General features: G+C 39.5%; 4 protein-coding genes and 2 long non-coding RNA genes across 20 annotated transcripts; 4 read left to right on the plus strand and 2 right to left on the minus strand.

Annotated features, from left to right (window-relative positions):
* Nucleotides 1-45,389: 45,389 nt before the first annotated feature.
* On the plus strand, nt 45,390-136,715 carry LARP1 (La ribonucleoprotein 1, translational regulator). Of its 7 annotated transcripts, none has more exons than XM_034401798.3 (19): nt 45,390-47,383; nt 99,048-99,109; nt 105,024-105,089; nt 107,572-107,746; nt 108,966-109,097; nt 110,587-110,739; nt 112,190-112,352; nt 113,394-113,538; nt 115,641-115,815; nt 118,076-118,245; nt 119,558-119,911; nt 126,884-127,007; nt 127,427-127,632; nt 127,762-127,868; nt 128,125-128,276; nt 128,871-129,015; nt 129,234-129,343; nt 129,829-129,956; nt 131,308-136,715. In XM_034401798.3, exons 1-19 carry the CDS (start codon nt 46,885-46,887, stop codon nt 131,542-131,544), a joined length of 3,303 nt encoding a protein of 1,100 aa, XP_034257689.2. In that variant the 5' UTR covers nt 45,390-46,884; the 3' UTR covers nt 131,545-136,715. The 7 variants fall into 7 exon arrangements, with proteins under 7 accessions (XP_034257689.2, XP_034257705.2, XP_034257697.2 ...); XM_034401814.3 differs by having other exon boundaries at nt 110,587-110,730; XM_034401806.3 differs by having other exon boundaries at nt 107,575-107,746.
* On the plus strand, nt 47,484-71,517 carry LOC117654896 (uncharacterized). The gene is made up of 2 exons (XR_009621657.2): nt 47,484-47,529; nt 70,394-71,517. It is a non-coding gene; the product is annotated as an uncharacterized LOC117654896 (long non-coding RNA).
* LOC117654885 (uncharacterized) lies at nt 99,018-103,833 on the minus strand. The gene is made up of 3 exons (XR_004588436.1): nt 103,761-103,833; nt 103,214-103,346; nt 99,018-99,085 (listed from the first exon to the last, which is right to left on the minus strand). It is a non-coding gene; the product is annotated as an uncharacterized LOC117654885 (long non-coding RNA).
* Nucleotides 136,716-139,961: 3,246 nt separating the features above from the next.
* Nucleotides 139,962-149,990, plus strand: CNOT8 (CCR4-NOT transcription complex subunit 8). Of its 6 annotated transcripts, none has more exons than XM_087887532.1 (8): nt 140,095-140,269; nt 143,222-143,394; nt 144,778-144,952; nt 146,249-146,442; nt 146,873-147,034; nt 147,632-147,776; nt 148,560-148,670; nt 148,853-149,990. In XM_087887532.1, the coding sequence occupies exons 3-8, from the start codon at nt 144,836-144,838 to the stop codon at nt 149,000-149,002; spliced, it is 879 nt and encodes a 292-aa protein (XP_087743658.1). In that variant the 5' UTR covers nt 140,095-140,269; nt 143,222-143,394; nt 144,778-144,835; the 3' UTR covers nt 149,003-149,990. The 6 variants fall into 6 exon arrangements, with proteins under 6 accessions (XP_034257668.1, XP_034257656.1, XP_087743658.1 ...); XM_087887530.1 differs by having other exon boundaries at nt 140,260-140,747; XM_087887531.1 differs by having other exon boundaries at nt 140,268-140,747; nt 143,338-143,394.
* A 1,117-nt stretch (nt 149,991-151,107) lies between these two features.
* GEMIN5 (gem nuclear organelle associated protein 5) lies at nt 151,108-183,124 on the minus strand. 4 transcript variants are annotated; one of them, XM_034401739.2, is made up of 28 exons: nt 182,844-183,124; nt 181,458-181,612; nt 180,493-180,674; nt 177,977-178,125; nt 177,738-177,854; nt 176,429-176,561; nt 175,682-175,844; nt 174,838-175,050; nt 173,913-173,998; nt 173,172-173,254; nt 172,691-172,827; nt 169,646-169,719; nt 168,754-168,935; nt 166,653-166,792; nt 165,409-165,580; nt 164,138-164,365; nt 163,503-163,610; nt 163,260-163,388; nt 162,073-162,168; nt 159,993-160,130; nt 159,439-159,586; nt 158,187-158,306; nt 156,528-156,738; nt 155,324-155,581; nt 154,563-154,725; nt 153,048-153,558; nt 152,157-152,253; nt 151,108-151,508 (listed from the first exon to the last, which is right to left on the minus strand). In XM_034401739.2, the coding sequence occupies exons 1-28, from the start codon at nt 183,013-183,015 to the stop codon at nt 151,341-151,343; spliced, it is 4,533 nt and encodes a 1,510-aa protein (XP_034257630.2). In that variant the 5' UTR covers nt 183,016-183,124; the 3' UTR covers nt 151,108-151,340. The 4 variants fall into 4 exon arrangements, with proteins under 4 accessions (XP_034257630.2, XP_034257623.2, XP_087743655.1 ...); XM_034401732.3 differs by having other exon boundaries at nt 153,048-153,561; nt 182,844-183,102; XM_087887529.1 differs by having other exon boundaries at nt 177,738-177,851; nt 182,844-183,100.
* An 11-nt stretch (nt 183,125-183,135) lies between these two features.
* MRPL22 (mitochondrial ribosomal protein L22) lies at nt 183,136-193,513 on the plus strand. The gene is made up of 7 exons (XM_034401757.3): nt 183,136-183,252; nt 183,337-183,382; nt 187,148-187,277; nt 188,761-188,826; nt 189,459-189,536; nt 191,417-191,486; nt 192,712-193,513. The coding sequence occupies exons 1-7, from the start codon at nt 183,228-183,230 to the stop codon at nt 192,921-192,923; spliced, it is 627 nt and encodes a 208-aa protein (XP_034257648.1). The 5' UTR covers nt 183,136-183,227; the 3' UTR covers nt 192,924-193,513.
* Nucleotides 193,514-288,358: the final 94,845 nt, after the last annotated feature.

The following is a 288,358-nucleotide window of genomic DNA, read 5'->3' on the forward strand; positions in this document are numbered from 1 at the left end:
ATACCTATTGCAGAACAGCATAAAAGATCTTGGATGTGCAGTTATGGATCAAAAGAAGGGAGTCCTCCTTGGCAATCATTGTTAATTGCACCCTCTGGGCTGAGTAAGTCTTCTTTGATCTCATATTATGGACTCTCTCCACATACTAGGAACAAAGAATGTTTGCTCACACAAAGTTTCACTGAAGTTATATAATTTATGTTCTGGATCAAAACAGACGAGACAAAATATAGTGTTATGTTAATAAATGGCTGCTAATTCTGGTTGGTAATAGCATATGCTGAGCAATGCTCAGTCCCAGGAGACTAATCTTCTTTTGTGTGTGTGTGTGTGTGTGTGTGTGTGTGTCTGTCTGTCTGTCTGTCTGTCTATCTGTCTGTGTCTGTGTCTGTGTCTATGTGTCTGTCCATATATATTTACTCAAATGTGCATAATAAAACTACATATATGAGAGAGAGAGAGGATTAATTGCACAAGGATAAATGACAATGAAAAAGTCATTTTGACCAACCACATAATCTTTCTTTGTAAAAAATTTCTGGGGAGAAACAATAACTTACTTTCAAATTATGAGATTAAAATGCAAGTATGCAAAATACTGAAGTTAATTGCTCAGTGTAGCATTTCCCCAACATCCTGTCCATGAAGATTATGAACTTCATGCTCCATGATCCTAAAGTTTTTATTCTCTGAGGTTCCTGGGAATGGATGCAAACCATTAGACAGTTCCAAAGGTGTTTATTAAGTCTATGCTTTTTCAGACATCCCCTTTTCTGGACTTTAGAAAACTGCCTGCCACATCTGACTGTTGGCAAAGGCATAGCTTGTCTTCTTTTCCAGCCTAGTGCATACCATATGAGCTGGACTACTGTTTGAAGGCCTTCAAGGCTACAGATGGTGAAGACCAACTTATCAACAGAACATTAAATTGGAAAATATTTGTTATGTGTTCTTCAATACTTGGAGCGGAGTAAAGGAAGAATTGTGTGTTGTTGTTGTTTTTGCTTCGAGCAACCCCCCCTTTTTTTCCCCTTCATGTATAGGTCTGAAATGCTTTTGTCATATTACTGATGACGGCCGTACCCTCTGGGGGGGAAAAAGCATAAATATACAGTTGGCTGCCACTCTTGTAGTTTGGTCATGATTAGGTCTTTGAAGTCTCTCTGGTGCAGTGTGACATTCTTCCAGCTGTATGCACTGTCATTGCTCTCCTCCCAGCTCTGCCCTGTCCTGAGCTATCTCACAGTTATTGGATGTTCACTTTCTGTAACCCAACCCAGCCTGACCAGACTGTGATGAAGTTAACGGTGTCTGTCCCTCACTGATTATAAGCTGAGGTATGAACTTTTGTGAAGCTGGTTCTTTATCATGGACTGAGTCCTGCTGGTTCTTCCATTCATCGTCGTTTGTGGAGCTCCTTTTAAACATCAATATTCAAAGTGTACAAGATGGTCTTTATCGTCCCTTAAAAAGCTTAGGTAGAAGCCTGTCTTGGAGACCAGCAGTAGTTCCCACCCCTCTCCAAACCTCTGTTGACTTGCCTTTCCTAAACTAGGGCAGCCTTTCTTTTTTCCCCCAGCATAGCCAACTGGGAATTTTAAGAATTATATTAGAAACATAGATGGATAGGGGCAGGATGAGTAAAGGCTGCCACAGGATAAGATGAATCTAATTCTAAATAGGTATTACCTCAGTGAAATTGTGTGCTGTGATGTCATTGTAAAACTGGAGGAAAGCCTCAGGGCAGATTTCACAAATCTAATCCTCATTTAAAGGGATTACATGGAGATGTAGAACATGTTGAATATATAATGAACTTAATAATACATAAGTAAATATTTGAGGGGATTTTTACTCCATGCAACTTAGAAGAGATCTCTTCCACACTAAATGTTCCTGAATTAACTCCCTCCTTCCATTATTCCATGCTGCCATTTTTTTGTAGTATCAGAGCCAGTTTTCTTCAGGGTTAACTGCAATAAAAGCGGATGTGCTTTGAGACTGGTTTTCAACTGAAAACTTCGGGGATGTACTATTCCTGCATTGGAGGTCTTCTTCTGGCTCCTAAGCTACAACTTACCTGATAGGTCCTTTAAATGGAATATTGGCTTGGCAGCTTTGCATCTGCCTTAATTCCAATAGTCCAGGGCTGTCAAACTCACAGTCCGGGCCAGATGCGTCACACGCTGGCCACGCCCAAGCCTGGTTTAGCAAAGGGGAAAAAAGTCGTGATACGTCACATGATGATGCCATGATGACACGAGTTTGACACCCCTGCAGTAGACCAAACTAATCAATTTGTAATAAGTCCTAAGAGGAGAGTAGTGAAATATATTCAGCTGGTTGGGTTTTTTGTTGTAGTGGTTCTTTGGGGAATATATGACAATTGTTATGGTTGTAGCTGTAGCATATTGGAGCAGTGGGGTGATATTTGTCCTTGTTCTCAATGTTTCTGGGTCAGCAAATTTAAGGCAGTTGCTGTACATTTTTGAATTGCATTTGAGAGACATGAGAATAGAGTAGATGGCAGTATAGAAGTGCCGTCGTCCAAAGTCAAGAAATTATACTAAATGTTATAGAGTTGCAGTTCCATTGCTAAAGAGGCAATGGAAAACAGCAGGGATTTGGCATTGATGATCATAGTGGTTAACCATACCAGTTCAGCAGGATGTGATATGAGCAATCTACAATGACATGCTTACCACACTCATCTCTTTTTCCTTATCTCTCTCCTCATATATAGATTGCTTTAGATGTTTTTCTTAAGGCAAAAATAGCTGCATATCATTGTAAGGACTGAGCATTCTTAATGCACTTTGGAAAGTGAAACCTGGTCTTTGAGATATGATGCTCTTTGTGGATTTGAAGTTTACATGCTGGCAGCTGCAAGAAATAGAGAGGCTAATCGTAAGAGAATTGTTTCATCTAAGCTGGAATTACACCCACTATTTGTAAGGAAAAAGGAAAAAGGAAGCTTGGGTTAGAGAAGTACTGTATTTCAAGGCAGGATAGCAATGGCTGTTTCCAGGGAAATATAATCAGAAGGGTAACCATCTTGAGTACTCATAGGGCACTCTGAGCAACATAAAATCTCAAAATATTTATAAAGATAGTAGATATTTTTCAGGGTGCTAAATTTCACAAAGACCTTTCAAATATGTCATTAAAATATGAAAACCTGTTTGGGAAAATAAGCTGGATGGAAGTAATGTAGTGTGTGAAAATGGACTGAAACTCCCTCCCTCCCTCCCTCCCTCCTTCTTTCCTTCCTTCCTTCCTTCCCTGCACCCTGAGAAAGATGAAGGGAAGAGATTCCAAAATTCCCTTCCATCCACCATGGTGTCTAGGTAGCTCACACAAGATTGAATTTTATAGGAGTTCCCAGCAAGATATTTTGGTACAACTTGATGCATGTTGCCCCTAATAAAACTGAATTTGTAGGTTTGCAGGTTCTCCTAACATCAAAGATTGCAACTTAGGACAGGCATGACTGAAGCAATATCACATTCTTCTTGGTTTTCCTCCTTTTTTTCCTCCCTAAATTCCAACTCCTTTACCAGAAGAATTATTGGAAAACACAAATGCTTGAAGTTACATTGGAAACATTTTCTGATCTAATAAAGATATTGCTCCAATGAATGTAGCATTAACTTTTCCCCTCACATGGCTAAGCCAGCTGATGCATTCAGTTAAATGTAACATGTAGTGAACCCTGACAATGCAAAAGATGCAGAGGTTTCCTGAATGCCAAACTCAAATTATTGTAGTTGTGTTCCCCTATACCAGTGATGGCAAACCTTTTTGGCACTGAATGCCGAAAAGATCGAGTGGAAACGTCACACACGTTCATGTGCTCGTCAGGGCCACACTCCAGGAAAGCCGAATTTCTGTGTTCTAGCACTCATGTGCACCCGACAATCAGCTGGTCAGCAGGCATGCACAGGCTGGTTTTTGGCACTGCCACATGTGCGAAGGGCAGCTGATCATCACACACACATGTGTGCCAGAAACCCGGAAGACAAACAGGCAAGGCCGCACATGCCAGGCGACATGGCTTCGTGTGCCACTTTGGGCACACGTGCCATAGGTTCACCATCACAGATATACTGTATCTGTTTCTGAGAAGCCAAGCACAATTGCTGAAGCTGTTTGTTGTCCTCATAAAAGTTCAAGGTAGAAGCCACTATTTCTTTCCTCTCCACATGCACTGCCAAGCTTCCTGTTTGTTTGCTTTTGCCAGCTGTCATTGGTCTTTGGCCACATTCAGTTGTGAATAAGCACTACTTGGATAGAATTAATGTATAAACCTGGATGTTCTTTAAGGTCATCATGTGTGATTCCCCCATATCTTAGAAAAGTTGTTCCCCAACCTCATGTTTTCCAGGTGTGACAAACCACCATCCCCATCATTCACTAGCTACACATAGAATCTTGAACCTCTACGTGTTATAATTTAAATGTGTATCTGTGTTTTTTCTCATTGAAACAAAAAGCAGCCAGGAGAGTCTGCAGCCTTAACTGGGGGCACCCAAGGATGTTGTTTAACCATTTCTGCCCCCCTGATATGTCCCTCTTTCCTTCTCCTAATTGATTCCATGCCACTAACCCACAAAAGAAAAACAATATTCAATATTCCATTTTTCAATGAGGGAGATGGGCAGTCCCTAAATTTGATAAAATTAAATGAATAGAAAACTTTGGGAGACGGTTATAGGCTACATGCATTTTTTTCTACCATGTTGGTCCTTGATGACTGCTTTTGATTTCTGAATAATTGATGTTGAAAGCTTACTCGTAAATGTTGATAGACATAAACTGGCTAAATAAACTGGATGAATCTGGAAATATTAGGGAAATTCATGGGAAGTTGTCAATAGTTGCTTGGCTTTAAGTCTTCACTTATCACCTCTGTTAGTGTCGGGAAGTTCTTGCAGAGATCTGGCTGGCCATGTGAGAAACGGGATACTGAGTGAGACAGGCCTTTGGTATGACCAAGTACAGTCCTTTGCATGTTCATAAAATTCTGTATGTCACGTGACTGACAATCCTTGAACCAGGCTTTTCCTAAATGATTTGCCAGGAAAAAAGGGAATATTTGGACTAGCGATGCAGTGAAATTTGCAACTGTCAATATCATAGATCTAGTTTGACTCTTCCAGATAGGTATTCCAGATTTTTTTTCCCTGGGTCCTTTCTATCATATTCACAAGGTTTGATGCAACTGGGGAACTTCTGCTTTTAGGCAACAGAGGAAGTGGTGACATTGCATTGCTTGTATTGTCCAAGATAATCTTGGCAGTTCAATGATACCTGGCTTGCACACAGAGAGAGAGAGAGAGAAAGGGAGGGAGGGAGGGGGAGAGAGAGAGAGAGAGAGAGAGAGAGAGAGAGAGAGAGAGAGAGAGAGAGAGAGAGAGAGAGAGAGAGAGAGAGAGGGAAGGAATTTTTGCTTTCTCATGAAAATTAGAGGACAATTGAAGCATTCCATTCTGCTGGCTGCCCACAAAGGGCAAGGTCTGATTGGTTCTCAGTTTTTTATTAGCAATGTAGACTTGTAAAAAAAAAAATTAGGATTCCTGTTCTGGTGACTATAAATAAACAGTACAGTCCATTCAAGGCTTGCTTTGTTTTCATTCTGAAATCAGATGGCTTCAGTAACTGGAGGTTTGATTGTCCGAAAATGCCTCCCCTAACTCTGGGCCATACAACTGTAGTATTTTTCTTACTAAAGCTAACATTATATGTCTCCTCCCCCCACCCATGGTTTGTGGAGCTTATATTAACCTACTCAACTCAACTAGCACCCACTATTTTTGTGCATCTCAGCTTCTATTCCAAGCCATAAGTTAGTTCCCATCAAGTCTCCTCACCAAGGAGACAAACATACCACATATGCTCCAAACAAAAGTGAACTTAGTATTTATTTAGGTTATTGTCATACACACAAAAAGGTTAGACAGAAAATTTGATCTACCTCACCAAAACCAGCTGATGCAATATAATCCTTCCATTTTAAATGTAACTCTTTGGAAGAGAGATAGTCTTCTTTTTGAGCCATCTGAAGCTGTGCCTCATCACATTTAATGATGTTCCAGAGAAAACCAATAATTGTATTAGGCATGCCCTCTACTCATCATAGATACATTATAAGATTAAATATGAATGCTAAATTCAAAATATGGAAGAGTTTTCTTCTAGGATTTTCATTTGGATAAGTTTGTAAATTACAGTGAACTTTGAGTCTCAAAAGGATCACCGAACCCATCACTAGTCTTAGTTTCAAATTTGAGATATATCAAGCCCAACGTAACAGAGATTTAATGGAAGTCTTGTTCTTGCTGCCTCCTTAGCCAAAAACAAGGAGGGAGATCATCAATTTATTTAGCTTCTGCCAGATCACAATTTGTTGTTTTTTTATGCATTTGATGACAAATTGTCTAAACTTATCAAACTATCTCTATTGAAGAAATCAAGATAGTATTCCTATGGCTAAAAATATTACGTGCCAGGGTATAACAATATCTATCTGTAATGATAATTCCATATACTGTAAATATTAACGTGTCTGTATCACCACTCTTTTAAATCTCAACAAAGTTGTGCAACTTGATTTTTGGTAATTAAATGAGCAGATCCATGCTATTTCTTCCACTGATTTCTGATTTGATTTATTTATTAATTCTTTTTAAAAAAATAATAGAAATAAAAAGAACAAGCAAGCGAAAGGGGAAAAACAAAAAATGAAACAAAATATCTAAAAATGAACAAAAGAATTGCTTAATCAGTTAGAATTCAATATATTGTTGATGGGAAATTAATCATAAAAAATAGAGTACATTAAATTGCTTTGACAGTGAATAAGGATTTAAATCTCTGAGCTAAATGTCACATTCTGCAGTATTTGTTATTTAAGAATATAAAAGCTACTAAGAATGCTATAGATAAAGTATTAGTTTTTGACTTCCATTTTGTTTTATGCTGACTAACGTACAGTATTTATAGACATATAAATTTTTGTGTGTTTTTGATTCAGTTCTTTAGTCAGTTCTTTTTCCTGTTAAAAACTCTTCTGTAAATATTTATATTTGTTTTCTTGTGAAATAGAAGCCATTCTTGCTTAAATATGGTTAGTCTTCTGTTGTTTATACAGGCAGTCCCTGGATTAAGAATGAGCTCTCTTCCTAAATATATAACTCAAACCTGTATGTAAATCAGAATTCATACTTACGAACTTTATATGTAAGTCTGATTCATACATACTGCCTATTACTAAAAATGAACACTGGAGCCATGCATTGTTTTTATGAACTGCTGGAAATAGGCTGCTTACTAAAACCATGCAGCTTCAGCAGTTCATAAAAACATCATGTGGCTTCATTGGTTCAAAGAAAGACAATGCTGTCTGCCATTTTCAATGACAGACCATTTGTAATATGAATTGTCTCTAAAGCAGTGGGGAAATCTACTTACCTTCGTTACTAGTTTGGGAACAGGAGCACACAGGAGCGTGCAAGAGTGTGCGTGTGCGCTACACATGCACACACCTCTTCTGCGCATGCGCAGAACCTATTGCACATGTGCATAACCTTCTGCGCATGTACAGATGGTTAAAAAAAGGGATGTAATGATGTCCCGGTGGGTGGGCGGAGCCTCCCGCCGCCAGCGCTACCTGGTTCAGCGAGCCGGATAGAACCGGTGGGGAGGGGATTTAACTGCTGCTCTAAAGTGGATATTCTTAACCTGTGGGCTGCCTGTATAGACTGTTAATTTCACCATTAGTGCATATTGTCCAAGTTTAAGTATCTTCAGTATCTTCAATAACATATCTCTTTTCCAATACTCTAGTTTCTCTTCAGATCATTTAAAACCATATGACTGAAGCTCCACCACTTTTCTTTACGGTCTTGACTTTTTTTTGACTCGTGTGCTGCAAACATCTCTATTCTTACCTAAAACAGCTCAGAGTCCAAAGATTATTTATATACAGATCCTGGACTGATAGGTATTGCTTCATGATTGTCATCACTGCTTCTTTGCTTCTGTATATAAATTGCATTTGGGAAAATAATGACAATTTGTATAAGAAAAATATTAAACTGTATTTCACTTCAGGAAGCAGTGACAGAGCTCTTCATGGTACTCTGGAAAAATGCTAGAATTTATAATTTGCCATTACCATCCTTGTTCAATACCTTACTCGTTTCTCAACCTTGGTGACTTTAAGATGTGCAGAACTCCCAGAATTCCCAGCCACCAAGGTTGTGAAATACAGTTGTAGGAAGAACATCTGGGGCCTATACAGGCTTATTAGAAATGGCTAAGGAATAGAGGGGAGAATGAAAACATAGTTTATGTCCTGCACATTGTTTCCCCTCTCCCTGTATACAGAGACACCATGCATTTGGCCAATTTACTGCCAACTCAGTAAAAACAGCCAAGTCAAAGGTTAAAGTCCAATCTGTTGAAGGAAATACAATTATAACGATATCTCTTTTGATTATTTATCCACACATCACAGAAAGTACAAAGCATGTTTATGCAGTGTCTCATCGATGTAGATGTAACAATCCCATGTTGCATGCAGATGAAGGCCATTCATACAATAAAGATGCAGCTGTTAGTCATTGAGCAAAGCCTTCTTTTGAGGATATCCTTTCCTGACAAGGTGGCTAACCTGTTTACCATTATCTGCCTGCAGCTCCTTTTGCACCATAGAAAACATTCTGCTAACTTTTGATCATAAACCAGAAAACAAGGTGAGATTACACATTATTTTTTAAAGTTTCTTTCCTACACACACACACACACACACACAAACACGTTCATCTAACCACTCCTGGAAATCCAATAGGTTTCACTTGAATTATTTTACCATGGAACATTCTATCCCTCCTTTTTCTGGATCTCACCCTGCAAGGAGGTTGCCCTGATTAGAAAAACTGTGTACAATTATAGCTGCAAGGATTATAGTACTGAGTTAATTAGATAAAGCACTTTGGCATGGGCCCAGGGTACTTGCAGGACCACCTTCTACCGGCCTCCCACTGCCCCAGTGAGCTCACATAAGACTGCTCTCCTCCGGGTGCCATCAGCCAGACAATGTCGGCTGGTGACGCCCAGGATGAGGGCGTTCTCTGTGGCCACACCGACCCTCTAGAACGAGTTACCCACTGGGCTCCGGATGGCCCCTGACCTCCGCTCTTTCCGCAGTGACCTGAAGACATGGCTTTTTCAGCAAATCTTCTGATCTGTTTGGGAGCTATAGTTTTAATTTGGGGATTTTAATTGGATTTTTAGCACTATTTATTGTCTTGTTTTATTGCTGTGAGCTGCCCCGAGTCCTTCGGGAGAAGGGCGGCATATAAATATTATCAAATAAATAAATAAATAAATAAATAAATAAATAAATAAATAAATAAATAAATAAATAAATAAATATCTTACAAGAGCTGTGAAATACTAACAGTTTTTAATGCAGCTTCATGTTTGCCCAATGGGAAAATAACACTCATCTATCCCATGTTTCAATGCTGAAAGTGTGAAGGTTGACAGACAATATTTTTATGGTATATAGCCAGGCTGCATTCACCACACATCCTGCTCAGATAATAGAATAGAATAGAATAGAATAGAATAGAATAGAATAGAATAGAATAGAATAGAATAGAATAGAATAGAATAGAATAGAATTCTTTATTGGCCAAGTGTGTTGGACACACAAGGAATTTGTTTTGGTGCATATGCTCTCAGTGTACATAAAAGAAAAGACATTCGTCAAGAATCATAAGGTACAACACTTAATGATAGTCATAGGGAACAAATAAGCAATCAAATCATATTAGTAAACAGTCAATATAAATCATAAGGATACCGGCAACAAGGTTACAGTCATAAGTGAGAGGAGATGGGTGATAGGACCATGGTTTATGCAGCTCAATGACTATCTTCACACAAGAGGGTCAACCGAGAACAACAGTCCATGTTGCAAATTAATCTATGTAATACGTGACCCCAGTTCCCAGAATGGGGTCTGCATGTATCAAATGGGCAACATCAATTGTAATCTTCCCTTCCCTTCTTTTTGCATTTTCATTAATGATTCAAACTGAAAAACTACAAGTGCCTTTTTGATTACTAGCGTTAGGAGCAGTTATAGAATTAGGGAGTTTTTTATTTATTTATTTTGTCGCATTTCTATGCCGCCCAACTCCCAAGGCAGGGGCAGGGATGAGAAAAATATTGTCCTAACATCTGCAACATGTAGGAAAACCAGTTAAAACTATCTTTGAGAGATTGCTGTCCAGAAATGGAGAACCCAGAGGTTCCATGGGTTGACTATTGTTGACTACATGATCTTGACCATTGTCGTATAAGATCATGAGGTTTTTTTTTTAAAAAAAATACTCTCTGGTTATCTGGGTGTTTTCATTTGTGTCATAAATATGAGTCAGTTGTCAAGCATCCGAATGTAAATCATGTGACCATGGGAATGTTATAACGGTTGTAAATGTGAAAAATGGTCATAAGTCACTTTTTTCAGTGATGTTGTAAATTTGAACAGTCACTAAATGAGCTGTCAAGGTAGTTGAGGACTACCTATATATAAATCCCTGCTCATTAAAATAAAGCTAAGGAAACAAAAATACCAGAACACATCCTCTCTAGCAGACAACACAATGAGACTGATTTCCAATAATCTCTTTTGTCCAATTCAAAGCACCTCTAATATTGATAGCTATAATATGCTTGTCACCTGAAGCCCCAAAGGCACCTGCAAATGTAATAAACTTAACATCCTAACACTGCAATTTTAAATATGTGTGTTCAGTAAAAAGGTCCCTTGAGTTCAGTTCAATTCATTTACTGTCATCAAATAATGACAAATAAGATATCCAAACCAGAAAAGAATTCCACCTACAAATGAACTTGCTTAAATGTTTCATGAGGACTCTATCTAACACAAATAATTCATACCTATGGAAGAATTGGCTAATGTTGACAAGAGAGAGAGAGAGAGAGAGAGAGAGAGAGGGAGGGAGGGAGGGAGGGAGGGAGGGAGGGAGAGAGAGAGAGAGAGAGAGAGAGAGAGAGAGAGAGAGAGAGATACTTCCTCTATATTTTGCATGCCTATGAAGGAGATAAAACAATTCTACTTAAAGTAGTGGTATAGCAGCCACCATAGATGTAACATCTTACAAACTAAGAGCAGTACACATTTAGCTTTTATTCTAAAAAGCACCCAAAACAGAATTTTTCATCATTTTCTTGGAGTGTTTTGGCATCTGAGAACTTCATTCTCTCTGTTATATACTAAGCCTTTTTTTCTTAGTTTTTTTTAAAATAAGAAAAATAAAAGTGTCACGCACAGCTGCTTTGCAATACATAGAATGCACATAATATTAACTTTTATTATCGATTGCTGTGAGACCAGACCACCTGACCAAACAAGTTTTTGTATAATATTCCCCTCCCCCCCACATTTAGATCAATCCTTTTGATTTATCCTTGTAAAACAAGCTGGTTGCCATTTAAGGCATGTGTAAACAAACTGTTGACATAGGTCTTTCCTGAAATGATGTTGGGTGGCTGGAACCCCTTTAGCTCCTATAGACGAGGGGTGGGTTCTACTTATCTTTACTACCAGTTCGCAACGGGAGCGCGTGGGCGCATGCGCAGAAGCTTCTGTGCATACACAGATCAACCCTGATGACGTCGTGGCAGATGGGTGGAGCCTCCCACCAGTTTTATTACCAGTTCTATAGAACCAGACTGAACTGGGAGCAACCCACCACTGCTGTAGACAGACATACAGACAGACAAAAAGAAAGAAAAGCATACGTTGCGTATGTTGAAGTCAATTCTTTATGACTATATCTATGTAGTTTTCTTACCAGCAAAACGGAGGCAGTTAACTACTGCTTCTTCTTGGACTTTTTTTGACACATGGACACCCATATGAGAATGATCTATTGTATCCTGCCTCTTAAGATTTGTTTAGCTTTCATCTCTTTGGGTCATAGATGAAGACCGTATACTGTATATTCTCTTTTCTTTTTTCCAGCCCTCAGCATATTGCAGAAGGTTCAGTTTAGTTCTTGCCCTAGAAAACAACAGTGGTGCCGGTGCCATGTGTGGCACATAATCAGTGATGCAATTTGTAATGGGCTAAGAAGCAATTGGTGCTGCATGGCATACTACTGTTTTTTGTGGTGCCAGGGTAACTCCTCTCTCATTGTCCAAATTGTTACTTCTTCCAACTGTAAAATGGTTCTCAATCTTTCACTGCAACAGATCCAAAGATGTTTCTTGGTTAATTCTCCTGAATTAACTATTTATTGTAAAACACAACAGCAGATTAGAGCCTGATAGTTCAGCCATTTGTCTTAGTACAAACAATGGTAATTGCAGCAATCTCATTTATCATTTATTACAGTCTGGTTTATACAGTCTTGCACTTGATTGAATATACAGTTCTGAAATGCAACCAGACAGGATTGCCTGATCCAAGGAGGGAATATAAGGCCACAATTAAAATTGCAGATTTTTGGATAAAAAGACCAATCAGTGTATCTCTATCCTATCTCAAGACTGGACAATCTTTGATCTTCATTTGTCTCCCTGTCCAATTACAATGTTTATTGGTGCTTAGATGATTTTAATTGAACGTAACTAGATGCATAATAAATGTTACATCACAAATGAAAATGTCAACTTCCTAATGTCAACTTTATTTATAAGAGCCTTCACATATATTCTAAACATTTTCTAAAAAAGTAATTGGTGAAATGTGGGTGGCTGTGACCTGGTGATTTGTTCATCTATCTATTTAAAAAAAATGGAGAAAGCATCCTGAAATCCTAGGGAGTTGGTCCTATGCAATGAAGCATCTATTTCTGAATGTGGAAGCCTCTCCAAGCCACTATTATGTGATGAAAGCCCATAGATCTGTAATGGCAAACCTATGGCACACGTGTCAGAAGTGGCACGTAGCACCCTCTCTGATGACACACGAGCTGTCGCCCAAGTTCGGCTCCGCCGCACATGCACACGCATCTCCCATCGGCCAGCTGGTCTTCAGGTCTCTGCCATGCATGCGTGGGGGGCGGGGGGCATGCGTGCATGTGCAGGGGTATGCATGTGCGGGGTGGGGCACATGCAGTGGGCGGTAACACATGCATGGGGGTGGGGTGTGTGCAGGGGGCATGCAGAGATGCATGGGGCGGGGCACACGCTGGGGGCACACGCACATTGCAATTTGGGGTTGGGTCACGTGTGCGGGCATTTGCACGTGCACGTTCCTTGGGCATTCGGTCCAGAAAAGGTTAGCCATCACTGACATAGTTGCTTCTGTCTTCATTGCCTACAGCTAGATTTACCATCTTCAGATGCTTCTTTATAATCTTCTGGTCACCATCAGTTTCAAAATTGAATTGCAAATCTCTGCAATATTCCATAGTATCCTTAGATGTACTTTTACTTCTAGATATTGCAACTATTTCCTTTACTTGAACTGGGATTTTGTTGCTTATTTGCCCATATCCTTTTACTTATCAGTTTCAAGATCATGAAGTTAGAGACCTAATTACCATGCTGCTGAACTTGGTTAGCTTCACAATCATATCAGAGTTATTTCCTTTCTCTCTTGAGCTATTTGTGGTCTGGATTCTTCCCATGTGTCTCTTCATTTCATATTATTTAATTTGGGGGACACCCACAAAGGATGTGGGAGGACAAACCAGTCTGGAAAACCCCAGAATTCAAAAATCACCTATCCCCATTCCTATTTTAATGCCCTGTTGCATGGATATTTTTCTTACTGGGGGTTGGGACAGGGAGATATTGCAAAAAATCCAGACAAGAACACCAATTAGTTTGCATGTAACAATTGGCACTCTCACAGATTAAGACAACATTATTACCCAGTGACTTGAAACAAAAAGATATAATAGAATCAAAATATGGATTGGCAATGCGGACAGCCAACTTGATGGTGGCAATATTTTGTGCTGATTCAAGAATGAGGTGCGTAGTACTTTAAGGCAGTGGTGGGGAAAGAACTTGTAAAGAGTGAAATTGGAAATAAATAGATAAATAAATAAATAAATAAATAAATAAATAAATAAATAAATAAATAAACCATTGTATAAACATTAAGCAGATGTCAAGGCTGGAAGAAATAGCCCAAAGTCCACTCTTTAAAAAAAAAAAAAGCTGAAGTTAGCATACACTGTATCTACAACTTGATTTCTCTGTGCCGCAGCAAGAAGATATTTCACATAAAGATGGCTTTTTTAAAATTTTCTGCAACAAAACATCTTATCTGGTCAGACTGAGCCTGGGAAGCTCTTGCTGTTAGCTAGATTCTGAATAAGCAGCTGAGTTTCTGGAAGGAGAGAGATTTATTACAGTGCCTGTGAGCAATGACAGGCCCTCTGAGCAATGACAGAGCAATAGCCAGAGTCAGGTAAAATAATGCTATATTCTTGCTGGAACAAAGCTGGATTTTTATTGGAGATGATTTTATCAGTGATCATCACTATGTGACCCTGCTGCCTTTTTCCATGTACTGTTTATATATGCAAGTGCACAATGGACATAGACCGCTTAATCCTTTTTCCGGGTCCCATGAATTGTGCTCAAACAAAAGCTGCCCTTTGTCTATTGCTGGCCTTACATTTTACTTTGCTACTGAAACCCTTTTATATCAGATCTGCTAACGTTTGCTGACAGGGTGGTTATTGGGAGGGGAAATGAGTTGTTTTGTTGAGCATGGGAACTATGCAAAATTAATTTAGGCCACCCCCTTGTCTAGATCTATTGGGTATCATCACTTAAGAGACCAGTGGTGTAGCGGTTATGTGTCAGACTAGATGTGGGAAGACCTTGATTCTACTCCACCCTTGGTGAAGGAAGCTGATTGGATAACTTTGGACCAATCATTTTGTTTTAGCCTGGTCTGTCTCATAGGGCCAGGCTGTGGGGGAAAAAAATAGGAGGAAGGACTGGTGTATCTGCCATTTTGAGTTCCTGTACAAAAGGCAGGATTAAAATAAATTATGGAAATTGGTTTAACACATCTCTTAAAAGAGATCCAGATGGTAAAAATATTTTAAAACCTACAAAGGCGAGCACTGAAAACTAGTGAGCATATACACACGCATGTGTAATCTCCTTAGATATACAAACATTAATATATTCAATATTTTTGCCCAGAAAGACATTTTTATGAACAGTACCAATTATGATCTTTCTTGATATAACTAGCATTCTTGAAAAATAGATACCGAATTACAATAAAATAACCCTTAATTGAAAAATTCTCAAAACTCTTTTTCGTTCTAATTTTTCAATTATTTTTTTCCCCTTCATAAGGAGTCAGAAGAATATTGTGCATTTGTTCCAGAAAGAGGATAGATCTTGAAGTTCTATGGCCCCCACAGTACCACTAGGGATTGCATAAATAAAATTATAATTTTGGTTTACACAACAATAACAAGAATTAAAAAAGAGGGACACCCTAAAGATTTTAGGGAGGCTGCTTATTCTTGTATTTCCAGATAAATCTGAAATCTAGTAAATTCCCAATCCGTTCTGATTCTCTATGAGAAATTAAAGCTAAAGCTGCTTGTTTTTGTACAACTGGGATCTGCTGCCCTTTCCCCCAAATTCCAGCATGAAGTATCACTATTAGTGAGGGCATGCTGCATAAAGGTGCTGTGTGCCAGTTTCCAAAATCAGGAGGAGGGATGTATTTGAAAAACAAGACAGAGTTGAGGGAGAGGACAGGATAGCCAGAAAAATGCCAGCTGAAGTCAGAGGAGTTGGAGTAATGGAAATAGGACTGTTTCTCCAAGGGTTTCCTGCTTGAGCAGGAAGTTGGACTAGAAAACCTCCAAGGTCCCTTCCAACTCTATTATTCTGTTATTCCATGATGGATTGTAATGTGCTTCCATAATGCATATCAGCCACTTTCTCCAGCTGTGCAAAACAGTGAACAGCTGGAATTACGTGCCTCATGAAGCTAATCAAGCCAAGAGCTATAATTGAAATTAATTTTTGGGCAAAGAAATGGAGAGTAGAAAAAAACTGTGTTCTTTTAATAAGTTAGCCATGTTACTGTTATTGTGCATATTCTAAAATGAAATGCTTGCCATGACCAAGATGGCAGAGCAAGAGAAACAACAATCACAATGAATCCTCAAATATACAATATCTGCTTTAATTTCTGATTCTGTCAAAAGTCCCTGACAGTTTGAGAATAGCCAAGACACTCAAGATGGGAGAAATCCTCAAGCTGTTTACCATGTTGACAATAGTATTCCCAGATTAAAATAATCTTCAAATTCATTATTTTCTAATGCTTTTATTCAGTTTGATATTTTTTCTACTTCTCTTATGCCAAATTATTAAACAAAGTATGCTTAACTATAAAAAAGAAATATTACTCCTAATTTTTAACATTTATTTTATTTCAGAAAATCTAATAGGAATTATAGATTTCCGAATAATTTTAATTTTAACTGTTTGTTTTATCACTTGCATCATTATGGCTGAGTCCTCAGCTAAATGACTGATAAAATTCACTTTACAATGGCAACAGGGATTGCTGGAATTGTGGTCAGTAAACAATGCGATCACGAATTCTGTTCTCAGTTGTGGTCATAAGGTGAAGGACTACCTTTTCTTATATTATAAAAATTTAAGGACTTTATATTACAGGAATGTTTATTTTACCTTGGACTATGTTAAATGGTGATTATACAATAATGTAATATTTCCTCGACCCATCCCCAATTAGATGTAGGTTAAGACATTCCAAACCTAGCTGCATTTTTGAATAATAGTCAAGGACACTCTTACATAAAATATAATAGAAGGGAGGATACTATGTACATCAGTCATTTACATATTTTGTTAGCTATCTGAGGTTGGAACAATGTGGTTCAGATTCATGGGGTAGATGAGCTGTATGTCCTACACCTAATATAATTACACTAAGATGGTGTCTTTGATTAGACCAAACTATTGGTAAAGGCAAAGTAAGCTTGCCAATTTCACACACACATAAGACAAAATAATCAGAACAATATAGTATACAAAGAACAATATACAATACAAAGAAGATGGTCTGTGCCAGGTTGTATGGGTTAATTATTAGTAGATCAAAAGTTCTGAAACAAAAGAGAACATTTTCAGTAAGAGAGAGCTGATTTAGCAAAACAATTATATCAGATGTCTAGGAGCATCATTGTTGAAAAATCAGGATACTTGATAACGCTATTAAATTTCATAGCAATAATGCATCAAGAACCAATGCTTTATAATTTTTATTGGATCACTTTCTTAATGCAAGACAAATTTTATGTCTTGTGTTGTAATGACCTGTAAAGACAAAATCCATCATACAATGCCTTTATTTTTAATATTCTGATTCTAGTGTTGCATACTGTAACTGTATTTTGCTAAGATAACTTGAGATAAAAATAATGATCAAAAAATGAATGAGTCACAGTTTTCAGTATTCTTTACACAGGTCCTGAAGAATTCAACTGCTACCCAGTTATATTTACCCTGTTTTCCCCAAAATAAGACATCCCCAATAATAAGCCCAATGAGGCTTTTGAGCGCATGGCAATAAGGCCAAGCGCTTATTTCAGGGTTCAAAAAAATATAAGAAAAGGTCTTATTTTCGGGGAAACACAGTATATCTACTAGATCTAAACGTTTTCTTTTTTAAAAAGGCTAGGCATCTTTATATAGCTTGTTATATGCCTTTAAGAAAACCATCCTGCAAGATACATACCTCTTCCTAATGATAAGACCAAAGATTGAGGTTCTACTTAATGCAATTAAGCTAAACAGGAAAATGAAATCTTTTTAGTTCATTTATAGGCAACATTCGTATTTCATGCTAAATTATAGTGTAGTTCTGGTTTGGTTCCATGCCCTCAACCATAAAATCATAGCATCATAGGGCTGGAAGCAGTGGTGGGTCGCCCCTGGTTTGCACCAGTTCTATAGAACCGGTAGTAAAACCGGTGGGAGGCTCCATCCACTGACCCCGATGTCATCAAAATGCTTCTGCGCATGCGCAAAAGCTTCTGCCCTTGCGCAGAAGAGTGTGTGCGTGTGGCCCCGTTGTGAACTGGTAGTAAAGATAAGTAGAATCCACCCCTGGCTGGAAGGAACCTTGGAGATCTTCTAATCCACCTCTCTGCCCAAGAAAGGAGTCCCTATATCATACCAGACAAAAGGTTGCCCAATCAACCGGTCAAACATTTGTAGCATATTATATACACTATATTTAAAAAACCATGGCTTTTTTAAAAATTTATTTTGATTTATATGCCGCCCTTCTCTGGAGACTCAGGGCGGCTTACAAGGCATTAAGCAATAGCCTTCATACTTTTGTAGATTTTATACAAAGTCAGCTTATTGCCCCCACAAACCGGGTCCTCATTTTACCTACCTTAGAAAGGATGGAAGGCTGAGTCAACCTTGAGCCTGGTGAGAATTGAACTCGCAATAATTGCAGGCAGCTGGAAGCTAAATACTACCTTTAACAGTAGCATTAGTCTGCTGCGCCACTCAGGCTCATGGCTTAGTATAATATGTGAACCTAGTCATATCATTCAACAATTTTCTTCTAGATTCAGTTGGTTAATTCTCTGGCTGGATTACTTTATTTTTATTATTTAATGGCGAACTTATATGACTACAAACCACCAGGACTAACAACATAAGAACACAAATGCAGCATGTCTGTTAACTCTTTCTATAAGTGCCTTATATCTAATAAAATAATACTATAAATTACCAGCAAGTAAGCTCAGTTTTAAAGAAGTTAAACAAGTTAAACGAGAAGTTAAACAAGGCACGGACATCGTGCAAAGAATGTCTTTCAAAATTCTTTCAAACTCTTCAATAGCATCAGTTGAGCTCTAGGTCACATGACCTGCAAGGAATGGCCTTAAGAAAGAACCAGTATGGGGTGTTGCATACCTAACTCTCCCATAGGCATTGGGGATTTTTTTTTAATCCTCTGAATTCCCTGACTAGATCTGCCCATTTTTTTAATGCAATCCTTTTTTCAGTGCCGTCGTAACTTTCAGCGGTCACTAAGTGAACTGTTGTAAGTCGAGGACTACCTTTTCGTAGCTTTTCCTGCTACACCTTCCTGCTCTATTTTCATTTCAATCGGTTAGAAAGAATGAAAATCGAGCTATTTTAAATGAGCTATAGAGATATGGATGACCAGTAGGTGGCAGGAATGAATATACGTTTTTCTGGATATGTTTGCTGCTATCTAGTGATAGTTTGGAATTTTGCAGGTGAGTTCTGGCAATCCTGGAAAAAAAAAAAAAACTTTAGTATAAACTAAAAGATAATGGAAGGAGCAAAATCACAATAGTTCGGTGAAGAACCAGCATGATCAGTGAGCATTGAATGCCAGCTATTGTGAGACTGGGGAAATGAAATGGAATCGAGTATCACGGAAGAGTAATTAATTAGTTTGTGTTAATCTTGGACACTAGTATATTGTGCTACAAATTGTTTTAGATGTCACCTGCGCTATCATTTCCTATCATCTCAGGCGAATATGAGTTAAATTTTGCAAAACATTTAGATAGTTAAAGTTTGCTGCTAATAAAGCTTATCTTATGACTTTATGGCACTGATTTTGATTATGTAATTTTACTAAATCTCAGCCAAGCAGCTTGTTGGAAACTGATAAATATGGAAAGAAACCAGATACTAGATAATTTAAAAAACAGGCTGGGCTCAGAATGTAAGTTGCTAACCGACAAGAGTTTGTTTACAGTAAAGTGCATGTTCACTTTTTATTGTTTATTTGTTATTCCCTAATAAAGAAGCAAGGCCTGGTCAATCCTTGCATTAGATCATTATTTTGAAATATAAAAAGTGATACAGTAGTTTAGAAAAGAGACTTTGTTTTGAATTCACAACAATCCTATGCATGCTTATCTGGAAATAGAACCAGTTAGATCAGTGGTGAAATCTAAAATTTGTTATTACCGGTTATGTGGGCGTGGCCTTTTTTTTTTTTTTTTTACTTTTAAAACCATTTTTTCTACAACCTCTTTGGCGAAGAGGTTGTAAAAAAATGCTTTCAAAAGGCTCTGATGATCCAAGCTGAGTTGCCTGATTGGCAGAGGCTTTTTAAAAAACTCATCTTAGATCATTTTTTTCTTTTAAAAGCTTTTGACGATTCCAGCTGAGCCGCGCGATCATCAGAGGCTTTTCTTTTTACTTTTAAAAGCATTTTTTCGGCCGAAGAGGTTGTAGAAAAAATGCTTTGATGATTGTGCGGCTCAGCTGGGCATTGGGGGGTGGGGGGCAGGGATTTTTGCTACCGGTTCTCCGAACCACCCGCCTCCATCGCTATTGGATTGGGTGATCCGGTCCGAACCGGGAGCATTTCACCCCTGAGTTAGATTCTGAAAGAATGAAAATTACTTTTAAGGTAATGAATATATGCTAACACTTTTTTAGACATGCTGCTAGCTCTTTTAGAGCAGATCTGAAACCAAATTTGGCAACAAATATCATAATGAATCCTTCGAAGGCGAGTTGAAACACCAGCACTTGCTATAAGCATTGTCTCATATGCCACTCAACCTGTAAATCATGTTATCAATGAATAGAAACTATTAAAAGCCTGCGGTCCAATTATTCCAATGTTGAGTTCATGCAGTGCTTGTGTGCCACAGGTTTTTTTTTTTAAATCATGGTTTATGGAATTAAACTACACAAAGAGTTAGAGTTCATATAACACCCTAAATCAGAAGTATATATTATGGTTTAGCACACTAGGTATGAATATCATCCTTATATTAAAATAATGTATTTTAACCATGATTTGATTTGAACAAACAAGCATGGCCTAGGTCCTATATAAGCTACAGGAACTGCCTCTTTGTGCTGATTTTTGACTCCTATGCATAAATAAATTATCAAAATTTATTTATTTTATATCCCACCTTTATCATTTTTATAAATAACTCAAAGTGGGGAACATACACAGTATTCATTCTTCCTCCTATTTTCTCCACAACAACAACAACCCTGTGAGGAAAGTTGGGCTGAGAGAAAGTGACTGGCCCAAGGCACCCAATTGGCTTTGATGCCTCTAAGGCAGGAGTAGAACTCGTGGTCTCCTGACTTCTACTGGTGGTTCCTTAACCACCAGACCAAATTAGATCTTAGATCTCTTGGACTGCAACCATTCGTTTAGGGACTGTTTGAAGTTACCACAGCACTGAAAGAAGTTATTTAGGACCGTTCTTCATATTTATGACCGTTGCAGCATCCCAGTGGTCATATGATCAGAATTTGGAGCTTGGGAACTGGCACATATTTCTGATGGTTGAAAGGCCCTAGAGTCATGTGATCACCTTTTGCAATCTTCTGACAGGCAAAGTCAATGGTAAGCCAAGATTCACTTAGCAATCTTGTCACTAACTTAATACAGTAGTCTTTGACTTACAACAGTTTTCCAAGCCCGGGGGGGTTGCCCGAAGGGTTGCAAGATGTGTCGGGCACCCCCAGTAGATCTCTGGGACGTCGCCAGGCTCTTTCGGGGGCTGGCGACATGGGCGCGGGGGCAGCGGTGATGGCGGTTGCTGTGGAGGCAAGCTGACGGTCAGACGGCGCTGGGGACCCCCCCCTTTGGAAAAAGAGCTGGGGGGCAACAAACCAACAGGACTGGGAGACCTGCAACCACAGTTGGGGTGAAAAAGACCCGGAGTGATCTTCTGGGCCCTGGGAGGCCTCAATTTGTGGCTGTGGGGGGGGGGCTGGGGGCTTGAGAAAACTGCCCCATTATGCCCCATTTCTCTCTCCCCCAGCATTCCCTCGTTAGAACTGGGCCCACCTGGACCAACTGTCAGCCTGTGGGACTCATTGGTGCTATGTTCTATTACTATTCTGAACCCCCCCCTGACTCTGGAGAGGGCTATTTTCCACCTGAATGGGAGACTGGGGGTACATGGCTGCATCCCGTCGGCTGAGGGGGCCAGACATTGCCTGACCACCGTGAGAGGGTGGCCAGGTGTCAGAGCCCCTGGGGGCTAAACCGGGATGCTTTTTACATATATGCACTTTACCAGCTTTCCACATATATGCACTTTACCAGCGAGGGGACTTTACCAGCGAGGGGACTTTACCATCGGTCTTTACCACTGGACAAAACGCTGTGAGAGGGCGATTTTTGGACCTGACCCCTGGACGCTGTCTACATGCATCGGCTCATTGCTGCCACCCCACCACAAGAGGGGGCTGTCCAGCTGACCTAACCACCGTGAGAGGGTGGTTGGATCTATTTCCCCCTTGGAACTGTGGTCGTCCTGGCTTTGGACTATGTCCTCTGTTGTGAGGGGACAGGGGACTTGGTCCTGCAAATATGTCTCTGAGATTTCTCCCATCTTTTTGCCTTCCCCTCGGTCCTGTATATACACCCTCAGGATATGGTCGTGTCACCCATTATGATTAATGTACTCAGCAGCGGAGCTTCTTGGTCTGCGAGACTCCCCCCTCTCGCAGGCTTGGCCCTCCATTCTATCGAGGGCCTACCTCGATGACGGGCTTTGGAGTCCCGAGAGGTGGCATGCTGCAAAGAGGGGGCTGCGGGGTTTTTTAAAATTGTCCTTGTTTAAACTTTTAAGGGGTTCTGGGAGGGGGGAGGGGGGTGGGATTGGAATTAGGGTTGTGGGTTTGGGGGATAACCCACTAGGGGGAGAATCGGGCTTGGCCAGGACGTTCAGCAGGGGTGGTGGGGGATCCGGAGGGGGTCGAGCTGGACCAGACTGCGTTTCTACCATCGGTACTGTGTGTGGGAGAGGTAGATATGGCGGGAGCAGGGGGCCATATCATGTTAAGGGAGCACGCACCCGCTGTCTTCAAGCGGTAGAGTGCTCCGGCCCCCAAGGCTCCACCCGTTCTCCAGGTAGCTCAGACCTCCAGGGCCCGGGCCTTCGCTTGATGTTGTGCAACGCCAGGTCTGTAGTAAATAAAGCCCCCCTCATTTGTGATCTTGTTTACGAGGGGGGAGCGGACCTGGCGGGTATTACGGAGACCTGGTTGGGCCCAGAGGGAGGGGTCCCTCTGGTAGAAATGTGCCCACCAGGTTTCCACGCATTCCATCAGCCAAGGTCGCAGGGGAGGGGCGGGGGAGTAGCGGTTATTATTAGAGAAGGCCTTAGGCCGAGGGAGACCACTGTACCTCAGACAGCCGGTTGTGAGTCCCTCCTTGTGAAGTGGGGCCATGGGGTTCAGATGGGCTTGCTGATCACGTACCTGGCTCCCTGCCACGTGGCGGCAGCCCTGCCCGAGCTACTCAACGTTATTGCCGCGGTGGCGGTTGATACTCCCAGACTTATGGTCATGGGGGATTTCAACCTGCCATCCGTGGGTGAGGCGTCTGAGGTGGCTCGGGAGTTCATGGCTTCCATGACGGCCATGGACCTGACCCAACTAATTCATGGCCCTACGCACACTGGGGGAAACACACTGGACCTGGTTTTTGTCTCTGGACAGTGGTTGAGTGATCTCGAGATAGGGGATTTAGTCATCGAGCCCTTGTCATGGTCAGATCACTCGCTCCTTCGCCTTGACCTTCGAACCGCAGCACCCCGCCGCAGGGAGGCGGAACCGGTAAGATGGTACCGCCCCAGGCGCCTGATGGAACCTGATAGGTTCCAGATGGAACTTGGGCCAATCCCGGAGGTTCTGGCTCACGCCTCATCTGGGGACCTAGTTGCCGCCTGGGATAGGGCGGCGGCTGGAGCCCTGGATCGAGTCGTGCCTTTGCGGCCTCTGACCCGGCGCCGATCTCGCCTGGCTCCTTGGTTCACCGAGGAGCTGAGGGAGATGAAGCGCCGGAAAAGATGCCTAGAGAGCTGTTGGAGGGCTAGTCTTTCTGAATCTGACCGAACACTGGTAAGATCTCATATTAGGAATTACCTAGTGGCGATAAAAGCAGCAAAGTGTTCTCATTTTGCTGCTCTTATTGCGTCATCAGATAATCGCCCGGCCGCCCTGTTTAGGGTGACCCGCTCCCTGCTCCACCAGGAAGCGCGGGAGGACCCCTTGGAGGGAAGAGCCGAGGATTTTGTTCAGTATCTGTATGACAAAATCACTCAGATTCGGGCAGGTCTGGACTCTGACGCGATAGATCCAGAGAGGGTGATGGAGACAGGTTTTGAGACTGTTATCTGGGATGAGTTTGATCCTGTGACCCCAGATGACGTGGACAAGATTCTGGGTAGATTGAACGCGACCACATGTTTGTTGGACCCGTGTCCCTCCTGGTTAGTGCTGGCTTCCCGGGAGGTGACGCGAGGCTGGCTCCAGGGGATTATAAATGCTTCGTTGGGTGAGGGTGTCTTCCCTGCCGCCCTGAAAGAGGCGGTGGTAAGGCCTCTCCTCAAGAAGCCTTCCCTGGACCCGGCAGTATTGGCTAACTATCGTCCAGTCTCCAACCTTTGCTTCGTTGCGAAGGTTGTTGAGAGTGTGGTTGCGCGACAGCTACCCCAGTACCTGGATGAAGCGTCGTATCTAGATCCGTTCCAGTCGGGCTTCAGACCTGGGTACAGCACGGAAACGGCATTGGTCGCGTTGGTTGATGATCTCTGGAGGGCTCGGGACAGGGGTTGTTCCTCTGTCCTGGTCCTGTTAGACCTCTCAGCGGCTTTTGATACCATCGACCATGGTATCATGCTGCACCGGCTGGAAGGGTTGGGGGTGGGAGGCACCGTTTTACGGTGGTTCTCCTCCTTTCTCTCTGACCGGTCGCAGTCTGTGTTGACAGGGGGGCAGAGATCGACCCCGAGGCCCCTTATATGTGGGGTGCCGCAGGGATCGGTTCTCTCGCCCCTCCTGTTCAACATTTATGTAAAGCCGCTGGGCGAGATCATCCGTGGTTTCGGGGTGAAGTACCATCTGTACGCTGACGACACTCAGCTGTACATCTCCACCCCGGATCACCCCAACGATGCCCTTGAAGTGATGTCCCAGTGCCTGGAGGCCGTACGGATCTGGATGGGGAGAAACGGGCTCAGGCTCAACCCATCCAAGACCGAGTGGCTGTGGTTTCCGACGTCCCGATATAGTCAGCTGGTGCCATCGCTGGCTATTGGGGGCGAATCATTGGCCCCCACGGAAAGGGCTCGTAACTTGGGCGTCCTCCTGGATTCACGGCTGTCTTTAGAAGAGCACTTGACGGCCGTGACCGGGAGGATTTTTCATCAGGTTCGCCTGATTCGCCAGTTACGTCCCTTTCTAGATCGGGACTCGTTACGCACAGTCACTCATGCCCTCGTCACCTCTCGTCTGGACTATTGTAATGCTCTCTACATGGGGCTCCCCTTGAGGTGCACCCGGAGGCTCCAACTGGCGCAGAGTGCCGCCGCGCGGGTGGTTATGGGAGCAACATGGAGCTCCCATGTAACACCTCTCCTGCGCGAGCTGCACTGGCTCCCGGTGGTCTTCCGGGTGCGCTTCAAGGTTCTGGTTACCACCTTTAAAGCACTCCATGGCTTAGGACCTGGTTATCTACGGGACCGCCTACTACCACCAACAGCCTCCCACCGACCAGTACGCTCCCACAGAGAAGGGCTCCTCCAGGTGCCGTCGGCCAAACAATGTCGGCTGTCGGCCCCTAGGGGAGAGCCTTCTCTGTGGGGGCACCGACGATCTGGAATGAGCTCCCCCCAGAGATACGGAGGATCCCGGATCTGCGCACCTTCCGCCGCGAGTTGAAGACGCTTTTATTTCATCAAGCGGGCCTCGCCTAAATTTTCTCCCTTTTAAATGAAAATTTTAAATTTTTAATTGTATTTTAAAATTATGGGTATTTTAAATTATGGATATAAATTCAGCCAAATTTATTTAATTTATTTTATTTGATTTTAAATTTTGTATATTTATGTGTTTTATTTCATGGCTGTACACCGCCCTGAGTCCTTCGGGAGTAGGGCGGTATAGAAATTCAATAAATAAATAAATAAATAAATAAAACAGTTCATTTAGTGACTGTTCAAAGTTACAATGACACCGAAAAAAGTGACTTATGATCATTTTTCACACTTATGGACCGTTGCAGCATCCCCGTGGACATGTGATTTACATTCGGATGTTTTCAGTGTCCTGGGGTCACGTGATGTCTTTTTGCGACCTTCTGACAAGCAAAGTCAATGGGAAAACCAGATTCACTTAACAAAGGTGTTACTAATTTAACAGCTGCAGTGATTCACTTAACAAGTGTGGCAGGAAAGAACGTTACATGGGGCAAAACTTACTTAACAAATTTCTCACTTGGCAACATAAATTCTGGGCTCAATTTTAAGTCGTAAATTGAGGACTACCTGAAACTACAGTGATTCATTTAACAACTTTGGCAAGAAAGGTTGTAAAATGAAGCAAAGCTCACTTAATTGTCTTGCCTAGCAATGGAAATTTTGGTCTCAATTGTGTTTGTATGTAAAAGATTACCTGTAACAGAGTTCATTATTTCCACTGGGAAGACCTCTTGCCCACTGGATCTTGCTTTCAAAAAAGCAGAGACAAGTTTGGTTAAAAGGCTCTTTGGACATTTACGGGCAATTTATTATAGTCATTTATTAACCTTGTTCTCCCAGGAGTATCTTAACCAATGAAGTAGAATATCAAATGCTTATTTTACTCAAGAAAACTTTAAAAACAAAATCACCAACACTATGCAAGAATTTGCAAGGTGTTGCCAACTGAATTAAATGACACTCTTCATCAATCTAGTTACTCTTAGGTTTTCATCAGGAGGTTATTTATTTATGTATTTATTTATCAAATTTGCTGGTCCCTATTGTGGTCATTAAATGAGGACTACTTGTGGTTGGCCTTCTAATAATAAATGGCATAAGCCAGTGTTGGGTTTCAAAAATTTTCGCTACCAGTTCGATTGGTGTGGCTAGGTGGGGGCATGTGACTGAGTGGGCGTGGCCAACTTGATATCACTCATGTCCACTCAGTCACATAACCTCCCCACCTAGCCACAGCCACAGGAAAAGGTAGGAAAATTTTTGGAATTTCCACCTATCTACCCCTGCCCTCCCTTCGCCAAGCGCCCCTGTTTCTCCTCTTTTAGCGGCCCCGGCCCTAGTCCCGCTTCCTCCACCACCATTGCCTCTTTGTTCGGGCTGCTTACCTTCCTCGGTGGCTGGTCCAGAGTCTGGAAGGCAAGCTCACTGGAATTTTCAGTGGCCCCCTGCCAGCCGCCTCAGCCGCAAAGCAGCTCTCAAAGAGGTGGTGGCTGGCTGCAGGCCGCCAAAAAGTACCGGAGATGATGGAAAAAGCTGCTGCCATCGCCATGTTCTTCGTGCATGTGTATCCCATTGGACTTGCAAGGCAATGGGATGCACGTGCGCGAAGAACATGGCGGTGATGAACATGGCTGGCAGGGTGAGCGAGCGGGGACCAGGGGACCGGTTCAGGGGCGTGGCCAGCCAGCCATCGCTACCAGTTCAAATGGCCAAATTTCCGCCAACATTTCGCACAAACTGGTGCAAACCGGCTGAATACCACCTCTGGCATAAGTCTCATCTTATGCTGTTGTTAATTATCACCATTTTGCCCAAGTGAACCCCAAGCAGTGTGTTTATGTAAGATAAATAATTTAAAATGTTAAAAAAAAAAGATTGAAACATGCAAAACCATTATAACCGTGACACCAACTAGGAACTGTTTATGCGCTAACAACAGCCAGCTACATAAAATCAGCTCCATAAATTTAGCTACATTCCAAAATGTTCCTGGAAAGATAAGGTCAATGATAATTACATCAAAACATGGAAGGAAGTGGTTTTAAGTTGTAAGGAGTAAGTGGATATTTCCAAGACACCTGATTAACCTATCAAACAAGTTCAGAGGGACAACCTATTTGTATAAACAACTTATGTATGTAAGAACAATCTTATTCCTTCCCACAACCATTAAAGGAAGCAGTTGTAAGACCCCTCCTCAAGAAGCCTTCCCTGGATCCAGCAGAATTAAAGAACTTTCGTCCAGTCTCCAACCTACCCTTTGTGGGAAAGGTTGTAGAGAAAGTGGTGGCACTTCAGCTCCTACGGTCATTGGATGAAACAGATTATCTAGCCTCTTTTCAGTCTGGCTTCAGGCCTAGCTACAGCACAGAAACTGCTTTGGTCATGCTGATGGATGATCTCTGGCGAGCCCGAGATGGGGGTCATTCCTCTATCTTGGTGCTACTTGACTTCTCAGCAACTTTTGATACCATTGACCATGGTATCCTTCTAGGACGACTAAGGGAGTTGGGAGTGGGAGGCACCATGTTACGGTGGTTCTCCTTCTATCTCTCTGGTTGGTCACAGTCGGTGTTGGCAGGAGGACAGAGGTCAACCCCTAGACTCCTCGTTTGCGGGGTGCCTCAGGGCTCGGTCCTCTCTCCCCTCCTATTTAACATCTACATGAAACCGCTGGGTGAGATCATCCGATGATACGGGGTGGGGTATCAGCAATATGCTGATGATACCCAGCTGTATATCTCCACCCCACGTCAGTTCAGTGAAGCGGTGGATGTGATGTGCCAGTGCCTGGAGGCTGTGAGGGTCTGGATGGGAGTCAACAGGCTCAGACTTAACCCAGACAAGACCGAGTGGCTGTGGGTATTGCCTCCTAAAGACTATGTCGACTGTCCATCCTTGGTTCTGGGGGGGGGAGAGAAATTGCCCTTCAGAACGAACTCGCAATTTGGGTGTCTTCCTAGACTCACAGCTAAGATTAGAGCAACATCTGGCAGCTGTACCTAGGGGGACCTTTGCAGGTTCGCCTGGTGCACGAATTGCGATCCTATTTGGATCAGGAGGCTCTCCTCACAGTCACTCATGCCTTGTCACCTCACGGTTAGATTATTGCAATGCGCTCTACATGGGGCTACCCTTGAAGAGTGTTCAGAGACTACAGTTGGTCCAGAATGCAGCTGTGCCAGCTGTCATGGGTACACCTAGATACACCCACATTACACCAATTCTCCGCGAGCTGCACTGGCTTCCTATTGGTCTCCGGGCACAATTCAAGGTGTTGGTTATTACCTTTAAAGCCCTACATGGCTCAGGGCCAGGCTATCTTCGAGACCGCCTTCTACCACATAGCTCCCAGTGACCGGTAAGATCCCACAGAGTTGGTCTCCTCCGGGTCCCGTCAGCTAAACAATGTCGGCTGGCGGGCCCGCGGGGGAGGGCCTTCTCTATGGCTGCCCCAGCTCTCTGGAACCAGTTACCTCCTGAGATCCGGACTACCCTACCCTATTGGCCTTCCAGAAAGCGGTGAAGACCTGGCTTTTCCGGCAGGCCTGGGGCCATTGATCTCGCTGTTGCAATCTTGCGAGATCCGGCCATGAATGGTGTGCATGGACTTTTAATGTTTTAAAAATGTTTTTATAATGTTTTTTAATAATTTTCCTATGTTCTTTGTTGTATTATTTTTTGCTGCAAGCCGCCCAGAGTCCCTTGGGAGTTGGGCAGCATAGAAATTCGATAAATTAAATTAAATTAAATTAAATTTGATTCACTGTATTGTCAAATTGTTATGCAGAGAAAAGTAACTATTGTGCAAACATGTAATCAATTCTTTTACACAGCTGAGAGATATAAAAGAAAAGTATATAAGACTTTGCACTGAGTAACATTCCCGCTAAAGCAAATACATAATGAACCTTGACTGAATGTGGGGTGTAAGATAACCTCCACCCTCTGCCACCATGCCCTCCGAAGAAACCCCCAACCCAACTTTGCATTGGCTCATATATAAAGTCTGTTAGTGAATGTGTGGATATGCATTAAGGGTTCTGTCCATGAAGACAAGTGTTCTCTCTGAATAAATAGCCCTGGTACATGGGCTATCAGGAAAGCCAGTCTGGTTTGCTAGTTAAGGCACCAAGCTTAAACCTGAGTTCAAGTCCCACTTTAGGGATGAAAACCAGCTGGGTGACTTTGGGCCAATCACTCTCTCTCAGCCCATGATATCAATTGATCACAACCAATGGATTAACATTTGGTTGACCCTCCCCTCCCCCCCAGAAAAAAAAGTAGACCCTGCACTTGCAGGAAAATGTTAGGGGGAAAAAACGCTGTAAAAGTTCTCTGTCCATAGAGTACATTATAACACATTTATAATTTCGGGCATAGCAAACAGAGGAAGACCAGGCACAGGGCATTATAGCCATTATGCAGTTCTAGATTACCTTCCAAAAACTGCAGGGAGGCAAGAGAGTATTAACTCCTTTCTCAAAGCAAACATCTTTATAGAAAGCAATACCTTCCTGAAAGGATCATAAATTATGGTTTATTAAGTACTGTATACCAGCGGCCCCCAACCTTTTGGGCACCAGGGACTGGTTCTGCAGAGCGGAGGGGGCATGGTTTCTCATGCTGCCTGCATCCCACGGATGGGGCTTAGTTTGTTTGCGTGGCCCAGTTTCTGGTATGCCACGGACCACTACTGATCCACCGACCGGGGTTAGGAACCCCTGCTGTATACAGTAATAGTAAATGTGAAGGGACAGGTCTCTGTTTAAGGAAAACTATTCAGTTTTGGGACATGAGACTTATTATATAAATAAGAATTTTGATTTTATGAATGTATTAAATTAACAGAGCTTATATGAATGTTTTTCGACTAAATATAGTTGAAATATCTTAAAGTTGCCAAGGGTGAGAATTACTGGTTTATATGCCTTTCAATTCATTAAGGTTCTATGTGACTTTTTTTTTTTTAGTGACTGCCTCAAATAGGACTTGTGTTTTCTTGGCAAGGTTTTTCAGAAGTGGTTTGCTATTGTCTCCTTCCTACGACTAAGGGAGAGTGACTGGCCCAAAGTTACCCAGCTGGCTTTGTACGTTGAGTCAAGAATAGAATTCCTGGTACCAGTGATGGCGTACCTTTTCGGTACTGAGTGCCCAAACTGGAATGCGTGCACACATGCATGCATCAGAGCACATGTGCGCGCCGGCCACTGGTCTTCGGGTTTCTGGTGTGCTGGTCCTCATGCGTGCCGGAGCACCAGAAACCCGAAGACCAGCTGGCCGGCACACGCAGGCGCACTGGCCAGCTGGTCTTTGGGTTTCTGGCACTCCCGCACATGCAAAGACCAGCTGGCTGGTGCGCATGCATGCGCCGGAAACCAGAAGAGCACCTGGCGATGGCACACGTGCCCACAGAGAGGGCTCTGTGTGCCACCTCTGTCACGCGTGCCATAGGTTCGCCATCATGGCCTGGTACCTTAATCACTACACTAGACTGGCTCTCCAATGTGAGTTACAAAGGAAAAAAACCAAAACATTAAAATAAAAACCATCACAAAGCATAAGAAAACCAAAATAATGTTGGTTCTTCCTATGGCTCAAAAAAACAGCTACCATATCCAGGCCTATAGTAGGAGGGTCCCTCTGATCATCGGGAATGGGACAATTCACCATGGCCAATTCGCTGCAGCCAACTCGCCGCAGGACAATTCAACAAATACAAAAGTTAAATTAATTTTGACGGAACTGTGGCCAATAATAATAAAATTTTAAAAAGTTCAATCTAGAAATACAAGAATTACAATAATTTTGACAAAAACTTAGTCACCAATAATAAAAGTAACTGAATGAAACAATTGATACAGCATTGAATTTTCATGTGATGAGTTTTCCTGCTGCAAGTTGGCCGCAGTGAATTGGCCACGGAGAGTTGTCCTAGACTCCTGATCACCATTCTTTCTCCAAGGCTCTATGGAAAAGCCAGTCTTTAATGGCTTTCCTCCTCAAAAAAAAGTAGGATGGGAGCTAATCTAATTTTGTGAAGAATGCTTTTCCAAAGAAGGGGACACTGGGTAAGAAGTCCCTGAAGGAGACATTTCTTAGATAAGGGACTCAAAGAAAACCCACCCTTCCCAAACTTATTGGGTAGATAGAAGCAACTAGAAAAGGATATCCCATAAATATCCAAGTCCTAAGACATGTAAACCTTTAAATATGTTTAATTCTTTAATTTAATTGCACTCAGAAGAAAACACTCTTTAACTTACGATGGTTTGTTTTACCACCATTTGCATTTGCAATGGCCTTGGAAGGAGGGCTTTATGGCCCGTAAAGCACCCTTGGCTGTTGTAAATGGTTGCACTGCCACTCCCCATGGTCATGTGACCACATTTAAGGCACTTGGCAACCTGTTCGATTTTACAACCAAATGCCAAGTGTCCTGCAGTCATGTGATCACCATTTTCAATCTTCTCTCCTGAGAAAATCAATGGGGAAGCTGGCAGGGAAGGCTGCAAGCAGAGGGGGCAGCGGATTTATGGTTCATTTCCCCAGTTCGCCAAGGGATTTCCCTTCTCCTTTGTGCAGGAAGGGGAAATTCCCCCCTGACCCAGAGAAACAGACCTCAAATCTGGTGAAAATGCTTACAAACCTTCTGAGTCTTTCAGAAAGTTGGCATCTGCTACTGTTTTCTCCTCCCCAAATACAAGTGAAGGCCAGCTTTCTGAAAGGCCAAGGTCTAGGGAGGGAAAACTAAGCCTTCCAGAACATTGGCATTTACTAGTATTTTTGCCAGATTTTATTTCCATTCCTCCAGCAAGCAAATGGACTTCAAACCTGACCCCCCACAAAAAAGAAAGCCCCTATCAAAGACCATTGTTCTTACTATTGCTTGGAAGGCCCCTTTTCCAAATTGCATGAAGGAACCTTCCAAACCATTGTGAAAATGGGGCCCAGTTGGAGGATGAAGCAAGAGGCCTTGGTAGTCAGCAACTGCAGAACAATGCAAAGGTACAGTAAGTGGACGCAGGTGTGATGGGGTGAACAGAGGGCCCAGTCCATTTCCCCTGTGCTCCACTTAATGACTCACATGATCACTTAACAACAGCAATTGGGAGACCAGGTTTTGCAGATATTGAGTGAAGCATTCAGTGACATCTCCCTTAGCTCAACCCCCGAGATCCCAGGTGCAATTACGGTCATAAGTGGAAGACTAACTTGTAACCAGTCAGGCTCTTGTACCTTTATATGTACTGCTACATTAATCTTTCTACTGCCTTTCAGTATTTCATGATGTTGAAGTCTTTAAAAAGTTTGAAGGGAAGCTTTTGTATAGTTCTGCCAAACTCCATTTTATTATTAACTCTCTCTTGTGCACAGCAGTAACAAAATAAGAGACTTTCTTCCTGTGAAGTTGGAAATGGAACATAAAAGGATAATAATAATAATACAATTTCTTTCACAGTGTGCTTGACTAGTTATTGTTTTTGTACAATAATAAAAGGATGAGACTTTACAGAAACTTTACAGTAGGAAATTATCTTTCTCCTACTTTTTTAACCAACCCATCATGAACGCATGATAGCAAAATCAAATAATTTTGCTCACCATTTGTTCTTACAATCTTGCACTATTATATTGCTTAAACTTATTTTTTATTTGTCTGTGGAATTTCTAAGAGGGCTTTTTGGTGGGGCTGTTGGTTTGGTTCCTTTTTTTTTTTGGCCATATTCCTTTTCTAACATTAAGCTTTCAGAAAGAAAAGTAAAATGAATTATTTATGAACCTCAATTTGAATAAAAGTAGTGGGATAGCGTATTTTGCAGTTTAGATCCGATAAATAATTTCGTTACGTTAATTTATTTTTTAAACAATTTAAGGTTCACCACATAAACATGGTTCTTGGATCATTTCACATTCAGTGTGCGAGTTGTTCTTTTACAGATCTTTATCGTCTTTTGTTAAATATACCTAAATGTCTAATGGGTCATTCTGTCCTGTTGAATATGCCTTCAAAATGTCCCTGGATAGATTTTTTTCTTTTTTTGCTGCCTATTTCTTTTGGACCCTCTCTTATTTTTATAAAATAAATCTATATAATTTAATAAGTATATTCAGTTCTAATCTAGAATGAACTGCATTGGAGAGATGTATAAAATTAACCTCCGCACAAAGATTATGTTTATATTTTATATAGATTATATTTTATAAAGATTATAAATATAATCTTTTATAAATATTATATTTATATTATATGAATGTGTTCTTTACATTCATTTTTTTCTTAAATTTTAAGGGATAGGAAGAATAGAATAGAATAGAATAGAATAGAATAGAATAGAATAGAATAGAATAGAATAGAATAGAATAGAATAGAATAACAGAGTTGGAAGGGACCTTGGAGGTCTTCAAGTCCAACCCCGTTTAGGCAGGAAACCCTACACCATTTCAGACAAATGGTTATCCAATCCCTTCTTAAAAACTTCCAGTGTTGGAGCATTTACAACTTCTGGAGGCAAGTTGTTCCACTGATTAATTGTTCTAACTGTCAGGAAATTTTGCCTAAGTTCTAGATTGGGTTTTTCCTTGATTAGTTTCCACCCACTGCTTCTTGATCTACCCTCGGGTGCTTTGGAGAATAGCTTGACTCTCTCTTCTTTGTCGCAGCCCCTGAAATATTGGAACACTGCTATCATGTCTCCCCTAGTCCTTCTTTTCATCAAACTACCCAATTCCAGCAACTGTTCTTTATATGTTTTAGCCTCCAGTCCCCTAATCATCTTTGTTGCTCTTTTCTGCACTCTTTCTAGAGTCTCAACATATTTTTTACATTGTGGTGACCAACATTGGATGCAGTATTCCAAGTGTGGCCTTACCTAGGCATTATAAAGTGGTATTAACACTTAATGTGATCTTGATTCTATCCCTCTGTTTATGCAGCCTAGAACTGTGTTGGCTTTTTTGGCAGCTACAACACACTGCTGACTCATATTTAAATGATTGTCCACTAGGACTCCAAGATCCCTCTCACAATTACTACTATTTAGCGAGGTACAACATATACTGTACCTGTGCATTTTATTTTTCCATTAATTTAATTTTGTTAGGTGTGCCCAATATTCAAGTCTGTCAAGATCCTTCTGTATCTTAAGTCTATCTTCTGGAGTGTTGGCTATTTCTGCTAGCTTGGTGTCATCTGCAAATTTGATGAGTTCCCCATCTATCCCCTTGTCCAAATCATTGATGAAGATGTTGAAGAGTACTGGGCTTAAAACCGAGCCTTGGGGTACCCCCTGCATACTTCCCTCTATGTAGATACAGTTCCATTGAAGACTACACGTTTACTGCAGTTGATCAGCCAGTTACAAATCCATCTGGTGGTGATGCTGTCTAACCTGCAAATTCTATCTTATCAAGTAGTAGGTTCTGAGCTACTTTATCAAGAATTCAGACTAACTCTATAAAATTTGCACAAAGTTATAACTTAAAGGAAATTTGGTACAAAATATTCCATAGATGGTATATAATTCAATCAATAATATTTGAGACAGATAAATCATATAGTAATAAATGTTGGAAATGTCATGAAACAAAACAAAAGTTTTAACACATGCAGTTGACATGTAAGAAGAAACAAAAGTACAAGGAAAGGGAGGGAGGCAATACAGAAAATTTCTAATTAAAAAAAAAAATTGGAAATGAAACCACAAATTTCCTGACTAGGTATGATATCAGAAAAAATCAACTGGAAACATCATAATTTAATGAAATTTATGCTTACTGCAAGAGTAAATTTCACTCAACACTCACAGAATGATAAAATACAAAATTATTAAGATGTATAACAAAATAACTAAAAAAGGGAAGGGAAAGATAACATTAGTGACATTGTCTTTATAAGAAAGGGACAGATGAAGTGAAACCTGTTATAAAACTGGGAAAGTACTCAAGAACAATTTAGAGAATTGAATGGAATATTCCATACAGTTTATTAGTTCACTAGAAACCAGTGATTTCACCCCCACAACTCATATTTTAAAAAGGGTCAATTTTAATATTTTTAAGAAACACACATTTAGCAGAATCACAAATGGAAAATAATGCAAATATTGAATATTGTACGCCTTAAAACTATATGGAAATAAGAAGACATATATCTAGTGCAAGAGCTTTCTAAATTGGAACTAATTTCTTTAATTAATCTCTGAGGAAGCTGTGCAGTTTGGAAATAGGAAATATAAATAAATATTTTTTGTTTTAAAATGCAAAGTTGACAATTTCTTGTAAAGTTATTAATAATAACAGCAAATAAAGGGACACACACTAAATAATGTTAGATTATATCTGCAACCTAGAATTATATCTAGAATTGGTAAAGTACTTTAAAAAATATAATTTTGCTAAATAAGGAACATATAATAAAGAGGAAGTAATATATATTTGAATGTAATCTTCAAAGAACTAACAGTATGACATATTCATTCCTTAAGTTAAAAAAAAATGAAGAGGAAAAGTTTGAGAATTTTGAAAAGTCAGTTTACAAATGATGTATGAATAAATGCAACCAACTCAAAACATCCAAGAAAGCACCCAGAAAAAAATGCTATTTTTTATAAGCATTCTTTTTATCAAAAATTGCATTTAGCACACATAAATGCAGATCAATTCAACTTTTTAGTCAACAGTCTTTCCAAAGACTTAGCAGCCTCCATTTCATTTTGTTGCTCCCCATTCCTGGGCTCTCCTTTTTTGCACCTTATATAACATAGGATTTAGATCATACGCTCTACCTCTTCTCCATCTGATGAAAACAAAATGAAATAAACTTTGGGGTTGGGGAAGTCTTGCCAAAAGTCATCACTTTGGCAAGACTCGTTCTCCATTCCTTATTGGATAGGTGAAGGCAGGCGGGTCCAAGCTAGAGTTGGGCTGACAGAACAAAAATCATAATATAGATATGATATGGACATGATAGAAACAAGTATAGTTCTTGCAAAGATAGAAAGAAATGGAAAATTAGAGTAATTGTGTTGGTGTAAAGTAGCTTTAGCTGTACTTCTTTTGTTTTTTAATTTCATGCCTTGATTTCTTTGACTTTTTTGAGCTTGGCATAACATTAGTTGCCATAAAAGGGAACTGCACGATGGCTATTTTCTGTATAATGATGCAATACTCAGGAAGTTACCTTGATATAAGCAGGTTATCACTAGTTTTAGACTACTTTCTAGTTTCCCTTTTCAAATATATATTGTACCTCACTCAACATGTAGTCCCTAATTCAACTGCATCCAAATGGAGGGAAGTATGGCATGGGATAGCCCAAGGCCTGTCTTAGGCCCAGTACTTTTCAATATTTTCATAAATGATTTTGATGAAGGGATAGAGAGGGAACTCATCAAATTTGCAGATGATACCAAGCTGGCAGGAATAGCCAACACTCCAGAAGATAGGTCTCAGGTTGACCGTGCGAGACGCAATCAAAACACAGCAGCACCCTTTTCAGCTCTTTTTGGCACGCTGGTTTATTCGTGTCCGTGGACGGCTACACGCTGTGACCCGTAAAGACGAATGAAATCGGCGCTACAGTGTACTAGAAATGGGCGTTTATATAGCCCTCCCTTCTTATTAACCCTTTTAAACCGCGCCCGTTTATTACCACACCCTTACCCGCGTAAGTGTCCTCAGCTTGTTCTCGAAGGTGGTGGTTGCAGCGTCATCTGGAGACATCCTGAGCCCGTCGCACCCGATACCACCTCCCCTCGCCCCACATATGGCCGCCTGCACCCAGTGCCACCACTACCACCAAGTATGTATATGCCCCTCGATGCTTTCAACACGCGTTAGCGGTATCAAGCAGGTTGCTAGGCTCGACAATAGGCTTAGGATACAGAAAGAGCTGAATAGACTTGAACACTGAGCCCTATGTAACAAAATGAAATTCAATGGTGAGAAATGTAAGGTTCTACATTTAGGCAAGAAAAACAAAATCCACAGGTATAGAATACAGTATGTACTACCTGGCTCAATAGTAGTAATGGTGAGAAGGATCTTGGAGTCCTTGTGGACAATAACTTAAATATGAGCCAGCAGTATGCTGCAGCTTCCAAAAAAAGCCAATACAACCCTAGGCGGCATTAACAGAGGGATAGAATTAAGATCATAGAAAGTACTAGCTGGACACCCGTGCTTCGCTACGAAACTATGTGATCGGGTGTCATAAATTGACACTTAAAGCCTGAAACTTAATGTAGAAAGTGTAACTCTGTAGGTTCAGAGTGTGTTAATATAAGGCAACTGGCAGTTGGAACAGAGGGGGAGGGGGAGTAGAATGTCCCAGCCCGCAGGCCTGATGAGTCACATGCTCGCCAGACCGATGCCTGGTTTAGCGAAGGGGTAGCATCAGAGCATGTTAATATAAAGCAACTGGCAGTTGGGACAGAATTCCTTTCAAGTGGGGAGGGGGAGTAGAACGTCTAACTCCTTAACATCAGAGCGTTTCTTAGCAAGCACCTAGAAGCCAAGAGGACCATATGTGCCAAATTTAAAGTTTGTAGGCTTTATGGTTCTGGAGATTTCGTGATGATGCTTGAGTGGTTTTCACTTTTATATATATAGATTAGTACCTCTTTATCATACCTTGGTAAGACTACACTTGGAATATTGCATCCAGTTTTTGTTAGTTTGGTATAAAAAAGATGTTGCGACTCTAGAAAGTATGGAGAAGACTAACAAAAACAATTAAGGAACTGGAGGATAAAACATACGAAGAACAGTGGCAGGAATTTAGTTTAATAAAAACAAGGATTAGGGCTGACATGATGATAGTGTTCTAATATCTAAGGGGCTGCCACAAAGAAGAGGGGGGTCAACATATTCTCCAAAGCAACTGAAGGCAGAACAAGAAGCAATGGATGGAAACTAATTAAGGAACCAACATAGAAAGAAGAAATTACCTGACAGACAGAACAATGAATCGGTGGAACAGCTTTTCTTCAGAAGTTGTGGGTGCTCCATCACTGGAGGTGTTTAAGAAGAGATTGGACAACCATTTGACTGAAATCATATGGTGTTTCCTGCTTGAGCAGGGGATTGGACTAGAAGATCTCCAAGGTCCCTTCCAACTTCGTTATTCCTATATATACTCTGTGAGTATGTGTGTGTGTGTTTGTGTATACAATTTTCTTTGTCATTTCATCCTAGTTTTTGGCCCAAAGCCACCTTCAATGGTGGGCAAATCTTTCTCTTGACAATCACAGAAGGGCGACATGATTCAATTCATCTTACTAGATTGGCTATCTTGTTGGAATATTCAGTGGTTATGATTGTGAAAGCAGGTTCTTTATATGATTCCTCTGATATTATAAAATGAGATACTAGGTTGCAAAACCATTTTAAGTGACACTTTCCCTATCATGCTAGTTAAGGATTATGACTTGATTTAGGTCAGCTTGTACTCAGTTGTTGCCTTTCATTATCATATATGTGTGTGTGTGTGTGTATACACAATATGCAAACCACATGTAGCTTTTATGAAAGCAGCCTATACGTGTTTTAAATAAACAAATAGTCTTGCATATTTGTAAATGTTAAGTTTCCATGTTACCATTTAACATTTGCTTTATTTCAGACATAAGTAATTAGAGCCCAAAGTAATTAAGAGTCCAATGTAAAAAACAGTATCACAATGAATACCTCTCTGTATCGGCAGTACACCTGAAGCAAGCATTTGAAGTGCCAGATAATTATTATACCTCAGGAAACGGAGGTTTGATGGCTGTTTTTCCTGAAGATGGGGTTCTATGGGACATAATTATTCAACATATAACTGATGGATTTTTTGTGTGTAAGACATAACATCTTATGTACATGATAGGTAACTATAGATGGACCTGAGCAACTGAGCCCAGAGGGTATACAATAATTTATAGCTTTATTTTCATAATCATTTGATGGATGTCTTCAATAACAGACAAGTTTTATCCTCATCAAGTTTCAACAGATGAACTACTGTAGTTCTATCAAATTCTGACTATAAATGTTACTTGTCAAGAAAAAGAAACATGTTTTCTCTGGACATCCCTTGCTCCAAACTCTCAATTCAGTGGATTTTATATTAGGGCTGCTACAAATGTTCCTTGTCCAACCATTGTCAAAACCCATGTTCACATGCTTCATTTTTATTTTATTTATTTATTTATTTAATTTATTGAATTTATATAGCCGCCTATTCGCCCATGGCAACTCAAGGTGGCTTACAGAATATTAAACCACATTTAAAACAATAAAACTAATAAAAAGAATAAAATAAATTAATATAGTATAATATAATAAAATCACCCCCCCACCCCCTGCCCCAGCGACAACAGATTACACGAGCCTTTAATGGGCTCCATCCTGCTCTGGCTTCCCCAGGCCCGCTGGCAGAACCAGGTCTTCAGCGCCTTCTGGAAGAGAATTAGAGCGGGGGCCGTTCTAATCTCTGGGGGAATGATGTTCCAAAGAGAGGGTGCCACCATGGAGAAGGCCCTTCTTCTGGGTTCCACCAGGTGTATCTTCCTTGGGCCTCCCCACTCTAATGGGTTGGGTAGACGTGATCAGCAAGAGACAGTCCCTCAGATAAGCTGCTCCCAAGCCATGAAGGGTTTTAAAGGTGACAACCAGCACCTTGAATTGAAGCAAATCGGCAGCCAATGCAACTCCCGCAGGAGAGGTGATACATGTGCACACTGGGATCTGCACAAAACCATGTGGGCCGCTGCATTTTGCACCAACTGGAGCTTCTGGATGCTCTTCAAGGGCATGTAGAGCACGTTGCAATAGTCAAGATGGGAAGTGACTAGGGCATGAGTGAGTGTGAGTAGGGATTGTTGGTCTAAGAAAGGGTGTAACTGGCGCACAACTCGCAGGAGCAGGAGTCATGAGTCCAGGAGAACCCCCAGATTACTTAAGAGTCTGTTTGGGGTAGTGCCACCCCATCCAAGACCAAAGATGGCAATTCTCCCTGATCCAACGAACCCCATACCCAGAGCCACTCAGTCTTGCCAGGGTTTAGTTTCAACCAGTTGCTCCACATCCACCCCCTAACAGCCTTCAGGCACTGCAAGAGGGAGGACCTGGCATCACTTAACTCACGACTGGTTGAGACATACAGCTGAATATCATCAGCATATTGGTGATACTTCAGTCCATGGTGACGGATGATCTCACCCAGCTGCTTCATATAAATGTTGAACAGGAGCAGAGAGAATAACGAGCCCTGCGGAACCCCGCAAAGCAGTGGGCAAGGGCTGGATCTCTCCCCTCCTATCAACATTGACTGAGAGCGGCCACAGAGGAACGAAGATAACACAAGGCCTCCAACTCCCATCCCCCAAAGCCGCTCCATGGTCGATGGTATCAAAAGCTACATATTATGTGTTGATGTAATTAAATAGGTCCCAACTCTATATTTCCTGGATTTTTAGCCCAATGAGAGGTCAAAATATTCAACTTCAGTTGAAGTTGTGCGCGCGCACCCACGAGGAACCACTAGCGACGAGTTTTGAAACCTGCCCCTGATTTAGAACTACTATTCTTGTACTTCTCAGTAGTGTATGAGAGATAGGATGTAGCACAGAAATCTAAGGAACAGTATACAGATAACAGTATTTATATTTGTGGTTAATTTTGTTTGTTATTTTATTTGTTTTAACTGGTTATTGTATTATACACTGCCCAAAGTCATGTTTATGAGATAGATGGTTATATAACTCAGGGAGAGGGAGAGGGAGTTGGGAAAACCTGATTTACATAAACATATTTTTGTCCCGAGTAGTACATTCAGCCAATTGAGCATGTACTTAGAAAATGTCATGGCATACAGCTGTTACATACTGTACTATGTACTGTATTCTACTAGTATGTAACAATGGCACTAACAAGCTCTGACAATTAATTTTTGCTGACCACACTGGTACCTTCATATCAGACAGGTTTAACCCATCTTTAGCAGACATTAAAAAGGATTTTCTCCCCTATTTGTATACTGTTCAAGGGCATCCTCATGATGTATGAAACTTATCATCCATTACTTTAGAGAGAAGTCAAGCAACTGTAATGATTGGGAATAGAAGTCAAAACAGCAAGAGAAGGATGCTAGAGAAGAGCAAAAGTTATGCTGGTATATGACTCACGCTAGATGGGTAGCTCTTAAACTCAGCAGCCAGAAAAGGCCATAATTGAGAAGGGAGTTTTCCTACCTCAGCTGCAACACTCTAGGTTTAGATTTCCTGAGACTTAAAATTCTTTGTTCCTATTAAGAAATCAAGAGGTATTAAGGGGGAAAAAGGGTTTGAGTTAGGGCAAAGGAGTTACTACTATCATTCTTCCTTTTCTGTCTGTGGCCATGTCTCCACTTGCACCTAAATCTAGCATAATCATTCCTTTCCTCCTTGCCCTCGCCTTCATCTCTTCCCATCTCCAGCTCATCTATAAAACAGACTTGAATTGTTGCTAGCTGTACTGTGCTAAAATAGTATTTCCCCCTTTATTCAATACTCTCCGCTGATAGTGTAGCTTCAAAATCAGCAATGTCCACAGAAAGGTATGTCTGAAAATCTGCAAGATAGCTGGTGGCTACTATTGGTCTACCAAAATAATCACAAGGACAGGCTTAATATTGCTTCAAGCTCTGGCTGAATAGTGTATTCTTCTAGACAGACTTCTGATGTTCCAGAAATCTGTTGGAGTCACTCTCTCAGATTAGGTGTCATGGCTCCATGTGCTCCTACCATCATAACCAATTCGATCTTTACTTTCCACATCCTCTCTAGTTCCTCCTTCTCCAGCTTCTTACATTCTTGCTTCCTGATGTTGCTGTAACTTGGCACTGCTATATCTATCACCACACTGTTTTCTGGTCCTTGGCTGTTACCACTTTACAAGGTTGATTGGCCATCTTCCCTCTGGACTTGGGAGGTCTACTCCATACAATTCAGGTGTTGGCTGCAACTTCAGTTGTTCTTTCAGGTCTTTTCGAGTCCAAAATGTAATGTTTAGTTGGTCTACTTAAAACTGAGTAGCTGCTTTTCCAATACCATATGTTGAGATTTTGGGTAACTAGCTATTTGTCAGTGAGTGTGGGTGTAGGTCTCCTGGCCATCCATAGGTCCTCATATATCTCCTCTCATTAAGTCCACTGTTATAGTAGCATTCCATCAATTCTATGTTCGTTTGTTGTATCCATGTGTGGTTTGTTCCAGTAACTCGTTTATCATCAGATTGTCTTAGATTAAGGTGACCAGACGTCCTGCTTTTGGCGGGACAGTCCCGCTTTTGAGCAATTTGTCCCGCGTCCCGCGGCGTTTCAAAAAAGTCCCGATTTTTCTTGAGCCCCAGCTGATGGCTAGAAGAAAAAAAAACTGTTTAAACTCTTGCCCGGGGCTTCAAAGGGCTGCCCTACAGGCAATCAGTGTAAAGCAGTTTTTTTTCCCCCTAGCTAAGCTTCAGAAACGAAACCGAAACCAGGGTCTTTGGTGCAGCGTGACAAAATGAGGCAGAGAGAGATTTATTTTTATTTTTATTTTTCCTCCCCAAAAAAGGTAGGTGAAAAACTGCAAACAATGGGAAATTTAGGAGGAGAGTTCAAGATTTTAAAACACAAAGGAAAAAAAGCTGTATTTAACTAGGGAATTGTAATAATTGAGATACTATTAATTGTATATTGTGTTGAAAGCAGAAATGGTTAAGTTGTGGTTCGGAGGAATATATGAGAGAAATTATTTGGTTTATTATTATTGGTAAATATAATTAATTGATTTGTAAGAAATTGGATTGCATGGAAATAATTGGAATATTCATGTTCATATTGATTAATATACAAAAAAGATAGTTTTATAACTAATTGATTTATATTAAAATGTTGAATTTGTATTAAACAACTGTATTACATAATTACATAATTAAACAATGTGAGGATGGATATAAAAATAGATGACAATGGGAAGGGGTATAATATAGAATAGAAGGGAAAAATTGAATTTGATTAAGATTAGAGATGAGGATGAAGGGTAATATTGGTTTTTTTAAAAAATAGATGAGGAATAAATATGGCAAAAAGGAAATATAGAAATTGTAAATTTAATTGAAATGACTAAACGCTGTTTAAATTTGTGAACCAGCCAAATATTCTGTTCAAAGAAAATACATTGTATGTTTGTATGTGTGTTTCTAATTATTGCTATTTATTCATATTTGTTCTCTTTTATTCTTTAAAGTTTAACAATTCATTCTTTATCTTAATATCTTTATATTTGCTTGGGGTTGGCTTTCTTCCCTTTCATCTTTTTTATTGTACAGCAATCTTTCTCCTCAAACCTACCACCTCTCTCTTTTCTTTCCTTCTTACTTTCTCTTCCCCCCACCCTCTTTTTCTCCTCCCTACTTCCTCTTTCTTTCTCCTTCTCCTCCTCTCTTCCTCCCTCTCTTACCCTCACTCCTACTCTAATTTCCATTCCTTCATCCCTCTCTATTCCTGTAATCCTTTAATGCATATGGACTACTCAGAGGGCTGAAAAAGTTATTTTTGACTGGTCCTCACACTTTTGACCAGTCCTCGAACTTAGGACTGTCCTCACATTTTACATTTTTGCCCTATCTTGTCATCATGGTGAAGAGAAGCAGTTGTGAAATGAGTGACATGGTTGTTAAGAATGCTGCATGGGCATAAATGTGAGGATGGTCATAAGTGTGAGGACCAGTCAAAAGTGCGAGGACCTGTCAGAAATGACTTTTTTCAGCCCTCTGGTTAGTCCTTTTGTGCATATGGACTACTTAGAGGGCTGAAAAAGTTATTTTTGACTGGTCCTCACACTTTTGATCAGTCCTTGAACTTACGACTGTCCTCACATTTTACATTTTTGCCCTATCTTGTCATCATGGTGAAGAGAAGCAGTTGTGAAATGAGTGACATGGTTGTTAAGAATGCTGCACGGGCATAAATGTGAGGATGGTCATAAGTGTGAGGACCAGTCAAAAGTGCGAGGACCTGTCAGAAATGACTTTTTTCAGCCCTCTGGTTAGTCCTTTTGTGCATATGGACTACTCAGAGGGCTGAAAAAGTTATTTTTGACTGGTCCTCACACTTTTGATCAGTCCTCGAACTTACGACTGTCCTCACATTTTACATTTTTGCCCTATCTTGTCACCTTGTTGAAGAGAAGCAGTTGTGAAATGAGTGACATGGTTGTTAAGAATGCTGCACGGGCATAAATGTGAGGATGGTCATAAGTGTGAGGACCAGTCAAAAGGTGAGGACCTGTCAGAAATGACTTTTCAGCCCTCTGAGTAGTCCCTATACACATAGCCATGGCCACCCGGTCACATGACCAGGTAGCCACGCCCACCCAGTCACATGGCCTCCAAGCCACGCCCACACAATAAGCCACGCCCACAATGGTGTCCTTACCAATGTTAAAATCTGTTCACCTTACCCTATAGACATAGCCATGGCCACCCGGTCACATGACCAGCTAGCCACGCCCACCCAGTCACATGACCAGCTAGCCACGCCCACAAAATAAGCCACGCCCACAATGTCCCTCTTTACCAATGTTAAAATCTGGTCACCTTATCTTAGATCCCCAAAATCTGATGCAGCTCTTATTAATCCAGGTGATGGCATGACTCTCTAGTTCATGTGATTCTTGTATCTCAAGTAGACACTTTTAAGCATTAGGGGGGTCTTTGCCTAAGGATCACTAATGATAAGATGGATACTAGCCAGGATTTGAACCCTGGTTTCTCTCAACAAAGGCTGGTGCTCTAATCAGTATGCTTATCTGGTCACATACACATCCAAAAGTCACTGCTACCAACAGATTAGAATCCTGTAGGATGTCAAGCCATGGAAAGTGGTCAGAAAAATGGAAATCCAAAAACATCTCATTGTCTTGTCCTGAGAATCTTATATACAGATCAGGAAGTCACAGTATGTACAGAAGATGGTGAAATAGGCGGGCTCCAGGTTGGCAAAGGAGCGAGACAAGGCTTTATCCAAAGGCAATGTAGCACAGGAGTTAACATGTTGGATTACAAGCTGGGAAAGCCAGATTCCAACAATGAACTGTGAATGTTACTGAGTTTGTATCAATCACAGTATCTCACTTTAAGTTACTTTACAGATGAAGAATCGGCATCTACTAGATGCCACTCAAACAAACAATCCGACCTCAAACAGATTAAGTTAATGAAGGAAAATGGAGACATCTCCCCCTTACAACACGTCTGTCCATTAAGAGCCTTACATGAAACTTCCGGGAAGAAGGAAGTTACCCTTTAACAATAACAGCAAATTCAGTGGAACTTACTTTCAAGTTAATAGGTTTATTCAGTTGCACATTTATTCTGATCTTGGTTATTGGGGGAAAAAAACCCCATTAATTACAGTTCAGAACTGAAGGAAAATTAGTTCTCCCGGAGACAACAGCCCCCACCCCCAACCTTCCGAGCGGTGAAACTGGAAAGCGGGGTACCTCCGCGAAAAAACCGCGCTTCGCCCAGGCCCTTCGGCGTGGAAGTTCGGCGCTCTCCGGAGCTCTGCCCCTTTAAGAAGCGTCTCCACTCGCTAAATTGCATCAGGCACGCGCGCGGCCTCCGTGCTCGAGCCGGTGGCCTTCCCCCCCTTCCCCCCGCCAACCTCTCTTTGCGAGGCGCGCTCGCTGCCGAGGCGAGCGTGCACGCTCTCTCGGCTTTTCTAAGGCGGAGCTGGCTGAGGGGCGCGCGCTCTCGCTGGCCAGTCGCGTGGTCTCCTTGCTTCTCCATATTGCTGCGGCGGCATCAAGAGGAGACGGGGGAGGGGGGACGTCGGGGTTGGGTTTCCAGGGTGGGGGGAGGAAGCCGGCGGCTCGACCCCCCCTCGCTTTTGGTGCAGACTTTACCTGAGCAGAGAATTAGCGGAGGAAAAAAAGGGGGGAGCAGGGCTGGGCTCGGTGAGGCGGTTCTGGAAAGGGGGAGTCGGCAAAGTTTGGGGCGGGCGCGTGTTGTCCGGGAGAGCCTGGAGGCGGGCGAACGAGGAGGCTCTGCGGGGGTGCAGATGGCTACCCAGGTGGAAGCTCTACTGCCCGCCAACCCGCTCCTGCCTGCCGAGGAACACGGGCTGGTTATCAAGAAGCCTCAAGAGAAGGGCGAGCACCTCATGCACCAAGGAGAGAAGGCCAACGCCGATGAGGGCAAGGGGGGCGGCCCCGACAGCTGCAGCAAGGAAGAAGGCGGCGGCGGCGGCGGCGGCAACAACGTGGGAGACCATCTGCGCCGAAACGGGGCCCTGCTGAAGCCCCCCAGCATCAAACAGCAGAAGGAAGACAGCAACCACCAGGAGAAGGAGAACCTGCTGCACCAAAGGAGCGGCGGCATAATAGAGTCAAACCGGCTGCCCGGAGAAGCCAGCAGCAGCAGTAGCGGCGGCGAGGAAGGCGGCGAGCAGGGAGGAGTTGGCCGCAAGGAATTCATCGAGGCCCCTCCACCCAAGGTGAACCCTTGGACTAAAAACGCCCCGGCGGCGTTAGTCACTCTCAACGGACAGTCCCCTCCAGGTGGGTAGGTAGGATGAGTCCTTTGGTGCGGCCGAGGTTGGCGGGGCGGGCGTGTGTGTGTGTGTGTGTCTGTGTGTAGGGTGGGTGGGTGGTTGTGGGGGTGATGGGCTTATTCTGATACGGCAAGCGGGAGCCAGTCATTCGAGGTGGGGAGTCCTCCCTCTGCAATATGGTGACATGCTCTTCCCCCCCTTAATAGAACTCCACCCTGTCTTTGTCCATGTACGCCCACCCGGTGCTACTTCACCCGGCACCTCGGTGAGCCTCTTGGCAAAAAAAACTGATTCGTGGGGGGGGCGGCTAATGGGGGTCGGTGAAAGCGTCCTACGGGGCATTCAAAACCAAGCATGAAATATATCCGTAGACCTCGGTGGTTGCAAAACGCGCCCCGTGAACTGTTCCCCGCCCCCAGCAAACCCCTTCCGCGTGCTTGGTGGGAATTTGCTTTTTCCTTGTAAAGTTACGGACGGGGTTGGGTGTATTGGGATTCGTCTACTACATTCACTTCCTTTCCGTTCCCTGGCGAACTCCCGGTATTGCGATATATCGGGATTTGTTAAACGTTTAACGAACTGGAGGCGGGAGACCCCCGCGCCGCTTCCTTTTCCTAAAATAGGCCTAGTTGAATAGCGCGGTGCTGGGTGAAGTCTAAGAATATCTGGCGATGAATGTGTAACGCCGTCTAAAGTAGACGTGCCCGAGGTCTTTGGCGTGAATGGGGGAGAAGAGGAAATATAAGCGGTGGTAACTGGAGCCATCCTTTATCCTGGGCACCCGAGGACTTTTAAAATGCATGCTGATTTTTTTTGGTGGGGGGGGGCGCTTCTTAAAAACCCGTCGGCGTTTTGATTTGCTTGAATTGGGGGTGGGGTGTGTGTGGTGGGGAGAAGCGACGAGCTACCGAGAGCTGAAAGCCTCCCCCCCCCTCCCTTGAAGCGGGGGAGGAGGGCATCCGAAGCGCGTGTAGCCGAGGAAGGCAGACCGTGTGCTGATTTAAGGGAGGCCGAGGCGGCGGTGGGTCATGCGGCTCAACCGGGGCGGGGCACTGGGAAAAGTGCTGCATTTGGAAGGTTCCATGGCGTTGTTGCGGCGTTTGTAGGCCCCAGCGCAAACGTGCCTCTGGCGACGGTTTGAGCGCTCCGTCGCCCAAACGCCTCGCCGCCCAATGGCTAGGCGTGTGTGTGTGTGTCGCCCATTCGGCGTTTCCTCCCTTTCCCAGCATTCCACTGCAGTAAAGGCAACGTGGTTTTTCTTTGGGTTGCGAGCATGTGATTTTCCTGAACTCGCGCTGGGTTTTTTGGACTCCCCCTTTCCGGCCGTGTCGTATAGCCCGTCTGTTTTTTAGCTTTGAGCTCTTGGGGGAAAGCTGCTTTAAAAGCCCCTTCGGATAGCTATCGCGACTTGTAGCGATAACGAAGCCTACGCCTAGGACGGAAGGCAGAAAAATAGGCCTCTCTGCACCTGTAAGGTTCCTGTGTAATGTATTGCCATTTATTTATGAAAAGGGCGCTTCCCCTCACGCCTAACGTGGTGCACACCGATGGTGCAAGAAGGTCCCCAAAGTATGTGGGGCAAAGGTCTTTCAAATGTCCACGTGTGCTTATTCCTTTCTACTGTAGTTTATTGAGTGCAGATGGGCTTTTCTGTTGTACGGTAGTAGTAGGCATTTAGGCCTTCAGTTTCATCGCTGAAATCTGATCTAACGTTTATCCTGGGAGGAGACTGAAAAAAGAGAATCGTTCATTTCCTTAACTAAATTGACTTTGGGGAATGACAACTTTGTCTCCCTCCTGTGATGTAAATATATAGCATTTAATAAAATTAAAAACTACTGCTTTGTTGGACAAAACTGTAAAGCTATGTGGTACATTTTCTTTGCAAACATATGGTTTCAAGTGAGATAAAAGATTTAATATAACTATAGGTTGGTACTTATGAATTTGAAATCTGATCTTTTTGGCTTTTTCAGTAGACGGGCTATTTAGCAGACAAATTGTCAAGCCCCCCCTAGTTTAAATAGCTTATGAATATTGATTATTGTTGATTGATGAATGTATGCATATGTAGTCTAATATGAATTATTCAGTTTCCTTGATGCATAGATTGCACACCATCTGGTTTCTCCCTCCAAAATTAGGGAAAATACATTTACATTTTATAACATAACAGCACAGTGTTAAAATGGCTTTAAAATTACAGGAATCTGTGTACTTAAGTGTTCATCTGATACAGTAAAAGTGGAAGAAATGTGATAGTGCTGAGGCAGTTTAATCTGTTCAGCAGAATAAGAAAGACCCAGGTTCAGGTGGACCATAAGCCATAAAAACTAGATAATTCACTTTTAGTTCCACCTACCTCATAGGGTTGCTGTTTGGGGAAATAAAATTGAGCTCTCCACAATAAGTTTTTGTAGCTTTTGGAGGAAAGGCAGAATATCAAGCAAATAGACTGCTCTGTAACCTGTTTACATGAACACAGAGAGAGGAGATAACTTGGTGTGTTGAGCAACTTATGTTGGCTTTAATTGGAAATGATTGGTTTTAGTTTTATCTCTCCTTTATTTTTTTATTAACTCATCCTAAATGATCCTGTCTGTTTTCCCCACAACAACCCTGTAAGATGAGTTGGCCTAAAGAGAGTAATGGCCCAAAGTCATTCGCGCCTAAGAGAGGACTAGAACTCATGGTCTCCTGATTTTTAACTCCGCATCTGTTCCTACAACAAATATTTAAGTTCTTTGTGGGCATTTTTGTTGAAAAGTACATGTTGCTGATTATGAGAGCACATAGTTAAAACAAAGTGCAGTACTATTGATAAACACTTTTTCTCTTTAATAAGAAATATGTTTCCTTTCTTTTTCTCTATGCCAGGTTCTTTGGAATTCTATAAGCAAAATCTGAAGAAATTTTGTTTCAAGATATTTTTTAGATTTGATTAGGCTTCAAACTTTTAAACTCATAAAGTGTGCTTCATAATGGAAACCTGTTCTGTCATCAATGCCACTGCCAGTTTATGTACCCTTGGATAGTTACGGCAACACACTTTCCTTATTCCTTTCCTTCTTGTCTGCTACAGAGTACTCCCACTACAGCTAATTTAACAATAGAGAAGAAACATGGGTGTGCTCATACATTCCCAGATTGGATTAAGCAATTGCAGATTACCAACATGGATTAAGTGAATTGAATTGATACAGCTAACCAGAACTGTTTTTTAAAAAGCTTGCTGTGTTATGCCATTTACTTGCTAAAGATGTACATGGGCAAATGTGATGGGAACATTTATATTTGTGTGATACTCAATACCAAAGGTATTTATTGTTTAAGAGTTTATTGTTACACTACAAATGTGTATGTGTGTTATGAGAAAGCATACAATATTGAAATTTTACTTTATATGATAAATGTTTATCAAAATGGATTGTTGATAAAAGGAGACACCCAATCTGATATCAGAGCTAAATCGGATAACTATTGTTGAGGTACCATGTTCTAATAGAGTACTGGACTGAAAGTATTGGAAGTGGTGATAGAGATCTCTAGGTCCATTCCGTTACTGCAACATCTGACAGATGGCCATCAATCCTTCTTTTAAATACCTGCAGTGAAGGAAAGTTTCCTACCTCCTGAGGCAGTTTGATTTTGTTGAAATTAAGAAATTAAAATATGATACAGTAGATGTTTATTCAATGTCTTTCAGAAGAACTGAAGTCACCTAAGGGGAAAAATTATCTTGAGATCTGTTTGATCATCTATTCCTAATGCCTTCACTAACTGCATTAATACAAGTGTGTATAAAAACAGCTTAATTTCTTACTAAATGTGACAGAAGTCTTTTCAACATGCGTAAATTACAGTAGTCTTTCATCAAGGCCCTGCTTAATTTCAACAACATCGTTGCTTCATTCTCAAGCTATGCCCTGGGTCATGTGTTATATACTAAACCTTGTAATTCTTTGACTAGGGGTATCAATATTGTATGGATTCAGCGAATTAAAGAAACTATGACTAGATATAATGCATGTACTCGGCCTATCTCCTAGTAAAATAACACTAAATCACGTTTTGATGCTGCAATAAAAAGCTTTGTGTGCATGTTTTTTATATTTTCCCTTTGGTGCTTTATTCAGTATAATTTCCTTTTAAATCTAATGTCCCTGTTAATACAAAATTAGAAACTAATGAATACTAGGAAAGAATGAGTTTTCTAAAAGCCAGTGTGATGTAGTAGTCAGAGTACTTATTTAGAAGTAGATTAGAAACCAGATTCAGGTTCCATTCAGTTTATTGTTCACTAACAGATGTTAAATTCATGTCTGCCTTGACCTAACAAAATGTTAAAAAGTTTTATTTATGTAGTTACTTATCAAGCACATCTACAATCCCCAAGGCATGTCACAACTTTTGAGCACCCTTAATGTTTGGAAATTGAAAGTTGAAAAACTAGACATGTCTTAGAGGTTGCATGACTGTTATGAAAATAATACAGGTAGTCCTTGACTTACGACCACAATTGTGCCCAAAATCTCCATTTGTTAAGTTAGTTGTGCCCCACTTTATGACCTTTTTGGCCATAGTTGTTAAGTGAATCACTGCAGTTGTTAGGTGAATCATGTAGCTGTTAATTTACTTGGCTTCCCCCATTGACTTTGCTTGTCAGAAGTCAGCTGGGAAGGTTACAAGCAGTGGTGAAATCTGGCCGGATCTATCTGGCTCATGCGAACCGGTGGGGCCGGCGTCGGGAGGCGTCGGCCCCACCGGGACATCATTACGTCCTGTTTTTGACCCTCTGTGCATCACATTTCCGAACCAGTAGCGAAGGTAAGTGCATTTCAACGCTGGTTACAACTGGTGATCATACGACTACGAGACACTGCAATTGTCATAAATGCACACCAATTGTCAAGTGTCCAAAGTTTGGCAATGACCCTAAGTGTGAAAACAGGTCATGAGGGACTTTTCAGTGCAGTTGTAACTTTGAACGTTACAAAGAGAAAGAGAAATTTATAGGATAACTGGTGTAACTGGAGAAAAGGCTTCATATAAATATAATGAACATCTGGGTTTTGTTTTGTTTTACTTCCAAAGCATTGATTTTTCTGATATCAGCACAATCTCCAATTCAGTCTTATATGCTTGCAGTATCACAACCCAGTTACAACTGATTAGTTACACTAATGGCTATTTGGCAATGAATTCCATTGATTGAATAAGAAAGTGCAGATACTGAAAGAGGTGGATATCTCTGACAAGCCTACATTAGAGTATCTTTTGTCTTACGTTTCTTGAAAAGAAATGTTAGATTAGAGCCCCCCTCATTAAATAAATATGAAAAAAATACACAGATTTCTTCAATGCAGGTTAATTATGCCAATTGTTAAAATATCCTTCCTGCACTGTTTTACAGGTGGTCCTTAACTGATTATGGTTTATTCAATGACTCTTGACGTTACAATAATGCTGAAAAAAGTGACTTAGGATGTTCTTGCACTGATGACCGTTGCAGTATCTCTCTGGTCACATGATCAATTTTTGGGCGCATGGCAACTAGCATATATTTATGACTGCAGAATCCCAGGATCCTACGATTGCCATTTGTGACCTTCCTAGAGGTCTTCCCACAAGCAAAATCAATAGAAGCCAGATTTGTTTAATGATCATGACAAAAAAAAATGTGAAATTGCATAAAACTTAATGACTGCATCGCTTGGCAACAGAAGTTCTGATCCCAATTGTTATAAACCAACAAATTTGGGGAAGTTAGGCTATATCTTGTCAAGTTAAATCTTAAACATTCCTGTTTCTGCAAAATAACTTTTTGTATAATTTAAAAGGTACTGTGCAATATTTGGGATTCTGTTCTCGAAGGAACCATTAGTTTACCTGATAATAAATAGCACTGGGTGTATGAGTCTGTTATACTTGCTTAATTTTAAGATTATCTCATCATTCTAGTATTGTTTTTCATCTTATATTTCAGGAAGAACGTTATGGTACAATTATTGAGAAGAAAATAGGCCTTTTTTTAATGCTTATAAAGCTCCCTCAGTAGTTTTATAGGATAAAGTTCTCTTTCAGAAGATGTGCATAGTGTTTCAATTTGCCTGAATCTGTTTGCTATGATTATGCAACAGAAAAAGGAGAATTGAAGAATAGTTGAGGGGTTCTTGTTGCTCTCTGAGCTTGGTTAGCCTAGCACTGATAACGTTACCTAGTTTTCTGCAAGAAAAAAACCCAACTCTGAGCTGCAAATATTCTCCTTTATTGGAAATGTAGTTGCTTCAATTCCTAACTCATACTTCAGTTTTGAAAGAAAGGAAACTATAGCATTGTCATTTGCTGAATTCTGTATTAGAGGGCTGCAAAATATTCCAAGATTGGAACAAAATAATGCTGAGGCATTTTGTTTCATGTTTAAATGATCTAGCATTCTGCTGTTGCCCTTTAAAGAAAAAAAAACCCTCCAACCTTTGAATAGTAGAATAGCAGAATAGCCAATAAAACAACAGGTTGCTAGTGGTGGGAGTGAATTGAAAGAAAGAAAGATGGGATTGATAAAGAGTTAACCATAAACTGCTGCCTGCCTGGTATGTAAATTTATTTCTGATTTTAAATTATTTCATTTAGGGAAAATTCATAGGTTGTAATGCATGAATTCTACTTTCACGATTTGAAGCAATTTTTAGGCAAGTTGCCAAATGTGTAAAAATAAAAACCTATTGTGCTTGTGCATTAAGAAGAAGCTTTAGAAGTAATAGCCAGAAAGGTCTTTTTCACTCCTTGGGCTTTTTCACTCTGATTATGAGCTATTTGTATCTGTTGTTGCTGGGGTTAGCTGTTTGTGCAGGAGGGATGTTTAAAACATTTAATTCCTTTTAAGGAGTCATATTTAGACTAGTTTTTCTGCAAGCTAGGTGATAAATATCATTTAGCATGTACTACTCCAGCTACTTAGAACAGAAAGTGGGAGAATGAGGTTGTTCACATTGTTTTGAAGATGGAACACTGAAAATATTTTGAATTAAGTTTTGCTGGAAGAATCCTTTTGGAATGTACTGATTGAGGGTTTTGTTCCAAGTTTGGAACTAATCATTTCCCCCTCCTCATACTTGTTAACTGCAGTTTCATCTACTTTTGGTACAAAGAGGATGATGCTTCTGAAAAAATAGTTTTATATTATTATCTTTTTAATTCATCATTGTCTTAAGTAAACAGTTTTTGGCTTAAAGCCAGATATACTTAAAAGTTTGGAGTGATTCATATAGGAGAGTTTTTTATATATTGCTGTTTTTGCAAAGGCTTTTGAGGTATGTAAAAACTGATAATACCTGTTTTACATTTTTCTTAGTTCTTGTTTTATTAAATACAAAAGTATATATTTAAATTATTGAGTAACATTTAGTCTTCTGGAATATATGAGTAAGAGTCCCATATTTTAAATGCTTCCCTAATTGATCCATGAAATGCTCATAACAATATTCTAATTTAAGCTTATTTTTTTTAAAAATGAGTTAATTTTTTTAATGCAATCAACAGAAAGAATAAAATTGCTTAATATTTGACACAAGTTCAGAATCAAATGTCATTTCCCTTCCATTTTTCCCTTAACTTTCAGATTAATTTTAGATATTTTCCTTGGGCATTGCTTGTTCATGAAAATTGAATAAAATAATATTAAATGAAAAGATTAATAGGATATTGTTTGGGGGTTTTGTATTTTTTTTCAGATTGTACAGAATTTATCTCTTAACTTACACCCTTCTATTTCTGTTGCATTCTTTATTTTGTTTTTAGAGTAAAACTGGCTTAAGATTTGTATGCCAAGTTTAATATGCATATAAAAAGAAGAATGTGATTGCAGCTGGTATATTGAAGTTGTGATTTTTATAAAAGAAAAGGCTTTATGGACATTCCATGCTTTCAGGAAGGATTTGAAGACTATATAGCTGTTCTGAGGAGAGATTTTAAGAATTAAAAGGAAACTAGATAGTTGTAGAGAACAAGAGATGTTTGGTAAAGTTGCAGGTATAAACAGTTGGGTATAAGAAGAATATACTAGGTTGAAATACTAAGTTTACTGTAGCATAAATTTATTCATTATTACTGTCAAGCTGTCATTTTTATAAAATGATTTTAAAAAATAGTGCAGAGTAGTTGTTTTAACACTTGCTAATCCATTGATCAGAATTCAGGCTTTTCTGATTTTTTAGTTTACTTTAAACACTTGGGCACAACATAATTAATTTGCTAACTTGGAATGTATAGTATATCTAATATAATTTAAATTGAGAAATAGTAATAAATATCTATTTTTAAAATGATCAGTGCTTTTGATTAATGCATATTAAAAAAGCCAATATTTAGAATTAAAAAAAAGGAAAAGAAGCACTTGTGGTCTCCTTGTCATTTTCCTAAAGCCATATGATTGACTATGGTGGGAACAGAACACTGAACTACATAAGCTATAAATATGAAGCTGCATAATTTTGACATTTGGGAAACAATTGCAAAACAATTGCAAATTAAACCGTGACTACTTAATCCGGATATTTAAATCATTTTTCCTTGTCTATGCAGAGATAATAGTTAGATAGAAACTAGGCTCTTAAAATCACTTTTAAATTAATCTATTACCTTGGCCTTACAGGTTGCTGGAAATAATACTTATTTCTGTAGAAGAATATAGGATGACCCTTTTTATCAAGGAAGAAAGAATTAAACTACAACCGCTTTCGAGATTTATTGAAAGCTTTCTTATTCTGTGGCAAATTTATTGGCTTATTTGTAATGAATATGCTTAAAGGTACTTTCAATCAGAAGACATTTTTATTTAGTAATGCCTAACATAATGTTAATAAATAAAGTCAGGCATACATAATGCATTTTCCTGAGGTAGAACATTAGTTTAGATCACTAAAGGGTTTTGTGGAAATCAATATTTAGCATGTATAGTATAGTATTTCAGTTTTGAGATTTCTTCTGAAAACGTCTTAAACATCCCCCCTGGGTTTTCAAATTCCTGGAAAGTTTACACTTGGATATTTTATTGGGCTGGGCTAGGGATCAGAAGAAGGGACAGAACTTGCATTTTTATATTAAAGATGGAAATAGAGCCTTGCCACCAGTAGCACTCTGCTTGGGTTTAGGTATTCAGTGCAGAAGAGAGATTTTTGTTAACCTTTTTTGAACATCTTATTTGTTTTATATGGAATTCTATTGCCTATGACAGTGTTTGCTAAGCCTATGACTGCCTTAGTCCATCAGTTCTTCTTGCTATGTAACCGACCCATTTCCATTTCAGTTCTTTGACTGTTTTGATGGCATCGTATATTTTCATTTGTTCTCTAATCCATGTGCAGGTCTTTCTATCTTGTCTTCTGATGCCAAGCATGTATTTTTCCATGGTGCTTTGTGCCACTCATAGCTTCTGTATTGATTGTGAGGTTAGTGTTCAGGTTTTGCTGGCATATATTAGAGCAGGTAACACATGTGATCGAAAACTTTTCAGGCATAGGGAGAGGTTGTTCTTGAAAATTACACAACTTGCCAACCTATGTATTTATACTAGAATATACACCATGCTTTTTCGAGTTAATATCTTACAGTCACAACAACGGAATGCTATAAATTCTAGAAGGTGTGCGAAATGTTTTGTGCTTGAATTGTCTTTGTGTACTTGAATGAAAAAGTGGATGTTTCTGGTGTTTTTGTAATACATGTTCTTATTCTAGATTCAGAATGAAATAAGATTGTTCCAGACAGATGTCGTGAGGGTGAGAAGGGGATAAATCAAGGCTGAAAGGTTTCTGATAGTGATATATATAGATACATTAGTGACAGAGGAGAAGGTCTTGGGGAGATTAGGGGAAGATGGGATATATTTTGCTTTGAATTTAGGACATGCTCCTTCATGGAGAGGTGGGGACTGAAGGTGTAAAAATTGGAGGATGATGGGATAGCCATGCAGAGGAAGAAAAGGTCTGATGGGCCTCTAGTTTTACCTGTTAAAGTCATACAATCATTTCTGGGTTCTTCTGGATATTGTTTTGGCCAAATCCTGGAAATATGCTGGTTGCTGCTTACCAGGGTGGATAAAAATCAATGATTTTTTAAAAAAAATAAAAAAAAAATCAGATTTTTTTGATTTAAATCGGATTTTTTTTTATTTTTATCGAACTTATTTTAATAAAAAACTTTTGGGGTAAAAATCTATCGTAAGATAGTTTTCTATTTAAGATACATAAATAATTTAGTTTATTCAGCATGAAATGGAGCTTAGTTATGTAGCATGAGGCTGTATATTCTGCAACACTGGGACTATCGGTGAGTCAACAGTGGGTCAAAGGAGTAGCAGAGATGACAGTTGCTCTTTAAAAATTATGATTTAAATCGAGTTGATTTAAATCAAGCCTTTTTACTCGATTTAAATCAAATCCACCCTGATGCTTACATATGACTGGTCTAAAATAGTTGAGCAAAACTTTGAACCCAATGTATTGAGAAACCATGCTTTATGTTTTGTGCATGTTTCTAGAAAAATTGGTTTAGAAGTAATCCTCATTGAATGACCACTTCCCTAGTGACCATTTGAAGTTACAATGGCATTGACTAAGGGGGACTTATAACCTTCTTTATAATTGAAGCTGGTGGAGCATCCCTATGATCCCATGATCGCAATTCAAGGTGCTTGGCAACCAGCTTGCAGTTATGATGGTTACACTGTCCTCCAGTCATGCTAGCTTCGGACAAAGTCAGTGGAGAAGCTGGTCAGAAATAGTGATCACATGACCATGGGACTCTGCAATCTTGCTGGATTTGCCTAACAGCAACCAGGACTGCCGCAACCATCGTCATAAGTCAGCATAATCACATGCCATAATATTTTATGACCATTTTGTTTAGCATAAGAGTTTCCTGCCCTAATTACCTTGGTCAAGCTACAACTGTCTGTACTTAAATCTATCATTTTTCTATGAAAAGAAATTCTGAAGTCAAGAGGCCACTTACAAAAATGTTCTTTTCTTGGTTACTAGTTCTCTTCTCATGGTGAAAACATCTAGATCACTGACTTGAAGATGTTATTCTTTCTGGCATTCCAGGCTGTATAATCCACAAAGTAGTTATATATTATAGGAGACTGCTATTTTCTGAGTGCTGCAGGTTCTAGATTATCTTCAAAAGTAGCTTTTGAGAGATTACTAAATCTACAGCCTTATTTTCCAGGAACAGAAATTAATTATGTATCAGATTAAACTAATAACAGAAAAGGAATTTCAGAAGGATGTTTTTGTTTTAATTAGACACGCTCTGTAGACGCTGTCAACTATCTTTTGTAGCGATTCAGTAGTTGCAAAGAAGTGGTTGCTGTTAAACCTCTGTAGTTTACTTTGGTGTAAACTTTTATTTAATTAAAGTTATTTACTTAATGAGTAAGCTTTGGTAAAGTTACCGGGAAGTGAGATATGTGGCTAATAAATTTTACAAATAAATCGGCTGTATAGCTTAGTCTTCTGTAAAACTGGTAAGCATGACTTTTAGCAAAAATGGCTGATTTTGAGCAAAAAAAAATTTAGGGACAATTTTTTTTAAAGTTTGCAGCAAAAGAATTTTGCAGTCTCCGTGTTTCACAAAAGTAAATTGTTTTGACCTTCTTCAATTTTCCTGGATATTCAGTTTATCAATTTTATGATAAATGTCGTAAGAGTATTTGTTATCCTGTTAATATGAGAAGAAAAAGCATCTGGTGGAACTAGTACTTGGTACAGCAATATCTAGGAACATACGGTACACCAGTCACTTCGTGTGCATCTAACATAAATTTTGGGTAGCATTGGCACTGAATGAGCTACTGTGCTTGTTCCTTTTCTTTTGCCTTACGATATTTTTATAATGAGAACATGAAAACAAGACAAAACACTGGAAGGCTTATAAGATGGCACAGTCATGAAAGAAAATATTTCTTCTCTGTAACTGGAGCTCTCAAAATATAAGCACTTGCAAAAATAACTCGTTTTATTTGAATTCATTACCTTTTTTCACTGTAATGCTAAACTGTTTGACAAGCTTGTTGTCTATTTTAAAATATCTATGGTTGACAGGGTTTCTTGGTAGGCAGTATTTTAGTTCTGGCAGAGTGGGTGTACTCCAGGTCCCCCTTCTCTGGAACAGCATCCCCCCAGAGATAAGGACTTTGCCCTTTCTCCAGTGTGCTGAGTAGAGAATCCAAGGAATGTGTTAACTCTGCCTTTCTGCCTGGAAATTGAGTCTGTCAAGCTTCTGGTCACGCCTCCTTGCCTGTGTGTCTCCCCAGTTTCGACTCAGTCTTCGCCCAGCAGAGACACTTGAGTGAAATGGCTTCAGACAACTTCAATTTATTATTCCTTGGATTCTCAAACAGCCTCAGTAAGATAGCGGATTCATGTAGTGTCTGCTAGAAAAGCGAACTAGTGGCTGGCTTCCCGGTCTGTCCGGCACAGCCGCTAGCCGGCTCGAACGGAGAGCCGAGGTCCTTGCAATTCCCACATTTAAGCTGAGTGGGGCTAAACCTTAATCCGGCTCCGAACCGACAGCCAAGGCCCCTGGCACCATCCTGCGCCCTGCGGAGGGAACTAAGTCATTGCCTGGATAATCGTGGGCATACTGTTTGTCAGCAAGTGCAAACTAGCGCAATACAAGCCGCAGCAGTAGGGTTCTTTCAAAATGAGCCTGCCTTGTGATAACAAAAGCCATGGATTTTAAAATGGCAGCTCTCGTGCCTTCAGGCAGTTAGGAGGAGCTGGGCGTAAGTGGGGAAGATGGGTGTCCCTGTCAAGTCCCAGATAAGCAGAGGAAGCTCCTCAGGCCAAAAAACGGCTGTTAAAGGAGAGGTGGCCCGAATTAGGGCGAAAGCCTTATCGGCCAAGAAGATCTTTAAGGCCGAAGAGAAGGACACCAGAAGGTGTCAGAAAGCTGTTGACAAAGAGATGGCCAAGGCTTGAAAAAGCTGCGAAGCGCCTGGGGCAAGTGAGCTCGCTCAGGGGAGAAGCTGTCACTTCCCACACTTTGGAAATGCAGCCATTGGAACCTCTTTATGAGGCAAAGCAATTGCACTCTCTCAGTTACCGAGCCTGGTCGCCAGATGGTGCCATAGAACTAGCCTCCTAACCTCTAATATTGCCTCTAATGGCAATATTGGACAGAGATGAGGCATTTTCTGCTCCAATACCTAATCTGCCTTCAGCAGAAAAAGGTTGCCACCCACCTCCAAAGAGATCAAATTCTGTGCCAGAAGCTACCTTCACTCCCAAAGTGGCGGGGCCCGAAATTTCTGAACAAATGAGAATCTGATCTCAGAGGCCATAGTGCAGGGGATTGCTGCAGGTTTACAGCAAGGACATCAGACTGCCTCTGGCATCTGATACCCCCTCATCAGAGCCAACATCTAGCACCCTTGGCCCAAAGAGTCTGGACCGCCTTCCAAGGCCCTTACTCACAGACTCCATCCATCTAGAGCAGGGAATCCCTACCCGGTGATTCCCTTGGCAGTGAAGCCGCCAGGTTTGCTTCCAGGGCCATTGCCTCCTCGGTAACAGCCCGCAGCTTCCTGTGGCTTTGCCACTAGCAGGCAGATATGAGATATAAAGGGAAGCTAGCCTCTGCTCCCTTCAAGGGTGGCAAGCTTTTTGGAGAGATTCTGGAGGCCATTCTGGTGGAGACCAAGGACAGAAGAAATGTGCTGCCTTCTTTGTACTGGCGAGTCGACTGCTGTCCCTCGCCTTATTTTCGTTCCTACATTTTTGTTCCTTTCGGGCTTTAACATCTCTCACCCCCAGAGGGCGTATTTCAATAGGCAAGACCAGTAACCAGACAGATCCGGATTCAGGGATAGAAACAGACAAAATTTCCAAGGCAAGCGGCCATTTTGGGGCACAGGAAGTCGCCCCTTTTGTCACTTTAAGTGATTGCCAGTTCAACCCTCCCATCGGTGGCCGCCTAAGCCTATTCGCCAATCAATGGGAGGCAACCACCATGGACATCTGGGTCCTGAATACGGTGAGACTAGGTCTTACCCTCAAATTCCTCTCCACTCCCCCGAGATTTTTCATACGTTGCCCCATATCGAGGGACAGGACAAAAAGAAGCCTCATGCAGGCAGCAATCCAACATCTGTTGGATATCCAGGTCATTCAGCCGGTCCCAGAGGACCAACGGGCAGGGATTCTACTCCCATCTTATTTGTGGTCCCAAAGACCTCTGGTGGGTGGAGAGCAATTCTGGACTTGAAGAGGTTGAACAATCATCTCATTTACAAAAGATTCAAGATGCAGTCCCTCCAGTGTATACTGGAGAGCATCCTGGAAGGTGACTTCCTAGCTTCAATAGACCTGATGGAGGCATACCTTCACGTGCCTATCTTACCATCCCACCCATTACCATCCTACGATTCTACTAGGCGGGCCGACATTATCAGTACAAGGCCCTACCATTCAGCCTATCCTCAACATCCAGGACTTTCACCAAATTGCTGGCAGCACTGGTGGCACACCTCAGGGCACGTTCTGTGCGTGATTCACTACTCCTCTCACCTACGGGCGACGGAGGATCTGCAAGTCACAATCCAGGTCCTCCAGGATCATGGATTTTCCATCAATTTCGGCGAGCCAACTGGTTCCGACCAACCGATTGCTCCACCTGGGGACGGCCATAGATACCATCGTGTGTGAGATCTCCCTCTGTTGTGACTGGGGCCCAAGTATTGATTACCAAACACAATTCAGTTCTCGACAAACTTACTTTATTAAAACAGCTGAGAATTAATTCATTCTCAGTTTAGTCCAAAATAAAATTCTTAATAACCAGTCCATCGGCCTTATCACCAACCTTTGATGTCTTTGACAACCTGCCAAAGGTTTTTCTTGGCAAAACCTCCACAAAGTTCAAGAGACACTGACAAGAAGCACGGTTATCAACGTTGTTTTTCTACAAAGAACCCAACGGCTCGTTGCTGCTCCTTTAAGCCTTATCGGAGTGGCCAGCCATCTTCTGGCCTTACTCCTGAGTTGTCCTTTTTTCTTCAGCTGCTCTTGCCTTCTGGCAGCTCTTTGCATGTGTGCACTAGGAACAGGCTTCTCCTATTCCTCTGCCTCTCTGCTGTCAGCCTCTGGAGGCTCCGGAGTTTGCGCATTGCTCCCAGATGGTCTTGGCCCCATCTCTGCCTCCGACGCAAAGCCCTTGTTTGGGCCTTCCCCTGACTCCAGGATTGGCCCATTGTCTCCCCACTGTCTGACTCCACTGCCAGGTCTGCAGGCTGCTGGCAGACCACAACACCCTCTCTCAGGAGCGCCAGGTAAGCTTAAAGACCTTGGCAAGCAAGTCAGAGTCAGAGGGAACAAGCAGTACCCCTGGCCCTCCAATCACAACTGGGCAAGATGGTGTGCATCTCCATCATCCCATGGGCACGCCTGCACACCAGATCCTTGCAATGGTTTCTCCTGCCTTACCAAAGGTCAAGCAGGAGCAACTCATCTGCTAAAGTGAGAAGTGCTCCAGTCCTTCAGCTGAAGCGGTCTTCGGCAGACAGGTACTCCAGAGGGTGCATACAGACTTGGGGACTCAGGACCAGGCTGCTGCCCTCCCTTAGGACTACCAGCTTTGGTATGTCCCATTTCTTGGATTCTTTACTCAACACATTGGCAAAGGGGCGTTGGTCTTACCTGATATGCTCCTTGGTGTGCTGAAAGAGAATCCAACCCCACCCTGGTGATCGTCTGGTCCAGAGTCCAGGAGTGGCCAGGACCAGCATTGATGATATGTCAAGTCAATCGCTACACCTTCATTGAAACTGGGGAGACACACAGGCAAGGAAGTGTGACCAGAAGATTGACAGACTCGATCTTCGGGCAGAAAGGCAGCTAACCCATTCCTTGGATTCTCTCTCAGCACCCTGGGAAGGAGCGTATCAGGTAAGACCAATGCCCCTTTTCTTAGTGTTACAGAAAGCTTTGAAAACAAGGTTTTGGTCCAAGGCTTGGGATTGATATTTTATTATTTGGCTAAGAGCTTTTGTTCTGTTTTACTGTTTAATTTTGCTGTTTATAACAGGCATCCTCAAACTACGGCCCACGGGATGAATGCAGCCTGCTGACCCAATATATCCGGCCCGTGGAGTGGTGGCCCCACCCCTCATCCCTCTCCTCCCAGCCATTTCCCGCGTAGCTGGGTTTTCCTGGCTGATGGGGGCCCTGGGGAGGCCTCCTCCAGCCGTTGCCCTTATTTTCCACTGTCCAGCCGCACTTCCCACTTCTGCTCATTTTAATGCTCACCACATATTGCTGCTGCAAAGGTAAGGCCGAAGGGCGCGGATGGGCAGGGGAAGAGACCGTGGGGGGAGGGGTGATGCTGCTGGAGCAGCCACATGCTCCGGGCCGGAAGGTGGGCAGGTGAGCAGCTGCGGCCAGCTCCCCTCGTCCAGAAGCACCAACTTCACACACTCTCCTAGCGGCCTGCCCCCTTCTTCACACGGAATTGCCCGGCAGCTTCACATGGGATCGCCCGTTTAGGCCAGGGCATCTTGGGGAAGAGCCAGGGAGGGCTCTAATGCTGCCATCTCCCACTTGCTCCCCTCCCTTCCCGCTGCCAACCTGGCCTCAATCTCAAAGATCGGGAAGGCCGCGCAGGAAGAGAAAAGGCAACAAAACTTGCAAAAGCAGAGACAGGAGAGCAAAGCAAGTGAGTGAACCTTCGGGCTTCCCCATTCTCCCTCTCCCTCCTTGCTGCCAGTTGATCCCATGTGAAAAAGGGGGCGGCTGCTAGCAAAGGGGGGGAGAGTGAAGTTGATTCTTCTGGGACGAGGGGAGCTGGAAAGTATCTGGATCTCACCTGTCCTCTCTTCCTCTCGCAACCACGTATGCTTCTGCTGCCATTCCAGAGAGTTGTCTTGGGAGCAAGAGAGAATAAAGAGGCCAGCCGGCAGGCCGAAGGTTCACTTGCTTGCTTTGCTCTCTTGTCTTTGCTTTTGCAAGTTTTGCTGCCTTTTCTCTTCCTGCGTGGCCCTCCCGATCTTTGAGACTGCAGCCAGGTCAGCGGCAGCGAGGGAGGAGAGCACGCGGGAGACAGCGCCATCAGAACCCTCCCTAGGTCTTCCCTGAAGTGCCTCACACCAGCCTAATACCCTGGACCTGAATGCCACCGTTGCCACACTCTGCCTTGCTGAAGACTCTCGCGGCAGTTCAGACAGTACTACTGCGGTGGCAGGAGTGCTAGCGAGGATTCTCGGAATGCCTGGGCAGCGGCAGCGGGTGAACTGGCATGCGCAGGGAGGGAATGCATGGAAGATGGTGTCAGAACCCTCCCTGGCTCTTCCCTGAAGCGCCTCATTGAATCTTGCTAGGGATGTTCACTGTGGCACTTTGGACAGGACGGTGGCAGCAGCGGAGGGCTAGTGAGGCTTCCCGGAATGCTCCCTGGCTGTTCCCTGAAGCGCCTTGCATGAGCCGAATCCCCTGCCCCGAATGCCACGTTGCTTGGGATGCTCGCCCTTCGTCGCCCGGTTCCAGTGGGAGAGTTTAATATCTGCCCCCGAGGAGCACGCAAAGGGGGAGCGTCCAGGAGGCCCTCACAATAAAGAGCCAGAAGGGGCTTGCCTGGGTCTCATGGCTGCTGCTTCAGCCACAATGAAACACTTTATCTTGGCAAGGGAGCTATTGGGGAGGAGGCAGAGGAATCAAGCCCAGAGCAGAAGCACCCCTTTTCCTTCTGGTCTGTTCTGGCACCGAGCAGCAGTAAAGGGAGAGCAAAAGGAGCCCGTGCTGGTTGGGGGACTTAGCCGGGGAACAGTTCCAAATATGCAGGAGGTTGTGGCTGAGGAGTGCCTGTTTCCAAGTTCTGGAATAGACATAAATCTTCTCCTTTGCCTCTTTAAGGAGGCCCAGCTCTTGGGCTGAGTCCCTTGCCTCCCACCCACCCAAAACAAGGAGAGGCAATGGCTTTCTTGGCTTATTCTATTTGTTGATTGTAAGCTCCTTGGGGCTGAGAAAAATTGCTGCAAAACTGAATTTCCTGAAGTGGACCACTAGACTCCTAAACAACGTAAAAAACGATCTAGTAAAAAGAAAAGTCAATCAAAAGAGCAACATGCAAACAAAAGCAAACAAAACACCCCCAGAAGCAAAACAAATTAAAGTTTAATTTGTGTGTATTGTTTAATGGACTGCTAAATTGGCAAAATGGACTGCTAAATTGGCCACGCCCACCCAACCACATGACCACCTAGCCATACCCACCCAGCCGGTCCGGCCTCCCAACAGTCTTCGGGACAGTGAATTGGCCCCCTGTTTAAAAAGTTTAAGAACCCCATGGTTTATAAGATTATTTCAATCCGGACTGTCCCGTTTTATTTGATGTTTTTATGTTTTCTCTATCCATTGGACTTGGATAGCTAATAAATTCAAATAAATAAAATAAAACTTGTCCTTTTGGTCAATAGCTATCTTGTATTTTTAAATAATTAGTTTAATTTTTGAACTGTTGCAGCTATCCTAATTTCCTAAGATTTTTTAACTGTTTCTTATATTGTGCTGTTTTTCCTCTGTTTATCACAGAATTTGATAATAGAATGATATGTATTATAATGCATAATATCCAAGCCCTGTGGTAAAATGGGTGGCTTACAAATTTTAGAAATAAAAATATGTGATATGGGTTAGATTGTTGGGACAAATGGGACATTTATCTGTTGTCTCTGGATATTGAAATCAATGGGTAAATGATGCTAGTAAAGAACAAAACTGCTTATCAAGTGACATTCATTGAAACAGATCTTGATCAAAGAAGATTGAAACCACACTCAAGTTTACTATATGAAAAAAATGTAAAAATAAAGTAAAATTATTCCTTTCAAAATAATAGCCTGATAATTATAGCAGTGATATCCAAAACGTTACCATGTTTCCAATTTAATATTGTCTTCTAAATCATATGTCCATCTTGCCCTATTTCATGTTTAAACATGAATAATATTATATAATATATTAATTTTCTATAATAATATTGTAGAAAAGCAGGCAGAGCTGGGGGGCAGAGTTAAGTACATCATCAGCAGCTTAGAGTCATTATGTTTCCACAAACGGTCCAAAGTCTGTCTACTCCTAAATTATGTTGATCCTTATCTGGTGCCAATTTGGTGTTGAACCTTAGTTGACTAGATTATTGTGTATAGGGTTAAATAAATCTGTGCTACAGTTTAATAGATTATCCTGATCCTTTGTGCTTGACAGTTATAGTTTTTAGATAACAAATTTTTTCTCTCCATTATCATTATTTGAAACATACTTCTTAAATGCCTGATTTATATATTTCTCCTACAGTGGATAATCTCATAAGCCTCTAATGTTACCTATTAAGTTTTAAAATCAATCCCTTCCAAAAAAAGAAGTCCCATAAATTTGCAGTTTATTTTGTGTAATTTCAGAGTTTAATTAGCATACTCCTTTTCTCCATCTACCTTGCATGTTGAAATTCTTGGTGACTTTTGGCTATCAGATTAGTTAGTATTAGCCTTGGACCTCTGTAGGATTATTAAACAATATAGCTTATTAGAGCTATTTTGTATTGTTAATCATAACATGAGCTAGAATTACTTGGCATCTTATTTGTGCTTTCCTGTGCTATTTTTATTTATTTCCAAAGACACCTCTCTTCTTGTTTCCTTTCATAAGCGTCAGACCTGTTTTTCTTGTTTTCCATGATTGATTATTGAACAAGGTAGCACTGACATTAATGTAATACCATGCTGTATTGGTTGGTACTTTTGCCATGCTCTTCATTGCAGTGTACTTTTCTTCTACATTCAGTTTCACTGCAAGTGGCAAACAATATGGTATGTTAAATATGTAGAATGCAGTCTGTTAATATGAATGCGATCAGGATAGTAAAAAATGTGCTTGCTGAATTGGAATAAAATCCTTATGGCCCTCTGCAGCATAACAGAAGCAGAATGAGGTTTTATGCTGGGCTAAGTTTTTTTTTCTCATTGTGTGTAATCAAGCTGTGTAATGAATTTGGTATTACTGGGAGCATTTGTCTGATTTTATACATTTATGTTTTTAAATGGGGCAGTTGTAATTGAATATTATTCCTGTTGTGAATATTACAGGAGAGGTCCAAAATGAAAAATTGCTGTTTTAATTAATAAACAAAAAGGAAAAAAAATATGTTTATTTTATACTGAATTACAAAAGCAAGAGAAATGGGATTTTATGATAAAAATACATGTAATCCATTGCAGGTGGTCCTCATGTTACGATCATATTTGAGCTCAGTATTTCCATTGCTAAGCAAGTCAGTTTTTAAATGAATCGTGCCCCATTTTATGACTTTTGTTTTTACCACAGTTGTTAAACGAATGACTACAATTGTTAAGTGAATCACGTGGTTGCTAAATTAATCTAGCTCCCGCATTCACTTGGCTTGTCAGAAGCTGGCTGGGAAGATTGCTAATGGTGATCACATGACCCCGGGACAGTGCAACCATCATAAATACCTATTGGTGCCAAGTGCTTGAATTTTGATTATGTGACCATGGGGATGCTACAATGGTTGTAAATGTGCAAACTGGTCATAAGTTACTTTTTTTCAATGCTGTTTTAACTCTGAATGATCACTAAATAAATGTTTATAAGTAGAGGACTACAGTATCTATACTGTAAGTATATTCCTCCAAAAGGTTTTACTTACATTATTTCAGGGATTGTTCCTGATTTTCCCTCTGTTTGTTTTTCTATTTTTCTATTAGTTATAATAGATTTAAGAGAAGAAAGTGCCATCTCATATAGAATATTGCAGTTGTTGATACTTGGGATGCTAATTTTATAATCTTACGCTTGCAGGAGTTGTTTTGTGAAGGTGTGCCCTAGTTTTTGAACAAGAAAAACTGTTAAGGCTATATTTATTTATGAAATGGAAATATCCTTTTAACTTTAGCTTAATATCATTGGATTCTAGACTTGGACATGTTTATTTCTGTAGCATTTTCCAAGACTCCTAGTTAGAATATCTTAATTTCTATTTTGGAACTACGAAAAAAGTTCTGGGAAGAAGTTGGACTTGCTAGGCATGAACTCAGAGAGAGGAATGCTGTATAATATAGGATTGATATTTATATCTCCTTTACCTTTGGTATTGCAAATGTAATAACTTACTAATGTGTTCTTTTGATTCTGCATCTCTGATGGTGTGAAAATTAAAAAACTATACTAGCCTGGTTAAAAATATGAATATTTGATTTCCCAGTTCTTAAGGAGAGAAAGAAAATAGGTCAAAAAACAAACTGTTTGGAAATGCACACTAGAGCGATCTTGAAATAATCCAGTTTACATTGCTTTGTCAGTTATGTCAAAGCTTTTACTTCGAAGTAATATAATAGGCTAAATAGCATGGCTGCAGTGGCAAGTTTATTATAGTAAGAAGTCAGTGTAGGTCATATTGGCTGCTACTGTTAAAGAGTCAGAGTTAAAAATAATCCCTTGGGCACAGATCTGCATTTAGCAATTCAAACATAAAATGAAACAATATTTTAAATTCTAAATACTATTTAATTCTGGACAAACAATATACATTAAATAATTCTAGAGCAGATCCTCAGGATACCACAGCAATTGGCACCGGAAACTCCATCTCTTAAGTGACACGAACAAAAGTGTGATGTTGCATGACCATGTTGCTTAGTGATGGCAATTCCACCAGTCCCATGTTGCTGCTGTTAAATGAGGACCACACGGGTTGTTAAAAGGCCTCCAGTGATCAGCTTCCTTATTGAGTTGGCTTGTGGGAAGTCTGCAGGGAATGTCAGAAATTGCAATCATATGACCATAGATATTGATGGCAGGAAATATGAGGACCTATTGTAACTCCCACTTGTTCACTGCCATTTATTGAACAGTCACCGAATGCATGGATGTAACCTGTGGACCTCCTACAAAATGATTAAAATTCCCATGGAAAGAGACTATGAATCCCCATGAAGAGAAAAAGGGTTCTCATTAATATACTCGATCACCTGTGTTATCCTACCCAAAATTGGTTGAAATATTATGAGATTTTCCTTTTTTGACTACAGTAAATGATAAGAACTGATCAGCTCCGAGTTAGTCAAATTCAACAGTCCAGTAATTCTTTTAAACTTTTTCTTCAATCATGGAGTGGATATATTATATTCGTCATACATGCACCCAAATGCCTTCACATTTCTGAAGTATTTTTCCCATCCCAGTGATCCATTGTAGATTACTGGGTTTTACTGTCAGTTGGAACAGAAAGCTAGTAACTTGCTATCTAGCTCAACAGGTTCTCTGTGTTCAGGTGTAAATTTTAGACAGTGAAAAAATGAGTTCTTTTTAAACAAATTCTAAAAGATGCATTAATCTATCCATCCCTTTCTATTTTTAGTACACTAGTATGTAATTGATAAATAATGTATGCATCAGCCTAAATTAAACCACAAGGATAGGTCTGTTAGTCTACAACAACTATATTCTTATGGTCTTAACATACCTATTCTGGAATATGGCTTTTTGGACAATGTGCAAGCAATATTGTAATTAAAGTAATTATTATTTGATATTAAGGCAAGATAGTTTGGTTCTCTCCTGAAATTGTTGCAATGAGAATAGATTTTGAAATCCATTTTTCAGAAAAATATTACTGAATATATATGTGGATTGTTTATTGTTTAAGCTAAATGGTAGCAAGTCTAAAGGGAAAATATCTGGGCAGCATTATTAGATACATTACTTGAAATCAGGAGTATATTTTTTTTGACAAGGAGATGTATTTTACCTTTAGTGATAGCCCCAAACTTCAAAGGCTATTTCATTTACTTGCATTTTTTGAAAAAACTTTTGAGTGCCAAATATAAGAGTGACTATTAATAGTTTTGAGATCCCAGGTTGTGTGTTATTCTTCTTTAGTTATTTTTGAATGCATGGGAGGTTTCAACTAACATTCATTAAAACAACCATATCTTTATCTTTTTCAGATTTATATGGAGGCTAAAAGATGTTTCTGCTTTGAATAAATGTGCTTCTGATATTTTGAAGGACCTCTTAGGAATCGTTTAGAAGTATGCATAGCCTTATTTAATATTGCTGTGGATAAACAAACTGATATACAGAAGAAGAACTTGACTGACATTTTAAAATATTTGTTTTGAGGTCAGGAAGAGTTGACCAAATCCATTGAAATTAAAACAACCTTTTTATGCAATGTACATTTTATATGTACTTTAGTTCTAAGAATGAATAGAATAACATGGGAGAAATAAATCATAAATAAGGTCACATTTATCACATTCATTCCTGCAGTCTTGGAATTGGTTGGCCTTCATCTACCTTCTTGCAGGAAGCACTGTAATTGAGAAACATATTTTGAATGTAGCCTCTAATGCCAGATACAGAATCCACAACTTCCATGGGTGAAATACTTCTTTGTCATGTACACAGAAGATATGCTGGTTTTTTTGTCAGACAAAAAAAAATCTTTTGATCATTTTAAACTTTGAGGAAGAACTGGAGAAGGAACAAATGAAGACCAAAAGGATTCTGGGGTTTATCATTTCTAGGTTCAAAATTGAAGCTTACTGGAATTCTCTGGAAGCAGAAAGCCCAGGAAAAGTGACTCAGAGGGACAGGTGCTTCAGGTAGATGAAGAAGTTGGTAAAAAGAAAAAGTCTAGTAAGAATTCGTGTTAGGTGGTTTAGTCTTGCAATTATATTTTGACCTTTTAACTGCCAGAAAGGCAGGATAGGCTACTTAGGACCCTGTTTCTCATACATTGCAGGGATAAATGGAAGAGCCAAATAAAGTGTCCTCTAGAAGATAGGGAGTGGCAACAGGAACTACTGAGTTGTTGGTGAGAGCTAGGACCCAGGGTATGAAGAACCAAAATTGGGGAGGGGAGGTTATATTTACTAAATGAAATGTATTCTCTTTGTCACAATTCTGCTATCTTCACTGGATTTGTAAAAATCTGCTTCTCTAACAACGATGAGGCATTTGGCACTTGCAGGGCCCTATTCTCGGGAGAGCCAGCTACAAACTTTATCCACTCCAGAGTATTTACTTAGTTATTGTTCAGAAACATTGACCCAGATCAAAAAAGAAATAAGATAACATAACCTTTATTGCCACTTTTTCCTGTGACACTGGCACACATTAGTTATCCATATAAACACATAAATATACACATATATATTAATCACAATCCATATTGTATACATAGCAGAAAAGAGTCTTGAGAGTTAACAAGGTTGACACTACATGGTACAAAGCTATTACAGAACCTAGTAGTTCTACTTTGGATACCGTGAAGCTCTTCCCAGGAGGTAACAAAGGAAACTGGTCATGGAGAGGATGAGTAGTGTCCTGACAATACTGCATACCCTGGTCAAGCATTGGTTATATGCCATGTCCTGGAGAGAAGAAAGTGAACTTCCATCCATGTACTTTATTAAATCACACATTTTACTAATTTTTTCTGTGGTGGTCTGTACCTGTGGCTTACTTAAATTTTGCAATTCCCTATCTTTTCGGCTGTACCTTAAATTTGTCAGCTGAAGGATTTTTGTGGCTATATTCAAATGGGCAGCTTTATTTGTAGCTTTATTACAATGTGGGATAACTAGCTTAATTAAACTGATGTCAATTTTAAATACATTTGCTACTCCAGTTTATATATTTAAAATGGATTTGTGTAACAGACCATTTTAAATCAGCTATCAAGTTAACTAAATACACTGAAAAATACTGCACATTAAATTCAGTTACACTGTAAGTATAAATTATTCTCCGTATTGGTGGAGACAGTAGCCAGGAATGGGTTGTGTATTTGTCTGTTCAGATTGAAGGACTGAGTCTGTCAGAGTTGTTAAGTCCCGCCTGTTGCTAGGGGCTTCCAGCTTTTGACCCAGTTCTTCAGACTGGATGGACATGTTGTGAGCTTTCTCCTCATTCCTGGATTTTTGTCTTTCACCTAATACTGGATTTTGTCTTTCTGATCTTCATCTGTGAGTTGGGAAAACAATTTTAATCTGTTATTGGAATTTCCTCTCTCCGCCGGCTGGAGCTTTGGCTCTTGCTGTGGCCAGGGGCTTCTCAGCTGTCTGCAGAACGTTTCTGACCAGTTCTGCTTTCAATCCTGGTGAACTGCAGGCGTTCTGGGATTTTATTAGTGGAGTCAAGCGCTCCCGAAGACAGTTGAGAGTTGGATAGTGGAGCTTTGTGCTCCCGAGACCAGCTGGAGGCCGCCATTAAAAGTGCTTACTGAGGGCTTGCTGGGCGGCCATTTTGAACAAAGTGTGAACTAGGCACTAGGAGCTTGCTGCGGAGCTTCGCGCTCCCATTTGGCCAGCCTGAATTTTTGGCCTCAGCCCTCTGCTTCCCGCGAGCGAGCAGAGTTAACAACACCCGGTTGGAGCGTCACTGCCTAGTTTTGGATCTTCACACTGGCTTCATTTACATCAGGAACGGTGGCGGGGCGCATCGCGGAGCTTCACACTCCCTCATTCCATGTGGCAACTGCCATTTTGTGCCTTTCGCTCTAGAATAGCTGCTGCATAGAATCGGGGATTTGTGCTCCCTCCTTATCAACTGGAGTGGCGGTGTGGGCATTGAGAAGCTTTGTGCTCCCCGTCTCCCACCTGGCAGACGCCCTTTTATTTGTGTTTTCGCTCGCTGATAGCCGCTGCCTTCACTCAGGCTTCGCGCTCCCTTCTAATTTATCGGGGCGGTGGTGTGGCGCATTGGAGCTTCATGCTCCCCGCCTTCAAGCTGGCAGCTGCCATTTTGTGTCCCGGCCATTACACCGCCTAAAGGAGTCTGAGCTCAAATTTTAAGGGCGGAAGAGCATTCATGCTTGAAGTCCTCTGCTTTGTCTGCTCGGATGCTGTGGGAAGCCTAGAGCTCCCATCTTCCTGGTACTGATTGAGGGGTTCTCATCAGCTCCCCTCATTGCCACCATGCCTAAGGCATTGACCAAGTCCAACAGAGCTGGGAAATCAGACTCACCCCAGAGGGCAAATATAGGCCGAATAGACAGCGGACCTTCTAGCACAACTCCCGCAGAGGACAGCCGGGCTCCCAGACGTACCACCAAGGCTCCTTCAAGATCTAGCCACACAAATACAGTATCCAAAGCATCCCCTCAGGATGAGCGATGGCAGGATCAGGCCCTTCAAAGAATATGCAACAGGGCGGTCAACACCACGCCCTCTACTTTGGCTTCTCTGCCTGATCCAGGTCGCGCTGTAGTGGCTCGCCCTCATGAGGGGACACCAATTGGATCTCCTGATCAAATTTTGTTGCAGGGCTGCCCTGTTTCTATTCCTATGTCCGTGTTGTGGGGAGGATCTCCTTCTCCGGGCCCTCAGTCACTGAGCGGAGCTCCCAGTCAGGATCCTACATTAGATCCTCAGGCAGTGGTTAACATTGCGCCCAATGGTGGATCAGGAGTTGCTTTTTCTGGACAATCTTCAGGCCATTATAGCCCAGACCATTCAGCAAATCTTGTTGGCCGGCTTTCATCTACCTGGCCGGGCACCTTTGGAATGATCAGGTGTCTCGGACACTAATGCTGACCCTAAGATTCACATGCTGACCCGGGCTCACCCACTCATTTGCTGATGAGCCATCCATCTTTCCTGGAGGACGTTGAGTGAGGGGATTCAGATCTCTCTGATTATGAGGGATTATTGCCAGAGCAACCAGCACTTACTGGGCTCTTTCCACCAAATATTTTTAAACCTTTACTTTTCAAGTGGCTCACCGTGGGGCACCGACTGAACAGTCCGGGGCTACATCCTCCTGTGACGCAGCGGGATCCACCTTTTCTGAGCCAGATCAGGCAATGGATACTATTCCTGCCCCATGCGTTTTTGTGGACGTTGTCAGGTGGCAGTGGACATCACCAGGTTTGGCTCCTCTCCCTTCATCCGCGGACAAATGATACTTCAATGTGGGTCCTGAGTTGGCATCAGTGCTATAGACACCTCCTGTGGATGTGCCTGTGGCTGCTTTATTGTCCACTTCCTGTCTTCCGGGACAACTGGAAGATTGGTGGGCGGAACAGGCGCTTGAGAGGGCCCATGAAGGGGCGGCCTGGGCTAGCCTCTCTGCCTCTACAGCCTCCCCTCCTTCTTCAACAGAGCAACGTTGCTTTGGCTTAGGCAATTGCAAGATAAGCTTTCGACGGAGGACACCAAAATTCATCAAGATTTTAAGATTATCACAGTATTACAATTTTCGGCTGATGCGACCTTGCGTTCCACCTGTTTTGCCTCCAAGACTATGGTGTCTGCTGTGACGGCTTGCCACTTGCTTTGGTTACGAAGTTGGCAGGCGGATGCCCGCCACAAGTGGTATCTGGCTTCCACCCCTTTCACTGGGGGAAGCTTGTTTGGGGAGGTTCTAGAACCTCTGCTCATTGAAACTAAGGACAAGTGGAAGATCTTGCCTATCGCCCAACAAAGGGGGGAGTCCCATTATATCCCAATCTCCTGTTGCCCCCCATTTCGGGGATCTGATTGGGGTGTTGGTTCTTCGAGATTCCAGGGGACCTTCAGCCTGAGATAGAGGGGCCACCAAGACAGGTCATCACGAGGTAGACCCTTTCTGAATAAGCATCCCTTTCGAGAGGGAGGGACTCATTTGCTCCAGCGCCATCACTAACTGCATTTCTGACCCTCCCATTGGCGGCAGACTGGCCCTTTTTGCCAACCAATGGGAGGAGATTACCTCTGATACTTGGATCAGGGATACTGTACGATCTGCTTATCCCTGGAATTTATCTCTATTCCTCCGACATTTTTTATGCGATGCCTGATGTCTAACAACAAAAACAAAAGGATCCTCATGGAATTAGCTGTGAAACACCTCCTGAACATTAGAGCTATCCAGAAGGTCCCGGAGGATCAGCTTGGGCAGGGGTTCTATTCCCTCTTGTTTCTCATTTCCAAGACGTTGGGGTGGGGTGGGGTGGGGTGGAGACCTATTCTGGACCTTAAAAGATTGAACCGATACCTTGTGTATAAAAGGTTCAACATGCAGTCTCTTCGATCTATTCTTGATGGCGCCAGGAAGGGCGACTTCCTCACCTCTATTGACCTCACTGAGGTGTACATGCATATTCTGATCCTTCCCTCACATCGGAAGTACCTAAGGTTTCATTATCCAGGCACTCATTATCAATATAGGGCCTTGCCCTTTGGGCTTTCCTCAGCACCCCGTACCTTTACTAAGGTTTTAACCACCTTGGCGGCTCACCTCAGGGCCAAGCCTGCCTGTCTCCAATGTTATTTGGATGATATCTTAATTTTATCCTCTTTGATACAATCAGCCACAGAGGACCTCCAGGTCAACCTGCAGCCCACGGGTACTCTGTTAACATAGAGAAGAGTCATTTGACTCCTTCAACCCGTCTGCTCCATCTGAGAGTGGTGATTGACTCCATTGAAGGCAGGGTGTATTTGTCCCAGGAACATCAGGACAGTCTTAAGGTCCTGTTGTGCAGAGTCCAAAGGGAGCGTAGGGTATTTTTACTCCTGCTATCTCAGGTCCTGGGCAAAATGATTTCGGCCATTTCCATCACCCCATGGGCTCGATTACACGCTAGAGACCTCCAATGGTTTCTTTTGCCTTTCCAGAAAGCGGACAGAGGCAATTCATCAAGCAGGGTTCTCAGGTCCCTCAACTGGTGGCAGTCACTGGCTGTCGCCAAGGGCTGCCTTTTCCACGAGCCCCAGCGGCTGGTGGTGACGACAGATGCAAGCCTCCTTGGCTGGGGGGCGTATTTCCAATCGCAGGTGACTCAGGGCAGGTGGAGTACCCGAGAGTGGCAGCTGAACATCAACTGGCTGGAGTTGCGGGCAGTATACCTGGCCCTCCAACATTTTGGGGGATCACTGGCGGGCGAGCACATTTTAGTGCTCACAGGCAACGTAACCACCAAGGCGCATATAAATTGCCAGGGAGGCACCAGGTCCAAGTCTGATGTTGGAGGCCAAGAAACTGGGCCTTTGGACGGAGCGACATCTTCACTCTTTGGCAGCAGAGCACATCTCCGGGGTGTCCAATGTGCAGGCAGACTGGCTTAGCCATCAAATCATTGACCATGCGGAGTGGCACCTGCACCCATGCCTTTTCCAGGACCTGTCGGCTTGGTTCGGCACCCCGGAGGTGGACATGTTTGCTACCCCACAGAACACACAGCTTCCCAATTTTTTTTCAAGGTTTCCGGACCCATGAGCAGAGGGAGTCGATGCTCTCCGCAGCCCATGGCCAAGGGGGCTGTTTTATGCGTTTCCCCTCTCCCTCTTCTTCCAAGATTGGTGCAGAGAATTCTGGAGGAGCGGGCAGAAGTCATCCTTCTCGCACCACATTGGGTAGAAGTCATCCTTCTCGCACCACATTGACCATGGAGGCCTTGATTCACCGACCTCAAGATATTGTTGGTGGCCCCACCATGGCGTCGCTCAACCAGGGGGCGCTGGTTCACCCGGATATGCAGTGGCTCTAGCTGACCACCTGGTGCTTGAGCGGCGGCTTTGAGTTGGGACAACTTCTCTAGGGTCATCCGAAGTATTCAGGCTTCTCGGAGGCCTTCTATGGAGCAAATTTATTCTGCCACTTGGGCATTTTGTAATTGGTGTGACCATGTGGGTATTTCCCCTCTCCAGGCATCGATAGCCCAGATCCTGGAGTTTCTCCTGGATGGACTGGATAGTGGGTTATTGCGCAACCCCATTAGGAGGCAGGTGGCGGTTCTCTCAACTGTTCTGACTTGTGGGTCCCTTACTTCTTTATCCCAGCATCCACCATACAGAGGTTTCTGAGGGGTGCCACTAATTTATGTCCACCTGTTGTACACAGGTACCCCGCCTGGGACTTACCTATTTTGTTGGACTCTCTTACGGGAGCCTTGTACAAGCCCTTAAGGACTACCAGCCTTCGACATGACATGTAAGGTCGCCTTTTTGGTGGCAATTACCTCCGCCAGGTGGATTTCGGAGATTGCTGCACTTTCTGTGCGAAGTGACCTCTGCGTTTTCCACACTGATCACGTGGTCCTTTGCCTCGATCCCTCTTTCCTTCCTAAGGTCAATACGCCTTTTCATCGCATGTAAGAGCTAGTCCTGCCTGATTTCTGCCCTCACTCTGCTCACCCCTTGGAATGCCATTGGCATACTTTGGACGTTCGGAGGGCTCTCCAGATATATCTTAAGAGAACTGCTGACTTATGAAGGATGGAATCGTCGTTTATCTCCTTTCTCCCAGTCTCTCTAGGTTGCAGGGTGACACCTTCTACCATTGGCAGATGGATTCGTCAGACGATCGCCAAGGTGTATGAGTTATGTTCCCTGCCATGGCCTGCTCATCTGATGGCGTATTCTACACACAGTGCAGCCATTTCTGCCGCATGGGCCACGCAGGCATGCTTGCTTGAGATCTGCAGGGCAACGACTTGGACGTTTATTCCCCTTCCCCTTTTATTAAACACTATAAAGTGGACAAATTTGCCTCAGCTGAGGCGGCATTTCGACATAGGGTCCTGCAATGGGTTCACACTAGAGGGGAGTCTTCTGACAAGACTGAGCCCACCCGTACTTAGGGACAGTAAGCTTTGGTATGTCCCATTCCTGGCTGCTGTCTCCACCAGTACAGAGAAGGAGTGTTGGTCTTACTTGAGATGCACCTTCTCGTTGAGTGGAGACAGCAGCTAGCCCCACCCTTATTCCGTCTAGTCTTTATGGTTAATGTTTTTTTCCTTTCTTCCGACACGTCGAGTCTGTTTATTCGTCTTCGCCAAAAGCTGGAAGCCCCTAGCGACAGGGGCGGGAGTTAACAACTCTGACAGACTCAGTCCTTCAATCTGAACAGACGAGTACAACCCATTCCTGGCTGCTGTCTCCACTCAACGAGATGGTGCATCTCAGGTAAGACCAACACCCCTTTTGTCATATGGCTTTTTTTTTTTTTGCCATAGAGAAACTATTCTTTAAAGCATTTTGTATTTTATGTCATCTGAAAGGCGATTGCAATTCAAAATAATTATTTCAGACTGTAGCTTATTTGGAATGTATTTGTTTTGCTGAAATTTAGTTTGTGAACAATTCTTTGCTTATTTATATGAAGAAAGTATTTCTTCCTTACTTTTATGCAAGGAATATGCTGTGTAATATACAAAGTGCCTCTTGTCATTTTTCTTTCCTAGAAAACAGAACTGTGCCAATACCAGCTTAAATAATAAGTGGTTTAAATAATATACTTTTAGTCCTCTTGGCAAAAGTACCTTGTTTATATAATAGGTGGACTGATAAATCAATTATAATAGAAATTGTATATTTTTAAAAACCACACACTTTCTTATTCCTAGATCTTTTTTCTCCACTCCTCTTAGCATGCATCAAAATGACCTGAACTTTGTAGGTTTCAGTAACTGATGTTTTGGGTTTTGTTCAGTTAGAATTTTTGAAAGTCTATTAAATAAAACACTGAAATGCTGGTCAAAAATTGCAAGTTTATAATAGCTGCAGTGTTCTGTTTTTCTTCAGCTGGTCTTATTAAGCAGTATTTTGAAAGTTCAGAATAAATGGATTCTGGTTAATACCACCCTAAAGTTAAAATTATTTCTGTCACTTTGTAGAGCAATTTGTTTGCTGCCTTTTAAACTAGCTCAGTGTAGTGATTAACTTAGATTGGGACAATGTTCAAATTCTTATTGCACTACAAAATTCACCTGGAGACTTTGGACCAATAGTACTCTCTCAACCCAATATAATTTACAAGATTCACAAAGTGGTATAATAGTTTATCATAGTTAATTAGTAAAACAAAAACAATGAAAATAATTAATTTTCATTGAATTAATTCCCAATCCAAACTTCAATTTGCATACTGCCTGAAAAACTGTAACAGAGTAAACAGTAATGGGATTTGAATTTCCTTTTAATTTAAGAAAAAATATTCTAGTTTGGGTTAGGAGAAAAATACATTGTGGGGGATTTTTTGCTTCTTTTAAAAGACGGCTTTTTTATCTTTGATAGAAATTAAATTGCCAATAGAAAACAGCCTAACTAGGACACACCTTATTGCCAAGACAGAGCCAAATGGTTGGAAAACTTTAGAAAATGAGTAGCTGTGAAACTACTTAGCAGAGAAAGAAACCTACAGACTTAATCATCCCTAGTCAAAATAAAATAACCAGATACCTTTCATTTTGACAGAGAGATTTTGATATTTTATCTTTTTTTCAAGAATTTTACTTGAAAACTCTGGAAAAATTGCACCATTTGTAGAATGACTGCATATTGCTTTAATGCAGAGTTCCCCAACGTTTCTGGCTTTGCGGATCGGTGGGCGGAGGGGATGGCTCATACAAGTGGCCAGCAAGTGTGCACGTGCACAGGTTCATTTGCATGAGCGGCGTGTGCCTGCCTGTCACACAAATGAAGCACACGTGTGTGCTTGCACAAGTGAGGATGCACATGTTTGGCTGTTTCCATGGCCCTGTTGCAAACCCCTCACAGCCCACTAGTTGGCCACAGTCCACAGGTTGGGGACCCCTGATTTAATGCATTCTTTAGCTTTTAGTTTTTAAACAAATACAGTACAACTTCGTGGAGTTGATCACCTAATTGCTATTCTGACACAGAAATGGTGGCATAACACATTTATTTTTAGTTGCAGAGTTAATGGATGGAAAAAAGGATCAAGAAAAAGAATTTACATTCTAACTTTGCTTTTATTCTAGTTTCAGTATTTGTTTCTATTGATCAAATTGATACAATGTAATATTTGCTCTTATTTTTCAACTTCTAAATTTGAACTGTTTTGAAACAAATATGATATAGCCTGATTGCCATACTACTCAAACAAGTCTAAATGCAATAATTATTATTCAAGGAATTGCATGGCCTTGATTTTCTGAATTTCAGGATTCTATAGAATCTTAGTACAGTAATTAGTAATTACTGCAGTAAGTAGTAACTGATTTCTGTCACCTAGAATCCTACAGAAAGTTTCTTATGTAATATAATCTTCATTGGCTTGTGTATATTTTTTCTGAGGTTTACTTTTATACTTCAAGATATTTGGATTCTGATTCTGCATGCTTGACCTGAAGTTTGTAGGCAGTATTGTTGAATCTAAATATTTTCCTTGGCATGGAATAACAAGAGTTATGGTTGTGCTTTATAATTTGGGTTTCTAAGGATAAAAACATTTTTCTTTATTTTAATTTCCTCTTTTAAAAGTACAGGTAGTCCTTGAGTTAAGACCACAATTGAGCCCCAAATTTATGTTGCTAAATGAAACATTTATTAAGTAAGTGTCCCATTTTGTGACCTTTCTTGCCACAGTTATTAAATGAACCATTCCTTTTTAAAATTATTTTTTATTGTACAATTTTCTTGGGTTGTATATAAAATTTCTATTATTATTATTATTATTATTATTATTATTATTATTATTATTATTATTAATTATTTTTCTATGCCGCCCACTCTCCGAGGACTCTGGGTGGCTTACACCAAAGACAGTATACTAAATAGCATATTGCCCCTAACAATCTGGGTCCTCATTATATTCACAATAACAATGTACAATGTGGATACAATCTCTTTTAAGTACAGATAGTAAATCTTATGTACACAATAATTATGACTATTGTTCTCAAATCCTATTTGCCATTGTCTTCACTTATCCTTATTAATTTTTTTGGCATTATTTAGTTAAACCCTCTGTTCAGTTTTCTCTATAATAAATTGATAATATCAAACATTGTAGACATCATATAGATAACATATTTATAACCATTATCCAAATAATCATAAGGTTTACTTGTCTTGATTATTCGATATTTATTCAATTATACAAATTATTTCATCTTTGTTTACATACCCACATTTCTAACTTCTGCTTCTATTTTATAATTCTTAATAAAACAATTTCCAAATTAAGTAATATTTTCTCCATTTCTAGTTTCTATCTTTATACCAGTTCTTAATAGAATAACTCCTGTATTAAACAGTATTCTACGTTCATCCCTCATCTCTTGCCTGCTTTCGTATCTTTACTCTTATTGACTTCTTGGTACATCTCCCATACTCCTCCCTTGGGGTCTTGTATCTTCTTGTCTCGTTTGTGTTTGATCTAAGTATTTGTTCTATTTCTGCTACTTGTATGCTCTTTTGAGCCTTCAGTACATCTTTCAATAATCTTTTCCTCACTTCAGGTTTGTCTTTCTTTATATCCCCTTTTATTTTTTGATCTCTTGAAATGTAATTTACCTTTTCTATTTCATCATTTACTAACTCTTCTTTTTTATCTTTTAGTATCATTTGTCATCTTTCCTCCCCTGTCCTTTCCTCTATTCTTTATATTTCCTCCTCTACTTCCTGTGTTTCCTGATCATTGTTCAGTGTCATTTGCTCATAAATTTCTGTCTCACAATTACGTCATGTATCAATTCTTTTATCTCTCTATGGTTTCTTGTCATTTCTTGTGTACCTTGGAGCATCAATAGTAATTCTTTTAATAATACACTTATTTCCTCCTGCCCCATTTTGCCTTATTTTAATAAATCTAATGATTTACTTAATACTCTATCAAAGTCCCACTATCCCAATTATTCATCACACCAAGATAGCCAATATTAGAGCAGTTCACACAATCACTCCATTAAATAGTCTCTTAACAATTTCCACTTCGTTAGATCAAATCAGTCTATCCTTTACCTTTAAGATTATTTCTGTCTGCAATTCTTTTTCTTTCTTTTCCAAAACTGATAGTAGCTCTAGATCTTAGTCGCCACTATTTATCTCCGTTGAGTCCCATTTTCAAAAGGGGGGTGTTTTAGGGAAAATTCCATGGCAAAAGTTAGAAAAGTTCTTACCCGGACTGAGCACACTGTTCTAAGATCTTTCCTTTCTTCTCTTCCGTTTCAGCTGTCATGACTTCGGTTCAGCCATAATGGCCGTCTTCTCTTCCGCCAGTTCAAGGGGCTTACTTTGGGTCAATCGAGGAGACTGCGCTCTCCTCGCGACCACTGAAGCATCCCTTCTATCTTCGTCACCCTTACAGGGTGACTTTCGGCCCCTTAGAGCCTCTGGACTTGAAGAAATTGGCGGGACTTTGCGGCACTACCACTCATCCGCATCACTTCACCGTGACATCACCTGCCTTCCTGAACCAGTACATTTGTTAAGTTAGTAATATGTTAAGTGAATTTGGATTCTCCATTGACTTTCCTTGTCAGAAGGTCGCAAAAGCTGATCACATGACCGTCATAAATGTGAACCACTTACCAAGCATCTGAATTTTGATAACATGATCATGACGATGCTGCAATGGTTCTAAGTGTGAAAAACGGTCATAAGTGACGTAACTTTGAACGGTCACTAAATGAACTGTTGTATAGAGAACTATCTGTATTGTATAAAATATGTAAGAAATTGATTTTCTAAACACCCCAAGATAAAATATTAAATTTATTGATACAGTGATGAAACAATGGGTATACTTAACTTTGAATTAGGTATTTGAATACAGTGTTCACTTGCAGATGTTCCATTATTCAACTAGGTAACTGCATGATCTCACACTGATATTATGTAGTTGGGGAACATAATGTCTGCCAGCAAACAGCCAAGCGACCCCACAGTTCAGCCTTGAGCTATATACATTGTCTTCTATTGAAAAATAAAATCCTCACCTTTTTGGGTCTATTTGAGATTCCCAGAAACACTGGACATTTATAATTGATTGAAATTGAAGCCCAAAACATGGAGAGCACTAGGTAAAACATGGGTATCAAATTATTATGTACAGATAGTCCTCAACTTAAAATGCAACCATGGGATGCTGCAAACATCTGTAAATTTGGGCCACTTGCTGAGTGTCCAAAATGTGATCATGTGACTGGAGAGGCGCTTGCCAGAACTTCAAATTAAGGTCATAAGTACCTTTTGGAAGGTCTGTTAGGACTTTGAATGGTTGCTAAGTGACATTCAAAAGTTGAGGACTGCCTGTATTTAACTTTCATGGCTGTCCAACTCGGATTGATTCTGAACCATGTGCAATGTCCAAATTAGTTATTAAAATGCATATCAAAATTATAGGATGAATGGGTTCTGAACAGAATTTTTATAAATGAAATTTTGTATTCACTTCTACTCCACACACCCACACACACACCCACTCACACACAAATATACATACTCATGTGCATGTTGCTCTCAGAATGGCCTCCTGCAGAAGACATTGCTCTGATTTCCATTGTGGTTTGTCACTCAATTGAAGCTTTGCGTTCTATTGGCTGTCACGGCAGTCAGGAGTGGGTGAGACATCGGCTGTTGTCCAATAGGACTGAGTCTACTGGAAGTCTAAGCTCTGCCCCTTCCTGCTTGGCTCCAGTTTTTTGACTCAGTCTGCCAGGACGGTCGTGTCTATAGAGTGCTCTCTTCATATCGCTTAACTTGGCTTTTTGGATCTCGGAATGGACTGGACTCGTCTTTTGTTTAATCCCTCACACTTTTAAGCTGCTATATTCCTTACGCTAGACTGCCGGCTGGCAGCTCTATCAAGCGCGCGCACGAGCTTGCTCTGCCGCGTTTCCCAGCTTTCCTGCCATCTACATCGGCGGAGGTATTATGAACAGAACCCCTTGTCACCAGCGGCTCAATTTTTGTTGGGGTCTGTTACCGGGCTAGCCCGCCTTCTGACCATCGGCGGAGGAAGGCTGCGTCTGAGAGCCATCCAGCTCAGCAGCGGTTTTTTAGCGTGACGCCATTTCCGTGCTAATAGTCGCGCTTTAGCCAGCAGGCTAGCAACTTCAATTTGGACCCACGATTCGAGGACTGGGACATTTCCTGCAAATCACAAGTATCTGGGGACCCCTCAGATAGTTTAATTTGACATACGGACTGCTCAGCAATTCTAATATCCCTCGTGGTTGGTAGTTCAAAATGGTGGACGCAGCTAAATCTCGCTCTTCCCGCCAGGCCCAGGATAAGGGAAAATGGTCTCAGGAGGAGGATCCTGTGGAGGGGACCTCCAAAGGCCAGACTTCCAAGTCCAGGGCTGTTGGCACAACAACTTCTTCTCGTCCTTTAGCCTCTAAACCATCTTGGGAGGAGGAAAGGCGCCATAAGGCTATAGAGAAGGCCTTCCACAAGGCCCAGGCGTTTCGGGCCTAGAGCCCTGTCCCAACCACTCTGAGGCTTCTCCAGGTCTCTCTTCATCAGCTAAAGCCTCCACCAATCCTGCTCCTCTGCAAAGGCCTATCCCAGCCTTATCTCCAGACAGATCAGTCCTTGAGGAAAATACTTATGATACAGAGGCAGAATCTGTGTTTCCTGTGGCTCATGAGGCCACTCATTCTCCTGCTCCCGAACAGCTTCCCTTACAGGACCATGATGTTCAGGTGCCCAGTCAGGTTCCTCAAACTTTCCCAGATATACCTTAGCTGTACTCATTTCAGAGGCTATACACCAGGGCATTTCCCAGGGCCTCCAGGAAAGGCCTTCTTCTGAGGTTTCTGTACATTCTAGTACACAACATCATTCCAGAGCCCCATCCTACCAGGATGAAGTTGAGGATGCCAGGGAAGTCTGCGAAGCAGTAGATTCCGCCAGCCAGGATTCACTTTCAGAAGGGGAGATTGTAGTAGATCATGACCTTGCGGATGATGAGGGCCTAGAGCCGGAACATCCTGCCTTTATTGGTCGTTTCCATCCCCAAAAGTTTCGCTCATTGCTCTATAAAGCTCAAAATGTCACTCGTCTAGGAGGGACTTCTTCTGCGGCTGCCTCTGCTTCTGTGGCTACGGATTCTACCACTTCTTTATTTCAGGAGCCTTCTGTGCAAAATGAAGTGGTTCCTGCCCCCAAATTATTTTCTGATGTGGTTCTCAGACAATGGGCCTTTCCAAGCTCAGGCCCTGTACCTAATAATTTGGACAAACGGTTCTATAATATGGCTCCTGATTTCTCCCATCTACTCCAAGTTCCTTCTGTTGATGCACTAGTGCTGGCTCTGTCTTCTTCCTCTCCCCTCACAGGTCCACCTGAGGAGTGTTTACGCCCAGAGGAAAAGAAAACTGAAAGGACCTTGATCAAAGGTCATCAAGAGTTAGCCTGGTCTGTGCAGGCTTCGTCTGCAGCCTCTTTTTAACAGGGCCACGATTCTCTGGCTGAGGCAACAACAAGCCCATTTACCATCATCGGATCATTGTTCTCACCAGGATCTGAATAAGATTTTAGCGGCGGTGGAATTTTCCGCAGACGCCACCCTCAATGCGGCCCGTTTTTCTGCCAAGGCCATAGGAACCTCGGTCACTTCCTGTCGGCTACTATGGCTCCGTAATTGGCAAGCTGACATAAGAAGCAAGTGATGCCTAGCTTCTTCCCCTTTCTCCAGGGAAAAGCTTTTTGGTTCTCAACTAGATCCTCTCCTTATTGAAACGAAAGATCACCGCAAGGTGTTACCTTCTCTACATCGTCGCCCGGATAACCGGCCTCAGCCCTTCTTTCGCCCTTCTTCCTTTTGGATTCGGAGACGTCCTTCCCAGCTCAGCGGTCGCAGCGTTGGCCAGAAGTTCGGCTCATCAGGACCCCCAGGTTAGGCAGGGTTCCAGATATGGTTTCAAGCGGCCCTTTTGAGGGGGCAGGGGCCGTCCCTTCCGGAGGTCCCGTTGATTCCCTTCCAGATCAATCCTTAGGGGGTCGCTTATCCCTTTTTGCTGATCAATGGGACATTACTGTTTCGGACGCCTGGGTCAGGTCTACCATTCGTTTCGGCCTTTCTCTAGAGTTTCGCTCCACCCCCCCGAAGCTTTTCTTGCGATGCTCTTCCTCTCGGGATTGCATCAAAAATGCTCGACTTAATTCGGCCAACCTTCTGGATATAGCCTGTCCCCCACAACCAGTGGGATAAGGGTTTCTATTCCCATCTATTTCTGGTTCCCAAAGCTTCGGGGGGCTGGAGAGCAATTCTCGATTTAAAGTCCTTAAACCGGCACATAGTTTATTGCCAGTTTAAGATGCAATCCCTTCAAACTATTCTTCTGGGTATTTGGCAAGGGGATTTCATGGCATTGATTGATTTGACAGAAGCCTATCTCCACATTCCAATTTGGCCTGCTCATCGCAAATTTCTTTGTTTTTGTCACAATGGACGTCACTTTCAGTATACTGCCCTCTCTTTGGTTTATCTTCAGCTCCTAGAGTTTTCACTAAGGTAATGGCTTCCCTTATGGCTCATATTAGCTCCATTCCTATCAGAACCATATTCTACTGGATGACATTCTCATCCTTTCCCGCTCTCCGACCCAGGCGCTTCTTGATATCAATATGACCATTCAAATTTTGCAGGCCCACGGCTTTTCCATAAACTGGTCTAAAAGCTGTTTAGTCCCTTCTACCCGCATACAGCATTTGGGGGCAGTCATTGACACTGTCACTGTTGAGGTTTCCTTATCCCAGGACTGCCAACTCAGTCTGTCCACTCTTGCCAGTTGTTTCCGGCGCCGCCGGGCTGCTTCTCTGTTAGATTTTTCCACCTTGCTGGGGAAGATAGTGTCATCTTACGGGATCGTTCCTTGGTCTCCTCTCCACAGCAGGGAGCTTCAATGGCTACTGCTCCCCTTCCAACGAAGTTCCTCATTTCCAACCACCCTACGGGTGCAGCTTCCTCTGACTGTGGTCGATTCTCTTCTCTGGTGGACGTCACCACCAGTGTCCAAGGGCTGCAAGTTCCTGGAGCCCCAGCGGATAGTCATCACCACCGATGCAAATCTCCTTGGCTGGGGAGCTCACCTCGGCTCTTGCATGGCACAGCGACTTTGGTCTCCTCAGGAGAGATTTCTCAGCATCAATGTTCTCGAACTTTGAGCCGTTTACCTGGTCCTCCTGAGTTTCGAGTCTCAAGTCCTGGGTCAGGATGTTCTGGTCCTCACGGACAACATCTCGGCCAAGGCGCATATAAACAGACTGGGAGGAACTCGCTCAAAGGTACTTATGCAAGAGTCTCTTTGTCTAGGGCTGTGGGCCGAATCTCACTTGATCTCCCTTTTTTGCAGGGAAGGACAACATTCAGGTCGATTCAGTCGCTCCCAAATATATCACATGGAATGGAGCATTCCTCGCCATCTCTTTGACCAGTTGACAACACGGTCAACTGGTCGAAGGTGGACCTCTGCCTCCAGCAACAATCACCTGTTGCCTCGCTTTTTCTCCCGCTTTCCATCAACCGGAACGGAGGCAGTGGACGCTCTGCGCAGCCCCTGGCCTCAGGGTTTTCTTCTTTATGCATTTCCCCCTCTCCCTCTGATCGCCAAGGTGATTCGCAAACTGTTACAGGAGAAGGCGGAAGTCATACTACTGACTCCCTACTGGCCCCACTGGCCGTGGTTTGCGGATCTCGCATCCCTGTCGGCCCCTCCATGGCAGATTCCTGACAATCAGATCGTATTACAGCAAGGCAAGCTGCTCCATCCCGACCCTCAGTCTTATCATCTGACTGCCTGGAGGTTGAGCGGCTACATTTGATTGGCTCCAACGTTTCATCAGCCGCAATCTCCACCATTCTGGCTGCTCGTCGGCCTTCAACCGCCTGTATTTATAACTCAACATGGAAGTCCTTTCTTCGTTGGTGTTCTAGGCGCAATTTGGATTCTTCATCCGTTTCTGTTGTTCAACTTTTGGATTTCCTGCAGGACGGTTTCGCCTCTGGTCTTTCACTCAGCACTGTACGCCATCAAGTTGCGGCGTTATCCTCCGTTTTGACTTTTGGACCCGAGACTCCTCTCCAAGGAACCTCTTATTCAGACCTTCTTGAGAGGTGCCACCAACCTATGTCCTCCGGCCATTCACAGATTCCCCACCTGGGATCTTAAAAAGGTACTTACTGCTCTCACCAAGCCACCCTTCGAGTCTCTCAGAGATGTCAATCTTAAATTGTTATCCTTCAAAGTCTCCTTTCTGGTGGCTATTACCTCCGCACGATGTATATCGGAACTCGTTTCGCTTTCTGTTCGCTCCGATCTCTGCGTATTCCACAAGGACAGGGTGGTTCTCCGTTTAGATCCCGCATTCATTCCAAAAATTAACTCCACCTTTCACAGGTCTCAAGAACTCATCCTTCCCAACTTTTGCCCTTCTCCACGTCATCGCTTGGAAAAGGTCTGGCACAGCCTGGACGTATGCAGAGCTCTAAAGATATATTTAGCCTGTACTTCATCTTTCTGAAGGACCGAAGCCCTTTTCATTTCCTTCCAGCCGTCGTCCATGGAGGCACGAATCACAGCTATCACCGTTGGTCGTTGGCTGAGAGCTACTATCTCTACGGCTTACAAGGCACAATCCTTACCTGTTCCCCGACGTATCACGGCACATTCCACCAGAAGTGCTGCCACATCCGCGGCATGGGCTACTCAAGCTCCACTGGAAGAAGTCTGCCGGGCGGCAGCTTGGACTTCGGTGACTCCCTTCATCCGGCGTTACCGGTTGGATACTTATGCTTCCGCAGATGCCGCTTTTGGCAGGAGAGTGCTTCAAAGAGTCCGACCTGATCCCTCCCTATAGGACATGTGCTTTGGTTATGTCCCACTCCTAATTGCCGTGACAGCCAATAGGAGAATGGGCGTTGGACTTACCTGATACGCCCCTTCTCTATCCAGCTGTCATGGCAGTCAGCCCCACCCTGGTTGGTACCAGGGGGTTATGTCGGGGGTGGTGGTTCTCTCATTTCTATCATTTTATCTCTATAGACACGCCAGTCTACTGGATACCTTTGCCTCAAAACTGGAGCCAAGCAGGAAGGGGCGGAGCTTAGACTTCCAGTAGACTCGGTCCTATTGGACAACAGCTGATGTCTCACCCACTCCTGACTGCTGTGACAGCTGGATAGAGAAGGGGTGTATCAGGTAAGTCCAACGCCCATTTTCTGCACAGTTGTGACCTTAGTAGTAGTGATGCAAGATGTCTATGAAAGGAAGATTTCTTTTCTCCAATAGAGAACGGTCGTTGTCATGGAAGAAAGAGCAGAGATGAAGCATTATTGGCAGTGCGATATAGTTGAGTCTGTTTTAATAGAGAAAGATCATTCTTGGCTTTCCTTGGCTGCCAGTCTGTGCAGAGATCATGTATTTGAATAGGTAATAATTAACTGTTAATAAGTTTTTCATTAGAGGCCACGCTGCATATGTGCATGAAAGCAGAGCCGGGATTGTAGAAGATATTTTGTTCTCTCTTGTCTTAAAACAATAGTGCTTTTAGGCAGTAGTCATTTCTTTTGAATATTTTAGAGAATATTCTATCAACAAATAGTATTGATTCAGTTATTCCTGTATTGCAGCATTGTTCAAAGTACTGTACTTGTATAGCAATTAATGAGAACGTTCTTTTTTTCCCTCTTATTAGTAGTCTGTGAGGGGAAAATACTAATGTGCATGCTTTGCATGCAAAATGCTTCAGCCTCTCATTGTTTCAGGTAGCACAGGAATTGCAAACACAATGTGCCTAAAACCTATAGAAGTGCTGTCAATTACTTTGCAGACTACTAAACCAGATGGAACAATTGTCTGATTCTATAGAAGTTAAGTTTTATGGCTTTATGGGATGCCTAAATTGAGACATTGCTCAATTTATATATAAAGTAAGTTTTGACAAATATTTTTAGGTTATTTTGGGGTTAGCAAGGTGGCGCAACAATTAAAGTGTTCTGGATTCAAAATATTATCTCTGTGTTTCTCTGCATGGTAGCAAGGAAATATATTTCTTTAAGAAGCTACAGACAGGTACAAGGTTTATATTTCTGCATGCTTTGAAGTAACTATTTGGAAATGCATAACTCAACTTCCAACTTTGCTTAAAGTTCTGGGAAGATCGTTCCATAAGGTTAAAAATTTAGAAAGTGGTTGCTTTCTGTTCATGGAGGTGCCTTGTGACAGCTGAAAAAAATATGTAGATTTTCTCAAGAGTTCTAATCCAAGGTTATGATAGACAAACACAGGTGGAAGAATTAACATGGCATTCAGCTGGGAACTCTTTTCAGAAACCAGCCCACTCCCGAGTGTAGTTTTCCTCCTCCCCCTTTCTTCTGTTAATAATTCTTTTACTTTTGACTGTATGCTTGAGATTGGATTAGAAATTTGGACACTTAAAAGCTAGGTGTTCATCTGATCTGCCAACTGATTAATTTACAAATAACTTTTAAAAGGCAGTCAACTTTTGGATTTTCCCGAGAATCCTTTTCTTCAGTTTCATATACTGCAAATGAGGAGGTACAGTTAAGCTTTCTTTTCTTTTCTCTCTCTTCTCTTGTCTTTGGAGTGGTTGGAAAGACAGAGTGACCTAGCCGTTTGTGTTTCTTTAAAACGGGGACTGGGATGCCCTTTGAATTAGAATTAGAATGAGAAGTATAATCTTTTGAACAAATGACCTTGAACATGTAAATCATTACCTTGCTCTTTTACCCATACAGCACAAAAAGAATTTAAATGTGTACAATATTGGATGCATACTTGGTATTTATGCTAATACCAAATTTATAGAGAGAATTGACTATTCTTAGTCTTTTTTTAAAAAAAGTGTGACCGTTAACATAGGATTTATATAGGAATAAGAAGACTAATAGGAGGTATTTTTCTGTTGGTTGATAAATCCTTTATTGAAGGATCGTATTTTAACTACATGCTAAAGTTTTAGAATGGTGGTAATACAGCAATACTTTTTTTTTTTTTAAATTCATTTTGCAGAAACCTGACTGTAGAGTTACTGATATTGCAGGATAAAGAATTTTCAACTTCTTTCGTAAAATGCCTTCTTGCCGTTTAGGCCTCTATAGATATTCTGTATGTATATTCTTCTATACTAGAATTCCGTAAGCTTTGATCCTCCAAACATACTGGAATTACAACTCCAGCATTCTATAGGACTCCCATCAAGATGGTTTTTCCAACACATGCTGCAGGTCAGCAGTGGGATTCTGAGACTGGAACAAAATATGAATCTTAATTTGTTTCCAAATTTGTTTCCAAATTTGTGATTGCATTTGATATCTTATGAAGCATCTTGTTTTATATTTTTATGTAATTATATGTATTATAAATACACACTATATCTTGAGGCTTAATTTTTTTTTAAAAAAATGAGTAACTTCATGGGAAAAAGCAAATGAAATTTACTCTTACCGAAACATGTATTCTACGAATTTAAAGATAAATTGCAATTAAAACAATAAAAACTAATGCAAACTAAAAAAAATAAATAGGTGCAGAAAAGGAAAAAATAAGAATATATTGTAATATATTGTATGTATGTATATATACGTGTGTGTTTCCCACCCGACAATAAGACCCTGTCTTATATTTTTTTTGCCACCAAAAAAGGCACCAGGTCTTATTTTTTTGGGAAGGTGGGGGGGGGGGAATGTCCATTTACTACCTCACTTGTGCATGTCGCCCCCGGCCTCCTTTTTGCTGTCAGAGGCCTTTAGGAACTTCTTTGGCCAGCAAGGTTTTCCTGAAGGTCTCTGCAGCCGATAACAGAGCTCTGGATTGATCCAGAGGTCTGTTATTGACTACAGAGTCCCTCAGGAAAGCCTTGCTGGCTGCAGAAGAACTGACGGGTGCGAGGCCTGGCTGCAACTATCCAAAGATAAGTAGTTGGTGGCTCCACCACCCCCATCCCCACCCTAGCTTAATTTTTCTTAATTTTCGTGCACCCTGGAGGAGGTGAGGTCTTAATTAGGGCTTATATTGGGGGCAGGCTTATATTGGGCACACGTGTAAAAATCAAGCTAGGACTTAATTTCTGAGTAGGTTGTATTTTCGGGGAAACGCGGTATATATGTGTGTCTGTGTATATGTGTACGTATATATATGTATGTATGTATATATATGTGTATGTGTAAATGTGTGTGTATATGTGTATGTTTTATATATACACACACACACACACATATCACCTCTTAAAACACAATCTGTTCTTCCCATACCTCATCTTGTATCTATAAACAAATCCTTAAAACTTTTATCATTCAATCCAGATCAGCAAATGTCCATTAAAGATTACCAGAGATAGTAAATGTGTTTTCACATTGATCAAATAAACAAACTCCATAGTTTTTCTTTTTACTTTTAGCAATCTTGATGTCTTAGAACTTGATTTCATTTCATTTTATCTTTGTTTCTTCTCACAAATTCCTAAAGCTTTAAAAAGTCTCTCTTGTAAATGCAATAATGGAAAGTTATCCAGGTCACTCTTGCTAAGAAAGGTCGTAACATGGGGCAAAACTCATTTAATAACAGTCTCGCTTAGCAGCAGAAATTTTGGGCTCAATTGTGGTTGTAAATTGAATTACTTGCATTATTACGTATGTTGATTGACCTGTTCCAACCTCTGGGCCACTGTATTGTTGTCTGATTTGTTGGCATAACTTGATTAAAACTTTAACTCTTTCTTCTGCTACTTGCTATATTATGTAGCTATTCCACCAATTTCTGTAGTCTTCCAATTCGATAATAATGGGAGTACTGTTCTGTCTTCTACTACTAGTGGTTCTTCTAAGTAGTGTCTTGGATGTTGACATTTCTACAGTAAAGAATTTCAGTATGTTCCTTAATCTTTGTTTGATGATCTTTGAATCTGTTGTATTGGTGTTGATGTCCTTTAGCATATCAGTTTGAGGGTGGAAGCTCCTTCCAAGTTCAGAGATCATTTGGAAGAGTTTTCTTTTTTCTATATCTATTTCCATCTTCTGTGTTCTAACCGTGAATTCTGAAATTACTTTGTTAAGTTCCTTCCTGAGATCTTTGTCTTTCTTGGCTTTGTCTTCTCTTGTCTTCTTGGCAATTTCTGTGGTTTATTCTGACTTCCAGTTTGCTTTTTTCTCTTTTGTGCTCTTTGGCAGTCCCTTTTCACATTTATCCTTAACAGTTTCTTTGAGTTCATTCTACAATTTCTCTAAATCCCTGTAATGAAGTTTAGTACTTCAAAACAATGCCTGATATTCTCCATGAAAACGAGTATATGTTCAAGATCATATTGTGGAAGCCTGTTGACATTCTTCACCTTTAGCTTAACTTGGAAGTTGCACATGAGTAATTTGAGATGTGTTCTACAGTCAGCGCCTGGTTATCTCTTTGCTGTTACAACTGAGCTCCCCACCCCCTACATAATATATAGTCAGTTTGACGTTTGTGTACTCCATGTGGTGATTCCCTATATTAGTCATATTAGTTTTTGAAGTCATTTAATTGGCAGAAATTAATAATTCATTCTCCTGCTTCACTTGGTTTCCATAAAATCTAACTACATTTTTCTCAATATTTCCAACTTTCACATTTCAGTCTCCAACCTCAAGCAGCACATCTTGATTGCAGTTCTGTTGATTTCAAGTTGCATCTGATCATTTCTAAATGTGATATATGAATAAATAAATTATAAAATGCAACCACCTTCTCTTTTGTATCAATAGTTGGAGCACAAACCTGGATATTTTTTATTATTAAAAGGTTGTTCACAAATTGACATCATTTGGTCATAAAGTATATTGTTTTCTAACTAAAGAAAGCAGCATTGTTCCTTTTTTTGTTCTGTTTGTTTTAATTGTTTTAAGCAACTGAAAGCGTCCAATTCCAGTCTACTGAATGTGCTAATGCCTAACATGCCAGTGTTCAGATTGGTTCATATTCTTCCAGTATGTTGAGCTTTCGAAGTCACATTCACATTTCTTAGGTTCCATGTTCCACTATAATTGTCTTTTCAGCATCAGATTTTATTTTCCTGCGTAGTAACGTCAGCAAATTAGATGTTCCAAGGCTTTATCTACTTTTTTAATAAACAGTAAGATCTTCCTCAGTAGTATTTTGAGTACCATCTAACCTGGGAGGCCCTTCATCTGGACTGTATCATCAGTTATGTTATACTTTCTATCCAGCAGGTTTCTTAGTAAAATATAGCAGTGGTTTACTTTTGCCTTCTCCCATGTAAAATGAAGTGATGCCTTTGTCATTGTTACTAAAGTGACTGTCCACCTCAAGCATCTTCTTGTATCATGGATAAATACCTGGTTGTTTTAGCTGTTGTCAGCTGGGATGGCCTTCTTGCCTTAGGTGACCCTAGTGTGATTATAAATTCTTGGCATACACTCCCAGTCTTCTTTGCCCCTCCCCCCATACCATGATGAGGCAGCAAGCAGGACTGGGGGAGGGGAAGCAGATCTGTTATTAATACTAGACTAGCTATTATTTTTCTATTTTCTTGTGTAGAATTTTCTGCCTTTACGGTATTATCCAAAATTGAGACAGCATTAATGGTAATCTTCTGCTTATGAATTCCTTTATACTGATTTTTAGTGAGAAATGTTTTATTGATTGGCCCCAAATTAGACAATCATCAACAAATCTTAGCAAATAAACATTCAGAGGAACACTGGGAAGATAGCAACAACCACCGCCTGTTGTTTTAGCACACAAATAAGAGGTTTCTGCTTTTCTGGAATCCTAGAGAGAGTTGCATGCTTATAACTAACCTGGGGCTGTTGTGCTGTGTTGCTAGGTAAATAATTTCTGTATTGTCCATATCAACAAAAAGTACTCCTGTAATATAGACATTCTATGGCAATTCTGTTTTTCACTTGCACGTTCTTTGCTATTTTCATATAGTTCTAGATTTATCACATTAGTTGTTTGCTGTTTTCTGTAGTTTGATCTCCTTTGGGTATTGATGTTACCTTACTAGCCTTTTTTGAAAAAAATACAGTGTAAGCATTTAGCAGAAGATATTCTATTATTTTCTAGTTTTATTTTCTAAAATTCAGTTTATATTAATACTATAACAATACAAAAATACAAAAACAAATGATAGGAAAAATAGGGAAGGGAAAAGTGTAGAAAAGAAGGAAAAAAGAAAGAAAGTCATTGACTTCTGACTCCCTTTCCACCTCGGGCATAAAATCCAGAAATGGCTTCCAAGTAGAAAGAGAAAGTAGTTGTACAGGTAGTCCTTGAGTTACGAATGTAATGGAACCTGCCCATTCCATTTGTAACCCGAGTATTTGTGGGAGTGAATGTTGTACCTTGAATACGATGACTCCCTCCTTTTGCCCACGCATTCACTAATCAAATGCGAGGCTTGTTAAGTGCACATGAGTTATTTCAGGTTGGGGAAGGTCATGGGGGCATAGTGATGGAACAGGCCACCTTCTTAAGACCACCCAAGGCCTCCCCAACCACTGAAATACCTCATGTTCTCTACAATTGCTTCCCCCCACTCCCCAGCCTGCCACACCAGGTCACTTACTGTGTGAAGATCTAGTAAGCTGCTTCCTGTCCAGCCTCTCAGCTGTGCCTGCTCCTTTGCAGCTCCATTTTGGGGTGTGCATGCCTTGCCCAGCACTTTGCTGGCCAAAACGGAGTGTCGGGGGGTGGACCCGCCCCTCTGACACTTCATTTTGGCAAGCAAAGTGTGAAGCGGAGGGGAATAGGCAGGATGAATATTGCAGAGCCTCTGCGGTTTTCATAGGGGGGGAACAACTGCTGTGATGCTGCAATATTCGTAGTTTTGGGACTTGTTTGTAAGCACTAAGGGACGCTTATCACATAACTTCGAATGTTCACTAAGGGAACGATCGTAACCCAGGGATTATCTGTATTTTTGTCTTTAATTAGAGCAGTCAATTTAGCCATCTCTGCTAACTCCATCAATTCTGCAGCCATTCATCCATTGTGGAAATGAAAGTGTCCTTCCATTTTTATGCATAATCTTGTTGCCGTCAGCACATATAGCAGGGGTGTCAAACTTGAGGCCGGATCTGGCCTGCAAGGTGCTTAGATCTGGCCCGCAGGGCCACCCTGGAAATAGCAAAGGATTGGCTCACAGTGCCTCTGCCAGTGAAAACGGAGCTTGGGAGGGCCGCATGTGGCTCTCCTGAGTTCTGTTTTCGCTGGCAGAGGATTGCAGGAGGCTGTCGCAGCTGAAAACTGAGCTCGGGAGCCCATTTTTGCTGGCAAAGTGCTCGGGCCACCACAGGCATCCCCGACACGAGTGACGTTGAGCTGGCCACACCTACCATGCCCACGCCCACCCTGGCCCCTTGAGGTCAAGCACAACCCTGATGAAACCCATCAATGAAATCAAATTTGACACCCCTGATATATAGCATCAAAGTCCCCCCCCCCCCCCCCCCCAAAAAAAAAAAAAAAAGCATTTTAGCAGAAGATTCTGACTCCGACCTCTGAGTATTTCGCTGTGCACTGAAGACCCTGTTGTTCCACCAGGCCGGGCTATCAACATAATAATTTTAAATTGGGGTATTTTAAATTTCTGGGGTTTTAAATTGAGCCGAATTTATTTAATAATTTTAAATTTTTAATTGATGTTTGTCTTGTGTTTTTAAATAGGCTGTACACCGCCCTGAGTCCTTCGGGAGAAGGGCGGTATAGAAATAAAAAAATTATACTTACATGTTGAGTATGTGTTTATGGAGTAGATGACCACAAAAAAATTGTATCACAGATTATTAGACTGTAGAAAAATCCTGATTAGATTTATTCATATTCATTATATGATCTTCCTAAGCAGAAGTAAGACAGCATGAAGGTTATGGTATCTGTAGTGTAGAACAGCTTAACACTCTTCCCAGAATTGCTGAAGTGCAATAAGCAGACTTGTGACCCAGAATTGGATTGGGTTATATTTTAAGATGCACTGCTGCAAAGCAGATTTTAGACATGCTTCATATCAAGGAGCTGTCCTCAGCTTCTGCCATTTGGATACAGTAAAGTTGTCTACATCTCTTCAGAGAGAATATCTTTTGTAACATGGTTCCAAGGTGTGCTTACACACTTTTTAATTTGCAGACTCAGCTTTTGGTTACCTCACCTGATAGTGTAATCCATGGTATTATTTAAATATTTCTCTGCTCATTGAAAACAACTTGTTCCCAAACTTGAAACAAATCCCTTCAAAACTGCATGGCATTTCTATAATGCACTTTTCCAAAATAGATCGTGTGTTGGGCATATTCTCTTTTTATCACACTGTTTCATTAAAAGAAGACAGAGGAAGTTCAACAACTATTAAATAAAATGAATTCAAGTACTCTTATAGCAGTACTTGAAATTCCGTTACTTTGACAGAGCATCTACTATTTGATTCCATCAGGAATTTTTCTTCAGAATTCTGTTGAATGTAGTGTACTTGCTTAGGGTTTTGAATATTGTGAGGCTTAAGTCTAACCTTTGGAACATGAGCAACTGACGGAAAGGTGAGATAATATTAGCAATGAACATGTTAGTGAGTTTTAAGATACTGTATCTGCATGTGTTAAGTGGCACTTGAATTTTTATCTAACTGAAGTCCATATAAACAAGCAGTAGAAGAAAATAATACTGCTAAAACTCATAATCTGTTGAGAGTATTGTTACAATATAAATGCCTTAATTGGACAGGGTTAAACTGACATGTTTTGCAGTAAAAACAACAGAAGCTTGTACTCAAGCTCTCTCTGTAAACTAGTACATTTCTCAGTTAATGGCTTTGTAGCTGTTTTAGAGCTGTAATTGGAGGTTACTAATTTGAATGTGTTACCTTAGCTATCTGGCTGGAATCGATGGAAAAATAGAACGGTTTCAAATATCTTACCTTATACGCGATGCAAACATTTTATATTGAAATACAGTTAAAATTGAATAGTCTGCCCATTCTATGCCAACTTGCTCATTAGTTCAGGTACAGTGTATTTGAGATTCTTATGATCAGTACAGAGAAGTTAGGAAGAAAACAATACCTTATAGATGGTATTCTAAATCAAGAAATCTATGAAAAATATGAGTGTTCTCTTTTCTAAAACTCTACTATCTATGACATTGTTATTATGAATTTCTTTGGCATGTGATTTGTAAGTCAGTTCATACTGCTCATACTTCATCTATTAAGGTTGTTAGAAAATTATTATTCTAAACTGATAGCCAAATATGAAAATGAGAGCATATTCAACTGGTTGTGTGTTATCTGTAAATAAGTTCAGGACCTTCTATTCTTCTCTTTTCTGTTGGTGAACAAAGTATATTGTTACATTTTTTCCTGCAGTTCTTTTATTGTAACAGAACACTTTTGAAACTCAGAAGAATACTAAGAAAATATTCTGAAATTTGCAGCATGATTTAATTTTGGATTTTGCTTAGGTGGGTGGGGACTGCATATATCTAGATATATATTAAATTGTAATACTGTTTCAGTATTTAATATCTGTAGAGACTCAAATTATCAGCTTCACTGGCAGTTCCTGCAAAGAAAGGATGCTAGATAAAGGATGATTCTGTCACTACCCATGGATTCAGACTTTAGAGTCCCCCCCCCTTTTTTTTTTCAGTGAACAGATTTATAGCCTGGACACACTATCCAATCCTGGCAGTTCTACACGTTCAATTTGGTATAAATTGAAGCATGACATTAAGTTTTCTTATTTTGGGGTGGAGTAAAAAAGAGATAAACCTTGCATAACTGCCAATTGTGAAATATGATTAGGTGTAATGATTCAATCAGAAATGGAAATTGCATTTTCTGTACAGAAATCTAGATTATTTCAGTAATGATTATACCATTCTAATGTTTGACTTTTCTCCATTTTTATTAGAACATTCAACTCCAGCCAAAGTGGTGAAAGCAGCAAACCTAAGGCAGAGGAAAGGAAGCAAGGTATGTTGCTAACGTGTTCTTTTATCCAATAATATCTGCATGAGGGAAAGGGGAATGGAGGCATGGTACATCACAATGAACTGGCTAGTTCTAGAGAGAACCTAATGCGACATTACAATTTTTAATGCATCACTTTATATTTGTTCAAATTGAATCACTTTCTCAAAGCTCATTTGCAATTTAACAATTACTTTTAATTTTCAAAATCTTGACTATTTTAGAATAATCCATAAAGATCAGCTGTCTGCTTTACCCCTGAGTCATTTATGAAAAGGTTAGAAACACTGCTGTGGCTTGGTTCTTTAAAAGGACTCCAGTTTTTTTCTTCATAGATAAAATTGTCCATTTATTCTTGCTTTTGTGTTTTCTGTCTTTTTAACTACTTAGGAATTAATAACAGGACAGATCATCTTACCACATGCTCACCATTTACTCAAAAATAGACAAAAAGAACTTTATCAAAAACTTTTTAAAAATCTAAATATGCAATGTCAACAGGTTCTTGATACTCTCAAAAATCTCTAGAAGATTGGTGAAATAGTATTTACTCTTCCAGAATCTGTGCTAATTTTCTATGATGTGTTTTATTATTAGGTTTTTTTTAAAAAATACTATTTCTAACAACTGATTTGGAACAAGCATTGTTGACTGACATATAACTTCATGAATCTCTCCAAGTTCTTTGTAAAAACTTGATGTTGCATTTTGCTATCTTTGGAATTCACAATTTAGTTTTAATAATTCTGGTAAACACCGCCCAGAACCCCTCTACACTGCCTAGAGCCATGATGGCGAACCTATGGCACAGGTGCCACAGGTGGCACGCAGAGCCATATCTGTGGGCACGTGAGCTTGCCCTAGCTCAGCTCCAGTGCGCCGGCCAGCTGATTTTTGGGCCTTCCCGGCCCACTGGAAGTCGGGAAACGATCCGTTTCCGGCCTCCGGAGTGCCTCTGGGGGGGTGGGGAAGGCTGTTTTCACCCTCCCCAGGCTCCAAGAAAGCCTCTGGAGCCTGGGGAGGGTGAAAAACGGGCCTACCGGGCCCACCGTTAACCTTTTTGCTGTCACTTGCCAAAAGCAGGGGTAGCGCAGGGAGGTGGCGTGCGCATGCGCGGGGGTGTGTGGGGGCATTGAATTATGGGTGTGAGCACGTGTGCGCACAACCCCCCCCCATGCTCCCCACGCTTTTGGCACGCGATGGCAAAAAGGTTAGCTATCATTGGCCTAGACTCCCTCTCTGAAGGAGATGGGCAGTTAAGAAATCTGAAATATAAGTAAATAAATAAATCAGTGTCTGGAGATTTATTTCTCAAGATATCTAAGAATCTCTTGTTACTTAGTTTTCTTGGTTGATTGGATTCCTTCCCTGAGTGAGTCAATATGGGTACAGACATTTATCCCAGATCTGTTACAATGAACACCAAATGGAAAAAAATATTCATTTACTTTGTCTGTAATCTCCATAGCCTCTTGAATATTTCTTACACTTTTGGATATCCAACAATCCAGCCTGGACGGGATCTTGCTATAATTGATTTTTAAATACGTTGTTACTGCCTCCCCCTATTTTTTCCTTTGCTTTCCTCAAAAGAGCATGGTGATGTTTCTTTTTTTCTGCATTGCTTATTAAAACTTGACACTCTTCTGCAGTGTTTGTGCTTTTTCATTCTCTTTCTTAAAGAAGGATTTTTATTGAAGTTTGCCACAATCTGGGTAGTATTAGAGAGCAATGCTGGCTTCTTTTTATCTTTAGTTGACCTTTTCTTACATTGTTGGATGCTTTCCAGTTAAATCATAATCATTATGCTTTTGAAAAACTTCCAAACATTATGAAGAGTTTTAGTCTTCTTGGCTCTTCCTTTCAGTGTCTCTCAGAATTACCCTAATTTAGCAAGTTTCCCTTTCATACTCAAATGTGACTGTTGGACACTGTTTCCTGTTGGTAATTATGCTAAATGGGAATAGCATTTTGGTTATTTCCCATTATCTTTTGTTTCATCAAAGATTTTGCATCAGATGATGGAATGAAATCATAGATTAAATTAAATTAAATTGTTCTCACCTCTGGTTCTTCCAGGACTGTCTGAAATATCTAGGAATTTGAACTTGTGGCCTGAACATGAATTACTATAAAAATGTAGCTTTTATTATTATAAAAATGTATCCTTTGTGTGACTGATGACCCCATCTAACAGTTATCTAAGAGTAACCAAATTCTTTTCATTAGCTTCATTCTACCAGTTTCTTTTTAAGTGCCTGCTGTAAAAGTTGATACATTTGTTAAGTTTCTTCAAATCGCTATCCTTTTTTGCTAATGATTTCATGATAAATATGGCACATGGTTTCTTTTAAGGATCTAGTGAATAATCAAATCTCTCTGTGAGTGAGATGGGCAGTCTCTAAATTTGATATATAAATAAAATAATACAGCATTAGAATAAAGGCAGGAAGCCTATAGGAACAAGGTCTGTGCTTTTTGTGTCAGAGAAGTATTAGGACTAGATTGATTAAACCCTAAAATTTTCAGCAACTCTATCTGATAATGCCACAGTATTCCCTTATTTAGCCAAACTAGGTTGTACAACTGCACTTCTGTTATTTTGACTGTGAAGACTTACCCTCTCCAATTCTAATCATTAGTTCTGTAAATTCAGTTCCCTCTTGCAACACAACAGGACCTGTATGTTTATAGAAGCCATCTTTGAGAGACACTACTTACTATGGATCCAGTTTTTAGTTGGGAGGATATATTTGCTAGAGTTATTATTTTTTCATCTGATGAAGAGAACAGTGATTCAGATTTACAGAGGACATAGTGCTTTCTTTACCTCCTGTACATTTATTAATTATATAGATTTATATGACCTCCCAATCAAAATGCAACCCTTAAGTGGCTAATATCAATAAAAATAAATTGAAAAAGAATATAAGAAAATGGATTGCACTTTCCACTCAGCCCCTTAAGAAATGCAATAATCATAATTCAGAATGAGATGGGTCTATTGCTAAAGGAAAAATCTGGATCTTTTAACACCCCACAAAAGGCCATCAAGGTCAGGGCCATCCCAATTTTAGCAGGATATGCCGTTACCTAAGTCAGGTACTATGACCAAAAAAGAGAGCACGCTTTACTAGTCCCATTAGATGACATGGTTTAATAGATAGGGCTGGATCATGGCCACATTGCTAGATAGTCCTTATGGGACAAAGGGACATTGGAGACTGGTCTTGCAAATAAAATGGCCATTTGCTGTGAAGAGAGTTATAGGTGTTAACCAGAACCTTGAATTGTACTTGGAAGTGCACTAGGAGCCAGTGCAGCTCACAGAGAGATGATATGTGGGTAAAGTGAGGCATATCTATGCTGCTGAATTCTGGACCAGTTGCAGCTTTGGAATGGTTTTTAAAGGCAATCCCATGCAGTAGTCCAAATGGAAATGTTCAAGGTATGAGTGATAGTAAATAGGGCCTCCTAATTTAATAGGAGCAGTTGGCACACAAGATGGATTTGTGCAAAGTTTCTCTTGGCCATAGCTATTCAACTATTTCTTGAACAAGAGTGTAAGAGGACTAGTTGTGTTAGGGGGTGCTACCTTAATCAGAGCCAAAGATGAAGTGCTTAGTTCAGCTTTACCAGAGTTGAACTTGTAACTATTCCTTTTCATCCAGGCTCGCACAGCCTCCAGACACTGAGAAAACATCTTGATACATCACTTTATTGAGTCAGGGTGGAGATGTATAATTGAGTCTCATCAGACTATGGATGGTATCTGGCCCCTTGATGTCGGATGGCTTCACCCAACAGCATCTCGGTTGTATTGAAAGCTGCTGGGATATCAAGGAGCATTTCTTTGGAACCTACAAGTTTAAATTAATCCAAAATAATCAGGCCCGATTGTTCCAGTCAGCTCCACTGGACTTGAACATATGGAGTGCAGCTCAGAGCTGATTCAAATGATTTTATTCGACAGATGCTTAAAATGTTCCTCGCAGCAGTTTTGCAGGTGTTTATCCAGTCTCCCTCTCCCCAAGAGGTGTTAACTGACCTTAAACAGGGCCACTGTTTGGCAATTTGCAGATATGATGCAAGTCAATACATACTTACATTTTGTCATTCTTGGCACCCTCATGTAATCTTTAATAAAACCCATGTTCAGTCAGATGTACTCCTTATCTTCCTCCAACAGTACTCTAGGTGTTTCTTTTGTTGTTTTATTTTCCAAAGGGCTATGTAGGATCTACAAACAAGAAGCAGCCACACAGTGCAATCTGATCCAAAGCCCATTGTTTTGTTCCAAGTTATGAATATTCCAAGTTTTAAGACTTCAGTCATTTCAAGTACTAGAATGTTAGGGAAACCCCAGACTCCCCTGAAACCCATCTGCAAAGGACCGACGAAATAGATCCTACTGCTTGAGTTAGGAGACAGCCCAGGAATACTCTGACACAGAAAGTGATGTCCACTATGACAAGAAATTATATCCATTTACCCAGTGGTGGGTTGCCCCCGGTTTGCACTGGTTCTATAGAACCGGTAGTAAAACCAGTGGGAGGCTCCGCCCACCGACGCGTGCGCTCCACTGCGAACCAGTAGTAAAGGTAAGTAGAACCTACTCCTGCATTTACCCCATAATCGGATCGCATAACATTACCTCTGCCCCCAGACAAAAAACAGATTCATGATCACAGCTGTAGGTCAAGCGTATTGTCATCGTGATGGCCATGAATTCTGAGCCATGTTCAATTTCATACCTAGAAAAGTCAGGTTGAAGTGTCCCAAGTCTATGAATTTAGAAAATTCTGCTGCCAACTTGGCCACAGAATCAAGTACCCTGTTTCCCCCCAAATAAGACATCCCCTGATAATAAACCCAATCAGACTTTTGAGTGCATGCGCTAAAATAAGCTCCCCCCTGAAAATACCCCCCCCCCCCGAAAATATTTAAACGCAGAGCTGGAAATCAGGTAAGACGGCAAGAGGAGCCCCATCTTGCTCCACGCGCCCCAAAATAATAAGACCTCTCTGAAAATAAGGCCAAGCGCTTATTTCAGGGCTCAAAAAAATATAAGACAGGGTCTTATTTTCGGGGAAACATGGTAGCTGTATCAGGGAAGCAGTAATCCCAAATGATCCTTCAGGCCTAATTTTACAAGACTTGGAAAATTCTCTATTGCTATTGTGTAAATATCATCATGCTCACCAGGTGGCACTGTGTCTGGAAAATAAATAAATCTTGAATCTATTAAATGTATTTTACGTTGTTTCCCATGGAGTCATCGGTAAGTTGTGCACACATACTAGAACAAAAAAATTAAATACAGCATTACTGTATTTATTTATTTTTAAATAAAAAGAGTCTGCAATAAAATGGAAACCTCCTATGCATAGAAATATAGGCATATACAGAGGCTGCAATAATGTTCATAAAGGGAAAACCAATTTTGCCTTCACTCACTTAATCAGCTAAGTGACATCTCACAAAAAAGGAAATTAAAATTAGAAATTTATGAAGGAGAATTACATACATTTCGGGTAATGAAACTTGAAAAACAGATAAGCTCTACGTGAAGCAGAAGTGTAAAGTTAGTAAAGTAGATGTGCTTGAGTTACTACCTGCTCTAAAGCAGAAAGACATTTGTGGTGGGGCTGAGGGTCCTCTGGAGGGATGGGGTGATATTTTTCATAATTTTAAAACTAAAAATTCTGGCTTTCTGTATCACAGAGTACCAAAATAAAGCATATATAGTATAAATGTGTCTGTACCTGGTTGGAATGCTCTATAGTAGTAGTATACATCTGAAATTCCACTGGAAGGAATAGAAATAGTAGGCATTTAAATCTAGACTTGTATAGACAGTCAAAAGTTGAATTTACAGAAGGTAACTTGATTCTGTATTCTCTGTTTACTATATCAGGTTGGTGACTTTGGGGATGCCACAAATTGGCCAACGCCAGGAGAAATAGCTCACAAGAGTATACAGGTAAGCACATATTCTGATTCAGGGGGGGAAAAGTCACATCTGTTTAGCCTGTTTGTGAACTGATGGAGTTGCTGAATTAAGAATATTCTCCAACTCAATAAATTCTGTTGTTTAGGAGGGTGTTACTTATCCATGAGGCAGCTTGTTAAAATATCAGCAGATTCATATTTCATTTTCATATTTTTGTGCTTATTGGTTGATGCTATTTGATTAAAATAAAGTCTGAATATGTTCTAGAAGGAAGATATTTCTCTTATTATGTTGGATGTGTGGATTTTGTTTTATTTTTGTCTTTTGTTATTGTTGATAATTGTAACCATCTACTATTACTGATACTTAATTTGGCTATCAAACAACTCTTCAAAGCAGCGAATATTCCAAAAACTACAATAAAATAATCTTCAAGTAGCTTCTGCTTCTCCTACATCATATTATTCAGTACAGATTACATCCTATAGTGGATATTTTTCATTTCATTCTAGGAGAGAGGATGCCCAAAACTGACTATTGTTCTTGGGGCTTTTGCTGTTTGATGTACATACGGGTAAATTATAATATAGAGACATGCAGATAGAAAAATGTGCAAATACATACATATATATATATATATATATATACACACATATATGTATGTATGTATTTAAAAGGTTTATATGGCAACTGTGGGCAGTTAAAATCAATTAAACCCCCATAATAATGTAAACAGCTCTCTTCACACATACCCAAATTAAAAACCATCATATTCTAATCAGGCACCATAACAATCCCACAGTACTACATATGTGCTGAACTCAACTCCTTTCTGAGTTGACTCTTGGATGAGGCTCTTACAGCTTTCTGGAAGGCTAAGAGGCTTCTACATTCACTAAGTAAAAAGAAAAAGATGCTCACACAACAAAGAGCTTAAAATGAAATGAAGAGGCCTATCATCCTGTGTACCATCCTTTCTTCAGTATTTTTGTTTTTGTTTTTCCTTCCCTTGATTATTTTTTCTTTAAAATCAATAACACTTTTTACTTTCATTTTCCTGTTTTTTATTGTAAACTTTTGGGTGATGACTCTGCTAAGCCTGTTTTTCTTGTGGTATATGTAAGCACTCCTCACATATCCAAAAAAGAAATCACCACTAGAGGTCCTCACTACTTAAATAACTTTTTTTTTAATCCACCAAGTTTCTTTGTTCATATAATTTGGATATATTTGGATCATTTTTCCATTTTTTATATGCATATTTCCTATATGGAACTTCCTTGGTATATGAAAGCCTTCAATGTTCTTTTACAGAATTTCCAAATATTATGTCACAAAAGGAAGATAATCAGTTGAACTTAAAAAAAACCCTTATATTATTAAAATTAATTTGAAGAGAACTTGGGGTTTAGAAAACTGTACACATGTGAGTGCATGTATATGCATTAGAACAAAGAGAGGAACAAAGTAGCTACATTCCACATTTTACTTATCTAGATTCTTGCTGATCTTCATGTATGCATCATTATATCAAAAGTAGTATAATAGATAATTTAAAAAATTATCCATTTAATTATAGTCAGAGATTACCTGGGCATAGGTGAATGAAGGGAGGAGAGAATGAAGGGAGACTGCAGGAATATCTCTTCATGCTTCAATATAGATGCTATTTCCCCCCCATTACAGAACTTAAAGTTCAGTTTGAACAACACTTTTAGGGGGGGTGCTAACTCTGTGCTTAGGAGAAGGCCAGGAATAGCTCATTACAGGTTCCAGGCAGAGGATTTCCTTTTAGGGTTTCCCTGCCCACCATCATCCCTAGCTCAGCAATGCTATTCTGGGACAGGAGCCTGGAACTCATTCTAAAACCTAGCCAAAGTGAAGAGAAGTTGATGTACTTACTATGTGGCAACGTTGAAATTGCTGTCAAAAAAGTGGGTTAAGAAACTGAACTTCTTAAACTGGCAATATGCTCTTGGCTCTCTTCAGAGTAGATGCGACAAATACCCGGAAGTAGAACATGAATACAAAAATGCTTAAAGCATATTTCTTGCTTTGGACTTCCTTTTGTTTTGGCAGCAGAGTGTCAGCTTTACAACTTTGTAAAATGCTCTCAGACTTTCTTTGTCTTTGTCTCCTGCCCCTGTCTTCATTGATGAAATGTGACTGTTACTGGATTTCAAAACGATTTAGAAACTATGGTGAAAGCCTTGCTTTTGCAATGCATGTGTTCCAACTATGCACATTCCCCTCTAATTTGCAAATAGTCTCTTTTTTTAAAAAAAAAATACTTGTTTTGGGGAACAAACTACTGCTTTATAATTGCAGTAATGTACTTGACTTCAAGCCAAGCTATATGATACTATTGAAGGTGTTAATGGCTCCACATAGGAATAAATAAATATATATAAATCAATATCTTGAGGTGAGACTGTAGCTAAGATTGCTACTTTGCTAAGTTATTTGTGATTATCTTTTCCTGTACCTCAAATGTCTCATCTATCATTTTCAGCAGTTGTCACAAAAATCCCAATCTCTACGGAAACTTCATATTAAGAAAAATATGAGGGAGCAGGAGAAAGGGGAAGGAAGTGATGGCAAAGAGAACATGAAAACTCGATCTGATGAATCAGGAGAAGAGAAAAATGGAGATGATGACAACCAGAAATTGGCTCAGAAGAAAAAGGGTGAGAAAAGGCTGTCTTTGGGCTCTTAGCAGATGTGCTAGTATAGCAACTCTAGACTTTCCATTGGCATTGCTGTTGGCAGGGCTCTGTATTGGACTATATTAATATTCCTAATGCACTGGACTTCATTGACTATGCATATCAGATGTTACCTAGAAATCACAAAAATGTCTATTTCTTTGAAGTGGAATTCCCAAAGTATTAACAGAGATTAAATTGGCAGAGAAAAATGTTAACATGCAAAAATGAAATCTAAAAGCAAAGCTCCCTTCCTTATGTGGCTTTAAAGAACAGTACCAGCACAAAAAGGTTGCAGGAAAAATATTTGCACGCATGTGAAAAAGAAAATGGAGCAAAGTTTGAGTCTGGGTAAAAAAGGTGTTAGGTTTCCAACATCCTGGTTACTTTCTAATTGGCATCACATGATTATGTAACTTAGCTATGACAGTTGCTGTACTTTCTGGTTGCCATCCTTAAGCAAGGCTGTCTTGTCATCATTTATACCTCTTGCCAGCATCCCCATTGGCTTTGGTTGCAGGAAGTTGGCAAAGAAGGTTGCCATGCAATCATATGACCACAAGGATGCTGCAATGGCTGGAACTTTTGAGGACCAGTCGTAAGCACCATTCATTCAGTGCTATTATTGTAAGTCCAGTCAGTTACTGAATAAGTGGTTATTAATCGAGGACCACCTGTAGTACTGAGAAATAGTTTTCTATTATCTTGAAACAGTAAAATTTAAAATCTTATCACAGTATGTTCAAAGTACAGTCTATTAGAAATATATAACTTGGTCACCTTTCCCCCATGCTGATCCATTATCTTGTTGCGTAGTTAGTATCTGTTTACTATAGCAGCCATTTATTATTTTTTCTCATAGTAAGCAAAGGTATAGGACTAAGGAAATCTCTGCCCTCAGAAAAGGCATGCTTTATAAATTGATGTAGGAACAATATTCTGGTTCAGTCTTTCATTTTAATACACTTCTCAGTAGGCCCTGTCTGCAGGACTCACAAAGTAGAACATGACTAACAGATCACGTTGTTTCTAGGCAAGCATTCTGATGTCCTTATCATAATTGGTTTTTTGAAATCTACAGTTATTCATTGCTGTTCCGGGAGTCTGAAATATCTTGACAGTTTGTGTCACACATTTTTCAGAATTACATTGGTTTGCATCCTTCGAAGATTAGCCCTAGGCAATAATTTTTGTATTGCAGGCAGTAGACACAAATGGGTACCCCTGCAAATAGATATGAAGTCTGAAGTGCCAAGGGATAAAACTGCTTCTCGTAACAACAGACAGAATGAACAGCACCGGCATCCTTCCAACAACCGAAGTGAATCAAAAGGTATGAATTTGAAAGCAGTTAAATGAACACACACACACACACACACACACACACACAATTGTTTAGATTATCATCATATCCTTTCATCTTCTCTGTACACAAAGGAGCAAAACATTTCTAGCTTGAAATGGGCACTTTGACTATTCTGAGAAAATAAGTTTCCTCTTCAGTAGTAGTGATTTGGAAAAGTCAGTACAGGTAGTCCTCGTTTACCAACTGCCTTTTTAATGACCAAAGTTACAACAGTTGGAAAAACCAGATCTCATATTTACAGCCATCACAGCATCCCACGGGCATGTGATCACCATTTGCAACCTTCACAAGCAGAATTAATAGAGAATGTGGTTACAGTTGACTCATTTATTTCTGTGATGATTCACTTAATGACAGAAGTGGAAGTGTTATAAGGCCAACACAGTCATGTGATTTCTCGTTTAATGACTATTGATCCACTAGGTCATCACTGTCATAGGATTTTTGGTTTAGTAACAGAATTGCCAGTCCCAATTATAGTTACTGAGCGATGACTGACTTTAGCCAGTAAAGTAGCAGATACGGGTTTTTATTTTACTCCCATTGGCTGAAATTAGTTGAAGGGAAATAGGTTTGAGATAAAGTTGATTAAGCATATGCTAGTCAATTTTGATCTAAAAGCCTATAAGACTACTTAAATAAGTGAGCTTATTGCTGGCTTTAAAGAACTGTAGGAAGAAGATGTAGTTGCTGTCCTTGTGTTTTAAGATTTCAGATTGTAAATCAAAATGCATTGCTTTCTTTGTTGAGCCTTACAGACATATTGCCTAATGCAAGCATATATTTTGATTCATTGAACACAAGCTTAAGCTAATAGCTAGCTACTTGAATTTTTATGCTTGTTTTTTGCTAATAATGAGGATTTTATAGGGAAAAATTGATATGTTGGTTGGTTGTTCAACTCAGTTCAGTGAGTATTTTTATGAAGACCAAGCTACAAAAGTTTTGCTTAATTTCTGGTTCCATGTTTTGCTATGGGCGTTATACATGTTTTAACTCTAGGTTAATTTTTAAAATCATCCTTTTGAACATGGATTCCTGTTCCTAATGCAGACCAATTTAAATGTTTTGGCAAGTCTTTTGGAATATAAAACATCAAGACATAAAACCAACGAAGTCAGAACAAAACAAAAGAGTTTTGTTCTGACTTTCAGAACAAATTGTTTTCCATTTGACGTACACCTGTCCCCATAGACTATTATAATCTTTCACATGGTTTATAGTATAATCTAAATAACTAGCCAGTTAGGATATTCCTTTTTATATGGCAAAGCTTCCTTCAAACATTGTTGCTATGTCTAGCTAAGCCTCCTTCATCTGTTATATAATAAGGATAGAAGTAGATTGATTCTTTTAACCTCCCTGATTGCTTAAAGATGCCTGAACATATCAGTTCACAGTCGTTTTAGTGTTTCAATCTCAGTCATGTTTTCTCTTTCTATTTATTTTGTTGCAGGATGGCATTTAGATAACAAACATGAACGGAATTGGCCTGATCATGATGAAACTTCTAGTGTTAAAAGTGATGGGGCAACTGTTCGGGGTGCTTTCAGGGGCAGAGGACGTGGCCGGGGACGAGGGAGAGGGAGAGGAAGAGGAGGTACTCGCTGTACGTATAATATATTCATAACCATTCTTCCATGTACAGAATTTGGTGATGCTGCAGATAAAGAACTGGCAAGCAACATTATATTTCCAGTATGAATATCAGTAATTGAGGATAGCTGATTTGTGTGTGACTGAATATAGTTCAAATCAGTACACCTAGATGAAAGAATTTAAAGTCTTTTCCAAAACTAATGTCTTTTTATTGAATTTTAAGTCCCTTTTTAAACCAAAGAATAATAGAAGTAGAAATAATACACAAATATTAACACATAGTAAAAACACAATTACACAAAGTGTAATTGAAAACTAAATAATTAATTTCCTGTGGTGATTAAGTATTAGAATAGAGCTGGGGAGACCCATGTTCAATTTTACTGTCATATCTAGAAGCTCACTAGGGCTTTGTCATTGGGCTAGTCAATAACATCAGTGTCTATTAATTACAAAAGGAAAGCTTAAGATGATTTATTATGGCATACCTTTTTGAAAAACCAAGACAAGTGAGCAGTTTTAGTATAAACTTCTCTGTGTTGTGAGGAAAAAAAGTTTCTTATAGCATCTTAAAAGAGTCTTTAAAATGCTTCAAGAATCTGTCAGTTTTATTGCAAATGACTAATAATTAAAAGTAAAGTGTGTTCCAAGGGTGGCATAAGAAAAGCTATACTGTAAAAGGACTTTGAAATCTAGTTTTGTAATAAGAGAGGTCCTTCTGCAGATAGTAAACCTTTGATCTTTAGGCAACAAGCTTTTGATCTGTGTGGTCAGAAGAGTTGTGAACTAGATAAATTAGCTTTGTTTGGGTGTGATGTGACACTGGTTAACAGTTTATCTGCCATGTTTTATATCACCTCCGGTACCTTTCAAGAGTTTCCACAGATTAAGTGCATTGCCGTTAGACCAAGACATGGGGTATAAGCATGGCAGATAACAGTTGTTGGCAGATAACAGCTGATTCAGAAATAGTCATAGTTGGCACACTGAACATAAATGTGCAAATTTGGTTGTTATTGCATAATTGAAAGTGGGAGTGCAGGCATTCCCAAACAATACATCTAACTTTTTTCAGAGGTTTAGGGGAATCTAAATTCTTGTGTCTTAACTTTCTACTGACTAGCAGCACATTTGTCATTTTTTGTTGTTCAGTCTCCTTATTCACACCTCACCATTACTGAATTCTCATAACATTATGAATGTGTCATATTCTTTGAGTTATGTGACAGGGGTTATCAGCAGAATGTCATATTGGTGACACCTTATTCTCCATTGAGAGTGGAGACAGTAGCCAGGATGGGTATGACCGCCCAATCAGCTTAAAGGGCTGAGTCTGTCAATCAAGCTAAGTCACGCCCTTGTTGCCGGGTAGACCAGCTTTTGACTCAGTCCTTCAGCGTGGACGGGCGTGGGTCTTTAGCTCTGGCTTATTCCCTCTTTTTCTCTTGTTCCTTCTACAGCTCACTTTGATTATCATTATGGATATCGGAAATTTGATGCTTCTGATGGCACACGTACACAGAAATACACTAGTAATATCACTTATTACTTTGATAACATCAGTAGCACTGAGCTCTACAGTGTTGACCAAGAACTGCTTAAAGACTACATCAAACGACAGATGTATGTATTAGTTTTGGTTCTAGCAGTAGTTTTTCAATCTTTTAAAAGCCTTCTTAGATATTTGGCAAACCATTTTATTTCTTTGGCAGAAAACTGTCTTTATCTATTAAGAAATTGCTAAATAGTCTCTTATTTAGATATACTGTGCTGCCCTTCCCAAAACAAGTAAAATGGCAATTATTGCAGCAGGATCACAGCCTATAATAATAAGCCCTTTCTATAAAATTGTTGCAACTGAAAACATTCAAAATAATGGCTGGTCCTTAAAGTGGTGATAGCAGCAGAAAACAGGGTTATGCCCAACAGCCACTTGAGAATATAGAAGGAAAAATAAGCAATGTGTAATATAAGATATCTCCTTAGAAACATATCAGCATATATGTGCTAAGCTAATGATAATTATGTCACTTGCAGGAAAAAGGGTGGAATAAGAGAATTTACTTCTTTTTATTTTTTTTCTTTACTTTCAGTAGCAGCAAATTTACTAATAAAGAGAAATGAATGGCAAGTTAAAGAAATTGGTACTCTGGCACAGAGTATGGCAGTGTAACTGGAACAATTCTGATACAATTAATGAGATTATTTTAGGATAGACATGTCTTCTGTTGTTATCAAAAACTACACTGCTCAAAAAAATAAAGGGAACAAGCAGAAGACATCGGAGATCTGAATGAATGAAATAGCCTTATTAAATACTTTGTTCGTTACATACAGTAGTTTTGTGTTCCCTTCAGTTGTTTGAGCAGTGTATAAACTACTGTATGTAAAGAACAACGTATTTAATAAGGCTGTTTCATTCATTCAGATCTCGGATGTTTTTTGCTTGTGTTCCCTTTATTTTTTTGAGCAGTATATTTCCTTAGCCCATATAATATATTCAAACGTAAGTCTGTCTTAGATTGGGACCAGTTTTGAAAACAATAGATATGATAGAGTAGTAGTTACTCTTATGCTTGAGAGAAACTTTTGTGAAGTGAGGTTAGTGTACTTTAGCATGTCATACAAATAACTATTTCAGTTTCCATTACTTGCTATTTTCAGAGAATACTACTTCAGTGTCGACAACTTGGAAAGAGACTTTTTCTTGAGGCGGAAAATGGACACTGAAGGTTTCCTTCCCATCACTCTCATTGCCAGTTTCCATCGGGTACAGGCCCTAACCACAGATGTTGGCCTTATCATTAAGGTAAGGGATAATCTGCCCACCTGTCTACCAGTACCTATGTACCGTGTTTCCCCGAAAATAAGACCCTGTCTTATATTTTTTTGAACCCCGAAATAAGCGCTTGGTCTTATTTTTGGGGAGGGCTTATTATTTTGGGGCACATGGAGCAAGATGGGGCTCCTCTTGCTGTCTTACCTGATTTCCAGCTCTGTGTTTAAATATTTTTGGGGAGGGCTTATTTTCAGGGAGAGGCTTACTTTAGCGCATGCGCTCAAAAGCCCGATTGGGCTTATTATCAGGAGAGGTCTTATTTTCGCGGAAACAGGGTATTACAGTGTGTTGTCATTTCACTTTTCGCTATATCATACTATCTCATTCAAACTTGCACTAAAAATCTCTTCCATTGTGATAAAATGGGCACCTGCAGTGAGGAGGATTTTAATAACACAGAGCTTCCTCAGAAAAATGCCTGGATTAAGAGACTGCACAGTCCCAAACTGGGGGGAGAATGGGTAAAATGTTCAGGGTAACTGCATCTTAAAATCTCAGGAAATATGTAGTAAGAAAGTTACAACTTTAGTTTGCCAAGATTCTGTCAGTTAGGTGTAAGTAAAGGAGTGGATTGGATCTCACTGTGTCATCTCTGGGCTTGGGCCTAACATCCATTGATGTACTGAATGCATGTCACTTTATGAGTTAGATGTCATTAAAGCTCTTAAAGCTACCATGTTATGATTCTTGAGAGAGATAATCAGAAGTTTTAGAGCTTCCATCCCATATTGGATTGAGGGAGAAAATGGAAATATCAGCATGTCATATCTGTGTCTCCTCATTATCCAGATGTGTTCTGGAGTAGGAAAGCAAGTATATCAATGCTAAAGTTGGCTTTGTTCCTTTGTCTGCCCTTGGAAGGAATGGGAGGAGAAACATTTAAGAAGGACAGGAAAGGGCAGAAATGTTTAGAGAAAAAAACAAAACGACAATTTCCTCAATTTCAGCTAAGTTAGTATGGCACTGTAAAACATAATTTCTTCATATAAAGATAATAATTTGCTTTCTGACTTCTAAATGACTGCAGTATATCTGATATTTTAAAAATTATTTAGTGTTCAGTGTTCTTTTAGATGTTTTTTTAAAATTTCCATTTCGCTATCAGATAAGAGGTATCTGTGGGATATTTGCAGTACCCCTCCTTGCATTGTTTCAGGGTGGATTTTTTAAATCACCTTGATTTAAATCACGATTTAGATCACTAGTAAAAAGGCATGATTTAAATTAACTCGATTTAAATCATAATTTTTAAAGAGCAACTGTCATCTCTGTCCCGCAGCCGCTCCTCCTCTGATCCACTGTTGACTCACCAACAGTCCCATTCATTTTAATGGGATGGTTGGTGATGCAGCAGTGACACAACAAGGTGAGGGACATCGCAGGCAGCAAGTGAGTGGATTAACAGGCGCTGCCATGATGGAACTGAAATGACAGATCTTTAATATTATAATATTTATAATATTATTATAAAGATCTTAAGAGACAGATATTAAAGACAGATCTTTAATATTGTTATATTTAATATTATTTCATATTTATAAGCTGCTTAGAAGTTTTCAGTTTCATTTTTACCCTTGCCCTTCCTCCTCAGAGCCTGGTGGTACAGATGCATTTTTCTTCAAACAATTATACAGTTTGTAGTGTACATAGATTTTCAAAACAATGGGATAAAGGAATATTCCTGAACTTTGTTTTATGATTTATCTCATGGTTACTGTGAAATTGTGTGAATGCATCAATGGAGTGCATGTTATCTTAACTTGCAGAGCTTGGATTCATTGAATGAGTTTACCAAAAATGTAAATATTGCAGAATATACAGCCTCATGCTACATAACTAAGCTCCATTTGATGCTGAATAAACTAAATTGTTAATGTATCTTAAATATAAAATTATATTTAGATAGATTTTTACTCCAAAAGCATTTTATTAAAATAAATTTGATAAAAAAAAGATCAGATTTAAATTTAAAAAATCCTATTAATTTTTTTTTTAAAAAACAAATCATCAATTTTTATCCACCCCGCCTTGTTTTGATATATTAATGCTGAAAATGAGGGCTTGTTTTCCAGGCATTAAAAGACAGCAAAGTGGTGGAGATTGTGGACCAGAAAATCAGGAGAAAAGAAGAACCAGAGAAATGGCCTTTGCCTGGCCCTCCCATGGCAGACTATGCACAAACGGACTTCTCTCAGCTAATCAACTGCCCAGAATTTGTGCCCAGGCAGAATTTCCAAAAAGAGACAGGTCAGTTCAGATGGAAAATATGAAAATCAAATATGTTCCACAAAATATGTTGATTTTTGTTATTGCTACATAATTTGAGATCAAGCCAAACATTTATTTTACAAAACAGCAGCATTACAAAATGTCAACATTTCAGTATTTTATCCAGAGTCTCTGCGTTATTAAAGATAATAATTTACCTTATATGGGCATCCGTTAATGTTTAGTGTTGCTCAAGCTCAGCCTCTAATAAAATCCCTCTAATATGGGATTTGATCCTGTATGAGAAGGCAAACCTGGCATATATTTCTGAGAGCTTGCAAGGCAAGGAGGAGAAGGAAATGCCTTTCTTAGAAATACGCCCAGTGGGATTTTATGGCACCAGCCACAACTTTGTGTGTGTGTGTGTGCACGCGCGCACGTGCTATTGTCTATCAGGGGACTCTGAGGATTGCCAGAGGCACTACCTCTCAGATAACCACATGTGATAACTTACCTACAAGGTTGGGCCTGAAAATCATTTGGGAGTTCAGCTATTGTGCCACTCTCCTTACTGCATAGCAGCTTCCTTTCCCACTCTGTTTGAGGCTGTCTTTGGCCTGGCAGTGGAATTTCCAAGGTTTATGATTCTGGGGGAACTTCAAACTGTCATCTTTGTGGAGCAGACCCAAAGACTGTATGGAACTTCATGGCCAGCATGACAGCCATGAACCTGACTCAGTTTGTTGCAGGTCTGATCTGAGGGAGGGGGGGGCCACCTGATAGACTCGGCTTTTGTTTTGGGGCACTGGCTATCTGTTTTGGACTTGGGCAATATTATATCCCTTGTCATGGACAGCCCACTGCTTTGTGATTCTGGAGTTAGTCTTAGCTCTGAAAGAAGTGGTGGTATGCCCTATGTCAAGCAATCTGGAGGTGCTCCTGGTCAAAGAGCTGTGGCCAGGATATCTTTTATGCCTATTCTTGGGCTGGGAGGTCCTGCTCTTAGTCACTTATCCTTGGTCACCTCCCAATTGGACTGTTACACACAGTTGTATATGGGGTGCTCTTGAAAATCATATGGAAACTTCCATTGGTACAGAATGCCAGCAGCATGGATATTTGACGGTATCTGTCATTATGCTCATGTAACACCACTGCTCTGCCACAAACTGATAGACTTCTAATTGCAATTCAAGTTGCTGGTGCTTGTCTTTAAAACCATATATTACATAGTACTAGGTTACTTGAGGGACCACTTTCTCCCAAGGCTGACTACCTGCTCCACATGCTCCCACAGGGAATGCATGTAAGTTCCTTTATTTAATTCATGTCATTTTATGGGAACTAGGACCTTTTCTGTGGTTGCCTCTGATCTCTAGAATAATTTCCCCTTCCATGTCATATGACAGACCCCAAATCTTGCCTAAGCCAAATGTCTCTATAAATCTTGAAATAAATAAATTTTGATTACTTCATAGCAGATGTGTCTGAACATTCTATGAAACCTCTTAGAATAAAATTTTGTGCATTGAGTAGCAGTAGACTGGGAGTACAGCTAGCTTGCCTTCCTCATGCCAGTCATTGTTCCATTTGGCTTCAGTTATCTGTTGCCAATACCTAAACATGTAATCTCAATAAAGAATAACTCAAGTGCATTTTTGTTTGTCTTTGCAAACTCCCCATTTTGAAATCGTGACATTGGGATGTACAAACTTGCTCCTTATGCTCATGTTATTAGTATGTTGCTAACACATTTTGTAGTGATCAAACAGGTTTCTGTCTGTTTCATAATATGTCTTCCAGTTGTATTTTTCTGATGATAATGCCAAAGCATTCAAATAGGGTTGGACAGGTGCTGTATGATGTGTCAGGGGATTATGTTAGAAAAGTGGATTAAAAAAAAGTTAGATAGCCAAGAGCAGGGTAGAAATGGAGTGAAAGTTTAAATAAATATTAGAGTATTAATTCACCTTATTGTAAGAAATTTGACATCCCAGTTGGGAAAAAGTAATGTTGGGTTGATTTTATAAAAATGAAAGGCCAAGTAAAACTCTGAAAAAAATTGTATGACATAGCTTACATGTTTTATACATAGTTAATGCAAATTAGAATTAAAATATATAAATGACATGTTCTTGTTCATTTGTCTTAAAACTAAAAATTGGCTCTCGGGTAGGAGTGCTATTTCTTTATTTCCTTTTCATCCAAGGCTAATTTATATTATTGAATTATTTTTGTTGATATTTTGCAAAACAAGTAATTTGCATGTACAGATACTTTATCTAAATACATGTTCCAGAATCTGCTCCTGGTTCTCCCCGCTCTGCCAGTCCCATGCCAAGCAAGACAGAGGAAGTTACTAATTTGAAGACAATGCCTAAAGGTCTTTCTGCCAGCCTGCCTGACTTGGACTCAGAGGCATGGATTGAAGTGAAGAAGAGGCCTAGACCATCTCCCATCAGACCCAAGGTAACCAATGAATAGCATTGGAGGCCAGACTTTCTACAGAATTTAATGACAGATATAGTAGATAGATACAGAAGACAGACTTAAAAGTTGGTCACGACTAGCGGGGTAAAACCCTCAGGGATACCTTTACCTTTTTTTATCTTACAGAAGATTTTCAAGAGATTGACTAATATCTCTAACCTTAATTACATTAAATGTGCTAGATAGGGATATGTCCCGCCTTTGGAGATCTGGGTTGAATTCAAAACTGAATAGGTCTGTGTTTGAAATTTGAACCATTTGTGCAACTCCCAATGGTGGGCATTTGTTTTTACTTCAGACAGAGAAACTCTGGCAAAGCCACAAAAATAAAAAAGGGATGGGCTATGTTTTAATGCAACTTTTGATTGCCAAAAATACATACAGGTAATCCTTCGTTAATGATGGTAACTGGGACCAAAATTTCTTATCACTAGGTGATGCTGTAGTAAAATGTGATGACATAGGAGACCATCATTTAGGAATGGCAATCCTAGCAGTCCCTGGTGCTGTCATTAACTGAATTCATTAGCAAGAACTCACTAGAATCCAAATTGTTTCTGGGCTTGATCCCTCCCGGCCCTGAGCCTTGGTAACATAAAGGACTGCCTCCTCTGCCCTTTTGGCTGCCTGCTGCCCCTAATGCTTAGCCCTGCCTGCCTTCATACCCTCCAGTCAGAATCTTCTTTCATATCACCTTCTTCTATGGCACCATACTTGGGGCTTCCCTCACACCCTGCCCTGGGCTTCTGTTTGTTCACCAGCGAGACCATCTGTTCATGCCGGACCCAGGGCCTTTTTTCTTGCAAAAAAGGGCCCTGGATAGGACACAAAATAAACCCCAGCTGAAATGACACAACTGTCGTTGATGGGAGCAATTAGTGGCAGTAGGTAGGTGAGTGGACAAAAGCATTCATAAACCTGAAATGGACCTGAATTTTGTCATGAGACCACAAGGGCACTGCAATGACCAAAACTTTGAAGACCAGTCATAAGTCTCTTCGTTCACTACTGTCATCATTTTGAATAGTTGTTGAATGAATGGACATTAAGCAAGGACTACCTGTATTGTTCTGCCTTTCTCTTAATCTTCCTGTGTGGGCTGGTATGTTGTGTGATGCAGGATTAAATGAAATAGACTTTGTTTTCAAGTCATGTATTGCAGGTGAAACTTTTGAGTTATTTATCTTGAGGATAAAACTGAGAATTCATTGTAGTTTTTGTGTGTGTGTTGTAGTAAAGCTTAGTGCTCCACCAACTCCTATCTTAACAACATTATCTCACTGTGTACCAGAAAACAGAAGAGTCTAGAACACCACAGAAGCAGAAGGATCAGGATGAACCAGAGGAGTTGGACTTTCTTTTTGATGAGGAAATGGAACAGATGGATGGTCGTAAAAACACCTTCACTGATTGGTCAGATGAAGATTCAGACTATGAGATTGATGACAGGGACGTGAATAAAATTTTGATTGTAACACAAACACCCCCCTATCTACGCCGTCATCCAGGGGGAGACAGAACAGGCAACCACACTTCCAGGGCAAAGATGAGCTCAGAATTGGCCAAAGTGATCAATGATGGACTATACTACTATGAACAGGACCTATGGACAGAACAGTTTGAACCAGAATATTCTCAGATAAAGGTGAGAATTGGGTTTATTATCCTATTCAACATGAAATGAATATAATGTAGATGGGACTAAGCAAAGGTCCAAAAAAGCAAGTGCATTATTAAAACCTGAACCAATATACTAGAATAAAACCATTTTGCCTACCCAGCTATATGAATATGTGTACCAAGAAAACTTAACCAAAGAGTAGATTCAGAAAACAGATGTTTACCCTGAGTCTATCAGGCATTTCTTTGGTGGGGCTCCTTTAATCATCAGTTAACTTTCTCACATCTTAATACTTCGGAATGCCTTACTTTTTATCTTATCAGATATCATGGGTGAGGAATGGGTAGATTTATGAATGTCAGATTGTCTGCAGCTATGTTTCTATTTTGGGTGCAATTTCCCTTTGATTATTTATTTATTTATTTATTAAATTTTTATACCGCCCTTCTCCCAGAGGGACACAGGGCGGTGAACAGCCAGGATTAAAATACGTACAATATGAAAATTAAAATAATTTAAAACATAATGAAATCCATTTGGTTTCCCCAATTTAAAACCCCTTACCCCTAAAACAATTTAAAAATTTTAAGCCAGCCCAGCTTGCTGAAAGAAGAAGGTCTTCAGAGCCCGGCGGAAAGTACGGAGGTCCGGGATCAATCGTATCCCTGGGGGTAGCTCGTTCCAGAGGGCGGATTAGAGCCGTTTTCTTTAAAAACCAATAATACTGTCAGATAGTGCAATGGCTCAGTGGTTAAAGATGCTGACCTTGTCAGCTGGAAAGCTGACAGTCCAGGTTCAAGACCTGGAATGCTACGCAATGGGGTGAACTTCCATCCTTGTTCCAGTTGCTGCCCACCAAGGGGTTCAAAAGCATGCAAATGCAATTAGATAGGTAGTCCCAAAGATGTTTTTTCAAAAGGCAATTGGACTTTGTTTTCCCCTGAAGACATTTCGATTCTCATCTAAGAAGCTTCTTCAGTTCAGAACTGAAGAAACTTCTTGGATGAGAAGCAAAACGTCTTCAGGGAAAACAAAGTCCAATTGCCTTTTGAAAAAGCACTTTTGGGACAACCTTTACCTGGATGACTGAGAATCTCCAAAGACAGATACCTTTTCAGTGGGAAGGTAACAGTGTTACGTGTGACTCAGCATATAGTCATGCAGACCACATGACCATGGAAGCGTCTTTGGACAAGACTGGCTCCCTTGGCTAAGAAATGGAGATGAGTACTGCCTCCTAGAGTTGGAAAAGACAGGGGAAACCTTTACCTTTATACTGTCAGACATATGCATATGTTTTTTGACTATACTGTCTGACAAGCTAGCCATTAACTGTATTTGCAGAGTGCTTTGGAGAGGACGTTCTATCAATCGTTTCCTACTATATAGATTATGATCTCAAGCACAATAGCCACTTGATCATTCTTGGTTACAGAATATTTTTCTTATCTTTTTTAGGCATGAATGAGTGTTAAAGGCTTTTCAGCAACGTAGCGTATTAGTGGGCAGATATTTCTTTGGGTTTATTACAGTGCCTTTTTTGTTCTTTTTATGTAGTTATGATTATTTCAGCTTCTATAGTGACTTTATTGTACACCTACTAGAATTATTATATGAAGTGTTATAGAAATAGTATAGATAGTATGCTGATTTTTGGAGAACAGTTTTCCATCCCTAGTAAGATTCTATATTCTGATCCTGAAAATGTGAGGACACTGTTGCTACATTTATATCATGTCACTGGGGATGAAATCAGCCAGCTTCTGGTTATAGATTTTAACTAACAAGAAGTTACCATCACCTTTGTTCTATAACAGAATGCTATTACCTTAAATTGTTCCCTTTCAATCAGAGAGCATGTCAAACACATATCTTTCCTTTTTGTCACTTAGACTTTTTAAACGTGATGTATAGTTTGTATTTGTTGAAGGAATGGTATAACTATATTGGTATAGTTTGTATTTGTTGAAGGATTGGTATAAATTGGTATAAATTTCCATCACCTTCACTTATTCTCTACGACACCAGGGGTGTCAAACTCAAGATCCGTGGGCCGGATCCGACCCATGGGGTGCTTAGATCTGGCCTGTGGGGCTGCCCTGGAAACAGCAAAGGACCAGCCCATGGTGCCTCTGCCAGCAAAAATGAGTGGCCCTCCTCAGCTCCGTTTTGGCTGGCAGAGGATTGCAGGAGGCCGTCGCAGGCGAAAATGGAATTCAGCCCATTTTTGCTGGCAGAGCGCTCCGGCCACCACAGGCACCCCTGACATGAGTGACATTGAGTTGGACACGCCCCTCTCCTGGCCCTCCCGAGGTCAAACCCAACCCTGATGCAGCCCTCAATGAAATCGAATTTGACACCCCTGATCTAGATTGATACAATTGTATATACCAGCATTCTAATATATATTTGAACAGAAGTGATTCTTTATACAGTGCGTTCAGAAAGTATGCAGACCCCCTTCACTTTTGTCAATTTTATTATGCTGCATCTACAGTTGTTGAAATTCACTTTTTTCCCTGTCATTAATTTACACTCAGTACCCCATAATGACAAAGTGAAAACAGAATTTTAGAAATGTCTGTAAATCTATTAAATAGAAAAAACTGAAATATCACATTGGCATAAGTATTCAGATCTTTCAGTATTTTGTTGAAGCACCTTTGGCATCAATTACAGCGTTGAGTCTTTTTGGGTATGACGCAACAAGCTTTGCACATCTGGATTGGGGGATTTTCTGCCATTCTGCAAATCCTCTCAAGCTCAATCAGGTTGGTTGATGACCATCGGTGGACAGCCATTTTCAGGTCCCTCCGGAGATGTTCAATAGGGTTCATCTCAGGGCTCTGGATGGACCATTCTAGGACATTCACAGAGTTGTCCCTATGCCACTCCTGTGTTGTCTTGGCTGTGTGCTTAGAATCGTTATCATGTTGGAAAGTGAACCTTTGGCCCAGTCTGAGGTCTGAAAGCTTTGGAACAGGTTTTCATTGAAGATATTCCTGTACTTTGGTCCATTCAGCTTTCCCTCAACCCTGACCAGTCTCCCAATCCCTACTGCTGAAAAACAGCCCCACAGCATGATGCCGCCACCACCATGCTTCACTGTTGGGATGATATTGGGCAGGTGATGAGCAGTGCCTGGTTTCCTCCAATGTTTAGAATTGAGGCCAAACAATTCAATCTTGATTTCATCAGACCAGAGAATCTTGTTCCTCACAGTCTGAGAATCCTTCAGGTGCTTTTTTTTTTTTTTTTGCAAACTCCCAAGTGGACTTTCATGTGTTTTGCACTGAGGAGGGGCTTCAGTTTAGCCTCTCTGTCATAAAGCCCAGATCGGTGGAGGGCTGCATTGAGGATTATCCTTCCAGAAATCTATCTCATCTTCACACAGGATCTTTGGAACTCAGTCAGAGTGACCATTGAGTCCTTGGTCACCTCTCTTACTAAGGTTCCCCGATTGCTCCATTTGACCAGGTGACCAGCTTTTGGAAGAGTGCTGGTTGTGCCAAACTTCTTCCATTTGAGAATTATGGAGGCCACTGTGGTCTTAGGAACCTTCAGCAGAAATTTTATTGTAGCCTTCCCCAGATCTATGCCTTGCAATAATCCTGTCTCTGAGCTCTGCAGGCAGTTCCTTTGACCTCATGACTTTTGCTCTGCTACAGTATGCGTTGTCAGCTGTGGGGCCTTCTATAGAGAGGTGAGTGCCTTTCCAAATCATGTCCAATTGATGTAATTTACCACAGGTGGATTTCAAACAAGGCATAGAAACACATCAGCAACTATCAAGAGAAATGGGAGGCACCTGAGCTAAATTTCAAGTGTTGTTGCAAAGGGTCTGAATACTTACGCCAATTGATATTTCAGTTTTTTCTTTTTAATAAATTTACAGACATTTCTAAAATTCTGTTTTCACTTTGTCTTTATGGGATATGGAGTGTAGATTAATGAGAAAAAAATGAATTTCAACAACTGTAGAATCAGGCTGAAGCATAACAAAAGTGACAAAAGTGAAGGGGGTCTGAACACTTTCCGAATGCACTGTATATGACTCCAAGCATGCCTATTTCTAAATAGAAATTACAGTCAGGAATACCTTTTTTCAGATTTCTCTGCTATCCTTGAACTTGCAGCCCTATGCTGCTTTATACAGCTTTTTTTCAGTCCTTTTCTGTAAAGCAGATTCTTATATCATTCTGTTGCTGTGTTATTTTGCTCCTCTAATTTTTGATTGGCAAAGGGACTCTGCCCTTCATGTGGAGAAATCAATCCGATGGGCAGCCCTTTCGCTTTCAAAGAGGCTGGCTGAAAAAGATCTGTCCCAAAATCTAAGCAGAATTTGGCTCAGGGCATTTGCAGCCAGTCTGCAGAAATGAGAGAATTCCTGTTTGTTCAGCCCTGTTGTAATTTTGAATGGTTCCTGAATCATTGGTTGTTTTTAAAAAAAGACTACTTGTAATTGGTGTAAATCCTAATGCTAACTAAAGTACTTTCTACTTGTACTTTTGGAAATATGGGGGAAGATCAGGGGTGAAATGCTCCCGGTTTGGACCGGATCGGCGGGTGGTTCGGAGAATCCGTAGCAAAAATCCCTGTCCCACCCCATTGCCCAGCTGAGCCGCATAATCATCAGAGGCTTTTTTTTTATTTTTAAAAGCATTTTTTCTACAACCTCTTTGGCTGAAAAAATGCTTTTAAAAGTTAAAAAAAAAGCCTCTGATGATCGCACGGCTCAGCTGGGATCATCAGGGACTTTTAAAAGCATTTTTTCTACAACCTCTTCAGCCGAAGAGGTTATAGAAAAAATGTTTTTAAAAGGGAAAAAAAGTCTCTGCCGTTCAGGCAAGTCAGCTGGGATTGTCAGAGGTTTTAAAAGCATTTTTTTAACAACCTCTTCAGCTGAGGTAGAAAAAATGATTTTAAAAGTTTTTTTTTTTTTAAAAAAGTTGGCCATGCCCACTCAGTCATATTTCTCCCCCCCCCCACCCCACCAAGCCACACCCACAGAACCAGTAGTAACAAATTTTACATTTCACCACTGGGGAAGATGCTAAATTAAAAGTCCAAGGTACCATTTTCTGTAGTAAAGCTGGAATCATCATCATATTTTTAGTGACATCTTTTGACTATATTTTCATGTTAGTCTGCATAAAGATGAGTCTAAACTTTCAGTCAGTTATTCTCTAAAATTCTAATGGTTCACCTTATTGTGTCAACTTTGCTGTTTCTGTGGTAACTTCTTCCTACAACAATATCTCAGATAAGTTTCAGCTTGCTGGGATAAATGGATTGGGCAACTGAAGTTTTGGTGGAGTAATTAATTTATTTCATAATAGGTATTGAACCATCTTCAAAATTGGGAATGTAAAACAAAGAAGATGATTTTTGCTAGCCACAATATTGATTGGGTAAGACACATGGTACTAAATTGGCTTGGTAAATTCAGAAGCTCTTATAATATTTATAGGCTTAAAAGTGAGAATTGGATCTATAGTTAAAATTTATGATGCTCAACAGGCTTCACATGGGTTTTCTGGTGGTCACTAAAGGTACTAATTTGGAGCAAATCAAAATAGTTCTTTAAGGTAGTTCTTGGGTTACAACAGCAATTTGGACTAGAATTTCTGTCTCTAAGCAATGCAGCTGTGAAGTGCAATGTTATCGCTTAGTGATGGTATTCCAAGTTGTTTTCTAATACCAGGATTACATGAATTGTTAAGTGGGAAGAGGCAAGAATCCCAGAGAAGGAATGTGGGTGCTGTGGGGTTGTGTGTGTTCGCCATGAGCAGGTGTTAAGAGTGTACAGGTGCTACACAATGCAGGCCACCAGCAGAGGTTGCAGGCAAAGAGGTGCTAGGAAGCAGGGCAGAACGGGGTGCTGTGGAAGACAAGATCCTTGGGATCTCGTCTTCTATAGCAGAGCTCCTTGGGAGAAAAAGTAGCTAGAGCAAGGCATGGAAGCAACTTGTGACTTTTCCTTTCAACTACCCAATTCTGTTTGCTGTGGACAGGTGGCAGGGAAGGCCGCAAATAATGATCACCTGACTGCAGGAGGCTGCAACCATCATATGTGCGAGCTGGTTGCCATGTGCCTGAATTGCGAACACACAAATGCATGGGTGTTGTGACGACAGGAACTGGACCAATCCTATATACTTTCAGTGCCTTTGTAACTTTAAACTGAAAAAGTGGTTGTAATCTGAGGACTATCTATATTGCTGACCAGAGATAGCAGTAAGATTCTTAGAATAAACAGCAGAGTCTTGCAGCACTTCTCCATTATTTCTAGCTTGATAAAAGAAAATTCAGTGGTGAATGCCGGAAGATTTGTAGAGTACTTTGTGGCATATTATCTGAGGATGTTTATACTAAAAGGTAATACAGAATCATTAGATAGTTGTGGGCTCAATAAAATGTAATTGGATAATTGTATTTGAGCTGTTCATACATAGAGTAGATGAGAGAAAGACATTAAATTGTCCATTTTGTATGTCATCTCCCCTTAGTCAGTTGCTCCTGAAATTTCTCAGTTCCTGAATGTGACTCTAAAGATGAGCTGTCTGAGCATGGAAAAAAATAGTTAAAATAATGTGAAGAGAAAGTCAGAATGTTACTTTCATTAACTCTTTATTAATTTTTAACCTGTCTCTGATGTATATGAATGAGAAGCAGACATCCAAAAACGAACATTTGTCACAATTACATTGATTTTAGTCTTATGTGGAATTCCTTAACTATACTGTACACAAAAGTTTTTTTTTTAATTCTGATGATTTGTCTTACATTGAGATGGTGAGGTACATCACTGTTGAGATTTTGAAACTCCATGTGCAGTTATTCTTGATAGTCACCTATTTAGGGACTCGCTTTCTATCTTCCCAATTTACCGAGATTTTTGTGAGGTTTTCATGCTGCTTTGATTTGATAGACATACAATGTAAATCTCTTCTAGTCACGTATTTTAATTTTCATTTGTGATCTTTTGAAATGTAGCAAGAAGTAGAAAACTTCAAGAAGGTGAATATGATCAGCAGAGAGCAGTTTGACACACTTACCCCTGAGCCTCCTGTTGATCCAAATCAAGAAGTTCCCCCAGGACCACCCAGGTTCCAGCAAGGTATGGGTTTGCACAGACTCACCTATTAAACAAATTTCAGTAGGCATCTTCCACATAGGATCTTTTGACAAACATTCAGTCCTCACTGCTGTATTTTTAAGCTGCTGCTCTCTGGTTTTCTTCTTCTTCTTCTTTTGCTGGTAAAGTATCTAGAAAGTCTTCCTATTTCATTTTACTGTTTATCAAATTGATATGCTCACCCATTTACACAAGGTGACCTTGAGCAGCATACACTAAAAATCTTATATTTATTTTAGGGCACAAATCCATCATTTTATGCTTGCTTTTTAAAACTTTGTTGCTTTCACTTCTTTTTCTTAAAGGGAATTGGAGAAAACAGTTTCTGAGCATGGATGCTGATGTTTTTATTTTTTTCTGTATAAACATAGTTTAATCATTACTAATTTTTTTCATTGTAGTTCCAACTGATGCTCTGGCAAATAAACTCTTTGGTGTGCCCGAACCTTCAACCATTGCCCGATCTTTGCCAACAACTGTGCCAGAATCCCCAAACTACCGCAATGCAAGAACTCCTCGGACCCCTCGTACACCTCAACTGAAAGACCCCACACAGACACCTCGGTTTTACCCAGTGGTTAAGGAAGGCAGATTGATAGACGCCAAGGTAAAGCTTGCGCATCAGCTCCTTCTATATGCCTATAGATATTTGGTATCTCTTGACTCAACTAGAATTCTTTGTGAACCTTTAGTTCTTCATACAGAACCTGTCATGTGTTCCTTCTGCTTCTTACAGACACCCCGGAAAAGGAAAACACGGCACAGTTCAAATCCCCCAATGGAATGTCATGTTGGTTGGGTGATGGATTCTCGGGAGCATAGACCTCGAACAGCATCCATCAGGTACCAAAAGGCATAATGATTTTCATTGAAGTTGAAGAACAAAAGATTGAGAGATCCTACTGAAGAAACTGTATGAGCTTCTCTTCTTCCTCATAAATCAATGCCCTCTTTACTTAGAATAATTCCTTAATTAGCAATTAAGACTTTTTCAAAAAAAGCATGTCAGATCTGATTGACTGTAATGTGTCTGTATTTGCTTCTGAATATTTGAGCAGTTGGTTCTTATACTGACACAATTTTTTCAAAATTTATCTAGTTCCAGTCCTTCAGAAGGCACCCCAGCTATAGGCAGCTATGGCTGCACCCCACAGTCATTGCCTAAGTTCCAGCATCCTTCCCACGAACTCCTGAAAGAAAATGGCTTCACACAACATGTCTACCACAAGTATCGCCGGCGCTGCCTTAATGGTGAATTTTGTAGATACTGCTGAACTTGTCATGTGTTTGATTTTTGTGCAGGTTAATAGTGAATAGAGCAGGCAGTTTTCCTAATGTCTTGGTCAAATTTAGCTTCTTGGCAGTGATATTCTTTGCAAACCTTCATTATTTGAAGTAATAATCTGTAGACCAAATTTGCATGTAGTGCAATGAGCATGGCTTAATGTGAATTGGAGGGGGAAAAAACTTCTCCGTTCTGCATGGTTATCTGTTCACTTGTACAGAGCTATAGGCGAGCATGTAGTTTAATCACTTCTAATTGGTGTGGGCCGTTTTGAAGATAAAGTTTCCATTCATTTAAAGCCAGTTTTCTTCCATTCACTATATAATGTCATTTAAGATTACAATCCTTTGGTTGCTTTATAAATGACATTGCTACAGAAATTTCTCTATCTGGCTTCAAGATCCAATGGCCCAGGCATTCGGAAGATTTTTAATTTTGTGTATAACAGAAACATAATGATGAGGATTGTGTGTATTTTATCTTTAGGATGAAGTGAATTATTTTAATTGGCATGCACTTTAAAATAGTTCTTAATAGTTTTCTTCTTCGTTTTTACTCAGAACGGAAACGACTGGGCATTGGCCAGTCCCAAGAAATGAATACTCTCTTTAGATTCTGGTCATTTTTCCTTCGGGATCACTTTAACAAGAAAATGTATGAGGAATTTAAGCAACTGGCCCTGGAGGATGCAAAGGAAGGGTACAGGTAGGTCCAAACCTATTTATTGCATCATTATAGTTGATATTTTAAATATAGAAAGGGGGGGGGGGACATGGATTGATCTTGGCTTTAGTAACAAATATGGTGATAGCCCTTAAAGGGATGTTAGATGGATAATTTGTTTGATTTGATCAAAGAAACTCTTGCAAGAAAAATTGGCATCTGAAGGAAGTAGTGGTGTTAAAAATAGTATGGTCTTGCAGGTATGGACTGGAGTGCCTGTTCAGATATTACAGTTATGGACTGGAGAAAAAGTTCCGACCTGACATATTTAAAGATTTCCAGGAAGAAACTATAAAAGATTTTGAGGCTGGTAAGTGATTTTTTTTTTCTGGTAGCACATACAGTGGTTGCTGTTTCAGGGAATTTTTATGCCAATGAATTGTGGGACATTTTTCCAATAATTGTGCAGTCTTTCATTAGAATAAATAGTTGGAGTTTTGATTACACTGTGATTCCAAAACTATAGTATGAAAGGACGTTTTGAGTACTATGCATAGGAAGAACCCTTAAAAAGTCATTAATACTGGGAGAAGTTCCTGACTTCTGAAGTCAAGATTACTTTTAGCTTTATGCTCTTTTGTCTTAAGTAAAGAGAGGACCAGCTGCTTTCTTGTCCCCTTTGTCTCTTTCCTTAGCCCCCACCCCTCCAGTGTGTGTAGCTAATAAAAAGTCTGTTCTCGTGTCTTGATAAGTTGCCAATTTTTGTCACTAATATTTGCTGAAATGAAATTGTTATGGCTTCCTATGTCTCTGTTAGATGAGACTTATTCTTAGTTTTTTGTCCCTTGTTAATAGGCCAGCTTTATGGGCTTGAAAAATTTTGGGCCTTCTTAAAATATTCCAAAGCCAAAAACTTGGACATTGATAGCAAATTGCAAGAATACCTCAGCAAATTCCGCCGCCTTGAAGACTTCAGAGTTGATGTGGGTACAAATTACTGTTTCTTCCTTGTAATACGAATATTTCTAATGGTTGTGTTTTCTCCAACGTTTATGGCTATATCAAGCATAGTCTGCACAGAGTCAGTTAATAATGTGTTTGAAATAATATGAAGTGATAGGGAAATTCTGCTTGTAAATTAATTGCAGTCACTGGTTGAGTGACTTTGGGCCTGACACACTCAATCAACCCACTTTATAACATAGTTTCTGTGAGGAAAAAAAAAAGGCAAAATTAGGTTTACTGGTAGCTGGCAGGGAAGGTCACAAGTCATGGATACATGATCTTTGCCTTAACAGTGATTCACTTAACGACTGGCAAAAATTTGTAAAATCATGTGCGGTCACATGATGTCTCACTTAAGTGCCAGACTACTTAACAACAAATTTTCCAGTCCCTGTTGTGCTTGTAAGCCAAGGACTATGTATGTATGTATGAATGTAAAGGGAAAGATAAAAATATATTAATAAATATATTAATAACACTACCAAACAACAATATCTATCTTTGGGAAGGATTCAGTAGGGGATAAAAATGCCAAGTCGAAGTCCAGCTGGTTGACTGTGCATTAAACCATAGTAATAGTAATGAATAACAGCCAGTTTGGTTTAGTGATTAAAGCACCAGGCTAGAGATTATGAGTTCTAGTCCCACTTTAGGCATGAAAACCAGCTGGGTGGCTTTGGATTAGTCACTTTCTCTCAGCCCATGACATCAGGCTCAGGCAACAAGCCAGATTTGGTCAATTCCTGTCCATCCAATGGATCGAAATTTGATTGATTTGGGGAAAAAAGCCAACCCTACACTTGCATGAAAGTGCTAAGCAGAAAAATAATAATAAAAACAATATATTATTTTTTAAAAATAATAGCTCGGTAATATATGAAAATCTTCAGATAATTGTGAAGGAATGTATGGATATTAAGACTTTAGGAACTAGAATTGGAGACCATATTTTGAAGTGGACTACCACTCCTGAGGGCTCATTCTAGTTTGTCCAGTTCAGACATGGCAAAGTTGAGTGCTGCAAGTCACTATCCTCATTGATTTTCCCCTAAAGTTTTTTTTTTGTTTTGGCTAAATGACACTAAAATCTTCCCCATAACATTTCAAAAGTAAAATGAAAAGATTTTAAGATCTCAGTTTTGAAAGTGTAGGCCAAGCAATAAGTACTAAGGAAAGGTGGGGCTTTGAGGTACTATTACTTTTTAAAAAATACTGTAACAAAGCTCTATATATTTCTCGGTCTCTCTCTGTATGTGTGTAAATCTTGAATCTTGAAGCAATATTGAGATACTACATAAATTGGTCTAATGGCTTTTTTTCTCTTTTCAGCCTCCTATAGGGGAAGAAGGTAGCCACAAGAGATATGCTGCAACCATAGGAGTAGATGGAAGGAAGCGATACCCATCTCAGTCTTCTAGCAAGACTGTTGGCCATACTCCATCCAATCAAATGTCTGCCTCATCCAGCCAAGTCCCCAACTCATCAAGCCAGGAAGATGCCAAAAACCTGAGCCAGCCACATGCAGTTTCCACAGCCACAGTGGAAACCCAAACAGTGGGGAAGTAGACATACTAGAACTACCAGTGGAAAAGGGGGCAGGGAGTTGGAATGTCAAAGTCCAAGACCAGGCTGCTTTCGGGAGGTGGGGCTATACAGTGCATATGATTTTTCTTGTTGGCTGGAAAAACAAGATGATCCAAGTTGAATGCATCTTTTTCCTCGCTGTGATTAAGTCATTGATTGGAGCCAGACCGTCACATTTTCATGTCTTAGCGCCTTTCAGGGTTAGGTTGGGTTGGGAAAGGGGAGATTTTTATAAATATAAATATTATATATATATTATATATATATATCAAGTTTTAAATTATTGATAGAAGTTCGTTTGGATAAACCAAAATTACTCTGCATCATGCAGCCTCACAATCCAGCTCCTCCTCCTCCCTCTGAACACTTAACAACTATGCAGCCCACTTGGTAAGCTGGAAGTTTGGATCGAACAATGTAGTGTTATTTGGAGAACTAGCCTTTGGCTTTCCAAGTTCAGCAGGCATCGGCCCTTCTGGATATAGCAATGCACAAGAGGAGACTCTGCTACTATCACCACCACTTCTGTTGTGGCTCCCTCTATGCTGCTCATCTTTTCCATCAGACACCTACGACTGGAAATGAACCAAAGGACCCTAGCTGAAAGTGGGCCCACTTACATTGGGCTTGCCCAGTTCTTTTGCGTGATGGGTAGAACATAAACTTGCACAGTGTCTCCCCTCGCATAGGAATGCTTATAAGACTTGGCTAAAACAGCTTTCACTTAAAAAAAAAAAAACACAAAACACAAAAAACTTGTTAAAAAAAAAATCTGTTTCTTTTGCTTCCTTCCTTCAAAATTAATAAGTTGCCTTATTGTGGAGTTGGGAACTTGTAGGCATCCCTGACTTGAGCATTTTGGGAAAATGGCATCTCCTTGGGAATCAGCCAGACTGTGATATATTTCTGTTTCCTGTTCAGTGACTCTTGTCTGCAGTAGCTGATGACTGTCTTCCCTTTAACCCAGCTGTGATCCGCATCAACTGGAACAATATTGTTGAGATCTAGCTGAATGTTGGTTCACACCACACGAACAGCTTCTCTCCAGAGCAGGGGGATACTGGGGCACTTCAGCCTGCAACTTCTGCTGTTGTGTAGTTGATGCTGATGTATGTGTATCAACTGTTTTAGTGTCCTTTCTGCTACAACTGCATCTGCCATTGCTTCACTTAGACTTCCAGGTGCACCGCCATTTTTTTCTCTCTCCCATCAGGACAGGACAGGATCTCATTTGTTGTTTCATGAAAACTTCCTATTTCAGGATAGGCAGGCAGTTGCACCAGGAAAAGAGTAATACACAGAGTGAGGATCTAAAGGCATGCATCCTTGCTTTTCATCCATGTGGTTGAAGAATGTGTGCACAGGAAAACAGCTTTATCCTAAGCAAAATAGGATTTTTATGTCCAATCATTTCTGAATTCGAGGTAGCTTACTCGTGTTGATTACTTGCACAGGATTCCTTTTCTGTGTTTTTTCTAATAATAGCTATGATAATCTGCCTCCCTTCCCTGGAATGTAGCCAAGGATGCTGCAGTTTAGACTGTTGGCTAGTTGCAAGCATCACACGTACAGACAAAAAAAAAAATCACTTAATGAATTGGAACCACATCATCTGTGTCACACCACTTTATACAAAGCACCAAGCTTACCTTGGCTGCTATTGGGCTAACTGCTGGAACTTTCAGAGGCTATTCGCATGGCTGAAATTATGTAGAAAACAGCTGTCCTGAACTATTGGTGTGAACAGCAGAGAAGGAAATACATGCTATATCATGTTTCTGACAACCTGGTTTGTTTCTCCCTGCATTTTGTTAACTTTCCTAATGTACTATTGGTGTTCTGCAGAAAAATCAGCAGGGGGAGGAAGGTCAATATGCCACTCCTGCTTACCATATAGCTCCAAAAGGGGATAAATGGTAATAAAAGGGTGCAATACTGTTTATGTGGTCCTATGTACTATGGCTTAAGTCAAAACAGTCCTCTTCTTCCCCCTCCTCGGTAAAGCATGTGCAGAGGGCCTTTCTGTAATGCTGAGAATTGATATCCTCCATTCCCTGCACCTCATACATGTAGAAAAAGTGACATCTTTTCTGTGAATTCTTCTGCCAGAACTGTCAAGATATCTTGGCTATTTCCACATTTTAGAATTCATGTTTCAGGTGTATCCTTGATATTAATGTGCTGGAAAGTACTTTTGTGAGACAATAACAGACCTTAAGTTCCTGCAGTTAGTCGTTTGGAGCAGATAAGCGTTAATTTAGTGTTTCAGGGAGTGTGATATTAGGGCGGTTCATTGATTTATAACCTCTTGTGGATGGTTTGGTACTAAATACATAGATGACTAAGGAGATGGGACTTTCTGCCTAGGGTTAGTGCTGCCTGATGTTACTGTTTTTAGCTGTATCAAGCTTGCTTTAATGGGAGTTTGCCACAGAGTATTCATGAGTGATAGTGCAATGGCCACATTAAGCACACCCTATGGTTCTAGCATGACTGAATAGCAGGGTATTGCTTTCTTTCTTTGCTGTGTCACTTGTTATAACAAACCTTCATCTTGTCATTAAGGCATGAGAAATGAAAATGAGCATTCCACTGTTTTCACCAGATGCAATTACATTGTGATATTGTGGAGTGTGCTGCATTAGGAGAACCATGCTAAAAGGGAACTAACAGTTGGGAATATCGTGGCCATTTCATGAATTGGCTGAAATCCTTATTATCCCAGGATTTCAATTTGCAGTTAAGCAGATGGACTGGAATGCCTGTATTTTCATTAGGACTATTGCAACTACAAGATACGCCATGTAGTGGTCATCAGTAATTTTTGCCATGCAAACCTTGTAAACCTAACATCATCATAGTTGCAACATGAAATAAAGCATACCTTTGGGAACTATGAGATAGAATCAAGTGCTTATGTGTATCCAAAACCAAATGGATATTTGTTCTAAAGCAATTCTGGACATTTATTCTGGCTAACCCTGAAGAATTGAGCTCTTCTGAATGCGAACGCTGCTATGTGTGGTTATACAAACATCATTTTTGCAAATTTAAGATGAGCACTAAGGCAGTAGTAGATTGTAGGAGAAGAAAAATAACTATTGATTAAAAACCTGCGATACCTGTAAGAATGAAAGAAGCTGTAAGAATGCCATGTGATTTTTATCACTCTAACAATATTACAGTTCGACTGTATAAAAGTTTAGTGGTTGAGAGAAGTTATTTATCACTGAAAGAAGGTTTACTGATGACAGACACTTGCACCAGCTTAGAAGGACATCGGTAGAATATGTTGTAGTCATGTAATTATAGGCTACCCATAAGTCAGAAGGCATCACACCAATCCTATAAATAGAAGATATTTCTTTGGCAAAAATAGGCTCGAATACCTTGTTGGGAAGTGAGTGGATGTTAATAAAATTGTGACTTACCCTATGCTCTCATAATGTGTGAAAGTACCTTCTGGGAACAGAGTCTTTCAGTTGAGATTTAGAAGCTTTCTGTGGTTTCCTAATGTCTGAGATTACTAAATCTGATAAAGTTTCTGTTCCCCAGTGCAAAGCAAAAGGCATTTTAAAAATAACTGGTCATTCTGGATAAACTTTTATGGTCAGGTAGAAAGGGAAGTTGAAATCTGGCTTAGAATAGACAGGAAAGTAAGTGACCTTTATTACGTGTTGGTGCTGTCATATGTCTCTATCCTTTTTTGTTCCTTACAATTTTCCAGTTATAGTGCAAAGATTTGTATTTGCCTTTCTTGCTTCTGGTAGCTTGATTGTACTATTAATACACAACACCAAAACTTTAGAGTGCTGCCATGCATTTTTGTTTGTTTACTTGTTTAAACAGGGCTGGGATGGGAGTTATTTATGCCTTGCTTATTTTCTTTTGTTAAGCAATCAAATGTGTTAATACAACAAATTTTGGTCTTCTCTGTCTATCCATATCAATCTTCTAAAACTTGGATTTGTCAAACGATTAGAAAGGCTTAAGAGGGAATGTGTAGTTAGTATTGTTAGATACCTCCATCTTTAAAAAATCAGTTTCAAATGAGTGGTTTATTGGGGGTGGGAGAGTTCATCTCAGCAACATGGGTTTGGACGCTTTTTTAAAAAAATAATCTACAGATACCTTTTCTGCTAGTTTACATTTTCACTTTCTGAAGACACTTGAACATAGGACCGACTTATCTGTGATGAGCATATTCTATGACTGGATACATGAAAAGGGCATGGGCTTAACCATTCCTGTTTGGTTTTACAGATTTTGTTCTTCCAAGTCTGGCCCTCTAAAACCCTCCTTTTCTTTGGTGACATTATTTTTGCATGTATTCATCTTCACAGAAATGACTCATACATCTTTGGTTATTGTTATTCTCTTTTCCACATTCTGTATCATGGTACAAGAAAATGGCTTGGGCCACTGAGATCCCACAGCTAAGGATATGATGTTCTTGGTTTGAGCTTTTGCCGTCCAAGACCACTTTCTGATAATAGCATTTATGTGACATGCCTGGAACAGGCATGGCCAAATCTTTCCCCTCAAAATTGTTGGCTTGGTTCCTGCAGTAGTGCACAACTACGATGTTTGGAGTTTCATTGGTGTGAAGTCTGTATTAAGCTGCTGAAAATGTTGGATGAACAATCTGGAAAATGTGCCATGATTGTTTTGTACACAGGTGAAACTCTGTCACAGTAGAAAAGAAAATCTGGTATACCTGCTTTCCATGAGCAGGATGCATAAGTGTGTGTGCTTGCTGCTAAAGACAAACCAAATAAGAGTTTGTATACACTTTCAGCTATATTTATTCTTGGGAAAAAAAATCTTTAAAAACAACTATTACCATATATCACCTGGGAGGAAAAGATCTTAATATAGCCTACCATGCACAATCCCATCTCCTGTTAATAGTATATAATTCTTGACCCATGTGCTAGGATCATCACATTGGGGAGGGGGGAAAGGAAGAGGAAAAATTGTAAAATACTTGAATGAGAGCCTGTATTATAAACAGTAATATTATTCAGAGTATCTGCTTTATAGGCTGATGTGACTCATTATTCTAGTAGTGCTTTTAGTCCTTTGTAATTTGTGGTAATTATGCTTTTTCCTTTTTAATACAAAAATGTATAAAAATAAAAAGCTCAAAAGACCATGTAGTTTCATTTTCATTGTTTTGATTGCATTCACCATTCTCTGCCCATTGTGGAAATCCATCCTCTTATCCTGATCATATCTTCCATAGGAAAGGGCCACTTGATACGGTGTTGTCAGGTAAGAAATTACACTTAATACGACTCAATTTTAATAGTTCTGGGTTGAATGTCCCTGTGTTCCCCTTGCTGCAGAATGATTCTTGACTGCCAGAAGTTACTTCAGTTATTTTCAAAACAGCCAAAACTCATGGCAAGCCAGAGATTCACAAAACTCTTTAGAAATGTTGGTTAAAAGTACTAACGAAAGTATTTCTTAAGATAATTTAGAATAAAAGAAATCTCAGTATATCAGGTTCTCTATGAAGATGACAAGTCCTAGTAACCCAACCCCCCCCCCACCAGATTTGATTCTGTGCACAAGAAGAATAAATTAGACGAGGGTCCATTAGTTGCCTAGAGTGTGCTAATCTAATAGGGCCAAATTCTTTGCAAAAAATTTGACAGCATTAATCAGCTGAAAAGCAATCTGACCATAAGAAAGGACTGATGGTAATTTTCAGGTTAGTCATCTGCCCTAAGACATAAAACACAGCTAATGTCTAACTCTAAGTATGGGTTAGGCGACAGGCCCTCAACACAGGTAACCCTCAATTTACAACCATTTGGTGACAAATAGAAATCACAAAATTTCTAAAGACTTAGTTTGTCAGAGGATTTGCAGCATCCCAATGGTCACATGATCAAAATTCAGATGGCAACTGGTACGTTTGACAGCAATGTAATGGGGTCATGTGATCACCTTTTGCACTCCTGATAAGCAACATCAACGGGGAAGCCAGATTAACAACTCTGTCACTAATTTAATTGCAGTGGTTCACTTAATTTGCTTGGGCTCAATTGTCATAAATTGAAGGCTATCTGTAATACGGTATATATGCAAGGTTGCCATGAATTGAGTCACTCCAGATTTACGTCTTTAAAATCTAGCAACCTTGGAGCAATGGAATCGAGCAACTTGGGCAGGGATGTTCTTGAGCAGCAGGGAAGCCAGTGCAATTAACCGGCCCTAGAGACCAATTTCAACCACAGGGTTTCCCATCCAATTATCTGATTGTATATTAACATGCATTTGTTGAGTACAATTGTTTAATCTGCTCTGATTCAATCTACAGATAGCATAGTCCAGCTTTTATTTTCCCATTTTCTCTACTGGACTCGTAAGATTTATTAATGTCAAAGTACACTGTGTTCACTGCATTCCTGTGGTCAACTAAATTGCTCAATCTGTATCAAACTGGTTTGGCAAGATTTACTGTTGATAAATCCATGCTGATTGTTGCAAGCAATCTTATTGTTTTCTAAATGCTTATAAACCAAATGTATAATAAGATATTCTGCTGATGTGCTGTGGATAATGAGCTGATTGGTACTTAGTTACCCAATTCCTCCTCTTTCCCTTTTAAAAAAAGAAAATTTGTTGTTCTCAATCATCTGGTAGTCCTACCTGGATTATCCCACTTGCAGATCAGGGATCAAGTTGAAAAGGTTACTTTAAATTGTTATACATTGATTGTAAGCATTTATAATAGGTTGAGAGTTATGTTGATTGTAGTTTATGAAAATGGTATCTGTTGCTAACAGTTGGTTTCTTAGGAAGAATGCACTTGCTCGAATTTCTCAATTATTTTCTATAAAATTATTTTCCTCCCTGGGAAGATTTGTTTACATACATGTTACATTCTGAAACCTTTGAGCACTTGCAAAGCACTGCATGGGTCAATCTGTATCAGTTATTGGAAAGTGTACCCACATAGTTAAAAAGTAAATTGGAGTGAGAGTAAGTGAGGTGGGGGGAATAGAGGGGACAGCATTTGCTCTCTTCAAATTGGTGCTCTGTAACAGCACATCCCCCAGTAAATCTACTTTATGACCAGCAAGGCACACCACCCAGACACCATTTTGTGAGCATGGCCACATGATGTCCTCAAAATTACTGATCACCAGCCCCCAAAAACTGAGGGCTCTGGGTAGAATTTCTATTTTTCCCAATAACTTTATTAAAAATTATATTAAAACAGGTAAAATTAATATAAGAACCCAATACAAAATAAACATCAAAGGTGGAAAAACCCTCCAAAAGGAGATAATAAGAAAAAGAAAATCTCCTTCATTCACAGCAAGTATATTTAACATTAATTTATCACTCTCTTAAAATACAAATACATCTTCATTCCATGCAATATCACATTTACTATAAATTGATCACTTAAATCTCCAGCTCAGCTTATTAACAGCAAAGGTTCAGTAAAAACGAACAGAAATACCTAACAACGTAAATAGCATATAACCCTTCTCTCCATTTAATCTACATCCTACTCATCCCCCTATTATTTAATGGGTAGAATTTCTAGGAACCTGAAATAAAATCCATCAGGTTTCAAAAGGACTTGTTTCATAATAGTTGATATTTTTTTTGCATGTCTTCAAGTCAGATTTTTAGGAAGTGGATTTCCACTGCCTGCTTCGCAGAGGTAAGAGAGTGACTGGCCCAAAATCGCCCAGCTGGTTTCATCCCTAAAGTGGGCTGGAATTTAGTTTTTTACTTGATACCTTAACCACCACCCCAAACTGGCTTTCAGGGTTGATGTAATTCTACGCAATTACTTCTAGCCTAGATAGGATTGGCTCCTAAATCAAGTGTTTTAAGTAGACTTTAATTTACTAAGGTTTACGCTGAAGGAAACATGAATTGACAGCTAGATACAGTTGTGTGTTTAATATGCGCAAGAGCACAATTTTCTCTTCCCCGGGATATGGCTCCGCGCGATTCAACGGATCTTTACCCGCGCAAACTTGGAGTAAAGACAGCTTTATCTGCTGCCGTAATATACTAGAAGAGGATACCGCTCACTTCTATGGATGCGAAGTAGATTGCCTTCATTGCTGCGGCGTACTAGTTTAAGGTTACCAGGAACGCGTTAGCAAAACCCGAGGGCTACTAAGTGCAAATCCCAACCAGCCTTGCTTTATTTATTTATTTATTTATTTATTTATTTAATATTGCCGCCTATGTAAATCCCAATCAGCCTTGAATTATTGATTGATTGATGGATTGAATTTATATTGCCGCCTATTCGCCCATGGCGAGCTCAAGGCAGCATACAGGATAGCCGTATATGAGATTCACGCAACGTACAAACGTGACCATAATTGGCGCTTTTCACTGGTTAATAAACGCAAGTCAGAACAGGGTGCGCAGTAGTCACTGGGCGGCCACGCTGGCCACGCGCATGAGCAGTACCGCAGCCTTTTCGTCTTTTCCGGGATCTTCCGAGGCGCTCGGAAGCTTTCTGACTGAAAAGGGTCAGTAGTCTCTATTGCAAAGCGCATGCGTGGGAGGGAAGGTGGAAAGCGGGAAAAAAAAAACAACCACATATATCCCACAAACCATCGAGCGATGCAAAAAGGGCCAGGCTAGAGCGGCTTCTAACCGAGACCACGAAGGCGGCGGGGAAAAGGGGGCGATAACGGTCCGGCGCTCGATTCTCCCGGTGAGGCGGCGCGCGCGCGCGCGCGCACGGGTGGGGGTGGGGGCTTCCTTTTCGAGCGCAGGCCCGGAGTGGAGGCTCAAGGCAGGGCGGGAGGGCCCCGAGAGTCCGGGGCGGAGCAGATCTTTTGTTTTGCAGACCGGATGTCCTGGGTCTTCGGGAAGGCGTTTCGGTTTCGCTCGCTCTCGTATAGTTCGACTTCCCAAAGAAGGCGGCGGCGGGGGAGCAAGCCAAGCATCCCCGGGAGCCGATCCCCCTATGGGGATTTGGCTGCCTCCTCCCTACTGAGCTCCCTCAGCGAGCCAGGGCAGAAATTCAGAACCCAGATCGTCTTTTGAGTTAAAGCTGGGAAGCCTTTAAAATGGAAGGCTCCGTTTTCGAAACAGGAGATCGAAACGGCCCGGCAGATGCTTCTTGCTTGAGGAGAAACAAACGGTGCCTGACGGGGCCGTGTTCCATCGGACAGATACCGCTGGCTGAGGTGACGGGGATTGCCGTACAGCAGTTAACACCGATCCCTCAGTCTGGCCCCTGGTTAAATTCCCCCATCCCGTCCCTTCCCTGAATGACTCCAGCGAAGAGAATAGGAGAGAGGCTGGAAGGAGACGTGCAGGGCAGGGAAATCGGTGTGTTTGTGTGTGTGTGTGTGATCTTTGGAGAGGCGGAGTTTCCTGGGCCCTATCGTATTTGGGCTAGAAAGAAGCAAGCTTTGTTGTTGAGGTTGTGGCCGATTGCCTAGGGAAGGTGGATTCAGAGCAGAACCGTAAAGCTTTGCCTGTTGCGTTGGGCGGGCTGGATTTGCGGCCGTCGCAGGAGATGAAGGGGTGGGGTGGGGTGGGGGAAGAAAAGGTTGTCCCCTAGTTTAAGGGTTGTCTGCTGAAAACATTGTGTGTGTGTGTGTGTGTGTGTGTACAGGTATGTACACACAGGTATGTGTTTTTAACAGGATACACATTAAAGTTCTAGGGAAAAAAAAGGTATTCATTTACTCAGTTTACATTCCCATTTTTCTGCTCAGAAGAACATGGATGAGAATTAACAATTTTTTTTAAAAAAATATACTGAAAATTAAAATAAATTTACAATTGATGAAAGATGTACCTTTATTATTTTAATTTATTAAAGTTTTAATCTGAATAGTTTTAATACTTTAATTCTAGTTATCTTTTTTTTAAATAGTCTAAGCCTTCCGTAGTCACCTTATACAGGAAATGGGTGGCATGACAATTTAATAAATGACAATATAATTAATGTAGTTTAATTTAAATAATACATGTAGTCCTCAACTTACATTACAATTGAGCCCAGAATTTATATTGAGAAATTTGTTAAGTGAGTTTTGTCCCATTTTGTGACTTCTTTTTGCCACATTTGTTATAAGTGAATCACTGCAGTTGTTAAATTAATAAACATGGTTGTTAAGTGTATCTGGCTTTCCCATTGATTTTGCTTGTCAGAAGGTCATATGACCCCTGGACCTGGCAACCATTATAAACATGAACCAGGTGTCAACCATCCAAATGTAAATCACATAACCAGGATGCTGCAATGGTCATAAGTGTGAAAAATGGTCATAAGTCACATTTTTAGTGCTGTAACTTCAATTGGTCATTAAATGAACTGTTATAAGTTGAGAACTATACTGTATATATAGTAATTTAATGTTGAGAGGCTGGAATCAAGTGCACCTCTAGAGAAGTTGTATTCTAATACCTGGGAGCAATACAGGAAAAGGCCCTTTCCTATCAGATACATAACATTCTTACAGAGGAGTCATCTTCAAAAAGAGTGTTTTCCCTAATATTCAGACTCCATGTTGTTTAAAATTTAAAGGTTAATACCGGCAACTTAGTTTCTACCAGTTAAACACTTATCATCTGGTACAGATGTTTCAGTGCAGGCATCATGTGGTCCATATATCTTACATTAATTAGCCTAGCTATTGCATTTTTCTAGTGCAACTTTTATAACATCTCTGTATGTCTGTTTATTGTATTGTGGCTATGACTGGTCTATTGGAGAGGGCAGCTAGCAACTAAATATCTCTGGGTGAGGAGAAGGGGTCCTTGGTGCTCTCTGAGCTTGCTTGTTTTCTTGAAGACCTTTGCTGTCCTTTTATATTCTAGTCTAGTGGCTTGCCTTGTCAGTGTTGGTGGGGGAGATTATTAGAGATTCTTGGTTGGGCTGCTTACTGTGGGGCTTCTTTGGCAGTTTCTTTATTGGGGCATTGTTTACTTGATTGTTGGTCTAATGTTAATCTTGCAGTTAATCTATGCTGATCTGGGTGCTGATTGCTGGTGGAGATGTGCTTGGATCTTTTCGTTCCTTTTTGGCTAGTTGATTGTCTCTTTTGCATAGATATTGTTAATGTATGTGTGTCTAATTGATAGCTAATTTGTCAGTAGCAGGCTTCTGGAAATTCCCTGGATTTGGATCTCTTTGAAATACAGAATACTCGAATTTGTAAACCTGAGTAGACAGGCACATGCAACCATTTTATGATTAAAGATTAACCTTTCCAAAGCATTAATTTATGCTCAAAACCAATATTTGATATCTTCAGAAGAATAATTGGCCTTTTAAAATAAATGTATAGGGAAAATGCTTACTAAATATTTTGTCCATGTTGGTTCAGTAACATTCTTGTCAATTAAACTGTCTATGATAGTGGGCAGATTTTGAACTTTAACTGTTAGGGAGCTTCCACCTTCTGAATTATTTCTGCTATTCCTCCCCCCCCCTCCCCTATTTTTGCCAAGATGGATCTCAGGGGAACTTATCACATTTTTTACATAAAGGGGAACATGAATACATTGTTTTTGTCATGTGCTATGGAATATTTTGAGTCCATAATCATGCCTTATGGTTTGGTAAATGCTTCTTCAAATTTTATTAGATTTTCAAGATGAGATTTTTTTTGTAACAGTTTGGAGCTTAATTTCATTATCTATTTAGATTCAACTTCCAATGCTGAAGTGCATGTCCAGACCGTGTTTCAACAGCTTTGCCAATTCAACTTAAGCTTTAGATGAGAAATGAACTTTAGTTCTATCTGTTTTTGGATCCCGCAGCTGAGGGCCTCTAAGAAGGACCTGCCAGAGAGTTCACTTGTGCTGGCAAAGCTTTGGGTAATTTTTAAACTTTTATCAGCATTTAGTATCTGATTTTGCAGCTTGCAAAAGAATGTTAAGTACTCTGACTGAGAAGTGAGTCCTTTTCAAGGGTAATTCTGATCAGCTTTTGTGTTATTAAAACAGGCTTTTGCCTTCTAGCTCATCTTTGTCATACAGACCCTCTTGGATGCTTTTGTTGTGAAAGTGTTTCTTGTCCAGGCAGTTGAGAGCTTTTGGCAATTTTTGCCTTGCTCCATTTATACAACCATTCTCTGGATCAGCTTAGATTAACTCAATTATTTTTGTTGAGTTTTGCTAATAAAAGATTTACTGCCCTTGTTGCCTAATTCTTTTGCTTCATAACATGATTGTTTACTGCTTTGTTCCTCACTTTGATATTGGTAGACACCGGTTTTTCTTCCAGCTCCCCCATTGCAAGTCTGTTTTCATATCTAATTTGAAGTGATAGTTGGCTTGAGGAATTTAAATGTTGTGGGAAAAAGTTTTCAAACATACTCTTAAATCTAGAGTCTAAGACCTTATAACTTACCCCTCAAAATGAGAGGAAGGTTATAGTGAATCAGTTATAGTTCAATTGTGAAATACTTTCCCTCAAATACTTTCTTCATATCTTTGTTTTGCCTTTTTTGGTAATTATATATAGAAGTCTTTATATGTTTTCATCATAATTCATTGCTCTTTTTAATATTTACTTATATACTGCTGTGGGAAGTGCAACCAAAAGGACAGTGCCAGGAACCCTAAAGCAATGCCAAAAGACTTAAGCCAGCCCTTCCCCTTTAAGAAAACCAAGAACACCAGCTGAAAGGAAAACTCAGAGCAGCCTGCTAATGGCTGTTACAAAAGTAACAAAGCTGACCACAGAAACACTTAAGTAGAGCCATTAAGATAAGGGGAATCAGGCTAAAAATAAACTCTCAAAGGTATACAGAAACTCCCTTTTTTCTGCCCCTGACAGGATTAAACCCCAAGGACAGGAAAAACAAAAGACCTGGGACCAAGATTAACCCAGGAAAACAAAACCCAGGGCATATCAAACCCATCAAGGTGCAGCAGCTTCAAAGGGGAATTAAGCGTAAAAGGCTCAGATTCACACTCCCAAGGTGCTTGCTTGCAAGGAACACTTGAGCTGTGTCACATCTGCTTCTTGCTTTCCTACATTAAAGGAATTCTGCTTTCTGGCAGCTGGTTTCTGAATCCATTTCTTTTCAGCATCTGTGGTTTTTCCCAGCTGGGGAACAACCCAACACTGCTTAGAGCAATTTAATAATTGCATTGTTTAGGATTGATTTGTACATCCTTAAGTGTTGAGTGTAATATTCTTGTCAATATTGGATATTATATTGTCTTTTTTTCTTCTTTATCAACAATTGTTAGATATTTTGAGATACTGGAACACCGGTTTTCCATTGTAATTGTACACAAATCCTTCAAGATGCCAGCAGCACTTGCTGAAAATAGTCAAGTGATCTGTGAAGTATGGGCAAACAATCTAGAGGAAGAGATGAGAAAAATTCGGGAAATTGTTCTCAGCTACAGCTACATTGCAATGGTAAATTTATGCTTTCTATACAGCTTTTATTCTGATGTATTTTTTTTTAAGATAAATCAATTATTCTAGTTTAAATCAGTGTGTTCAGTCTGGAATCCACTTGATATTTTAAAGAAGCTTCTTTCAACATTTTTAGTTCTATTAAGTATTTCATTTAAGTGAGTTATGGAATTCAGATTTGAAATTTTGCATTAGTTCCTAATAATATTCCTATAAAATCGCTATTTAATTTAAAAGTAGATTTTTGTGTAAACATTAATGTATTTGACATTTTTGTAGGAACATTCGGGGCTTTGTGTTACAAAGCTTATTTGTAAAATTTTGGCTCATTTGGCTGGATGTTTTTAGAGTGTGCTGATTACATAGATTTGCCATTCTCAGACAAATCAATTTTAGTTCTACAGTGGTATCTTGGTACTCATTGTTAATTTGTTTCTGGTGGTGTGATGAGTACCAAAAATAATGAGCACCAAACGATAAGGAGTAATGTAGTGAGTTACAAGGCAACCAACATTACAAGTTCTAGCTTGTGCATTAAATACCAAACAATAAGTACTGGGACAAAATTTTCATGTCAAAATGCAAATTCATTTGAGTTTCAAAGCAATTGAGTACCAAGGTACCACTGTATCAAAATGGGTTCTGATAATATACATCAATAAATTAACTTTAGATTAATTATTCTATTTCTTTTTATTCTGTTATTCGTATAGATGCTTTCCTGAAACACATTTAAATATATGCAAAAATATTGTAAGCCTAAACCTTAAAACACCTTGTTCCAAATTCATCAGAAATATTTCAACACATGAATAAATTGTTCCTGATTTCCTTTAAAACACTTGCATGATCTCAGTAAAATAAATTGAATGCAGTGAGAGTGGGTTATTGAAGAAGTGTCTGTGGCAAATAAGAAGGGACCCATGCATATACTTCCCATCCCATTCCTTTTGGGAGATTAAAATACAAAGTAACATAAAGGAAAAAGGGTAAAGAAATAACAAGGCAAATTATAAAGTGTCAAAAAATTATGTCTGACTTTTTATAGTACAGAGATAATAATAAAATACAGGAACTTCTTTCTAGGTTTAAATAATACCAGTATTTAAAATACCTTAAATTACTAAAATCAAGATTCTACAGAAATATTCATAATATATTTTTCTTTTAATTTAATACATAATAAAGTGTCTATTATGAATAATCGTACATTTGAAAAATCTCAATATTTTAATAGAGATAATATCCAGATTTTATTGTTGCTTGGGTTTAATATTTTCTTATGTTCTTTTATAGGACACAGAGTTTCCTGGGGTGGTTGTTCGACCAATTGGTGAATTTCGCAGTTCTATAGATTATCAATATCAACTGCTCCGATGTAATGTTGACCTGCTTAAAATTATCCAGTTAGGCCTGACCTTCACAAATGAAAAAGGAGAATATCCCGTAGGAATCAACACCTGGCAGTTTAATTTCAAATTCAATCTTACGTAAGTCTAACTGGCAGAATAGTTTCTCTAACTTGAGTTGTGGCCACAGAGAACCAAGACATTTTTGTCAATTTTCCATTCTCTTGTAAAATAATTATTGTGTGTTTCAAAGCCTGCACAGTAGAAGCTGTAAATCTCTTTAAAAGATGTGTTACTTTGGAATATAATATTTTTCAAAATAACCTGTTGATTTCAAATACAACAGGCCATTTTCAGATAAGCAAGATAAGATGTGTTCTCACACTTTACTGTAATAAAAAGATAATATAAACTTGACCTTTTTTCTGTGTTGGACAGTAGGTTTCACAAATGTACCTAAACCATGTCATGGTAAATAATGAATTGGAAGTAGTAACATACATAAATGATAACCAGTGATTGTTTAGGAAAAATCAAACTAGTTTTAATGTTTATTTGTCTTTCTCATTAGGGAGGATATGTATTCCCAGGATTCAATAGACCTCCTTGCAAGCTCGGGATTACAATTTCAGAAACATGAGGAGGAAGGGATTGATACTTTACATTTTGCAGAACTTCTAATGACCTCTGGCGTGGTGCTCAGTGACAATGTCAAATGGCTTTCATTTCATAGGTTAGTCTGTTTTTCAATATGTTGGTAAACTTTATTTGCCTTTTTTATTTAACCTAGCATAAAACAGGTATAGTTTGTATGTTGGAATTGCTTTTTAGTGTTTTCGGATTCTCTCATTGTGAATGGTGCTTTTGTAGAAGTTGTTTTATCAATATTTTAAACTGCTCCATAATTAACCTAACCTATTCCCAAATCTAGTAAATAGCAAATAATGATGAAGGTAATTCATATTTTACTGGTTCAACTTGTTTTACTTTTTGCTGGCATCAACTTTCAGCTGTTTATACGTTGCTGGAATTGAACATATGGCTCAGATTATATGACACTGCTTTTTTCCTTCTGTTTTGTTACATTTTTCCACCCAATTTGTTCTTACCAAATCCCTGTAATCAATGGAACTTTTTGTTCTCAGCATTTATTTGTATATTCCATTTAATTCTACTTGCTGAGGACCTATCTCCCGTTCAATTTTCACTGTCAATAGTTATAAGCTGAATTGGAAAAGATTGACTTAAAATAGATCATAATAGTAAATTCTGCTATAACTAGTCATATTGCTGTTAACTAACATATGCCATTTTACTATTACTTCATCAGTGGCTATGACTTTGGTTATATGGTGAAACTGCTAACAGATTCTAGGCTTCCAGAAGAAGAACACGAGTTCTTTCATATCCTGAATCTTTTCTTTCCATCTATATATGATGTTAAGTATTTAATGAAGAGCTGCAAAAACCTGAAGGTACATTTTTATCACTGTTAATTGCAAATCATGAAGTGTAAAAGAAAATGAGGAATTTTAATAGATATCATTTAAAAGGTAGTATATTTAACATAAGTTATATATTTATTAAGTACATGAGGGCTTTATTCAACAGTTGGTTTTAATTTTATTAGTTACAAATTCTCTAAAAATTAAATGCCATTTGGGAAAGCAGGATCCAACTTTTGTATCATGGCACCAGTGATGGGTTGCCCCCGGTTCACACCGGTTCTATAAAACCGGCGGGAGGCTCTGCCCACCGACTTGACTTCATCAAAACGCTTCTGCACATGCGCAGAAGAGCATGCGCGCGAAGCAAGCACGCACGCAGCCCCGTTGCAAACCAGTAGTAAAGGTAAGTAGAACCTATCCCTGCATGGCACCCTATGATTGCTTGGCAAGAATTTATCAATCATATTTATATGACCGCCTACCTCACAAAAATAAAACTCTGGGCAGTGTATAACACTCCAAACATCAAATACGTTCAAATACACACAAAATCCCCAATTATAAAAATATAAAAATCATACACTTTCAGGAGCATTGCTTATTCAAAACAGTCATTTGTAACCACCAAATTATTGCTGGAGATTATATATGTAAGTTCGAAGTGTAGCTTTTGAGAGTTTCAAAATTCTTTTAAAATTCTGGTCTCTACTGCTTACTTCAATAGCCCTCCCCCCCCACCCCCATTTACCAGTCAAGAGAGGTCAGATGGAGCATTGACTCTTGTTTTTCAGATTTATTCCTTTATTGCAGGGAGGGCTTCAGGAAGTTGCTGACCAGCTAGATTTGCAGCGTATTGGCCGGCAGCACCAAGCGGGATCAGATTCTTTACTTACAGGGATGGCATTCTTCAGAATGAAAGAGGTAGGCTCATTTGGCTTCTTTCCAAATCTTTGGCTTGTAGTCTGATGTTGTTCTTGATACCCTTTTCAACACCTTTTGTATGTGCTATACTATTCTTAATTTCTTTGGGTTCTTCAAGTGTCAGCTGCTGTGAAATGACTGTTAGATGAAATGTTTAATCACTTGTATATCTTTCTTCCTAGTTGTTCTTTGAGGATACAATTGATGATGCAAAATATTGTGGGAGACTATATGGCCTTGGCACAGGAGTAGCTCAGAAACAGACCGAAGATGTAGAAACAGCCCAAGAGAAAATGAGTATTTTGGCTATTATCAACAATATGCCCCAGTGACAGATTGCTACTTTAGGATATTAACATGGGTCCACAGAGGTAAACTTCCTTCTTGAAACTGTTTCACATCTTTCCAAGATATGGCGAAAGCACGAATGTTTTTTTAAAGAGGGAAAAGCATCTTTACTTTGAATCTTAGTAGATTCCAATTAAGTGATTTCATAATGGCTGGAGAGTTTGCCTTGTATGTAAAAAGAAATCAGACTTGAGCTACATACTATGTATATAACTCCTTTTTATTTTAAACTTTACTGAATTTGCAAGTAGTTCTTTCAGGATTTTCAGCAGAGCTGAAGTTCTTTCACGCACTTGCAGATTTAGTTTTGACTGCTTATTTTAACATTTATTTTGCTCTCTGTGAGGGTGATGCATTTCTAAGCCCTCTGCTAGTTTTTATCTTTTGTGTCAGTCTGTGAAAGTGATCCATTCAGCCCTGGTGGTGGAGACTGCATGAACATAATGTAACTATATGCTAGAAGTCACCATAATGATGGTCCTGGATGGTATTATCACTAGTTCTTCCTTCCTTTAGCTTGCTGGGCCATGATCTCATATTGGCAATTTTCATCTTTAATAACTTTAGAATAGAATAAAACTGTCAGCATGCTTGAGACTGCAGTAATAATTGGGACCAAAAATAGTTTCATGTTGAGTGAAATACTTTAACCCTTTTGTGAATAGAACAGTAATTGGGTAAAATCACAACTATCTAGTAATAATGGGCTATTAAAACTTTTAGATTACCATTTTATACTACTTTGAAGAGGAACCTTAGATTGTTCAATAGATGTAGACTAAAAGTTCATTTAATAGTTTTGCAAATGTCATCATCCCGAAAACAAAAATCCTGTTTGGGGGCAGAGGGGATCTTGACTGTGTGAAATTTTAATAAACTCCCCATTATGTAAAATATTACAAGCTGCTGTTAAATGCATCTGTGTATATAATTGGTTCTTAATTTTGTAAAATAAAGACTTTTCTTAAGGCATTAGACTTGGGAGTTCTATTTTTTTTGAAAAAAATGTTCGGTAATTATTTTTGTGTCAAAAGAACTGTCGGCAAAAGGAACTTAGTCACTAGATAGAGATAAAACCTCTCAGATGCAACATTTAAGTTTTACAGAGGCTAGTTCTAATCCTCCTGCTTATACAAATTTTCATTAAGGTTCCTGAATCTTTTACTTTTAATGTAGTAAAAATCCTCTGTGTGAATATGTGTGTGTGTGTATAATCCATACTTGAAAAGTGAGGGTTTTAGCACAATTCAAATTTTAACAATTACTAGTGGTAATTCTATTCTGTAAAAACATTTTCATCTCAACATGGGTTCTCTTCTTTTATGTACAAAATATCTTAAATAATGTTGTAAGCATGACAAGCAATATACAGGAAGTCCCATTCCATTCCTGTCTTTAACTTTTTAAGTTAACTTTTTAACTTAAAAACTTTTTTATAATTAAAACTTTTTAGTTATAAGTCAGAACTCATTCAGATAGTCTTTGACTTACAAAAGTTAGTTTAGTGATAGAAGTTACAACAGCACTGAAAAAAGAGACTACTTTCCATTTCCGGAAAATGGGACAAAAGTCATTTAACTGTCTCACTTAGCAACAGAAATTTTTGTATATTGTTGTAAGTCAAGGACTACCTGTACTGTATTTACAGGGTGCCTACTTTTAAAAATACTGGATGGCATTGTTCAAGTTGGCAAACCACCGGGAGCCATGCAATATTTTTAGGAACCTTTGAAAATAGGCTGTATATTAAAAATTTGCAGCTTCAGTGATCCATCAAAATATTGTTTGGCTTCAGCAGTTTAACAATTGAAGGAAGAGCAATGTATACCATTTTTAGTAATAGGCAGCCTATTCACAAGTAGGGTTGTCCCTAAGTCAGATGTACTTAACCTGGGGACTTCTATATATTGGATATGTTACTAGTATTTCCTCAGATCTTTCTTCAGATTTTCTTAAATGTGAGTATTTTCAAATACTGGAAGAATTTTAGATCAGGAAGAGTATTTCAATGGGTTTAGAATGTATATGTATATATGCTTAGAAGTTATTCTAGAGCACCTATCTTTTATAAGGAGAGATGACCAGATAGTTCATATAGCATGTTTATTAGAGGGGCGCTTTTGAAGTTTCCTTTTGAAGTAGAAAATACTTTTAGCAGTGCTTGCAAAAAATAGGTATTTGTTTTTTCCACGTTCCACATTAATTTATTACACTCAATAATTGTTCAGTATGACTGTATAACAGTAGTCTTCTAATCATTCATTGTAGAATGAAACATATCTCATAACCATCTTTAACACCCAAGAGAAAAAGATAAGAATTTCATATAAAGAATTTCTTGGAAGCTGCTTTATATATGTGATTTCTTCCGTATTTCCCAAGTAGATTTAATGACTGCTCTTGTAATTCTGGAATCAGATCCATTTGGCACTGTGTACCCATGTGAAGCACAATAAGGCAACATTCTAATACATCAGGGAAAGGGGAAACCTATAAATAAATAAGTAAATAAATGAAAAAACTAGAAGCTCCAAGTAGGTATATTATCCTTCAGTTTATAATATTTAATTAGCAATGCTTTAACATATATAACACACATGTGAGTAAAAATAAGAAATTCAAGTTAGCCATATGCCATTGAAACAGCATCAGTTTTAACAATTTAAAAATAGTTTAAACTATTAATGATCAAATTAGAGTTCGAAACATATCCCCATCAGCTATTTAAAATTGCAAATTTATCACCTGTCTATTCTGAGAATGTTCAATAATACTACTATTCATTTGAGTTGGAAGTTATTTTTCATTTTACAGCATGGAGTGCAAGCACATTGCTTCCTACAAGCTAGATCTTTCCTAATTGCACAACCACCATAGATTTACTCTCTGGAGGAAGAGTTTGGAAGAACTTAATGAACATAATTGATGTTTTTTGTCTGAACGTATAAAAGAACCAGAAATACCAATCTGCAAAAAAATGATTTTAATCATTCAGTTTAATAATTTCAGATTTAGACCTCTCCTAAATTCTTCAGATCCTGTAACTTGTAGGCTTTTTCCTAGTCAGATTGTCACTGTCAATAAGCAACATTCATGGCAAGTAGAGAAAACACTGCTGAAAAAGAATCTAAGCCTTACCTTCATACTTTCTGGAAATTCTGCAAGTTTCTGATTTGCTTCTGTAAGTTGCTTTGTCAGATCTGGCAGAGAAGCTAGTTCCTTCCTTTGTTCTTTACTGTAAAGATTAAATTTAAAAGATCTCATTTCCAATAATGTCATTATGAATTATTTACAATATATATTTTGGCAATGAAACTGGAAGAAATTAAATAGTTCTGTCATATAGAGAAGTTATTTCAATTTTTTAATATAACAAATCATACAAAAGCAAATGTTTGAAATAGGACATCTGTATGTTCTTTAAAGCTTTTTGATAACAATTAAGAATTTTAAGGGCTTTTTAGAAATGTACATATTTAAAGCTAAAGCTCTTCTTGAAAATATATGAGTTCAGGATCACAGCAGTTTGGGTATCAACCATTAATGTATATTCCCTACATCTTCCTAGCATTATTCCTGTGCTATGCCAAGGTCCGCTTAAAAACCCCTCAATTTTACGACCCTGTATCCCTTAATTTAGTCCTTCCCGACACCATGCGGAGTTCACAGCACATATTTTTTTTCTTTGCACCCTAGGAGAGAAACATCTGCTGCTTGACTAAACTCTCAACCTTCCAAATGGAAGGTGAGTGTCTTCACCACTAGGCTATCATGCTGCTCATTAATGCATATTCCCTAGATCTATCTCAATTAAATTCATCCTACGGTGAAATAAGAGGATAGGATAGAATAGGATAGGATAAAGGAATCTCAACAAGTGGCTAAATAACAAATAAATAAACAAGGAATCTCAACCATGCCAAAAGCTAAAGTACTCTAAGTTATAAGGTATGAGTCAAATCCAGCACAGTGGGTTTCTGCTTCTTTTGAGCGTGATGCTTTCTACAGAAATTATTTAGCAAATCTTACTTCAGATTCTGGTTTATTGCAGACTTAGCCTCTAATTCCTGCCCCTCAGCACTTTGATGGAAGTTGGTTTTCTGATGTTCATGAATCATTTCTGCAAAAGTTTGCTGAACTCTAGAAATATCTCTCTGTAAACTTTGGACTTCAGCATGTTCTTCTGAAAGGAGCACTCTACATCCCCTCAGTTTCATCTGTCTGTCTTCTAAACTTAAATGGTCTGCTAAATCAGTTTCTGAGGCAACTCCATTGGAATCCACATAAAAAGGATATTCAGTCTTGGTGGGCTTGATTACAGTTTCTTCAGTCAAACAAACTGTATTAATGCTGTTCTGTTCAAGAGTAGTTGGAGAATGAGCTTCAGAGGTTTGTTTCAGGGATTCTAAGCCAGCATTCTCAGGGGAATTCCACCACAGGTTGTATAGCTGTCCATAAGCCACAAATGCTTCTAAACTTCTGAAAGCTGCCATGCTCTCGGGATTTCTGCTGTCCAGGTGGTCTCTCACATGACTGCAGCCTACTGAACAAGAGAAACGTAATTTGGAATACTGTGCTTTTCAATCTTTTTCCAAAACCCGATGTTTAGAATTGCATTGTTATGAATTTTTGCCACTATAAGGAAAATAGGTCAGTTTTAGTTTATAAAATATTCAATATTAAACATACAATTTCCTGTGAAATTCATTACTACAAGAAATGGCAGGCATAACTGGAATGACTTCAGAAAGGGTTTGGGTACATTCATGGAGGATAGGTTCTTGAAGGCCTATTGATCATGAAGCTTCAAATGTTTCTTTTGGGTTGGGAGCAGCATGCTGAATGCCGGTGGCAGGAGAACAAAAGAGGGTGTGTGTGTGCATCTCTCTTTCCTACTTGTGACCCATGAAGCATCTAGCCATACTAGTCATGTTTTTATGCAATCTTGCCTGCAGGTAGAAAATGAGATAAAGAATGTGTCATTAGACTTGTTTAAAGAATGACAACCATGTGAATTGAATCTTCTCAAAAAGCAGAGTGCTGGGTTTTTTCTCAAAATGAACTATTAAAAAGTGGGGTGGGAAATGCTCTAGCGGGATAAGGAATTGGTCAGAATTCTTACCAGAGGAAAAAAATAGCTCTGTGCTATAAGAGTGCTAGTAAGTAGTCCTCAGAATCTCTGTTCTCATACAATTTTACAATATAACAACTCTCGATGGCATCGGGTAGTCTCTGAGAAAAACATCCTAGGTAGTTGGAACCCGCAACACAGTGATGTAGACATCATAAATCCATAATTATGTTTCTTGTTGCCTTTTTGGCCTTCTCAACTCCTGAACTCATTTTATTTTTCCCATTTAACAAAGCCATTCAAAGAATTTTTTCACAGCTCAGTAGTAGGGGGAAAGTTAACCAGAAAATCTACCATACTGTTGCCTCATACCCACCAAGATTTTGAAGGAAACTGAACAGAGATTATGAAAATTGGAGGCTGTACTCTTGGACCTATGGAAATACTGAGGCCAAGGAAAAATTAGCCATCACCTGTAGGGAAGCAGAGGTTGCATATCTCTTGCATAAGATTGAAGTTTCCAGCGTCATAACTGCGCATCACAGCTCTTAAGGTAGCTTTCACAGTTTCCTCCCAGGAAGACATCTGAAGGCTAAGAAATGCTAGTGTCAACTCATGAGAAATGTGGAACACCAGCTAGGAAAAAAAAAAGAAAAGAAAATATAGATAGATTTTAAAGGTCTCAATTCATGGGAGTGGATGGAACAGCAAAAACCTATGAATAATTATCAGTTGGCTTCCATTATAACAGTTTTAATGTGTTATTTGTTACAAAGGGAGCTTGAATGAGACAACTAAGGTAAATGAATAGGTGTAAGGAACTCGAGGAAAAAACCTATAGGATAGGCAGAAGGAACCTGGGATGTTTAGTAAGAAAAAAAGACAACATTAAGGGAGACATGTTACCTCTGTCCATATATACTTGGAATGGAAACAGTAAGTTAAGATCTATAAAATAATTGAGAGTCTATCTTATAAAGTTTGTGGGTTCTCTATTTTTGAAGGCTTGAAGCTACATGGTCACTTCTTATGATTGGTTTAGTTGATTTTTCTGCACATTGCAGGAAAGGCTAAACTAAATCCTTTGTCCTCTGCTAAAATATACAATTCTATGATTCTAGACAGACTTTGAATTTGTCAGGAACTGTTGTGAATCCAATACAATTTCTTTGTGGTCCCCGAAACGCAAACTACCATTTGAGAATTATACTCACAAAGGACATAAACGAATTACCTGCTTGGGAGGTGTATTGCTAGTAGCAGGAGGGTACTCAAGAGTTCTCAGCTGCTCAAATGTGTTCTGAAACTGTTCAGGTGTGTTCACACCCAAAGCACTCTGCCATACATCGATAACCATTTCTATGAAATGGAGATCTTGATTGGTGGTCCAGCTGTTGTAACAAGGTGTGGATGGGCATCGAGTTCCCACTGGATTCCGTTGACTGAGGCACTTGTGAAGCAATTCATGAAGACAGAATACCAACCTTTGCCCCTTGTAAGTGGAAAAAAACGTTTTAAGGGGTCATCTTGAGAAAACATTTCTCTCAAAACATGGTAAAAATAAAACGTATGTGTGCATATTTATTTGTATCCCATCTTTATTAAATAATTCAAGGTGGCAAACATACTCAACATACCTATTTTCCCCACAACAATAACCCTGTGAAGTGAGTTGGGCTGAGAGTGAGTGACTGGCCCAAGATCCCTCAGCCGGCTTTCATGGCTAAAGGTTTCTAGCCTGGTGCTTTAACCACTAGACAAAACTGTCTCTTAATTTGGTTGAAAATGGGTATAAGAATATAAACAAAGAGCTAAAAATAAATCACTCTAGAAGCAACAAAATATAAAGGTAAAGGTTCCCCTCGCACATATGTGCTAGTTGTTCCTGACTCTAGAGGGCAGTGCTCATCTCCGTTTCAAAGCCGAAGAGCCAGTGCTGTCCGAAGACGTATCTGTGGTCATCTGGCCGGCATGACTAAATGGCAAAGGAGCACGGAACGCTGTTACTTTCCCATCAAAGGTGATCCCTATTTTTCTACTTGCATTTTTTATGTGCTTTCGAACTGCTAGGTTGGCAGAAGCTGGGACAAGTAACGGGAGCTCACCCTGTTATGCGGGAAACTCTTGTTGCAACAGAAATTAGATAGAGTGATAGAAATTTGATTTATATACAAATAAAAAGTCTGTATTAAAGAATCATTTTTATACTAATAGTATGTAATATTCAGTAATATCACAAATGTTTATATTAACTCAAGCTTTTACATATACAGGGTCATTATCCAAATCTTTAACCCAAACCAGCCCAAACCAGTAGAATTATATGTTCACTGTTTTGTGGCTGGCAGACAGCATCAATTTCAAGATCTGTACTATCCTTAACCCAATGTATGACTGTTTCATGTTAGCTATGTCTGACATAAATAATGCTCACTGACCAACAAGCTCTCATGCTGCTGGAGAACCTCTTGTGCACCAACCCAATTCTTAGATGAAAGAAGCTCCTGGGCACATCTCAAGGAGAAGGACAGAGATAAATCCTTCTCTCCAACTATCAGAGCCAATTCGGCAGCTGTTTTAAGTGAAGTAATATCTCCTTTTTTAGCCAGTACTTTGGCAGCATCATAGGGAGAGGTAGCTCCAAGATAACTGAAATGAAACGATTTATATAAATAATTAAACTTTAATTTGGAACAAGTTTAACCATTAAACGTATTTATTTAATGCATTTATAGTTGCGCTCACAAGTTTACATTCCTCTCACAAAATCTGTAAGATACCAACAATTTTGTAAGTAAATATGAGTGACCTGAAAAAAACCACATTTTTAAAAATTTGTAATGTGATTCAAATTAAACTGTTAGGTGACATAAAACAGCACAATCATTATACAAGGTAAAGGTAAAGGTTCCCCTCGCACAGATGTGCTAGTCGTTCCCAACTCTAGGGGGCAGTGCTCATCTCTGTTTCAAAGCCAAAGAGCCAGCGTTGTCCGAAGACATCTCCGTGATCATGTGGTCAGCATGACTAAACACCAAAGGCACACGGAATGCTGTTACCTTCCCACCAAACGTCCCTATTTTTTCTACTTGCATTTTTTACGTGCTTTCGAACTGCTAGGTTGGTAGAAGCTGGGACAAGTAACAGGAGCTCGCCCCATTACACAACACTAGGGATTCAAACCGCTGAACTGCCGACCTTTCGATCGACAAGCTTAGCGTCCTAGCTACTGAGCCATCGCGTCCCTTTTTCGTTATACAAAGCATGACAATAAAGGGAAGAATAAAATGGTCCTTTTAAAAACTGCATATTGAATATTTGGGCTAATAATACAGTATACACTAAAGCGGACACACACAGGTTGAGTTGGAAATAAAGGGTAACTACCCATACCTGTGCCTTAACAGTAATTATTGTCTGTGCCCTCTTCTCTGGTAGCCCTTCAAAGTATTGGAAGACTGCTATTGTGTCTGAGATTACTCATGTTCATGATTACTTACAAAATGGTTCACATTTTGCAAATTCTGGCAAAATTCATAGATCCTAAATTCTATGTCTTTATTTCGTCTCTTGGAAATACCTGCTTTATCCATTAATGTACACTGAAGAGGAATTGAGAGGTTACCAAGTATTCTTTGCAATTCAATCTTAAATGGAAACACAAGAACTAAGATTATATTTTGGTTGTATTGTTTCCAGGGTCCAGTGATTTTCAGTTGGTAGAAGGTGCAAAACAACTGTCAAGTCCAGAAAAAAGTTAATGGTAATTTATTATGTATTGGGAATATAATTCTCAATTAATTCAAGGAAGAGTGATGTTAGGTTTGACATTACAAAATTCCTTAGAAAGGAAAAATCTGGACATTTATAGCCTGATTGAAGTAATAAACAACTAGTGCACTTTATCCTTCTAAAGGTCATACATAACACAGTAACTTGTATTATTTATTTCTTCCTATATCTTATGTTGCCTATTTGAAGACTCCCACAGAAAAACACACTGTCTCTGTATTTAGACAAGAGATTGAGAGAATATCTTGCTTAGTAGAAAGGTACATCAATATATTGAAGAGATAATATTTTCTAGCAACTCATACCATTTGGCTGCCATAGAGTAATGGCCATCCTTCTCTAGCACTGCTGCCCAGGAGATGTACAGATCTTTTAGAACTGGGTCTTCAGGATGTAATCTAGCTTTGGCAATTACAGTGGCTTCTCTGAGACAGAAAAAGAGAGAAAACTAGTTTGAAATAAATCACACTGTTTAATATTAGCATACTGAACTCTTTCACGTGAAAATCAAGTTAAACTAAAAATAATTATTGTGATTATTTCCCCAATAAAATGCTGAAAGAATCAGCAAGGCAGCATCCAACCTTTGCTTATAAAGACAAATTCATTCCCCACTTATTTGTGCAATAAGTAAGCGAGCTGGTACTTTATAATTTAAATTAACAGATTATGACTTTTAGCTGAATATGTGAGTGAATTAGGATCAGAGAAAACTAATTACTGATTTTATTAAATGTGATAAAAGGAATTGTACCAACTTCTTATAGAACACAACTACAAACATTTCTCACATCCCTCACCTAGAATATAATCACATGCTATCAGATGCCATTAAAATGTTTTTACCAAAAGACATTAGAATAGAATAACAGAGTTGGAAGGGATCTTGGAGGTCTTCTAGCCCAACCCCCTGCTTAGGCAGGAAACCCTACACCATTTCAGACAAATGGTTTTCCAATCTCTTCTTAAAAACTTCCAGTGTTGGAGCATTCACAATTTCTGGAGGCAAGTTGTTCCACTGATTAATTGTTCTAGCTGTCAGGAAATTTCTCCTTAGTTCTAAATTGCTTCACATTAAATATATATCTTTGAAATATTCCTACTCATTGATTTACTCTGCAATTATATATTCCTATTTTTAACATAATTCCTATTATCCTTTCATTTTACAACCATTGTGCTCTTGTTTTTGCATTAATGGAAATATATAAACAAATACCTCTACAAACATCACTGGATATGGGGAAGATGGGATCAAATGATCTAATGTTGATTCCCATATAAAAACAGTTGGAATGAAGAGCAGTATTAGACTATTAATACAAAACAACTAGATACACACATTTTAATGTTAAATAATAGACGGCAGGAGAAATTAATAACATTAAACATGATCTTATATTGATATTGATATAAAATAATCCCTTTATAATGCTAACTATGTTATATGCTATATTCTGATTTACATGAAATGCTAGATATAATCATTTCTTTCTCCAAAAAGAAAGATTCTCAATTCTATATCAAAACTAATTGAAACAATAGCACTGTAATGACCTGAAGAAATTATGAGACTTCAGTAGTTCCACAGCTTCATACACTTTATGAAGAGAAAGGAGATAGGAGGCAGCCTTGACATACTGCTCTTGAAAACACAACTGCTTTGTAAAAGCTTCTATAGTAGAGGCCCAGGCCTGGTAGCCAGCTGAAGGGAAGAGGGGAACAATAATAAATAAAGTAACATGGAGAGAAATAAACACATGATTTGTTATTTGTTGACTTTACATTCTACTTTTTTTTGTTCAAACATGGGTGGGAGGACCCTTCCCAGATTTCATCTCATTGAACCCATGATATATTTGGCTGGGAGAGATTGACTACAGAACACCCACAGAATTCCAGGGTCAACTCCACACTTGAACCTGAATTTCCCCAATCCTAGCCTGACACTTCTGACCATTTCCACTGCAGCTACTTTGGCCCTGCAGTATAAAACCAATGTAAGATTTTTAAATTAAGGAAGGGAAGTAGTTTAGAGCAACACATCATTTTTTCAAAATTGCCTAGTATTGGATGCCAAATAGCAAGATTTTCTTCAGTGTCATACATACCCATTGGTGAGATGGCCACTAGTTGATCTGTCAGTTCTCCCCTTTCTGCAGCTGATTGAAGAGCACCTCTAAGATCTCCTTTCCACAACATGAGTTGTTGAAATAGCTCAGGGTGTCCATTTCCTAAATGACTTTTTCCTGTGGGTGTAACCATTATGTTGAATATGCTCTGAACAATGTGTACAGCAGCAACATCAAAAAGCAACAAGAAAATCCATAGACAGCTATACTTTGCAACTCATTCTGTGTTATTATTTCTTGCCTCAGTTTAAGAATGCTTTTGAATTCAAATGACTATTTATGTAGTTTTTATTTGCTATACTGTTCTATAAGTTTTAAGATTTCTCCCCTAATTCAACTGTTTTCACCATTTCAGTTCTCTTTTCCTGATAAAATTAAATCCTCCCTTTTTCCTCACAGTAACAACCCTATCAGTTGAACTATTCTGAGAGTTATTTTCTTTCTTTCTTTCTATTTCATATTTCTAAACTGCTCATCTCCCTATTACTTGTATCTTGTCTTTATTATGTTTATAAATAACTCATGCTGGAGAACATATCCAACACACCTTCCTCCTCCTATTTTCCCCACAACAACAATCCTGTGAAATGGGTTGGGCTGAGAGACTGGCCCAAAGTCATATGCTGGCTTTCATGATTAAGGCAGGACTAAAACTCATTATCTGCCGCTTTCAAGCCTGGTGCCTTCACTGGCTCTCAAGAGTTAATTGTATTAAATAGTTAACTGTTAAAGATTAATTAATTAATTAAAGAGTCAATTGTGCAAAGGCACCCAGTGAATTTCTGTGGTTGAGACTGGATTAGAACCTGAGTCTCCACAGTGCCAGCCCATCTTAACAATTACAGCACTGTCAGTGTAGTATTAATTGCCTTTTGAAAAACACAATTGTTATCTAATCAGAGGTCATTCATAAGTGATAATTCAACTGAATTAAAGTAACCCCCCCCAAATTAACAGATGCAATTTTAAGTATCTGATTACCCACTACAGAAGTCACCAACATTCAATTAAAATTAGAAGCAGCAGGTATAATATATTTAAAAAAATCAAATCCTATCTGAATAAGACTTTTAATTCCCTCCCATGATCACCAAAATAACTCAACTTTATGGAAATAGAGACCTATATGATGGTAATCTGCTGCCAGGATTACTTCAGAGCAGTGGTGGGTTTCAAATTTTTTTACTACCGGTTCTGTGGGCATGGCTTGGTGGGCATGGCATGACTTGATGGGCGTGGCAGGGGAAGGATACTGTAAAATCTCCATTTCCACCCCATTCCAGAAGGATACTGTAAAATCTCCATTCCCTCCCCAATCCAGGGGAAGGTTACTGCAAAATCCCGATTTCCTCCTGATCAGCTGGGACCTGGGAGGCAGAGAATAGATGGGGACAGGGCCAGTCAGAATTTTTACTACCGGTTCTTTGAACTACTCAAAATTTCCACTAGGGTTCCCCAGAACTGGTCAGAACCTGCTGAAACCCACCTCTGCTTCAGAGCCAATACTGAGGAGGGTTTAGAGATGGAAGAGAAAGGAAAAGGAAACAACGGAAGACATGTTGGGCAACAATGAAACTCCAGAAAATAACTGAGAATACAGTGAAGATTTCTGAGTAAATCCTTCAGAAACAAGATCAAGACTGGAAGGCAAAAGAAACTCTAACATTTGGTTAAGGATGTTGTGAGATTGGTTAGCAATAAAATATGCTTTAGAGCAGCAAATAATTTGAAACTGTTTGTGTTGGTTTACTGACTGCAACTACAGCTTAGTGTTGTATCCTAATAGAAAGTCTTCTTATGTTTTCCTGGTTTATTGTTAGTATGTTTGTCCTAAGTCACTAACCAATCCACAGCGGTTCAAGGCAAGAACAACTGAAACAGAGAGAAAACAATCCACAAAAAAACAATTGTTTTATCTGGAAAGTGATGCTGGATTGTTCCAACAACCCATGGTTATGAGCCATAGTTTAACAATTCATTTTTACATGCAAATATTACATCCTATTTACTATTCATCCTTACCCAAACCAAATGAAGGATTAATGATCCAAATACTAACCTTCTGCTTCCATCATCTTATATAGAGCAGGTCTATCTGTGAACAGACCCAAATGGATAGGATCTTTTGAAGAAGAGGTCAAATCTTCATTCAACTCTACCAGGAAAGTAACAAAGATTTATCACATTTATGATCTTTGTGATGAAAGAAAGGTGCTTCCTATAGCTTAAATAATTCTTAACATATACCGGTATATACGTTAATTTATTTTTTCTTACTGCAAGAATTAGCAGCGTTGTGTACCCTGTTCTGAACCTGCTGCTTCTGGCTGCTTCAGAGTTCCTCTCCCAGTCTTCTGCGTATGTTCTGCCACTAAATCAAAATGTTTTCTATGTACAGGTGCTCATATGACTAGGTTATAATGGCTTCAAAGCAGCTATATCAAGCTTCAAGAGTCCTGGCTATGCTGACTACATGGTGTGAACAGATCTTCATATATTGTTCTAAAAAGGAGACTTATGCATACCCAGATAATTGAGACACTACATAAATATGTTCTTCCAGTTGAAATGAAGTCAAAGTAACATCATGCTTGGGGGGAGGAAACCATGCTGTTTAGTTTCCCAAACAGAGTAGATTGAAAAGAACAAGAGGTATCTAGGGATGAGACTGCTGGGGATGTGGTATTAAACCCTTTCCCAATTAAGATTACTCTTTTCCTCCTGGACTGCAGCCAAAAAGCAGTTTTGATAAAAAGCACTTGGTAAAAAGCAGAGAGACCTTTTTACTCTTCTCCTCCAGCAATCATTCCAAGATCCCTGTTTTTGTTGCAAGTTCAAACCCTTGCTGCAGGGGTGGGTTCTACTTACCTTTACTACCGGTTCGCAGCGGGAGCATGTGCACTTCTGCGCATGCGCAGATCACCCATGATGATGTTGTGGCGGATGGGCGGAGTCTCCCACCGGTTTTACTACCGGTTTTATACAACCGGACCGAACTGGGAGCAACTCACCACTGCCTTGCTGGCAATCCAGGCACTGGGTCAGAATAGGTTTCCAGCCTCAGTTATACACTATGCCATTTTATTTTTTGTGACATACAATTTTCTCATACTACTAATGGAACTATGGAACAAACATGGTGTTAATATATTCTGCTATATATTGTTTGAAAAAGCCACAAAATCAGGCTAACGGACTATTTAAGATATGAAGTTATCATTGTATGGTGCATACTTCCTGTCTTACCTTTGGAATGTAAGAAATGTGCTAATCTCAGACAGTCCTGGTGCAGTTCCTCCTTTGACCTGTGGTCCATAGATGTGCTCAGAGGCAGGATCGACCGAGGCTTTTTTCTCTTCACAGAAATATCCGCTCCTGAAAAGAGAGTTGCTACAAACTCATATCCTGGCTACAACTGCTGATCCCTATGCCAAGACTTTAAAGGATTATATGTAAATAATTCTTTATTTACAAATAATGTGTACAAACCTGGCTTAACTGGATCCTTCCTTATGGGTGGAGTTTTAACCAAAACAGAAGGTTTCAGGCTATCTGGGCCATGGACAGATGGTGGACAAGTTGTTGAATCACTGTCAACTGTGGTGAAAGAACAAATTAAATTTGTGCAATGCCTACAGTAATATGATTCTGCTACAAACTGCCACAGAGAAACTATAGGAGGATAAAATAGATATGCAGTATATCTTTGTCTATATAAATTCATTAGCTCTATCTGTCAATGTAACTGAAAACAAGGAAACTGCAAAACAAGGAAGTTGTCACTGAGAGCTAAGAAAAGGCTATCTTCTCAGTAACAGCTACTCAAGCAAGGTTTCAGAATTAAGAAAGAAAACATGATAACGGGACAAGTCATCTGTTTTTCTTATCTCTGGCCCCATTAGATAAAGAACAGTGTTTACTTAAAAAGCAAACATTATGATTTGAAGGAAGAGGAGACCAAGAGGTTCTACTCTGGTTGAATGTCAAGTATTTGCCTTTCTAGAGGTGAGCAATAAAATAGTCATCTCTCATAATCATGTTAAGTTTCTATAGCTTAAACGCTATTCTCCAGCTTATTAAGACAATTACTGTAGCTATGATTAGAGATGCAGACTGTTATGTACCTTCTGTGGAAATTTTCTCAGCTGTCTCTTCCTCATGCTGTTCCTTTTCTCCTTCCGGGTCAGAAACCCCATTTTCTTCCAAAGGAGATTCTTTCATATTTTCACCAACATTTATCCAGTCATTTATATTCTGTGCAGAAGCCAACTTCCCCAAAGGTTTCTTCTTTTTCTTCACTTTCTGTTTAACCTGAGTGCTTCTTTTTTTCTCTAACTCAATACTCTTCTTGCCTAATAAACAGAAATGCTTTTGCAGGCTTTAGAGATTCCTCATAATCTTTTTCTTTCTTCTCTTATACATACTTTTTGATTCTTGGCAGCTGCAAGGATGACTCCCTGCAGTTTTCTAAGAAGATTGCCATTGCCCATTTACTAGGACTGAGAAAAAGTGACTGGCCCAAGGTCACCCAGGTGACTTTATGTCTCTACAGGGCTAGAACCCATGATCACCTGGTTTCTAGCTTGATGCTTTAACCATTGCACCAAATTGGTTCCTTTGAACGGATTACAAAACATGAAATGCATTACAAGAGATAGTACATTAGTTTTCTGCTTTTTAAATTTTATTTCCAAAGTTTGGGGGAAAACAATGTTTTGGAGGCCAGAGGGCACATTTAAACTTGGGAAAGGGCAAGACAAGGACAGCAGAGAGGACAATGATGCAAAATGACAGTGGTTGAATCACACAGGAAGGGAATGAGATTTTCTGTTTTGTTTGAATCAGAGATTTCCTTAGTCTTTCTATTTGTCAAGGCCTACTCTACAATCAACTATCCTTCTGGTTTTCAGGAATCATGGTTAGATGGTGCTTGAAGAGAAATTTATTTATTTATTTAGCTTCCCCCATCACCAAAGTGACTCTGGGCCACAAGCAAAATTTTAAAATAACCCCCCCCCCCAATAAAAATAATTGTAGATACAATATGGTTCCCCCAAATGAAGGAAATGTAAGGAGAAAGAAAACGGTCTGTGCACACGCAGACACATTAGGAGATTAATTTCCTTTTAATCAAAAGAACTGAAGTCGGAATATGCTCTTTGTTCTCCCTGCCTCTTTCCTTGGATCTTAGTCCAACATTCAATCTATGAATATTGCATTTTTAGCAAAGTTTAGTTCTTACTAATTCTGGAATAAATATACTAAAAAATGATGACTAAATAAAAGAACAATTATATATAATCTTATAAAGGAAGATTTATAATATAATTATAAACCTTTGGAATTTTTTTTATTCTTCTTGACATGTCAAAGTATGAATTAATAATTTACTGACCTTGGGGAGGGCGAATGTGCTCTTGCTTTAAAGCTACCCATTTATGAACAGAAAAGTCATCACCCCCAGTGTAAATGGACTCTGTTTCCACAGGTGACCACTGTGCGCAGAGCAGACGGCCTCGGTGTCCCCTGTAATTGTGCAAAGGCTCTTCTTTGAGAGCATCCCAAACCTGTGAACAAATGTCTCATCAGTAAAATAATCTCAAAAGACATGATATTAAATTAAAATTAGATAATACTTACCTGTATTTTTCTGTATAATGTTCTAACTTAGCCTTTACATGCTTTTTACCTTATTATCTAGAGGGCAATGTGTCCACTGCAGGTTTGTTAAATCAGGTGAACCTCCAAATCTATTCTATTTCAGGCCACATAAATCAATTATTTGAAAAAGCCCATATAAAGCTCTAATCCATCACCTCTATAAGCTTGTTTCTAATTTGTATTATGCTTTTAAAATTTGGCTCCTGCTTTTTATATTTGTACTGTGGAGGCCAGAGGACACATTCAACCATGGTAAGGGCAGTGGACAGGACGGAATTCACTCATTCACTAAATCTTTCATAGTCATAAACATATACAATGACAAATAAAATCCTGCACATTCTGCTTTTAGGTGGCAACAGCTTCTACCTACATATTCCACAGAATGACAATTTATGCAATGAGTGTCCTGAATTCACAACAAATACAAAATGCAGTATGAGAATCTGCTTTTCCAAATTTGGCTTTTCCTTACTTTTTTTTTTTTTTTTAATCAAGGCATTCTTAAAAATTTTATCTATTTGATTTGATTAGATCAGGGGTTCCCAAATTCTTCAGCTCATAAATTCTTTCACAAGTTTCAGATTGTTCAACCCCACAATGTTTATTATATTAATTTAACAAATAGTACTGTAACTATATAATATTACTGCACAATAATAACAATAGCAATAGCACTTCACAGAGACAGCATCTTGCCCCCAACAATTTGGGTCCTCATTTTACCAACCTCGGAAGGATGGAAGGCTGAGTCAATCTTGAGCCTAGTGAGATTCGAACTGCCAAATTGCAGTCAGCTGGCAGACAGCAGAAGTAGCCTGCATTACTGCATTCTAACCACTGCGCCACCACGGCTCTTAATGGATCCATCCACAATAATGGATAGTCCCATTGATCTTGTGAAGTTGATACTGACCTCTTTGGAGAACCTGGGATTAGAGTAGGAAAAATCTATTAAAATAAATCCACAAGCATTACCTGGGCAGTGCCATCATAGGATACAGATACCAATCTTCCATCATGATGTGGACTCCAAGACAAACTAGTGATCTTGGCTGTGTGTCCAGCCAGAGTACGAAAAGGCTCTGTGATTATTACAGGCTTCTCTGGAGAACTCTCTAAAGAGAAAACATAATGTTTGAATTAGCTCAAATCTTACAATTTACTTTTTATATAATTTTAAAACATGTTTAGAACATTAAAAGTAATGAATACAGGAAGCCAAAGGGAAAAAAGAAACAACAAATAATACAGAAAATTATAAAGAAAAAAAAGATGAAATAGAAGAAAACAATTAAGTATTATTTCTGCATTGGATCTTCCTGAATAATATTCTGACCCTTTCCATCAAGAGAACAATCTGCCTGACTTCCGGTGGCTCCGCCGACGCTGAAAGACGCTCTTTTGTGAGCGCCAGCCCCAGGACTCCGTTAGAGCCGCTAGAACAGCGAAAATCAGCTGTTCAGCGGCTTGAAAACTTTCCCCCTGGGAGAAGGGGGGAAAGAGAGCCGACAGGTGTGGGCAGAGCTCCCCAAGAGCCCCAGGTTTCTTTTTAAATCTGGGGCTTAAAGGATGAGAGCTCTCCGGGAAGTCCGTCATTGCTCCGGACCTGGGACGCTTCTGCTTCAAGCAGAACTAGACGTCGTGACCACCCCAGCATCTCAACTTTAAAGAAAAAAATTTTAGAACTGAAAGCTGGCAGAGCAAATACAGGAGAAACTAAAATTGCAAGTACTAAACTTTAACTCCGAAAAGTCTATCACTTCCCTCTGATTTTCTATGGGAGAAAGGGAAAGTAAGATGGTGTTTGATTTTAACGAGGGTGTGGAGAAGTGAAAGTTAGATACAAAGTAGTATGTGGTGCTGAAAGGCCCTGTTTAAAAGAAGAGGATTTTATTTTAAAAGGAGAAGGATTTAAAAATCATTTCTTAAAAAAAAAAAAAAAAGACTTGTACCACTTAAGGACTGGAATAATTGATCTAGTTGTTGGAAAAGTATAAAGTGAAAGTTTTATTAGGAAAAAAAAATGGCTGGCTTTTTTGAAAGTGATGAAGGCTCACCATTACATACATCAGTAAATACACAAATACTGTTTGTGGATTTCTTTGAAGAAATTTTAGAATCATTTACCTCCGCGTTAGTGGAAAGAATGGAAGGGTTTTTCAAGAAAGATTTTACACAAATTCGAAACAAAGATACAAGTGAAGATACTGTATCGTTTCAGTTGCCAAACAATAATGAGTTGCTGAATGAAGAGGCAGACGAAATAATCCAGTTTAATGTGCCTTTGGAAAATGAAATGGAGGCTTTTCAAATTAAGAAGAAAAGGCAGAGAGGCTTGAAGGAGCGTAACCAGGAAATATTGAGAGACATTTCTTCAGAGGCTTTGATACAGACAACTGGAAAATTATCAGGAGGCATTGGGATTTCTTATATAAGAAGGAAGATTCCAAGTGGAACTTTACAATTTTTTTACAAAAATGGATTTCCAATCGCAGTTAAAGAAGTGTTTTTACTGAAAGGAATTACTTTGCGAAGAGAACAGGATTGTAAGGTTCAGCAACTTCAACTAAAAATCCAAGAACTTATAAAAATAAAAGAAGGTGGAGGAAAAAGACTGAAGTAGAAGGTTCGCAAAAAAGTCAGGAAAAAATAGAGAAGGAAAAATTACAATCCTCTTTCTTGGGGAGGATAGTAATAGTGAAAATGAATGATTATACCTGTATTTAGAGATACGATTTGTTCTGAAAAGTTATATTATAGTGAAAATGAATGATTTACTATATTCAGGGACATGATTTGTTTTGAAAAATTACATTAAATAATGTTATAGTTGAATTGTTATGAATTGGTGAAGAATTTATATAAGTTAAAAAGTTTAAAAAACTTTTCAATAAAAAAAAAAAAGAGAACAATCTGCCCATTGTGGACTGGCTATCTTACAGGAGGTGAAGCTTAAAACATGTTTTACTTTAGACCTGAACAATTACACATGTGATCTTATTCAAAATAATATAGAAGAAGGTGAGAGACAACAGTTTAAACAGTGACTGGTGGCAAGAACTGGAAACATAGTCACCTACAACATTCTTGATATTATGTACATAAATAGTAGCATTATTTGAGCCAGAAGCTATCATATAACTCAGTTCTGGTTGTGTCCCATGGTCGTGATGCCAACGGATAGCATTGATAAGTTTATGATGTTGCTGGATGGTACACAGCAGTTTCAAATGAGGAGCCTGAAGTATTTCAATTGATCTGCAAGATTAAAAAGGAAGTATCAGTTAATACAGAAATTGATGGGAGAAATAAGAACTTTAATCTCTGTTCTCCAAAAACAATTCATATACATACATTACAATCCCACCCTGAATATCCTGCAAATTGGAATACTTTATTACAATAACACAGCCATCTCTATTTGTAAATATGCACATATTTTTGATATGTTATATCTGCTTGCATGATATGATAATTTTATGAATTTAGGGATGCCTTAAATCATGAAGTATGGTGAATATAAAGATTTGGCAAATTTTATTCCGTGACATTAAAATGGAATGGTATTAGATAAGACATAAAAAGGGCTCAAATCAGATAGAGTCCAATTATTAACCTTGTCAATTACATATTAAAACAGTGACAAGTCAAGAACATATAGTCAGGCACTCAAAACACATCATGACATCACTATCAGTCAAGTTTCTGGAGATGTCATTTTGTCTGCACATACTTTATTTGCTCATATCTATTGGGGAAATTTCTCTGTGAACTAAGTAATTACTGGTATATTTTTTTAAAATCACTGAAGAATTTTATGCTGAATCTGTTGCCCTGTAAAGGAGTTCAAAAGGTAATTTGTCATAAAATAAAAGAAATGAGAAAGGCTGGTCAATATACTTGACTCTCAACCACTATACCTGCTACTAAATGGCAAATTAGCATTGAGTTAAAATTTCAGCACATACCCATCTTCATTACCAATAGCCAAGAGAGTACCATCTGGTTTCCAGCTGATTTCTGTATGTGCTGGTAATTTGTGCTACAAGAAAATAAATAAAATTATAGAGCATTAATAGTATTGACATCCATTCAATAAATAATGTAAAAATAGTCAACTGAAGGTTTTTAGGGAGAATAGAGGAAATCAGGGAATTGTATCAATTTTTACAATAACCTAGCACAGTGTTTCTCAACTTTGGCAACTTTAAGACATGTGAACTTCAACTCCCAGAATTCCCCAGCAAGCCACATCTTAAAGTTGTCAAAGTTGAGAAACACTGATCTAGCAGTTACCATCAGACAAAGGGAAAAAACAGCTTGATGTGTAGTGGTCAAGATATTAGACTAAAAACCTGGAGACCATATAATTTAATATTTCTTTAGGCTAGATAACTGGTTTGGTGACTTTGAATCAGTCACATTCTCTCTCAGCCCAACCTACTTCATAGGATTGTTGTTTTGAGAGGTCAGAGCATTATGTACATTGCCTGAAATTATACAAAGTAAAGGCATATATAAAAGGAATAAACGAAAAAAGCTACCATATAATTTGTTTATCTAAATTTTTGCAAAAATTAATTGATTTTTTCAGTCCACAGGCAGATATAATTTTTCTAAAATCTTAAATCAGTCAAAAGATTGTACTGTATTTTTCGCACTATAAGACGCACTGTACCATAAGACGCACATTAGCTTTAGAGGAGGAAAACAAGAAAAAAAATCTGCCTCTGCCTCCCAGCATCCATCCGGTATTCATCTGGCTAGCGTCCTTGCAGCAAACAGCCTGGTCAACTTCAGCACGTTATTGCAGCCCCAGCACGTGGCTCATCAGGGGCTCTGCTCCGTTGCGCCCACCACCGGTCAACTGAGCTGAGCTTCCTGCGACGGCGGGAATGCTGGAGCCTTTGCTGCTGAGCAGCTGATCGACGGTTGGATCGGCCTCCTGGAATACCGCCAATCAGCTGTTCTAGGTGGCAGGGATTGCTACTGCCGCCAAATGGTGGTGGCGATGGCAGTGAACGGAAGTGATCGGCAGCAGTGAACAGCGGCAGTGATCCCCACCTAAAACAGCTGATTGGCAGTATTCTGGGAGGCTGATCCAACCACCGATCAGCTGCTCAGCAGCAAAGGCTCCAGAATTTTGGTACAACAGATAACATAGTGATTTGATATAATGAAAGTTCCACAATCAGTGGATCTGGTCAATCTACTTGGAAGGCTTTTAAACATTTTCTGAAGTTATAACAGAAGAATGAAACTTTCAAATGTTTAAAAGTTTTAAATGTCTAACAGATTTCCAGTGAAGATGATGATAGAAAAAACAAAATAGTGTCTTATGCTTTAAAGACTGCTTGGGAAATTCAAAGCGGTATTGAATTTATTTATTAGAATTTTTATTCTGGTCTTTTCTTATAGGCTCTGAATAATATATGAAAGTCAGAACTGCTAATCTGCTCATGAAAGTCAGAACTGCTAATGATTACTAGATCATAACTGTACAGTAATAGCCTATGTCCACTGCTGCCTAATGTTCTCACTAATGCCTATGTATTTTGCTTCAGTTCTATTTTAATCAATGGTTCCTTTTTTCCAACCATGTTTCTCCCATTGTTTCCTTATACCTGTATTTTTCAGACCCTTGCCAACACTCCATTTTGATTAGTTTATCTAACATTTTGTTCTCTTATGTAGTATACAGGTAGTCCTTAACTTACAACAGTTCATTTAGTGATCATTCAAAGTTACAATGCCCCTGGAAAAAGTGACTTATGACTGTTTTTCACACTTATGACTGTTGCAGCATCCCCATGGTCATGAGATCAAAACCTGGACACTTGGCAACTGACTCAAATTTATGTCCTAGTCATGTGACCACCTTGTGTGACCTTCTGTTAAACAAAATGAATGGGGAAGCTAGATTCACTTAACAACTAGGTTACTAACTTAATAACTGCAGTGATTCACTTAACAATTGTGACAAGAAAGGTCGTAAAATGGGGCAAAATTCACTTAACAAATGTTTCACAGAAATTTTGGGCTCAATTGTGGTTGTAAGTCGAGGATTACCTGTACTGACCTTAACAATGCTGGGAAATTTCTTCATAAAATTTAGTCTTTGTGTTATTGTTCATTGCTTATGCTTTGTTCATTGTTCATTGCTTATGCTTTGCCTTTTATTTACATATAATTCTTTTTTTTTTTTAAAATAATTTTTATTGAATATAAATATTAAAAAAGACATACGTAACATATACACAACGAACATTTATACAACATATACACAAAAAGAATATAATTTCTTCTTAAGCATTTTTTCAGAGTGACGTTCTACAATTCTACTTATAATATATTCCTTCACCTTTCTGTAATCTAATATTTACATATAATTCTTATAAACCAACATATTTCAAAGCATTTTATTTTATTACTTGTTTAGAATCAAGAAGCTGAAAAGAGTTCTAGGAACATCACATGATGCATCCCAATTACTTCATCAGCAAATTCTAGATCTGAGCAAATTGGAATAATTTTTATCAGCAGAATGTTGCATGTAGCAATTACTAATTGTTCTTCAGAAGACTGGTAGTCATCTTAAACAGAGCTGCTAGGGTACACTGACTAACACAATAAGGCAGAAAAGTAAGTTTGTGTTGCCATGCGTAATGCCACATTGTAATCTTGAATATGAGCTATTACCCTTCTTCAATCAAGTTCAGTTCTGAACTTTTTGCTATTCACTTGTGAATTTCATGCCCCATAGCTTCTTAACATTCTGTACCAGGACCTCTTCCTTACCCATGCTTTCTACCTGATTTTAATCTCAGTCTGACTTCTATCTATTTCGTTACAGATGGTGAATTGCCAACAGCCCAGTTCACACAAAACTGAGCATTCTATGTCAGTGTACAAAAGTTATTCTGAAATCAGACATTACTTCTTTCTACTTGAAACATAATGCAGATGGAGACGTAACAAGCAATTTTCATTCCTAGGACAAAATTCTTACTCACTTTGATTGAATTTGTTTCCCGAATGAGTTTGTTGATATCATGAGCTTCTCCATTTAGATTCCAAGGATTATGTTGGAAAACAACTCCTTCTCCCGCACAGCTATACAAGGTTATGGAAGGTCTATCACCATCTCCCCCTAAAATAAATAAGAAAACAATTGTTACTTATACGTGCATATTTTAATGTAATCAGTATTTAAAAAATCTAAAACTTATTATTTTAAATATGTCTTTTATTATAATAATTTCATCACCCTTTATTGGATCAAAGCACTATCATGCAACATAACTGATGACTTAAATAATCAAATTACTGCAAAGAGCAATGGTCAATTTGAGTATTCCTGATTATGATTATATTATAATCTTAATAAAGTTTGAACATGTCCACCATGGGTGGGGGAGAAGATAATGCTATTTCTAGAGCATTATCACAATATGTGGACAATGCAAAAACTATAAACAAATTTATATGACTTACGTAAAGACAGTGGAGGAACTGGAGGTCCCCAAACTAAAGTATACACGGTTTTCTTATGGTATGTGCTGGAGACTTGTGGAGGCCTAACAGGAAAAGATATACAAAATTGGCATCATTTTTTTATTTTTATTTATTATTTATTTTATCATAAAAAGATAAAATAAAAAACAAAAATTAAACAAACCAAACCAAACCAAACCAAACCAAACCTATCATTTTTAAAGAAACACATGACAAAATCTGAAGTAACCTTCTTCAGCATTATTTAAAATATAAATAGAAATGAAGAAAAGTCCAACAATTCCTTTAAGCTAGAACATTTTCCACAATCCTTCTATACTCCTTGAAAGTATGTCTGGTTGAACACAGAAGAATGGCATCAATTTCCTTTGTATTTTCTCAACACAAGAGACAGTAACAATATTAATGACCCCCTCTCTTGATAAATTTTGCCTTCTTCTGTGACTTCTCAAAGGCTAAGAATGAACATACAAAATGCATTATAATTAAAGAGTAATACTAACTCTGTGAAGCAACAGAACAAATTATGAAGAGAACTAAGGAACAACTGGGTTTCTGAAAGATTTTGAATTGGAACATGGTCTGAAGAAGTTCTTTCAGAAAGTTCTGGAACCAGCCATACATTGATTGTTCAAAAAAAAAAAAAACTATAATCAAAGTTATTCATGGTTCATCATTATATATTATATATACTAATGAACAAAAATACTTATATCTTACTTGTTAGAGTAAGTATCATAAATTCCAACTTTTCCATCATCTGTTCCAAAAGCTAAGCAGCCTTCCTTTGTTGGATGCCAAGCCAGCTGAAAACAGAAAACACAATAAGATCTCAACACTATGGTCAGAACTGTGGATCAATGCAAATTATATCCAAGTTGCACTGTGTGACATTATTATAGCAGATACATAAATATACTACTGGTATATACTTCTGGTGCAGAACATGTTATATATACTGAAGGACATTTGTTAACATTCTCCATAAGCCTTGTTCACTTGCAGAAAGCACCACAAATAGAAAACTAATAATGCATGACGTTCTCTGTGATTGAAGCTACTTTTAAGTAAGCAAACAAGCAAATAAACTAATAAATAAAGCATTACATGAAGTATCCTGACAACTTAAAATAATTAGAACTACATTCTCTTTAGACAGATTTGCAGGTGTAGTATTTTTAGAGCCTGGTACCATAGTAATAGTTGCCAGTAAAAGAATGAAGTTATTAAGCTTAACGATTCATGATCAAAGTTAATTATAGCAGTTCATTACATTATTTTTAAATACCACTTTCTAGTGTTGCTTTTAAAAGCAGATTCTGTTAAAGTTTTTTCATTATCTTAACATCTGTGCTCAAATTATGCTGAGAATTGTTTTCTTATCTAATGGCCACGACATAAGCAGTGATTTTAATTAGTATAATCAATACAGCAAGCTTTATTATCGTTAATATGTTTAAATAATATACTTAAAATGAAATTATTTTAAGTGAATTTATTATTTCTGACATTTTAATGAATATATATATATATATAATTAGCACTCATAGTACATAAAACATAAGTAATATCCAATGTAGAAAACCATTACTTTTGGTGAGAAAATAAAATATATATTGAAAAACAGGAGCAGAAGTATACTTACAGCTGTGACTTTGGATTTAATGCCCTGCCAGAAAGTTTTCACATCATAATGATTATTAATTGACATGGTGTTCCACACTCGGATCATGCTGTCCCCAACTCCAATAGCAAGGCAGCCTGTATCTACAGGTGAAAAGGCCAGGCTGTAGACAAACCCCCCAAGAGAAGGCATAGTCCAACAGCAATTTGAAGTTGCCAGATCCCAACACTTCACCTACAAAGGAAAAAAAAAAAAAGAATGGAGCTTCAGTACAAATTCACCAAATCAAAAGCCACAGAAAAGTTCAGTAGGAAAATTTTGAAGATTTTTCAAAGAATTTCTGAAGGGAAGCACTGATCTGCTTTAAAAGTGAGTAGATTCCTGCTGAGATTCTAGGGATAAATATACTAGAATTCTACAAATACCAGACGCAAAACTAGATTCAAGGTTTAAAAGGTTAATGTGCTATTTGATTCAACATATTCTTCTGCGTGAGAGCTAAGGTGTTAAATGTTAAAGACCAAAATAAAGTGAAGTCCAGTTCCAAAAAACTGTGAAAAGGAGTCAAAGTGAATTATAATGTACCAAAGAAAAAACAGATTTATGATAGTAATTCAATGCCACCAAACTTGCAAAAATTCCTCACAAACACTTGATCATTTTTCTCTGTAGACAGATCAGTTATCAGCAATGGTATGGGAAAAAATAGAGGAAGAAATCTCACACATTCCTAAAATCAACAGGAAAGTTTGATCAACATTGATAGTAGCCTAGCAGGGAGGGACATCTGTGGAACCTTCAGATCAGAACAGAACGTTCTGAAGGACTTTTTAAAACAAACAAGCAAGCATGACATAATCCTTACATCTCTGTCCATTGAAATGGAAAAAAGAAGCTGTCTGTCTTCTACTTGCAAAGTACATAAGTTGAAGACTATTCTAGAATGGTTTTGTCCTTCAGATGAAGTTCCCAGGAGTTCCCATTTCCGCTTCCCAGGTTGGGCTAAATCCCACTTCAGCAATTCACCACTATGAAAAATAAACATGCAGAAAGCAAGAATCTGTTAATTCATAAAGTAGGTTGTTTTTTAAGTATATAATCTTTTACATGTTAAGTATTACTATTGCAAAAAATATTAAATATTTTAAAACAAATATTAACTGCAATGTTTTGAAGTCTAATAAAATAAAATTTAAAACAGAAATTCAAAAAGCTTTATTTCACACACAAAGAATGATCATTATAATTCACAGGGAAATCTTTCTAGATTGTTTAAAGAATTGGAAAACATGCAACATACAAGTATAGAGACATATACTAAATGTCCCCAAAATAGTGCTCTCCAGATATGTTGAAGATGCAATTCTTAGAATTTGAGTCTGTCCGTCCAAAGCCTCAGGATTCTAGGAGTTGTAACCTTCACACATCTAGAGGGTGCTTTTTGGAAATACAAAGCAAATTGCTTAGAAAGAAGAAAGGTTGTCTTTGAAAGGTTGGATGTTTATCAAGTAAACACAGAAAATATATAATGCTAAGGAATTAATCAACAGCTTCCCCAAACTTATTTTCTTATACTTTTGCCTTTCACTCAGCCATACGAGAGAATACTCACCCAAAGCAACTGGAGAGAATGCATGTGGGCTGATTTGAGGGCCAGTGTAGTGTTAACCAAATACGCTCTTTGACCATTGGTTCAACACCTCCACCTCTTCTTTTCAAAAAGGGCAATTTCAAGCTCATTACCACTAGCAAAAAGAAAAAAAAATAGAGACTTCAAGCCTGCATTGATATCAAAATAAAGGAGAAATTCCAGAATGAAAATGGGATTGTTCTATTTAATTTTATTTAAAAAAAACCCCTTTTGCACATGTTCTGTAACATACAGACATAAATATTATTGAACATAATATGTCTTATTTCTGATTGAATACATGAAAATTAGTTATTTACTAAGTTCAGAAGGCCAAATTTTCAATGAATTGTTAAATCTTGTTACAGGGTGGGGGGTGGGTGTTGGCCTTCGAGGGAGCAAAGAAAGAAAATGTGTACTTCCTGCAAAGGTTACATTGTTTAACTGATGAGACCTGGAGCATGCCTGTTCAGCCTCCTCATACAAAATGGGCAAAAACAATAGGAGGTAGGGAATTCATCAGATAACTGGGCCATGTGCCATGAAAAGCTTTATAGCTAATAATTGGCATCCTGAAATGCATAAAAACCCAATTGGCAGCCAATGCCAGCTGTAATAAAATTGGTATAATCTGATTATCTGTTAGTACTAGACCATGAATGAACTCATTTTGGCAGTTTCATGTAGATGTTAAACAGGAGTATCAAGCTTTAAGGCACCTGCCAGGTAAGGGACCTTGGGCTCAAGCTCTTCCTCGTCATACTGATTGGAATCACACACAAAGAAAGGAAAATCAGAACACAATGCTCCTATTCCCAATTGCTCTAGTCAATCCATAATCATGATCAATGGCATCACTGAGAGATCAAGAACCAGGACAATTGCAACATTCCCATCATGGCTCTGCCAGAGGCCATTTACAAGCACAATGGCCAAGGTCATAGTCTAAAGGACCCTTTCTTATTTCTCAGGAAGTACACGCTCAAACTCAACCCAGCTAAACCTGAGCCTCAGGCATTTCAAGAAGACTTGCCAGAGTACCAACTCCAAAGGGATCTGAACAGCTTTAGCAATTATCATTGTTGGCTTCATTATAAAGAAATACCATGTGCCATTTCAACAATTCAGAATTGGATTTTATGTTAAATGACATTTGAGGCGGCAGGTCTCCTCTTCAAATTATTATTAGAATTCCTTTTTTAAATCTGTAGTTGACATCGTGAAGAGAAAACAGAGGGGGAAAAATACCACACTGTATTGTCAAAACAATGTATTATTTCTTCAGACTTACCTCTATTTGTATTACCGCTCCATACACGAATGCTCTGATCTTTGCTTCCTGAGGCCAAATAATAGCCTTTTTCTACACCTGCTTCTTCTGTTATGGCTCCTGTAATGGGATCTTCTTCTGAAAGTATCCAGAAATCAATTAAAAGGAGTATCATATTTTTGGATTCCACTATAGAAGCTAATATTATTACAAGATTCACACTGCTTTTATATTGCAATACATGTGCTTTGTATATATACCTTGGAAATCTTGTTTACTGAACAGAGCATCTTCCCCAAGCACAGGGCACCATGCCAAAGAATGTATTTCATCATCATGACCTCTTAGGCGATGAACAATCTCTCCCTTTTTGCTGATGTCCATAACAATCACAATCCCATCCTTATAGCTTGAGATAAAAAGATTTATATTGAGCAAGAAGTATTTAATCGCTTAGCTAATAAATCATGTTCAATAAATAATCCCAATACTACTGTGTTTCCCCGAAAATAAGACCCTGTCTTATATTTTTTTGAACCCCGAAATAAGTGCTTGGCCTTATTTTCAGGGAGGTCTTATTATTTTGGGGCACATGGAGGAAAACAAGAGACCGACTCCACATGCATTTAAATATTTTCAGGGAGGGCTTATTTTCAGGGGGAGTTTATTTTAGTGCATGTGCTCAAAAGCCCAATTGAGCTTATTATCAGGGGATGTCTTATTTTAGGGGAAACAGGGTAGAAGCAGCCCATTCATGTTTTACTGTAATCTTTGTTGTTTGTAAGAGCAGAGTGGTAAACATAAACCTTAGGATGGAAGTATTTACATGGACTAATAAGTGGGATAAATCAGTGAGGTTTCAGCCCATACGAATTATAAACAAATGATAACATTTTTTTCATAATCTAACATAAAATGTTAATAGTTCATTGTTTCTACATGAAATTAATGAATCTGAACAGCAAAGCTTGCTGGTTGGAGTATTTCTCAGCCTGCCAGTAATTATATACTGAATACAACAGAAAGCGTTCTATGTTCTATATCTGCAGATATACAGTATAGTTTATGGGGAAAAACAGATGCTTCTGAACATAAAGCATATGCTTTCTTGGCATTACATCTGTTTGTAAAATTATTTTATGCAGATATGGAACAATGCATACTTTAAGTTAGTTTGTTTATTTTCCCTATTATTCTAGAAATATACAACACTGAAAGAAAATAAAGTGGAATTAATCAGCATTCGAGAGTCAAAGTAGGGCTGAAATCTTTTTCTCCATAATCACATATTTGTTTTATAAATATGTATCTCTTCAATGTAATCCTAACTAAAACATGTTAGGATGACTCAGGTCTTTTCAACCTGTATTTAGACGAAGCTTTCTATATATTGAAATGGTGTATCTGAATAAATTTTTTTTACTGTATATTAAAATGAAACCAGTTAAAGGAATTGATTGCCCTTTGGTAATATGGGGATACAATCTATTTTAAAACTCATGGCTATGTGATTATTTTATTTATTTTTCCTCCTTTAACAAACCTTTTGTCTCAGTTGTCTCTAACTGAGTGCTGGTTGCATTTTTGCATTAAGAACTTTTAACTCCTACAATGTATAGAGTAATAAACTCCGATAGCACTATAAAATTAGTAGTAGGATTGAAACAGAAGGAACTAGAATAATTTGAATTCAACAACTTAATTCATCACTTGGTATAAACACTATGAAACTAATACAACCTCCCTTATTTTCCCCTAGTATTTGGCAGTGACAGAACAGTTTGATGAGTGGCTAAAGCACCAGGCTAATAAATGGAAGATTGTGGATTCTAGATCTGCATTTGATACAAAGCCAGCTGGATGACCTTGAACCAGTTACTATTTTCCAAAATGACTAAATGAAGGAAAATTAGATTCTAAGCTAATTTAGTAACAGAATATTTTTGTTTGTTATTAATAAAAACATTCTCCCAGCTTGTTATTAATGAAAACATTCTTCCTGAACATCCTCGCTTTCCACATTTTTAAAGTCTTAACAAAGGGCAAGCACAACATGGAAATTGTATTTTGCTTCAAAACCTTAAACAAATCATTTGAACTCATTAGTTTAACCAACAAAGCAGCTTGCAGTTCAATTAATTGAAACCTGGAACAATTTGGCTGTTTCAACTTTTATCTATGCAAAATATGGAGTCTTACAGGGCAAGAATGGCAATGCTGGATGTTTTGTTCCTTTCCCTGCCTCTTCTACATGATTTTTGTGTCAGCCTACCGGCTGATCTGAGGTCCAAATGTTTGAAGCAGATTCAGAAGGCCACATGCAAAAAATGAGGGAGAATCTGATTCATCACTGAAATGGACACCAATTGATAAAATGACACTTATTTCATGTAAGTATAAAGTAAAGGTTCCCCTTGCACATACGTGCTAGTCATTCCCGACTCTAGGGGGCAGTGCTCATCTCTGTTTCAAAGCCAAAGAGCCAGCACTGTCTGAAGATGTCTCCATGATCATGTGGCCGGCATGACTAAATGCCAAAGGCGCACGGAATGCTGTTACCTTCCCACCAAAGGGGGTCCTTATTTTTCTATGTGCTTTCGAACTGCTAGGTTGGCAGAAGCTGGGACAAGTAACGGGAGCTCACTCCGTTACGTGGCGCTAGGGATTCGAACTGCTGAACTGCCGACCTTTCATCTTAGCCACTGAGCTACCGCGTTCCTCATGTAAGTATATATTATTATAAAATATGTCAAATGAATAAACATTTGGGCCTTACCCAATAGCTATCAGATTTTCATGGTGAGGAGAACAAGTGAGACAGAATATAGTTCTAGGTTCTGGAAAAAATTGCTGACTGTCATTTCGATTATACCAGTAACAAATCACTATCCCCTTCTCATCACCTGATACAATTAGATCTTTTGCTCTGGGTGACCAGTGCAATGCAGAAATCGTATTCTAGAGGAAAAAAAGCAGCAGTTAGGAAAATTAAATATTGATATTTTTGAGGTTTTGTACAATATTCAAATATAAAAAGCCAGAATTTGCAACTCTCTCTCTGTTACTTCCAGAGTCCAATGGGTGCACTTGTTAACAACCAAAGCCCAATAACATATGGAGATTAATCTGCCTCATATCTCTTCCAAGGTGGAAACTGAGACAATGATCTCTATCTCTTTCTTTCTTGAAGTAATAACTAGCTATTGACTAGAGTGCAATAGAAATTTATAAAAAGTAATTAAGAAAAATATTTTCCAAACATTTCATAATAACCATATTACATTTAAAAAACCTGAAATCTAACTGTCTATGACCTATCCAATCACAACATGTCAATAAGGATGAAAACTGATTCATTTGACAATAAAGGTTTCAGTAATCATACTGACCTTTATTTACTCTTAAGATATTAGAATTATCATTATTGATATCAAATAAAAGCTTTCATCTGGAAAATATAACTTCATTATCTACGCATCCAAGAGATATGAAAATTAGAAAGAAGAAAAAGACAGGTAGCAGGATTAAATAAAGACTGCATGACAATATTTCTTCACACTCTATCATCCAAAGACAGTACAAATCTTGATAAAAATTTAATTCCATGTTCCTCGTAACAAAGATTTCAGTGATATTTGGCAAACGCAAGCCTAGTTTATGAAAAGTTGCTCCAGAATATAGTAAAATGTGTATCACAATCCAACTAGTGATCAAGGACTACCATTTTCACATGCATTTTACCTGATGTAGTGTATGTTCCATCATGATAGTCAATGTTTGGACATTCCAAATTTTCACAGCTCCATCATCAGAGCTGCTGGCACTATAGTAGTTTTGCCCAGGGTAGGGGCAAAATGTGAAGCCAGAAACTCTTTCAGTGTGGCCTATTAATTCTCCTGCAGTGAAAAATATACTAGACTTGTAAAATAGATCAATTGTTATTTTGAACAATTTTACCCCAATTAACATCCCTAATTCCCAGCTAAAGGAACAGCCCATTCACAATGCTGCAATCTTCGTAGGATTTGGTTTTAAGACATCAGCTCAACATAATATAGTAAGCACATTTAAAGGTACAAAAGTAAACAGCAAAATGTCCACAATGGATGGGATAGGAAGACTGTCTTAATTTGACAAGAGGCAGCCTTTTTGGGCAAGACATTCTGCAAATGAAGAGGCACAAATGATGAAACCCTTTCTATTACATCCATTCTATTTGGTAGGGGAAAAAAGAAGTGGATCTTTGAACATAGACAGACTCTGACCAGGTATGTGTGGCATATTATATTTTTCTTGCTACCTTGGCTTCAAGTTTTTAAGGGATCTCTACCAGAACTCTGAATTCAATTCAAAATAGACAAGAAGTTAGAGCAAAGCCTACTGCTCCTACATAGTGAGATTTCAGGTGAGTTCGCTTAGTGTTTCCTAAATTTAAACAGATACGGTCCCTTCACCAAATATGGTAAGTAATGCATTGCTCCTTCGTACAGAGCATACTTCATGTGAGATTAACAGGTATTACACCAAGTCAGTTTGTAAAATGGACCTATTTACATATTTTCTCTATCTTACAGCTAACGGTAACTCCTATAGCTAAATTTAGTAGCAGTGGAGCCAAGTCTTAATACAGTACACTGGAACTATAACTCCCAGAAGGCTGGTCTTCATAATTGGAAAACTTTATGTTATTTTTATTTATTTTATTTTGTTGAGTACATATTAGATAATATATATAAGTATAAGCATGAATTGAATACATAAAATGAATACAATTAAAGGGAACATTAGGACAGGGATGGTAGGCATGCTGGTGTGTTTGTGCACGCCCCTTACAGACCTCTTAGGAATGGGGTGAGGTCAACAGTAGCCAGTCTAAGGTTAAACTTTTGGGGGTTTGGGGATGACACTGGGCTGATAAAGTCTGCCGTAAGCTTTCCTATTTGGTCCCCATCCACTGAAGGACTATTTTATATCTGGCTTTTAAGTCGGGAAGCGGGAACTTGCTGTTCTTTCCCAGGACCGCCCCGAGAGAAAGGGCGCAAAGCGGCTTAAGGCACCACCGGGGGGGGGGCTGATGGAGGAGGACCTCTATCTATATTGCTGACTCCCAGCCCGGGGACCGCCTACCATAAAAGGTGGGAGCGGTAGCGCGGACCTCCAGGAGACACACGCTGTGACGAGCCGCGAAGCCGAAGAGACGCCCGTCCTGGGAAGCATCGCTGCACCGGCTGCAGTACCAGTTAGGGGAAGCCGGCAGCACGCGCTCGGCGGCTCCAGCGCCCAACCCCGCCGCTGCCATCGCTCGAGTGCCGAGGAAGCCTCGCGGTCACGTTGCGCTTCCAGGAGGCTCCCGGCAGCTGTCACCACGCACCGCCGTAAAGTCCGCTCTGTAACCTCCCTCACGTGCTGTCGCAAAAGGGAAGCGCCGCACGGCAGACGCGTTTAGGTCAATCTTCCAGCTTCTGCCGTAAAGTCGGTTGGTCGGACGGTGCTTGACTGACGGCTGGGAAGATGGCGCTGCCGGGGATGCTCTGGGGTGAGCCTTGCGGGGCGAGCGGTTTACGAAGGGGAGGTGCTGCTGGGGGAATCCCACGACCCACATCTTCTTTCTCTCTTGCAGGGATTGCCCGCGCGTGGAGCCTTGGCGGTTGCCCTCGGGCCGGCAGGTGAGCTTTGCTACCTGAAGTTCGCCGAAGTTAAGAATAGAATAGAATAGAATAGAATTCTTTATTGGCCAAGTGTGATTGGACACACAAGGAATTTGTCTTTGGTGCATATGCTCTCAGTGTACATAAAAAGGACAAGATACACCGTCAAGAATCATAAGGTACAACACTTAATGATAGTTATAGGGTACAAATAAGAATCAGGAAACAATATCAATATAAATCGTAAGGATACATCAAGGGTACATCAAAATGAGAATATGTGAAAACAGTTATTTAGGATACAGATTGTTCTCTTTTGGTATCTTTAGCAGTGCTGTATTAATTTCGAGATTAATCTGTTATTGACCATAGACCGCCCCCCCCCTCCCCGATTCATTCCAAGCTGATGAATCTGTTGGGAATAAGATATTGCTTGGGGGATCTATTCTTGCCTTTCCCCCTTATTTGTTTCTCCCTCTGCCCTAGTATTTTTCAGTGTTTTTCCCAATAATGCCATTTTGGGAAAAGTAGCTGTACAGCTGTACAGATAATTACATAATTATCATTTATTTGAATTTTAATGAAATTAACCCATTTGATATTGCTTGTATTTTCGTGATTTCTTCCAAGCGTTTGCTTTATCTTTATATATCTGTCTCAACTGAAGTTTTCAAAATGGATTACAAATTGCAAATGAAATACAAGTGCATAATACAAATGGCCCCCACATCATGCCCTCAAACTATGTTGGACATTATAGTCCAGCATATTGAACCAGTATTTCCAATGGCTATTATAATACACTTGATATCCTTTAAGATGCTGCAAAACTCCTTGTAACCGAGAATGATGAGTGATTCACAACTCTGTGCATTTTCAAATCACGGATTGAAACCATAAGAACAAATGTTATGTTCAATCTCTTGTTTGTCCTTGCTATCAAATTAGCATGGGTTAAATTTAATAAAAACTACAGTACATTTTTAAAAATTTCATGAATAGTATTTTGTAAACATTTATTTTATTTATTTATTTATTTAATCAAATTTCTATACCGCCCTACTCCCGAAGGACTCAGGGCGGTGAACAGCCAAGATAAAATACAGATAATACAAATATTAAAAATCCCTTAAAATTATTAAATATTTTGGCCGAAACACAGATTAAAACACCCAATTTATAAAATGGTAGTGGAAAAACCATGATTCTTTGCTCCCATCATCCACTTCACTTCCAATAAAAATCCCTGTTTGGAACTCCGTGTCAATAATATACAATAATACGTTTCTCTTTTTTTATAATATCTTTATTAAGTTTCAACTTCATACATTAAAATATAAGCTAATACAACAGAAAATGGCAAAACATATTAGACGTGCCAAAAAATACATCTAAAAAATATAGCAAGGTGACCTCTGACTTTCTTTTAGTACAGAGATATAATCACCTCCCTTTAGGTTCAAAGAAATAACATCTATCTATAAAATATTTTAAAATACTAATAATTAATTTACTAAAAACCAGCATTCCTAAAATGTTCTCTTAATTTCATCTAAAAAAGATAATAAGTTACCAAATGCAAATAGGCTTATATTTAAAAAAAACTAGAGTATTTCTCTAGTCAAATCCAATCTAACCTTCAGATTCTAAAATCAAATATGATTCTTCTCTTTATCCTGTAAGAAATTTATCTGTGGCCTCCAGGTCACATGAAATTTAATCAAATTATTGTCTGTAAGCAAAGCAGTCAATTTTGCCATTTCATTGATTTGTCATTAATTTCAAAGTCCATTCTTCCATTATAGGTATATGTATATTCTTCTTTCTGTCTTTGGGCCTGTAACACTATCACTGCCATAGTCACATGTAAAAACAAAGTCCCATATTTTTTCTACCTTTTTGTGTGCCATCCCTAAAAAAACCCCTTCAAATTTCAATATTAAAACCATTTTCAATTTTTTTTATTCCAAAGCATGAATCCCAAATCTTTAGAAAGGGAGCAACAGGCAACAATATTTATGAAGCCAGACAGCTCATTAGTTTTAACTAAGGCAACAAATGTATCTTCCAAATTCAGTTGATTTTGTCAGTCACTAGCAGCTGCTCTCCTGTTTGTGGCCAGGATGGTAACCTGGAGAGAGAAGGCAGGTGAAGGCACAACATTGGTCAGCTAGGAGCATGGCTGCAGGGAGCAGTTGTAAATGCAGGCTGGCCCAAATTTTTAGGTGACTGGGGGGTGGGGGATGGGTGCCATAGCAGTTGTACAAGAACTGGTCACAAGCTCATTTTTTCATTGCTTTTGTAACTTTGAAGAGTAGCTGAATGAATAGACGTTAATTCAAATTGATTAGCTTTCGAGTGATCTCACATTCTCTGATAGTATGAAAGCATTATATATTTATGATCACTAGATGGCACTGGAACACCCTGTAAAGCATAAGATGTTTGCTTTACTGAAGGAAAACTTTCTTTCCATAAAATTTAAGAGTTGGTATAGAGCCAGTAGAGAAGATCTAAAGATACATACAAAAATTCTAGAACTTAAGAGGCTTAGGATTTACATTTCTTAGACAGTAGCCAGCTGACGCTTCTTATGAGTGTGAAAAAAAATTCTATAGCTCTGTGATACTCTTATACTTTTCAAATAATTAGAATCAAGTACTACCATATAATAGTTCAAAAAGAGATTTCAAAGGCACTAGATACTGTATGTGCCTAATGTAATTTCACACTCAAATTATTAAGTAATTGTAGGGGTGAGTTTTTTTATTTAAATTTTTGTCTATTTTTGTCACATAAATATTATCAAATGTGCACTATCTACACTAAAGAAGGTTTATGTATGATGAAATATTCCTAAGGTCCGTATGTGATATAAATGAATGAGTGAATATAAGGATTAAAAACTGGGTGGCCAGCCCCAGACTATACAGTTAAAAAGAAGAAACTGAAAACTGTATGGAAGAAATAATGGAATATAGTAAGTATAAATTGAGGAGAGAATCCAAGAATGACTGATAAAAGTAATAGCAATACTTTCTATCTCATTGGCTAGATTCAGTCATTGTACTAAGTCAAATGTTTTGATTTTTGCTTACCATTATATATCAATTCAGCCAGTGCAATTTTAAACCATGTTTTATGACATAACGTAAATATGAGTCAAGTGGTTATTGGTTCATTGAAAAAAAAACAGTTAAAAGGTTGCTTAGTACCATATTCAAAGCCACATTGGTTGCTATGGATCCCTTTCTGATCTACAGTAAGCTACTTTTTAAAGGTGTAAGTGGCAGCTGTCACCGAAAACCCTGTATTTTAACAGTAGTTGAGTTTAGGCTATATCTATTTCACTTTGCCCCAAAGAATTATGTTTGTTGTTTCCATATCTTTACATTATACATAAATGCAAGATATTAATAAATAGCTATATTTGTGGATATATTATCTTGCAGTGCAGTTGAAGATGTTGGCCTAAAATAAGTATTCTATTGGGTACTAGGTTATAGAATTAGAATAAATATAGTTTATTTGGGATGAATTTAGCATTCAGTATCATAATAATTATTGCAATCAGTGAGGGGTCCTTGGTGCTCTCTGAGCTTGGTTGTTTTCTTGCAGATGTTTTATTACCCAAAGTAGATAACATCATTAGTGGCTAATGAAATGCCTGCAAGGAAACAACCAAGCTCAGAGAGCACCCAACGATCCTTCATTTCAACCCTGAGCTACAAATATTGTAATAGGATTTAGCTTTTGTAAAATGACAAAAAACTTGATTTGTAGGGTCCTGGGATCTTCCAGTATTCCTCTTCTATCAAATATGTGCAGATCTTTCGGGTACAGTACAAAGTGGGAAAAAAAGAACAACATCACCTATCCTCCACAAGGGCCAGATGAGCCTCGAAGACCAGCAGTAAGTCCTAATTTTATGAGGCGTAGGTTTTGAGATCTGTGTTGGAGTTGGCAGTTATAATCATCATCACATCCTGTGCTAAACATTGGGCTACAGGTATACCTCACAGTTCTTAGTCTGTAGCTACAATCTCCGCATCCTTCAAAGCCTATTCTTCATTCTGTCACCATCTCAGAGTCTTCAGGAATTACTTCTTTATAAAAATTTCTCATTTGTGACATGGTCCCTATATGGGATACAAAGAACCTTCTGGGGCAGCATTGGAAGATACTGATCTTATCAATAATTCTTCTTGTAGATTTCCAGGTCTCACTGGCATAGATGGCAGTCGGTATGACAACGGCATTAAATAATCTGATCTTGGTGCTGTATTTATGGTGGATGTGGTCCATAGTGAGCACATTTGTTGGAAGACAGCAGTTATAATAAATGTAATCGGGTGGGTTCTACTTACCTTTACTACCGGTTTGCATTGCACTCGCTTCTGCACATGCGCAGATCACCTATGATGACGTCCAGGTCAGTGGGCGGTGCCTCCCGCCGGTTTTGCTACCAGTTCTTGCGAACTTGTACGAACCAGGGGCAACCCACCACTGAATGTAATGAAATAAATGTTGAGCATTTTATAGCATCTCATTTGAATTAAATCCATGGGCCTAAAATATATTCACTCCTTTTAGCTCTTTGGCATCTTTGGGGTGAGATAGGATGTGAAAAAACATAGAAGACTGCCATGTCTTCTTTCAGAACAATTCTAATACTCATCATTGCAGCAGGTTAATGGCCCTCATTTTTTGGAAGGTCCACACTTTAAGATAATGCATTTTATTTCATTAGCAACTGGGCCTTTTTCTTCCAGCAATCAACTGAAAATACCTGGAAGGGAAAGTAAGGTCAGATGGAAGACATAATGGTAATAGAGAAGAATGTCAATAGCATAGTTGAGTGGACTCTGGTCATGGGCAGTTAATTCCCATATCTCCTATAAAACGGTGTTAAAATTTAACTGCTTCAGTATACCATGCTAATAGTTTATATAAAACAATATCAGCCATAACGTCAGGATTTTCTTAAGATACCTGACAACTTTTTCTAACTATCTAGTATTCAGTTAGGTGAACCAATGTATAAAACTGATCGGCCTGTGACCTCAGATGATTGCCTAATCACTTCTCATTAGATTTCAACAGTCTTGCTTAGAAATCTCATGAGATTCAGTTGGCTTTTATTTTTTTTAAACTGTAATCAAAAGCAGCCATGTGTAGTGTCTGAGATGTTACAAGATGCTCTAGGGCTGTGGTTTGTTATTGATATGTACTATTTAAGACTGTCTGACTCAAAAAGATACATTTGGGATTTGAGTCTTGAAGGATCTTGGCTCTGTGCCTTCTGTGCTCAAATATGGACACATTCATTTAGGGATAAATTGCTACAATCATTTTACATCAGCTACATTTGCGTAATAAAAACTTATTTTTTAAAGGAAGTATACCACTGTCGAAGAGATGTCAAATACGACAAGGAAAAGATGTGGTACCTGGCCAAATTGGTAAGAGCTTTTATTTGTAGATTTCTTAAGGTGTTTTTGGTAGCTTTCTTAGATGTTTATATGATCCTGATTTTTCCTAGTTCATCAGTTTATAGTTTATAGTTAGTTTATAGTTAGGCTATTTCAGTGTTTTAGTCAGACCTCAAAGCAGTAAATAAAAACCAATGTGATACAAGTAATCCTTGCTGATTGATTGCTCATTCAGTGACTATTTGAAGTTACAGCCACTGAAAAAGGAGACCTATGACTGATTCTTGTACTTGCACTGATCACAGTGTCCCCATGGTCACCACAACATAATTCGGGTGCTTGGCAATTTGTGCACATTTTATTTTGATCACAATGTCCTGCAATCATGTGACTGTCATTTGTGACTTTCACAGCAGGCTTCATGGTGGCATCACGCTTAACAACTGCAGTGATTCGCTTAACAACCAGTTAGAATGGATGTCATGAGTTGGACATGGTCATGTGATGTTTCACTTTATGACTGTGTTGCTTAGCGACAATTGCCAGTCTCACTTGCTGTAGGTAAGTGAGGACTACTTGTATTGCCCTTTTATGCCAAAATATGTTTGCCATTGAAATCATTTGAGACTTTTTTTTGTACAAAATATTTCCTTCCATTTCAGATACGGGGAATGACCATTGATGAAGCACTGGCTCAGTTGGAATTCAATGATAAAAAGGGCGCAAAAATAATCAAAGAGGTATGTTACATTTTTCTTCAAAATGTGTTTCTTTCCGATTTTGGTTAAAGCCATTTATTTGAGAGATTGTCTGAAATGTATTATTCAATATATGCAGAGATTTTATGTGTATATTATGTGGATCTTTAATTTCTAAAAACTTGGTATTTTGGAAAATGTGACCATTTGCCTGTGGTTAAACTTGACATTTGGGTAGGTGAAAGCAGGGAAGGGATCCCAAGCATTAGAAAGTAGAAGAATCAAAAATGCTAATACGAGAAAGTTAAAGAAAGTTTGCTAAAGAGTAATGGATTAGAAAAAAAAGTATGGCTGATATGTTTTGACAGAAAAGGGAAATGGATAAAATAGAAATGAATATTGGGAAAAAAGTTGTGATGCTTAACATAAAGGTGGAATGGACTATTTGGAGAAAGGAAAAGTGAATACAACTGTAGGCTGGATTCATGAAACATGTTGAGCTAAAATGCGTTTTGCTTATTTCTGGCATAGAGTATTCTGTGAATCTAGCCACTATAGCTAAGTGTGTTAATGCAGCACACTAACAAATGGAACTATTATAGCACATTCATTAACTTAGTTTTCTTAGCTATGGCTACTGAATACATCACAATTTGTTCAATTTGCACAGTGCATAAACATGGTTAGTGCTCTGAGTAAACAAAGACTCTGGATAGCCACAGTTATATGCACACAAAAGTGTTTCATGAAGACATGGAATTAAAGAGGGAAAAATATGATTGTGCTATATAGTGAAGCTCTAGGTATGAGGGAATTGGGATAGCCATGCAGTTCTGCATGAATTGTGTGGCAAATGTGCCTATAAGAGAGTGTGAAATTTAAAATAGAAATTATTGGTTGTAGGCTCTTCGAAAATTATTTAATTTTTTCTTTTTAAGAATTCAAAGTATGTCAACAAGCCAGTAGAATGAATAGAATAATCCTGAAATATTAGGCATTCAGGAAGGCCTGCTCAATATTGTTGGGGGATGGAATCTAATTAAAGCACCCACCTACTTAAGGATGTTGGGGCTGGATGATGTAAGTTGTAGCTGAACATCGAAAAAAGGTTTTAAAGGTTTCCCCTGTCCAGTCATGACCAACTCAAGGGGATGGTGCTTATTTCTGATTCTCAGCCAAAGAAGCCTGCATTGTCGGAAAGATGCTTCTGTCATCATGTGGCCAGCAAGAAAATATGGAATGCAGCAGGAGCAGTTTTCAAAACCCGTTGCTATCCGTTTGCTCGTGGGCATGCGCGTGATGCTTCTGCACATGCACAGAAGCATCTGGGCCGGTGGGCGGAGCCTCCTGCTGCCACCGCTACCAGTTCGCCCGATCTGGGGCAAATCGGTACCAACCCACCACTAGAATGCAGTAATCTTTCCACTGAAGTGATATCTATTTATCTACTTGCATTTGCATGCTTTTGAATTGCTAGGTTGGCAGGCTCAGTGCTTAAAATGCTGAACTTGTCAGCTGGAAAGCCCACAGCCTGGGTTCAAGACCAGAGTGCCATGCAACGGGGTGAGCTCTTGTTACTCACCCCAGCTCCTGCCAACCTAGCTGAACATACATACCTACATATCTTCAAGTTGGAGAATGCCACCAGTTTCTGCTTCTCTAGGACATGGACTTGTTTGAACTTCTAAAAGTGAACTAAGGCAATGCTCTGGTCAGTGATCTGGCAGTAAGGCTCACGGAATAAAAATCCCATTACAGAAGCTTCTGCTGTGAAGAGTATAGGATTTTCAATTACCAGTATGCAGGCCATTTTGCTAAGACTCAAATATTCCTTTGTTTCTCTTTGTATAGCTTTAAAGCTCTTAAATTAAAAATGTTCACGACTTCTGTGACTTTATTATTTTTTTCCTTTTTCATAATAGGTTCTTCTGGAAGCCCAGGAACTGGCAGTGACAAAATATAATGTAGAATTTAAATCCAATTTATATATTGGTAAATACTTTATAATTGTATGAAACTTTCTCAAAAAAAGCAAAATGCAATGTAATTTATAATGTATGGATAGTCCACAACTTAAAATCACAGTTGGGATCAGAATTTCCAAGATGGTTAAGTGAATCGTGATCAATTTTACAACCTTTTTTTCCCATGGTTGTTAAGCAAACAGACCAACAAGAACAGAGAAAAAGATTTAAGAAGAAAAGGTTTACTGATATATAGTATAAGAGCTGACAGATTGTTTATCACATTAGAAGGTGCTTAGCTACACATATTACCTTTAATATTTTTATTTTATAGTTTTATTGTGTTTCCTTGTTTAATGCTTTATGTAGAATTTTGAATGGTGACAAACAAAACAAGTCACTGATGTCACTGATGTAAGACAAGTTTCCTCAATTTCCAGAAGTAGCAACACTCTTGGCACAACAGCAGTAGATGGAGACAAAAGAGAAGAATTTTTTGATGCACCTTTTTTTTAATGTTCCTATCATTTTGTGTTGTGTTTTTTTTTTCTTTTATGTGTTCTTGGATTTTTATTTACTTTTAATATTTTGTATTTTAACTTTGTTCTGAATAAAACAAAAAATATAGAAAAAAGAGAAGAATCTTAAAAAGCCCTGCTAGTTCAGAATGAAGGCTAGCAGCTGTCACGTGAATATGTAATCCTTGATTTACAACAGTTCATTTAGTGACTGTTCGAAGTTACAACGGCATTGAAAAAAGTGACTTACGACCGTTTTTCACACAGCCATTGCGGCATCCCCATGGCCATATGATCAAAATTCAGACACTTGGCAACTGATTCATATTTATGACGGTTGCAGTGTCCCTGGATCGTGATCACATTTTGCAAGCTTCTGACAAGCAAGGTCAATGGGGAAGCCAGTTTCACTTAACAACCGTGTTACTAACTTAACTGTTGCAGTGATTTACTTAACAACTGTGGCAAGAAGGGTCGTAAAATGGGGCAAAATTCACTTAACAAATATCTCATTTAACAACATAAATTTTGGGCTCAATTGTGGTTGTAAGTCGAGGACCACCAGTATTCATCCATTCTTCTTATTCAGTTGGCTTGATTATCCTCCTAGAAGTCTGAACCATTTTTTGTTTTCTTTGAGATGCATTAAACATAATGAACTGTTGAACTGACTGTTCCACTAAGTGCTTCTTTGGACCTCTGTTGTAACCAGGTTTTTCCTTTGATATTTTCTAGCTCAATCATTTTCTGGAAAAGGGCACTATGTAAAAAGAATCCGCTACCATGGCAAAGGCTGTTTTGGGATTATGGACAAAGTCAAATGTCATTACTTTGTGAGATTAGTTGAAGGACCACCTCCACCTTCAGCACCTGCAAAGACTGGATTTGATCAAGCTAAGGAGTACATTGAACAACTTCGGAACCGAACCATAATTAATACACTATGACAGCTCTCATAAAACAGTTTATCTGTTTTTCCTTTTTGATTAAAAAAATGTAAATAAAGTACATTTTATAAATAAGTTTTCAATTTCCTATTTCTGAAAACAGTCATACATCATACATTGGTATTTAGGAAGGGAGCTTTTGCTAATGGAAAGCTTTTAGAATTGGAATGGTGGTTAGAAAATAAGGGTTTTTTTGTACTGGATAGTGGAAGGCAATATGTCCAATACTTCTAATACAGGCAGAACATTGTCCTGATAAGTGCCTGCATTGGAAACTACTTGGGAATCTTGTGGAAAATTGAATTTCATCAGAGAAGAAAGATTGGATGTAAATAAAGCAATTCCCAATGTTGAACAAACAAAAAACTCTTAAGAGAAAATGTACCCAATATTCCAACTAGATTTTTAAAAATGTCAGTTGTCTTTCATATTGTATCATTAAAATATGAAAAATAAGTTTGTTTTGTTGATTATTGGAATTTAGTTTCACGATTCTTCATTATCTTCCAATTCTTCACAGGGACTATGTATTTCTGAACAGTAAATGAGTAATGCAATGAAATTTCAGTGCAATAAAACATGATTACAGATGGCACGCCTGTTCGTTTATTTTTCTGAGTACATAGAAAATTCTGTAGAACTTGCAACCCTTGAAATTTGCCTATGTACTCAGGTTCATTAATACGATTTCTTCAGAAAAGCATAACCTCAGAAAGTAGATCGGTTAATGGTAATTGCACAAGATGTGTACTTTAGATTTCAAAAAATAGCACATAATTAAAAGTTCCCTTAATTTTAATGGTAAGCAACTTTCTGTCTTATGTATTTTCATATCCTTGCTAGTTTAGATTACAGAACAAAGTTCACTCTTCATATGAAAATACCATTTATTGTTTTGTATCTTAATTACTTAATTAAAAATTCTGAAGGACTTATAAAATGAATTAAAATAGGAGGTAATTTAACTTAGTACTATTGTGTGTCCACAGGCTTTTAAAAGAAATAATGTTGATTTAAGGCTTTCAAATTCCCTTTCAAAGGCAATAAGATCCTTCCCTCACATATAATCTTTGTTTAAAACTCTTCCATTATCTGGACATTGTTATTTTAATGCCACAATTGTCAGCCCTTCAAGGAAGATCAGAAGGGGAAATAGACATCACAGGAAGACCATGACTATCCTTTATTAAGATTGGCTAATAGCAAATTAGTAGTATACAATGTGGTAAGAGCAGATGACGACTTGTAGAAACAAAATCTATCAAATGCCCAAAGGCGAATGATGAATGGACCAATAATTTTAATAAGGGAAATTTGTGATGCTATAAAGAAGATGAATAAAAGAAGCCCCTGTTCCAGATGGATTATTGATTTACTACAAATATTTTCCAAATGAGTTTTTATTACCTTTACAAAAAAATGATAAACTTATTTTTAAATTCCATTTTAGGTAATGAAAAGATACCAGATAGTTGGACAGGAGCATATGTAGCAGTGATTCCAAAAGAAGGGCAGGATTTGATTTTGCCAAAAAATTATAGGACGTTACCTACTAATAATTATAAAATATTCACAATGATTTTATCTGAAAGGCTGAAAATGTTTTTCAAGATTTTATCCATGAAGACCAGAGTGGATTTTTTTTTAACCCCAAGAAATAATATTAGAAATGTTCTTAATGTATTAGAGTAGTTGGCACAATATAGTGAAAAGCAAGGTTAATATTTCTTAGTATTTCTTGATGCAGAGAAAGCTTTTGACAATTTAAATGATTTTTCTGTTTAAAATTTGGAAGATACCAATTTTGGAAAAACATTATATGGGTGAAATCAATACATTTTCACAAAAGGCACAAATAATTGTGAATGGAGGTTAACGAAGTTCTGAAATACAGAAAGAAACAAGGCCGGGATGCCTGCTTTCTCCATTGTCAATTCATTTTGGTTCTTCATGTTTTGAATAGAAATGTAATAGAAATGAGACTGACTGATGTGAAAATTAAGAAAGAAATGTATAAACTAAAGGCATCTGTTGATTTGGTTCTAATTTTGGATAAGAATCCTTAGGAAGGAAGATATCCTTAGGAAGAAGGATAGATGGATAGATGGAAAAAATAAGATAATTTGATGAATTGTCTGGATTTAAAATTAACAAGGAAAATGTAGACAACATTAAGATAGACCCCCAAAAAATTGAAAAGTGGCTTTCAGATTGAAAAAAATGTGAACATTTGGGTATCATAACTAACTTGAATTGTATGAATTCATGTCATAATTATGTTAAAGTTTGGAATGAAATTAAGGATTTATTAAGATGGAGAAAATTATTGATTGGAAGAATTTTTATGGTAAAAATTTACTCCTATCCCTCTCACATCCCAGATGCACGGAGGAATCTGCCTAAGACTCTTGATACTATCTTCTCTCTAGATCTTAGGAAATGTTTCAGCTCACTCTGCTTATATGATGATTCTTGCCTATTTCCCTTAAGGTTGTCTCCCTAGCTCTCTGTGCAAGTATGAAGAGCATTCTATAACAATGTTATCAAAAATAATGGCAACATCTAAAGCAGTGCATTTGATGAAGGTCACTTCTCAGGTTCTCTTGAAATAAGTGACCTTCAGCTATTCAAAGACAATACATACGTTGAAACATATATTTTATTTAGATTTATAATCCACATTTCCTCTAAATATGGCAACCTTCCAGCATCTTGAGATTACACTGTTGTAAATTTTAATGGTGTGACTTGGAACTCTCTCTCTCTCTCTCTCTCTCTCTCTCTCTCTCTCTCTCTCTCTCTCTCTCTCTCTCTCTCTCTCTCTCTCTCTCTCTTTCTCTCTTTAGATGCTTTCATTTCTATATCCATACTTAATTCCCAAAATGCCAAATTATAGGCTCCAAAATTACTGGCAAGCCCTTGTGATCACATTGTCACAAAACCTGTGGTGTGATCTCCATCTCCTCAAAATGTTGGTCACTTTGCTTTGGAAGTCAAGTTGCAACTTCCTTTCCCTAGCTTCATCAAGACTGCAAGGTAGGTTGGACGGAGAACTAATGAGGAGCCCAAATATACCCAGCAAATTTCTATAGTTAACTGAGGACTTCATTCTGTATATTGCTGGTCTCCATTCAACACTGGCTCTTAACTGAATTGTGCTACAAATACACTGGAAGTCAATTTAGATTTTAATACCAGTAAGATATAATCCATAGAGTGAATATCAGTTAATAATTTAGCTGTTACATTCTGACTATTTTAGAAGAGTTCCCAAATGTATCCTCATTCCTAATTCATTACAGCAATAAAAACTAGAATGGATTATCAAAGCAAGAATTTTTCCGTCGGGGCAGATACCTATGCTGGCCTTTCAATATTCATACTAAGGGTCAGATTTTCACACCCCCACACCCATCCACCCATACCCACTCCTTATTGGATACTTAACACCATCAAAAAGTGGTGGAATACAATTCATATCTACAAGCAAAGCAAGAATATCTGGGTTATAACTGTTTTGAACTCATTTAATATATTAATGATGCACAAAATAGAGATGATAAACCAGAACATCACATCCCATTTCTCAGTTATAAATAAGCACCATGGAGAAGATTTACTAGTTCGGCAGCTCTCACTTACCACTCCACCAACAGCACAAATCTCCTATGTACTTTTTGCTAATAGTAGAGAATATATGTATGTAGCTCTGGGTTGAACTGCTTATGAGAACTCAAAACATTCAGAACATAGCAGCTAAATTATTAATTGCTACTCACTCCATGGATTATATCTTGCTGGTACTACTAAAATCTGTGCTGACTTCCAGTTTATTTCTAGCACAATCCAACTGAATCCAATGTTGAATTAAGACCAGGAATATGAAAGTTCACAGTTAGTCATAGAAATTCACTAATGTATATGGGCTATTGGAGTGTGGGGAACATTTCTCTGTTTTTACACAGTGCATCTGTGGAAATGGTATTTTCAGTTACAGTGGCCACCAGGAGGCACACTGTGACCAGTTTTGTTGTATGGTGACTCTTCAGATGTGGGTAGGTGGGATGCAAGCTTCTGTACTTGGTTCATGGATCTTCCTATTTTAGTGGACTATAGGGAGTGCATTAGCTTTATGAGCTAATGCCCATCTTTCCTTTCAAAGAAGAGGAATGGAAACCATGTAAAACCCAGTACATGAGAGCATGACATAATGAAGCAGCTACATATCTCTAAGGAAAGGTGGATTTTATGCACCCTTTTGAAAATTTCAGTATGCCCCTTCCTGCAAGTCTGAGTACCAAGACCTGGAGAGCTACTCGTGCACTTATATCTTCAGCATCATAGTTTCAAAAATAACATAAGATTATCCCTGCTGGACATTCTTTGTTTAGCCTCATACTTTCCATAATCGTTTGTTTGTTTATTCATTTGTATTTCACATTTTTAGTGACCCCTTTACTTCAGAGAAGGGCTCTGGGCAGTGTACAATATAATCAACAAAATTAAACAATTAATTTAAATTATAAAAACATCATAAAAAATGTAGAACGCGAAGAATTCCAAAATGGGGAATCAACAGCTGTTACTATAGGCGGATGGGAGATTCTCATGGGGCCAGCCAGCCCCATTTTCTGTAGGTCACTGTGTCCCCTATGCAAGGCTACAGAGCCAAGTTTTGACCCCTTTGTGGAAGGCCAAAAGATTGGGGGCTTTCCTCACATCTGAGAGCAAGATGTTCCACAATGCAAGGGAAGTGGCAGAGAAGACCCTCCTCTTAGCAATAGCCATAGCATTTAGACTTATATACCACTTCACAGTGCTTTACAGCCCTTTCTAAGCAGTTTACAGAGTCAGCACATTGCCCCCAACAGTCTGGGTCCTCATTTTACTGACCTCAGAAGGATGGAAGGCTGAGTCAACCTTGAACCTGGTGAGATATGATCTGCCAAATTGCAGGCAGCCAGGCAGTCAGCAGAAATAGCCTGCAGTACTGCATTCTAACCACTTTGCCACCACGGCTCCTAGACCCTACCAGTTGAAAGTCTTTAGCTGACCGGTTCTTGCTTGCCTGAATGAGTGAGATGGGCTGATGTAATGGGGTGAAGCTGGTTGTATAGGTAGCCTGGCCCTATGCCATGGAGGGTTTTATAGGTAACAACCATCACCTTGAATTGGACGTGGAAGCAAACTGGCACCCAGTGCAGTTCATGTGCCCCTCTTTGGACATCCAGTATGGCTCACATGACCACATTCTGCACCAGCTGAAGCTTTCAGATACTTTTCAAGAATAGCCTGATGTAGACTGCGTTGCAATAGTCCAATAAAGAGATGACCAGGGCATAGGTGACTGAGCAGAGGGCCTTCCTGTCCTGGAAGGGGCATAACTGGTATATAATGTGAAGTTGGGCAAAGGGCCTCCTGGCCATGTAGCCTAAAAGAAAGCCAGATGCACACTGGAGTCCATAAGCTATTTTATCTGAAATTTACACATCATCCTAACTGCCCAACTCTGACATATTCTATATTATTTTAGAATTCCTGAACTTGGGTAAGATACTGCACAGAATATTTTCTGTAAAACCCTTTTGGTATCCTTGTTATTTCAGTCTAACATCAGGCAATATTATAATAAGTAAGTAAGTAAATAAGGAATGCTGAGAAAAGATAAAACAATACCAGTTTGGGGTTCTATAACTATTCTAATAACATTATCCTATAATTCTACTACAGCAATATCTAGGACTTCCCCCAGCTCAGAAAATTCAATATTTCAGATGAAGTTTGGGAGTTCCATGGAGGAATCTCGGGCATGCAGTCAATTATGAAAATTTTCTAAGGTAGCTTGATCTGTGGGAATTTTGACAGTGCAGGCTTCTGAAAATCTTACTGGAAACCCTTTTTACTGAAAAACAACAGATCAAAGGACAAAAGTTAATGAATGCTTAATTGATATCTTGTTCTTAAGAGGAAAATAAAATATTATATGAGATAGATTATATAAGAGATAGATAGGTTTAAATAAGGATATTTAAAGAGAAATCCCACTTATTTTAAATATATTGGGGGGGGGAGGGAAGAGTCCCAGTTTTTAAATTCTGAGATGTCCCTTTTTCTTCAACATTTCCTCTTACCAGACTTCAGAAAAAACTGAGGGAACAAGCTTTTTATCAAGACTGTTAAACTGAATGGCATTCAGGTTGAATATATTATTATAATGTTTACTACCAAACTGCACCACAAATCATGCATGTGATTACAAATAGTGCCTTAGCAGAATGTCTCCTATTTCCATTCTTGCTGTGACCAAATTCTGCCTGTATTTGCTCAGAATAAAGTGTTTGGATTTTAAGGGGATTTTGACCATATATTGTAAATGCATACCAAGAACAGCATCTGATAAAAGCTTTGGCTACATCAAATTTCTGGATGAGTTTCTTTTAAGACTAGGTCAAGAGTCATTTATTCTGAGTCAGTTTTTAAAAATGGTATCACTACAGTTTTTCTGTTAAATAGACCAATCAATACAGTTTTCTTCTTTTACATTTAACATAAGTTTCAATTTATTGTTGAGCCTATCTTCCATGACCTTACATATTTCCTGAGGTCTGAATATCTTTCTTTCTTTCTTTCTTTTTGTCTGTCTGTCTATGTATTTTCTATTGTTTGAACTGCTGGGATTCAGAACAAGACCATTTTTTGTAGTGGCCTCCACTGTGACCTTTTTTTACAGAAAGATCTATTAACTCCTATTCCTTGACTTTTCCTGTAACTCAATTAAAAAACTGTTTCCACTGTGCTGCCTTTGCTGCTTGCTTGTTTGAGTGATTGCTATTTGATGTTGATGTAACCTGCTATAAAATTACTTGGAAATATTTATTTTTATGCCAAGATTTAATCACATAGGGACATCCTTCTGAGCACCTTTAAATGGATTGCACAACGTATTTCATTTGATGATCTTTAATGTTATATAAGGCTTCATATTTCATATACTTTATTTTCTTTGAAATGTGATTCTTAATTTTATGAGTGTGTTAAATGATGAGATAAAATCATTTCCGCACATGCATTAATTCTCTATCACTGCCACATTTTCTTATTATCTGTTTCAAAGAAACATTTCTTTCCCTAAACTGCCTGGATAAAAAGAGGTATAATTAAATGAAATAACAGAATTAACTATCTGATCTATGACATAGGAAGTTGGGAGACTGCTGTTTAATTTTTTTTTATTAAGGTGTTCATATTTTTTGTGACTTTTTTCATGAGTTTTTTCATGAGTTCAGGAAAAAGGAGGAACATTAGCATTTTCTTCATGCGTTTTATAAGTTAAAAATATGGGTTGGGGCAAGGGTAGGCATACTATCAATCATACATGCTAGAACAACTTGAGAACATGAATTCTATCACTTCATGCTGTGCTACTGTAGGAAGTTAGCACCCACCCCTTTCCTGGAAGAGTGAAATATTTTAGGAAATATGAAAAAGGCAGAATATTATATTTCCCTGGATGAGAAATATGAGAAGCATATTTTACAGACAAAGCAGCTCCCACCTTCCTGCCCCCCACCCTTTGTCAATGGGCCATTAAGGCCTGGGCCAGTCTATTCTACATAACAAAGATCTGCCTCCTTCAGGCAGAGCCATAGTAGGAATTGCCAAAGATAGGATTAGCCCTCTACACAATAGCAGCAGAAACTCACCACATGTGACCTGGGAAGTACATGTGACCATCAGCCAGCAAGGCCCCCACCCCCTGGGAGTCTGACAACCAATCAGGATACTCTTTCGGGGCCCCAAGAAATGCAGAGCCAGAGAGAGCATAAAAAGCCGAGGATTTACTGTATCAGCCCTTTTCTGTTCAGGAACTCAAGCCATGTGATCCTGTCCACCATTAAACCATCTTTCCAAGCAGCCTCCATGTTTCCAGTGTTTGTTTCCCCACTTGGAGCAGAACCTAGAAGGATGTTTCTTCCAACACTACATTAAAAAAAAAAAGGCAGCTAGAAATGAAACTAATAAGCCTGGTCTTATATTCTTATTTTTCTACTAGTAATCTATGGTCAAAATGCAGCATTTGTAGTTTAAAGTGATGAAGGAATTAGAACTATTCATCTTAGTTCACCCAAGGAAACCTTGGGTAGAGAAGACTGGTGGTTTCATAGACAGAGGAGGAAGCCTCTACCTCCCTTGAGGAGGAAGTAAGAAGGCAGTGAAATAGTTTGCACTTTGGCATCATCTCTGCAATGCCTCCTGAAGTCAAATGAATATTTTCTATGAACTCATGGAAAAGCCCAAGAAAAGATTCTGTTCATTTAGGAAGAGCCCTGGTAGCGCAGTGGTTACAATGCAATATTATAGGCTAACTTTGCCAATTGCCACCAGTTCAATCCTGACTCAAATTTCAAGATTGACTCAGTCTTCCATCTTTCCAAGGTTGGTAAAATGAGGAATCAGATTGTTGGGGGGCAATATCTGATGCTGTAAATTGCTTAGAAAGGGCTGCAAAGCACTATGAGGTGGCATATAAATCTAAGTAATATTGCTATTGCTTACAGACACAATGGGAGTGCCCATGTCAGATATGAACTATCTTTCCCCACTTTGGATGCAATCACTCCATACTTCCATCATTTCTGCAGTCTAAAACTGGTAGATTGTCATGTAAACAATACCATTTTAAAAAGTAATCAGATTTTTATACCACCACAGTAATGATTATTTTCAGTACTGTAAAAATGTCCACTACTTACAAAAACAAATACAATGAGAAATCCACAATAATACTTCCCCTACTCCACTGCACGTGTTCTCCAACAAGCAAAACAGCCTTAAAAATTGCCATGGTGTTATCTAACTAGTTTAAAAATCCCTCCAGAAAAAAAAAAAACTACTTTAACTGGCTTCCAAAAGCTCCACAGAGTTGGGACAAATCTTACCCTTCCAGCTGTTTGACAACATGTGTGTAATGATGAAAGAAATCTCCTTCTGGCCTCTGCCTTCTTAATTTCACTGTAGTTATTTTGTAAGCAATTACAATTTATGATCTCCTCTAGACTTCTTTAATCAGTGCCAGTTTCTTGATTTGTTGTTCCCTGAATGCTCCGTTTTCAAGGTAGAAACATTTCCTTTATTCACTCACCTGATACTTTCTCCATTTTCAAGGATTTGTTAATTGCCTAGAGTCTATGAGAACTGAGGTGGTAGAGAAATTATGTAAACAAATCACATAAATAATAGATCGAAGTTTAGTCACAAAATGTGCAAGATTCTTCTGGGCCTGGAGATAAGAACTAATTTAGACTCAATAAGTGTTCCCTAACTAATCAAGCTGAAGCATCATTTATCTGTGGACCAGGGGTGAAATCCAGCAGATTCTGACAGGTTCTGGAGAACCGGTAGTGGAAATTTTGAGCAGTTCGGAGAACCAGCAAATACCACCTCTGGCTGGCCCCAGAGTGGGGAGGGTTGGGGATTTTGCAGTATCTTTCCCCTGGAGTGGGGTGGGAATGGAGATTTTGCAGTAACCTTCCCCTGCTATGCCCACCAAGCCACGCCCACCAAGCCACACCTTGCCCACCAAGCCACGCCCACAGAACTGGTAGTAAAAAATTTTGGATTTCACCACTGCTGTGGACACGTGATCACAATTCAGGTTCTTGGCGACCAGTTTGCATTTACAGTTGGTTGCAATATCCTATAGTTGTGTGATTGAGATTTGCAACCTTTATTTGCTGATTTCTGGAGGAAAAAAAGCCATTGTGGAAGGTGGATTTGCTGGACAACTGCCATAAAAATTGTTATAAAATTGTATCAAACTGAACTTATGACCACAACAACTTACAATGGAAATTCGGGTCCCAATTGTAATTGTAAGTTGAGGACAACTTGTATGGTATAGGCTCTATCTTAAGATACCAGTCAGGCTCATTCCAGTCTGACACCAGGGTTATTTTGACATCTGTTCTGTCCATTTATCTTTACAGAGCTCTTCAGTTAAGTGCAGCCTGGGATCAATAAGCAGAAGGAACTGCAATCTGAAGGCACAATGTGTTTCTGAGAGTGACCAAGGCCTTGATAGAACTGTGCACCGCAGGATAGAAAATTCCCCAAGAGCCCTCTGGAAACCAAATATTGTAGATCTGTTAGACAACTGGGATCATGACATTAAATGGATCCTTTTTTCTTGTGGTGGTTGGTAACATCAGTTAGCATCCAGCAATTAGATTATTATCTCTAATATGAGTCATGTCCCAGATGATCTAAGACAAATATATGATGGTCATATCATGGCCATGCTTTCCTGAGTTGTCTCTGCCTCCCCACTCATCTCCAAAAGGCAGACTGAAATCATACAGAAACATAAACCAGAAGAAGTCAAGCAGACTTTTGGCACTATGCAGTGGTGCTGTAGATCGGAGCTATAACAGCAGTAATCACAACTGGACCCTCAAGACCAACTCTTAAGATTGTCATTATGCCCAAAACCATGCCCCAAAGAGCCCCAAGATAGGATGATGACCTACAGTATCTCAGGGGTGGGCAAATGTGGCTCTTCTACAACCTGTGGACTTCAACTCCCAGAATTCCTGAGCCAGCTTGGCTGTCTCAGGAATTCTGGGAGTTGAAATCCACAGGTTGTAAAAGAGCCACATTTGCCCACCCCTGACCTATCTTGTTATTGCAAAGAATTCATATAGGCAGGAAGGTTTATATATCCAATCTTTTAGCTCTGGTGGATGCATTTTTAAAGTAGCCAGATACAGTATGTTTCCAATTATTTCAACAACAGCCAGGCACATCACTGATGTATTGAGGAAACTTTTTGTGAGAGCAGGTGTTCCAGAATAATTAGTCAGTGATGATGGCACACAATGTGTACAACAATTATAGAAGTTTTTGAAAAAGAATGGAACCAGACATATAACATTAGCAACAAATCAGCCAGGTACAGATTGACTAAAATGTTCATCAAAAAGTATCAAGAATGCTTTGTAAGCAACATCTGGGAAAAAACATTACATTGAATCAAAAGCTTGCAGAACGTCCATTTTGCATGTTGCAACCCAAAGTACACCACAACAAATCAACCATCAGTCATGTTATTCTTAGATTAAACCTTACATTCAAGGTAGGATCTTCCCATGTTTAGAAGTGTTAAATGCAAACAACTAAAATAAGCTCAGCATTCTTCTCATGCTGAAACACAACATACTGAAAATCTAAAAAAATGTTGGAAGGAAGAGAATAAAAATGTGCCTACTGTGATTGGAAAGTTAAGTGTAATTTCTGATTTACTCTATAGCATATACTCCATAGCTGCCAGTACCACTGGATAATCCAACTCTTCCTTACTGTGGTAGAACATTCAATAATAAGGTTGGGAGAGACCTTGGAAGTCTTCTAGTTCAAACCCCTGCTTGAGCAGGAGACCCTATACTATTATAGATAAATAGCTGTCCATCTCTTCTTGAAAACCTCCAGAATTTCTCGAGGTAAGCTGTTCCACTGATTACTTGTTCTTACTGTCAGGAAATTCCTTCTTAGTTCTAGATTGGTTCTCTCTTTAAAGGATCTCTCTCCCCTTGTTACTTCTTGTCCTGGTGCTTTACAGGATAGGTTAATCCCTTCTTCTCTGTGAGAACTCCTCAAGTACTGGAAGATTGCTATCGTATCATCCCTAGTCCTTTTCTTCATTATACTAGACATACCTAAGTTCCCTCAATCATTAATTGTACCGTTTAGCCTCCAGATCTCTGATCATCTTTGTTCCTCTTCTCTTTGTTGCACACTCTTTCTAAGGTCTCAACATCTTTTTTTGGTATCATGGTGAGCAGAACTGGATGCAGTATTCCAGGCATGGTCTCACCAGTGCAGTATAAAGTGATACTATCACTTTATGTGATCTTGAAATTATCCCTCTGTTGATGCAGCCTAGGATTGCATTGACTTTTTTGGCAGCTCCAGCACTCAGATGGTTCATATTTAAGTGGGTATCCACAAGAGCACCTAAATTGTGATAGATTTTCATTCACCTACAAAAGTCAGGCAACATCTAGTTTCATAAATATAATTTGGTCTGCATGGTAGCAAGGAATGGTATAATATTTTATATTATTGTTATTATTCACTAGAGAGCTAATGATTTGTTGGGTTATAATTTTAGATATATTTCTTTATCTAAATAGAGAAACAGAATGTCCACGAGTGGGCAAAAAAGAAGTGAGAGTGGAGTGAGTTCCAACTTCCTGCTGGCTTCCCCACTGACTTTCCTTGAAGGAAGCTGGCAGTCACATGACCATGACTGACCACTATGGCACAATGGGATGGAAGCACTGAAACAGCCACAACTTTGCAAAATTACAATCCCATAGGAGTCACAATCTTGGATTTTGGATGCATTCTGTAAATTAGCCCATTTGAAATATGTTGATTCAAAAACTGTTGCCCTATTATGTTCTGTTTCACCCAAATGAAGAATAAAAACAATGAGACACAAGAGCGTTATATATTATTATTGATTAAGCATACCTCTGAGCCAATATTGCAGTTCAATTACCTTAGATCAGTGGTCCCCAACCCCCGGTCCGCGGACCGGTGCTGGGCCGTGGAGTACCTGGCACCGGGCCGCGCAGCGGCCGGGGGACATGAACGCTGCAGCGCAAAGGCTCCTGGGCCGTGCGCAAAAGCTCCTGGGCCGTGCGCAAAAGCTCCTGGGCCGTGCACAAAGGCTCCAGGGAAGAGAGCCCCGCGCAGGTACGCACGTGTGGCCCAAAGCCCCCACCCCTGCGCGCGCTCAGCGGGCCACGGTAAAATTATCAAAGGCTGATTGGTCCGCGGCGATAAAAAGGTTGGGGACCACTGCCTTAGATGACCTGTATTTGTTATAATTATTGTAAATACACTGGAATGTTTTCTTCTATAAGCTTTGTTAGAGCAGGCAGTTTCTCCTGACTCAAGTATGTTTCCTTTGACTGGTAGAAAAGTCACAATACATCGCCTATCTTTATAAAGTTATTGACATACTTGCAAAACACCACCAGGTAAGAATGGAATTCCATAATTTTGGTAGTGTCTCTGAGGAGACCCTTATTGCTGCCCCAATCTAATTGTCACAAACAAGCTGAAATCATAATTCTGAATCCATCGTTTTCCTGCCTGGGAGCACTCTGTCTTTTCTGGTTGAAGTCTCAAGTTATTTGCTCTTATTCAGTGCTCTGATGCCTTTAGGCCCTCTTTCAGAAGATTATGAACTACAGTGCATAACTCTCAGTCTTGAAAAATTCTTCTTCAACAACCAAACCAAACTTGTAAATGCTAAAACTTTTTTCTGAGTCATTCTTATCTGAACCGCTTAGAAAGGGCTGTAAAGCATTATGAAGCGGTATATAAGTCTAAGTGCTATTGCTATATCCCACTGTATACAGATTTTCTGTGGTAAGAGAAATGTAGTTCCCAACAAGTATTAGAAAACTAATGTGGCATAGTGTTTAAGGTATTGGATTAGGAACAAGGAGATCCATATTCTAACCACTTTAGCCCATGGCTCACTTACTTACTGGGGGTCTATGGAGATTCTCAGTCATCCAGGTCATGGTTGTCCCAAAGGTGTTTTTTTTCAAGAGGCAACTGAATTTTCTGGTTTTTCTTTGAAGACATTTCATTTCTCATCCAAAAAGCTTCTTCAGCTCTGACTGGATGGTGGGGAATGGAAGGATTTATACTCCTTGCAGATAGCTGGTCATTTGCATTCTTTTAGAGGGCCGTTGAGGCCACCTGGAGGTTTATCTGTGTTGTCAGGGTTACCTGAGTAGTGCAAATGGGTGTGGAGTCTTCTTGGAACTATTGAAAGGACTGTGTTGTAGGCTGGAGATAGATGATGTCGTATTTTCCCCCTCTGTTGAGAGAGGGCAATTCAATTTTGACATAGATGGCTTCTTTGACCCCTCTTTACTTACTCGACCCCTCTTTACTCTCTCTTTCTCAGACCAACCTACCTCATTGGATTAAGAGCCTTGGTAGTTAGAATGCAGCATTGCAGGCTAACTCTGCTCACAGCTAAGAATTCGATCCTGACTGGCTCAAGGTTGACTCAGCCTTCCATTCTTCTGAGACAAATTATTGGGGGCAATATGCTGTAAATACTTTATAATATGGAGCAGTACATAAATCCAAATGCTATTGCTATTATTGTTGTTGCAGGGAAAAGTAAGAGGAAGGAGCAATATGGACAGTAGCAATAGTAATATCACTTAGACTTAAGTGCTGTACAGCCCTCTCTAAATGGTTTTACAGAGTCAGCATATTGCCCCCAACAGTTTGGGTCCTCATTTTACCCCCCTCAGAAGGATGGAAGGCTGAGTCAACCTTGAGCCTGGTGGGATTTGAACTGCCAAATTGCAGGCAGCCAGCAGTCAGCAGAAGTAGCCTGCAGTACTGTACTCTAACCACTGTGCCACCGAGGCTCTTGAGTTCCTGGACATAAAAATGGAATATCAATCAATCTTAATACTGTTGTATGTTGAAGTAGACAGCCCCTATGTGTATATATTTATGAGGAAGGATAATGACACGGAGTTCATATATAGCATTTTTCATCAGCCCTGTGATGTGGGCCAGGCTAAGAAACAAGGGATTCCAGGAATGGTCTTTTATTGTTGTAGGGTATATTATAACCTTGAATGCCTGGGACCAAAACCTTCACTGTCCATTTTGAGACAAAGAAGTCAAAGCAGGGTGTGTGGGTGTTCTGAGTTTCTTTCTCATGCTTTTTACTTTCCCAGTAGAAGTAAAGTATCCGGTTTTCCTCTCAAAGCCAGAGCTACTTTTCTCAACATTTTTCTACAATTCCTTAAAGCAGGGATTATAATGCAGCTGCATACGAGTTCTACATGCAGATCTTACCTTGTAGGTTTTTGTATCACTTTAACCTGCAGCCTAACATGTTGGCTCAGAGTCGGCCATGGGAGAAACAGCAAGCAAGTATATAGCTTGTGAACCACTATGGTTCTTTTCATATTTATTTCAACAAATTGAAATAAAAAATTGGAAATAAAAAATTGGTCTAAAATACAAACCCGATGAATCGACTTCCTTGTCACAAAAGGCAGTGATTTTGTAGCAGTTTTCCTGCCTATGCCAGCACAGTGGCTTAACATCACATCTTGAGTTATTGTGAGCCTATTTAAAATGTTGCAAAACATTTCGGTCTAACATTACATCCTAAGCACATTGTTTTTATATGAATTGCACTTAAAATTGGCAATTGCTGCCTGTTTCTATCAGCAAAGAAGATGAAGGGGTTTTTTTTCTTCTTCTTTTCTTATCATTGTTTTCTTTTGGAGCATATCAGTACCACATCAGTCCCTCATTTCTTTATTCCTTGGGAGTAGCTGACTTTGAACAGATTACTTTGTCTCTCCCCATCTGTTTGGCTGCTTCTTAGGAGCCTTCTATGTGCAGATTGGGAATTCTCCCCCTCCCCTTCTCTTTCAGTGAGGAGAGGCTCACATTCAGGGAGGATTTATTCTGTCTGTCACATGCTAAACTTATTTTCTTGGTAGCTGTAATCTTCCCACAATTTAGGCAGTTTTTGCATGTAGCTGTGAGGAAAAGGGAAGGGGTTGTTAGTCATCTTGTGGATGAGGATTCTGATTATTTTTATTTATTTATTAAAATTATTTTTATTCCACCTTTATTATTTTTATAAATAACTCAATGCAGTGAACATACAGTGCTTAATACACCTTTCTCCTCCCATTTCCCCCACAACAACCTTGTGAGACAGAGTGATTGGCCCAAATTCACCCTGCTGGCTATCATGCCTAAGGTAGAATTAGAACTCAGTATCTCCTAGTTTCTAGCATAACACCTGACCCACTAGGCTTCTTAGGGAGCAGTCTGTTGTAATCCTTAGTCATTGGCAAGAGGTGAGAGGCCCCTTTGCAAGGATGTTAAGTTATTTAAATTGCACACACAGAATTGTCTCTTTATTGTTCTATGAAACAGCATCTCAAAACTTGTGATGTAATCTATTGTTTCTGTTTGATAGGTTAAGGCATTGTTTGCAAGTGGATCATAGATAAGCCTACTACAGTATAAAGCGTACACTGACAATATTCCATACCCTCAGCATATTTATGTGGCACAGGTAATAGGAAACAAAATCTTTTTAGCATGTAGAAATGATCTTCATTCTAATACTGTAATTTCTGGTTCCAATAGCAGCACACTGGTTTTAGTGAATATAGCAATCTATAGCATATAGATTGCTATAAATCTATAGCAAGATTTATGTAACTTCAGAGACCTCCCCTGCCTTCTAAAGATAGATTTAGCAACTGTCACTTTCTCACCCCTCTGTTTGGGGTGTGTGCCGGCCACTTGCATCCCAGCTTCGACTTGGGCCACCACTGGGGTCTCTCAAGAGGAGGCTTCCCCAGCTTCACCCCCCCTTCTGTTACTTTGTTGGTTGCCAGCATCTCAAAACTGCCAACCTCCTGGTTGGGTCCAAGTAGGCTGCTACTTGGAGAGCTGGTTTAATGTCAACTGTCCAGTTGGCGAATCCAGAAAAAGAAACTCCTGGGACATTATTTTACCAAGCATATAAAACTTTACTGAATAAACCACATAGGCACAGAAGAAGCAATACCAGCTCTGGGCTTCCCATGCAAAAGCACACATAATTCATTCCCTGTTTCCCCATGGGCCACCCACAGTCCATTATGTCCACCAATCACTTCTGTTCATTTTGTTATGGGAATCAGCCGGTCACGCTGAGACATCTGCTTGGGGTGTCCTTGAGATGGGAGCAATGTCTCATGGAACCGACCAGGGGTTGGTTCTACTTACCTTTACTACCGGTTCGCAATGGATCGTGCGCGCGTGATCCTTTCACTTGCATGTACGTCTTACTTCTGCGCATGCGCCTTGCTTCTGTGCATGTGCAGATCGCCGATGATGACATCTGGGGCGGGGCCTCCCGTCGGTTTTGCTACCGGTTCTTGCGAACCGGTCCAAACCGGGGGCAACCCACCACTGGAACCAACAATGCTTGGATGCCATTCCCCCTCCTTGCATTCCATTCCATTCCATTCTATTCCATTCCATCCCCCTACCTTTTCTTTGCCAAGCTGCAAGCAAAGCAGAATATAGGTGAAAGTGCGAGTCAGTAGGTAAGTACTAATCAAAAAAAGTTATGAGATCCTTTGGGTGGAAAAACTTTACTAGAGAAGCTTCCCTGGAGAATAGCAATTATCTTTTTGGTACTAGTTGAAGGCCTTTTGGATCCCTTTTGATTGACCAAGTTCTCTTGTATGTTTATTGCATCTGGCTTTAAATGATTAATATTATCATTTTAATATTTTTATTACTCTGCTGCACTTCATTATTGTAGGAAGTATCTAAGAATGAGTTTCCACAGTGCTTGTTACTTTACTGTTTTAATATGGGAGAACTTGGGAGTTTTATGTTGAAGAACCATAAATATAAAATGCTAAATAAAAGTAAAGAGCCTCAGCAAGCTTAAGCAATTTACTCTGGAAATCCCAAAGGTACTTTTTTCAAACTGGATTTTCTGGTTTTTCTTTGAAGACATTTCGCTTCTCATCCAAGAAGCTTCTTCAGCTCACTGCCTCTTGAAAAAAGTACCTTTGGGACAACCATGACCCGGATGACTGAGAATCTTCCTAGACATTTACTTATCATTGAAAATATGAAATTAATTTGGCATACAGAATGTGAGTTGCAAAAATGCAGATGATTACTTGGTGGCATCCAAAAGATACAGCAAGTGACATTATTTAGCTGCTTTCTAGTGGTCATCCTCAATTTGCACCCAAGATATACTGTTCCTAATTTTAATATAATTCTTTTAAGTATCTACTGCTCTAAATTTTAGTTATGATCACCTCAGCATCTTGAAACTCCTTTTTATACCACACTGATGGCGCAACAGTAACAATATAAAAAGAATATATTTTCTGAGTATTTGTTATGAGCATACTTAAAATATGTGCCACGAGAAATATTATCAACATTTTCCTCCACAAAAAATAATTTTTAATTCTGATTTATACAAAGTAGTTAAAAGCAAAATCATAGCCCCAGATGTCATCTGCCCTTTGTTGGTGGGGAAGACCTCCAATGCTAGATCTACAGCTCCACCACCTTGGAAACCTTCAATGCAAATTCAGAGTTTGAAAATCAGGAAGTGACTGCTGGTAGAATACTTGAGATGAGTCATCATCCTCTTGACAATGGAAGCCTCCCCAAAATTGTGAGATCTTTTGTAAAAAAGGACTTCATTGGAGAAGCTTCCCTGTCAAAAAGATAAGTGCAGGGAAAGAAAGTGTGGGATTCTCCCAAGGACCCATCCTGAGATGAGAGCTTTTTAATTTCTTTACTAATTGGGCATCATTAGGGAATGAATTGAAACTGCCAGTAAATCTGCCAAGATTAATATGCCACATTAGGTTTTTCCTCCTTATGTATAGAAGAAAGGAGTTTAATATGAATATATACACACCTCCCTTCTATACTCCCTCCCAATACTGAAAATATCTTCCAACAATAAAACGTGCAGAAATAAAATTTATTACAATTAAAATGAAAACCAAAATTAAAGCCAATGATTAAAACAATTAATAGTTAAAAACTTAACAATAGATTTGTGATTTTAAATATATTCTTAAAGACTGGAAGCCAGCATACTCCATAGCCCAGAAAACACACAGGAGAAGGCCTTTTCTAAATATCCAACATCAAGCTTTTGGCTGCAGGGGCCTCTTCAGAAGAGCCTGTTCCGATGGTTTCAGTAATTGGGCAGATCCATAGAGAGCCTTAAAGATCAACACCTCATACTTTAAATTTTTCCCAATAGTTATCCCCAATCCTATATGGATTTATAGTAAACTTGTACTTTGTCCTTAGCCATTGCATTTTGCATCAACAGTCATTTCAAGATAGTTTTTAAGGACAGACCCACATAAAATACATTGTATGATCAACTGTTTGGAACCATGGCATAGAAATGTGTCACTAACTTTGTCTGGCTCTGGAAAGCTAATGATGTGTTAGATGGAATTGTGAAAACATGCCCTTCACCACATCCTCTACCTGGAAATCCTGTAACAGTTACAAGGACTCCCAAACTGCAAATCTTTCTGGCAGAGGGCAACCTAATCCTACCTAGACAACTTTCATCTCAAACCTTGAGTTGAACTTTCTCCTTGCCAGTATCTTTACTGTCCTACCTGCATTTAACTTCAGTTTGCTCTTAATCTAGCCCTTGACTGAAATTAGGCTGAATGAGCTAACCAGAAATATTGGTGTTCCTGGAAAGTATGTAATCCTCTTGGATAAGTTCTTATCAAAGGAAGAAGGATTAGATGAAGAGCTTTGGGGACAGAAGCAGTCTCCTTCTCCAGGTGCAGATCAGATCAGAATCTTACAGCAGAACTCATTTTATCCAGCAGAATCTGAATAGTAGACAACTGATGCAGGAGTTTGTTTTCCCACAACCCATGAGACCCATGAGAGTAGCTGCCTCCAAACAATATAGCAATAAATAGAGGGCTGTGGAAATATAAGGCTTCAAGACTCTGCACCTTGGGATTTAAAGCTCACTAAGGAATCAAGAATTTCTCCTGAGTAGACCATGGTCTATTAATGGAGTTAATGGAATCCTCTTTCATAAATATCTTGAGTGGTTGGGTTATTAGAACCAATATTTATTTCAGCTCCCTTTGGGTTTATACATTCAGAACCTTTTCCCAGCTTCCACATCTGGTCTCTTCAACTTTGTCCTGTTTCTTGACTGCCTATTTTCTCCCTGGCTCTTTTGAATCTTGGGTATGGTCTCAGTTATTTTTGATTCCTAGACTTGACTTAGGCTTGAACTAATAAAAAATGTCTATTTTATAAATGAGACGGAAACCAAAATTTGAAAACTTGAATAATCAACGCTTTTCAGATACTCTGAATTTTTGTAACTGAATACATCAAGCAAATCCAAATGTATGCTTTTGAATCCTGAAGTTTGGTTCTTCGTCTGATGAAAATATAGATGATTGCAATCTCCCTAGGTTTAGTCATATGAAATTCTCACTGAGTTCAGCGAGGCATAAGTTCAAGTAATTGAGCATGGGATTGCATTGCAAGGCTTGTGTTCAACTCTGGTGTGGATTTTGAGGGGTTTGGTGAGCCAAAACCATCTTATATTGAAAATGAAGCAAAGCATAGAAGACGATTGAAATGAGGTACACTGCACTTGAGCAGAGTGATATATTGAACTCCGGTTGAACTTAATGCAATTAGCATACCTAATTAAATGCTGATGGAACTTGGGCATGATGCGTTTTTATTAGTTGATTTCCATAATCATTCCATTCCAGGAAGAATGAACCAGAGATCAGCATTAAATAGTAGCAGATGGAAAATCTGTGTAAACAAAAGTCAGGACAGCCTTTTTGCACATCTAATTTCTGAACCAAAGTAGACAAAGATCCTGAACTTTCTAAAGCTGGAGGAATTGAATTTAAAAAAAAAACACAAAATGTCTGTATGGAGGGTGTAGAAACCATTTTGATGTGGATGTTGCCATTTAGAAAAAATACTATTGTAAATGAAATGTCTATTTGATAGAAAGTCAATACATTCAACCCCTGTTTTGACAGAAATGCTGGAAAAGTTGAGAAATATAGTCTAAGCTGGGGGCCTGAGATCCAAATAATGTAAAATAAATCACATTTCAGCACCCAGAGCCACCCATTTTACAGAAAAGAGACATAAGCAAAAGATGTATTCACAATTCTACTCCTTTAATAGAATGGCCAAGGCCACAAAAATCTGCTATATATACACACATATTGTGCTAGCAAAATTTTATCACAAATTGCTCCCCACCAAAAAAACAAAAAAACACAATCTCTTCACAAAGATAATATACTAACATTGACCTCCTACAGATAACATACCAGTATTTCATTAAGGTCCTTTTTCAGCTCTGTGCAAGTCTTTCAAAACAGAGAGAACCCCTTTTGACTTGTTTTGATTTTTTCTCTGCTGCCATAGTTGCTTCAAAAGCCGATCCCAGCTTTCTCTGCATGTGTGCACCTGCACAGCCACATGAAGAGCCAACCAGAGCAACTTCCAAAGTAGCCAAGAGAACCTGAAGCAAGATGTGCAATTATAAATAAGAGGGAAACTTGAATTTTTGTTCTTCTTATACTGCTCAAACTCTGCTCTTACATTTCTGGAACCAGGTGCAGTTCATGGCATTTCGACACCATCAATATTACCCATTTCCCGCCATCAAAAACAGATTGAAAATGACCTGCAATCATTTAAACTTCTGACTTGTATTTGGAATTTGGAACAAAGGATGACATTCCCCCCACCCCCAATTTCTTTGAACTGATCTGAATCCTGGCATTATAAAAACTTGCCTTCACACAAGAAAGCAATCTGAAGGGAATTGAAATAAATTACCCACAACCCTCTTTTTTCTAAGTTTTATATAGCCCTACATGCAAGCCAACTTTGTATTTCAAATTATGTACATGCTTTTGCACTTTTGAAAGCATATCTTCTGAATAAAATCCTAAGGCCTTAGAACTACATTAGCTATTCTCTTTGCATCCCGAAAAGTTTACTAGTTGCTTAAGCAATAGTTAAGAGCAGAAGAGAGAGATTTTTAACTAAGCCTAGATTTCTTTGATAGATTCTGATGAATGCAGTGTGATAGTTTAATACAGGTAGCCCTCAATTTAGGACCACAATTGAACCCAACATTTCTGCTGTTAAGTGACACATTTGTTAAGTGAATTTTGCCCCATTTTACGACCTTTCTTGCCACAATTGTTAAGTGAATCATTGCAGTTTTTAAGTTAATAACACGATTGTTAAGTGAATCTGGTTTCTTCCTTGACTTTACTTTTCAGAAGGTGATCACATGACCCCAGGACACTGCAACTGTTATAAATACGAGTTAGTTGCCAAGGATCTGAATTTTGATCACGTGATCATGGGGATGCCGCAATGGTTGTAAGTGTGAAAAACTTTTTCACACTTTTTTTACTTTACTCACTTTTTTTAGTGCTGTCGTAACTTTGAACAGTTACTAACAAACTGTTGTAAATTGAGGACTACCTGTATTATAAGTCCTGGTAAAAAAGCTGGGAGATGAGGATGAAGGAACCTTTGTCTTTATTTCAAAGCTGCTCTCAGTTTGCAAATGCAGTCAGTGTTTCTGCATGTGTTTTTTTATCCTGCTGTCCTTATAACTTAGAATAAATCTCATTGGATTCAGCTGGATTCACATCAGAATAAGCATATATAAGACTATAGTGTGCAAACATCAACATCAAACATTCTATAGGGAAAAAAGACATTTATGGTTTGGTAATGGCTAAAACAACTGAGGAAGTTAGGAGGAATTCACTCTGGGCTAGATAGCAAACTTATTACTTAATTCTCTGTTAAGAGGTTGCAATGTTATTCAGGTAGCTCTTGTTTAGCAACCAATTGGGACTGGCAGTTCTATCATTAAACAAAGTGGCCACCAAGTTGGAAATCATATAACTATGACTGTGCTTTCCTTTCCCCCACTATCCTGCCCTTTGGAATGCTCACTGACACTGGGATAATTAGCAAAAAGGGAATTAATGTTTGTATTTACATTCATTGGAGTGGATGGAGTTACAAGACAATAAGCAGGGACATGATGGAGAGTACATTGGGCTATTTGTGTAACATGCTCACAGCTTCTAATCCTGAGCAAACTCAGAGCTGCTGGCTCCATGCATTGCTTTTGATGCATAGCCCAGTGTGTGTCTGCTTATTCTCTTATAAGCCCCTCCTCTACAATCTCTCTGCTCTGCATCATCATCATCATGTTCTGTGTTAAACACATTGGGCTACAAGGGTATTCCACAATTCTTGGACTGCAAGCTACAGTGTCCACATCTTTTCATTTAATGTTTTTTTTAATTTGCTCTGCAAGGGCGGGGGAGAAAGGAAAATTAAAAAAAGAAAGGAAAAGCAACAGGCCAGGCATACTGACTGTAATGGTGATCATGTTACTGAGGGATGTTGTAAAAGTAACAAATGCTCAGTTGAGATCGGCATATGTGGGACTGATTGGGGGTAGATTATAGGGGTGACACTGAAATATAATTTTATCATATTTTATTTATCCATATATTAAATTATTGTATTTTATTTCAATCTCATTTTAAATTGTTTTTATTGGATTTTAGTAATAGTTTGCGTTTGGATTCTGCACTTAGATATGGCCCACGGGTTAATCAATAAAGTAAACTAACTAAACTTACAAATGCAGGCATTGATCATAATGTTATCTTTTCAATATTGGTGTAACTTGGAAAGCCACTGAATGAGTCAGTCATTAAGCAAGGATTACCTGAGAACAGCCATTCTGAAGCAAGTGAGATTCATTCTTAATTTGATATTCAGAGGAGTTTTGCATATTTTCCCATCCAACAGAACATTGGAAAGAAATTCCTTGAACAGGCTTAGGATTCTTTTCATCAGCAGAATAACTCAGAAAGCAAAACAAGAGAGCCAAATTTGGGGGAGAAGCTGGCAAAAGAACTATTAATTCTGAGAATGAACCAGATCTGGCTTGGGACTGTGAGGAAAGGAAAACCAGAAAAGATCCACTGCAATAGGGCAGAGTCTTGCGGTACTGCTTCCTGGTTCATTCTAAGCCCCTCCCTTCTCTCTCCTAGTCACATGACTACAATGTGTTGGATTTATTCTGGCTCCCCACACGTTTCTTTCCTTGTTCAGTTATTTCCCATACTTATTTTTGGGGATGCATTCAGAGATGGTATAATATATGCAAAAAAGTTCCATGTCGTTCATGCAAGTCAGCAATGAGATAACCATGCCCAAATTTCTGATTCTGAAATGTTGACATGTGTCCATATAAGTTTCATGTTGTGTCTGTGGCTCCTTGAGAATACTTTGTGAATTGCAGAGTCACTTTTAGCAGAGGCACTGTTATAGAAAGTCAGCATCCACCCACTTTCCTAAAGACTGAAATATTTTGGGGAATATTAAAAAGGCAGGATAGAATATTTCCTCTAAAGGAAAAATGGGGGAAAAAAATTGTAAGGGAGGCAGAAATCAGCATCAGTCTCCCTGCCCCAACCAGAAACTGAGTAGGCTAGTGTTTAGAAATGTGGATTTGGTAATCCATACAGAAAGACTTATTTGGAGAAACTCCAAATAAGTAATTAGGCAAGACAAGATTAACTCAGAGAAACACCTAGGATTCTGCCTATAGAGTCAGCCATGACCCCATAGGAATTTGACAACAGCCAGGAAACCAGAAGCGTCACGGCAATACTGGTTGGGAAATAGCAAAGCTCCGTTGAGGTTCGCGAAAACCCAAAGTGACAAACTGCTGTCGGTGGGGTCTTTGGACCGGATCCATCTTGTAGGGACGGGAGAGAAAGAGAGGCACCTTGGAAGACCAAGAGGAACAGGCAAATTCCTCGAAAGGAAAGACAGCTCTTTGACACAGTGGCGGGGATGGCGGCCATTGAAACGGCCGCTACAGGTTGGGGCAACCGGACTAAGATGTAAGCAGGAGCGCTGATGAAACAGAGTATTGTTACCAAGTGAGTGATTGGCCGATTCACAGGTAAGAAGGAAAAAAATTTAAAGCTTAAAAGAGGTCCCAACCCAAAATAAGTGGCTAATTGGCATTTGGGAATTCAAAATGAAAGAAAAAAATAAAGAGGAACTTTGAAAACAAAAGCCCTAAAAGGAGAACTAACCACCTAGATTTAGAATTGGACTTGGAAGAAATTAAGAATAATTTAAGGAAAAGAAAACTGAGAGAAAGCATTTTTTAACAACAAAAGGAATTAATTGAAGAACAGGAAGTATTACTTTTGTGGATTTATAATTGATACTTTTGCCTGGGGATTTGTGGATTGGAGAGAAACATCTGCTGGTGGAAAAGTAATATTGTACTCAAATCATTGTGAAAAGCCTTTTAAGGAGTATTTGTTTAAACAGCTGGAGCAAGATTACAAAAAGAAGTTGAAAGAATAAACTCTCAAACTGGAAAGGCTCAAATGACTATTTGAATTGGACACTACTTGGAAAGAAAAAAAGAAAATCATGTAACCGAATAAAAAATGATTAAAAAAAAAAGAAAAAAGAAAAAAAAAGTAATCAAATGGACTTGAATTGGAACTATATATAACCTAAAATAATAATAAATTTATAAATTCCCTGTGCACAGTCACTCATGCCCTCGTCACCTCTCGCCTTGACTACTGCAACGCTCTCTACATGGGGCTCCCCTTGAAGAGCACCCGGAGGCTCCAACTGGTCCAGAATGCAGCAGCGCGGGTAGTGATGGGAGCAGCATGGCGCTCCCATGTAACACCGCTCCTGCGCGAGCTGCACTGGCTCCCAGTGGTCTTCCGGGTGCGCTTCAAGGTGCTGGTTATCACCTTTAAAGCGCTCCATGGCATCGGGCCTAGCTATCTTCAAGACCGCCTGCTGCTACCAACGACCTCCCATCGTCCTGTGCGCTCCCACAGAGAGGGCCTCCTCAGGGTGCCATCAGCCAATCAATGCAGGCTGGTGACCCCCAGGGGGAGGGCCTTCTCTGTGGGGGCACCTACCCTCTGGAATCAGTTGCCCCCAGAGATAAGGAGAATCCAAGACCTTAGCGCCTTCCGCTGTGCCCTTAAAACCCACTTTTTCCAGCAAGCCGGGCTGGCTTAAGAAGAAATTTTAAATGTTTTAATTGGTTTGTATTTTTAATTTTGGGCCAAATTTATATATATTTTAATTGTTTTTAATATTTGTATTTCATGTTTTTTAATTCTGGCTGTACACCGCCCTGAGTCCTCAGGGAGAAGGGCGGTATATAAATTTAAAATAAAATAAAATAAAATAAAATAAAATAAAAATAAATTATTTCTTCTTAAATTGAAAATATGAAGAATAGGGAGCATGAGTATGAGGAGTTGAGGGAGATGTTGCAAAAGGTATGAGAAGAATTTAAGGAAAATAAAGAAGTGGAAGATTGGATAGAATACAAAAAAGAAAGAGAAAAGATAAGTGAGAAGCAAGAATATAATGTTGGAAAGAAAATGATTGAAGGAAAAATATCGATGGTTACACTTAGATTAACAGTGATAAAATAAAAATAGATGGGGGAATATCTTTCAAAAAAGAAGAAAAGAGAAGGGGAAGAATTAAAAGGGTAAAAATTTAAAAACTAGAGAAAGGATGCAAGAAGGAAGATACAATAAATACAAAAAGAAAAAGAAAAAGAAAAAGAAAGAAAAGAGAATGGAAGAAAGGGAGGAAAATATTAAGAAGTGGAATTCTGGAAAGCTTAAAAGAAAATGGCTAAAAGGGGAAGAAAAAAAAGGATAGTAGAAAGGGAATTAAAGTATTAACATGTTGATTTAAGGAAATGGTATTAGAAATTGTATGTAAGAAACAAATTAGAATAAATATATAGATTATTGTAAAAGGGAATAATTAATTGAAATTAAGACAAAAAATTGAAATGTTAGTAAATGATGTAAGTAAAGATGTAATGAAATGCATGTAAAGAGTTAAAAAAAGGAATATATTTTATAATGTAAAACAGATGCAATGTGAAAGATAGAAAGGTTTATATTTTGCTGTTTGGGGATTTATGGATTGGAGAGAAACACCTGCTGAGGGTAAAGAAATATGTGCTAAAGATTGAAAAAAACAAAGGAATTAAATTTAAATTAATAAATAAAATTGAAATGTTAGTAAATGATGTAAGTAAGGATGACATTAAATATATGTAAGAAATAACAAAAAAAAGGGAGTATATTGTTTAATGTAGAATAGACCAGCAGACACAGAATGGTTTATATGTAGAAATAACTTAAAGTAATTGAAATATTAGGAAAAGAGAAAAATAATTATTGAAGTGGGAATAAGAAATTAGGAATTAAAGAAAAGAAGAGGTGGAAGTCAGAAGGTTTTAAGGTAAAAATGGAATAAGTTGAAATACATTGTTAAGAATTAAAAAACATGATGGAAATTTTGAGAAATATATTTAATAAATGGAGAAAAAATTGGGGATGCCTGGACACCATGGAAAAAAACACTTAATTGAAAATGAATACAGCAATAGAAAAAAATGGAAGAAGGAGTAGGGAGATCGAAGGAAGGGAGAAGGAGAGAGAGGAATAGAAGAAAGGGAAGAGGAGAGGAGAGGAGAAAGGGAGGGGAAATAAGAGTAGGAGAGAAGGTTAGATAGGGAGGAAGAAAGGAGTAGCGGGAGAAAGGAAGGGGAAGTAGAGAAGGAGTAGGAGAGGAGGGAAGAAGAAGGTAGGAAGGATAAAAGAAGGGAGGGAGAGGAAGAGAAAGAGAAGAAAGATTGCTGTAGAACAAACAAACAAAAAGATGAAATGGAAGAAAGGCATCCCTGAACATGTTTAAATATACTAGGATAAAGAATGAATTATTAAAAATTTAAAAAGAATATATATGATTAAAAATGGAGAAAATAGAATTTGAGGACGAAAGACGATATTGTTTATATAAACAAGAATAGAAATATTAAGATTTGATTAAAAAATATAGAAAAAGAATACTTTGGCAGAAATTGTAACTAAGTAAAATATATTTGGATATGACAAGTTGTATATGATATGATATGGTCAATACTCTGTTTCATAAAATATGTGGGTGTGTGTCAGGGGGAAAAAGATCTAATAAAACTTGATTTAAAAAAAAGGAATTTGACAACAGCCAATAGAATATTAAAGGACATGTTCTTGCACAGGAACAGGAAGCTCAAATACAAAGCCCAAAGAAGGTATAAAACCCACCCACTCTCAACTCCATTTTGTCAACTGCACCAGAACCACAGGCTGCTGGCGGTTCTGCTTCATCAATAAACCAATGTTCTTTCCAATCAGCCTCCATTTTATTCCCAGCTTGGAACTTGACCTGGAATTTTTCTTCCAACATAGTCCAGGATAAAATAAAGCTGAAACTAGATTTATAATAAATACATCAGTGGTGGGTTCCTCCGGGTTCGGCCCTGTTCCGCCGAGCTGGTAGCAGTGACAATATGATGTCACCGAACTGGTTCTTCCCCCCTGCCCCTGCCCGCCCTGCATTATTCTTACCTTTTATTTGGCCCCACCCCCAATCTATTGCTGCCTCCTGAGTCCCAGCTGATTGGCTAGAGGAAAAAAAAACTGTTGAAACTCTTGCCGCGGGGCTTCAAAGGGCCGCCCTTTTGCAGTGCCTGCAAAAATAAATGAGTAGACCGGTACAGCTCTGCAAGCAGTTAAAAGCCTGGTAGACCAGTACCTCTGCTAAATCCTAAAGAATTGTCACATGACCATCAAGCCATGCCCACAAAATACCACACCCACAGAACCGGTAGTAAAAAAATTTAGAACCCACCCCTGAAATACATGTCTACTGATGAAAATAGCTATTACATTTGTAAAGGCATATATGATCATCCTAAGAGAATACTGGTAATAATTAACAATGAAAAGAATGATAAAAATTGTCCATTGGTTCAAATACAAGTTACTCTGAAAGTTGACCTGCCCCTGGCTTCTTTTTCAAGCTGAGGATTTATTCCTCTTTTTTCGTTGTCTTGGCGCTTTTGATTGACAAATTGCCTTGGCCAAATAAACAGTATCCTGACACAAAGCACATTCATTACACATTTTTTCAGAGTTAAAATCTAAGTAATTTCCTACAGGAACAACTATGGGAAGAAAAAGAATATTCTGCTTTTTATCTAACATTAAGATGCATCTTTAAAATGAAATTTATTTATTCTGGCTTGCCAGAAATGCTGGCAATCAAATAATAACCAGGCATGTCTCCAGTATCAACTTCTTAGCTTTGATAGCTATCATAGTTATTGTATCTAGGTCATCCTCTCATCAATAAAAAATCTTTTTTTTCTGAAATGATGACATTGTTATAAATAGCCCTCATTTCTCCCTCTAGCATTGTTCACAAAAGTAAAATGGAGGTTGGCAAGCCTCCATTCCATCTGTAATGCTACAGTTAGCATGCTGCCGTGTATGGAAAGCTAGAGCAAAGTAGAACAGTGGTCAAAGAATTGAGTTCATTATTTGCTGTTTCCATAGGGCATTTGATTTTGGGAAACTGTGCTACAAGAAAATCAATAGGACATCTTCTCTTAATACAACATGAATGTGACTTTATGAACCAGTATAACAATCAATCAGCAGCTCTAGATTGATTCCCCAAACTCTGATTTGAAGTGTGCTCTTTATATCGAAGATAATATTTGACAAACCTATATCCTTCTTTTTTCTTTTCTTTTCTTTTTTAAAAAAGTGAAATTATGATCATCCCAATACTTCTGCAAAGATTGTAATGCTTCTTCTGTAGGGTTCTCCCTTATTGTATATGGGTGTCTTTTTAATGCTTTTGTTCTGTTGCCACTACCATTAAACCCTTTTGAGGGTTCAGAAATCTTTTCACTCTCTAAGGTAACATGACTGGAGTGAACATGGAGAAGATAAAGCATAACATAGGATATAAGATAACATAGATTAGCTGACATAGGTACCAAGGATCAAATGGACTTTAATTAAATAATGTAAATAAAATTCAGGATCATTCATTCATTCCTACAAATTATTTGTATCAATGGTGGGTTGCCCCCGATTCGGACTGGTTCACAAGAACCAGTAGTAAAACCGGTGGGAGGCCCCACCCACCATCCCGGATGTTGTCATCGGCTATCTGCGCATGCAGATCCCATTGTGAACCAATAGTAAAGGTAAGTAGAACCCACCCCTGATTTGTATCCTATCAATACCAACATACTTTGGCACTAACATTATTCTTAACCCTTACCTTCCTGACTGGTTTGGAGTTGATTTAGTCTTTAGTCTTTATTTGATTTATATACCACCCTACTCCCGAAGGACTCAGGGCGGTGAACAGCCAAACAATAAAATACATAAATACAAAATTTAAAAGACAGAATAAAACTGAATTAAACAAATTTGGCCCAGACAAATTTAAAACACCCCAATCATTTAAAAAAAAATAAAATTTACGTATTAAAAAAGAAGGGGAAAAAAGATTAGGCCAGGCCTGCCTGATGGAATAAAAAGGTCTTGAGAGCGCGCCGGAAGGTGCGCAGATCCGGGATCCTCCGTATCTCCGGGGGGAGCTCATTCCGGATAGTAGGTGCCCCCACAGAGAAGGCTCTCCCCCTGGGGGCTGCCAGTCGACATTGTTTGGCCGACGGCACCCGTAGGAGCCCCTCTCTATGAGAGCGTACCGGCTGGTGGGAGGCTATTGGTGGTAGTAGGCGGTCCCGTAAGTAACCAGGTCCTAAGCCATGGAGCCCTCTAAAGGTGGTAACCAAAACCTTGAAGCGCACCCGGAAGACCACCTGGAGCCAGTGTAGCTTCAACTGCCCCCCAGAGTTCTTTCTCATCCTGCTAGAATAAAATCTGGTAGGGAGATGTCTAATGTTGCCATCCTTTAACTGGCAGGGTTTGCCAACCAAACATCACAGCTTCTAATTGAAAGTGAATAAATAAGAACCAAAATGTGAAAGTTACTTTTTCATTTACTGCAACTATCTCAGCTACTGCTCTGTTTTTGCTGCATTCATGCTAGGAGTCTAAACAAGTTACAGCACTGAGCATTGCTTTGATCTTGAAAAGTTAGGCAGGGTTGTTTCTAGATAATACTCAGGTGGCAAACCATACAGAAACCACAGAACTGTAGACTAGTGTAGGAAAGTGAAAAAAAAACACCTCTTCCTGGAATAAAACAGTGGCAAATTCTTTTCTATTGCTACTAAAGACATAGCATGAATTGTGTGCATGGGCCAGAACTCAGCAGAAAGGCTTAACTATATGGCCTAATCAGGGGTAGGCTTCAAAAATTTTAGAAAGGGCTTCTCTGCCCAGTTGCTGGGTGGATGTGGCCATTGTGGGTGTGGCTAGTTGGCTTCCTGCACAATGGTGGTGGGGGCATTTTTGCCCTCCCCGGGCTCCGGCGGCCCTCTGGAGGTTGGAAACGGGTCCGTTTCTGGCCTTCCTGAACTTATGGTAGGCCCGTTTTTCGCACTCCCCGAGCCGCCACACATGCCCTGCAGTTACCTGCATTCAAAACGCGTTGCGTGGGGACTCCTGGGAGGGGTGGGGCAGGGTGGGCAGGGCCAGCCAGGGGTGGGATTTGGGGGTTCTCCGAACTGCACAGAATCTTAGCTAGAGATTCTCCTGAACCCCCAGTAGCCCACGCCTGGACCTAATGCACACAAATGTCCTGATCATAATGTCATGATACACACATATCTGTCCTGGCATCTGAGTAGGTTAAAGGCTCTGTGTTCTAAGTAAGAGGATCCATATTAGAGTTTGTTGTGATCATTTAGGAAGATCTGGATATATTTTTCCAAGTGCATACATAGAGATCTTTTACATTTTTACCATAGTATTATGGGTTATCTGAAAATTTAACAGATTAACAGAGTTGGAAGGAACCTTGTAGGTCATCTAGTCCAACCCCCGCCCAAGCAGGAGATCCTACACCATTTCCAACAAATGGCAGTCCAATCTTTTCCTGAAAGCCTCCAGTGATGAAGTTCCCACAACTTCCGAAGGCAAGCTGTTCCATTGATTGATTTTTCTCATTGTAGAAAAGTTCTCCTTATTTCCAGGTTGAATCTCTCCTTGTTCAGTTTTCATCCATTATTCCTTGTCTGGCCTTCAGGTGCCTTGGAAAATAGCTTGATCCCTTCCTCGCTGTGGCAGCCCTTCAAATACTGGAACCCTGCTATCATCTCTCCCCTGGTCCTTCTCTTGCCAAAGACTGAGCCTTCTGCATGTGAAACAGACCTCCTACCACTGTACCTCAGCCAATTTTCTCTCATCTGGCAAGGCTGAAATATAGTCAAAACTGGATAGGTTAGCACTTCTTGTATTATAAAGTTCTTCAAGAAAAATGCTGGCTCAGCCAGTCACCCATTCATACTGCAATGGGAACAGTGGTGGGTTGCTACCGGTTTGCCCTGGATCGGGTAAACAGGTAGCGGCGGCGGCGGGAGGAGGCTCTGCCTACCTGCCTGGATGTCTCTGTGCATGTGCAGAAGCATCATGTGCATGTGAGTGCGTGCGCATCCACGAGCGAACCGGTAGTGATCGAAATTAAAATCCACTACTGAATAGGAAGCTGGATAAAACCACAGATACAAAATCACACTTGTTTTACCAGTTGATCCCTGATGGCCACAATAAATAAATGTATCCCTCTAGAATAGCTTTATAATAGCCATAAGCACCTGTTTGCCAGATTCTCTGTCCCACCTGACTTATAAAAATATTTATAAACTTTTAACAAAAAAATTGATCAGTAAGTAGTTTGCTGCAAATAAAACACCATCTTCCATCATTGTATTTGTTTCCAAAAGCCTAAATGCAATTTGTTTTCATCTCTCCTCCGTGATCCCTTTTCAAAACATGTCTATTAAACATAATTTACAAATAAATCAAATAAATATTTTTTCTTTTGTAATGGCAATTACATTCTTTACTTTATATTTATTATTAAAATTGTTCCACTACATGGTAGAAGGACAGATACTGATAGAAGCAACATTGGTGATAAGTGGCCTTCATTTTAAAATATTTATTATCACTTGGGTGGGGGGTGTCAAGGTTGAGGATGACTCATGCCCCTCTGGACATCTGAGGGGGTCTAGGTATTTTTAATCCTTTTTAAATGCTAAATAAAGTCTGTTTTATGTAACTCTGTGCCCGGTTGGTTGGTTAGTTGGTTGGTTGGTTGGTTACTTACTTACTTACTTACTTACTTACTTACTTACTTACTTACTTACTAGTCCAATTTATATTCTGCCCTTCTCCGTAGACTTACAATGCATTATAGCAATAGCCTGCATACTTTTTTGTATATACCTGCTTATTAGGGCTTTCAGCCCCCCTAAGCAGTGTTGTTCTACACAAAGTTGGCTTATTGCCCCCACAATCCGGGTCCTCAATTTATCTACCTCGAAAGGATGGAAGGCTGAGTCAACCTTGAGCCTGGTGAGATTCGAACTTGCACTAATTTCAGGCAGCTAGCAGCTAAGCGCTAGCACTTAACAGCACTTTAGTCCACTGCACCACTTTCTTGCATAGAATTGTTATTTAGTAAAGGATGGCATCTATATACAGGTGGTCCTTGACCTACGGCGACAATTGAGCCCAAACTTTCTGTTTGTTAAATGAGACATTTGTTAAGGGAGTTTTGCCCCATTTTACAACTTTTCTTGGCTCAGTTGTTAAGTGAATCACTGCCATTGATAAGTTAGTAACTCGGTTGTTAAGTGAATCTGGCTTCCCCATTGACTTTGCTTGTCAGAAGGTCACAAAAAGTAATCACATGACCTTGGGTCCCAGGAACGGCCATAAGTATAAATCAGTTGGCAAGCATCCGCATTTTGACTGTGTGATCATGGGGATGCTGCAAAGATTGTAACTGTGAAAAATGATCATAAGTCACTTTTTTCAGTGCCGTTGTAACTTTGAACGGTCACTAAATGAACTGTTGTAAATCGAGGACTACCTGTATTTAGAACTCACAAATGTATACTTTATGAATGATAGATATATGCATCTGGCTCAGTTATATTATCTCAAAAAGATTTTATCTAGAGTTAGGGTTGAAATTAGGGTTGCGGCTAGGACACCTAATCTGCTTTCCAATAAATTGATAATCCATTTGTTTTAGCGTTCTAAATGGATGTCCAAATACTACCTTTCAGATATGTTGGATCATGCTGGGAATAAAGGCCAACTTTTCTGGATGTCATCAGGTTGGGGAAATGCCACTGTAGGTTATAAATGAGGCTGTTAATTTGTTCTTCAGGGAAAGATCACACTTAAAGCATTAACTAAGCTACAGCTATACAGAGAAAGCAAATACGGTGGGAAGGTAGGAAATACTTTCATGCAAATTAGTCAAATTAAAAAGCAAAGGGAGTGCTTAATATAATTCATGCATACGTTTGATGGTAATTATAGCAATTTCACAGTTAAGAACCCTCAGTGCTTAGAGGAAATTATTGTATATGAAGACATTGTTGATTAAACATACAGTTAGCGATTTAGAGGGTGAATTTGTAAAATTTCAAGTAGTGTTGTGTATTTGGTTTTGGGCCAAGTCCCATATTAGAAATAAAAAGTGACACAATGAAGAAAGGGACAAGCAAAAAATATATAAAGTTCTCCTGGCTGTGTGAAAAAGGAAATAAAAGCATGCCCACATTGCAAAAATAAAGAACAGAGGACCATAACCTCAAAATGACAGGAGGAAAGTTGAAAAGTAATCTTAGAAAGTATGACTTCACAGAAAGAGTAGTGGAAGCTTGGAACCAACTTTCAGTGGAGGTAGTGAGTCAGTCATTAGTAACTGAGTTCAAGTATGCTTGGCATAAATGCATATCCATCATCTCCCCCCCCCCAAAAAAAAACCTCAAAGGGCAGTCTCGATGGAACACTAGGTCTTCTTCTGCCGTCTGTTTTCTGTTTCTATATAGTGAGGAACTTTGGAGCAGGGGTGAAATCCAGCAGGTTCTGACAGGTTCTGGAGAACCGGTAGCAGAAATTTTGATTAGTTCGGAGAACCAGCAAATACCACCTCTGGCTGGCCCCAGATTGAAGTGCGAATGGAGATTTTGCAGTATCCTTCCCCTGTGATGCCCACCAAGCCACGCCCACCAAGCCACGCCACCCCCACCAAGCCACCCCCATAGAACCAGTAGTAAAAAAGTTTGGATTTCACCACTGCTTTGGAGTATATTTAAAAATATAAGTATAGACCTCTCCCCCCCACAAACAACACAATGCACTATTGTCTTAGAACGGGCATGGTAAATCATGAGCCTTGATCCAGATCTTTCCTCATACTTTTCTTATTCAACATACAAATCTCACAAGAATAGCCCTTTAATTCAGAATTTTTGTTTCTCATAATGAAAAATTAGATGTTTCTGTGAAGTGATCTGTAGAGGGGTATACTATTACTCTTCTACTGTTTGGGGATAAGGTGGAAATTACATCAAGTCTCAGTTACGACGAATAGTCCTTAATTGATCTATCCCTCCTGAATTTAACAATCAGCTTTTAGAGCCATCTAAGTTAGTAAGCCATCACTAAGTCTTGTGGTAATAAATGCCACAAGTTCATTAAGTGCTGCAAGAAAACGTTTTTTCATTTGTCTCTTCTAATTTTCCTTCTTTCAATTCCAGTTGTAGTGTTTTAAGAAAAAGAGAAAAACTTTTCCATTTATATTCTGTAGGTCATGCATAGTTTTCTATACTACAATAATTAATTTTTTTCCCCCTAACAAGAGTATCTAATGTTAAAACTGTTAATAAACTTTGTCATTTTCCCTGCATTACCTTTAGTCCAGCCAATTCCATGGTGCAGTTTCTTCTTCTGTCCTGCTATTTCTAGTGCATCTTTCAGACTTATTGTTGTTATTAGTTGTGAAGTTGTCTCTGACCCATTGCGACCCCATGGACTACGTTCCTCCAGGCCTTCCTGTCCTCTATCATGCTCTGGAGTCCATTTAAGCTCACGCCTATTGCTTCAGTGACTCCATCCAGCCACCTCATTCTCTGTTGTCCCCTTTTCCTTTTGCCCTCAATCATTCCCAACATTACGCTCTTCTCCAGTGAGTCCTTCCTTCTCATTAGGTGGCCAAAATATTTGAGTTTCATTTTCAGGATCTGGCCTTCTAAAGAGCAGTCAGGGTTGATCTCCTCTAGGACTGACCAGTTTGATCACCTTGCAGTCCAAGGGACTTGCAGGAGTCTTCTCCAGCACCAGAGTTCAAAGGCCTCAATTCTTTGGTGCTCAGCCTTCCTTATGGTCCAACTTTCATAGCCATACATTGCAACTGGGAAAACCATAGCCTTGACTATACGCACTTTTGTTGGCAGGGTGATGTCTCTGCTTTTTAGTATGCTGTCTAGATTTCAGACTTATTAGAACAGGTACTTTCTCAGTTAGACCATTTTGAATGGAATCAGAACAAGCTTTTTAGGAAGAAAATGAGATACCGTATTTTTTGGAGTACAAGACACACCGTTTTTCCTCTTAAAAGTGGGTGAAAATTTAGGTCATTTTATATACATACAGGCATTTTTGGCCTCCAAAGCCCTCACCGCGTCACATTTTCACCCTCCCCGGCCCCAGAAGCACTCTGCAGGACAAAAACAGGCACATTTTTGGCGAAAATGGGACATGCGGAGCACTGCAGAGTGCTTCTGGGGGCTGTGGAGGGTGAAAACGCAATGCACGGAGGCAAAAAACTATTTTTTTCTTGTTTTCCTCCTGTAAATTTAGGTACGTCTTATAGTCCGGTGTGTCTTATAGTCCAAAAAATATGGTAATTACAGGTTTCTAATAACTCTTTGGTAATTAAAAGAGCTGGGAGAATATCTTTCTGAAACTATGGGCAGTGATACAACTTGGGTTGGACTTTAGAATAGAATAACAGAGTTGGAAGGGACCTTGGAGGTCTTCTAGTCCAACCCCCTGCTTAAGCAGGAAACCCTACACCACTTCAGACAAATGGTTAGCTAATCTCTTCTTAAAAACTTCCAGCGTTGCAGCAAAGAAATTTTGGTCTAACATCAAAAAATGGTTGGAACAAATAACAAAAACACAGATTGAAAAAGAACCAGAAACATTTTTATTAGGAATATTTAACAAATCATACCCTAAGGATATCAAATATCTTACAATTCACATATTAACTGCTGCAAGAATAACCTACACAAGAAATTGGAAACAAGAAAAAATACCAAGTGAAACAGAAGTAATAGGGAAAATTTTAGAATGCGCTGAAATGGATAGGTTAACCAAAGAATTACAAGAAAAAGAAGAATCAGACTATTATAAAATATGGAATAATTGGTATAATTGGTTAAAAATTAGAAATATACAAAAAATATAGGGGATATATTACCGATTGATACATATATATGTAATAAAAATATTATTAGATTACAGAAAGGTGAAGGAATATAAGTAGAATTGTAGAACGTCACTCTGAAAAAATGCTTAAGAAGAAATTATATTCTTTTTGTGTATATGTTGTATAAATGTTCGTTGTGTATATGTTACGTATGTCTTTTTTAATATTTATATTCAATAAAAACTATTTATAAAAAAAAAAAAAAACTTCCAGCGTTGGAGCATTTACAACTTCTGAAGGCAAGTTGTTCCACTGATTAATTGTTCTAACTGTCAGGAAATTTCTCCTTAGTTCTAGGTTGCTTCTCTCCTTGATTAGTATTCATCTATTGCTTTTTGTCCTGCCTTCAGGTGCTTTGGAGAATAGCTTGACTCCCTCTTTTTTGTGGCAACCCCTGAGATATTGGAACATTGCTACTATGTCTCCCCTAGTCCTTCTTTTCATTAAACTAGACATACCCAGTTCCAGAAACCATTCTTTATATGTTTTATCTTCGAGTCCCCTAATCATCTTTGTTGCTCTTCTCTGCACTCTTTCTAGAGTCTCCACATCTTTTTTACATCATGGCGACCAAATTTGGATGCAGTATTCCAAGTGTGGCCTTACCAAGGCAGTATAAAGTGGTATTAACACTTCACGTGATCTTGATTCTATCCCTCTGTTTATGACTTTGGCTCTCCAAGGTCTCTATGGTCCCTCTCAGAGAGTGGCATATGATGGGGATGTCCATATGGATTTTATGCCCTGGCATGGCTGCTGTTTGGCTGGTAGGAGCCAGACCTGGAGTGAAAGAAAAAGAAGAAAAGACAACTCAGTTTTGGCCTGATAAGCTGAGCTGGTTGCTAGCTAGGGCTGGTAAGGGGAGTTTTGGTATGAACAGTTCCATTAGTGCAATGAAGTATACACTATTGGTGATAAAGATTAGAGTCCTGGGGGGACACTTATCTATTTAGTTTTGCTGGGAAAAATGCTGCCACTCTAATCAGGGGAGAGAGAGACATACACACAGGGAGAGAGAGAGAGATTTGCATTTTATATTTACATTATTTGAAGTTGGGATGATCTCTTATTCTCCACTATTATTTGGATGAATAGCAGAAAGGAAAACTCCATATCTTTCCCCTTAACAAAAGGCACACATGGAGAGGGCTTTCTATTAGCAATGTGAAGTATTTATATACAATAGGAAGTCACGAAAACAATTTCAGCCAACATTCGGAAGAGGCAGATATTATCTGTATCATTCACATCTATGCCATGTACCTTTTAGGGGACATTTATTATTATTTTTCCCTCCACATGTCCAGATTGCTTCTTTCCTTGCATAAATGGAAAAAATTACATTGGGAAGTACTTATGCATTTTATTGTTTGTTATCCTTTTAACCAGTTTGTATTACACCCAAAGAACTCTAGCTATTTCTTTTAAAAAAAATGGAATAAAATGACAAACCTGAATATCTCAGCATGTGTTTTGTGACAGATGTGAAAAAAAATGAGACTCCCCATGAAAATGACTGATGACTTGCAAATACGAATGCATAATGGCTTGCCAGCTTTCAGATACAATGGACAAGTTTTTCATTTGGAATTCACCCCGTTTAACAGACTAATGTTAAATCAAAGGTTAGTCCATTAAATTTACTGCAAATGACACCATTTACACTAATTATGCAAAGGGTGTAAAATGATTAAATGTAAATTTGGTCTTTAAGGACAATGGCTTTCTACTGATAGACCTTTTCCAAGAGCTCTCTTCCCTTGACATCCCCACATTCTTAATATATTTTCTCCTCATAGTTTACCTCTTTTTTCCTATCACTTACATGAGAAGGAGAAAATTGTAGAACTCCCACGAGAAGGAGGCAGGCATACCACAGCAGCCTAAAGTGAAATAACCATGGAAGGAAATGAAATGCAGCAGGAAGACTGCACAGAGTTGTTCAGACCAGGTTGGGAACTATCAATGTGGAAAACTATCAATGTGGAAATAAGGAAAGACAGGAGGAAGCCTCCATAGTGGGCTGAGTTGAATTAATATTGGCATTCCTGTTCTTGAGAAATAGTTCATGGATCATCTTTGGACTGTGTAAGCAGGACATTGAAGGAACTATCAGTCTTGTTTGCTTAGTTACATGCAGTGTAAAACCAGCGGGAAGCTCCTCCCACTGACCCGGATGTCATCAAAGTTGATCATGCGGAGAAGAGCGCATGAGCGGGCATGATGCAAACTGGTAGTAGAGGTAAGTAGAACCCTTTTTTCCCCTTGGGAACCCTAAAATATGAATTATTACATTTGGTGAAAGATTATTAGATTTTAATATCATTAGTGTTTAAGATCCTGAAGTTAGCTGTTCATTTTGTGTCTCGGCTCCTGTTTTGGCATGATCATGTTAGTCAACGTGATTGACAAGAAAGAGGTTTCTTTCCATTTCCTCTTTATCAGTTGATATACATTACAGGACCGAGGTCCCTGCTTATGGAATACTTTTTTTTTTCTATTCTAATTCCACCAGATCTTTAGATGCATTTAAGAGAGATTGGAAGCAGTTATGAGCGGATATGATGAATGGGAGTTTATAAAGTGAGATTGGGTTATCCAATGTATATGTTATTATAAAGTAAGGTGGCAGGGTGTGTTGAGTTATGGATAGATTTTATTTTTGTATAATGTTCTATCCATAACTATTTTTTATACTATCGTAATTGAAATATATCTGATTTTACCATGTTTGTGTAATTTTCATTTTGTTTGTTTGCTGCTTTATATTGTTAGATATTGGGAAAAGCCGTTGTCATCTAGCATATCTTTTTCATACCGCAGATAAGCCATGGCCATTTATTGCGAAGTTTCTGAGATTTGCTGTGAAAAGTGGAGAAAGCACACTCTAACCTTTTAATTTAGTGGAAGATGAAAAGTCTTGCATCAAGTTCTTTCCTTAAACAAAGAAAACCTGAGAATATCGAAAAGCTTTGTCAATAAGAGACAAGCTCTTGGAGAAGAATCTTCAATATTTTATTATATTCATACCATTTTGTTGTGTAAATCAGTGGCCAGCATCCAGAAATGTTTATTACCAATGCAACCCGTGGCTAAAGATAATTTCCCCATGTTTTAGCAATGTTTTCTTAGTCTGCCCATATCCACCAGGTTTTCAATAATTAAGTATTTGTATTGTGTTGAATCCTTGGTCCTACAAGGGACATGACAGCTTTTCTTGTTTAGTGCATATGATTCATTTTTCCCACTCTCTACACTTTTTTATACATCCTGGCTAATTCAATTGGAAGGTCAATCAATAGCATGAATTCCCCCCTTTTTTCTTATTTATTTATTTTATTTATTTATTTTGATTTATATGTGTCACAAGTAAATGCCTTATTCTCCATTATGTAAATAATATATGAACAGTGTGTCAGGGGTTAACTTATTCTTCACTTCTTAATGTATTCATACTTTACCACTCCCATAATTAGCTCCACCCATTGTATATATAAGGAGCTGCATACGTTCATTCTGTGCTTCTATCTGTGAATATTCAGTGAATATAGAATGCCTTATGTAAATAAAGAGAGATATATTTGAACTCTTAATTCTTGAACAATTTATTGAGTCTGATCCTGAAAATATCGCAACAATCTGGTAGCAGAGGATGGTTGAATTGACTCAATAAAAACTTAAACATGTCTAAAAGAGATAGGCCCAACACCAGGGCATACAGCAAAGAAATGGAAGCGGATCAAGAAATAATAGATGAGTCCACAAATGCAATTTCGAGAGAATCTGAAGAATACACCACAGAAGACGAAGAAATAATAAATAAAGATGATGACCAAGAAGAAAACGAAATAGAATACGACGAACTCAGGTCAGAGATACTAAAACTCCTAAAGAGCCAAAAGAGCGATGAAAGTCTTGTCGCGGACCTCCAAGATATACTAAAAAACAACGGAGCAGCGAGAGAGAAGCACATCGCTACTGAAAAACCAAAAGACTCAAAAATAGTAAGTGATATGCCTACAGATAAAAATGCAACGAAGAAGAAAACCAACAATCCCGCACAAAATTTCGAATGGCAGCCATCTTGGTTTCAACGGATTCCCAAGATGAGTGAAGCAGAGCCAATCAGAAAGCAGGATTCAAAATGTCTGGCGCGAAAAGCCTTACTCGATACGAAAAATGAAAAAGAAAAAGTATATACCTCAGAAGAATCAGAAACAGAGAATGAAGAAGATTCGATAGACACACAAATAAAATCAGCAATGAAAACGCTTTTTGCTGCATTTGGGCCGAAACTGAAGATTACTAAAAAATCAACCAAAAGGCAAGCAAGCGAGCCAATGCCTCAAAATCTACCCGCTCCTATCCAGACGGCGAAAGCACCGACACATGAACCCAGAGAGCCCTGCAGATATCACCCCACACCGCAGACTGATCCAAGAACCAGCGCCTTCAGCAAAAGAAGACGAGCGCCCGCCATCACCAGGACTCCCAAGATCGAGCCGGAGACTGATTCATCGGAAGAAGAACGAAGCGAGGGAGCTGCAGCAGCGAGAACCTCTCACGATGACTCCAGGAACGAAATGAGCAACGCGCATGCGCGGGACTACACAGACAACCCAGGAAGCCATGAGATGCAGAGAGAACCATGCAGACTCGTTGCGAGCATTCCCACGCCGTTTTGCAATTTTCGACATTTGCAAGACCACGGACTACCCCTGGTTGTAAGTAATGGACCCAACAATGTTGGGAATTTACCCAGTGACTTCCCAAAGCTGAGAATAGATGGCATTAATTTGCAAGAATGGTATCAGCAGCTCCAGGTTGTCTTTATGAAAGAAAACTTAATGTTTTTTATTACCAACCCCCCAAAAAGACCTTGGTCTCTAAAGTTAGATTGCTTACATCATAGAGCATTTTTCCTATTAATTTCCAGTGTGTCCCCTGCCATGTATCACAGTATTAAGCAAAATCTGACTGTCTCAGAAATTATTCAATGCATGTTTAATTTGTTTCACAGTGAAAGCGTAGCCACTACCACAAGAATGTCTAGAGATTTCTTCTCTTCTAGGATAAAGCCAGGGGTTACCATAAGTGAACATTTAATATCTTTAAACAAGATTAGAGCAGAACTGCATTTAAGGGGGGAGGTGATTTCAGATCAAACGATGAAAAGTGTTATCATCAATTCACTTGACCCATCATGGGATAATTATATGTCACACTTAGACACAATCAGTCTAGGATACTTATCCATAGAAAGCCTATCCAATAAATTAATAGCTGAAGACAATTCAAGGAGAAGTCGTTATAACAACCAAATAGAACACAAACAATATAAAAGGGTAGCATTTCAAGAAAGATATCATGAAACATTTAGGTGCCATAATTGTGGATCTAAGGAACATAATAGGAGGGATTGTCCCAAAATTCAAAAAGATAGACATAGGTCAGAATATAGAAATAGGTACAACAACAGACAGTCTTCCAATGATAGACTTAGATATAGAAGTCCACCCAACTATAGAGAACATAGAGGGGGCAGAGATAACTCAAAGGATAGAAAATCTGGCTCACTGAATGGGCTAAAAAAACATGACAACATTAACACACCACAACCAGAGAACAATAATTGGCTTATTGATTCTGGAGCAACTAATCACACTACTAATAATAAAAACATATTATCTTCATTTGTAGAAGATAAATTTGTAATCAAAGTGGCTAACCAAGAAAAAGTTCAAGTTATAGGTAGAGGGAATGTAATCTTACCTGGTTTAGGAAAAATAGAGGGGGTATTACTAATACCTGAAATTCCTCATAATATACTTAGTGCCATAAAACTAAGCAGAGATTCTGACATTAACATTGTGTTCTCAAAAGGAAAAGCAACATTAGAAAAAAACAAAATAAACATAGGTACAGTAATAACTAAAGGAGGTCTACCTTACTTAATGACAAAGGAAGAATGGTTACACAACATTGATTCAAATATGGAAAATGATAATGAAATAGATAATGGAGAGAATAGTAACAGTGACAATGAAGAACGTGAGGTAACCCAAAATCACAAAGATACACACAATGAAAAAAAAACCTAAGATAGGTAAACCAATTCATGATGAGTGTGCTCATGTCTTACATAGGAAATTAGGACATGCCAGTTTTCCTGTAGTTCAAAAGATGACTGAACATGCAGAAGGTGTTAAAATAAAAAATTGTGAAAACTATTTGGAATGCTCAGTATGTAAATCTACAAAGCTCAAAACTAGTCCCAGACCTAGAAAGTCAACGAGATCAACCAACAAAATTTTTGATTTGGTACATATGGACCTAGTTGGTCCACTAACACCATCAATTACTTATAAAAAACGTTATTTTCTAACAATTGTGGATGATTATAGTCGTTATGGATTTGTTTACACATTAAAACATAAGGATGAAACCTTTCAGAAATTTAAAGAGTTTTACAAACGTATAGAAACACAACACAATATTAAAATAAAACAAATCATGACAGATAGGGGATGTGAATTCATGTCTAAGGAATTCTCCCAATGGCTAAAAGACAGAGGGATGTTACATTACACATCTAGTCCATTTTCTGCATTCCAGAACGGAGTGGTAGAGAGAAAGAACTCAACATTACAAACCATGATTAGATGCACTTTAGAAGATGCTGGCTTAGGTAAACAATTCTGGTCAGAAGCCCTACAATACTCTAATTACACACAAAATAGAACTTGGTCCAGCATTGTAAATAAGACACCATACGAAGTGATGTATAATAGGAAACCAAAATTAGCACACATGCACATATTTGGAGTCACTGCAGACGTACACATACCTAAACAACTAAGGCGCAAAGGTGAGAACGTATCCAGGAGACTTAGATTCATGGGATACGAGACAGGTACAAAAGGATACAGATTTATTGATAATAATAATAAATTCATAGTCTCCAGAACAGCTGTGTTCCATGAACAGGCCAACTGGTCTAAAATACATCTTAATGAAATATTCCCAAACACCAATACAGATACCAAACTTCAAGAAAAAAGAATTAGAGAAGAGCACAGTAACAATACACATAAAAATAAAATTAAAACATGGACAAACAGTCAACATAAAATAAAGACAGATTCATTAACTAAAAAAGAAGCAAGATATTTACATGTCAATGATAGTAAACCAGAAAAAACAACCAGAAGTAGCAGAAATCAAATGCCAAATAAATACAAAGATTATGTAATGTATATGGATGGAGAATCACCAATACCTAACACATATGAGGAAGTGTTAAAGCTTCCTCCTGAAGAAAAGATAAAATGGGAAGCAGCCATGACTAAAGAGATGGATAGTTTACGAGGGCTAAATGTGTTCACCCCTACAGTTGCACCAAAGGACAAAACTATCATTGGCACTAGGTGGATATATAAAATTAAGAATTTAGAAGGAGGCAATACTCTATACAAAGCTAGATTAGTTGCACAAGGTTATGCACAGAAATATCCCGAGGATTATACAGACACATACTCCCCCACAGTAAGAACAGAGAGTGTCAAAACAGCTCTGGTTATAGCATCAGCACTCAACCTCGATGTATTTCAATACGACATACAGACTGCGTACCTACACGCAAAGTTAGATAAGGAAATATATGTAAGAGCACCCCACAGTCAATACACAAACAAAAATGAGACTTGGTTATTAAATAAAAGTTTATACGGGCTGAAACAATCTGGTAAACAATGGTATGATTGTTTAGTAAAAGTTCTCAAAACTATGAATTTCAATGCCACTACTGCCGACAATTGCTTCTTTGTTAAAAAAGATAATAATTTTCTAGAATTTGTACTAATCTATGTGGATGACATTTTATACATAGGTAAACATAAAGAAATGAAAGAGGCATTTGTAACAAAACTAAATGAACATTTTTCATTGAAATCTTTGGGTAAAGTAAATAAGTATCTTGGTGTTCAAATCAGTAAAACCAGAAGAGGATTTAAACTCTCTCAAAGGGACAAAATCATAGAGCTCTTGAATAAATGTAACTTAAGTAACGCTAAGCCATGTGACACTCCCATGCAAACTGATTTTTTGAAGAATACAGAAGAATCATCTCCTGAATTCAAAGACAATACATTTTACAGGTCTGTCATAGATTCACTCCTTTACATCTCCAATTGGACTAGGCCTGATATTGCTTTGCCTCTCAATTTATTGTCCAGACACGTTAGTAAACCATCACTATACCATTGGGAAGCTGTCAAAAGGATATTAAGATACTTGAAAAATAGTTTAGACTTCTGTTTATTGTTGGAACCTAAAAATGTCAAAGAGCCCATCCTCACATGTTATGCCGATGCGGATTGGGCTGGAGATACCTCATGTAGAAAAAGCACATCTGGTTATATATTCTTTCTCAATGACTGTCCAGTTTACTGGTATACTGGCAAACAAGAGTTAGTAGCCACTTCAACAACAGAGGCAGAATATGTTTGTCTATCTAAGGCAGCTAATAACCTTGTATGGTTCAATGATTTACTCTCTGACATTTGGAAAAAACCCATTTTGCCTTTTATCATGCATGAAGATAACAAAGCTGCTATCGAAATATCTAGATCTGATGCCATTGGACAAAGATCCAGGCATATAGATATAAAATTTAAACACGTGAGACAGTTGTCTCAGGATGGATTTATCAAAGCAGTTCATTGCGAAACATCGGAGCAAATAGCTGACATATTAACAAAGCCTTTGCCATCTAAGCAACATAAATACCTGACTTCTAAGTTACATGTATTATATTGTTCTGAATCTGAATGTAATTGTTGTAATATATCGAATCGGCATTTAGAGGGGGATTTGTCACAAGTAAATGCCTTATTCTCCATTATGTAAATAATATATGAACAGTGTGTCAGGGGTTAACTTATTCTTCACTTCTTAATGTATTCATACTTTACCACTCCCATAATTAGCTCCACCCATTGTATATATAAGGAGCTGCATACGTTCATTCTGTGCTTCTATCTGTGAATATTCAGTGAATATAGAATGCCTTATGTAAATAAAGAAAGATATATTTGAACTCTTAATTCTTGAACAATTTATTGAGTCTGATCCTGAAAATATCACAACAATATGCCGCCCTTCTCAGGGCAGCTTACAAGGCGTTAAGCAATAGCCTTCATACTTTTGTATATTTTATACAAAGTCAGCTTATTGCCCCCCACAAACCAGGTCCTCATTTTACCTACCTTAGAAAGGATGGAAGGCTGAGTCAATTTTATAATAATTTTTCCCTTAATTTATCATGTAATTATTATAATATGTTTATTCAAATGGATAGGGAGTTTGCAATAAACCTAATAATTACAGATCTAGAAGTACAAATTTTTATGGCTGTTTTAATCTTTTGTTTATTGTTGTCAGATTTTATTTTTATTTATTTTTATGTTTTTAATTTCTTTTCCAGGTTAAAAAGTTATATTGGTGGTTTTCTGCATTCGTGACGGATATGGTTTCTGTTTCCAATTATTTTGTACAACAAAAATGTAAAATAGCTAGGGCAATTTTCTAAGCATATACAAGAATTAATTCTTTTTTTTTTTTAAATGAAAGCTGAATTGCTTTTATATAGGAGATTCATTATTTTGAGAGATAACCAGCTCTTCTAAATGTGCCAAAGCAGTTACAATTCTGATCATCGGAATTTCTGATCTGATTATTGAAAAAAAAAAAGTCAGATGTTTTGGGAAAAAAAATATTGCTAGGCTGGAGAAATGCCAAAATATTTTCAATAGTTGTATATATATATATATAAAATCAGTTGATTATATTATAGCTTGATTTAAATTGAACTTTGGATCTCTTTTTAGATTGTAGCCACTAATTATAGAATCTTAAGAAGCATGACCTCAGGAAAAATCAAAATTCTCAGGGTTAGCTGAAATGAAGCGTTTTCAAATCAAAGAGGAATAAATGAAATCAAGTTCAAAAGGGCCATTTTACCTCAGATAATTAAATAATATAAAGGGCATAAGTGAATACAAAGGAATAGAATGAAAATACTAATCACAGTATTAGATATAATATAATCAATGAAACAATCATATCTATTTGATGAGTGGACATCCAGTTAACATCAATGTTTTGTAAATGTACTTACTACCATTTCAATAAAGTACTACTGAAAATTGCAAGACCCACTTTGGATTTTCTCAGAGTTTTCTATTTTAAATCAATATGCTGTAATCATTGTTGAGAGCCAGTACAGAGCAACACGGTGGCCTAGCGTGAAGGCGCTCGCCACCCACTTGGAAGGTTGAAAGTTCAATCCTAGGCAGTGATAGATGTTTCTTTACAGGAGGCAATGAGAAAATACCTACTGCAAACACTACGTAAGCATCAGGAAGGGCATCCAGCCAGTAAACACTCAGCTCCACTTAGCCATCCTGATCCCACCCTGGGGAAGGGTACAGTGTAGGGGTTAAGGGCAGGGGTGGGTTCTAAATTTTTTTACTACCAGTTCTGTGGGCGTGGCTTATTTTGTGGGTGTGGCTTGGAGGTCATGTGACTAGGTGGGCATGGCTAGCTGGTCAGAGTCATTTCTGGAAGGTCCTCGCACTTACGACCAGTCCTCGCACTTACGACCCGACTCATTTGTTTGCTTTTAACACTGATCAGCTGTAGGACGGCCCTTTGAAGCCCCGCGGCAAGAGTTTAAACATTTTTTTTCCCTCTAGTCATCATCTGGGACTCAGGAGGCAGCAATAGATTGGGGGTGGGACCAAATAAAAGGTAAGAATAACGTGAGTGGGGGGGTGGGAGGGCGGGGGGGGAGAACCGGTTTGGTGACATCATATCATCACCGCTACCGGCTCGGCCGAACCGGACTGAACCGGGAGGAACCCACCACTGGTTAAGGGGCTAGACTAGGATCAAGGAGACCTCATTTTTAATTATCCCTTAAACATGGAAAGCACTAAGAGGTCCTTAGCTGGCCACATATTCTTAGCCCTAATACAGCATCAGGTTCTGCAATGAGTTAGTTTAAGAACAAATCCCTCATCATATCATGCTTCAATGGCTTTGTTGTGTCAGTCAGGCAAGTGCTGTGCAAACAAATAGACCCTGCAACAAGGAGGATAGTCACTTAAAAATTCATTAATTATTACTCAACGTCTGGCTCTGCTTTGGGTTTTGTAACACCATAAAATTTCTATTTGGGTCACTCCATCAAACTTATACCTGAAGTGATTAGAGATTACTTAGTGCATAACTAAGACCTTTTTTCCTTATGAGGTGATCATAATACTGTTTTAGTGCCATATCCATAGAAGTATAGAAAATTTGTCATATGGTTGTCAGTCAGATCCACCAATTTCTGTACTCCAGAGAAGGCTTGGCATTTCACAAGTTGTTTTGAAAGCAGACAGTATGCAATTTCTTCAGATTAATGCCTTGCACATCTTTTCAGACTGTAAAATAACTCACAGGAGTCAGTTTATGATGAGAAAATGTAACAGGACAAGCATCACTAAGGATAGCACTAGAAGAATTAGAGTTATGAAGACAGGATGAGTGTACGGTTTCACTTGAAAGTGGAACACTAAATTTGAACAAAGGTATTTTGTATTCATAGTGTTTTTATTTGTATCTGTAGAGAAGCATGGAGATAACCTTGAGAGAAATAGGCAAAAACCATTACATAGGCAAATTGGGATGAAACATTCATTTCTAATATCTGTTGTGGCCTGCCAGCCACCAGCAGAGCTGGTGGCAGACTCGGACAATGAGGAGGTTGGGGAGGAACTTGGGCCAGTCCTGGAGTCTGAGGAATGCTCTGATGTTCTGCAGAGGAAGCAGAGATAGAGCCAGGGCCGTCCATCATTTCCCAGCTGCCTCTGGAGTCAGACATAAATGGGGAAGAAGAACAGCTGGGGCCTATTCCAGATGCACGTATGCGCAGAGCTGTCAGGAGAAGAGAACAACTGAGGACAAAGAGTTGACTCGGGAAGAAAGGCACACGTGGATGCTGAATGGCCCCTCCCTGGCTGGGGAATAATAGAAGGAAAGGGGAGTGGTGGTTGTGGGAGACAACCATTCGGATTTTGGAAGATTTGGCTCATTGTGTTTCGTGTCACAGAGACTGCTTGCCAGAACTTAATTTGTAGCTTTTTGCTTGGGAACTCACGGTCTGGAAATTATCGCAAGGAACTGATAATGGTCTGTTACTGCAGTTAACTCTTTGAAGGCCTATTGCCTGGACTTTTCAGTGTATGAATGCCATTAATTCACAGGAGATAAATAAAGAGGGGTTTTCCATGACAAGGAGTCTGTTTCTTGGTTCTGCTAAGGCTGGGTCAGAACAGTATCTTTGGAAAAAAGTATCAGGCAAGCTCCTCCCTGATTCATTGTATTGTATTGTATTGTATTGTATTGTATTGTATTGTATTGTATTGTATTGTATCGCATCGCATCGCATCGCATCGCATCGCATCGTATCGTATCGCATCGCATCGCATTGTATTATACTGTATACATTGGGATATAAAAGGGAGGGGAATAGAGCACAATCAGGCTTGCAAGATTCTGTTATTAAAACTAATTTCAATAAAGTATTGTACTAATTTTCCTGTGGAGTCTGTTTTCTGATCTGGTCTACTCTGAAGGGCTGAATCACTCCAGGGATAACTTCCCTTTCCCAATATTTAATGCAGCGAGGACCAAATTATACACCATGGAGATCTGAGATTATAACTTGTTTATGCTGTTTCATTTTCAACAGAAAAACAATATGGGATTTTGGAATGGAATTCACATTTATCCTTGGGCACCAGGGGTTATTTCTTGTGCATTTTCCTGTTTTTTTTAATCCTTTTAAGCCTCCTAGAGTCACTTGTGTGAAAGAGGCAGCTATGTGTGTCATATAAATAAATAAAGGAAAAAGTTCCACACTGGAGTGAAATGGTGGCTCTTGGGAAGGAAAGTTTGCTTTATTTGATTTCCTTATGTATGCAGTTTGGCTCTGTGTCAGCCTAAAAGCCAGCATTTCCACTCCTCTGCTTCCATATTGTGTTGAATTATATTGCATGGTATTTTACTATTACAAATTATAGTGATTGTGAAATGAGAAGAAATATGTTGATGTACTTGCTAATAAGCTGGTATACACGTTGTGATGATAATGTAATTAAAACCTATGTTTAATAAAGCAATATAAAGTGAATAAAATGTAGATGATTATATCTCCACATCATTTGACATGTATTATTTCTATTCAAAGCTTTATAAGCATAAATGTGTATGTATTCTTAGGAATGCTGGAATATTATTGGGTGAGATGGGTAGTATAGAAATTTAATAAATAAACATAAAATGAATAAAATGATGACTGACTTACTTTCCAAGAATCAGATAGTGTACATTTATGATTTAATTTTTTTTTCTGAAGGAAATGATTAGTCTTTTTAAATTAAAAGTGAATACGGGATTTGGCTAGTTATTCCTTCTGAGCTGATGCAGTGCCAATCTTTAATTGCAGACATGTTTTAAAAACAGTGAACAAACAAAAGATTATCAGATGAAGAATGAGCAAGCAAGCCAGTGAGAAGATATTTCTAATTATACTCCTGCACTATTGTCTGACTTGAAATAACAGAAAAGAACAGAACATAATTTCAGTGTTCAGGTTCTTTTTCTTACCTTTTTACTATTGGGGAAGATTTATTAACTGCTTATCTGATTTACACACTTCCTTTGAGTCATTCCGAGAAGCTGGTGAGTGAACTGAATATGTCCACTGCTAGGGAATATTCTTTTGACTATGTAAAACATGGTCACTCTGTATTTTCTTTCCTTGTCTTGCTACCTATGTCCTTTAATCCATATTTTCCCTCTTTCTCTTTCTATTTGTTTCTTCTGCAAGGGATGTGTACATTGTGTGTGTTTCTGTGTGGTTTGCCCATGTGGGAAAATGTTTGGCATATCTAGACAGAGGATCAATTTCATAAATGTAGTATTATATAGGCAAATAAATTTAATCAGTAGTTTAATACAGTTAATATTTGTGTGATGCTCCTTAGTCTTACGCCCACTTCTGCAAGTATACACACAAACTGAACTTACCTGTATATAGCTGTACTACATAGATTCACTGCTTTTTTTTTTTGGGTGGTGGTGGTGGTGGTAGGAATTTCCAAAATTGGTTTCATCTGGAATCAGCAACCATCTACAGCCAAGGTGAGGAAACTGGGTATTTGGGGCTTGGTGTGTGTGTATGGTTGGAAACATAATGTAAAGTGAGGATTATCTTTGTTCCAGTTTGATACATGATTCAGCTCATATATTTCTGGAATATCATCATTACCATTACAATAATTCAAAAATATAAATTTCCTATCAGCAAGAAGAGGAAATCTGGCTGGTGAACAGAATCAAAACACAGTAAACTCAGGCCATTTAAAACATACAAAGAACACCTTATTGCCTTGGGGAGCCTACAATCTAAGATTCATCACAGAAGAAACTAGAGAAAGGAGTAGGCAGAAGAAAAACAGCTGAACAGCGAAAAGAGACATAATTGCTGCAATTCTGACAGTTTATCATAATTATTAGCAGCTGTGACATTCCACATTTTAATGTCAGCCTAACCATTTTGAATAGTAAACTCAGTGACAAGGACTCAATAAAACAAGGATTTATGCTATGGTCAATCTGAAGTCAACAAATATTCCTGGTCTGCTATTGATGCTTTGCATCAACATTTAGTTTTGACTTCCATTTCTTTTCCTTTTCCAAATAATTAGATCTAGCCATTATTTTTTATATCTCCCAATGTTTTGATTGATTATTTATGTTCCATCAAGTATGGTACAGTGGTGGGATTCAAATTTTTTTACTACCGGTTCTGTGGGCATGGCTTGGTGGGCGTGGCAGGGGAAGGATACTGTAAAATCTCCATTCCCACCCGACTCCAGGGGAAGGTTACTGCAAAATCCCCATTTCCTCCCAATCAGCTGGGACTTGGGAGACAGAGAATAGATGGGGGTGGGGCCAGTCAGAGGTGGTATTTACCGGTTCTCCGAACTACTCAAAATTTCCAGAACTGGCCAGAACCTGCTGAATACCACCTCTGGTATCGTAATTGTTGACCTGTAGATTTTCTCAATGATGATCTGTCCCTAATCTGGTCTTGCAGGAGTTCCAATGGGGCACTTGTCACTTTTGTAACTGAGACCATCCATGCTTGGTCATCCTTTTTTTCCCTCTTTCTTTCCACCTTTCCCAGCATTTAAGACTTCTTACAAGGGCTTATGAGAGCTCATTTTTGTCTAGTGTGCCCCAAATATGATAATTTTACCCATGTCATTTGTGGCTCAAGTGAAAACTCTGGATAAATTTGTTCGAAGATGCATTTGTTTTCTTGACTGTCCTTGATATTCTCAGGAGTCAAATATAACCCCTTGAGGAAATCTAAAAGGTAGAAGGTATCTCTGGCTACCTTTGTGGTGGCAAAACCCAATCAATCACATAATACTTCTTGCAAGACTATGGATGACATCTGCTTTTCTTCGTTGTTTTTATAGTATTTCCTTACTTAGTTCTGTGTGCATGGCTAATACATGATACACAACGACTGCTTTGGAGGGCTAAATATAGAAAATAGACTATTGTAAAATATAGATTATTGTCATTTCATCTCTCTCCATCAGATTTTTCTGAATATAGCTTTTTTGCTTGCTGTTATAAAAGCAGCATAGCAGCAGGCTTACTTATGCCTAAGTTAAAAAGCAAATTGATTTGAAGTTTCATTTTCTTTTATCTGTTCTTTATCTATTTTAGTTGGTGTATTAACTTTTATTCATTTGAGTTGTGGTGCCGGAGAAGGCTACTGTGTATTCCTTGGACAGCAAAGGTGACCAACAAGCAAGTACTGGAGTGCCAAACACCAAGACATGTTGATGGAAGGAAAAATCACAAAACGGCATCTTACTTATTTTGGCTACATTGTGTAGGGTAATTCACTGGAGAAAGCAATTACATTAGGAAGAGTTAGCCGTAAAAGAAAACTAGGCTGACAAAGAACATGATGGTTGGATACCATCAAAGCTGACACAGCCAGAGCATAGAAAAATTCAAAGAAGTAGTGAAAGATCGGAAGATGCAAAGAACTCATAGAATCAAGAAGAGTTGGACATGACTGAATGGATAATATCGTCGTCATCATCATCATCATCATCATCATCATCATCATCATCATCATCTTTTAGCCAGTGTGCTTACTTATTCAGTTTTCTTAAAAAAAAAAGTTATAAGAGCAGAATACTTCTTACAGGTACATAGCATTTTAAACATTTAAAGTAATAAATCACTTTGTGTCTCGTGCTTGCCCAGCAACTGGAGAAATCCCATTGGTCTGCATTATAAAAACCAAATTGCAATATGTATCTGGGTGAACAATACCTGGTTTGTATGGTTTGGAAAAAGCATCCACGTCTTCTCTTTGAATTAACATCAACTTGGGGCGGGGTGGGGGTCTGATGCATGACTGAAGACTAAAAAATAATTTATCTTTGGATTTATCCTATTTTTAACTTCTTGATATAATTTAAAAAAAAAAACCTAAAAGTGGAAAAACATCTAAAAATATATCTGTCCTGAAAGGAGTTGCATTACATTTCATACAGAGAAAGAAATGAGTGGATCCTACAAAATTAAAGTTAGCTTTTGACATTAAAGAAAATAATGAAATTATCCTTCAGCTGGTCCCATGCAGATATATGCAAAAGAGGATAAAAAGCCATTTCAAATTTGAAAAATTGTTTTTAAAAAGTACAGATGAAGACGAAGAAGGGACTCAAGGCGTCTAAAGTTCTTTATTCCTCGTTGACATGGTCAGATCAAGAGGCTGTGGGAAATGGCAGGAAAGACTAGAATACAGCTCAGTGTATAATTTTCTTCTCTCTCCCTCCCTGCCCCCCTCCCCAAGCATCAGTAGTATCATGATGGATGAGTTGGAAGCAGAATATGAGGATATATGTCTCTGGCACATTTTATAATGCTGGAACAATGATATAATTTGACTGAATGATCAGGCGGTCAGGAGGACACTTTGTTCTCATGGTGGAAGCTGATATTTGGCCAAGAAAGAAAACATATCAGCAAACCAACAGGCATGGATGAGAGGAAGAGAGAGAGAGGAATAGAAACAACTGTGAGGGTGTATCAGTAAGAATGGGAGAACTCTATTGTAAGTGGGAGCAACATGGACAGTTAGCTGAGGTGACAATGTGGTAAGGTCTTTCTAAGTAGGAAAGTCTGAGATGGACAACTTAGTGCTTTCTAGATGTTTTGGAGTGCAACACCCACTCCAATGGAATGCAATCCATTGACTATGCTGCATGGAAGTGATAGGAGTTGAAATGCCAGATTGCCAATCCCAGATGAAATAACCAAAGGTCTTTGTCTCAGGATCTTCTTTGTTTCTAGAGGTGATTCCAGCTGGAGTAGTTCTTGATCTGTCTAACAGGAGTTCTGCCTCTGCCTTTTACAGTAGAGCAGGTGAGAGAATCTTCTGGGTATACACACCATAGAGAGACATTCAGGAGAGATGCATATTTAAACTTAGTTGCTATCTGGCATTTCTGGGGAAAAGTTTGTAGTATTCTGACTGCTGGTTGCAGTTCAGAATAAAGACAAGTCAAAGGTTCCAAGACTAAATTAAAGAGTAGATAAAAGACATCTCTGATGAGTTTTGTGATACATTTTAATAGGAAGGGGGGATAATCCTATTAGTAATTACTTGAGCAAAAGAATGAATATATTTTGGTATCAGAAATAAAAGATGATTTATCTGACCACCAAAATTTAATTTGTACATAACAAAGGCTTTTTTGATGTCCAATAAAGACTTTACATTCATTTCATAATTTTCAAATTATATTGTTAAAATATCTACCAATAATCTGTTCTTATCAAAAGCTTTCATACTTCCAGACTGTGCAGAATGAATTATTGATGGTAATACCTCTTGCTATCTTTGTACCATAGTTACAGTCAGAATCTTTGCATTAACATTTGACAGTATTGGATGAGAACCCATCCACATTTTCCTATTTTCCAAATTACCATTATATAAACCTCAGGGAATGATAAGGGAAGGACCTATTTTTCAAAAGACTTATTAGGTATGTCTAACAACAATAGAGTTAAGCTCTCCTTTTATGCTCTGTAACTATCAACGGGAAGACCCCTGGGACTCAGGGAGTTCCCAGAGTTCATATTTCATGTAAAGTATGTCCTATTACATTAGTGGTAGTGCTAAATCCTTTAAATAAATATGAAAAAATATTATTCCATCCACAAAAGTAATCCATCTCCTTGATAGGTATCTCAACATTTTTGTGTAAAAATCAAGGAATTAAGAATTGCATTTGATTCCTTTGTCCTTGAGTCTCTTATGATGGACATTATATTACATTGTCTCAGTTGACAAGCCAACACTTTGCCTGTTTTTTCCCTTATTCCCAAATGTCTGTTTGATGCACTTTAATGAGCATTTTTTATTCAAAGCTTAGCACTGATCAACCACCATTAGCAGATCTAAGGACAGGCTACAATTCCAACGTAAGAGTTTTCTAACATATATAACAACTAAACTATAATTTCTTACATATGTAGCAACATATAATCAGTTTCCTTTTCTAAATTTCCATAGCAAAATTATTTTACTGTCTTCTTCTATGACACTATATAAAATATTTAAGCACATTTCAAGTGATCCAATTATTTGTCTAGTTATTGAAAAAACAACCGAAATATTTTAGTTACTGTTGTTGAGTATCAGACTGAGAATTGTCCTTTGTCCAGATTTGCCCGGTCTTTTCTTTTAGCTGTTGACTGTTCAGTTTTTCTCTCTTTGGTTTCTTATCTCCCAGGTGCTTTGGCTTGCTTTAGTTTTCATCTCTATGACTAAATCTTTTCTTTTATTTATTTCCGTGGCTATTATTTTTGTTTCAGAGCTCATCCAATTCGATGTGTTGGATATTTCCTCTATTTACTACTGCTTTGATTCTCTTTCTACAGAAGCTGGTCGTCCTGATGTCCTTCTTCTCAACTTAATCATCATCTTCTTAACTTCTTCATATTGTCTGTTTTTCTTCTGCTTCACCCTTCCTTCAGGTACTCCCCTTTTATTTGCCCTCCATAGTCTTCTTTATTTTTTCTCCTGGGTCTCTTATCTTTGTTTCCCTGTCCTGCCTCTTTTCCTCTTAGTTTCTCCCCACTCTACCAGTTCCAGGTTTTGATCTCTGATCTTCCCATTTCCTTATCTGCCTGGTTACACTCCAAAGGGTTGGATAGATATCCAAAGGCTTTTTCTGCATACCCTAACTGCTTCAGCAGTCACACTGAAAAGGGCTTGAATGAAGGATACAACCTTCACTTTTTCTATAGGAAGGCAGCCTTTCCCCACTTCCCCATGATGTATAGGAAGAAGCTAAGTACAAGAGGAAATCAACTGGGGTGGGGGGAAAGGGGTCACACAAAAAAATACATTAATGGAAATTATGTCCTCAAAAACTCCCCCCCTAGAACGAAAAATGAGAGGGACAGTTTTACTGGGTAAAGGATTAGCTGCTGAGAAGAATCCATCAATCAGGAACTGTTCTGACAGCAGTCTGGATAGAACACCTGGCTAGCACCATCACCAAGGCAAAGAATCTATTGAAATCTGAGTAGCAGTTTCCTAACTGTTGGTTTCAGTGCGGGAAATTACTGTAGCAGCTTAAGGCTGCTGGATGGGGACAGACCTAAATAAGATTTCCTTGTACGGTATGCTTATTTCCAATTTTTAATGGTTTCTTGAGTTTGCTATTCCTCAATGTGCTACAAAGTGACTGTGAAAATTTGTCCTATAAAGAGTATTTGCCATGTATAAAACATGGTAGCGCAGTGGTTAGAATGCAGTACTGCAGGCTACTTCTGCTGACTGCCGGCTGCTAGTAGTTCAACAGTTCGATTCTCACAGGCTCAAGGTTGGCTCAGCCTTCCATCCTTCTGAGGTTGGTAAAATGAGGACCCAGATTGTTTTGGGGCGGCATATGCTGGCTCTGTAAACAGTTTAGAGAGGGCTGTAAAGCACTGTGAAGTGTATATAAGTGCTCTGACTATTTTTCTAGTTCATTAAATATTTAGTTTTCTTTTTAGCAAAAAAATAATAAACGGTACCGAGAATGGTTTCAAATTTTAAAACAGTTATGTCCTCATAATTACAGTTTAAAAGACACGACAACATGATTCAAAAGAAAAAAAGTTGGGATAATACAAAGCATAAACAACTGGACTGGATGCCTGACTCTTTCTGTTCTCAGAGTGGTCAGCTTCACAAGGAGCAGCCTGGTAGTCTCCCAGCAGACAGCCTTCAGAGGTGGTCTCACTGCCCGCAAGGTTAATAGCTGTTGATTCCCTAAGGAGAAAAGAAGCATAATGGAACTGGTTCTGTCTAGGTAATTGTTGTGAGGAGTCCAAAACAACTGGTTTCTCAGGAGAGGCAATGGATAGTCTTAATGTTCTTCTCTCCCTCTGCACTACATCTTGAAATCTGTACATGGAAATATTTTATACCCAAGTATTCTGAATTAAATTACACTAGTAAAAACCATGCATCCTACAGCAGAAACCACAAAGTTAAGCTGGCCTGGATGGCAAGTGAATTTTATCTATAGAACAAACAAACAAGCAAAAATAATAATTATCCCCCTTTTTTTCCTATCATTAAAGATTATGTTCTTTAATTTCACTGCTTCACCATTATGAAAAGAAATTTCAGTCAATTTAGTAAAATAAATAAAGAAAACATTTAGAGCTAGAGACCCTTCTTTAGAGGATCATCATGATATTGTATGGAAGCAATTTTTTCTTCTGGGCTAAATTAGACATATGTCAGAAGTGTCTGAATTTAATATGGTGGTGTTAGAGGTTAATTACTAAATAATTCAATCAGGTATTATGAGGGTAGAAGTCAAAATATCTTAGAAGGATAGTGCTTAGTGACAAAAGAGGAAGTAAATCTGTCATCTAAAGTGGCCATTACAAGAGGAATAAATATATGCCACTGACCCAGTCATCAACCATGTTATGTCCTTATAAGGACATCTGCTGGGGGATTGGCTGGTCAACCGGCGGGAGATATAAACAGCTGTCATTGGGCGGCTGAGCCTGCCGGAGGGTATAAAAAGAGCCCCGGCAGCACAGCCGCTTGTCCTATTTCTGAGCTGAATAAAAGGTTCTGAAGGAACCATTGCTGGTCACGTCTTCCTTTTCCGGTGCCGATCTAACACTGGCGATGAAGGATTTAAGAACCAAGCGACGAACCTCGTGGTACGAAGCCAACAAACAAAGAGCTAGTCACTAGAAGCTGAAGTCACACATAGGAACCTTCCAGTGGCATGGCAGCACCAGAAACCGCATTGCTGACCCTTGCCCCCTTCCACCCAGGGAAGGAGAAATGGAAGTCCTACATGATCAGATTCCAGCAATTCCTGAGAGGCAACAACATCCGTGACATCGATGATGACCGAAAGAGAGGTCTATTCCTGGCACATTGTGGCACCGAAGTCCTAGAGATGGCTGTTGACCTCGTGGCACCAAGGGACATCAAAGAGTTGCCATGGGCTGACCTGCAACAACTCTTGCAGGAACACTATGCACCGACGGAAACACCGGTTGCCAACCGTTTCACCTTCCACCAGAGAGACCAGAGAGAAGGTAAAACGATCAAAGAATTCGTGGCCGCCCTATGCCAAATCGCTGCCAGCTGTGAGTTCGATCACGCGGACAATGCCATAGCTGACCGCATCGTGTTTGGCATGAGGGACAGAGCCTTGCAGAAAAAGTTCCTGAGCAAAAAGAAGCTCGTGTTTAGGGATGTTGTGGAGGAAGCCACGGCTGCCGAGACATCCGAGAGAGCGGCAGCCGCAATGCTTCGTGCAAAAGGGATCCACAAGATCCGCAGAGCAGCACAGTCGTCGACAGATGATTCAACAGCTGGATTGGACTCGGAGGAAGAAGTGGCCGTCCACAAAGTCTACAGACCCCTGAAGCGGGAAACCACTCGAAATGGCAACCAGGGGGAGCACTGTGCCAGCTGCAGAGGAGACCATGCCAGGGCCAACTGCAAGTGGAGAGATGCGACCTGCAGACGTTGCAACAGGAGGGGTCACATCGCTGAAGCTTGCAGAGCCGAAGAACCAGCCCCAGAGCCATCCAGCCACTGGCCGCGCGAAAATCGGGAGGACAACACGAGATCATCTAGACGGTCCTCCTACCAGCCCAGATGGGGTGGAAGTGACGGGAACCGGAGGAGAGCAGTCCACCAAACAACCATCGACTTCTCCGATGACGACGACACCACCACCAAGTGCCACGTGACCGTGCACGTGGAAGGGACACCATGCTCCATGGAGGTAGACTCGGGCTTGATCTACTCCATCATGGACTGGCAACAGCTTAAGTGCCTCAAGCCCAAGATCAGGAAAAAGGACCTGAAGCCTCTTCGATCAAGACTGGTCGACTTTGGAGGAAATCCGATCGGAGTCCTGGGGAGAACGTTGCTACAGATTGCCTACTGCGAATTCCAAGGCATCCTCCCCATCACCATTGTGGAGCACAGCTGCCCGAACCTACTAGGCATGGAGTGGTTCAAGCCACTAGGGCTTGAAATCAAAGGGGTCAATCAAATCAGGAAGGACGAACTCGACACCCTCCTCGAAGAGTTCAAGGAAGTCTTCAACGGTAAGCTGGGGAAATTTGTGGGAAAACCCATTTCCTTCAATTTAGATAAGTCAATTACACCAATTAGGCTTAAGCCCCGCAGAGTTCCTTTCGCCTTGAGGCCAAAAGTAGATGCTCAGCTAGATAAGCTGATAGCCCAAGGCGTACTGGAGCCAATCGATCATGTGACATGGGAGACCCCCCATTGTGACCCCCATGAAGCATGATGGATCTGTGCACATCTGTGCCGACTATAAATGTTCAATCAACAAGGCTTTGCAACAGAGCGCATACCCAGTCCCAGTGGTGCAACATCTGCTGCACTCACTCAGGAGTGGGACAATTTTTGCTAAACTGGACCTGGCCCAGGCTTACCAGCAACTGCCAGTAGATGAAAAAATAGCGGAGGCTCAGACTATTGTCACCCATAGGGGCACCTTTAAGTGCAACCGCCTCCAATTTGGAGTCAGCCCAGCCCCAGGAATTTTCCAATCTGTGATGGAACGCCTTCTCCAAGGCATTCCAGGGGTAGTGCCGTACTTTGATGATGTCTTGATCTCCGGGCACTCTAAAACCCAGCTGCTTGAGTGATTGAAGCAAGTTCTCCAGCGCTTCAAAGAGAAGGGTTTGAGAGTCAGGAGAGACAAATGCATCATTGGGGTCCAGGAGGTCGAGTTCCTGGGCTATCTCATAGATGGCACTGGCATACACCCCACCAAATCAAAAGTCAAAGCTATCCATGAGGCTCCAGCCCCCAAAAACAAAGCGGAGCTTCAGGCCTTCTTGGGACTACTGAATTTTTACAGTGTCTTTTTAAAACAGAAGGCCACAGCTGCTGAGCCACTCCATTGCCTGTTGGGGAAAGTGGTACCATGGAAATGGGGGAAAGAAGAGGAAACGGCTTTTAAGACCATCAAAGGGCTACTTTCCTCAGACAGAGTGCTCATTCAATATCACGAGACGCTACCACTACTGCTGACCTGCGATGCCTCACCATATGGAATTGGAGCAGTCCTAAGCCACCAACTCCCAGACGGCTCGGAAGCTCCAATTGCATACTTCTCGAAGACGAAGTCCAGCACTGAGAGGAACTACAGCCAGCTGAACAAGGAAGCCTTGGCCATCGTGGCTGGCATCAAGCGCTTCCATGAATACTTGTATGGCAGAACGTTTACGGTTATCACGGACCATAAACCTCTATTGGGACTACTGGCGGGGGACAAACCCACCCCAACCTTCATGTCGCCCAGAATGACACGTTGGGCAATTTTCCTGGCCGGCTATGATTACAGGCTGACCCACAGACCCGGGACATCTATAGGGAATGCAGACGCGCTAAGCAGATGCTCCACCAAAGATCCCGTAGAAGACCCCGCACCCACGCTCAGCCTACTCCACATCGACGCCAACAGAGACTGTCCAGTCACATCAGCTGACGTGGCAGCCCACACCCAGAGGGACCCCATCCTCAAACAGGTCACCTCCTGGGTCCTGCAAGGCTGGCCAACGGAAAAACCGGCAGAAAAATTCAGCCCATTCACACGGAAGCAAAAGGAGCTGTCCACGATGAAAGGCTATCTGCTATGGGGAGACTGAGTGCTGATTCCCAGATCCCTGCAATGAAAGATGCTGGAAACACTCCACAACGGACACCCTGGCATTGTGCGGATGAAAGGACTGGCACGGAGTTACGTCTGGTGGCCATCCCTGGACAAAGACATCAAAAAATGGGTCACCAGATGTGACCCATGTCAGGAAGTATGCCCAGCCCCAGCCCAAGCCCAGTTGTCGGAATGGGAAACGCCTAGCAGCCCCTGGGCAAGGGTACACATTGACTTCGCGGGTCCAATGCAAGGGCAGTACCTCCTAATAGTGGTGGACGCGTTTTCCAAGTGGCTGGAGGTCATCCCCATGGCATCTACCACGTCTGAAGCCACCATCAGGGCGCTCTGGCGCCTATTCACAACACACGGGCTGCCGGATGTCCTGGTCTCGGACAACGGACCTCAACTCACATCCAAGACCATGGAGGAGTTCCTGGCCAGATGGGGCATCCGTCATGCCCTCTCAGCACCCTACAGGCCAGCTGGCAACGGACAGGTTGATTGAATGGTGAGACTGACCAAAGAAGCACTCACCAAGATGGGCACGGGCGACTGGCAGGAAAGAATAGACAACTTCCTCCTCACCCAGCACATCACGCCGCATGCCACCACCCGAAAAAGCCCGGCTGAATTGTTGATGGGCAGACAGCTGAGGTCACCCTTGGACCGGCTACACCCCCAGTACAACCCAGAGGTGACAGCAACGGCCAGCCGCCTGCTTCGTGCCTTCGCCATAGGAGACCCGGTGTTTGCGCTAAACTTCCATGGCTCTCTGAAGTGGCTGAAGGGGAGAATAGAGAACACAACCAGCCCGAAGTCCTACCGAGTAGAGCTGGAAGATGGACAGGTCTGTAGACGTCACATTGACCAGCTCCGGAAAAGGTGGAGGGAGACGGGTCGAAACCAACCCGACGAGGCAGGCCTACAACACCCCGAAGAGGTAGGCCTGCAACAGCCCGGTGAGGTAGGCCTACCACACCCGATGAGGTAGGCCTGGCACAACCCTACGAGGTAGGCCCACCAGCCCCGGACGAGATAGACCGGCACCACCACAGTGAGGCAAGCCACTGACGATCGAGGGAAGTAGACCAGTACCTGCAGCCAGAGGGGAGTCTGCACCACGCCGACCAGGGGTCCAGCCATCACCCCAGCGAGGGAGACCTCCACCTCGATGACAAGGTAGACTGGGGACAACCCAGGGAAGGAGAGCCACACACCCCCTGCGAGGTTGTCTCACAACACCCCAGTGAGGGAGACCCGAGCTGCCACACAGTAGACTGGGGACAACACAAGGAGGGAGGCCCACAATGCTCTGGCAGGGCCGGCCTACAACCACCCGGTGAGGGAGACCATTGCCACCACCCCGACAGGGTCGACCAACACCACCCTGGCGAGGTCGACCCGCACGGGCCCGACAAGGCAGACGGGAGACCCCCCGGCGGGGTCGGCTACCCACTGCGACAAACCGACATGCAGACGGAGAAACAACAACAACAACATCAACAACAACAGAAGCAGCAGCGACCCCAACATCAGCCGAAATTAAAAGAAAAACCAATGGACTTACCGGACATCAGTCGGCACCCACCGATCGTCAGCGATGTCCAGCCGCGAGGTTCCGGAGTTTCCGGTCAGGGAAAGGACCAAAGACACCAGCGGGTAACTCCAGATGTTGTGGCCGGAGGTGCTGGGACAGGGCCTGCACACTCGACGGCCAGACTCCAGTCCACCCCAGATCGGGGGCCAGAGAGGACAGAAGCCCCACCTGCCCAGGTCGGCGGCGAAGCTCAGTGTGAACTGCGCAGGTCATCCAGAACCACTGCCTACCTACGTGACCACGTATCACTGATTGACTTTGATGGACGTTTTTCAGACTAGGAGGGGAGGAGTGTTATGTCCTTATAAGGGGATTGGCTGGTCCACCGGCGGGAGATTTAAACAGCTGTCATTAGGTGGCTGAGCCTGCCGGAGCGTATAAAAAGAGCCCCGGCAGCACAGCCGCTTGTCCTATTTCTGAGCTGAATAAAAGGTTCTGAAGGAACCATTGCTGGTGGCGTCTTCCTTTTCCGGCGCCGATCTAACAAACCACATCACTGATGAAGCATCCCAAATTGCATCAATGGCAAAAAAAATATTTGGATAAAGAAAACCAGAATAGCTAAATACAACTTTAAGCAGACTAAGGCTGAGTTGAAGGCAATATAAGGAAGACATGTTATATAAAAAGGATTACCAGGGTATGTTCATAATGAAATTTGGTGAAGATGATAATGAGTCTACATATCTTATCATGACAGGTCCAGTTAGATTCTGGTGGATTTACAGTACTTACTTACTAGATTTATATCCTGCCTTTATATAAACAGAAAAGAGAAATAACTTTATTGTTTCAAAGAGTTTGGGTTGTGCAACATGTACCAACAATTATATCCAACAATTAATACATACACCAAATTCAATCTTAATATGATTTGGGGCAAGTCTATCATAACTTGAAATAAATAAAAAAAACCACTAGATGGAAGCAAAGATATAGAAAAAAACCCACTATCTCTTTGCTGCCATCTAACTGTGTTTTTACCACCTAGATATGGTAAGCCTGAGTGAAGTCAGAATAGAAGATTTATTTATCTTCATTCAGCTCCATTTAGCAATTTCTTTGCCTACTCCTCCTTCCATCCTTCCTTCATTCTTCATGAACTTTATGTTTCAAGAAAAGTTTATGGTTTTATAAATCTGATATTCTCCTTCAGTCTGATGTCTTTTTTTAAAAAAACTTTACCACGTATTATATATATATATATATAGTGTGTGTGTGTGTGTGTGTGTGTGTGTGTGTGTGTATTTGTTTATATATATATATATAGTTGCACAGAGTTGCAGTTTGTCAGCAGAAAAAAGGCCCAGAAACTTGTGAATGAGATTTCACAGAACCTAGGTCTGTAGAACAACTAAGTTTACATAGGTAAAACCTGGCTAGAAAGAATATGCACATAAAAGCCTACGAAAAATATATATATATTTTCTCAGGTTTTCGCGGGTGTTTGTATGTAGGTCTTTGGTTATTCGGGTCTTCTCCCACGTAAAATTGGAAGTGTCTTGGCGACGTTTCGACAAAGTCTCATTCGTCATCTTCAGGCTGGTGTTCTCGGCTTCGTTCTTCCAGGAGCAATGTGAGATCGCAGCTGTCTCTTCCTTTTAACTGCTAGTGGGGGTGTGAGCTGATTGGATGGGAACTTGGCTGTGTTCTGATTGGGTGGAGGTGTACTCTGATTGGTTAGGGGCTTGGCTGTGCTCTGATTGGATGGGGGGTTGGTTGTGCTCTGATTGGCTGGGGGTGTGTTCTGTTTGGGTGGGGGCTTGGTTGTGCTCAGCTTAGTCTGAGTTGCAGGGGGATTTGAGCTGGTGAGCTGCGTTGTTGTTGTTTGGCTTCGTGTTTGTGGCCGTGCGAGCTCTTCATAAACCTTGGAGGGGTTTAAAGTGGCTAATGAAGCAGCTGCGGTCTTGCTTCTGGTCCTTGGTCGTGGCTCATTATCAGTGTGGGTTTGAGTCTGCTTTCTGCGTGGATGTGTGGTGGTGACATCAGGTGTGGCACTCGTGAGTGTGGGTCTGGTGTCATTCGTCGTGTTAGGGACTCGTTTGTCAATAAGGGCGGGTTTCCAAATGGCTGGTAGGTGGGAGGTATCGTCTCGTTTGTTCATGCTGTGTGGGCGTTTTTCTATCTCAATGGCTTCTCTGATTATTCTGTTGTTAAAGTGTTCAGTTTTGGCGATAGTTCTGGTCTTTTTAAAGTCAATATCATGTCCTGTGGCTTTAAGGTGTTGGACCAGGGAAGAAGTTGGTTCCTCTTTTCTGACTGAGTTCTTGTGTTCTTCTATGCGTGCACTTATTCGTCTGTTGGTTTGTCCGATGTATGTGGTGGGGCAGGCGGTGCATGGGATTTCATATACTCCTTGATTTTCTAACTCAATTTTGTCTTTGGGGTTCCTTAGGATGGTGGATATTTTTCGGTTTGTGCAGAATGCTGTCTTGATGTTATGTTTGTGGAGGATTTTGCTTATTCTGTCTGTGGTGCCTTTTATGTATGGGAGGAGGGCTTTGCCGTTTTCTTGTTCTCTGTCTTGGATTTTAGTGGGGGTTTCTTTTTGGATTAGGTTGGTGATCTTATTTCTTTGGAATCCATTGGATGTTAGTACGTTAGTGAGAGTGTGTAGTTCGGTTTTTAGGTGTTGTTCGTCAGCTAAGCGTTTTGTTCTGGAAATGAGTGTCTTGGCTACCCCCAGCCAATCAGAGCACAACCAACCCCCCATCCAATCAGAGCACAGCCAAGCCCCTAACCAATCAGAGCACACCTCCACCCAATCAGAACACAGCCAAGTTCCCATCCAATCAGCTCACACCCCCACTAGCAGTTAAAAGGAAGAGACAGCTGCGATCTCACATTGCTCCTGGAAGCACGAAGCCGAGAACACCAGCCTGAAGATGACGAATGAGACTTCGTCGAAACGTCGCCAAGACACTTCCAATTTTACGTGGGAGAAGACCCGAATAACCAAAGACATATATATATATATATATGTTTGTTTTTTGCTGATAGTTCTGGTCTTTTTACAGTCAATATCATGTCCTGTGGCTTTAAGGTGTTGGACCAGGGAAGAAGTTGGTTCCTCTTTTCTGACTGAGTTCTTGTGTTCTTCAATGCATGCACTTGTTCTTCTGTTGGTTTGTCCTATGTATGTGGTGGGGCAGGCAGTGCATGGGATTTCATATACTCCTTTAGTTAGAAAACCATGATTATTGGAAACCCTTTGTTTATTTACTGATTCTTCATTCACTGTATCTCTTTTTGCTTCTCTCTTTTTCTTCTATGTTGCTATTTTGTTTCTTGAATATTTTAACAAATAAATCATCAGATTGGAAAAATATAAAAAGGAAAAAAAAAATACTCAAAGTCCATTATTTTCTAAAATGAGCACACAGAGATCTTACCCCTTTCACTGTGAACAAATTACAATTTCCTTCTACTAATTTATTTAAACTTTCAATTCAACTAATTTCAACCACTTCAGTTTGAGTTTGACTTCTGATGACTTTATGGACATTTCTATACAGTTTCCTTGGCAACAAGTTGGAAGTGGTTTGCCATTGCCTTTCTTCACATTTTTTAAGACTTCCCAGACTGGCAAATAATATTTTATTGGTGTCTGTCATCCAAATATAAACTGGGAGACTTTTCAAGATCTGCCAGAATTGGCTAGTGGTTATTAAATGAGCTTATTCCCAATTGAGGGCTCCAGATGTTGGTTTTCGAAACCCATCATCCTAGTCTACATAGCCAATTGTTAGTGATATAAAAGAAGTACATTATATATTTTTTCATAAAGATTGCTTTAGAAAAATCCAGCCAATGGTCTTTGCTATGACACAAGAGGACAACATTAAACGAATCTACTGGCACCAGTCTACCTTTGTGTAGAAATCTAGACTTGAGATGAGAAATGCATCTTGAAAAAGTTGCATGCAGAAAGATCATACCATCTCTTACATTGAGAAATGGTACTTTAAAACAGCAAGGGTGTTTCTAAAATGAACAATGACATCGGGGAAATTCATATTGAGAAGAAGTGGTTTCAGATAACTTATATAAACAAGGAGAAATTGCATGCAAAAAACCCCTGCATTTTAAAGTTGGCAAACTGTCATTGTACCTTAATATAATTTGAAAATGCACTAAATTACAGTATATTGACTTCTTTATCCTAATTAAGGATATGGTGAGTTGGAATCCAACAGCGTGTAGGAATCAAAGCTTGGGAAACTGAGTCATGTTATTGTTTGTGCCTAAGATTCATTTCTCAGAATATTGTCTCAAGATATATTGCAGCAAGTGTGATAACTTTACAAATCTGGGTCTTGTCATAACTTTGTGTCTATAGCCATTAGGGGGAACAACCAAATTATACTTTAGTGGAAGAATGAATTTTTTCCCCTGGGAAAAGATGTCTGGTTAATTCCTGGTATCTTCCATTAAAAAGAATTCAGGAAATGGATTATGTTTTGTCTCTGCAATTCTATAAAGAGAAGTTGTTCTGGATAAGATAGATAGGCTGTCCATTTTATTGCATGTATCTCACTGTGGATTTGTACTTTGCAGAGGAGCTGTTTTTGTTCTAATAGTACAGCTCTTGAATAGTTCCTACTCCCTAAACAGATCATGATGATGCTTAATACTGTCTATCCAAAGTTCAGCATATCTTACTCCCATTGATTTCTGTTTAGGAGATTTAAAAGCATGCTCATTATCTCACAGAAATCACTTTGGCTCAGGAGTCCTTAATGATGGCTGGATCAAGTCCACAAAACAAATGTCTCAATAAAACAGGAAAAACAGAAAGGCAGCATGATACAGCCAGAGAAATAAACCTGCTTTTACAGAGAAGTTCTATCCAACTAGCAGTTTTTGACTTTTGAGTGGAAAGATGCAGAAGGGAATTCAAAATGGAGCAAACTGGAAGCATTATGAGAGCCAATAAATCTTTCATAGAGAGATACAGTATTTTTTTTCTGGCATGTTTACACCATTTTGCTATTTCTAAGACACAGCATGAACATGGGCATTATATGAGCATTTCATTTGCTTGCTATATTAGACGTAAGGAATTCAAAATTCTTGGGCAATGTAAATCACGAGAAACTCTTAAACCAAAGGCAAGCATTCTTTCAAGGTGACTTTATTAATCCAGATTTTTATGGGCTCATACATCATAGGAAAAGTCTGAAAAAAGTCATTGACTACTGCATGTGGCCCCTGTCGTGCAGCTGAGCAGACAGCAATCATCTGTAAAATTGAATGCTTTCCATCTAAAATTAATTAAATTAGCTACAAATCCATAAATAATCTACTTGGATCCCACTGTATGGCCCAGGAGAAACAAGATCTGAGTCAGGTGTACCAGGAGACTATTTGTGAAAATTAGGTGATTATTAGTTTAACAGAGTCATCAAATTAATGTTGTAGAAGAAGAAAAATGCCAAGTATTAGAAACAGATACCAGTGACATGGTGTACAGCCTGTGAAATGCTTTAAATTAATTGGTTTGGAGCTTGGAGGATATTGCCGAGACTAACTATGCTAATTTGTTTGCCTTTAGGATCCAAATAGAAGATGCAACAATATTTTTAAAATTACCCCGACATGATATTAACCCATATGTAGCAAAAAAGGACACATTGTTATACCTACTGTATTAATAAACTGTTGGGACTGGCTATTCATTAGGGAAAACTCATTAAGGATTCCCAATGCACTTAGTCAAAGAAAAGTATAGTAAGATCAACAATAACAACAACGAATATGGATATTAAGGAAAGTTGGTGCACTAATATCACATGAAATCAGTTATACGTTGATGAAATTTTATTTTATTATTTATTTATTAATTAAATTTGTATACCGCCCTATTCCCGAAGGACTCAGGGCGGTGAACAGCCATAAAATAAAACATATAGATACAAAATTTAAAATAGAGATAAAACAAATTAAATAAATTTGGCTGAACCATTTTAAAACCCCAATAATTTAAAACCCAATTTAAAATTCCCATTTAAAAGAGGAAAATTTAGGTCAGGCCAGCTTGATGAAATAAGAACGTCTTAAGCGCGCGACGGAAGGTACGCAGATCCGGGATCCTCCGTATCTCTGGGGGGAGCTTGTTCCAGATAGTAGGTGCCCCCACAGAGAAGGCTCGCCCCCTGGGGGCCGCCAGTCGACATTGTTTGGCCGACAGCACCCGGAGGAGCCCCTCTCTATGGGAGCGTACTGGTCGGTGGGAGGCTATTGGTGGTAGCAGGCAAGTAACCAGGTCCTAAGCCATGGAGCGCTCTGAAGGTGATAACCAAAACCTTGAAGCGCACTCGGAAGACCACCGGGAGCCAGTGCAGCTCGCGCAGGAGAGGCGTTACATGGGAGCGCCACGTTGCTCCCATCACCACCCACGCGGCCACACTCTGCGCCAGTTGGAGCCTCCGAGTGCTCCTCAAGGGGAGCCCCATGTAGAGAGCGTTACAATAGTCCAGACGGGAGGTGACGAGGGCATGAGTGACCGTGCGTAACGAGTCCCGATCCAGAAAGGGAAGCAACTGGCGGATCAGGTGAACCTGATGAAAAATCCTCCCGGTCACAGCCATCAAGTGCTCTTCTAAAGACAGCCGTGAATCCAATAGGACACCCAAATTGCGAGCCCCTTCCGTGGGGGCCAATGATTCACCCCCAATAGTCAGCGATGGCACCAGCTGACTATATCGGGACGTCGGAAACCACAGCCACTCGGTCTTGGATGGGTTGAGCCTGAGCCTGTTTCTCCCCATCCAGATCCGTACCGCCTCCAGGCACTGGGACATCACTTCAAGGGCATCGTTGGGGTGGTCTGGGGTGGAGATGTACAGCTGGGTGTCATCAGTGTACTGATAGTACTCCACCCCGAAACCACGGATGATCTCGCCCAGCGGCTTTACATAAATGTTGAACAAAAGGGGCGAGAGGACTGATCCTTGTGGCACCCCACATATAAGAGGCCTCGGGGTCGACCTCTGCCCCCCTGTCAACACAGACTGCGACTGGTCGGAGAGAAAGGAGGAGAACCACCGTAGTACAGTGCCTCCCACCCGCAACTCTTCCAACCGGTGCAGCATGATACCATGGTCGATGGTATCAAAAGCCGCTGAGAGATCTAATAGGACCAGGACAGAGGAACAACCCCTGAGCCCTCCAGAGATCATCCACCAACGCGACCAATGCCGTTTCCGTGCTGTACCCAGGCCTGAAACCCGACTGGAACGGATCTAGATACATCGTTTCATCCAGGTACTGGGGGAGCTGTCGCGCAACCACACTCTCAACAACCTTCGTCACAAAGCAAAGGTTGGAGACTGGACGATAGTTAACCAATATTGCCGGGTCCAGGGAAGGCTTCTTGAGGAGAGGTCTCACCACCGCCTCTTTCAAGGTGGCGGGAAAGACACCCTCACCCAATGAAGCATTTATAATCTCCTGGAGCCAGCCTCGCGTCACCTCCCGGGAAGCCAGCACTAACCATGAGGGGCACGGGTCCAACAAACATGTGGTCGCGTTCAGTCTACCCAGAATCCTGTCCACGTCCTCAGGGGACGTGAAATGGGATTCTACCTTCATATTTATGTTGTGTTGCAGTGTCCTCATAGAAAGATCCATTGCTGTTTATGCATGTGTTGTTTCTGCTTGTTTGGAAGAGTGAATAGGGTGAATTTTGGAAAGGAAAATCAAAACATCAGTTGATGGCATTTATGGAGGCCTTCCAGTTTTTAATGATGATTTACAGAGGCTGAATAATTGCCCAGGTTCTCCTTGGTTTCTACCAGCCATTAGTTGTGTGGGCCAAGTGCTTTTAAGAATTTATTTTTCCCCTGACCATCATCCCAGTCTTATTAATAGTTGCAGAGGTGTTTGTTGATATTTACTGTTGAATGACAGTTCATCTCTTCAGACATCCTGGGGCTATTTTCTCCACTACTGCTTATTTGCAGTAGACTGCGGTGGCACAGTGGTTAGAGTGCAATACTGCAGGCTACTTCTGCTGACTGTTGGCTGCCTGCAATTTGGCAGTTCAAATCTCATCAGGCTCAAGGTTGACTCAGCCTTCCATCTTTCCGAGGTTGGTAAAATGAGAACCTACATTGTTGGGGGCAATATGCTGACTCTGTAAACTGCTTAGAGAGGGCTGTAAAGCACTGTAAAGTGGCATATAAGTCTAAGCACTACTGTTATTGCTATTATCTCTGAAGAGGGGCTCCAAGCCTCTCTCCCCAAAATAATAATTAATGTCATGGATATATATAGTGTATATCCTCATATATTTCTCCTGGTTTATAGTGTTGACAAAGATGCTGTGCTGGCTAATTGGGTAAAATAAGTTATACACAGTTCCATCTTTATTTGCAAATTACAGTAATGGTACACGTTTTATCTTAGACTTGGGGTTACATTTTTAGAAATGTTTAGTCACCTATCAGCCACTGGGAAGCATGTCTCACATCATGGTTATCCTCCTGTGTCAGCAAACCTAAAAAATGTTAAAAATATATCTTTCACCAAAATTGGCTACTATATCACTAAATGTTGGTGCTAAATTCTTGGGGTGCTCAATGACTACATATATGGGTCTGGGGACCCCATTCATTCCTGGGTTTCCCATCCCTGATTTACAGTAATAGGGCTACATTGTATCTTCAAAACATTGCAGGGAAAAGCTGTTGTTAGATTTATTTTGTTGTTCCTTTTTCTTCCAGTTCAGGAAGTGATGATTATTATAATCTGTTGTAGAAATTTCTTGGAACACTGCTTCACTTTATTTGTTGATCTTAAGACAGCATTTGACTCTCTGTCTTGGACCAAGCTGTGGAACAAACTGTATAATATCACTATTGATTGCCAACTTTGTTTCTGATTCGTGCATTGCACAACGAAACAGCACTTAAGGTAATATGTACTTTTCAAGGACATGTGATAGTACCTATTCCAATTCCCAAGGGTGTAAAACATGGCTGCATATTGGCATTATCTTTTATTTAATTTTTGTATAAATGATAGGGTAGATCGAGAAATCCATTCACCCAAGTAGATGATGGACATTCTGTTATAGGTAGATAACAGTAATCATCTTGATGACACCCATTGGACTCAAGAGAACTTTGAGCACCTTCATCATTGTGAAGAGCATCAGATGGAAATCAATTACTTTAAAACTAAAGTAATGCCATTTCTTAATCGGCTCAAAAAGTGCTTCTGGGCTATTAACAACCATGTTGTTGAACAAATGCAATGTTTTTGATACTGGGGGTATCAGGCTAATGGAAATAAAAGGGCTCATGCTAACTATGTTTCACAAAGTGCATATACAAGTGCAGCAGCTATTTTAAGATTTTATCATTCCAGAGGAAGTCAATATATACTTGCAGCCACTAAGCACTTTGAGGCCAAGCTCTTACCTCAATTACAATACTACACACAACTTGAACCATTTCCCAATCTTGTATCATTGGAAATTGTTTAATCTAAATTTTTAAGAGCAACGTTCAAAATTCCAATGCTTCACTATGCATGGAGGTTGGAATGGTGAAAGTGGAGACTGGAACATAGCAAGCTACACTTATCTACCGATTGAAGCTGACACTTTTCTAGGGTTTAGCTCCACTGACATTAAAGACATATTTCAAAGTGGGTGGAAATAAGCAGTTTACAACAAGGTCTCTTTCCTAGGATTTCCTCCCATGTACTTACTATCTTTGGGCTATGAGCAAACAAGGGTCAACCTTAAGCAACATCTGTTTGGCACTGTTGTGGCCCACCAGTTACCAGCGGAGCTGGAGACAGACTCGGATGATGAGGAGGTTGGAGAGGAATTTGGGCCAGTTCTGGAGTCTGGGGAAGGCTCTGATGGATGCTCTGCATCGGATGCAGAGATAGAGCCAAGGCCGTCCGACATTTCCCAGCCACCAGAGAGGCAGCTGCCTTTGGAGGCTGAGATAAGTAGAGAGGAAGAACAGCTGGGGCCTGTTCCAGATGCACGTATGCGCAGAGCTGTCAGGAGAAGAGAACAACTGAGGACAAGGAGTTGACTCGGGAAGAAGGGCACACATGGACCCTGAATGGCCCCTCCCTGGCTGGGGAATAAAGGAAAGGGGAGTGGTGGTTGTGGGAGACAACCATTCGGATTTTGGAAGATTTGGCTCATCATGTTTTGTGCCACAGAGACTGCTTGCCAGAACTTAACCTGTAGCTTTTCGGCTGGGAGCTCACGACCTGGTAATTATCGCAAGGAACTAATAAGGTCTGTTACTGCAGTTAACTCTTTGAAGGACTATTGCCTGGATTTTTTGGTCTGTGAATGCCATTAATTCACAATAGATAAATAAAGAGAGATTATTCATGACAAGGAGTCTGTTTCTTGTTTCTGCTAAGGCTGGGTCAGAACAGGCACTGACCATCAAATGGGTAATGGTAATACACTCAGATTTCCAAGACAGACAGCAGTTTAACCAGTTACTCAATTTAACATCCCAAATCAGAGAAGGGCTTTTATCTTAGCCCAATGCAATGATCTCCTTTCAGCACCACTGACTGGAAGATACAAAAGGACACCCCACTCATTACAAGTACCTCCTTGAAAATCAGGATAGGTAGAAACGAACAAACATGTTCTTTTGTATTGCCAGTTTTATACAGGACCTTGAAATGTTCTAATTATCCCACTTCTGACTAGCAAAACCAGATGCAACAATCAACAGTATAATCAATTTCTACTTTCTGATAATTGAAATTGTGATAACCTTGACATAACATGCAAGTTTTTATATGGAGGCATGCAAAATCAGGCAAAGAATAATTAAGAGGAATTGAACCTACAGGAGTATGGGTAGCCAGAAATGCCTTCTGCTTCATATTAACCATTGGCTTTGGGATGTACATGCCGTGTCAGCTATTGTATTATATTTTTCTCAGGTTTGACAGGGTTCTGTAAGAGAAGTTATAACTTTCATTATCCCCTTTCAATAATTTTATTTTTTTATTTTTGAATATTTGTGTGTGTGTCTCTGTGTGTGGATAGCTAGCTAGCTAGCTAGCTAGCTAGATTAATCATTTAAATTTTACACTGCTATTTCAGGGTTTGCATTAAGCAGATTGCTAATTTTAATTTTTTCTTGTTGTATATGCATGACCTAAAGAAGACCTTTAGCATGTTTTGATTTAATATTGTCCTTTAGCCAATTTTTCTTTGTCTATATGTACATTTCTTAACTATCCTAACCATGTCAATTTGGTTTTGGATGTTTTGGATATTTGAATACCAAATAGAGGTAGTCCTCAACTTATGAGTCCAACATTTCTGTTCTTAAGTGAGACATTTGTTAAGTGAGTTTTGCCCCATTCTATGACATTTCTTGTCACAGTTGTTAAGCGAATCACTGCAGCAGTTAGTTAAGTGAATCTGGCTTCCCCATTGACTTTGCTTGTCAGAAGATCACACAAGACAATTACATGACCCTGGGACACAGCAATCATCATAAATATGAACCAGTTGCCAAACATCTGATTTTTGATCGTGTAACCATGGTAATGCTGTAAAGGTTGTAACTGTGAAAAATGGTGATAAGTCACTTTTTTCAGGGCCATTGTAACTTGGAACAGTCATTAAACGAACTGTTGTAAGTCAAGAACTATCTGTATCTTGAATACAAATTTTCTTGTGCTGGTTAATGACTGCAGTAAAGTACGTAAAGTATAACCTGCTGTAGGCAATTAGTTCAGCATGAATTCCTCACAAGAGCTGAATAACTTTGTCTACCAACTTTTGCCTCAAGAGAATTTTGCCTATCCAAGTGTTCTGCCCCAGCTATGGACCACAAAGAATGCAGCGCCCACAAAGTCTGTACAAACCTTAGTTTACTAATTAAGGACTACTAATGAGCTTTCTTAGTAGTTGTTCAAACACAAGTACAGTTTAAATCAGTCTTTTCTGAACAAAGGCTGTTAATTTAACTTCATTAACAGCTGACAAAAGTCCAAGGAATAATAACTCAATTCTGAGGCACAGTCTTTCAGATAACCATAAGCTTACTGTGGTTGGCAGAATGCCCAGAAGCAATTTGCAGGAAAACTGACAAGAGAGAAGCAAGAGCCGATCAGACGTTTCTGGAGTCAATACACGAAGGAATATGAACAAAGTTGTTTTCTGCAAATTGCCTCAGTTGTCATAATTCCTTAAATAGTCTAGGGGAGTGGCCAATTAGCCCCAAGCCTTACTCTCGAGGAGACCATCTCCTGAGGAGCCATTCCTGCCCTTTGGCAGCTCTGCGTGCCCGTGCATTGAGAAGAGGCTCCTCCTCTTCTTCCTCTTCACTTATGGGAGCTTCTGGAGGTTCTGAAGGCCCTGGCTGAATCCCCGCTTCTGGCACCAAATCTTCTCCAGCCTCCTCATTGTCTGACTCAGGTGCCAGCTGCACAGGCTGCTGGCAAATCACCACACCAGCCTCCTCACTGTTGGAATCAGCTACCAGCTGCACAGGCCACTGGTGGGCCACAACACCAATTTTATGTTGAACAGATAATAGGATAAGGAAGAAAGAGGTACCTTTATGTACCTTATCTAGGTACTCTGTGACCACCGGGACTCCCTTAGGTTCTATCAACTGAAGCTGAATGACTGTTTTGACATCAAATCATTTTGCATAAACTGCAGATCATTTTCATCTTAGACATTCTGAACAAATCTACTATAAAATGGGCAAGAGTTTTGTAATCCTCAAGTGTCACCTCCATCAAATGCCGAGTTCACAAAGCATTTTCTTAAAGCTCAAGAGCTTGAAATTCCATTTCATGGTTAATACATTTGGTTAGCATCTTCTTAAAAATTGCTCCTAAAAATGATGGGCCTTAATATTACAATCAGCTGGCAGAATCTATAAGCACTTATTTATGTGATACAAAATAATGAATAAGCATTATTGTACCTATTCCCAGTGCTAATTAGATAATAGATGAAATTTACCTCTGTATACATGATTAGATCAATTTTTGTGCTTTAATTGGTCAAGTAATCTTTTTCCGTCACCTCCACTCATGCTTGAAGTTAAATAACCCACTCAAGAGTGCTTAGAAGACAAATATTCTGTGCAGTGCAAGGTGAAGTTTCCTCACTATTTGACCATTATCAACATTAATGTGATAAAAATATGCTCTTAAGGCAATGAGAGGTGCTCTTTAGACTCTTCTTGAATTCTTTTAATATGGGAGTTATTATTTGCTGATCGAATATTATACCCCCCCCCCAAATCTGCTTTTTTGTCTTTTGCATCAGCATTTCATTTCAAGTAGATTTTAGATTTACTTTTAAAATCTGAGAATCACTATAGGAGGGGTGTCATACTTGATTTCATTGAGGGCCACATCAGGGTTGTGTTTGACCTTGGGGGGCTGGGGTCAAGATGGGCATGGCCAGCATGATGTCACTTGTGTTGGGGGTGCCTGTGGTGGCCCGCGTGCTCTGCCAGCAAAAAGGGTCTCCCAAGCTCCATTTTTGGCTGGGACGGCCTCCTGAAGCCTTCTGCCAGCAAAAACGGAGCTGGGGGGGGGCCACGCGCGGCCCTTGTGAGCTCTGTTTTTGGCTGGCACGGCCTCCTGCAGCCCTCTGCCAGTGAAAACAGAGCTTGGGAGGGCTATGTGTGATCCTCGCAAACTCTGTTTTCACTGGCAGATGCACCACAGGCCAGTCCATCACTATTTCTAGGGTGGCCCCGCAGGCCAGATCTAAGCACCCCATGGGCCAGATCCGGTGCTTGGGCCTTGAGTTTGATACCCCTGCACTATGGTATATGATTCCAGCTTCTAGAGCAGGATGGTGAAAAGAAAATTATTGTTGTAGTCTGATTTGCGTTTGAGATTTTTCCTCTGCTATCTATAAATGGTAATGGCATATATCAATATGCTAAGTCATAATGTGGTTTGCTTAGTGTGACATGCAAATTCATACACTAGGCTTAGAGTTATATGCAGACCAAACCTTTTAGCAACCTATGGTTTGAATATCCTGATTTTGTACTATGCTGAACAGGAACAAAACAGAAGGTTCAACCAATGGAAACTATTGCAGCAAAGATTCTGTTCCATTCTATTCTTCTCCTATAAGTAGCCCTTAGAAAATAAAATGCATGATAGATTTGGAGCATGGGAAGTGAGCATATAATTGCGACACACCTCACCCCCACCCACCCCCAGCACACGATGGCAAAAAGGTTAGCCATCACTGATCTAAACTAAATTCTGCATTGTTATCTTAATAAAGGGAATGAAATACGGGTAGTCCTCAACTTATGACTACAATTGAGCCCAAAATTTCTGTTGCTAAGTGAGATATTTGTTAAGGGAATTTTGCTTCATTTTACTTCATTTTCTTGCCACAGTTGTTAAATGAACCACTGGAGTTGTTGGATTAGTCAAACAGTTGTTAAGTGAATCTGGCTTCCCCATTGACTTGGCTTGTCAGAAGATTGCAAAAGATGATCACATGACCCCAGGATGCTGCAATTGTCATAAATATGAGTCAGTTGCCAAGCTTCTGAAATTTGATCATGTGACATGTGGATGTTGCAACGGTTGTAAGTGTGAAAAACAGTCATAAGTCACTTTTTTCAGTGCAGTTCTAACTTTGAATGGTCACTAAACAAGCTATTGTAAGTTGAGAGCTACCTGTAATATTCTGCATGCAGGAGGTACTAGATTTGATTCTAGATATCTTGCAGAAGTTCTGAAAAAAAATTGCTGCCTGAAATTTTTCCAGCATTACTGGACTAACAACTAAAATTTTAATTACTATCCTCCTCCCCATGAATTTTGTGGATATTCTCACATTTTTCATTTCCTCCCAGCTTTGTGGAGTAAGAAACCATGCAGGGCAGCCAACTCCTAAAAATAATATTCATATATATCTCTAGGACTCTAGCTACAATATCATTCTGGTGCTTTTTTATTTTCCTTTTTTTAATCCTAAAGAAATACACCCAGTGACCCTACTTATAAATTTACTGTGGAAATCTGACTCTTCATGGGGAGCCACTTGTGTATTACTGGTCAAAGGCCATGATTTCCAGTTCTCACCTCGCCACAAAACTGGGACTCTGTTAGTACAGTAGCCTACAAATAACTTTATGCAGATTGTTCTTTACTTTTGACCATAATTGGGACTGGATCATCCATTAGTAACCAATGTGGTAACCAATTTTATGATCTTTTTTGCTATGGTTGTTAAGTGAATCAAACAATTGTTAAGTAAATCTGGGTTTCCCCGTTGATGTTGTTCATAGGAATCCCTCTGGGAAGACTGCAAATGGCAATTGTGTGATCCTGGGAAGCTGAAATCCTTCAAATACATGCTGGTTTCCAAGTGCTCAAATTGTGATCACATGACCACCGGGACACTGCAACAGTCATAATTGCAAGGACTGGTCATAAGCTACTTTGTTTCAGTGATGTAATTGCTGTAAAAGTTCATTAAGCAAATGATTATAAGTTGAGGACTATCTGTAGTTTGCCTCACATAGCCATTTCAGATGTGGGAGGTAAGTAGCTACTTGTCTGTATGAATCCTTTCTATTCCTTCAATCAGTGCCCTGATTATATCATAGCTCCTATGCATCAAGCTAAAATTTTATGTTAAAATTCAAAATACTCTAAATTAGTTCCTTTTGTTGTACAAATTATCAGCTCTGGCTGATGTTCAATGCAGATATGCTATGCAGTAAACAGAGGTATGCAATTTAAAGGATCATTATGATTTGTTACAATAAAATTAACTAAAATAAGCAGGAAACAGCTTATTGATGCAGTCTAATGCACATGTTTTGCTCCTAGGCTCATTGGAAGAGCTGAAATAAACATCTGGAGAATATTCAGCATTAGAAAACATTTTGAGCAGAATTTCACACATTCTATTAAGTTTTGCTTTAACACTATTGAAATAGGAATGCACTGTACACTAGAATATTACTTTTAATTTTAGGTGAGAGAGATTATGACCAGAGAGTAGATGCAGAGAAAATATTTATTTATTTATTTATTCAAACTTCTATACTGCCCTTCTCCTTTCGGACTCAGGGCGGTGAACAGCCAAGATAAAAAACATTTATACATAAAATTAAAAATAGATTTAAAATAATTAAATAAATTTGGCCTGTAATTTAAAACTTATTTATTTATTTATTTATTATTAAATTTATATACCGCCCTATTCCTAAGGGACTCAGGGCGGTGAACAGCGAACGATAAAAATACATTTAATACAAACGTTAATAAAAAACCAATTAAAATATACTAAACACTCTGGTCCTAGATAATTCAAGACATCCCAGTTTAAAATAAAATCAAAAAGCAATATAAAGGGAAAGTTAGGCCAGGCCGGCCTGCTGAAACAGGAATGTTTTGAGGGCACGGCGGAAAGTGCGCAGATCCGGAATCTTCTGTATCTCTGGGGGGAGCTCGTTCCAGATGGTGGGTGCCCTCACAGAAAAGGCTCTCCCCCTGGGGGCCGCCAGTCGACATTGTTTGGCTGACGGCACCCTGAGAAGCCCCTCTCTATGGGAGCATACTGGGCAGTGAGAGGCTATTGGTGGCAGAAGGCGGTCTCGTAAGTACCCCGGTCCTAAGCCATGGAGCGCTCTAAAGATGGTAACTAAGACCTTGAAGCGCACCCGGAAGACCACAGGGAGCCAGTGCAGCTCGCGCAGGAGGGGAGCCACATGGGAGCGCCATGCTGCTCCCATAACTACCCGCGCGGCTGCATTCTGGACCAGCTAGAGCCTCCGGGTGCTCCTCAAGGGGAGCCCCATGTAGAGAGCATTACAGTAGTCCAGGCGAGAAGTGACGAGGGCATGAGTGACCGTATTTAACGAGTCCCGATCCAGAAAGGGACGCAACTGGCGAATCAGGCGAACCTGATAAAAAGACCTCCCGGCCACAGCCGTCAAGTGTTCTTCTAAAGACAGCCGTGAGTCCAAGAGGATGCCTAAGTTGCGAACCCTCTCCGTGGGGGGCAATGACTCATCCCCAATAGTCAGTGATGGCACCAATTGACTATATCGGGACGTCAGAAACCACAGCCACTCGGTCTTGGATGGGTTGAGCCTGAGTCTGTTCCTCCCCATCCAGATCCGTACAGCCTCCAGGCACTGGGACATCACTTTAAGGGCATCATTGGGGTGGTCCGGGGTGGAGATGTATAGCTGAGTATCATCAACATACTGATGATACTTCACCCCAAAACCATGGATGATCTCACCCAGCGGCTTCACATAAATGTTGAACAGAAGGGGTGAGAGAACCGACCCCTGTGGCACCCCACATACAAGGGGCCTCGGGGTCGACCTCTGCCCCCCTGTCAACACAGACTGTGACCGATCAGAGAGAAAGGAGGAGAACCACCGCAACACGGTGCCCCCCACCCCTAACTCTTCCAACCGGTGCAGCATGATACCATGGTCGATGGCTGAGAGGTCTAATAGGACCAGGATAGAGGAGCAACCCCTGTCCTGGGCCCTCCAGAGATCATCTACCAATGCAACCAATGCCGTTTCCATGCTGTATCCAGGCCTGAAGCCTGACTGGAACGGATCTAGATAAGCCGATTCATCCAAGTACTGAGGAAGCTGTCGTGCTACCACACTCTCAACAACCTTCGCAATGAAGCAAAGGTTGGAGACTGGATGGTAATTAGCCAACACTGCTGGGTCCAGGGAAGGCTTCTTGAGGAGAGGCCTCACCACTGCCTCCTTCAAGGCAGTAGGGAAGACACCCTCTCTCAAGGAAGCATTTATAATCCCCTGGAGCCAACCTCGTGTAACCTCCCGAGAGGCCAGCACCAGCCAGGAGGGACACGGGTCCAATAAACATGTGGCCACGCTCAGTCTGCCCAGTATCTTGTCCATGTTTTCCGGAGTCACAGAATCAAACTCTTCCCAGGTAATATTCTCAAGACTTGCCTCCATCCTCCCTCCCGAACCTACCCAGTCAGAGTCCAAATTTTCCCGAATCTGAGCGATTTTGTCATAGAGATATTGTACAAAGTCCTCGGCTCTACCCTCCAAGGGGTCCTCCCGTGCTTCCTGGTGGAGCAGGGAGCGGGTCACCCTAAACAGGGCGGCCGGGCGATTATCTGATGATGCAATAAGAGTGGAAAAATAGTTACACTTTGCCGCTTTTATTGCCACCAGGTAGGTCTTAATATGAGACCTTACCAGTGTTCAGTCAGATTCGGAATGGCTGGCCCTCCAACTGCTCTCCAGGCGTCTTTTCCGGCGTTTCATCTCCCTCAGCTCCTCGGTGAACCAGGGAGCCAGGTGAGATCGACGCCGGGTCAGAGGCCGCAAAGGCACAACCCGGTCCAAAGCTCCAGCGGCCGCCCTATCCCAGGCAGCCACTAGATCTTCAGTCGAGCCGTGTGCCAGAGCCTCAGGAAATGGCCCAAGCTCCGTCTGGAACCTATCCGGGTCCATCAGGCGCCTGGGGCGGAACCACCTCATCGGTCCCGCCTCCCTGCGGTGGGGTGTGGCAGTTCGAAGGTCAAAGCAAAGGAGGGAGTGATCTGACCATGACAAGAGCTCGATCGCTATATCCCCTATCTCGAGACCACTCAGCCACTGACCAGAGACAAAAACCAGGTCCAGCGTGTTTCCCCCTGTGTGAGTAGGGCCATGAACTAATTGGGTCAGGTCCATGGCCGTCATGGAAGCCATAAACTCCTGAGCCACCTCAGACGCCTCACTGACAGATGGCAGGTTGAAGTCCCCCATGACCATAAGTCTAGGGGTATCAATCGCCACCGCGGCTATAACATTGAGTAGTTCAGGCAAGGCTGCTGCCACATGGCAGGGAGCCAGGTATGTAACCAGCAGGCCCATCTGCACCCCATGGCCCCACTTCACAAGGAGGGATTCACATCCGGCCGTCTGAGGAACAGTGGCCTCCCTCGGACTAAGACCCTCTTTAATGATAACTGCCACCCCCCCGCCCCTTCCCTGTGACCTTGGCTGATGAAATGCCCGGAAACCGGGTGGGCACATCTCTACGAGAGGGACTCCCCCCTCCTGGCCCAACCAGGTCTCCGTAATACCCACCAGGTCCGCTCCCCCCTCCTGAACAAGATCACAAATGACGGGGGCTTTATTTACCACGGACCTGGCATTGCATAGCATCAGCCGAAGGCCCAGGGCCTGAGGGTCTGTGCCACCTGGGGAACGAGAAGAGCATTGGGGGCCGGAGCGTGCCACCGCTTGAAGACAGCGAGCACGCACTCCCGCAACTTGATGTGGCCCCCTACTCCCGCCATATCTGCCCCTCCCACCTACAGTACTGATGTAATGTCTATCAACAGCACAGCTCTAACCCTCTCCTTGGCCCCAGATTCTGCATCTCCTCCGCCGTGCTCTTCAGATGGACTAGACCCCGTCCCTCGCGGGTTAATCCCTGAACCCATACAACCCACCCCCCTCCCGGGAGGCCCCCCAGCCTCATTATTTACATTGGAAACCACCCTCCTCCCAGATCCCCTTAAAATAGAATTTGAAAAACTATCTAAAAAACCCCAAAGCTTCCGGTTCTTAGCATTATCAATTTAAAAATCCGTATCAAATTTTAAAACCAACCATAAAATCAGGACAGACCGGCTAACTGAAAAAATAAGTTTTTAGGGCCCGACGAAAAGTCCGGAGGTCGGAGATCACTCGTATCTCTGGGGGTAGATTGTTCCAAAGGGTAGGTGCCACCACAGAGAAGGCTCTCCTCCTGGGGGTTATTATGCTAATAATAATACCAACTCCATCCAACTCTGAATTCTGATGAAAGTTTTTTTCTCCCTGTGAAAGAGATTTAAGATTTTCTATTTAATGTTAACTTCAAATTCTTTGAGTCATTATTTTTAGTTTTATTTCAGTTTATATTGGAAGGAGAAGGATTAATATTAATATTACTTTTCTTTAGATATCCTAATACTAATTTGTAGCCTTTCTAACTGCTTTGTGCTGCTTTGATTTTAGTTTCTTCTCACTGGTTTTATGTGCTATTGCTTTTTATGTTTTTGTGCATTATACAGTATATTAGACTTTAATGCAATAGTTCTTAACCTTGGCGACATTAAGATGTTTCAGTTCAGATTTCAGTTCCCACAATTCCCCAGCCAGCATCGGGGCCATGGAAATTCTGGGAGCTGAAGTCCACATATCTTAAAATTGCCATGACTGAGAAACACTGCTTTAATGTATTAATCATTTTAATGTTCTGATTGCTAATTTTTATTATTTTACTATTATAAAACACATTTTACTGTAAAATTGCTGTGAGTAACCTCTTTTTTTCTCCAAGAGTGCATGCAATAATGGGAAAATATGCAGCTGTTTTAAGGAGTTAGTTCATTAAAGCTTATATGATTCTTGAAACATCCACATTTTTTCACTGTAGAGCAAGTCAGTATAGATTTCTAGTAGCTGAAGGTGTAGAATAGATAAACGGGACCAAGAAGGAGCTTTGCAATCCAGGTTTCTATTTATTCTTGAATCTCATAAAGATTGCCTGATTTTGTTTAGTTATGTCAACTATGTCATGTTATGTCAAAGTACTGTATATAGTTTATTCATTTGTTATTACCACATAAAGGAATCGGAGAAAGAGTCAATGAAAGTTGTGCAAGGCATCAGATTCAGTTCCAGAGCATGCAAGGGCAAAAATGTAGCATTTCTTTGCATCTTTTTTTAAAGCAACCATATCTTTGCCCAGGATTATAAATTAATTGCTTTAAACCCTAGAGACAGATATTAGGTTGTATTGGTGTTACATATGTAAATAGCAAGTGAAGCCAGGGATGTAGGCTTCACTCAGGTCCGGGTTTAGCTGGACATTTGCATGCCCACTGCTGGTTGTGTATTCAAATGGGGCCCGCCACTGATTGGTGGATTCAAATGGAGGGAAAAGTAAAACGTTGTCAGTGGCTGAATCGGTGGGACAGCTCCCTTTAAAAGGGAGTGCTGCCGGCTAAGCTTTGGCTGAAGTCACTTACTTAAATAAAGAGCTGAAGTTACTGTCTGTCATCCTGCCTCTTCATTGCCTCCACGATCTAACAATTCCCATGTGCTGCAAGGCCCTGTTTGGGAACCAAATCTAAAGCTCTGCATTACTCTCAAAGTCCCCAACCACAAATTCTTGAATTATTACCGTAGTTATCTCATTTCATTGCCCCACTTTTCAGTGCTATTTATGCTTCTGTTCCAATTTATTGTAGGTATAAAAACTACCAAATTTAGTATTATTTCATGACAAATTAATTTAGACATGAATGCTACTTTAAGCATTGCTCATTTAAGCATGTTAACTTCTCATTGAAAAGAGTAAAAGGCCCACCATAAAAATAGCCTTTATTACCAGAAAGGAACATGTAATAATATCTCCTTTGGTGTGCTAATTCCATTTTTTGAAAAAGAAGTGCATTATTTTAGTTAATCATGTAGAAGCAAAATTAGTATGATGATGTGAAATGTGTTGTAAATTATTCACATCAACACTGCTGAAAAAAGAGTATTTTAGTTATTCCAGATTGCTAACGATTTTTATCTACCTAAGTGAAAGCTTAGTTGGCACTATTCCATTTCCTATTTTTTTTTAAAAAAAGAAAAGATTCTAGCAGCAGGAGGAACATATCCTCAATATGTATCAATCCAACCTTGTGCCAGTATGATAAATTGTTGTAATTAAGAGTATCCCATGCAAATGAAATAGTGGATGCAAAGCAAGTGTGCAAAAGAACACCCCTTATTCTTTTCTGTTCTTTGCATTGGTTATGTAACTCTCTGCTATTTTCTTGATGGACCTAATGAATGGATGTCATTTGTTCCAGAAAGCTGTAATGCCTTGATATATTAAGCTCCATGTGTTCATGTGTTATATTTGAATTCCAACTAACAGCCAAGAAAAGATTCTCTAATAAACTTTCCATACAAATTCACTTAAATGTAACAAAGTGGCTGTATCATGTCCATGCCATATTATTTGAGCCTTGGCTCTAGGAGGCCAGCGGCACAGACCCTGCTCTTGTCTATGAATTACATCACTCCAAGGAAAAGTAGTTACAATTACAAGGATTCCCTAATTTAGGCCAAGTTCCTCCTCCTGCATGAGCTGCACTGGCTCCTGGTGGTCTTCCGAGTGCGATTCAAGGTGTTGGTGACCACCTTTAAAGCACTCCATGGCTTAGGACCAGGGTATATACGAGACCGCCTTCTGCCACCAACAGCCTCCCACCAGCCAATACGCTCCCACAGAGAGGGGCTCCTCAGGGTGCCGTCGGCCAAACAATGTCAACTGGCGACACCCAGGGTAGAGCCCTCTCTGTGGGGGCACCGGCTCTCTGGAATGAGCTCCCCCTAGAGCTTCGTTTTAGCCCCAACCTGCGCACCTTTCGCCACGCCCTGAAGACCCTTCTGTTCCAGCAAGCCGGACTGGCCTAATATGAATTTTTAAGGGGTGTGTGTATGTTTTAAATGTTTTAAATTTTTGAGCCATTTTATATATTTGATTTTAATTGGTTTTAAACTTTGTAATTCTATGTATTTTAATATGGCTGTACACCGCCCTGAGTCCTTGTAAAAATATTTACACTTTACACTAACCCACATCTCTTAATGCAAATATTTTCCCTTGCAACTTGGTTCCTCATCTCAAGTGGATATGGATCCCATATCACTCTATAGCTAAATGTTTCATTCACATGTAGATCTTCTTCCACCCAAAATTAACCAAAAAACACAGTAAGGGCTGATTTTACACTTGCTTGCGCAGCAAAATAGACAAACTTTTGGAGCCAATGAGCACATTTGGAATGCTGCAAGTATGTATGTATGAATATAGTCTGCTTACAAAATAACTGCCATGGGGTGGGGATGGAGGATGCCTTCTCACAAAATGTCTGCCATAGTGGACTGGTCCTGTCGCCAAGCATCCATTTACCAGATAGTGAATCAGTGAAGCGGCTTAATATCATTCCCTCATGGCCATCATGGATATTCCCTTCCATCCCTGATTATTATCATCTTTCTTTTGAATAAATAGGTATATTTTCAACAAAATATCCACTCTGCCCTCTGGCCATTTTATTTTTCTATGATTACCTCAGGGATCTGCATGAGGCCCAGAGACAGTCTTGTCAATAAATATTTCATTATATTTTGTTGATATACAACATTAAAAGCACTGATTTGTCCACCTTTTATAAATATTGGATTACTGTATTTGTCTCTTTGGACTCATTCTGATGTTCTTATTGCTATTGGGAAATTACTATTAGTGATTTCCAATTTAGTTTCAACCCAGCACAGTCCTGATCAATTCCTACATCTAGATGAGAGCAAGCATATAAACTACTCATTTCACCTAGCCAATGTACAGTTTGTTGTTCATTAGTAAATATTAAAACATTTAACTGGTAAAGCCAAGACAAAAGGCAGGGAAAAGTAAGTAGAAAGACCTGAATAACAAGAATTTAAAATATCTATTTGTTTCTAACTGTAGATTAAAAGGCATTGAACTTTCCAGAACCATTGGGAAAATATAGTCTGGCTAATTAGCATGGAGAATCATAGGGCTGGATTGTATCTTGGACTTTTTCTAGTCCAACTCCCAAAAGTCCCAAATGGTTATTCCTTTGGTTATTCCAGGTTTATGAACTCGATGGCAGTCGAATAGTGGCTGAAAGTAAACTACTAGACAATCCTTTTTATATTCTGTAGCATTAAACAAACGATTTGGTGGACAGAGATGATATGCCATATCTAACAATTGTTATGGGATCACATCATGAAGCTGACTGAAACAAATTTAAGGGCTGCTTATGTCAAAGTTGTATTGATAGGTTGAAACAATATAGCTCTTCTCAGAGCCCACTTGAAATGACTTCTATGGATCAGCGTATTCCATGAATAAATTTCATAATAAACAATTACTTCATATTAGAATGTTTATTATGGAACCTGTTGGGCTTAGTTTCTTCTTTATCCAGTATGATTAATATTCATACTTAGTAATGAGAGTTAAGCCTAACCTTATGGTTAAATCCTGGAGCACTGGGAACTACCAGAGGTCTGATGTGATTCCCATCTTCAAAAAAGGAAAAGGGGAAAAAAAAAAACCAGACCCAGGAACCTACAGACCAATCAGCTTAACATCAATACCCAGAAAGATACTGGAAAAGATAATAAAAAAACAGATCTGCCAACATCTAGAAACGAGTAAAGTAATAACTAGCAGTCAGCACGGCTTTGTTAAAAACAGATCATGCCAAACCAATCTTATTTCATTCTTCAACATAATGACTAAATTAGTAGACCAGAGAAATATTGTGGACATAATATACTTAGACTTCAGCAAGGCATTCGACAAAGTAGACCACACCTACTTCTTGGTAAGCTATAAAAAAGTGGGATAGATGAAATCACCACCAGATGGATTCATAACTGGCTGACAAACCGTACTTAATGAGTAGTCCTTAATGGATCTACGCAGGGGTGAAATGTACTTACCTTTCCTACTGGTTCGCTGATGTGCACGTGCCATGCACAAAGCCTTCTGCGCATGCAACGGTCAAAACAGGGATGTGGCAACGTCCTGGTTTTGGGAGAGGGGCGGAGCCTCCCACCGCCAGTGCTACTGGTTCTCCAAACTACCTGCCATCAGCACTACTGGCTCCTGTGAGCCGGATAGAGCCGGCAGCATTTAACCCCTGGATCTACGTCTACATTGAGGGAAGTAAGTAGTGCGGTACCACAAGATTCCATCTTAGGCCCAGTACTCTTCAATAGCTTTATAAATGACTTAGATGAGGGAATAAAAGGGGAATTTACCAAATTTGCAGATGATACTAAGCTGGCAGGAATAGCTAACACCCTAGAAGGAGCATATTCATGCATATTCTAATTTGTGATGTATTTCACTCTTAAACCAACTTTATTTTTTCGATCAGATCCCATATAACTGAAAGATAGTATAATTACTGTAATATTGCCCTCTAGCACATTCCATTTTTCCTTTCACCCAATCAATCAGAGCCTTAAGGATGGAACAATACTTCCTGAACAGAGGGGACCTTCTGTTTCTTGTTTGTTTTTTCCTTACTGTTTTGCTTAGCATCAATGCACCCATTTAGCCATTACTTTTTCCTCTAAGCAGTACACAGTTTATTTTTAATCCATGGTTTGTTGGAAGTTATGCCTGTCCTTCAAATACTAAATGTGTGCCTCTCCCAGCTGGAACAAGCCACAAACCTAGACATCAACCAGGGACAGCTTTCCAGATGTTCATAGGCACTAATGCAAATGCACAGACTTTCCTTAATTGTCCTGGAGGCTCCATTCCTTTGATTATTTTTTTTTAAATGTATTAAATAACAAAACTTACATTCTTGAAAGTACACAGACAGTCCTCTAGTTTGTTCATTTCATTTTATATTTATCAGAGTGTTTGTCAGTAGAACCAAATCTATTTAGCATACTGTATCCAAAAACAGATGCTTAAGTTCCAGAAGGACAAGATTTATTCATACAATACACATGTGCTAATCAAAACCCTGAATCTCTGAGGTTTCATTTTTGCAAAGGGGAAAGGGGAAGACAGAAGGACATACTGCATTCTTCTATGGGAAGAGCTAAGAAGTATGAATCATTTAATTAGGAAAAGCAGAGCAGAGACAAACAGTTAATTCACACAATGACAGTAAAGTCCTCCTCCTGTCCTTAAAGTGGAAAAAAAGAATCTCAGTCAAAAATGTTATTCCCATAGCCAACTTTTTTCTTGTGCTTCAGCAGCAATAATGTTGCTGTCCTCACAGAAAATAGCATAATTAATTACAGATTTACAGAGAGTTGGAAGGGACCTTGTAGGTCATCTGGTCCAACCCCCCACCCAAGCAGGAGATGCTACACCATTTCTGACAAATGGCAGTCCATTTTCTTGAAAGCCTCCAGTGATGAAGCTCCCCACAACTCCCAAAGGCAAACTGTTCCATTGGTTGATTGTTCTCACTGTCAGAAAATTTCTCCTTATTTCTAGGTTGAATCTCTCCTTGATCAGTTTCCATCCATTATTCCTTGTCTGGCCTTCAGGTGCCTTGGAAAATAGCTTGACCCTTCCTCTCTGTGGCAGCCCCTCAAATATTGGAATACTGCTATCATGTCTCCCCTGGTCCTTTTCTTCACTAGACTAGCCATACCCAGTTCCTGTAACTGTTCTTCATATGTTTTATTCTCCAGTCCCCTAATCATCCTGGTTGCTCTTCTCTGCACTTTTTCTAGACATCATTTTTATTTTTTATATAAAACTGGATGCAGTATTCTAGGTGTGGTCTTACTAAGGCTTTATAGAGTGCTATTAGTACCTCACTTGATCTTGATTGTATCCCTCTGTTAATGCAGCTTATGATTGCATTGGCTTTTTTGGCTGCCGCTGCACACTGCTGGCTCATATTTAGCTGGTTGTCCACTAAGACTCCAAAATCCCTCTCATAGTAAATGCTATTAAGCCTGGTTTCACCCAGTCTATATGTGTACTTTTGCTTTTTCTAGCCTAAGTGTAAGACTTTACTTTTTTCTACATTGAATTTCATTTTGTTAGATAGGGCCCAATATTCAAGTCTGTCAAGATCCATCTGGATCTTAAGCCTATCTTCTAGGCAGTAGTAAAATCCAAATTTTTTACTATCGGTTCTGTGGGCGTGGCTTGGTGGACGGGGTAGGGGATTGATACTGCAAAATCTCCATTCCCACCCCACTCCAGGGGAAGAATACTGCAAAATCTCCATTCCCACACGTCTCCAGGGGAAGGATATTGCAAAAACTCCATTCCCATCCCACTCTGGGGCCAGTCAGAAGTGGTATTTGTCAGTTCTCCGAACTACTCAAAATTTCCACTACCGGTTCTCCAGAACCTATCAGAACCTGCTGGATTTCAACCCTGGCTCCTACCTATCTTTGCATGGGTAGGAAAAGTTATGGGGAGCAAAGAATGGTAGGAAGCGACAAACATCACTTGCACTTCTGTAGAACTTCATTGCTCAATTCTGCAGGCAAGCGTTCCCCCTTAAATCTCAATATATTGGACCAAATTGCTATTTTTATTGGATCCCCCCAAGAATTATAGGTAGCCTACCCTGTTGTAAGCCTTACTGTTTTGTAGCACTTAAAGGAGTTCTTTTCAAACTGTGTTCCAATGAACCTCAGGATCCAGGGCAAACATGTTAAGGTTCTGAAAGAAACAAAGTTTATCTGAACCCAGATGATTTTCTGTCACTTCTTCTGAAAGAGAGATACAAAATTTTAAACACTGAATACTTCTATCAAAAAATTAATATACTTTTACTGTAAGGAATCACTTTTTTAATATGAAAAAGGGACCCAAATGTTAAAAGGGTTTAGAATTTAGGATTAGATTTAGTTTTCTCAGCCAATGCTACTTTCTATACTTTTAAAGACTTTTACATTATTCTAAAGAAAGAAGTATTTTATTATAAATATTTTACTGCGAATCTGGACAAGACAAAGACAATTTTTAGTGGTAGACAAAAATCGCACTAGCCTTAATTAGTGAATTCAGTATGCATTCAAATATACAAGAATGTTTTGTTATTTTTCCAATTACCTCAAAAATTTTAAGTGAAAATAAATAACTCAATAGATAGGTCTGTTTTCGAACAATAGGGCACATTTCATCAATCATCCTAGTTTGAAGTAGCAATGTTTATTCCTTTGTTCGTAAATGATATTTAATGTATAAATTGTTAATGTAACAATTGTTATAGGAAACTACCATTAAAGAACACACAAACATTTCCAGATTTTAAAGAAGCCTAGTTCCCAAATGTATGCTCTGATCCTTCCATTATTTTAATTAACACTGTTCACTAAATTAGAAAGGAATAATTACACTCTCCAAATCTGCAGTGCTCTTCCTCACACAATTTCTCTGTCCTTTTCTGAGGAAAAACTGAGGAAGCATCATCTCCACAGAACAGGCATCTATGTGTATAGCTGTCAACTAATTCAGTCAAAAATGAAAACAGAAAAAATTCAACATATAAAGGAACCTAGAATGAAAACTCTTGTGCCTCTCCTAAAGTTGGATCACTTTTATTACTTCAGAAAGTAGCAAATTTTCATTCTCCTGATAAAAAAGACTCCCTTGCAGTTTTTCAGAGTTAGCTAGTTGGAGTTAGAAACTTCAGTAAATTCAAGATAAACAAATGGCCTCTGATTTGGATCATTCAAGGCCATTATTTCTCCAATATTGAAATAAACCCCAACTAAATCAAGGATTCAATGGACAATCCTTTGAAAGAAAGATTCTGTCATAATTTAAACAATAGTTTGGCCATTTGTTAAAACAGCCTGAATGAGCCTGAGTTCCCAAGGAAGAAAGAAAAGAAAGAGCTAAAATGTTAAAGTCAAATATAACTATGGCAGCCATCTTTAATAAATAGCTAAGGACCTATCACTTTGGAGTGACTCAAAAAAATGGTGTGCATAAGAAGATGCAAGCAATTTCTGTCACTTGTTGAAAAGGAATGGCGCCAAGGACAAAAGTGATTACCACGAAACACCAAGAAAGTATTGTGTGATTCCTATAGTGAAAAATGGAACTTTCAAAGAAGGCATTTGAATTGTTGTGTATATGTGTGTATAGATTTGAAGTGCTTCCAAATAAATTTCTCAAATTCACAGGAACGCAGGTAGAGCATCTACTATCACATGATCTCAAGAATTTTTTAAAAATTTGCTTTAAAGTGTGTTGACGGACACCTTCTCTTCTTTTACAGAACTGAGAAGCAGTGCTCAGCCCAATGAGCTAGTCCTATTGTAATTCCACAGTAGACAGTGAAGATCTTCGCAGTGACTTAAAGGAGGTTAATTTTAAAAGCATTGTTAATCCTGGATCTGATCCAGTTCCTACTGAAAGAGGAATTGCACTGAAGCCTTGCTAAATGGTAAATAAATCACTGTGCAGATGAATAAAAATGTGCACTGTAGACAAATTGTAGCCTCCTCAAGGATTACATCTCTGTTCAGGAGAAAGTAGGAGACATTTTTGTAGCCCAGCTAAGCTATTAGTGGTTTCCAGTTGGAAGAGGCCATTTAAGACATTGGATCTAACCACCCAGTTTTTGGATTATAGGTCATGTTATCTGGGATCCTCCTTATGATTTCTGGATTTGCATTCAGATTCACATTTTATGGATGGTCAACTGAATGAGAGTTGAAACTCCTTTATAACCATGCTGAACGATGTTTTCCTTGATATATTGAGGAAATGCTAGCGGACACTGCAGGTCAAATTTCTAATTTGCAACCCAAGTCTTTTCAGGTAAGACAGTATTACTAGATCCATTCAGAATAATTGGGCAGCAAAGTGTCAGGAAGGATTCCTTTCATTTTATAGTTTCCAACCAATTGTTTCAAGACTTCAATTCTTTTTTTTTTCTATTAAAATTGTATCATTTTGTTACACAGATCTCATTTCTTCTTCTTAGCTGGAATGATAATAATAATCCGACTTATTGTCACAAGATAGAACCTAGAATGCTAGCAAAACTGCAATTTATTCATCAAGCTAAGGAAGCTCTTAAACAAAAAACCGATGGATTTATTTTATTCTTTGCAGCTGACTGGAAATGTGTATCCTTTGCTTCTTTGGGAAAGTAGTATATCTAAGGGCTTATCATTACAGACCGAAAGCCAAGTAGAAGAATCTTAGAGGATGAGAAATTCTCTCCAGAGTCCTGCAGAAAGAGATACAGCTGATGCTTCATAAATAATAAACAAACACAATCTTTTTAAAGATAATAGTTAGGAAAAGCAAGAAAATAATATAAGACAAAATAGTACAGATCTACTCTAATCCTTATTTGAATATATAAAATTATAGAATCTAAAGCAGGAAGGGGCTGTTTAAATCCAATTCCCTGTTCAGTGGAAGGATTCAAATTAAAGCATCCCAGACAGATGGTTGTCTAGTCCCTGCCTCAACATATTCCCTGAATGACAGCCACCACTTCTTGAAATGGTTGTTTTCCCTGTAAAATAGCTCTTATTGATATGAAACTTTCCTCCTACAATGTTTTCAACTAGAGTGTGCCTTTTTGTATTTTAAAACCATTATTCCATAACCTGAACAAGTCTTGACCTTCTTGTTTCAGCTATATATTAATGAGCCGCGGTGGCGCAGTGGTTAGAGTGCAGTACTGCAGGCTACTTTTGCTGATCATCAGCTGCCAGCAGTTTGGCAGATCGAATCTTGCCAGGCTCAAGGTTGACTCAGCCTTCCATCTTTCTGAGGTTGGTAAAATGAGAACCCAGATTGTTGAGGGCAATATGCTGACTCTGTAAACCGCTTAGAGAGGGCTGTAAAGCACTATGAAGCGGTATATAAGTCTAAGTGCTATTGCTAGTGCTATTTAAAGGATGCTATCATGCCCTCCCCTCTGTTTTCTTTCCCAAGTCTAAAGCTATCCAGGTCCTTAAATTACTGTTTGGGAATCTTAATTTCTAATTCCCTAATCATCTTTGTTACCTTTCTCTCAACCTGTACTAGGTTTTCCATATATTTTTTAAACTGCGATGCCCAGAACAGGATGCGGTAGTAGAGATGGGATATGACCACTTCAGAATAAAGAAGAATGTTTACTTTTCATGATTTAGAAATCATACCTTAACTTTCTATTAATTTTTTGGAAGGAGCCCAATTTAAATAGTATTAAAAGGAAATTAAAAATAATAAAAGAGAGAGTGACTTTGTTAATTCTTTTATATTGGATTTTCAAGAGGTTTGTTAAAATCTGGATAAATTTTGTGAGAATGGGCAAAAAGAAGTAAAAACAAATTAAATTCTATGACATTACTTGAATGGACTAAAGATTAAGATTGTTGAAAACAAAATGAAGGAATATAAAGTTGGTTTATTTGATCAAGGTTAAAATAGATATGTTGCTATTTCTGGAAATAATTAATGGACTTTTGCTAATACCAGAACTGAAATAAAGATGTTTGATGGATTTGTTTTTGGCAAGAGATAGGACATGGGGTGAAGAGCTCATTGGTAGAGTAAGGGAGGTGAAAAATTATTAAAATAGTTTATAATTATTATGATGGTTGAAAGTCACATCTTCATATATTCCTTTTCTTTTTCACTACTAGATTTTTAGCTTTTCTTTCTTTCTCTATATTATCTGTTCATTAGCACTCTGAAGGTTGGTTGTGAGCTCTCTGACAGTCATTGAGGCCACTTGGGGGTTTATCTGTACTGTCAGGATCACCTGAATCAGAGTGCAAATCAGTGGTGGGTTGCCACTGGTTCGCACCGGTTCTATAGAACTGGTAGTAAAACCGGCGGGAGGCTCCCCACCGACCCCAATGTCATCAGAATGACGCAGAAGAGTGTGCGCGTGCACGAACCGTAGTAAAGGTAAGTAGAACCCACCCCTGGTGCAAAGGGATATGGAATGTTTTTGGGACTGCTGAGTGTCCCAAGGGTAGGGGTAGGGGAGGAGGGTAGAGAAGGAGAGGAGAGGAGAGGAGAGGAGAGGAGAGAAGGAGAGGAGAGGAGAGGAGAGGAGAGGAGAGGAGAGGAGAGGAGAGAAGAGAAGAGAAGATTTCTTAGTGTAAGCAGCAGTTAATGGGGAAAAACAGAGAGGAATAAACAGACCAAGAATCTCTTGCTTGACCTCATTGCTTTTGATGCTCCCAATGATCAAAGGATAAAAGAAATGATACTACTGAAGCTATCAACAGCTTTCAGTGTGACCTGTTCCATACAGGATACAAGTAGGCAGAGTTGTATGTTAATTTACAAACCTTTGGCAACATATAATATCTGAAAAATAGCATTTATGTTTCTTTGTGTCAGTTTAAGAAAGTTTCAGCTGTATGAACACATACTTATGAGCTGTCATGCTTAGTAGATATATCTTCTATGTCCAAGATTTCCATATTACATATATGTGAACCCAGTGGTGGGTTGCTCCCGGGTTGGACCAGTTCGCAAGAACCGGTAGTAAAACCGGCGGAAGGCTCCGCCCACTGACCTGGACTTCATCATAGGTGATCTGCACATGCACAGAAGCTTCTGTGCATGTGCAAAAGAGTGCGTGTGTGAGTGAAGCAAGTGCGCGCACACAGGCGTGATGCAAACTGGTAGTAAAGGTAAGTAGAACCCACCCCTGATGGAACCAAAGGAAACCACTGCTGATCTCAGTTGCATATGTTCCTTTTGTTTCAGATCCAGTCCTCACTGGGCTTGGATTTGCCAAGACAAAAGTTCAGGGTGTCCTGTATTTCACAGAAAATGTTGTTCCAATATGGTGCAGTTAGGCTCAGTTGAAAGCCTTTGCA

This window comes from Pantherophis guttatus, chromosome 2 (assembly GCF_059756535.1).
Source record: "Pantherophis guttatus breed Tessera chromosome 2, ASM5975653v1, whole genome shotgun sequence".
In the NCBI taxonomy this organism is placed as follows: Eukaryota; Metazoa; Chordata; class Lepidosauria; order Squamata; family Colubridae; genus Pantherophis; species Pantherophis guttatus.

Bases quoted from the DNA above. Each gene is read 5' to 3' on its own strand.
- MRPL22 (XM_034401757.3), top strand. From the start codon at position 183,228: ATGGCGCTGCCGGGGATGCTCTGGG. The intron at 183,253-183,336 runs GTGAGCCTTGCG...TCTCTCTTGCAG, and splicing joins GCTGCCGGGGATGCTCTGGG to GGATTGCCCGCGCGTGGAGC. The intron at 191,487-192,711 runs GTAAATACTTTA...GATATTTTCTAG, and splicing joins TAAATCCAATTTATATATTG to CTCAATCATTTTCTGGAAAA.
- CNOT8 (XM_034401777.2), top strand. From the start codon at position 144,836: ATGCCAGCAGCACTTGCTGAAAATAGTCAAGTGATCTGTGAAGTATGG. The intron at 144,953-146,248 runs GTAAATTTATGC...GTTCTTTTATAG, and splicing joins GCTACAGCTACATTGCAATG to GACACAGAGTTTCCTGGGGT. The intron at 148,671-148,852 runs GTAGGCTCATTT...CTTTCTTCCTAG, and splicing joins CATTCTTCAGAATGAAAGAG to TTGTTCTTTGAGGATACAAT.
- LARP1 (XM_034401798.3), top strand. From the start codon at position 46,885: ATGGCTACCCAGGTGGAAGCTCTACTGCCCGCCAACCCGCTCCTGCCT. The intron at 127,008-127,426 runs GTATGGGTTTGC...TTTTCATTGTAG, and splicing joins ACCACCCAGGTTCCAGCAAG to TTCCAACTGATGCTCTGGCA. The intron at 127,633-127,761 runs GTAAAGCTTGCG...TGCTTCTTACAG, and splicing joins GCAGATTGATAGACGCCAAG to ACACCCCGGAAAAGGAAAAC.
- GEMIN5 (XM_034401732.3), bottom strand. From the start codon at position 183,015: ATGGCAGCGGCGGGGTTGGGCGCTGGAGCCGCCGAGCGCGTGCTGCCG. The intron at 175,051-175,681 runs GTAAGGATTATG...TTTCCTTTGTAG, and splicing joins CCATTTCAATGGACAGAGAT to GTGAAGTGTTGGGATCTGGC. The intron at 164,366-165,408 runs GTCAGTAAATTA...TCTGTTTATTAG, and splicing joins GCACATTCGCCCTCCCCAAG to GCAAGAAGAGTATTGAGTTA.